This window comes from Triturus cristatus, chromosome 7 (genome assembly GCF_964204655.1).
Source record: "Triturus cristatus chromosome 7, aTriCri1.1, whole genome shotgun sequence".
Lineage (NCBI taxonomy): Eukaryota > Metazoa > Chordata > Amphibia > Caudata > Salamandridae > Triturus > Triturus cristatus.
The window spans coordinates 1801059513-1801347870 of record NC_140590.1 but is presented as its reverse complement, the minus strand read 5'-3'; the positions used below and the strand labels follow the sequence as shown (position 1 = coordinate 1801347870).

General features: G+C 45.0%; 2 protein-coding genes across 8 annotated transcripts; one reads left to right on the top strand and one right to left on the bottom strand.

The window, feature by feature from the left end:
- Positions 1 to 65482: 65482 nt before the first annotated feature.
- On the bottom strand, positions 65483 to 116980 carry LOC146813210 (transcription factor AP-2-beta-like). 4 transcript variants are annotated; one of them, XM_085620090.1, is made up of 9 exons: positions 116824 to 116967; positions 98928 to 98995; positions 85452 to 85526; positions 84899 to 84995; positions 83258 to 83335; positions 82666 to 82744; positions 71974 to 72164; positions 69954 to 70080; positions 65483 to 68030 (listed from the first exon to the last, which is right to left on the bottom strand). In XM_085620090.1, exons 3-9 carry the CDS (start codon positions 85515 to 85517, stop codon positions 67862 to 67864), a joined length of 807 nt encoding a protein of 268 aa, XP_085476216.1. In that variant the 5' UTR covers positions 85518 to 85526; positions 98928 to 98995; positions 116824 to 116967; the 3' UTR covers positions 65483 to 67861. The 4 variants fall into 4 exon arrangements, with proteins under 4 accessions (XP_085476216.1, XP_085476215.1, XP_085476214.1 ...); XM_085620089.1 differs by lacking the exon at positions 98928 to 98995 and having other exon boundaries at positions 116824 to 116980; XM_085620088.1 differs by lacking the exon at positions 98928 to 98995 and having other exon boundaries at positions 116524 to 116970.
- Positions 116981 to 117020: 40 nt separating this feature from the next.
- On the top strand, positions 117021 to 184469 carry LOC146813209 (uncharacterized). Of its 4 annotated transcripts, none has more exons than XM_085620085.1 (8): positions 117036 to 117216; positions 126447 to 126573; positions 127199 to 127312; positions 140671 to 140787; positions 146169 to 146255; positions 174317 to 174406; positions 176949 to 177065; positions 183171 to 184469. In XM_085620085.1, the coding sequence occupies exons 1-8, from the start codon at positions 117193 to 117195 to the stop codon at positions 184415 to 184417; spliced, it is 1923 nt and encodes a 640-aa protein (XP_085476211.1). In that variant the 5' UTR covers positions 117036 to 117192; the 3' UTR covers positions 184418 to 184469. The 4 variants fall into 4 exon arrangements, with proteins under 4 accessions (XP_085476213.1, XP_085476211.1, XP_085476212.1 ...); XM_085620084.1 differs by lacking the exon at positions 117036 to 117216 and adding an exon at positions 119279 to 119465; XM_085620087.1 differs by lacking the exon at positions 127199 to 127312 and having other exon boundaries at positions 117021 to 117216.
- The last annotated feature ends 103889 nt before the right edge of the window (positions 184470 to 288358 follow it).

Below are 288358 nucleotides of genomic sequence, written 5' to 3'. Positions count from 1 at the left end.
AATCTTGGCAGGCAACGGACTGAGCCGGGCTGAGCTGGTAGCCGCGCAGGGAGTAGAACAAAGTTCATGGGCACATCAGCGAGCTCAAGCTGGGGCTGCCAGAGGTAGAAAACAGAAAAGGCTTGATGGCAGAATTCAGGGCCTAGTCGCCTGAACTGCAAAAATGGAGTAAGTGAACCACATAAAGTCGGTGGCCTCTCATCATAGGAACAGAATATCCGACCCATTCATGGCGGATCTGAAAGAGAACATGTTAACGTTGGACGCACATGTGTTTGCGTGTTCATAACTGGAACTGGAGAAAACATACATGTACTTGTAGTATGTATAAGGGATCGTTGGGGTCCAAGATAGGGGACATAACTGGTCAGGAAAATCCACATTTCCACATTCCCTCCTTGTCCCCTACTTGCCCTTAAGAAATATCAATCTTCATTAATCCATCGATCTGTTCATATAGCATCATTTGTTCTTCTTTCTTTTTTCGAGATCTTGAGTGAAAACCTTGATGTGGAATACACGATGTGGCACACAGACCACAAATCGCTGGACCACATTGCAGGCATAAGCAACAACTGAATAGTATGAGAAAGCCAATACCTAGGAAGGATAGAATTCTCCATCCCCAGGCTGACAACACACTCCAAAACCACCCGGACCAAGTCCAAGTGCCTGGATTCTGGTGTATCTGGCTTACGATCTTGTGAAGGCGGGTTATAGCTTTATATACAGATGGTGAATTTTCTGGGATGAATATGCAGCAACTTGACCCGATGACCCTACAAGCTCCGCCCCTATCGGCCAGGATGACGTCAAGGACAAGACGATTTTGAAGGACAACAATCCTCATCACAGATTGCTCCTCTGTCAAATTGCCTAAGGCGGAAATAGTTTCATTCACTACGGCTTCAAGGGTCCTAGTTAATCTACGTATCAGTTTACTATTGGAGACTGTACCTATATATGGAAAGAGTCCTTTATTGAAATCTGTATACTTTTCCCATGCTGTCTCAGTATAATCGACAATTGGGAGATCTCTTCGTTCTCTATTGTGTAATAAATGAACATTTCTATGATAATCAGGAGGTGCTAGAAAAACTGGTGGCAAAAGGAATCCAATATAACAGGTACCATCCCAATCTGGAGGCAGACGTATATATGCAGTCTGACCACATATGAAGTAGGAATGGTGAGAAGCTCTAAATGACGACTTGCCTTGATCACTGAATTCTATTACAGTGGTGCATCTACTATGGCCCATATGTATGGAACCATTCTTTCTTACACATAATTCACCTTTAACTGGAAACACTGTCATAGCGGGCAGAATTGGTGCAGATTCGGATTCAACATTCAGGATCATAAGATTAAGTGTAAAATTACCTAATCCATATACTTCATTTTCTAGATCAGTTCCTGTCCGTTTGGGAAGTCCCTCCTTGTTAGGGTAGCAGACTTTAAGCAAAACTAGGTTCAGGTTTCCCCATACCCAATTGTCTTGATAACCCACTGAATTTGAATCTAGGGAATTGATTAAACTAAACCATGCTCCACAGGAGCCATTATGTGTGAACGGATATGGAAAAAGAGGCAGAGTTCCCTTATAATTCTGATAGGGAGGGAGTCGGCCACATATCCAACAATTGGTAGCATTACTAGTCTGATGGGAATGATGTAACATACTAATGAAAGTGTTATTGCGCAGCGCAAATCTGTAGGATAACTCATGCAGAGGTAATTCACTAAAAGAATGTTCAGCAGTAATATTATGAGCATGTGTAGAAATAGGATAATACATATGAAGCAATACACTAGTTATGATGATCAAAGAACTTAGAAAAAACAAAATCAATAATGTTACTGTACAATGACTGCGAAATGTCTTATAATATGTATGCTTTTTTAGTTGCATTTGATGATTCCGATCTAGAGGATACATGTCAGAGACAAATTCGACCGATTCACCTTGGAGAGGACTTAAACAATCAAATCGTCTGACTTGCTAGATCGGAGTTTTATTTTATATTGTTCGGATTCTGATTTTTCAACCAAAGGAAGTTTTGAATCTGTCTGTGAAGTAGTACGAGAGTCAATGTTCACATCTAATGGTGATCCATAAAATTTCTTGATATGACTCGAGTGTAGCCACCCCTTCCTGCCCTCGATTTTCACGGCAGTCCGGGTGGTGAGTAGAACCAGCTTAGGCGACTTCCACCTCGGCTCCAGTTGGGTCTTCCGGTCAAAATTTCTGATAAGTACCAGGTCGCCGGGAACCACGTCATGGGGCTTTACTTCAGTGTTATCGGGAAAAGCTGCAGCTACCTGTGAACGACAAGATTGTAGTGCAGACATCAAGGAAGCCAGGTAATCTGTCAGCATATTACAGTCAACATCAGTTATTTTACGAGGTATAGGCGTCCCCCACATATTTGGTGGTCTACCAAAGATCACTTCATACGGGGATAGCCCTGTTCGAGAATGTGCTACCATTCTCATGTAAAAGAGTGCAACTGGTAAGGCTACTATCCAATCGACACCTTTCTCGCTACATATTTTGGACAATCTGATTTTCAAAGTTTGATTGTGTCGTTCCACGAGACCTGCTGCCTCGGGGTGTCGGACACAATGGAACTTCCACTGATATCCTAACAGGAGTGAAACATGTTTCATTAGCTCGGATGAGAACGGCTGGCCGTTATCTGAATAGACAGCACGTGGTAAACCGTACCGTGGGAAGAATTCTCGAACTAACTGTTTGGCAGTAGTCGGGGCAGTGTAATCTGAGACTGGGTAGGCTTCGGTCCAACGGGAAAGTGCACAGACAACTACGAGAACATATTTGAATCCTCGACATCGTTCCATCTGAATATAATCCATCTGGAGGACTTCAAAAGGGTGATCAGGAGGCTGAAATCCACCCTGTTCTACGGAAATGCTTTTACCTGGGTTAAACTGACAACATATCATACAGGTACGGACCTTTTGTTTAGCCGCTGCTCGTAAATGTTTGTTGAACCAAATGTGTTGAATACTGTCTAGCATAGCTTTCTCTCCTAGATGCGCTGGACTATGTATTGTATTTATGATTACTTGGACCATAGAGTCAGGAAGAAACCATACAGATTTTTCCTTCGTCATCCATCCCTGATCAGTTTGGATCCCTCCTAATTCAGTCCATTTCTTTATCTCGTCTAGAGTAGCATGTGTCTGTATGTCAATTACATCAAGAGCGGGATCCTTAACTGTCATGCAATATGTTGGAATCGGAACTATTGTCTTTGTCAGGTCAGTTGTGTGAGTTTGAGCAGTCTGTTTAGCTGTTCTGTCAGCTAAATCATTGCCTTGAGAAATGATATCAGTGATTTTCGTGTGAGCTTTACATTTCATAATCGATATTGCAGTAGGTAGATGTATTGCATCTAATAAAGCATGAATGAGGGGTCCGTGCTGAATGTGGGCACCATGGGAAGTTAAGTAACCTCTCTCTCGCCACAGCACGCCGAAATCATGAACGACTCCGAATGCATAACGTGAATCTGTGTATATGTTGACTTTCTTATTTGTGGCCTGAATACAGGCTTGTGTCAGAGCGACGAGCTCTGCTGCTTGAGCGGACAAAATATTTATACAGTTTGTTTCAATGACTTCAGTATCTGTTGTGACTGCATAAGCAGCTACTAATTCTCCTGTACTTGTTCTCATACATGAACCATCTACATACAACGTCAGGTCTGGATCTAACAACGGGACATCTGTCAAGTCTTGTCTGGGTTTCGTTGTAATAGTAATGACTTCACTACAATCATGTGCTAATGGATCTGTTTCAGTTACTGGCAAAAGTGTAGCAGGGTTCAATGTATTACAGCGTTTGATTTCTATGTGTGGCTGGAATAATGTTAATTCGTAACCAGTAAGTCTTGCTATAGTCAAATGTTGTGTTTGCGTTCGGTTCAAAAGAACCTCTACTGCATGTGGTACTTGTACTGTCAATGGATGTCCTAATACTATGGCATCGCTTTGTCTTATTGCTAAAACTGTTGCTGCTACTGATTTCAGGCACGCAGGAAGAGCCTGAGCTACGGGATCTAATGTACTAGAGAAATAGGCACATGGTTTATGCGATCCTGCTTGTTCCTGTGTGAGTACTGACAAAGCAGTACCTTCGCGCTCTGTAACAAAGAGTGTAAAAGGCTTACTGTAACATGGCGTTGTTAAAACAGGTGCTTGACATAAAGCTTTCTTTAAGCTTTCAAAGGCTTGTGTATGTTCCTGGGTCCAAGGGAGGACAGTCGACGTGGCTGCCTCCTGTGTTGTCAACTGAATGAGTGGTTTTGCTAGAAATGCATATTGAGGGATCCACTGCCTACAGTATGAAGTGAGGCCTATAAAAGCCCGCACCTCCTTTTGTGTCTTGGGTATCGGCATATTATCAATTAACTGGATGCGATCAGGTGTAAGCTGCCTTCCCTCCTTGGACAGCGAGTGACCAAGGTATATAACTCGCTGTACACAGAATTGCAGCTTAGAAGGGGACACCTTGTGCCCTTTGTCGGCCAAAAACTGTAAAACCGTCAGTGATGCTTTTTCACATTCAGGTTCGCTTCGAGCGGTGATCAGTAGATCATCGACATATTGAAGCAGAGCAGTGTTAACTGGCATGTGGATACTGTCAAGTTCTCTTTTCAGTGCTTGGCTATAGATGCTGGGGCTTTCTGTGAATCCTTGAGGTGCGCGTGTGAATTTAAAGCTTCGTCCATTTAAACTAAAACCGAACAAGTATTGGCTTTCCGGATCTATTGGGACGCTGAAAAAAGCATTCTTGAGATCAATTACAGTAAAGAAAGTCGCTTCAGAATCAATCGCTGTCAATAATGACGAAATATCTGGGACCACAGGGTATTGTGGTACAATGCACTTATTTAATTCGCGCAGATCAATAACTAATCGATATACTGGCGGGGCCTTTGGATCAGTTCGTTTAAGAATCGGAATTATCGGGGAATTACATACATTGGAGTCTGTTTCCACAACCACTCCTTGGGCAATAAGCTCGTCAATGATTTGCAGTAAAGCCACTACAGCATCTGGAGGTAACTTGTATTGTCGCATTCGTGGTAGTACCACTCCTGCCTTTAGTGTGACTCGATATGGTGTAATGTTCATGCAACCAACATCAGTAGGGCCTTGTGCCCATAAATGTGTCGGTAAAGTCTGTAGTCTGTGATCCATGTCTCGGGACACATAGTGCCCTTTGAAATCACGTAAAAACAATCTTACTCCTTCCGGAGAACAACATATTATAGCTCCTAGAGCTTTCAGTGTTTTTATACCTAACAGATTTTCTGGACATGATTTAGTAAGCAATAAGTCTGTAGTTCGTGTCAATGGTCCTATTGTAAGTGGGAGAGGCTGTGATACATCATTAATAATAGGTGTTCCTGAAAAACCAAGGGAAACATTCTGTGAGCCTGAGAGGGGTACCCCTGGAACTTCACTACGTTTTATTGTTGTTCGGCTTGCCCCAGTATCAAGTAAAAATTTTCTATCTTGGCCTAATAGTTCACTATGTACGTAAGGTCCTTCTTGATCTACAGGAACCTCGATAAGGGGTAAGCCGACTTCCTTCTCTAGGCTGTTTCATGAGTATCGTTGATAATCAGGATATTCGTACTGTGCGGTCTGGTACATTTGTCGTGTCGTTGTTTGTGTGGCAGCAACAGGCAACGGTGGTGCAGCTGGCACAAACTGTTGTGGAGCTGGCATGGACTGTGCATGCTGCTGAGTTCCATGGTCGTTCTGATCCTGTCTAGGTGGCCGTGGTCTCTCTTTTGTTATACCTGCAGCGATATTACGTTTTAATACTGGACAATCGTGTATATAATGACCTGGCTGTTTACAATAGTTGCATGTCCCTTTCACAGAACTTGCTGGATCACTGGAGTGTATCATACCCTTTTTATGACTGTCTGTTGGAACTGTCTGGGAAACTAGCATCTTCATTTTCGTGTCTTTCATGCGTCTATGTTCATGTTCTTGTTCCTCTCTAATTCTGTTGTGATGGTACTGTAACATTTGTAACATTTGAGACGGAGTGTTACCTTGCCAGGTACTTTCAAATTTCAATACTCTATTCTTAACTTGGGGCAGGGAATTTTCAACTAATTTAGTCACAAACAGATGTGGATACGATTCACTACTTGCTTTTATTCCACTATTTATACCAAAACATTTCTCGAATCGGGCATAGAAATCACTAGTATCTTCATCTGACTTTTGTTTACAAGCTGAAATTGCACCCCAATCTTCTTTTTTCGTAGCTAACAAACGTGGCAATACCTGTACTAGTAAACCTGGTAGTAATTTAGTCTTTTCCCCGAGTCCTGCTCCTGCAGTTCGGGCCTTTTCTTCATTTTCTAATGCTGTCCACTCTATCTTTTGATCTCCTACCTCCCACTCTTTTTCCTTGAGTTTTTCATAAATGCCAGCAGGCAGTAATACTTTTAATATTGTCATAAGGTCGGGATAGGTATATTCTCCCATGAGTAACATGTCTTTAAGGTCACGGTGGAAACCCGCTGGATCTTTTTCATGACTGGGTACTACCTTCTTCATTTCTAATAATTCCATTTTAGTTATGGGTGCATATACAAATACACGTTTGAACTGATCGTCTTCACCTTTTATTGGGTGCACTTCTCTTAAAGGATTCTGTCTATCTATGTAATGCGTCGTTCTTTCCTTAATGGACAGTGGGACATGTTCTGGACAAATAAAAAGAAAATACTGCTTTCTGTATTCTAATATTTCGCTAATTAGCTCAGTACCTGAACTTCTCCATCTATTCGCGAGTAATTCAGTTAATATATTTGGTAGAGGACCAGGATCAGAATGTTGGCTTTTATATAATATAAGGAGTTGTTGAATCATGTAAATCCCAGCTAAACGCTGTTCATCTGGGGTGAGATTCAAAAACGCGTGTGCTACTGTGTCATCACTATATTTTCCAGGACTGTCGGCCCAATGAACGGCTGACCTGGCTAATTCTTGTTCATCCATAGAATCAAGTAAATGATAGCCCCTATGCTCTCGGAGTAGCTTGTCAGCAGCCTGAAACAAATGCTCGGGGGACCTTATCTTTCTTGTATGTATTATAGGTGTTTGGAAATTTCTTATTGTGTCTGGACGTATCGGACGTATCGAATCAGTAAAACATCCATTATTATTACAGGATCTTCCTCTGCCTACATAGGCTATGGTTTCTGACTGTCCCGTGGGCAGTCCTAATTCTTCCTCCTCCTCGTTTTGTTCAAACTCGTCTACCGCTAATCTTTCTTCGTGTATGCGTTCTATTTCTTTACGGATCTTTCGACACATGACTACTATACATGTTTGCCTGTTATGTTTCCCCTCCGATATATTCTGGCTCCATTTGGTAAGAATTTGCATTACTTCCGGGTTTACCCCCGGCCGATCTTGATTTCTGATCACACAATTTATGAGGAAACGTAACAATTCCCCCTGTATTTCTACTTTCTGGTATTTCATAGCTCGGTTAATACATTCAGGGTCTCGCCCTGACTGGACAAAATGATATATATCATCTAAATGTGTAGTCATTCCTGGTAGCTTCTGTAAATACATGGTAGCTCGTCGGATGCGTAATGATGCCAGGATCATATCGTTCTCTGTGCCAGGCACAGGGTCATATCTACAATCCACCAGAAGTTCCTTAAGCGTGCGGGAATTTACGAATTTAGGCGTACGTTCACGTACTGAGTCCTGAAAGGTAAGTTTATGTGTTCTGGGGGGAGTGGATAAAACCAAGGAAGGAATTGGTGTGCCTCCGACAGCACCTTCTGGGGTGTCGAACGTAAAAGGATTTGTTGAACGTGATACAGCAACTAGAGGCGTGGGTACAGCTGTAGAAGCAGCTGTAGGAACGGGTGTACTTATCGGAACTTGTGTCGGAGTTTGTTGTTGCAGAGGTACAGACGCAAGGTCTTGGTGTTGAACCCCCCCGGCGGGCGGTCTATGTGGTGCGGTATTAGCATATTCGGGAGCTATGTCGTCTAAATACGAAGAAAGAAAAACATCCTCTGCGGTTCTGGGATGTTCCTTAGGATGTACTTTTATCGGAAACAATGGGGGTGGCAAGTCTTTTGGCATTTCCGGAATAGCCTTAGGTAACCCTTCGGCCAGAAGAGGATACATACCATTCATAAGGGCATTTCTTTGTCTATTTACTTGTTCTGATTTTACTCGTGTACCTTCTTCGATTAATAGATTTTCTCGGACTTTACTTGAACTTTCTTTACTTTTCTTTTCCTGTCTGAGCGCTTTCTCGGTACGTCTATATGATTCTTTACGCCATAATTCAATGGCATCTTTCTGTGACTGTCTAGCTTTCCTCTTCCACAACTCTTCTTCGACTTTCATAATACAATCTGCATTCCAGGTCCCCGCTGCGGGCCACTTGTGACTTTCTGGTAATTCTTTAGTGTACTCTACCCATAAATCAAGAAACAATATAGCATCTAAGCCGTGTTTATGATACATGAAGTACCCTGGAGTGTCCCTAGGAGGAATGGGAACAGCTTCTTCGAGTACCCCTTTTCTAGTCGTGATCTGTCTTAATTTCGAAAAGAGCGGCATATTGACAACTGATCTGATACTTTAATCCTAAACTGAACTGATCTGATACTTAATCCTGGACACACTTAATACGATAAACACAATGAACAGTCATTCATACCACAATATACAGAACATATTAACATATCTTAACATTTAATATTTAGTAAACACTAATGATGATGCTCTATGGAAACTGGACCTCGCTAATACTCAGCATTAGCTGGGTTAATCTGAATTTTATATACTTAACATAACTAGAATGATAATAATGATGATCTACGGAACTAGACCCCGTTAATACCCCGCATTAACTGGGTTAGTCTGAATTTTATATACTTGACATACTAGATATACTGCTAAACAGTACAGATACACTGCTAAAACAGTGCAGACCGGATTTGTGTACCCAAACCCGTCTTGACCGGCACAACCTATGTGCACGTCAGAAAGCCTCCCCAGCAATGGTACTCACCGGGTAGCTCGGAAACGGAAGGCCTTGGGACTGAACGGGACCGGACTGGACTCGACTCGACAACTGCGGGACTTCAGGACATCGGGACGTCGGAACCTGGCGGGACTCTGTATACCTCGGATCCTGCTCTCTCAGCTAGGCTCTGGTCGGGATACTTCGCACTTCTCACCGCCTCGTCTGGGTGTTGATCGCAGCCTCAGTCGCCCCCGCTTGACCGGAGGGAGATACAGGAAATCCTGCTGGTACGCGTAGTTGTCCGTCCAGCTGTGGCAGGAGACCGGGCCTGCAACGCACCACCGGCGCGTGAGATGAGAAAGTGTCCCTGTTCGGGCGCCAATTATGTGGTAAATAATTTTACTTAAATCAATACGGGAAATCAATAAAATAGCTCAGTAAAATAAGAGGCAGAATCCGTGGTATTAGAGGTTCGGAACGGGCTTTATTCCAAAGAATCAATTGCAATTGGGAGCTTCATATTCCATCACCACGGAGGTTCAGGAAGTGAAGTACAATACTTTATTGACAGTTAATTACTTTTATAGAATAGACATTTCATTGAAACAGATGCAAGAGGCGTAACAATTGATAATGATAGATAAACCATACATACGTAATTGAAATGGGTGTAACTGGGTGTAACTAGGAAACGTCATTAGGTGTGATGTCACAAAATGGGCGTATCTGGAGAATAATTTCGCAATGTCAGCAGAAATATTTGGCAGAGATGCGCGCGCAGCAGCATGACGTGTGATTGACGTGCAACTAGGGGGTGACGGGGACTTGACATTTAGCTCTACATGTGGCGACAGAAGTCTGGGGATCAAGTCAACCTAGTCCCAAATCATATCTAACATCCTATGTTTAAAGAACTATGTTATCCAAAAGGGAAGGTCTCTCGAACGGAATCTATTCTATACTGACTGTGAGTGCGTCTAGATGTCTACATGAAATGCAAGGGCAGAAATCTTCCATAACGACAGGGCTATGAATTACTTTACATAAAGACAGGGAAGCCGGGCCTTTGCTCGGTAGCTGGCAGGATGTTTACTTAATCTACTAGACAGGAATGCATTGGATGAGGAGCAAAGCAGATAACTCGAAGGCTGAATAGAATCTTGGCAGGCAACGGACTGAGCCGGGCTGAGCTGGTAGCCGCGCAGGGAGTAGAACAAAGTTCATGGGCACATCAGCGAGCTCAAGCTGGGGCTGCCAGAGGTAGAAAACAGAAAAGGCTTGATGGCAGAATTCAGGGCCTAGTCGCCTGAACTGCAAAAATGGAGTAAGTGAACCACATAAAGTCGGTGGCCTCTCATCATAGGAACAGAATATCCGACCCATTCATGGCGGATCTGAAAGAGAACATGTTAACGTTGGACGCACATGTGTTTGCGTGTTCATAACTGGAACTGGAGAAAACATACATGTACTTGTAGTATGTATAAGGGATCGTTGGGGTCCAAGATAGGGGACATAACTGGTCAGGAAAATCCACATTTCCACACCTCACTCACTTAAGAGGCAGCACCTAAATCCTGTCACTCTCAGAGGCATAAGTCCCTGGCTAGGCCCTACCGCCTACACTCCTGGTGGATTCTTCCAGCTCTGCTTCACCCCACTGGCCAACTCAACACAAATGTTTCCCTCCCTCTCTTAAGTAGCCCTAGGTCAGGTGACCTCTGGCCAAGGCGGCAAAAGAAAAACCACACCTCCCTTCTAGAAGGTTCCAGCACATTACAGGAGCTTCCCCACTCTACCTATGGGACAAAAAGGCGGGCTGGAGTCGCAACATTGTTGTGGGGTTCCAGCCAGCTCCTGGCAGCTAGGGTGCTACTATGAAAGACCACTCTGCAGTAGCAGGGGCCTGTGGCAGCCATCTTGGGAGAAGGGAGCACCTGCACCTTAACACTGATTGGCAATGAAAAGGCGCCCGGAGACCTAGTCCAACATAAAAATGAGGGTGGAAAAAATGAGGCACGATACAAAAATAGAAGGGGAGACCACCCTAGGGCTGACAGGTCCAACATGCGTCCCCCCCAGCCGAAAGAGGGGAGAGCTACCCAACCTCTAGGGAGTTCTCATCACTAAGGCGGAAAAACCTGGAGAGACCGTCAGCATTGGCGTAGTCAACTCCGGGCCGATGTTCCACCCGAAAGTCCATCCCCTGTAGGGAAATGGACCATCTCAACAACTTGGGGTTTTCGCCTCTCATTTGCATGAGCCAGCGAAGGGGCCGGTGGTCGGTCTGAATAAGGAAGTGAGTTCCAAAGAGGTATGGCCTCAACTTCTTCAGGGCCCAGACCACCGCGAAGGCTTCTCTCTCAATGGTGCTCCATCGCCGTTCCCGAGGGAAGAGTCTTCTGGATATGAAGGCCACTGGTTGATCTTGGCCCTCGGCATTGAGTTGCGAGAGCACCGCACCTATGCCGTGCTCTGAGGCATCTGTCTGTACAATAAATTCCTTGCTGAAATCTGGTGTTGCTAGTACTGGAGCGGTACACATCGCATGTTTCAGCGTGTCAAAGGCCTCTTGGCATGCAGCTGTCCATATGACCTTGCAAGGTTGCTTCTTTGAGGTCAATTCCGTCAAGGGGGCTACGATGGTACCATATCCCTTGACGAACCGGCGGTAATACCCAGTGAGGCCGAGGAAAGCTCGGACCTCTGTTTGGGTCTTGGGGGGCTCCCAAGCCATGATGGTCTCTATTTTGGCCTGGAGGGGTTGCACCTTACCTCCGCCCACCAGGTGTCCCAGGTACACGACAGATCCCTGTCCAATCTGGCACTTGCTGGCTTTAATTGTTAAGCCAGCGGTGGAGGTGTTGCAGATGGTCCTCCCAGGTGCCACTGAAGACAGCTATGTCATCCAGGTAGGCCGCTGAGAAGGACTCCAGACCAGATAGTACCTGATTCACTAACAGCTGGAATGTGGCCGGAGCATTTTTAAGCCCAAAGGGTATCACTCGAAACTGGTAGTGGCCCTCGGGGGTGGAGAACGCTGTCTTCTCCCATGCTCCATCGGCCATGGCAATCTGCCAATATCCGGATGTCAGATCAATGGTGCTGAGGTACCGGGCTGCTCCCAGCCGGTCCACCAGCTCGTCTGCACGTGGGATGGGGTGAGCATCTGTCTTCGTGACAGAGTTCAACCCCCGGTAGTCCACACAGAACCGAAGCTCCGGTGTCGTACCCGGTGGGGCCGCTTTCGGCACCAACACCACTGGACTAGCCCACGGGCTGCTAGAAGGTTATATCACCCCCAGCTCCAGCATCTTTGCCACCTCACGCTGGATGCTATCCTTCACTCGGTCAGAGAGCCGGTAAGACTTGCTCTTCACCGGGGGGCTGTCCCCTGTGTCCACATCATGGGTACACAAATGAGTGATTCCAGGCGTGAGGGAGAACAACGAGGCGAACTGTCCCAGGACATGGCGACAGTCCCTCTGTTGCTCTGGGGTCAAGGATGGGGAGAGGACTACACCTTCCACCGAACCATCCTTCTCTTGTACCGCTAGAAGGTCAGGAAGAGCTTCACTCTCTTCCTCTTCGCTCCCATCCGTCACCATAAGGAGAGCAAGCTCTGATCGCTCATGGTGCGGCTTCAGGCGGTTGACGTGGAGCACCCTGAGGGGCTGACGGGGGGTTTTCACATCTACAACGTACGTGGTCTGGCCTCGCCGCTCCACAATGTCGAACGGGCCAGTCCACCGGTCCTGGAGGGCACAAAGCTCCCCAGGTTCCATAACCCACACCTTCTGTCCAACGTCTAACTCGACCGTTCGAGCGTTGCGGTCATACCACTCCTTCATCACGGTCTGGCTAGCCTCCAGGTTCTCTGTGGCTGCCTTCCACAGCTTGGCCATCTGGCTGCGGAACGCCAGCATGTAGCTGACAATGTCACGGGGAAGCTTCTGTGAAGTCTTCTCCCACCCCTCTTTCACTAAACTGAGGGGACCCCTAACGGGATGGCCATAGAGCAATTCAAACAGGCTGAACCCGACTCCCTTCTGCGGTACCTCCCGGTAGGAGAATAACAAGCAGGGGAGGAGGACGTCCCATTTACGCCTCAAGCCCTCTGGAAGGCTTCGGATCATCCCCTTCAATGTCTTATTGAAGCGCTCTACAAGTCCGTTAGTCTGGGGATGGTAAGGAGTGGAGAACCGGTAGGTCACCCCACACTCCTTCCACATGGCCTGCATGTAGGCCGACATAAAATTGGTGCCCCTGTCCGACACCACGACCTTGGGGAATCCCACTCGGGTAAAAATCCCCAACAGTGCCCGCGCCACCACCGGTGCAGTGATGGTCCTCAGAGGAATAGCCTCTGGGTACCTTGTGGCGTGGTCCACCAAAACCAAGATGAACCGGTGTCCCGCTGCGGTCGGAGGGTCCAATGGCCCAACAATATCGATACCGACCCTCTCAAAAGGGGTCCCGACCACGGGGAGCGGTTCCAACGGGACCTTCAACTTAGTCCCAGTCTTGCCACTGGCCTGACAAGACTTGCAGGTCTTACAAAAGGTGTCTGAGGCAATCCTCATCCTGGGCCAATAAAAATGGGGGACCAACCGTGCAAAGGTTTTGTCCTGACCCAGGTGTCCGGCGAAGGGTATCTTGTGCGCTAACTCCAGCAGGAAGGCCCGGTAACATTGGGGGACCACTATGGCCCTCGAAGATCCATGTACCGGCACCCTGGGCTCACTGTATAGGAGACCATCCTCCCAATACACGTGATAACCTCCCAGTTCCTGACTGGCCACTTGTGCCTGACAAAATTCCTCCCGGGTAGGACCTCCTTCCACATGCCAGTCAGCAAGGGTCGGCAAGTCCTCCACAGGAACGACATCTACCTCCGCAGACTCCGGGAGCACCTCTCCGGCCTCCCCATCCATCTCACGGGGCATGTCCTCTACCACCTTCTTCTTTCCATGTTTGGCTTTGGGTTGGGCCATGATTCCAGGCTCCAACCCAGGGTGAGTTCCATGCCGTGCAGCCATGGACCGCGTGCTGACGCAAGTCCACCCTGGTAATCCCAGCATCTCGGTGTGAGCGTGAAACTCGACGTCTTTCCACTTGGTGTGCTCCAGGTCGTTCCCTAGCAAACACCCCACAGGCAAGGCAGGGCTCACAGCAACTCTCAGTAGGCCTCTGACTCCTCCCCACTCAAATGGAACACGAGCCACTGGATAGTGACTCATACTGCCGTCAGCCAATACGGCTGGATGGAACTCCTCGGGGACTACTTGGTCTGGGGACACCAGCCGCCGCACGGCAGTGGTCATGCTGGCCCCTGTGTCTCTCAGAGCTTCCACCTCCTCCCCATTAATTCTCACCCTCTGCTGATATTTAGCAGTGTTCGGAGGCAGGGACACTACGGGGACCACCTCCCTATCCCCGAGTGAAACCAGCGTCAGGCCTGTCCACTCCCCTTCCCTATCTAAGGGCAGCTCCACCCCAAGCGCTATACTACTCACCCTGGGACTTTTCCCGCCCGTTGGGGCTGGTGGTCGCTTGCGACACTTGGGATCTCCCCTGTAGTGTCCAATCTCCCCACACTCGTAGCACCGCACAATCCTAGGCTGCTGACTCCTGTCAGGGTAAGTGGGTCTTGTGGAATTGGACGGGGGTGGGGTTCCTACTCCCTTCCCAAACTTATTTTGGGGACCTTTCGAGAACTCCACCTTTTTATCTCCCCCCTCTTTCTTCTGGGGGCAACCCTGTCCGCCTTTCGAGCCATCTCCCCCGGGGCCCTTGTGAGACACCCGGGTGCTCACCCAAATATCTGCCTCCTCCGCAAGCTCACGGGGATCCATCAACTTGCGGTCCACCAGATGTTGGCGCAGCTCCGGAAAGCTCTTATCCAAGAGGTGCTCCCTTAAAAAAAGATCGTACAACCCTTGGTAGTCCTGCACCTCGCTGCCACGCACCCAACCATCTAGTGCCTTCCTCGCATAATCAAAAAAATCTACCCATGTCTGGGTGGACAGCTTATGGCTGCCACAAAACTTTTGCCTGTACCTCTCGGGGTTGAGACCAAACTTTTTTAACAAGGCCTCTTTCATGGGGGCATACCTTACCTGATCCGCCTTGGCCAAATATAACACGGTGTCCCTAACATTGGGAGGTATATACCGGTATAAACCACCTCCCCAATTGCTCTCGGGTACCCCATGGGCCGTCAAGGCTACCTCGTATGCCTCCAACCATTTCATGATGTCGTCCCACACTGTGTAATTGGCAATTACCTCTTTGGGTAGGTAGAACTTCGATTCTTGAGGTTCCTTAGGTATGCTGCCACCATTGTCCTTATTGGACGCGTTCAATTGGAGGGCGCGTAACTCCAGCTCTTTTAGCTGAAGCTCGTGTGCAAGCTTCTTCTCCTCCATTGCCCATCTCCTGTTTTCTCTTTCTTGTTCCAATCTGGCCAATTCCCTTTCTTTCTCTTGTTCTAACTTGGCCAGCTCCCACCTTAACTGCCTCTCTTCCCTCCTGTCCTCGTACTCCTCTGGAGACGCGCTCCTCCTCGACCCTGTCCTACTACTGGCCCCAGAACGTCTCCCTGGGGGCACATTTTCAGACACATCTTCGTGTAAGGTGTCGATCACTTCTTGGGCGCTCTCCTCCTGAGGTGCATCTGGCGCCTCCTGTCCCTCATCCCCTCTCCCTTCTGGGTGGGCCTCTACCCATGCCCTAATGGCGGTGCGGAGTTCCGGTCCTTTGGCCTTCCGCATCCCAGGCACCCCCATCCCCTGCCCGAACTCCCTCAGTTGCTTCACCGAGTACCCCTCGAGGTCAGCTAACCGGAATTCCATTCTGGCAGGTGGGGACCTAGACACTAAGGAGAAAAATTCCTATGGGATAGGCAACAGTTCTCAGCTAACCAGGCTCCTTGCACTCTCAACCTGGACAGTGGAAATAACAATGCAGCAATCAATGGTTTTCAAGCTCTGGAACAAATAGGCATTTAATTGTGGCGCCCTTCGCCTCACGGAAGGGTGCTGTATGGTCACAGGTCCTAAGGATCCCACCGCTCGCCAGCAATGTAGGACCTGGGGTCTCCAGGCCCTATGGGGCGGTAACGTGACACGAGCGGTCGGGCCACCAAAGGTCTGTGTGTAAAGCAACCATACAACACGCACCTCACATGGGACAAGGAACACACACAATTAGTGACGCCACATGGTAGGAGTTAAGTAAATACTCAAGTTTATCCAAGCAGATCACGTTAGATGCAGTTCATGAGGTAGCAGTACATTTCATAAGCTGGTAATACCACAAATGACATTCATAACATATCAGTACTGCCTGAGGTACAACTACCCTTCACCTAGAGGTACACGCGCGCTTCACTTTCCTGTAGCGCCTTAGGGGGGGTGATTATGGCGCTAGGCGCGCTAACTGGTGACGACCTCAGAACGGGGCATCTAGCACAGAGAGCTACTCGTAATAGATGTCATTTAGCATTTCATAATGGAACATGAATAACAGCGCGCTACTCGTAATCAATAGCACGTAGCACTTCAACATGGGCGTGAATAACAGCGCGCTACTCGTAATCAATAGCACGTAGTACTTCAATATGGAACATGAATAACAGAGCACTACTCATAATCACTAGCATGTAGCACTTCAATATGGCACAGGAATAACAGAGCGCTACTCGTAATTACTGACATTGAGCACTTCCATCCGGCACAGGAATAACAGAGCGCTACTCGTAATTATTGACACTGAGTACTTCAATACGGGGTAGGACAGTCAATGCGCCTCACGAAGCTTTTAGCGGGGAGCGCCCGGGACGGGAGGAGCGAGTCTCTCGGCTCCGGTGCAGTTCGTAGGGCACCGCGCTTCAGAGCAGTCACGGGGGCACAAGGAGAGGATCCCTCGGCGGGGTCTCTCCGTCGCGATGGCAGGGGGGAACTCCCACGGAGAGGGGACCCGGGCTGAGGGTGCGGTGCGGTTCCCAACCAGTAGGGGGCGCACCAGGGGCAATCCCAGCCTCCGGGCTTACCTCGTTCTCGGCGTCAGACGGCATCCGCTCCAGCGACGATGGGGAAACTCGGCCCCAGGCCTTGCGCACCTTCTCACACAGCTGCGACGGCAGCAGCGGGGCCCCGGGCTTCTCACGGGCCTCGCGACTCTGCAGGGCACTTCTTCCGGCCTCCGGGCCGCGGCGGTGAGCGCGCTGGCTTCCACGTCACAGGGGGGGCTCAAGTTAAGGATGGGGGTTCCGCGCTCAGCGGAGCACGCTGCCGGGGGTCCCAGGCCAGGTCAGGGTGCGCAGGGGTCACAGCGCTAATACCTGGTCGATCCCCGGTGGCTCTTCAATCTGCTTTGCATACGGCTTCAGGGGTCAGGCTGGACACGCAGTCTCAGTGCTTGGCATATAAGTTTTAGAGTTCAATCTGGACACGCAGTCTCAGTGCTTGGCATATAAGTTTGAGAGTTCAATCTGGACACGCAGTCTCAGTGCTTGGCATATAAGTCTCTGTTCTCAGATGTTAGATGAAGTCTTGTTGGCGCAGATGTATCTGGCGCCCTTAAAGGGGATGTATGACGTTACAACGCACACTTTTACAACGCATGCACTTACAACACATTTTTTACAACGCATAATCCATTACAACGCACTACACTTACAACGCATGACACTACAACGCATTTTTAAAAACTACCTTTACAACGCATACCATTACAACGCATAATATTACATTGCATTTAAGGTAAGTATTAGATAGTATAGGGGTAAAAATTACTTTTCTAACTCCAGGGGGTGCAACAGTAGGGTAAATGTTGGATAGTATAGGGGTAAAAATTACTATTCTAACTCCAGGGGGTGCAACAGTAGGGTAAGTGTTGGATAGTATAGGGGTAAAAATTACTATTCTAACTCCAGGGGGTGCAACAGTAGGGTAAGTGTTGGATAGTATAGGGGTAAAAATTACTAATCTAACTCCAGGGGGTGCAACAGTAGGGTAAGTGTTGGATAGTATAGGGGTAAAAATTACTATTCTAACTCCAGGGGGTGCAACAGTAGGGTAAGTGTTGGATAGTATAGGGGTAAAAATTACTATTCTAACTCCAGGGGGTGCAACAGTAGGGTAAGTGTTGGATAGTATAGGGGTAAAAATTACTATTCTAACTCCAGGGGGTGCAACAGTAGGGTAAGTGTTGGATAGTATAGGGGTAAAAATTACTATTCTAACTCCAGGGGGTGCAACAATAGGGTAAGTGTTGGATAGTATAGGGGTAAAAATTACTATTCTAACTCCAGGGGGTGCAACAGTAGGGTAAGTGTTGGATAGTATAGGGGTAAAAATTACTATTCTAACTCCGGGGGGTGCAACAGTAGGGTAAGTGTTGGATAGTATAGGGGTAAAAATTACTATTCTAACTCCAGGGGGTGCAACAGTAGGGTAAGTGTTGGATAGTATAGGGGTAAAAATTACTATTCTAACTCCAGGGGGTGCAACAGTAGGGTAAGTGTTGGATAGTGTAGTGTAATATTATGCGTTGTAATGGTAGGCGTTGTAATGGAATGCGTTGTAAAGGTAGTTTTTAAAAATGCGTTGTAGTGTCATGCGTTGTAAGTGTAGTGCGTTGTAATGGATTATGCGTTGTAAAAAATGCGTTGTAAGTGTAGTGCGTTGTAACAGTTGCGTTGTAAAGGTTGTTCCCCCAGTGCTTGGCATATAAGTCTCTGTTCTCAGATGTTAGATGAAGTCTTGTTGGCGCAGATGTATCTGGCGCCCTTAAAGGGGTTCTGTTACAGGGGGGTAGGGATGGAGAAGGCGACTAGGTCCTTCCTAGTCAGGCTGGGCAGAGGTTCTCTGGGTCCTCCTACTGCTGGGCAAGATCAGTGGGTTTCACAGGGTTCCTCACTCACTTAAGAGGCAGCACCTAAATCCTGTCACTCTCAGAGGCATAAGTCCCTGGCTAGGCCCTACCGCCTACACTCCTGGTGGATTCTTCCAGCTCTGCTTCACCCCACTGGCCAACTCAACACAAAAGTTTCCCTCCCTCTCTTAAGTAGCCCTAGGTCAGGTGACCTCTGGCCAAGGTGGCAAAAGAAAAACCACACCTCCCTTCTAGAAGGTTCCAGCACATTCCAGGAGCTTCCCCACTCTACCTATGGGACAAAAAGGCGGGCTGGAGTCGCAACATTGTTGTGGGGTTCCAGCCAGCTCCTGGCAGCTAGGGTGCTACTATGAAAGACCACTCTGCAGTAGCAGGGGCCTGTGGCAGCCATCTTGGGAGAAGGGAGCACCTGCACCTTAACACTGATTGGCAATGAAAAGGCGCCCGGAGACCTAGTCCAACATAAAAATGAGGGTGGAAAAAATGAGGCACGATACAAAAATAGAAGGGGAGACCACCCTAGGGCTGACAGGTCCAACAATCCTGTTCACCAGCTTATGGTGTTCTGCCTGTACTAGTCCCAGGCCAACGGATGCTGTGTTGATGTTTGGTGCAGTATTGTTTTTGTGTCTGTGATGGCCGCCAATATCTTATCTCGGTGTTTGTGTAGGACCTGATCTGTAGGCTCTGGGCCCTCCATGTTTGGGGCACTGGGCATACTACAAGCCTCCCCCTCCTCAGAGGACGCGCCTCCCTCTTTCTGCTGTGGCTTGCCCATGTTTTGCAGCTTTATGACCTCTCTGGTTCTAGTGGAGCAGTTCTCCTGGTCATCGCTTGGATCTCAGTTTCCAGGTGGCAGAGCTTTCAGAGTACACTTCATGCACTTATGTGGAGTTATGTCTCAGCTTTTACTCCCACCTTTTTATGTATTCACCCCATTTTCCCTCATTCTTACTGGCCAGTTGTGGCAATCACGGTCTCAGCGTCACAGGAGCCTAACTTCTTCTTCCATGGAGCAGACCTTCTGATTGTCTGTGTCTCTTCTGGCTCTTCTGGACTTGGGTCTGCTGCGGTACCTTCAACCCTGGAGAGAGCTGATTATTCCCTTGTGGTCTTTCACTGGGATCCTCCCCTCTATTTTCACTTCTTTTGTACCATGTGTTTGGGGCCTCGTACAAATTGTAACTCACAGTCCCGGACCAATCCTGTCCAGGTGCTTATACGCTCATGGGGGCCGAAATCTTGGGTGCCTGATTGGTTCCCTTAATCATCAGTCAGTATCATCTCCGGACTCTAGCCCCCTGTGTTTCTTACTGCTTACAACTATATTGGCCGGTCGGACCCCCACCGCACTTATGACCGGGAATGGGTCCGAGGCACCCACATCAGTTAACAAATCACCTCCGATGTAGCCTCAACCAACATGGTTCCTGGTGTCTGTTAGAAGGCGACCTCAGAGGGGCCCGGAGGGGGCCCTGACTGTCCTGAGACCAACCCTCGAGGTATCGTAGCCGGGCACTGGCGGGAGACTCCTCAGGGGAGGAATCTCGTATCTAGGATCGTACACTCGGCACCACACGACAAAGAGACGCCACACCGAGAATTCTTAAGAATAAATCTTTATCAGATCGGAGTGGTAGGACCTTTATGATCAGCAAGGCACATATATACAAGTGGAGCGCGGGCCCACAAAGTCTTGGAGGGGGGGTAGGAAGTAGCGGGACAGTCTTTGGGGATATGGATCAAATGCAGGAGCCGGTCAATGAGCTCGTCGGCTCGGGGAATGGGGTGGGCATCGGCTCGGGTGACTTCATTGAGTCCCCGGTAGTCCACGCAGAAGCGGAGTTCTGGGGCGACACCGGGGGCAGCTGCTTTCGGGACCAGGACCACGGGGCTGGCCCAGGGGCTGTCTGAGGGTTCGATCACTCCTAGGGTCAACATCTTCGAGACCTCGGCCTGAATACAGGACCGGACCCGATCAGGGACTCGGTAGGCTCGGTGTCTCACCGGGGGGCTATCTCCGGTATCCACGTCATGGACACACCAGTCGGTGACTTTGGGGACCAGGGAGAAGAGGTCGGAAAACTGCCCTAGGAGCTGGCGGCAATCCTCACGTTGCTGGGAAGTGAGGGATGAGGAGAGGTTCACTCCCTCTACGGAGCCGTCCTTCTCTTTGGTGCACAGGAGATCAGGGAGAGGATCCGACTCCTCCTCGGACCCGTCATCAGTGGCCAGTAGGAGGCTCAGCTCCGTCCGCACAAAGTGGGGCTTGAGGCCGTTCACGTGGAGGACCCGGAGGGGGTCCCGGGGTGACTGGACGTCCACCAAGTACGTGACCTGGCTCTTCCGCTCAACCACTTTGAAGGGCCCGGTCCATTTATCCTGGAGGGCGCAGGGTTTCACGGGGGCCATGACACATACCTGCTGGCCCAGCTGAAACTCGACCAGAGTAGCATTCTGGTCGTACCAGCGCTTCATCTCCTCCTGGCTCGCCTCCAGGTTGGCCTCGGCCATCTCTCGGAACTTCCTAGTCTGGTTTCGGAGGGTCAGGACGTAACGGAACACATCTCGGGGGGGGGCCTCGGGGCGCCGCCTCCCACCCTTCCTTGACCAGGCTGAGGGGCCCCCTGACGGGGTGTCCGTAGAGTAACTCAAAGGGGCTGAACCCTAAGGATTTCTGGGGAACTTCTCGGTAGGCGAATAGGAGGCAGGGGAGCAGGACGTCCCACTTACGCCGGAGGGGCTCTTCCAAGCCCGCGATCATCCCCTTCAGAGTCCGGTTAAACCGCTCTACCAGGCCGTTTCCTTGGGGGTGGTACGGGGTGGTGAATTTATAGGACACCCCGCATTGTTTCCATAAGGACTTCATGTATCGGGTGATGAAGTTGGTACCGCGATCGCTCACGACCTCGCGGGGAAAACCCATGCGGGAGAAGATTCCCATCAACGCCCGGCCCACCACGGGGGCTGTGACGGTGCGCAGGGGGATGGCTTCAGGGTATCGGGTGGCATGATCCACCAGGACGAGGATAAAGCGGTGCCCTTGGGAGGTTGGGGGGTCCAGGGGCCCCACGATGTCGATCCCGACCCGCTCAAAAGGGGTACTGACGACAGGGAAGGGTTGGAGGGGAGCCTTGCGCTTTCCTCCGCTCTTCCCACTGGCCTGGCACGTGGGACAGGACTTGCAGTGGGCTTCTACATCTGCTTTCATTCTGGGCCAGTAGAAGTGAGTCACGAGGCGACTGTAGGTTTTGTCCTGGCCCAAGTGGCCTGCGAGGGGAACGTCGTGGGCCAAGCCCAGGAGGAGGTTTCGGAAGCGTAGGGGTACCACCAGCACCCGGCCGGATCCTAGCTCCACCGACTTCTGCTCGCTGTACAAAAGGTAATTCTCCCAATACACCCGGTGCGTCCCAGTCTGGTCGTCCGCGGCCTGGGCCTCTGCCTGTTGCCGGGGCCCGACCAGGGAAGGACAGGTAGCCTGCTCTTGGCAGAACTCCTCTCGGGAGGGGCACCCCTCGTGGCGCCACTGGGCCAATTCGGGCAGATCGCCTAACTCGGTGACCTGGGCGGAGTCGGAAGGTGGGGGTTCGTCACTGGCGACCGACCCTTCTTGTGGGGGGATGTGGGGACCTTCGGCGGGGACCATCCTATCTTCAGTGGTCGGGGCGTCGTCGACTTCCCTCAGGGGGGTCAGTCGGGCCGCCATGGATCGGATGGTGGCGCACACCCACTCAGGGAGGCCCATCATCCCTAGGTGGGTCTTGCGCTCGACTTGTTTCCAGGGGGAACTTTCCAGGTCGTTCCCCAGGAGACAGTCGACTGGCTGGGAGGTTCTCACTCCGACTTTCAGTTTACTGACCACCCCTCCCCACTCAAAAGGCACCAGGGCTACCTTACATAGACTTTCCGTGTTGTCAGCGGAAATGACCGGGCAAAAGACATTGGGGAGGACCTGGTCTTCGTTGACTAAATGACTGAGGACACCGGTGATGCTGGCCCCGGTGTCACGGAGGGCTTCTACTTGGTGGCCATTGATCGTTACGAGCTGCCCATATTTCTTCATGTTGGAGGGCAGGAGGCTTCCAGGGACCATTTCTCTATCTCCTAAGGATACTAGGGCCATGGCTGCGGGTTCCCACTCTACGGTCTCCTCAACCTCCTCCCCCAGTGCTACATTGGCTATCTGTCTAGCGGGGGGTGCTGCCTGGGTGGTGTGTGGGGCCATGGGGCATTCAGGGTCGTTGGCGTAATGCCCGGGCTTCTGACAACGGAAACAAGTGATGGTCACCCGGTGCCCCGTCTCAGGGGGGGGCCGGATATAGCTGGTGAGGGTGCCGGGAAAGGCGGAGGTTGGGACTTCGGGGGACTAGACTGGGACTCTCTCTGCCCTCCCTGGTTTCCCCCCCCTCTCTGGCGGGGTGGTCCCTGACTGGCTCGGGGGTACTCTCCTACAGGGCCCCGGGAGACCCGGGTGTTGGTCCAGCGATCCGCCTCGACAGCCAGCTTTCTCGGATCCGTGAGCTTGCTGTCGAGCAGATGCTGGCGCAGTTCCACAAAGCAGTTCGCAGCCAGGTGTTCCCACAACATAAGGTCTGTTAGTTCTTCCAGGGTGGTTACCTTGCTGCCCTTGATCCACCCGTCGAATGCGCGGCTGAAGAAGTTTACATACTCCACCCAGGTGGTGCCCGGGATCTTCCTGCAGTCCCGGAACCGCTGGCGGTACATCTCCGGGGTAAGGCCGTACCTTGTGAGGAGGGCCTCCTTCATGTGGACGTAGGAGGTCTGCATGGAGGTCGGTAGGTCGAGCAGGGTGTCTCTCCCTTCGCTCAGGAATCGTCCCCACAACCCGGCCCCCCAATCCTTCTGCGGGACCCGATGGGAGGTCATGGCGACCTCGTAGGCCCTGAACCCCTGTTGAATGTCATCGTTTTTGTAATATTCTTTGACCACATCCTTGGGGATGTGGACCTTCTGCTCCACCGGGGAGGCCGCCTCTCGGTTCCCCGGGGGCCGCGCTTCTTCGCTTTTTTCTTTTAGCTCTATTTCCTTCAAGCTGCGTTCGTGCTCCAGTTGAAGTCTCCTTCCTTCGTGTTCTCGTTGGAGTTTCTTCTCTTCTAGTTCTCCTTGCACTCGCATCTGTTCCACTGCTAGCTTTTTCTCGGCTAATTTCAACTCGCCCTCAATTTTGAGTTTGGCTAATTCGAGTTTGTGATGGCGACTTCTTTCTCTGTCTGCGAGCTCCTTTGGGGATAGGCCCCCGTCTGGTACGAAGCTTCGCACCTGGTTGCTGCTGCGTTCTCCTTGGGAGGGTCCAGTTTCGTCGTGGGGCTCCACCGCTCATTCTGGGCGGGAGGCTCCAGCATCCACCCAATCTTTCAGTGCCTTTTGCATATCTTCTTTGGTGTTGAGACCAGTGGTAGCGATTTTGAGTTCCTTACAGAATTGCTTCAGTTCTTTGTGTGTGTACTCTTCCAGTTGTTCCGCCTGGAACACGGTACTGGTGTCGTTTTCTGTGAGAACCACGGCGTTTCCTTCTGCCATCTTTGTCGGTAGTGCGTCAGCCGTTCACGGTACGATCTCTAGATTATGGGCCCGAATCCCATCGCTTGCCACCAATGTTAGAAGGCGACCTCTGAGGGGCCCGGAGGGGGCCCTGGATGTCCTGAGACCAACCCTCGAGGTATCGTAGCCGGGCACTGGCGGGAGACTCCTCAGGGGAGGAATCTCGTATCTAGGATCGTACACTCGGCACCACACGACAAAGAGACGCCACACCGAGAATTCTTAAGAATAAATCTTTATCAGATCGGAGTGGTAGGACCTTTATGATCAGCAAGGTGCATATATACAAGTGGAGTGCGGGCCCACAAAGTCTTGGAGGGATGGTAGGAGGTAGCGGGACAGTCTTTGGGGATATGGATCAAATGCAGGAGCGTACCCGGCACACAGCTCACAATCCTCGAGCTGGGGGATACGCTTGTCGTCGTGGGGTCCGGCGGGACCAAGAGAGTCTGTGGGAGCCGCGAGTCACTCAGCAGGGCTCAGGTACAAGTTCGGAGGTCTTACGATCTTCAGGGAGCCGCGAGTCACTCAGCAAGGCTCAAGCACAAGTTCGGAGGTCTTACGATCTTCAGGGAGCCGCGAGTCACTCAGCAGGGCTCAAGCACAAGTTCGGAGGTTTTACGATCTTCAGGGAGCCGCGAGTCACTCTGCAGGGCTCAGGTGTTTCCAAGGCGAATCTGCCGGACAGTCCCAGAGCACCCCTTGTTATAGGGCGACTCCTCTTTGATGTCCGGAGTCTGTGGAGGCAGGGGTCTTGTCACCTGGGGGTCGCTTGTCGGGGTTTCCTGCCATTGTCCTTTGATCCTTTCAGGGCCGGGTCGGGAGGAGTCCCAGACACCCAGCAGGCGTGGAGCCAGCCCTCGGGGAGGCCGGCGGGTCGATCGAAACCCACCTTCCCAGGGGAGCGCAGAGGTGCGATAGAAACTGCTCCTCCCTCTCTCATCCCAAGGGGGGCGCGATGTCCTCCAGCCGGAGTGGCGCCTCTAGGCCAGGGTCGCGCTGGGGCCGGGCGGCCATCTTGGTGCATGAAGTGGGCACGCGGGCCCGGTGTGGCCGAAAGGAGGAAGGCCACGGACGGGGAAGTCCGGGTCGGGTGTGTGTGTTCTGGTGGGAAGGATCGGCTAGGCCGTGGGCTCGGGGGCTTGTGTGAGGTGCAGGGGTCAGGTATGGCTAGGTTACGAGGGCCGGGTCTAACAGTGTCCCTCTCTAGAACCTCATCTTGCAGCCCTCCAGGACTTTTTCAAGCTGGGTCCCCGGCTACGGTTCTCTCAGCGATCTCTGGTAGTCGGCTGGGCGCCCGTCCTGCGGGCTCTGTCTTTTGGGCCATCCTTGTGTGTCTCCTGCACTGCTCAGGCGTCTTGTCTCGCTCAGCAGCTTGTGGTAGATTCCTCTATTGGGGCACTCTACTGGTCACCATTACACTTTCAGCTTTCCAATGCCGCAGCTCCAGGACGTTGAAGCAGCTTTCCTGCAGCGCTGGCTGGTCACACCTTCTGATGCGAAGTTACCCATCTTAGGCATGTTACGCTCGGGTGCGTGTTCGCCGTCAGCTCACAGCCTCCGGCTCGCTTCATACCTCACAATGTTACATCGTTGTTCGGTGTCCCGACACCTTTCCACCGCTGCTCCACTGGCTTCCTTACATTGGGATGTGGTTCGGGGTTATCCGGGCCTCATTAGCAGGCTGGAATCCCAGGATTTTTAGTGGCCTGCTGGGGAGCTACTCGTTCACATGGCTGCCATCGTTCATGTCCAAGCGACGCCCCCAGCAAAGTGAAAGACTTTAATTGACTGTACAATCTGGTTCTGCGAGCAAACATGTTCAGTAATTGCTTTACAGACAAAACCTGACAGACTGCAAGATCTTCTACCCAGGAAGCTTGTAAAAAAGGATGACCTCTGGATTCGTTCCAGAGTGTCAAAAAAGATACCTAGTTGGTAATTACCGAAAGGTGGACAAGATCTCACTAGACCCCCAAAAGAGTTTTCAGGGCAAGGATTGCCAGTGCAATCCTGACCAAAGGAATAAAAGAAAAGTGGCTTTAATGGGAAGAAGCTGCAGGGCTACTTCAGTTCCAAGTGCCATGAATGCTATCAGTATGAGCTCTCCGAAGGGGATCTCATCTCTTAGGGAAGGAAACATTCCCTCTCTGGTGGGCCTATCCACAGTATGGCTAGTATAGTGCTCAGGAAGGAGGTTGACCCTCTTAGTGTTGGTGGGAGTGCAGAAGTTACTCTAGTGTCCCTGGGAGACAAGGAAGCAGTGCCAAAGGCCCACATGACTGACAATATTAAACAGTATAGGTAGTGGGTCATCACCAAAGGGTAGAGAGAGGAGGCATGCCCTGCTTCTCATTTCCATGGTCTCATGTTCCCCTGTGTAAAAGATTAGATGCCATTGTTGATTGCCCACAGTATGGAGGTCCGTACTACCAATGGCAGAATACCCAGGATGTATATGAAGCAAGAAACTATAACCATTTTGACCGCCTGTACTCTCCGCAAAATGGATAGATTGAGGGGTGCACATTTTGCATTTTCCCATTCAGTCCTGGCCAAAAGCGGGTCTAAGGTTTTCCATATTATCGTTTCCAACCCACAGTTAATGTACATCCCCAGATATTTCAAGCGGCTCTCCTTCATTGGAAGTTGTATGCAGTTATAGCCACTTTTGTGATGGCCCAGGAAAGTAGCAAGCCTCGCTTTTGCCCTAGTTACACCGATAGCCTACAAACTTCAGGATAGTAGACATGAGGGCTGGCAGAGATATAGGCAGGTCCGTAAGGGTAAGTAGTATGTTATCAGCAGACAGTAAGATTTGTGGAGCACTCGCTGGGATGAAGAAGCCTACAAAGCAAGTATTTGCCTGATGGCAACTGCCAGGGGTTCTAAAGCGAGTGGGAACAGCTGAGGGGAGAGAAAGTAGCCTTGGAGAGTTCCCCTCCTTATCCTGAAGGAGTCTGAAAGGAAGCTGTGGCAGTTGACCTGTGACATGGGTGCTGTGTACAATCATGAAATAAAGTTGTCCCCAAATCCAAACCACTGGAGCATCCAGAAGAGGTAGGGCCATGTATATGTGGTTGAACACCTTCTTGGCTTATAAGAACAGGTTGACCCTCTCCTCCTCTGAGTCACTCGAAAGCCATAGAATAATCGGACAGAGTGTGTAGATGATTGCGGGATGAGCTACTGGGTATAAACCTTACGTGGGAGTCATGTATCAAGGTGGAGATCACCCATTTAAGGCTGGCTGCTAATATTGCTGCCAACAGCTTTACATCAGTATAGAGCAGGGACATGGGGTGATAGCTGCCTCATTGTAAAAAATCTTTCCCTGGTTTAGGGAGGACTGTAAGAAGCTCCCAATTGGTAGAGAAATGTGTTAAGCTTCTATGTTCTTCTACCTCTGTGAATACATCATAGAGGAAGTCAACTACTTGGGTTGTGTCTATATGTAGTATTCTCCTGGGAATCAATTTTCCCTAGGTGGTTTATTATAGGGTAGGTTAGTGATGGCTTGTGAAATTTCCTCTTTTGTTATTTCACCTGTTGTGAAGACCCAGCCTTGGTCCATAACAGATGCGAGTCAGAGATCCTTAAATAAGTGGTAGTCTCATCCCCGACTTCCAAGCTGTAAATGACCATGTAGTAGGTCACAAAAGTGGCCGTTATCTCTTGCGAGATCATAGTCAAGTCAAAGGTATTTATTAAGCGCATGTATGACCCGGAAGTCTCATGGCAATAGCGTAAAAACTCCAACTGGGGCTAAGAAGGTCAGATGAGGAGTAGAGCGGTCATTATAGATGATCAAATTACCAGGTTTTTAATTCCCTGACGAATAGCTTGTGATCTGTGAAGGAGAGGAGCTGTGATGGAAGTTTATTCCAAAAGGCAGATGCCAGGAAAGAGAAAGATCTACCGCCATTCCTGACAGTACGGATTCTACGAGAGGTAGGGAGAAATTTTGTACTTGACCTAAGCGTCCTATCAGGCTGATACCAGCTCAGTTTTTGGGCAGAATAGCTTGGCCCATTTCCGTACATGTTCTTGTGAACCAGACAGAGGACCTTGAAGCGTATTCGCTTCCTGATGAGAAGCCAGTGAAGAGTCTTAAGACTGGGCGCTGATGGGGACCTCGAAGGGAGGTTTAGTACGAATCAGGCAGCCGTATTTTGCAGGACTTGAAGCCTAGAATAGGGCTCCTCGTTAATGGAGGCCAACAGGGCATTTCCATAGTCAATACGACTTATGATTATTCCCTGGACAAGCGGTTTCCTTGATTCAATTGGGATCCATTGAACATGTTTGTGTAGGTTGCGCATTATTCCATAACAGGTACTGATTAAATTATTTATATGGTCTCTGCGCACATCATACTGCCCTCTGAGAATTTCTCAATAGGCCTGGCTTGACAAAGGATCTCCCTGTCCGATGGGAAGGTTTTCTGATTTGAAGTAGTTGGAGCTCTGGTGTGATTGGAGGCAGAGTGATGACCAAACACATATCAGCCAAGCAGTCAAAGACGTGACCCAAGTCTACCGGTTGCTGTCCATCACTATCCACATTGTGGCAGGTTTATGGAAAACATAATTAATGCCCCAATTCTGAAGTAATAGCCAGAGTAGTAAGAAGGCTTTAGATTTGGGGTTGATTTCCATGAAATAATCGGCAGCTATCTACAGTTTATGCCCATCCAAGTCATACGGGCCATGAGATCTGGCAGAAGAGAGAATCAGGTGGACTTGTTCATGGCATGGGAAGCAGGCAATAATCAGACTGGGTCTTGCCAGGTTCTCATAAGGTGGCACCCGAGAGCTGATTCTATGGGTCTCTATAGCTCCAGAGTGCAAGTAAAAGTCAGGCTGAGTAAAATCAGTACCAGTTCCACTAGGACGGCCCCAACATTTTTTTTGCCTCCATATTTTCAGGGATACCATAGAATGGGACACTATTTTGCTGTACCCTGTCCTCTAAGTCAATCACCTTCTGTCTGAGGTACCAGATGTGTGGACCCCAGGAGTCCGCATTGTCCAGCCACTCCTCAATGAGTTTTGATTTTTCCAAGTCACCCACCCTAGAGCAGAAGCAGCCCATGTCCGTCCGTGATCACTTCATATCTGCAGTGAGATCAGAGATCCATTAACTCCAGTTGTGCCCTCACCGCTGATATTTCCTTGAGGAGAAGTTCCATGGAGGCCTCCAGGAGTTGGGGCAAAGTGTTTCTTGAAGACTGCTTTAACCCCCCCCAATACCTCCATAAACAGCGGCTGACAGGTGGCCTTACTGCTAGCCACGTCCACCAGTCGCCCCCGCAGAGGCATCCCCGATCCTGATGTTGGTTGTTCCGAGGAACTGCCAGAGAAGAAGAGCCTAGACACCAGTCTAGGGAAGAAGGCTTCAGTGAGAAGGCTAAAAGTGGGGGTAGGCGAGGTCCCAAAGGCTGTCACTGGAGGCCGGGTCTGAGCCACATAGGACCATAGGGGATTGTCTAAAAGAAGTTAGGGAAGCCTAGGACAGAGATGCAGTGGAGAAGATGGTATATTGTTCTCCACGTCATTAATATAATTGCTGCACCAGGCAAGGCTGCAGGCCCCCTGTGTAGTTCTAGGAGCAGATCCAGGCTTCCAGAGGTGGGCGGGGCTCCAGTGTGACGAGTGCCTGGGCATCCTCTTCAGTGCGACTGAGATGCTCCACACCCGATCAGGGCAATTCAGGAGGGTGCAGACCGCCCCAGTGCTGTGTCCTTGGCAGCGCTCTCTCACCTTAGGGGTATCGCTGTGAACCCGAATGGTAATGCCAGGTAAATAGTAGAAGTCTGGGAGCTATCTAGGCCATAAAAAGAATGTGTGGCACACTAGTCTAGGTTCCCTGGGCTGTAACAAGCATTCAAGCAGCTGGCTGTAAACCACCTTGTAGGTCTTGGCAAGGTTTGGCATCCAGAGAGTTTGTAGAGCCGGCGCCCAACGCAACAGTGGGTCTCAATTCATGCTTTCACACTTCCACTGGTGGCAGCTCCAGGTGCGGGCAGCGGGGAATGTGGGAAGAGCTGCTCGGGCAGCTGAAACTTCTCGCAGGTCAGAAGAGCTTCACAAAGAGGCGGCTTTGTCATTCAGCAGCCTGACTTCTTCCACAAAACCTACAGTCTTGAGGATCAGTGTGAACCTCTGAGGTCATGTTGGTTAGTGGCAAGGGAGAGTCCCTAATAATGGCCAGACGTTAGGACATGACAGGGGATTAAGAGACCTGACAGAGATTCAGGGACCTGATGGTGAGAAAATGTATTGGCCGATGGCATCAGAAGACCTGTGGAGGTGCTGCAATGGATTAATGGTGTTTTAACTTAAGTCTTGGATAATGTTACTGGCTCTAGATAATTTGAAAAGATTAATTTATCACAAATGTCTCTCCAAATCAAGCTCCTGATACTTAGCAAGCAACGTTTCATGAAGGGTTGGGAACTGCAAATGTGGGTGACTTTGTTTGAGTATTCGAGCCAATTTTTGGTCCTAATACAATGCTGTCAGTTTCTCTGCCCTCATATTTACACTTGCTCTGCTTATGTGTAGTGTCTCGGTCCTAATTGACTAAATTCATGTCCTGGTTGCGTGCTATACACGCAGACCGCAGGCATGCTGTCAGGATGGTGATTCTAAGCTGTATGTAGCAGGGGCAGTTATCAGCGCGGCACGCTGCAGGAATGGACACGCACACAGCTACATTCCTGCCAAGGCAACATGGCAACTCTGATGCGGATAAGAGGGGATGAACCACAACAAGAAACGGGTCGCTTCTTCCTGTTCCTACCACTTCTGCCAGCCGGTGAGGAAAGATAGCACATCACAATGATGTGCAGGTGAGAGGGCACACACGCTGCTGCCTTTGCAGTGGGTCATGACAGTTTCCCCTTGTTTCCCTGAGTCTCTGTCTTTTCAGCTCCTGCTCCTGGCCTGAATCCATCCTTGTTGCCTTGGTTATTTCACTTATATCAGGGTGCAAGTGGTGTGAGTGATGGATATGAGAAGTGAGGTACGTGAATGCTATATTATGTTTGTATGGAAAAAGAGGACAACCCAATAACCTCTTAAGGGTAGCAGTCCATTCTGGACTAAAGTGAAAATAATGTGATAATTTGTCACACTGCTCACGACCTATAGACAACCAATTGAGCTATAATATGTGAATAAAACATACCATTTAGGGTCAGTCATCCACACCCTTTAAACACTGCCCTGAGGACGGTCTCATTTATCCAATATGGCAGGGACCGAAACGTCAATGGTTATTCCACGTGTTTCAATTAAAACAACAATACCATCCATATCCAATGTGATTTTTTCTGTGCACTATCTTTCAACAAGTGTGGATCATCATACACATGTCAAAGAAATGTTTTGAACCGGAAGACTTCAATATGTTGTTTGATTATTTATGACAAGTGTTATTATAAAAGCTGTCGTTAAAACAGGCTTGAGTAGCACCACACCAATTACAGTCTATTTGATTGAGACCAATATTATTGCAAAAGCCAATCTCTAGAGCAAATATGAGTTATGCGGGTACTGTGATAATACGGGAGATTCTGGGTAACACAATACCTCTCTCCGGACTTTAATGCAGTGTAATATCAATCCACCTGTATCATACCCATAGCCACTTTTAACATATGCTTTTCACAATAAATGTATCTGGGCTCGTGTTTTTGTGTAGTTTTTCTTAATAAACTGATCGGGCCTATTGCTACAGTAAATTTGATTTTTATTATTTTCGAGAGCTAGCAGCTGAGTGTACTTGGTGTGGCGCTACTCAAGCCAGTGTTAACTACAGCTTTTATAATAAGAGGGTCCTGCGATTAAAGGGTAAATATTTGTCCAAAACAAAAACATGTCACTTGAAATGCTATATATAGATTATGTGGATCAAAATCAAGTTCCCCTCTTGGATTTGCCTCCCTGCAGAAAGACTGAGCAGCATGGAGAATGCATGTGAGCTGGAGGGCTGGCTTCTAGGCACTGCCACCAGTCACAAAAGAAAGAACAGAGTCTGAGAGGGGGAGAGAAGAACGACAGAAATGATGACAGCACAGTGATCAGTCTGAGATAGCAGAGCCCCGAGCTCATGGCAGAACATCCATGGTGAGGGAAATACAAAGTGTGAGTGTGGCGGGGAGGCTTGGATTCTTGTGACAGCATGGGGTGGCGGAAACATGGGGAGATGCTGGGCCGGCTGATAAGCTTCGGAGTTTCGTGCTCGTTTCTGGAGACACATTGAATCTGTGCGCTTCCAGGTACTGGAGAGATTTGCATGCCCTGAGTGTAGACAGATCAATGTGACTCCAGGCGCACATGATTCCTGAGAGTTTAAAAGCGACCCCGGGCTGTTTGCGTTTAACCATGTGCACACCATGAGCCTTCACACCTCGATGTTTTGCACTCCATCACAGAGGCACTTTACCAACATTTCCATTGGTAATGGTGCATACAACCGTAGAAAGCAAATACCAAACATGTTCTTGGTGGCCGGGCCTGAGCAGGGGCCAGTTTACCTAGAGGTGAGAGGTCATTCATTGACACGCCCATTGCAAACTCTCTGCAGTCCAAGCTAGAGGTGCAGGCCTGGGGCGACCATTTACGACAGAGAACTTTCATCCACCAGGACTAAGTCCCCAGACGGACTTAGTCATCGAAAACCTCCGTGCGATCTTGTGGCCAGACCTGTGTGGCAGCCTCTGAGGCTGGAAACTGGTCTTAGCAGGTCCGAGCTGGAACTGGGGAGAAGTGCACGTGCCTGAGTGCTGGAATTTGGAATCCTGTTGCTGCAGGGAGGGGAGGGACCATTAAGCTCAGTAGGTGCTGCTGCCCAAGCTCTTAAGGGGTTATTGGGGTGTCCTCATTTTTTTTATACCAACATAATATAGCATTCACATATCTCCCTTCTCATATCCGGTACTCACACCACTCGCATCAGTCGTGCCACGCATACCACGGGCATATCTTACACCACAGCTCCCACACAGCTCTCATCAGTCACAATAGCACCGACCACTCCATTATCATTAGATTTAAAAAAATTATATCACTCATATTACACACATAGTTCACAACACTCACTTATTTCACATCACTCACAGTATTCACAACATTCACACCCCTCACATGCATCAATGACATCATCACATCCCACACTCCATTGACATTGCTCACACGCTGCTCATATCAGTGACTGAAGGCACATCCTAGACATCATGCTTACTGTCCACATCACTCACTGCTGTCAGAACACACATCACTTACTTCAACTGCACTATGTTAGATGTCCCAGCCTCTACTCCCTTCTGTGGTGGAGCCTGCTTGGATCTGAATTCTCTTTCAGTTGCCAATTGCCAGATTCTGGTGGAACACTTTTGATATGTGGGAAAAAGTGGTGTAAAAAACAAGACACCAATCAAAATGTGCCTATTTCCCATTGACACTGAGAACACAGCTGTTCAGAAGCACAAAGGCCAGGGTTGCCCTGTCTGTTTCCTCTGTGTGTTTGCTTCTCTCCCCCATTGTCCCTAGCCACTCTTCCAGAGTAGTGATGAGGTCACAGAACAGAAGGTCCCGCAGAGGTAAGACACCCGCTGCAAAGGTTAAATATTTAGTTCCTAGGGGGCAGACTCAGACTTGCCTCTTCAGGGACCTTAACATGAGAATGATGTCTTGACCTCAGAGGATGCAGGTTTTTGCACTCAATGCATTCCTTCTAATCTGGTAACTGTTTCTAGGGCAGTGATGGGACCTATTTCCCTGGCAGTCACTTTCTCCTTATTTTCAAAGCCTCCAATAGATTCATCTGATGTCTAGAACGTTTTCTATCATCACGCCCTTTCTCTGTCTGTTGATTGGTGCAAGTGTATAGTTTTTTCCAGTATAATTTTCACAATGGAGGTTTATTGATGATGCAGTTTTACAGAAGAGAAAAGGTTCTGTGGATTCACTTCATCATCTCTGAGAGACTTTACCTCTGTGGTCAGTTAAGCGCTCCCTTCCTGTATGCTTCTTTCTGTCTGTCCGTCTGTCTGTCAGAAATATGATGAAACCCAATCGGCATAACTTACAGCAGGAAATGTAAGGTAGACCTGTTGTCTCTGCTAGTGCTTGACTGGGTGATATACCCTCTTTGATGTATGGTTTATCTCTTTGAGGTAGCTCAGTAATACAACCCTGATCTTTTTATGAGTGCCGACGATCCAGTATGTTGCTGGCTAGCCACCAACTGTGACCAGCTTCCTTTTTAATTCACTGGCCCACATTTGCACGTTCTGCTTTGGTTACTTGTTACCACCAAAGGTACATTTAAATACCTGTGTCTGGTTAAACCTTTGGCATTTGCCAAAGGTATTTCAAGATACACTTTCTGTTAGATCTGTGTCAGGAATGTGACTCTGCACACACACACTATACACACACTATACACACTATACTACTAACAGGTCAAACTTATAAAAATTGCGACCTTTGTTCTCTTCTTTGATCCACCATTTTGAACCTTTCATGTCTTTTCAGCCATAATCCCCACCAACCACTGGGCCTGAAAGAGATTAAACTCAACATGAGTAAAGCAATATTAGGCAAGATCAGGAAATCAATGACAGCCACAGAAGGTCACAGTGTCACCACAGAGGCTGTCATAGATCACTGTGACAACAGCTTTACTACTTTGTAAATAAGCTGCAAAAGTAAAATGCTCATTTAGCAAGCAGTGTGAACACATAGCCGTTCCTGATGCATCACTGTCAGTCTGGCTGAACCACAAGTGTGTCCGGCTAGACCTTGGGAATGTGGTCTGGCAGCTCCACAGCATGACCGATAATCAGCACGGTAACACATGACGTGCCATTCAGCGTTCAGACATCAACATTCAGCACACTTACCACCTGTGTCCATGGGACAATTGTGAATGTCACATACCAAATGTTTCATTTTTATCCGTAAAAAGAGATAAAACAAAATTCAAGTAGACAGTGATAAGGCATTCAAATTGACAGTAGGAAGGGAAAGGTAATAATTTGTGCCTGCTGAGAGGGGCACAGAATGCCCATGTTTGCAACTCGTTGACAAGGGAATGGAGAAAGAAAATGTCATTTTGCATTTGATGCCAAAATCAGCGCCATGTGAAAAGGTTGTTTTAAGTCAAGTAAATGAAGGGTGTACAATAGAAATGCTCTTGGACTCCCACACACACAGCCTGGACCGCAGTGACGTATCGCATGAAAATTTGCAACTCCAAATCGCTTATAAGGATCTTCTTATACAGTAACAAGAAAAATAGATCGATTTGGACATTTTTGTTCCAGGTTACACATAGCCTTGAAAAGCCCTAGATGTGCATGCCGGAAAAGGGTAAAAAAACGTGTTGGCTTAGGCTCTAAACCACCACAAAGAAGGATAAATGAATGAACAATAACGAACATGATGAAAGACAAGCATTAAACACAATTCATTGTTTTTTATTTGAAAACACATACAGGAATGATATCTTCTGAAGGTACCTGGTAACACTATTTGGAGGTTACACTCATTTTGCGTAGACATTTGTATTCACAATAAGAGATGTTGTTGGGTCAACCTCCATATAAGGTGTTCAAATTCTTCCACACCCAATTTTAGAAACAAACATTTTGGGAATTTAAACATCAAGCGATGAAACTGTAGGATCTGTATCTGTTTGAACGTATTTTCTAAATGCATTTTAATGCCATCACACTGTACCATTTAGTCTTAATGAACTCCAGATGTCAACTTGGAAGGTTTATAGGTATTTTGACAAGTTAGTTCAACTGATCCCCAGTGATCTTCAGTCCACCTTAGTGACACACTTCCTTAAGATACCCTGTTCCATCCAACCTTGGAGCTGCTAAGATGTCTGCCATGAAGGATGGACATGAGCAACATCCACCTTCCAGTCTCTCTGCATGCTGCAAGAGCAGCATGCAGCGCCTGTTCACAGGATGCTCTACACTTTCAAGGTGCTGATGTGGTGTTAGAGACCAGTCCTTAGCTCCTGTGATTGATATGACCCTCATATGTTGTAACATCTCCTGCACTGATCACAATACATCACTGTGAACTAACTGCTACACAGACGCAATGAGCCCCATTCGCCCTCATGTGTCTTATGACATCCATTCCCAGGTCATGCTTTCCCCTTTTTTAACAGGATGCTGAAAGGGTTAAAAGAAAATGGGAACGTGGCTAGAAACAAAAGTTAAGATGGACTTCTGGTTCCACTCATAAAGGGAGCTTTATACAAAAAGAAAGAGGCAAGTCTTTATATGATATGATGGCATAGTGTGATATGCAGTGTTCAGTGCAGTACATGAAACACACAATATAAAAATTGAAAAAGTATTGGCTCATAAAAAGAGCTGATTGTTTAAGGTGCAAAAAGTTCAAATATAAGATATCTCATGAAATGTAAGGTCTAATAATTGATCCTAAATTACTTGTTGAGTAACTTATGGCATTGTTTCGGTCCTGAAGTGTTACTCCACAGGTCATCATCAGGACTGCCGTATCATTTACAGTGTATAAGAGAAGACTCTGACAAAAAAGAAATAAAGACTTTGAAAAAGTGATCTAGGATTCATACAAGAATGAAAAAATAAATATACTATTAAGTGGCAGAGGTCAGGTAGGGTCCTTTAATTCAAGGTTTTCTGAATATTGGATACAAATACAAATATAATTAACTGGAGGCACAATAAGCCAATTCAGCATGAGGTAAAAGTATAAAAAGGTTATTGATGTAGCCCTAGGAACTCCCAATAATTGTAATTGTATAGGACTTAAAATCACAAAAATGAATGCGTAACGCAGGACCTACTAACTGAAAGATACTTGTGAGGTGCAAAAGAAATTCAAACAATAATACCCGTGAACAGACTCACCGAATCAAATTTGACAAAAGACGGCAGTAAAATGTCACTTGAGGCAGTAAAATGCTAGGGTTTAGGTAACTTGGTCAACTGCAGGATTTAGTAACAAAATTCCTGCCATCCATAAAGCACACATCAGATGCATAGTATGCTGAAACAAAAGCTGCAGTGTTTTCGGCAAAGATCAATTATGGTAACTTGTCAGAAAAAACTAAAGGTAGTAATCCGGTCAGAAAAAAGGAACTTTGGTAAATATATATATTATCTGTTAAAAATGGATGAAAAAGAACAATCAAGGGAGAGAAACCTTGTTGAATGGCAGTGCACTCCAAAACTCCCAAAGAGTCAGAAGTATGGGCAATATTTTTGGCAGTTTTTTAAAGTATAAATCTTGACCAAGGTCAGTGGGGCACTCTACAACAGAACCAGACTAGTTAAATATTACTTGGCCTTTGCAAGCATTGAAAGATTAAGGACCTGATTACGACTTTGGCAGTGCGACGCCCGCCCCGCTGCCGCACCGCCAAAGCCATGGTTAGGCCGCTCGCCAGATTAGGAGTTTCCTCTTGTCTGGCGGGCTGGTTTTCGGCATTCCCACAGCGGTGCTCCAGAAAATGGGCAGTGCAATGGGAACGCCAGAAACTGTTCCTGCATGGCATGGACTGAAAAGTCCATGCCGTGTAGGAACTTATTTATTTATTTATTTTTAGTGTTTTCTATAGCTCATACAATACAAAATGGGGAGAGGATGTGGTATGACGGCTAGACTACCGACTTTGGTGCTGGAAACCAGGGTTCAAGCCTTGGGGTCGCATCCACATCCTGAAATTCTGGGCAAATCACTTAATCTAACCGTGCCTGAATGTGTCCTTGTGTAACGTAACCGGTGCTCATGTAAAGCACTCCAATACCTTTGGGTCGAGTTCGGGCTATATAAATCTGCATTAAATACAGGGCAAAACAAGTATAAAAAAACCATTTTCATAGGGTGCGTGGAATGGATATGTGGCGAATATGAGGTTCGGCTGAAAGCAAAACAGTAATAGAGATGATTTGTTTGGTGCAGTTGGAACAAGCTTAAGTACGAGCAAATCATATAAGCGAGGGTGTCATCAGGGGAAGTATAGATACAAGTTGTAGTAGTTGATTGGTTCAATGCAGGCAGGAGTGAAATCGAGAGTAGAGTTACCGTCGGAGAGGGGCAAGTCAGAGAGTTAAATGGTGTGATTGATAGGGCCCAGGATGGTGAGGATTGTTAAGGAGTTAAGGGAGGAATTAGCTCATCAGGAATGATTTAGCTTCCCGTTTGAATAATAATGCTGAAGAGATTTTTCTTATGCTCAGAGGGAGTGAGTTCCATATTCTTGGTGCCGCACTGGAGAATGCTCTGTCAAAAGTTTTTTCTTGCTGAAGTGTGAAAGTTTCAGGAGTAGATTGTCGGAGCTCCTAGAGCGTTTGTTTCCTCCAGATATAGTAAGTTTCTGGGATAGGTATTGGGGGATCAGTAATGCAGGCCATCTTTAGGTGAATTTAGGAGTCTTACTGCTGCATTGAGACAGGCTTTTAAAGGGGCTGTTGGGATTTTGGGAAGCCCCGATAGGGTAGTACATCCGTACTCCAACCTCGATATGACTAAAGCCTGAACTTCAGTCTTGAGGTCCGGGTTAACGATGAATGGTTTCATTTTTCAGAAATAGCTGAGGTGAAAGCGGGCATTTTTAGCCAACGGGTTGATGTCTGGTTGCATATTAAGGTTCTTATCCAGTGTGATTCCAAGCGATTTGGTGGAGTCCACCAGAATCGGCGTGCAATTTAGAGTGGTGATCATCTTGGTCCTCTCCTTTATCACCAGAGAGTTTTTGAGAGGGAAAATTAGAAGAAATTCCGTTTTAGCTTGAGGAAGTTAGTCGTTAGCCAGTGGACGGTCTTTTCAAGAGCTTGATTCATCATCTTCATCTCTTTAATGGAACTGGGGTGCATGCACACAGGGAGCATATGTTGTGCACACCTGCTGGCTTCCCCATGCAGGGCCCCCCTTTGTTTCCCCTTTACCACAGTGTTCCTGGAGTGGAAACCTCCATGAGACCGTCGGCAGAGAGGAAACTCATATTAGGCTCGGAAGGACTGCGCGGTCCCGCTAAGCATATTGCGGCCCCCTGAGCGCTGAAACACTGCCAGTGAATGGTGGTTTCCTGCGGGCTGCGGTGGGGCAGTGGTGGTCTGACTGCCCAAATTGTAATAGAGCAGTCGGACAACTGCTGCTGCTGCGTCCCCACGAGTCTGGGTGTCCGTGGACCGTCAGTCTTGTAATCGCGCCCTAAGTAATTTTCCCAGATTCACAGGATGTTGATTTGGGGTCAGACTCAAACCAAGTTCCCCAATGTTCCAAAGTTGCCAGCTCTAGCAACAAGGCCTCGGGCCTCCACAATCATTTATACACTGACAGGGTAGAAATGGTGTCAAAGCAGAGAATACTAGATTTAGAAGGTGGCATTCATGCTTATGGCTTTCTAAAACAATCATACATAATGTTTAGAATTGTAGACAGGTAAGAGTGAATTATGGGATGTTGTTTGTCCAGGGATTCTGAGTGACATCAAATAGACGAAAGCGACTCTCGAGTTGCCTATGATGTCACTCAGTAGTGAAAAACATAACCTATATTGATTTTTTGCCTAATAATTAATGTTATGTTATGTATGGCCCCCAAAATCATCTGTCCCTTCTTAGGAGTGCTACACAGGAGAAAAGGAGAGCCAATCATGGCATGGCCTCTCCTCCTGACTCAATTGTGAATAAAAATATCTTACCTGCCATCCTTATCCAACCCCCACCACTGCCCCTGCCTTCCTTCCCCGTCCTGCAGTTGTGCTTTCTGTTTTCAGTCAAAGTAGAGCAGCGATACGCTGACTGGCTCCCGGAGAGCGCTGCCAGCCTGGCCAGGAAGGCTGTTGTGATTTAGCAACAATGGGTAATGGATTTTGTTATCAACAGATGCTACATCACAGTAGTGGGATACTGCAATTACAATTTGGTGTGAACGTTAGAGGCTGCCTATAGACACAATGAGTAACACATAGGATTATAGATGGGTAACAGGGGTTCTGAGTAACATCAAATACGCAATGAAAGTGAAGCTCAAGTTGCCTATGATATCACTCAGATGATGATGTGAAAAAATACTTGTAATCCACTTTTTGCCCATCTATGATTTTGTTATGTATGGCTCCCAAACTAATCTGTTTGGGAAAAAGGGGGTGGTGATGGACGGAGTTTCTGAATGATGCAGAATACTCTTACCAAGTCAAGAGATCATGGTTTTAATCCATCACCATTTTTTAGCTCACTGCACCATCCCAGCTCAGAACCCGGCTACATGCAAATTAGTCTGTACCTGTCCCAGTGCATGATGGGAACAGGGCAAACCAAACTACCAAGCCAATTATTATACTGGGAAGGAAACAAGCTTCCGGGGACCGGTTTCTGGCATCACAGCCTTCGTCGGCCCGGCTTGCCTGAATCCTGATGGTGCAATGAGCAAGGGACTCACGTCTGAGCATACCCTCCCACACTGAGTGTGGATAAAATCGATTTGGGAAAAAGGGGGTGGTGATGGACGGAGTTTCTGAATGATGCAGAATACTCTTACCAAGTCAAGAGATCATGGTTTTAATCCATCACCGTTTTTTAGCTCACTGCACCATCCCAGCTCAGAACCCGGCTACATGCAAATTAGTCTGTACCTGTCCCAGTGCATGATGGGAACAGGGCAAACCAAACTACCAAGCCAATTCTTATACTGGGAAGGAAACAAGCTTCCGGGGACCGGTTTCTGGCATCACAGCCTTCGTCGGCCCGGCTTGCCTGAATCCTGATGGTGCAATGAGCAAGGGACTCACGTCTGAGCATACCCTCCCACACTGAGTGTGGATAAAATCGATTTGGGAAAAAGGGGGTGGTGATGGACAGAGTTTCTGAATGATGCAGAATACTCTTACCAAGTCAAGAGATCATGGTTTTAATCCATCACCGTTTTTTAGCTCACTGCACCATCCCAGCTCAGAACCCGGCTACATGCAAATTAGTCTGTACCTGTCCCAGTGCATGATGGGAACAGGGCAAACCAAACTACCAAGCCAATTCTTATACTGGGAAGGAAACAAGCTTCCGGGGACCGGTTTCTGGCATCACAGCCTTCGTCGGCCCGGCTTGCCTGAATCCTGATGGTGCAATGAGCAAGGGACTCACGTCTGAGCATACCCTCCCACACTGAGTGTGGATAAAATCGATTTGGGAAAAAGGGGGTGGTGATGGACAGAGTTTCTGAATGATGCAGAATACTCTTACCAAGTCAAGAGATCATGGTTTTAATCCATCACCGTTTTTTAGCTCACTGCACCATCCCAGCTCAGAACCCGGCTACATGCAAATTAGTCTGTACCTGTCCCAGTGCAAACTAATCTGCCCATGCTTTCATCTACTACAGAGGAGTCATGGGGGAGCCATATAAACCATGGGCTCTGTTCGCTATTCAAAATGTAAAACTATATATATACCTGGCCTCCTGCCACCCACCCTCACCACTCTCTGTGCCCTCCCCTCCAGGAGCTGTGCTCTCTGGATTTCAGCACTGCTCCGACAGGCTGTTAGAGGGTCCAGCTACTGGAACTTGGAATTCCTTATGAAGGAGCAACAGTGGGTAACAGCTATATTAACAACCATTTCCACATCATAGCAGTGAGTTACTGGATTGGAAACCTATCATTCAGCTTTTTTAATAGGAATACCTTCTCATAATCCTCACAATTGTAGATGTTTTTGCTTCTACAATTAAGAAAAAACGCACCACTTCTATTCAAATGCAAACCTGTAACTATCTTCCTGCAGTGGGGACAACTTTAAATGCCACTTTGCATACACAGGTTTCATTTTGGTGTATAGGCAATAATTAATGTTCATGTATTCAAGGCAGGTTTTAGGGGAAGGTCATCTTAGGCTGCTGCCCAGATGCAGGAGATTTCCACCATAAGCAACAAAACCAACCCTACTGTCAGAGAGAAAATGTCACTTTGACTAACACAACAAAAATCATCACAGTGGCATCGCCAATCCATGCACAGAGGCATACACGTGGAAAACACGCAGGCCCAACCTACAGGAAAGCTTCTATTCAGGTATCCAGAAAGGACATGAAGGGAAAAGTGGATGTATCCTTTCAAGTCACTCTCCTACCAGAAAACACGCCCAACTCACTGAGCCTCGGCATGGATGAGGCGCTTCAGGGCTTATAGGTCATCAAATATGTATTGTCAGTTTAAAATCTTCAGACCTTTAATCCACCCTAAGTGGGAATATTTAGCGATGTAATATAAAAAGGCGTGGCCCCCGCAGAAAGTGTTGAGGAAGCCCTTGACTGTGCATATCTTACAGATATTCATTGGAGGTGGGCTGAATTGGGGGCCTCTGAAGGCATGGGGTGCACTTGAAGGATTGCCCCCTGCCCCGCAGGGGCTGCACAGATCTCCGATACGCCCCTTGCTTGAATGTTTTTCCCTGCTCTACTGCAGGCCTAGTTCTGCCAGTGGGGTTCTCCGCCACGATGGAGCACAGGGAGTCACAATCTACTCTCTCTTCTGAAAGCAGTCACACTGACACAGCAGCACGGGATTGGTGTTCACAGGATACCTCACCCTTACATGGTGCAAATGTGCGACAACCACTGCAACACAATCCGGGCGTTGTTCAATCCTCAGATTGTCTGAAATTCAAGCGGCCCTCCACTTGAGATGCAAAATCTGCTACTCTGATCAGAATATGAGAGCCACATTGTGACCTTCTTCACTCTTCCAATTTACTGTGCACATATCGGTGGCTACCATATATTTGTCAGTTGAGAGAAAAATCCCAAAGAGTGCTAAAAAGGCGGTATAATTATATTGCAACGAGTGGCGGGATTCAAATCCAAGGATAATAATTTGCAATTGACAAATTGAAGTGGACATGCATGGAACATTAATTTAAACTGAGGTTTTTTCAGAGCTACCTGGGTAAGCCAATGAACAAAATGTTTTATTTCCAGAACTCTGGAAAGGCAGTGAATACCCGAAGCCAGCTGGAGTGGGAAAGCGGTCATAGGACTTTAAGAAGAGACGGTGATGACATCTGGCTACATATAAGAGTGTGTCCTTCAAGGAGCCTTCTGCATGATACGACAGATGGAACTTCATTTATTATCACTGGATATGCAATGACAATGATGTTCCTATCAGTAATGTCCTTGTCTTCTCTCTGGAAGTCACCAGGATTTGTTTTCAGTGCAGACTGTTTGCATCTACATTAAGTAACAGATGTTCCATGTCATTTATCATCTGGTCCCTTCCGGGTCACATGTCCATTGCAATCTTCTCTCTCACATCTGAGGTGATTAGTACATCCCTGCATATACAAATGATGAGGATGGCAAAGGATGCAGGTAGCTCTCAGAAGCCATGAATCAATGCACACCATGGAGCAGTGATGACTCTATCCATGCTTCTGATACTCTATTTCTGCTATCACTTAGAAGACTTCCTCATCTTCAAAGGGGTGTGTGAGGACTTAAGTGTACATATTTACTCCTTCAACTTGATTTGAATCTACAATTTTTTGCAATCCATTTTCTCTGAATGCAACATTATGCCAAGGTGTAAACTAACATGTCACCACCCTCAAATCAAGGGCCGGAGCCTCGTACAACAGAATGTATGAGTATAAGGTTAATGCTAATAGCACGATGGGGGTGGGCCCCCCTTGGCTATTACGTGTGGGCCCTGTGGCCAAAGGCGGTGGAGGGTTGTATGAGGCTTTAGTGCAGGGTCTGGTTGAAGGATGTGTGGGGTGAGGGTTGACCACCCATGAGGGCGTTGGGTGCAGGGCCAAGTGCGCCGCAGGGGGTTGATGCCTTTAAGAGGTTTGGTACAGTGGCTCTTCAGGGATCGTGCCCTGATTTAAGCCTCTAGCTGTGAACAGCTGAAAGCCTTGCTCAGCGGGGGAGTTGTCTTAATATGATCAAGAAACACCAGGAATTCACTGAAAAAGGTTAAAGTGACATTACAGTTAGTTATGGTAATACAATGTTAGCTTACATTGAAAGAAAACACAGAAATACAATGAAAAAACTAAGTTTAAATTGACATTATATTTAGGTATGCTAATAAGATTTTATCTTATGATAAATAAAGCTCAGAAATTCAATGAAAATACCAAAGGTTAAAGTGACATTATAAATAAATGTCGATCTAACACAAAACAAAAATTTAAAAACCAAGCAAAATACTGAAGTTCACCAGTTATAGTTTATAGAGCTACCTATAACTTGCACCACCACTTATTACCTCACATGGTACATTACTGATAAAATATAATATCACTTTAACCATTGGATTTTTCAGTGAATGTCTGTTGTTTTTCTATGTTAGGGAAGATCATATTACAATACTTGATTGTTAATTAAACAATCAATCATGGCATTTGAAAAGGGCACTACATACCCGCGAGGGTCTCAAGGCGCTGGGGGGGGGTGGGGGGGGGGGGGGGGGAAACTGCTACTATTCGAAGAGCCAGGTCTTGAGAAGTCTTCTGAAGGTCAGAAGGTCTTCGGTTTGCCGTAGGCGGATGGGGAGGGTGTTCCATGTCTTGGCGGCGAGGTGGGAAAATGATCTGCCGCCGGTGGTCACTCTTCTGATTCGGGGGACGGTGGCGATGGCGCGGTCTGCGGAGCTGGCGGGTGGGGGTGTAGAGGCTGAGTCGGCTGTTGAGGTATGTTGGTCCGGTGTTGTGGAGTGCCTTATGTGCGTGGGAGAGGAGTTTGAAGGTTATCCTCTTGTTGACAGGGAGACAGTGCAGGTCTCTCAGGTGGGGTGTGATGTAGCTGCGGCGAGGGATGTCGAGGATCAGGCGTGCAGAGGCGTTCTGGATGCGTTGAAGCCGTTTCAGGAGTTTGGCTGGGGCTCCTGCGTAGAGTGCGTTTCCGTAGTCCAGTCTACTGCTGATGAGGGCCTGGGTGACCGTCCTTCTTGTTTCGGCGGGGATCCACTTGAAGCTCCTGCGAAGCATGCGGAGGGTGTTGAAGCAGGAGGAGGAGACGTCGTTGCCCTGCTTCGTCATGGAGAGGGTAGAGTCGAGGATGACCCCTAGGTTGCGTGCATGGTCGGTGGGTGTTGGGGGTGTTTCTAGTGCAGTCGGCCACCAGGAGTCATCCCAGGCCGAGGGGGTGGATCCGAGGATGAGGACCTCCATCTTGTCCGAGTTCAGCTTCAGTCGGCTGTTCCTCATCCAGTCGGCGACGGCCTTCATTCCTTCGTGGAGGTTTGTAAAGGGCCTATATTTAACATTTGTTTTTTTTCATAAATTTCTAACAGATTCTGCCAACACCTCCACTGCGGAAAGCCTTCAGCAATAAACAATTCAGTGTTGGCACAGATAAACACCCTGCTGGTTGCCAACCCACCGCAGAGCGCAACCTGCCCTTTGTGGTCAGCTTGCTGTCCTGCTGCTTTCACTCCATTTTCCATCTACATGCGGCCATCTGAGGTGGACAAAGGGTAGCAGGCTAGTCTTTTAGAGGCCTGGATACTTGGGGAGACGCTGGCGCGGGCGTGCCACTGCCCATCTGCGCCCGTCCGCGCTCGGGTCGTGCACAGCGCCCAATCCCCTGGTTCTTTGATATTGGGGTGCCGCTCGCAGGCACGGACTTTGGTGTTGTTTTAATTTGCTTCATTTATTCTGCATGGAGAAGCTACCGGGAGACTTTCTGTAGCGCTATTTCATTCGGAGCCTGTTTTATCTGCTGGGACTGCGAGGTCCAGGGTGCGTAGCCACGAAATCAGCTCAGCGCACCTGGTCACTCTTCCCGGCCCCTCCTCCCATTGCCCTGCTACAAAACGCCTCGCGGCCCCCGCTTCGCGGGAGCCGCTCACAGGCGCGGACTTTGGTGTTGTTTTAATTTGCTTCATTTATTCTGCATGGAGAAGCTACCGGGAGACTTTCTGTAGCGCTACTTCATTCGGAGCCTGTTTTATCTGCTGGGACTGCGAGGTCCAGGGTGCGTAGCCACGAAATCAGCCCAGCGCACCTGGTCACTCCTCCCGGCCCCTCCTACTCCCACTATATGAATCAAGGCCTTCAATCGCGTAAGCGGGTTGCGTGCGGGGAGCAGCCCGGGGCGAAGCCCGGGCAAAGGGCGGGCTCGTCTGAGCTCGTCCGAGCACGGTAGAGGACGGGACGGGGCCCATTTCTTGGCCCTAGGGGTACGTGGATACACATTTGTTTCCTGCTGTCATTGGTTGCCTGCATTGTTTTTGAAACACTGGTCCGTCGGGCCCCTAGATATACTGTTTATTTTGTTTGGCATTATCGCTGGGGTTTTGGCCATGGCAACTGGAGGTGCGGGGAAGGGGAGGATGTCCCTTACTGGGTCAGGAGTTGTTGGTACACTGGACAACTTCATCATCAGGGCCGCCTCTGTTTTACAGAGGGAAATCGAGTTAACTGAAAAAAGGCTCTCTTTGGACCAAGTGTTTACCAAACGGTCCTCATTGGGGAATATTGCTACAGTGCAGTCACCAACTAACCATTGCACTGCCAGCCAAGCGCAAATTGTAAATTCCCATGACAGCCTATTTACATCTTCAGCCTTGATTCACAACACCAACAGCTCTGTCGAGTGCGAAGAGACCACTGATCAAGCTCCTACCCTCCCTGCAACCTCTGTGGGGATAACCAGATCTGGCCTACCGATCCGCTCGGAAGCAACTAATGCTACTTTGACAAAGCAGACTGCTAGACGAAAGCGGAGGGGCACAGTTCTGCCTAACAAAAGATCGAAATATTCCAAGCGGCCTAAATCTGGAACTCTAGATTGTGCAGTCAATACCGAATCTGTCAATCTGGTGACACAATGTACTGAGTGTGATCTGGGTACGGAACTTGGAGGAGAATTCTGGACTAAGCTGGAGCAGCGACTTACTGCAACATGCCTACCAATGTGTAATAGACTTGATTTAATTGAAAAAAAGTTATCCGCTTTTGAACTTCGGTTTGCTGATGCCTTGGGGGTTATTGAGCCCAATATGCGGGAGGGCATTAACACCAACTCTTTTCTTTCTGCTAAAAACCCAGCTGGACCAATCGTCTCTGCACTCAAACCACCTAACCCGAGGCTAGAAGCTGTAGTTCATTCTACCCTGCAGTGTGATAGGCCAGGAACTACTGCCCAAACAGCATTTGACGGCCCAGCCTTACTAACTGTAACTGAGAATGCTCCGAGTAGGGGTAATCTTGCCACCACAAATTCACCTGCTGATTTGAGCATTAACAATGCTCCACAAAATACCCTTAGTTGTCCAAACACTGTCACTCAAGTGACACATAAGCAAACTTGTTTGGACCTCCCCCCTGAATCAGTTCCTTATGTGGTGGTACTCTCGGGGGTTCCTACTTTAGACAAGGGTACAAAGGAGGATTTTAGTAAGCTTAAAAATAAGTGCATCCATTGGCTGAATCGTCATAAACCCCTTCCCAATAGGTGTAGGAGCAAAATTCTTTTCGTAAGACGGCTAGATTGGGTGGGTCACAGAATTAAAGATGTGCAGGGAGACTGCGTTGTAATTAATTTTAGAAACCCTAGAACAGTCAGTTATATTTGCAATACGCAGTCACGCACCTCCGGCTGCTCTGAAACATCCATCAAAGCCCTTCCACTCACCTATTTCTACCCGGGTCCACCTCTATTAGGCTGTGAAGCTCCTGGGAGGGGTTGGGCGGCTGGTTCAGGTAGGGTCCAGGTGGGTTTCTCTTCCCATCGTTTCAATGAAACCCAAGCTGACACTCAATTTTGCCTACCTGCTCTTGAAACCTTCCACCACTTCAACAACTATAGTGTTCTAGATCTGGTGGACTGACGTTTGGACCCCGGTGTTTCTACCATCTTGACTGGGGCCCAGAAAGGGTCAAACAACATCAAGGTAGCTAGGGGGGTTAATCATCTCTGGCCTGAGTCTTCTCCCCCCGTGCTTACATCTAACCCTAAGGTAGTCAGTTCTACGGAATGTTCTATTACATCTTTGGTAGATCTTCCCGTACTGCCATTACCGGGGGGGTTGGTACATGAATACGGCCGGGTAAATCTGGACCAGGAAAATACCCTTCTCAGTGACCTTTCCACCAAACGAGAGCCCAAGATTGATATCAACTTTATTTCTTGGAACGTAGCGGGCCTAAAGAACAAACAGATCTGCGAAGAGTGGGGTAACTTTATGGACACCTTCCATATCTGTCTATTGCAAGAGACCTGGGCCACGGAAAATTACCAACGGGAGGGGTTTGCCTCTTTTGACATCCTTGCTTTATCTAGTGGTAGGGGGAGACCTTCTGGAGGTCTTAGCACCTGGGTTGCAATTCACCTGGGTGCTACAGCCAGGCAACTCCAAACGGGCTGTGATGATATCTTATGTGTTCTATTGGACCTGCCTGGGAATAAACACCTAGCTCTTCTGAATGTCTACTCAAGACCCTCCCCAGGCGGAAGAGAATCTAAGGTCATTACAGCTTTGAATGATTTCATTCTGACTTTAGATTCCGATTATTCTGTCATAGTAGGTGGCGATCTTAACTGTCAATATGAGCCACTCAGTCTGTCAGTTCAAAATGACCCTGTGGCGGAAGATACACATTCGAACATCCCCGAGCCTATGATTCCTATGGTCAAAGCCTGGACCCCACTAGTGTTACAAATTTTTTCTCTTACCCTTTCCTTATCCCTGAGGGCTTGCAATGGCAGATTTAAATCTGATCAGCCCGGACAAACTACCTTTAATAGAACTGGGCAATTGTCGATTTTGGATTATATCCTGATCGATATAAAATCCTGGGACAAGGTGCTAGATTTCAGGGTGGTTGCCCGCGATGATAGCGACCATAACGCTCTCACCATGAAATTAAAATCAGCCAGCTGGGGTTTTATAACTAATGGCACTGCGGTGCTTCCATCTCTCCAACCCCTAATTCTGCACAATAACAGACGTAGAGTTAGATGGTCAAGCATCCTTGTGTGCCCTCAGAAACTGGCAGAAACATACAGATTGGCACTGCCCTGTCTTAATTAAATGGCCGGAGTTGTACTAAATTCCTCTTCTATTGAGAGTCTATCTAGTCCTGTTAATATTCATACTCAGCTATCCACGCAACTTTTAGACGTTTTCTCTCGGCCAGAGACCTTTAAGGTCCATATGGTCAATAAACAATCTTGGTATACCCCCGAGTGTAGGAAACTAAAAGCTGAACTGATCTTGGCAATCAAAGCCAAGGACAAATCCAGGACTAAACTACTTCGAGTCCAGTACAAACAACTGATTTATAGGGCAAGGAAGTCTTGGGAAGATGATAAGTGGGAGGAGCTAAGAGTAGCATTGCAGAACAAGGATTTTAGGACCTTTTGGGCCATTGTTAGCAATGGCAAGAAGGATCCTAATACCATTACTGGTTCCAATATAGCTCCTGCAGCATGGGAAGGGCACTTTGGGGGTTTATATTCCACAACGAACTGTAATTTACCCTCATTGACTGATTCTCCCCCTAATACACCTTGTCGTGCTGAGTTCATCCCAACTATTAAGATCAAAGAGGTTGAAAATGCCATCTTCATGCTTATACCTAACAAAGCGCCGGGCCTGGACAAAATCCCAGGTGACCTTTTTAGGTCTGAACCCATGATATGGGTACCATATCTTTGTGTCCTGTTTAATTCCATTCTACTTGGCGCAGAACCACCAGTAACCTGGCGAGGTGCTGAGATAGTGCCAATCCACAAAAAAGGCTGTCCTCTACAGCCTTCGAATTATCGCCCGATAAGCTTAATTGATACAACCCAAAAGCTATTCGGGCGTATAATCTTGAATAGACTACAGGCCTGGGAAGAAGAAAATAATGTTTTAAGCACTCTACAGGCTGGCTTTAGGAAGGGTATTTCAACTCTTGACCAGATCTTTCGTCTCCAGCTTATATACTGGAAGTCAGCGAGTGTGGAGGGTGGCAGCCTCTACCTCATCTTTGTTGATTTAAGATCAGCATTTGATCTGGTCCCGAGAGAAAAGCTCTGGGCAGTCCTGCAGATGCTTAATGTTCCCACCTATCTCTTAGATGTTTTGAAGAGCCTTCACAAGGGCAATTTTGCTCAGGTCAGATGTGGAAAGCATGGCGAACTTTCTGAACGCTTCCCTGTCAATCGAGGAGTCCGACAAGGATGTGTGCTAGCGCCCACGTTGTTTTGCCTATACATCAATGGGCTTATAAAACATCTTTTAGCTATAAAAGATACTGATGTCCCTAGGCTTGCCTCGGGCAAGGTACCAGCCCTAATGTTTGCTGACGACACCTTGTTGTTGTCACGCACCCCTATGGGAATTCAGCGTATCCTAGATGGCTTTGTAGACTTCTGTAGCGATAGGGGCCTTGAGATCAACCTAGCCAAAACAAAATTTATGATTCTTAACCCTCCTAAACACACTCGCCCCAACCCAGTACTGAATGGTATCCCCCTCGAACGGGTGAAAACGTTTGGTTACTTGGGGATCACACTACAAGAAGATCTGGGATGGGGAGGTCAGGTTGTCAATTCCACCCTCAAGCTGACTCAAACCACAGGAGGTATGGCTAGATTGTCAAAAGGTTTGGCTTCTAAACCAGCTGCACCAGTGGTAGAAATTTTTAAAACCCAGGCCAGAGCTGCTTCAATCTATGGAGCGGAACTATGGGGTCACTCCAAAATCGAAAGTCTATCAAGGGTCGAAAACTCCTTCATAAGGAATTTGTTAAGTTTACCCTCTAGTTCCCCGTTGGTCCCTATTAGGCTCGACCTGGGCCTGCTCCCCATTGAAGAGGTGGTGGCTGCGCGGCCCCTCCACTATTGGAAGAGACTTTGGTCCAACCCGGACCTGGAAACCTACAGAGATGAATTTTTTGGGCTCTGGCCCACAATCAAACACATGAATATCCCCTGGTTAATCTATGTGAGGGATACTTGTGCCAAGATTGGCTTCCGGGAACTCTGGGATACTCCAGAAAGCTCTTGTCTAGCTGTATCAAAAACTAATTTGGCTGAACAGTTCAGACACTTTCATTTATCACGCTTGCACATGAACCCAAATGTAGGTAGGTTGACTGCCCAGTTCCTTCAGATTAAACCGAACTACGGGAGGGAGCTATTTCTGGATTTGATCTTCCCCCCTGCTGCTAGGAAGTTATATGTCCAATTTAGAATGGGCACCCTACCAATTAGGTCTTTTACTTCTAGATGGGACACTAACAAAAACATTTCATGTCCAGCATGTGGTTACAAATTGGAGGACGAAAACCATGTGTTCTTTTTTTGCCCAACGTACCTTACCCATAGGAAACGTTGGGTAAAGCCTATTTGCAGAAATCTTGGCTTTAGAGACTGTGTTAACTCCCTGCGAGTTTTAAAATATGACACCCATCCCCCAATTGTCTTTGCAGTTTCACGTTTTCTAAATGCTGCATGGTTGCAGCGTAGGAAATTTTCCACCAATTGTTAATTACTTGAATATTCTAATTTGACTATTCTATTTTAACTTGGTGCTCAAAACGTGTTCTGCTCTTTGACATGGTATTGTTGTAATGTATTGTCGCTTTTATGGCCTTCGTGGCCGAAATAAAGTTTATGAATGAATGATATCAGGTGAGACCTTAACCTACCCCTACACTAGAGAGGCCTTACTGGAATTGAAAGGGTCGTATAGGACCTCTGACTGCTTATGTCTATTGACTCAGGGTCGCCTATGTCGCTTGGGTCCTGTTCAAACTGTAATATGGTGCTACCTAACATTCTCCACCAGCAGGTTAAGACTAAGAAGGCCCATAATACACGGGCCGGCCCAATGGGTGAAACTACTAGTTGCATCTTGATTAACGCGAGGTCCTTAGTGAAACATAGCATAGAGTGTGCGAGTCAGATGGAGGACAATGATATAAAGCTAGCATTCATTACCGAAACGTGGACGGACGAGGCGTCCGGACCGGACCTGGTGAAAAACACTCCACCAGGTTTCCAGTGCGAGGTCCTTAACAGGCCAAATAGGAAAGGAGGTGGGCTGGCAATCATTTACCATAATTCTATTCATGGGACTTTTAAACCAGTATGCTTGCCGGCCTGCAAAGCCCTTTCTTTTAACCTTAGTTTAACACATCATCATTCCTTCAAGGGCACACTACTATATAGGCCACCAGGAGCCAAACATTATTTCTTCCCTTCTCTGGGGAATAAACTGGAAGAAGCCCTTCTGTGTGACTCATATACCATCTTGGGAGATTTCAACTTTTATTTAGAACTCCCTAATGACCCTGAGACAGCTAGGCTATTGGAATTGATGGATTCTGCTGACTTCAAACAATATGTCAGAGGGCCCTCTCACCTAGCTGGTCACACCTTGGATGGCATTTTTTCTAACCACCCAGGGATGTCTTTCGTGGGTCTACTGCCCTTGGTTTGGTCTGATCATGCTGCCGCTCTGTTTGACCTCAATTTGGAGAACCAACAGATAAGGAGCAGAGATTTTAGAGAACAGAAGGAAACCAGAGCTTGGAACAGGGTAGATGGCGGAACTTTGCATGAAGTCCTAACCTCCTGAGCTGGCCAAGTAACGCTGGGAACTGAAGAAGCGGCGGCCTCCTATACTAGATGGCTCGCTCATGAATGCGATGAATTAGCTCCTCGTAAACTTATCATTCCGAAAAGAGCTCGTCCCTCGGCCCCATGGTACACAGAGGAGATAAAAACTCAAAAGTGTACTTGCAAACGGCTAGAGCGTAATTGAAGGAAAGAGTACCTCGAAACAGAGAAGACATTATATAAATTGAGCCTGCAAATCTACAAGCAAGCGGTTCAGTTGGCCAAACAGAAATATTATTCATCTCAAATTGAATCGTCCAAGAACTCCTCTAGAGAGCTTTTTCAAACGGTCTCCAAGTTGGCCATTTTGAGGCCATCCACTATACAGTCTAGCCCTGATCTTTGTGAAGAGATTGCCACGTTCTATCGAACAAAGGTAACAAATATATTTTCAGTCCTCAGTGACCCAAACAAGGGTGTGTCAACTGAGGCAACTGATCTGGAACACTCAAAACTCCCTTTGCGGGCCATGAAGGATTTTAACCCACTGACGGTGCAGGACACGCTGGATCTACTAACAGGAGCTAAATCTGGATCACCTTTGGATCCATGCCCACTAAAAGTTATCAAACTGGCCCCTGTCTCTATCGCACTGTTTCTTATATCCATCTTTAATGGTATGTACAAATGTCGACAGTTTCCTAAACAATGGAAGATGGTTTCCATATTACCCCTTTTAAAAAAGCCCAGCCTTGATCCTAATGATCCCAATAACTTTTGGCCAATCTCTCGCCTTCCTCTTCCCGCGAAGATGGTAGAAAAGGCGATGAATAGACAACTCAGTGCCTTCCTGAAGGAAGCCCAAGTGTTGGACTCCTCCCAACACGGTTTCAGAGAGGGACACAGCACTGAATCCGCCCTGATTAAAGCCACAGAGGAGATTAGATCATCAGTGGACCAGGGAGGTAGGGCAGCCCTGATCCTACTAGATCTTTCAGCCGCATTTGACACGGTCCATCATGGGAGGTTGATGGACCGTCTCAGAGAATGCAGTGTAGAGGGCAAAGCTTGGGAGCTGCTCAACTCATTTCTTTCTGACAGAAGCCAGATAGTAGCGTTGGGGAAGTTTCAATCAAAACCTTTTTTTATTACCATGCGGCGTCCCGCAGGGGTCTTCCCTGAGCCTGACTCTTTTTAATGTATATGGTTCAAACCTGGCACCGGTTATTAGTGCTCATGTGTTTGGGATCACCTTGTACGCAGACGATACGCAAATTGTGGTATCTCTACTACCTGGCAAAGAAACCGGAATAGACAGGCGCTTCCAGTCCTGCATGGAAGAAGTCGGAAGATGGATGGCAGGTAACTGCTTAAGGCTGAACTCGGATAAAACCGAGGTGATGTTGTTTGGGAACGACCCTAATTTCTGGACCCCCTCACGGTGGCCGGCTTCATTTGGGTCACTCCCCATTCCATCAAATAAGGTTAAAACATTCCATGGGAGCCCAGGTCAATGCGGTAGTCTCCAAAACAGGGTACGTTTTAAGGACAGTGAAGAAGGTCTTGAATCTTCTGCCGCTAGACTGTCGCAAAACAGTGGTCACGGCCCTGGTTTTACCGAGGCTGGACTACTGCAACAGTTTATACTTAAACATACAACAAAAGCTGTTGCCCAAGGTTCAGCTGCTCCAGAATGCCGCAGCCAGACTCCTTACAGGTACCCCCAAATTTGCCCCAATCTCCAATATGATTAAAAAAAACTGTACTGGCTCCCGGTGAGGAACCGGGTACAGTTTAAATCACTATTCATTGTGTTCAAAGAACTGCAAGGAGAAGGACCTGACCACTTCAAAAGGCAATTTCAATGGTATAAACCAACGCGCACGCTTCGATCGTCAGAAGCAAAATTGGCTGCTGTCCCTTCAACAAAAAAAGCCCACTGGGGCGGCCGAAGCTTCACCCTTTGTGCCGTAAAGGCCTGGAATGGGCTTCCATTTCATCTGAGAAATGCCAACAATCTGCTAAGTTTCACAAAGGGTTTAAAGACCTGGCTTTTTGATAAATAACCTGCCTTGCCCTGGCCCAGCCTTAAGAGAGGTAACCAGAGCCAGGACACCTTCTGGTAATTGTGCGCATTAGAAATCGCCTTAACATAACATAACATGCCTCTGTCTCTGCCTCCTGTCCTCTGGGGATGGGTTGCGGTCCCTGCCTCCCTCCTGCCTGCCCGCTGTTCTCCGTTTGCCTGCTTCTGCCCCTTCTTCCTGCTCTCCAAGGTCAGTTGTGCCAACCCTGCGCTTTGCGGGCCTGCTCATAGTTATCAGATTTCTACTCCTGCCCCGATATCCCTGCCCACAGTTCACATCTGGGTGCCCCTGCCCCATCCAGCTAGCCCTCTGTGGACAGCTTACTGCCCGTGCCTATGCTGCCCTGCTTCCTTATGTCCTTCGCTATTGGTGTGCTTGTCCCCACCCCTTCCACCTACCCTTCATGGTTCACTGAGCTGCCACTATCCCCCATGCCTTGCATGCATTGTCTTTTGTTCTGCCACTGTCCCTCTCACCTGCCCAGCTCTCTGGCCCTACCCTGTTCTCTCCCCCATATCTTCCATTGTCCATGTCCCCTCTTTCTTGACCTCCATGGTCCATTGTGTTGTTCTTCCCTCCTGCCCTCGATGGTCTGTTGTGTTGCCATTGCCCCTCTTGCCTATCCAGCATGGTGAGCTTGCTGCTCTTGCCCCTTCTCTCTGCCCTCTGTTGTCTGAGTCCAGCTCCTACTCACTTTTCTGCTGTCCACACCCCGTTGTACATGCCCCTGCTGCCTCACCCTTATCCAGTGTGTTCTTCTGGGCTGCCACTAACCCTCCAGCCTGCTATTTGTGGTCTGCTGTGCTACCGTTGCCACTCCTACCTGCCCGCCATGGTCAGGTTGCTGCCCAATACCTCATTCCACCTACCCTGTAAGTCCTTGGACATACCCCTTTCCCCTCCTTCAGCCCTTCCAGGTACATTGTGCTTCCACTGCCCATTCTGCCTGCCCTGCATGATTAGCTTGCTGCCCCTGCCCCTTCCTCCTGCTCTCCATGATATGTTGTGTTGCCACTATCTCTCCTGCTTACCCTGCATGGCTTGTTGTGCCTCTCCCGGCTGCCCTGTGTGGTCAGATTGTTGCCTCTGCCATTCCCCCACCCCCTGTTATCCGAGTCTGTGTCTCTTTTCCCTCCCTCCAGCCCTTCATGTTCAGTTAGCTTGCTCCTGCCCCTCTCTCCAGCCCTCAATTGTCTATTGTGCTGCCACTGATCCTCTTTCCTGCCCTGCATGATGAGCTTGCCGCCTTTGCCGTCCTCCTCCTGCCCTCCACTGTCCATGTGCATGTCCCTGCCCCCTCTATACTGCTCTCCATGATCCATTGTGCTACCACTGACACTTCCACCTGCCCTCTATGATCTATCGTGCTGCTACTGCCCTGTGCATTCTATGTTGCTGTCACTACCCTGCTGACTGTCCTGTGTGGTCAGCATGTTGCACCTACCACTTACCTCATGGCCTCCATTGATTGAATCAGAGCCCCTACTGCATCCCTCCTGCCTTGCACAGTCACGTTGAGCTATCACGTCCCACCCTCCACCTCTCCATGATTTGTTGTGTTGCCAAGCCTCTCTTGAATGTCCTGCATGGCTGGCATGACCCTGCCTCCCTCTCTCTACCCTCCTTGGTCCATTGTTCTGTCACTGATCGATCCACCTGCTGTCACTACTACTTCCTCTGGATCAGGGTGGTCAGTTTGCTGACTCTGCCCCTGCTCTTCCCCTGCCATCAGTTGTTTGAGTCTGTGCCTCTGCTCCCTCCCTCCCCACAGTGTCCTAATGAATAACTGTGTTAACTTTCTGTAATATTTACAAAAGTGTGGCACACCTGAAGTCATCTTGATGTAATCAAAACTGTGAAACCTAAAGCATTTTCTTAAAGAAATGATCAAACTAAGGGGGTTCTTTTTTAATAGAAATTGCGGTTAGTGCTCTAGAAAACTAAAATGAAGACACATTCTCAATTAGAGACAATGGACTTTTAAACTGGTTGCTATTTTTATGTTTATTATCCAATTGATACCTTTATTATTTGTTGGACAAATTACTCAAGTGTTTTGCATACTTTTACCATTGGGCTATATTTGGGCTTGAATTCCTTCGTTTCTTCATTTACTGTGGTATCCTCTCAAGAAATGCTTTTAGTTTTACAGTTTTGATTCCATCAACATGGTGTTCAGGTGTCGCATCCCTTTTTAGGTCTCGCCTACGCAGCGCTGCGTAGGCGGGCCTTTAGCCATCGCTCTGCTCATTTTCAAGCACACACTCGTGCTTGTGGCTGCATCCAACTTGCGAGAGCGAACAGGGGTGCACCACAGGCACGAGTGCAGTGCTTGAAAATGAGCAGACTGCACGCACGCGCACGCACGCACCACTCTCGGGCTCAGCTCCTGCTCCCCCTTTCTCTCATGCGCATTATGGTGATGCATGTGCGTGCATAGTTATTCACATGTATTGGACTATGGAATTGCATGGCCGGCAGCAGCTTCATGATGAAGACGTGCTCATGCATACCTTCATGTCATTCCACCTTTTTTTTTCTTTCCTGTGTTCTTTTTTCAGATATTGCTTTGCATCAGCCAAAAAGCATTGGCAAGGATAATAGCTTTAATGGGCGCAACCTATTGGCTTTACCGAAACTGCCTGTTCACGGTGTTTATTTAAAGCGAAACGTGTTGCTTGTGGCCACGTTAGAAAATTTCTGTTCATATGAATCCATACATCTGGGTGGGGCATGTGTGTGTCTAATGAAGACTGCACGACCTCTGACCTCATCTGTGCTCCGCATCTTAACTTCCAACAATCTCCCGCCATCTTCTTCTCCAGTCCTCCACGTTTTTACTTCCACTCCCACCTTCATTTGTTCATGCACTCAAAGCCATTCCAGGTCCTACACCACCCTTCCCACCCCCACTTCGTGAACACTCCTGTACTCAAATAAACAAATCATTCTTCTGCCTCTCCGACTCTCTCTTGTCCTCATTTATAAAAGCTATTTTTCCCTTGGCCTGTTGTGGCTTCAAAGGTCTCTCTTGGTTCCCCTTTGAGATCAACTCAAAATGATTCCATTCCACCGTGGTGACACCATGTGGTGGCCATCGTCTGCTCACGCTAATGTCCAGGCTTGCAAAGCTTCTTCTTTTCAAGGGGCCTAGAACAGCGTTTAATCTTACACCCTTGAATTTAACTAACCTCTGCACCCTCTGCTCATGTCGGATCTTACAGCGCCAAAACTTTTCAAAGTGCCTAGAAAAGCCATTCACTGCCCCCTCTGCTCACGCTAACGTCCGGCCTTACAGCGCCCAAACGTTTCATAGTGCCTAGAAAGTTAACATTCACCAACTTGCTCCCTAGATCTCAACTAACCATTCACTGCACCCTCTGCTCACGCTAACATCTGATCTTACAGCACCCGAACTTTTCAAAGTGCCTAGGAAAACTAGTGTTCACCAATTTACACGCTAGAACTCAACCAACCCTTCACTGCACACTCTCCTCATGCTAACATCTGGTCTTACAGCACCCGAAATTTTCAAAGTTCCCTTTCTGTCATTATGAGTTGGAAAACCAGGAAATCCCCGGATGCGACAAGAACGAAGGTAAGGTGACGCCTCATCTGGAGGTGTGGAAGGGGTTTATGCCTTTTCCTGAAACTTCACAGCAGGGTTATCTTAGCGTAACGGACAAGTTACTATATCACCCACCTCAGTTGGACTGCAAGCTGCATTTTAAGTTCAATGCCGAGCCCCTTCTTTCTCCGAGGTCAATAAACCAGTAAAAGGAATCTTTTTACATATAAACCTATCCACCTATCGGGAGCGAGTTTTTGCAGATATGGGCATATTAAGGCAATAGAAGCGTGGCTTGATACAGCTTTGCTAAATTGTCGGAACCCATTTTTAGGCTTCTTCTTGTACTGTTTGATATCTTTCTGGTTAAGTTTGAAAACAATCTTCAATTGTTTCACCAGGGGCGACTGGCTAATAGTTTGCAGTAAGACCTCAACAAGCAGTAAACAAGCATTGGCATAGCCAATAGGTCTCGCCTTTGGGACCTTATAAGTGTTTAGCTATGAAACAGTTGATGTTGTTGCACCAAGGATATTGTGCTGGATAACTAAACACGTATAAGGTCCCAAAGACGAGACCTATTGGCTATGCCAATGCTTGTTCTAAAATGTAGTCTTGATATCACAAATGAGACTTCTGCAGGTGTTAATTAGTTCCACTGTGTATATCGTGCTGTGCAAGATCAGACTGAGCGCAATTGAGTGGGCTACATTGAACCAGTTAGGCTCGCTGAACAGAGCATCCTAAATCCTAGTTTGCGAAGTGTTGCGAGGATCTGCATCAAAGATGCATCACACAGCCAAAGCAATACGACGGTTTCCAGATTTGGCGAGGCTGCCATGTGACATCTTGTGCAGCCATGGAGAATCCCATCGGCGAAGGCTGGTGATGTGAAATCCAACACTGAGGATGCATCGCGCAGTCGGGGAGATGCCTCGGTTCTATGGAGCTGTGATGCGGAGTCTGTCGAGGAGAGATGTGAGGACCTCCGCCAAGGATGCATCGCGCAGCAGGAGTTCAGATTAGTCAAGCGGCTGTGAAGGTGATGCGGGTCTTTGCAGCAGGTCCGATCTACACAGCAGAAGAGGTGAATTGGTTCAGCTCGATCCACAGAGGCTTCAGGCCCACTTTCCAGAGTCCAGGACCGGGTTGGCACCACTTAGCAAGGTAAAGTCACAGATGGCAGAGTCCAGCTGCTGGGTTGTTGGAGCCTACTGCCCCGGAGGCTCTAGTCAGGAGGCCAGACAACTAGCCTTGGAGTTACTCTGGTTCCTGGGTTCAACAGACGCAGGCCCATTCCTTCTCACAGAGACAGGAGGGCAGCAGGTCAGCACGGCAGGGCAGCAGTACTTCAGAGCAGCATTCCAGCAGAGTGGCAGTCCTTTCAGCAGGACAACAGTTCTTCTTCCTGACAGTGTAACAACAGGTCCAGAGTCTACTGAAGAGGTGGTGTCTGCGGTCCAATATTTTTCTCTTTGGGGTAAATGGTTGTTTCATGATGTCATTTGAGATATCATCAGTAATGTCGTAAAACATGTCATGAGTGATGTATGTGATGTCATAAACAGTGCATGGCAGGGCGCGAGTTACAATTAGCGCTGCTAACTGCTGAATTTCTGTGTTTTTTTACTTCAAAACGTTAATGTTGTCACTGACAAATTACCTAACAATAATGTGACATTAACCTTTGTTTTTTTCAGTGAATGTGTGTATGTATGCCCATTACTAGGGATTTATAAGTGAATCAAACATGCCAATTGCGGATAAGCCAATGTTCACATGTATAGAGTAAGGAGCACATGCACGTTAGCGCTGTTTAGCAGTGCTAAAGTGCTCAGAATCCTAAAGCCAACAAAAATGGAGTCTGGAAAACAGGAGGTCAGAAGGCAAAAAGTCAGGGAAAAGCACACCAAGGATGCCAGGCCTAACATAGCAAAAAACAATATCCTTACCTTCTTTATTCTGTCGCAAAATATTTTTGATTTTACAGTATTTCGACAATGATATTCTCATATGACATTATTATTTCTTTGTTATTTTCATGGAATACTAAGGGGGTCATTAGAATGGCGATCCGCCCGCCATCCCAACTTGATTTACCCCCCGTAATAATAGGCGGGGGGGGGGGGTATCGCGGCGGATGCAAAGTGCGTCCGCAGCTTTTCCGATTGCCGGCCGGGCGGAGCTTGGGCACAATATGGTGGCGGTGCCTAGAAGGCACCGCAATCCATATTATGATGCCTGTTAAAAGGCATTTCCATGGCGACGAGACTGGCAGGGATTTGCTTCGTGGGCCCGTTGCGGGCCCCCAGGGGAGGTGGGGGGATGGGGGTGCCCTTGAGGGGTACCCATGGTAGCCCCCTGCATTCCCATGCACAAGATAGCAGGCACCGCAAGGTGCCTGCCACGTTGTGCATGGGAATGCACAACATGTCAATGTGAGTTATGTGGCCATAGATTAGCTATTCTGTTGCTGGTGATTCGACTACCGTAAATGGTAATTCAAAATCAAACTCAAAGTAACAAGTGTCAATAAGACCAAATACTGATGTTTACATCACCATGCCTCGACAAGAGCAATCTACGATTTCAACAAATTCCGATGCAATTCCTACAATTGATCGAACTGCTTCTGGCTACTTCATAAACTTTGATACGTTTTCTATGGATCCAAGTGAACCAGAAACAACGGCAACCCAACAAACACGCAAGCAACAAGTCAAGGACTTTCTGAACTTTCTCAAAAAGACTTACCTGGTATCGCCTTAGATAGAACTCTGGGTAATTACTGGGATACTGTTCTTTCTTTTCTGGCTAGGCTTAGGTATAACTTTTAGCATGCTTATTAATGGAGGATACCTTCAACAAAGCTCTACAGTCCAAAAAGTTAATTTGATTCTGAAACCACATCAGTCCTCACATCGTGAACAAAGAGATCTGTCATCAGTGAACATTACAGCAGTTCCTATACCGGATGATATCGTTTGGAACAAGGTTGATTACGATATATTCGATCCTACTGAACTTTTAAAACTTTCTCATATGTTTAAAATTTCATTAAGTGATATCATTACCTCCAGTACATTTTTTGATGATTGGAGCTCTGAAACGGTTAATAACATGTTGTCTGATTTAGAGAAAACTGCCTCATTTCCGAACACTGAAATGTTTTAAGGTAATTCAGACTATGACACTTTGTACTGTTACCAACATTATGGTCATCATTTCTTTCACAAATCCATATCACCTAGAAATGTTTTTGAGTACAACGAGTGGGAACATTGCCCTACACCACCTAGAGGTAGTTCGCAAACATTTGCAAAAAAATTCTCATATTTTTCAGGGTTTAACACTTCTGACCCAACGTCATTTTCTTACAAAGTTACACGGACATCGGCACTGAAAATTATGCTGACAAACACCAAACAGATTTACTCTGCTTCCTTTATTGCCCAATTGTCTGAACAAGGTTTTGACCTATGGAAGGACACAATAGACTTAAAATCAGTCTGGGGTTCTAGAGACTGGCAAGTCCAGGGAACAGAAGAGCTATTTAGAGCATGCCTCATTCCACAGCAGATGATATGTCTAAATGACACTGTTCAACAGACATCCTGCCAAGAACAAGACCCTGAACACACCTCGGTTACCAACACCATCACAGATGGCGGGAGGGGGGAGGCAAACTTCAACTTCACAGGAAGGTGTAGAAATAGATGACATTTTACGGTACAATAGATCAGATCCTAATTGGAAAGGATGGTTGGTTTGGCCCATAGACACAAACAGATGCCAGCAAAGATTTTGGGGTACCACCGAAGGGTTCGGTATCCATAGGCCAGATCCACGCTATGTACAAAGAGAACACCCATGGGTAGTGACATCCTACAGTGTTTGGAAGTTGTGCCTTGATTGGCAAGAAACCTCAACACTCACAGAAGTAAAGCAGCACTTATCCTTGCTCACACAGGACATGGATCTTAAGGATTTTTTACTAGGTCCCAGGAAACCACGTCCAAAAGGTATCATATATGCTGGCATTTATGCTGCCTACAATGGAATTTGGAAAATATCCCAACAAGAGCCCGCTGAGAGAATACGGGAAATAGACCGTATTAACTTAGAAAAGGCATTCGCGGTAGTGCATAATGGGTTAACAACTTTGACCTCCAGGATATATTCGTTAGGCAACATTGATTCTTCTGTAATAGACATACTGGAACAAGATTTGGCCATATTACAACACGGGCAATCTCAGTTACGTTCTATTATGCTATTACGCTGGATGCTGCAATCTTTGCGTGCAGACTATGTGCCTTGGCGTTTTATCAACAGTACGTCTCTGTTTTCTGAATATAATCTAACAGATAAGCAGATGGAAATAGCACAAAGGGGAGCAAGATATCCAATGCTGCGTATTGAAAAACTGGATAATTACCATTTATGGTAGTCGAATCATAAGCAACAGAATGGCTAATCCATGGCCACATAACTCTACCGGTCACTACTTTTCAGTTTCAATATTGTCTTGAGCAAAGGAAGGAAGGCAAATATGTAAAAATTGATAAGGACTGCATTAAGGAAACTTGGCAGTTACCATACAGATTTTGATGACAGAGTGGTGATCGAGAAGTGTTTCTAAGCGGTATAAATTGCAAGAACGCTTTAAGCGGTTCTCTCATGTGCCAGGATATTTCCCTGTTTGGAGCTTGTAATGGTTCAGTGGCGAACTTGTCCTGCCACATTAAAGAGACTCCAGCAGCTGTGATTACACCGGTATTCGAGCTGCTCTCGAATGGGAGTTACTTGATGCTGAATGATCAAGGTTGCTGTGGGATGCTTCCGGGCATTGGGTCACTGTGAACTCCAGGGTTACTTGCTGTATGCAAGTATTGTTTCCCCCGACAAGTACAGTCAGGGAGGCGCCATTATGGCTTTCGTTGAATGATTCCTTTATACAGTTTAAAACATTGAGCAGACTGAAAGCCATGCTTCTACAGCAAACCGTTACCTCAACCTCCACTCGAGAGACCTTTGATCTTCAAATTGCAAGGACCTCGACTGAGATACAGGCACTTATACGTACAAACTGCCCCTTTCATTTCGCAGAAATGGTGGGTCATATCTTCAATATGTCTGTTACGAGTGGTATTGTACACCTATTTAAGACCATAGGGTCAGAATTTCTAAGCACCTTTCAGACAATCCTCAGAGTTATTCCAAACTTTATACACTCCATATTGGGAAGCATTTTTGGAGGTCTTCCGCTGATCCTGTTCTCTATAGCAGGAGTCCGGTTTGTCATTTTTCTGCTACGCAATGGATGGTCCAATCACCAATGAGATGGCGAAAGCGCTCCTGGAGCGCAAATACTGTGAACGAATTGTACAACTTCTGGGCACACCTCGCTTACGAGAACTGAGTGCCTCTTGGTTCTTATCGTTTAGACCAGTCTGGATAGACTGCATCTTACCTGTTCTTCGATGCCTGTCTTGCGGTGAAGAATGCGTGTTGGATCTCTGTCTGACACTTGTATCAGACACGCCTGCGGACTTGAATACCCGGCTGGAACCCCTGAGGTCCCATGCTCAACAGTGTCCCCAGCGTATTCCCATATTGATGGCTGCATTCCTCGAGAACCCGCAGGTGCCTTTCACTACAACTGGGTTGAGCATCAGCTCCACCACTAGCACTCAGGTATCGACTACAGCACCAGCTGTCTCTACGCCAGCTATTGGCAGCTCTGAGTATCATATGTGCTCAATTGACAACTCTACGAGGTGTTACAGAGACCGTCCTCCGCAGCAGCGATCAACAGCGATTTTGCGTCTCCCAGCCAGGACACTTAATCTACAATTGGCTCATCGTGTGCTGGGAAAGAATTCGGCACATGTTGCTAGGGTTGGTAGTGGGAACCGAGACTTCTAGGGCGACACACGGACCAGAGACGCTGAGGCTGCTGCATGCAGACGCTCCAGCTAACAGTGGTTTAACACATCCCTTGCGGGGTGTCCAACTAGAGACCAGGACGGGGTCCCACACTCTCTCACTTCAGGTAATGGGGTTTGACTAAATCCTAGAGGGATTCTTGGCTTCACACCTACTCACATGCTAGGTACACTTAGGTACATCTAGATAGGCATCGTAGGAGTATGCACACTTTTATCATGCATTTTGTATTCATGTATTTTTTCATGCTTATTGCAAGATGGTAGAACTGTACTATCCTTTTATTTTCACTGTACTGCTAATCATATATCTCTGCTACTGCCTAACGATTATTGCAGTACATCTATTTTACACTAGAAGAATAAAGTTGCAATAAATTCTTATGTAACACACCTGACTGTATTCTTCTGTGTAACTCTTTGAGACCGAATAAGTAAGCACGAGTGACTGAGCAACAAGTAGTACATTGTTTCCACGATCCTGAGGGATCAGGGTTGTCATGTTCTGAGGTTGCCAAAAACTATTCTCTCCCCGATAAGAGGAGACTCTAGTGGCACTGTGAGCTAGCTAATACAAAACAGTCTAACATTCTCAGTGGGGGTGCTCAGTGCCAGTCTGCCACCAATCCTACAGTTTATGTTATCCAAATGCGCAGATCCTGTATAGGGCATATAGGGAGTACACTACAAGGGTAAATACCTCTATACATGAAGATGCATATTCGAGTGGGGTTGGAAAAAAAACCTCAAAAAATGTACATGAACAATTTAACTTCTGATCAAAAAAGAAACTTTATCAGTACATGTCGAGTGCATGCTGCAGGAATGTCCACATAAACAATCTCACAGGTTACTGTCAATGAAAGGTATTCACACAATGTTGCAGCAAAAGTGAATGCCAACTTTGAGGAATGGGTAGAGTGGAGATGCAGGTGCAGGTGCACCAGGGTCGCCTGCAGACCATGGTTATGTGGGCCTTCCCTGACCACACCAATGGACTCACACACTTACACAGTCCCCACCAGGACAATGCAACATTAGGTCACAATTTCCATGGGTCACCATCTGTCCTTTGAATAGAGGCTGGGGGACAGGCTTTGTGACAGAACCACCATGGTGCACTGCCTTACATACATTGACAGAGGTAGTGCCATGCCAAACACACAAACGTCACTTTCAGATCATGACAGGTACAGGTATTTGGCATCTAATGTAGGGTCCTTGCAGGGAGGCAAGTAACAACTGGACAGTCTGATCTACATACCACAACCTTGATCTGCACCATTGTTCATTTCACTGCAAAACCTTTTTCCAGTAAAAACACAGATGCCATGTTCAAGAGATGATCACAGATTGTGTGGCAATTACTTTCTGAGTGCCTGAGCATCATTGTGATCACACTCAGAACATGGGTCTATAGAATGTCATATATGTAGATTGATGGAATTTCATCATCAGGTAGTTACAGGCTGCACGCTAAATTCTAGGGGAAGAGCACATTTGATGCTAGACCAAGAACTAGAATAAACAGACATATGTGTGATCACATAGTGAATGCATAGGTCCACCGCAATACACACAGAAACAATGCAGGACAACACCACTCCAATGTAATAACAAAAGTAAGACATTGTGATGCGTCTGTGTAAAGGAAATTTAAAAGATCTTCACATGGCAGGGAGAACTAAGGGAGAACCAAATGGATCTCAACATATTATGTCACCAAAGTCACCGATCAAATGTGTGCAAAAGACCTTGATCAGAAAAGAATTTACAAATCAGGTGAGCAGCTTTTGGTTCTGTCCGAAAATGAGAATAAAGGAATGGACGTTGTTAATTTGGTCGACATGTCATCTGACTGTCATTTCGCATCAAGGGCCAATTATGTAAACATATAGCCATTGCTCGCTTCAAGAGTTCAGGATACATTGAAATGAAATGAAATGAAATTAGGATTTGTAACGCGCACTAATCTCCAGAGGTGTCTAGGCGCGGCGGCTCAGATCTGAGAAGAGAGCCTGCACAGGAGAAACAAAAGAGATAGCCACTACATGTTAAACAGCAAGGTTTTTAGGGATTTGCGGACATTGTAGATGGCATACACCTTATTGTACATAACTCTGGACATATTGGCATTGTAAACCTGAAAACCAAGACATGTACATGTCTTGCAAATAGCCATGGGTAAAAGTGTTTACACATGCATGTAGCAAAAGCTGTGCACACAGAAATATTTATAGACAATAAAGATGGTTCAAAACTCATTGAAAAACATGCTTAAAGCAACATACTAGAGCGATGTAATGTAGAGCCCCAAACAACTCATCAGAAAACATAAAAGTATATTGTAAAAAACAGAAGCTTATGGATCTCAAAGAATGTAGCAACAGAAGTGAGTATAAACCATGTAACAAATTGTTTGCATCCTTTAAGCATGCACATTAGCTGTTTTGGGGAAAATACAAAACTACAAAAAAAAGAAAGCTTTAAAAGCTACAAAGCGATCAGAAAGCAACCGAAGACTCAAAAAGGCATGTATAAGTGATGCCTTCCTACCACATTTCACTACATGGGATCAAACGTCTTTATACACATCGCCCAGTGAGCTCCCCAAAAGCATAGAGTACATATTGGCAAGTTAAACCCACAGTGCAGCATAGACCAATCAATAATTGCAGAAATTACCACATATAACCTCAACTTTCTGACACTATATTGACATTATGTAATGCACATTTTACTGACTCTAAACTATACGCATTCTCTAACAGACTTCACCTCTATCCCTTTCCTGGTGCACAATAAGAAAAATCTATTATGTCAATGGAAGGCTGATAAGTTATGAAGTACTCCAGCAAAAACAAATGTTTCAGCTGTTGCAGGGATAGAAACCAAGGGGCCGATTAGGATGGCGGGCGGACATTAGTCAGAGTCCATGGTACAACGGAACACCAGATCCACAGTGCAGGTGCAGAACAAAGTAGGTTATCAAAGATGTGTCAACTGGGTATGGGCTAGTCAAAAGTAAGCTGTCAAGAGACAGGTGGCTTCTTGATGCAAAGTAAAAATCCTAAAAGCCATCCTACAATGCAATGAGGAAAATTTCACTAAAACCCTTCACTGTTAACAAAACAAAACACACTGAAAAATGTCCACTATTTGTCATTTGCATGCTCTGCACTGAGAAATTTTTCTCGTTCTTTTAAAAAATGGCAAATCATTTTTGTGGACAGTGAGATAATTTTTGAACCCATTCCATGGGTTACCAGGTCAAAGTCCACCATGCATTTCTGAAGTTCTAATGAAGTATCAGACACTGACTTTCTAGAAAAAAAGAAAAACAAAACCATTATTACACAGAAAAATGTTTAAGCATTGGCAACAGACTCTCTTTTTTAATGTAGGTAAATTCATAGATTTGAGAGTGAACTAAAATTAGGCAACTTTGTGATGACGGCTGCTTGCAAGCTACAAAAGTACCTCTTTTTTTCGTCTGCCTTTCTCAAGGTTTTAGGGTGTTCCCTGTGAAGGCCAGGAGATTCTAAACATTCAGACTTCTAAGGGCCCCCTATTAATCAATACTAGAACCTGGGGGAAGCCCCCACTTCTGAATCATTATTGGAATCCAGGGACCCACCCCCACTGAGTCATGACTGCTAGCAGAGGGCCTCAGCCTAAGCATTGTCGACGATTTGAACCACAAAACAACACACAAAAAATGACAGAATAAAACATTTAAATACATAAATGATGACACATTTTATTAAATCCGCAACAAACATATAAATAAAACAAATTCAAAATTTGAATTTTCATGTGAATGGTGGAGCTTTTCAAAATGCAATTGAGGCCGCTCATCATGTTATGTTATGTTATGTTATTTGAATTTATTAAGCGCACAGCTACTCGGAAGTGTCCCGGCGCTCATCCATACTATATTCTGCTCGATGCACTTGCACTGCTCCCACAAATCAATCTGAGGATACTAATTCAATTCTTAGTCTTCAATTTCAAATTCCTTCACATTTACAGTACGTTTCAAAATGTTCAATTACAAATGTATCTACTTTATTCATATACATTTTATTGATCTTTTAATAGTATTGAATTTTCTAAGTAGTCCCGGACTACCTGAGGATGCTTTGCGGACACCCGGGGTCCCCGGACCACAGGCTGAGAACCACTGGTCTATAGCATTTGTGTACAATAGAAACCATGACAACTATTTGTGGGCACCATCAACCACATTCACCCAGCAATTCGTTTTCTCTTGTCTACCACTATATCTACATTCAGAGAGCTGCAGTGTTGTTGGCTTTGTATGACAAAAGGAGCGCTAACATGGGCTACTGGTACAACATTCACAAGCGTCAAAAAATGTATTTTTCAAATTGGTCCAGTCCCCCTTTCTACAGACATTTCAGCTAGCTTGGGCAGTAGACCTAAAAATGACAGCTTCAAGGTGAAGTGAGAGATAATCGCATTGGAGGAAAATAAGCCAAGCAACCGCTTTACAAATGACTTCTGGTAAGGAAAGCCCACACACCACTTAGGTTCCTTATGTTTAAATAGCCACACATAAGAAGAAACTTGAATAAGCTTCTGGGATACATGAAACCACAATGGAACCTTTGAATCCTTGCCAACCAGAAGAACAATGGCCAACAGAGACTGGTTGCCCCACACATTATCACCATAATTCACTAATATGCTAAATTACATATTCCTCAATGAGCCAGTGAAATAGATGTTAAATGTTAATCCGCACGGCGTTTTTCCCTGCTTGTATGAAAATGAGCAGTCTAGTTTAATTTGATGAATTAATGGTATGAAGGAATGAATATATGTAAAGCACACCAATAATCTATAATGCCATTCAGGAACTGGGGACACATGTCAACCGAGAACAAGGAAGATTTAACTTTTATTTTTGTTTTGTATTTACCATGGGTAAAATAATTGGAGTCATGGAAACACAAGTCCCAGCTAGTTATAATTTTACTGGCTTAAACATAAAACCGTTCAATCTCTATCTACTGTGGGTTCTTTTTCCTTTTAACACACTTATTTTAGCCACAGACCATTTCTGCAAACAGTTTATGGCAGGGAAGGACACAAAATCTCCAAACTGGAATTATAACTGTTTTTTAAAGGTTTATTGAAATAGGAAAACCTCTCTTGTTCGGAAGAGAGAAGAGGGAAAATTATTACATGTTATAAAAAATGTATTTACACCTTGCTACTCACCTTAATTGTTTTGACTTCAGGATTGAGTCTTCCAAATCTGAAGTTGTCAATTGATTTGGTTTATAATTGGGTTTAATATATCGGCTGGATAATCTTCCCAAATCAGTTACTAAATCTTCAACTTCACCTGTAAACAGAGATATATGCACCCAAACACAAATAATGTAAGTTTCCAAGGGAATGGCAAAGATGTAAATGATATACTATAACAATATACAGCAATACAGATATGAACAAATAGAGCATAATCCCAAAACGAATTTGTATATAATGAGATGCATACCCCCCTCCCCATTTTATTAGGTTCACATGAATAGTAGGATAATGGTGGAAGAGAAACAACATTATTTGGGAATCTGCCATCTTTTATTATATATAATGGTAAAGACAGTTTAGGGTGGACCTCCTCCTTTTTTGCTAGGGACCGCCTTAGGATGCGTAAATTCAGATTTGTTTGAGGGGCAGCAAGAGTTATATGCAAAGGAAAGAGGAATTTTCTCCATTAAACATTGTGTGAATCTACTTGGGTTACCTAATAATGTGCAGGGCTCTTCTTGGTGTTCATGTTCAGTCTGTGTAGTGGAATCTAATATTCTTGCAATGCTAGGAAAGATAGAGACCTGTCAATCAGACTCCTCTTCCTATTCCTCCTTGGTAGCATTCACCAGCAAAAGAGTTTTCCTGCACTACTTTGGCGCCATTTGATTTAAAAGTGGGAACTAGAAGTTTTTTTTAAATCAACATCAATAGCATAAACGTGCTGTAGTCTTTGACAAGATTCTTGAGTGCTTTGGGCACTGTACCTGCGAGGTGTCATGCAATGGTGCTTGTTTTACAATTATAAAATATCTGGCTACTGACAAGCCGAACATGGGACACAAGGGAGAGTGCATTGCTTCAAAATCCCAAAACTGTATAAGTGGAGCTTGATGGATCTCTCAAGTGAGAGATCCATTCATATTTGAAGCCATTCTAACACACAAGCAAAATGTCATTTAAAGGAGCGGAGGCAAAGATTAACATCAAGATGTGCCTGTTGAGCCTCTCTCAAAAGACCATGGGGCACATGCATCATTCTAAATACCGGTCGCAAAGGGGCAGATTCGCAGAATCTGTTCCTTTGCGGCCAATATTTCTGCATTTGGGATGCATCAACCCAAATGCAAATTCGCAATTTAAGTAATCGCAAAATTTGCGATTACTGAAATTGTGAATGCATTTAGGGAATCGCAAATTGCGATTCCCCAAATACAATGCATGATGGAATTTTAAAATGCGATTTCGCAAACAGGGATCGCAAATTACCATCAATTTAAAGTTGATGGTAATTTGCGAAAACTTTGAAAAATGCACTAAAGTGCATTTTTCAAAGTTCCATTTTACACACACACGTCCTTGGGGAATGTGAGTGCGCAACATGTGGTCACATGGCAATTTCAGGGGGTGCATCAGAATGTTCTTTTGGCATCCTTGAAATTGCATGCGCAATTTGCAAGTACCTATTTGGTACTCGCAAATTGAGCATGCAATTCCCATTCATTCCTATGGGCCTCTAGGCCCATAGGAATAAATGGGAAGCTATTCCTTAATTGCAAATCGCAATTTGCAATTTGCAGTTAAGGAATAGCAATTTTTTTAGCGATTCCAAATGCATAAGGAATTGTGATTCCTAAATAGCGATTTCTAAAGGATCACTATTGAGGAATCGCAATTCCTTATGTTGATGCATGTGCCCCCATATCTTTATGCAGGAATACATAGGCAAAATTAAATATGGGCTCTCGAGAAATGCCTGTTAGTGTTAATGAAGTGGGGTGTGGGGCTGGTAATGGAGTAGGTGTTTCTTTACCTCAAAATAATCAAGGTTCTGAGGTCTGGGTTTGATAGCGATGGATGTCCCAAAAAACTTTTATACACTTGATATACGAAAATAGCCATATACACAAACATCTTTGAAGTTCAGCATGTTGTAAAGTTAATAAGCATATATCCTGCTACTGCACACCAAAGGCAAGCTGACCTTCAGTTAGTTTGGAACACAGAGATGATACTGATGTACTTTCGCATGGAACGATTCCTTGTGCTTGCAATTTGTCTTTCAATTCACTCTTTTGAGACTTTCCTTTTCGTAAATATGATACAAGGCCGTTCAATGACATACACTCAGGGCGAGCACAACGGCGCTTAATTTCTTCCAGATCTACAGAATATCTGTAATTTAGAGAACAAACATATCAATAGCAAAAAAGCAGTATGAGCCTATGGTATGGCTACAGAGGAATGCAGTAGACAAGCACCCAGAGGAGCAGTAGAATCAGTAGGCTGTACGAGTATAGAGTGTGCGTATGGGGGGCTCTTATTGTAATCTTTAACGGGGTCATATTTATTACTGATATTTAGAGAACAATGAAAGTTGAAACAGGTGCTGTAAAAGCTTAATAACAAGCATTGGCATAGCCAATAGGTCTCGCCTTGGGGACCTTATAAGTGTTTAGCCATGCAACACTTGATGTTGTTGCACCAAGGATATTGTGCTGGATAACTAAACACTTATAAGGTCCCAAAAGCGAGACCTATTGGCTATGCCAATGCTTGTTATTATGGCTAGGACCCTCTTAAGTGGGAGTGATCCAGGACCTCTCCATGCCTCTGAGAGCGCCTTTCGCTGAATTCAGGGCAACATAGCGCCCCAAAGCATTCTTCGTATGGAGTTGTGTACCACAGTCTTCGAAAACTGGGTTACACGCGTGAAGTTATCGCTTTCTGTGAGAATAGGGTATATTGTTTGCAAGTGAAAGGTCTTCAGTACGCTGCCGCTCACAGGGATAGGCAGTTAAATCAATGAGCGCTCACTAGAACCACAGGACAATCATAATTCTGTAAGCACCCCTGTGAAAATCTGCCTACGTGAAAAGGACGTGCTTGCTTACCTGCGCATGCTCGTGTGCCTGTCTCTCTCACGTGCAACATGAGGCACACGAGTATACGATGAGCCTTAATTGAATCCTTCATTTAGACAATCGAATTTACTCCAGAAAGGAATAGTACAGTTATTGCATTTACATTGGTGTCCGTGGGTGGAAAATATATTGGACACTTTAATCTTTCCCATCATGAACGGCATCATGTCAGCATACAATGCAACTTTGGTTGAGAAAGAAACGTGTTGATTGCGCCATCTACTGTCTGTACCTCGTATACGTCACTTGCAGTGTTAGATAATCTGTTTTTAAGAAGCTTGTGTTTGCTATTTCTCAGCTTGAGGAAAAACGTAAAATGGCATTTCAGGAGAAAAAAAAACAAGAGTTGAAGAGAAGCAAGATTAGAAAGGAAGACCTAGTCTGTAAAATCTTGAAAGACCTACGTCGATGGCAAGGTCCAACAGGCATTGGCGGCTCGTGGCCGTGAGACGGGATATGTGGTGGGGGAGGAAGAGAAGCGGGAGTTGTGTGCGTTCGCAAAAAGGAAATAAAAAAAACACGCAGGCTGGCGAGTGGTGTGCGTGCACCATGACGAGAGAGGAAAGCCATATGGCGCCTCTGCTCGTCATCGTGCGCGTAACCGCACGCTCTATGCCAGCCAAAAGCGTGTGGTAGGACTTTTAAAAGCCCACACACTAAATGTCTCACAGAGCAGCGCATGCGCTGGCTCAGCGAGACCTAAAAATGAGTGTGATATCACAGGTGTTAGAGTAGGTAATTAAGCCACCTCACATTTATTCTGCTGGCATTAGGAGTTTCACACACCTTCACAAGGCCATTTCACACAAGTTGCAAAATATTTGTTTGCTTAGATACTTGACTGCCTAATGCGACTTCAAATGAATACATCTTACCGCACATTAGTGGCAATATGAATTATCTTGGGCTATCTAGGGTCCAGACTGGTACAGAAAAGATTGTTCTCTGCGATATATTTCCAGGGCGGCCCGGCATCGCCATGCAAGTTCAGTCACAACTCTACTTCTGAGCAGTGGAGGCTGGCAAGTATACAGAGTGGGGAGGAAAATGGGTGGTGGGTGTCTCAGACAGCTGGGTTACAGAGGTTTAAAGTGCACATTTGTGTGGCTGGCTGTCACAAGACAACTGGCCAAAGAGACACATGCACTTTAAACTAGTGCACAGGCAGATCACCACCCCTCCCTGCTGCTGCCATTTAGCAGGCCCTGTCCCATCCTGACACTCAGCCCCATACAGGTTGATGAAAAAAAATGATGGTAGTGGATTAACTTAATTAGCATTTTATTTTTTGTCTCTGGGGCTATTCTTGGGGCATTTCAGTGGGGCAAAGCTCCTCTGCTATAACAGATGAGCCGCCCCTACTTCTGACATGATGATGCCAGATTAGATTAGGTCCTAGGAGCAACTGTCCGAAGAAAAAGCCGACTCATCTGTCATGCACTTCAAACCTTTAGAGCTGTAGCTGGGGATGTTTCTGTTCGTCTTCAGAAAGGACCAGGTCTGGCTGTTCAGTCTGGACCTGGGGGTCTGCAACCTTTTCTATAGCGAGAGCTACTTCGGATAATTACAAACCATCGTTAGCTACTGCCTAATATGTAAATGTACTCAGATGTACAAATACCTGAAGCACTGCCCCTAGTGTTCACCGCTCCTGTTACAGGGAGCATACAGTATTAATGGCACAGGAGCTGCATCACAAACTGTTGACATTTGGGGTCCTCATGATCAGGTGTGTCCCTTTACCCTGCAGAGGGTAAAAGGGAGAAAAATAAATGGAGAGAAAAAGAGAGGCAGAAAGTGAGAAAAAAAGAAAAGGACAGGAAAGAATGACAGAATGAGTGAAGAAAGGCAAGAGAACGAAAGGAAAATAAAGAATGACGCTGAGAAAGACAGGGAAATTAAGAAAACAAAATAAAAAAGAGAAAAAATGAGGAACACAATAAAATGTTGAAAGGAGCAAAATAAAGAAGATGAAGGAAGAAAGAAATTAATAAAATGATAGGAAGAAAAAAGAAACAATGAAAGGAGGAAAAAAGAAAGATTGGCAAAGAAATGCGCAGACGGGGATACATAGTCGAAGGAGGAGAGCGGAGTAACGCAACAGTGGTGACGGCCCAGGGAGATCGAAAACCGGCCTGTAAAGACCCAATTTTAGGCCGCTTCCTGCAAGAGTAACCTATCGGCACCGCAAGTTTGTTCAGGTTTGTGTAAGCATCCTCCCGTACCCGCTCATGTACGGGCTGCTGCCTGAGGATTCCAGCGCCGGACAGCCTCTCCCTGCTCACGGACAGCCCCCTCCCTGCACACGGACAGTCTCTCCCTTTTCACAGTCCACAGTCTGAGGATCTTGACCCTTGGTTCTCTGGTAGCTGCTACAGGCTCTGCGAAAAGTAGCATTTTCATCAGCTCCATTAGGCCCACTTGGGTCAGAAATCAAATCCAGTCTCAGAAATTGGTATATGCTGTGGGACCAGCGCACTGATACCTTTGACCCCCATGAAAAGAAAGAAAGAGGGTGAGAGGTGAGCAGCTGGGGCCGGAGGGCGCTGGGAGGGAGTATCACGTGAGGTGCCTGACAACAGGGGAGCAGAAACGATAGAGTTACTGCTTGGTACAAGCTCCCGGCCACGGAATACCAGGCTCAGGTGTAGCTTAAGGCTAAGGCTGAGGTCTGCCCTATAACCCTCACCTCAACCCTCCTAGACCCTTATCTTAAAGCAGCCTACCTAACCAGAACTAACCAGAACTGACAAACTTTACAAACGTCGTTGTTAGACCTGGCACCATTGGCCTGGGTCTCCCTTCCATTTTTTGCACTGTTGCCTCCTATGTTTTGCTATGGTTTTGCTGGTCTACATGCTTTGGGCACTTTGCCACTGCTATTCAGTGCCAAAGGGCAAGTGCTCCCTATTGTAAAGTGTTGTATTGGATTAGTGACTTCATGAATGACTTATTTGATTTACTTGTCAGACCCTAGTACAGTGCACCATGTGTGCCCAGGGCCTGTAAATCAAATGCTGTTGGTGGGCTTGCAGCACTGATTGTGCCACCGACAGAAGCAGCTTGTAAAATGTGGCTCAGGTCTGCCATTGCAGAGCCTGTGTGCAGCCTGGTGCTGCCATGTTGACTTGGCAAGTGCATCCACTTACAGGTCCCTAAACCTTCCCTTTTCTACATGTCACCCCTAAGGTAGGCCCAAGGTACCCCCATGGGTAGGGTGCATTGTATGTAAAAGGTAGGACATGCCCTGATGTGTGTGGCATGTCCTGATAGTGAATTACAGGCAATTTCGTTTTTCACTATTGCAAGGCTACCTGTTCCAATAGGCAAGAATGGGCAGTTTGATTCTAACATCTTATAATCCTAACTGACTCAGGGAACTAGGTAGAAATTCGAGTTTAGTATGTCTGAACTCAGAATGTTAAAATACATCTTTTAGTGAAGGTCTTTTTACATTCTGTCTTTCAAAATAACACTTTTAGAAAGTAGGTATTTTCTTGCCTAACCATCCAGCCTGCCTCTGCTAGGTTTGGGTATTTCATGTCTGGTTTGTAAGTGACAGGGGCTGGGGTGGCTCCAGGAGCCTGGGTGAGTCAGCACTAAGCTGAATAGACTGCATTTGGAGTGGTGGGCGGAGTAGCACCTGGGCCTGAATAGGGCTGTGCCTGCCTTCCACAATGCTGGTTCCACCTCTTGTGGTGCGTCTGATGACCCTGGCCCACACTGACAAAGGAAGAAGTTGTGCACTGGCAGAGTGCACCCAGAACTGGTTTGGACTATGACTAGACACTCTCTGCCTTCAGAGACAAAGGATTTGTGTGTATAAAAAAGGGACCCAGACCCCAGAACTTTAGATCACTTCTGGGAATCAAGATAAACCTTTACCAAGGAGAAGGACCAAGGAAGCTGAAGGAGGAGACTGCCCCTGTGCTGTTTGTTGTTTGGGGTTGGCCTGCAGTGGTTACTTTATTGCCAAGGAAAGGAGAAAAGGAACTTTGTGTGTACTTTTGCAATCTTGAAGAAGAATCTCCAAGGGCTTGAAGTGTGCTTGCCTCCTGCCTGAAGTCTCAGGGATACAGGCTTCACCAACAGCTCCCCTGAATTCCCTTGCTGGGAATTCTACCTGCAGAGATGTGCCTACTGTTGTTTGGGCCCTCTGAGAAGACTGTGTGTCGCTGGGAGCAGGAAGCGTGACGCAACAAGGAGAATGGTGTCGCCGCCTCAGCAGTTGCCGTCGCATTGCCGAAGCGTGTCGCCGCCGCAGCTGTTCGCCGTCGCATCACCGATGAAGAGCGTTGCCGCCGCAGAGCCTGTCGCGGCTCAGAAGTTATCGAGTTCGCTGCATGGCCGCTGGGCATGCATGCATCTCATCCAATGTTGTCATATCACATCAAGACGCCATTGTGGAGCATCATACTGGATCGTCCCGTCGCATCGAGGCACCATCTTGCCGCATCGTCACTGGGCCGCAGTAAGAAACGACACATCAACTCCCCTCACAATAAGGAAGTGAGCCTCAACTCCCCTGCGCAGCAGTAAGGAACTGACGCATCCACTCTCCTGAGTGTAAGGAACAGCACATCAACTTGCCTGCGATCCTTTTGCTTGTTTTGCATGATGCATCTAAGGTACTTTGAAAGTAAAATGTTGCATTTACCATCTACATTGAACTAAGCTATTTCTACCATTTTAAAGTCTATTTGTGGATTTTTGTTGTTTGGTATTGTGTTACGTCTAGTAAAGATTACCTATTTTTCTAAAGTGGTGTGGTATCCAATTCTTGTGTTTTCACTGGATTGCTGTATGTGTTCACAAATGCTTTACACACTGCCTCTGAGATAAGCCTGTCTGCTCGTGCCAAGCTACCAAGGGGGTGAGCAGGGGTTATTTTTAAAGTGTAGCCCCTTACCCTGACTATAAGCAATGGTCCCTATTTGGTCAAAGGTACCTACCTCTGCCAACTAGAGACCCCCAAATCTAACAGTCGTGTACTTGGAATAGGTACTTCGGCCAGTGGTTGAGCCCTGAAACTGGAACTCCGCAGAAGCGACTTGCCTAGGGTGGGTGTGGCTTGCAGCCCGAACAAGCTTACCCCCACGCCACTATCCCAACATAAGCGCAAATAGAATACTGTGTGCTCGTGCCCCTTCACTGCCCACAATTACAGGAGGTGAGGCAGTGCAGGTTGCCATACTAAGCCAAGTAGGAGAAGTCACTCCACACCGGTGTTCACTAGAGAATCTACTAGAGAATTAGTAGAAACAGAAAAGCAATTACACCAACGCACTGCACAGTAAGGTCAGTCGAAAAGCTATTATCAGAGAATCAACTAAGAAAACAACTAACTCAGGCGGTGTCAAACCTCTCAAACTAAGGCAATATAACTAGCATTAAAGGAAGCTGGCAGCGACTGGGGTAAGTCCAATATTTTATAACTACCCCCTAGTACACACATTAAAATGGGCAAAAAAAAAAAGATATTAACATCAAGGTGAACACAAAAAGCAATTCAAACACAATTGACTCTTTTCTGGCAAGAGCGGTGAGCGCAGTCTTTAAAGAGATTGATTTAACGGAGAGGCACGTGTCAATGGGGGCGGGGGAGCGTCTCCCCTTTTGGAACTAGATGGGTGAGACGGGGAAGTGTCAAGGACTGATGCACAAGAAAGTATTAGGCCTACGCAGAAACTTTAAATTAGAGCAATTACTGTATTGGAACTGATGTATCTAAGACTGAGACGAACGAGGATACTTTGACTAACCCGTCTCCTATAAATCCACTGACTGAGAAGCCCAAGCGTAAATCGAGGCAGATTCGTCATTACTATCTCCCTCCCCAAAGTCGAGTTCTGACGTTCTATATCACTTGGAAGATAAGCAGGAATCAATGTGGGAAACCATGATGTGTAAATGTACTGCCATTTTAAAAGACTATTTGACGCCTATAAGAGATGACTAGAAAGTCTGGAGTGAATGAGTTAACTATTGGGAAGTTAGTATCAGTAAGCCTGGAGCAACAAAAGGCCATTTATGAAAGTGTTAATGCAGTTGATATGTCAGCTCAGAGCCCTCTTTCTCTCCCTGTAAGAAATAGTTCTCAGATTCCACAAAAGGCTAATGTCAGCCATAGATAATTACTGCGTACAAAGTGTAATACGCAGACAAATAAGCCCCCGGTCTTGCCGATTCCAATCCTCAGCCCGCTAGAGACTGTTGCTCCTATTAAAGTATCTACTAACATCATTAGGGGCATAGTCTGTAACAAATAACCATCAATTGCGGGAGAATAATTTGCCTCCTGCCTGCTGTCCAGATGTTGTTATCCTAGCAGGAGTACCTTGGGTCTCAAATCTTTCTTATGAATCTCCTACTGAGCTCCACAATAAAGTATGCCGCTGGTTGGTTAAAAACTCAAACTTTAGTGTGCAGGATTAAAACAACCTCATAATGACTCAGCGTGTCGCATGGGTGGGCCCTTCTCATCAGAGAATTCTTGGAGACTGTATCACTGTGAATTTCAGATACCCATTGATTGGAGAGAGAATTCTGTCCTGGGACTTGCTGCCTTTTGGTATAAATAGTGGCATTTGTGCTCTCCCACTTGTTTTTTTCTACATACCATGTCCTCCTGAGTCACAACCTGAACGGCCCAGGTGTCCTCCATTTCATCCTTTTATTGATAATTGTAACATTGGGTGCTCTAATTGTTTCGCTCCCCTGGCAAATCTGGATGAACAGGACTGATCATATAGATCCGCAGTATGGGATTTCCTGCCCCAGCGTTAGTAAACCATCTCTGGGATTAATAAGAACAGTCGCACTGCAAAACAATATTGAAGCCATTCTTGTATCTGATATTCTGACCAATGCAAATTTTTCTCAGATTCAGATTTTGGGGGGCAATTATTGTAAACAGCCCATTGATACTAAAGAAATGACTGCTTTGTATAAGAATAATGGTGGTTCTGCCCGTGACCTGGGGTTTACGGTTAATGATATTAGCACCCAACATAAGGTCATCTGGGACAATATCTATGAACCATCCTTTGGGTACAACGGAATGGTTGCCATTGAAGTGAGTATTAATGAAATTGGCCCTGCCGAGGATGTAGTGGTCAATGACATTTTTCTCATTCCAAGTACTAACCCTATACCTTCAGCAGTAGATCTACAGGGAGATGATTTAAGTGTGGCTAATAGTTTTGCTTTGGTTAGTTGGAATGAGGGTGGGCTCAGAAGTAGGATCTTTTATCTGGATAGGCATGCTTTTATAAATCAATATGATCCCACTATGTTCCAAGAGATCTGGGCCCAAGAACTGCAATAGTCTCTCATGTTATTCTTGCCCTGTTATTGCCTCGACCCATGGGAGAGCTAAAGGAGGTCTTGCCATTTGGGTAAAGCTTAATTTATGTCTTTAAATATCTATTATAAATATGGGTAGCCCAGATTCTCAGGCCCTGCTAATTAAAGATATTAGAAGCTTTTTAAGTTTTTATTTGGTTAATTTTTGCAATGAGGATTTTTCAATGTCCTACCAGAGTGTATTTTGTGAATTATTTGATTTTATTGCAACATTAAAGCCACAGGGAATAGAAAATGTGTCTATGCCAAGGATTCAAATTTGCAGAGATTGCAATGCAAAAATGGGAAGCGATATCGAGGGTGTAGACCTGTGTCGTACGGGTGCTTATACTATTTTGTGTGAAACCAGGGGGCTGGCACTGAGGGATCTAGTTGCCCGAATGGATTTAGAATATGTGATCAGTTATTTTCAGGGGAGCAACAGAACTAAACCAACATATAGAGAAAAGGGGCATGAATCACATATTTATTATGTATTTGCATCAAAATACCTCTTTCAGTAGTGTAGGCGGGGCACTAGAATTGAAACGCAGTGGAGCGATTATAACGCCCTTCTTATTGAAGGAGTTTTTCCTATATCTAGGGATAAAAGACCATTATCGGACAATGGTATAAATAAACATTCTAATGATGGCTTGAGATTAGTCTGGCGTATGAAAGATTCCTTGGCGTCCTTAGTAGATCTATTGAAGACAAATCTTTCGCTTTTTCTGGATTGTCTATATGTCGGATCTAGGGCCGAGTTAGCCCATCGTTATTATCAACTATGCATTATAATTAAGAATGCTTAACTGAAACCCCCTGCACCCGTGTATGAAAATGCCCGGTGGTTTGATGGGAAATGTTCCACCACCAATCGTCACCTGAGAAACGTATTAGCTGATTCCCATAGGAATATGGTGGCGATTCAGGAGACTAGGAAGTCTTATAGATCTACTATCAAAAAACAGGAAATGCCTATTTTTTCTTAAAGATTGGGAGAGCCTTGAAAGACAGCCACACACCATGGAAGCTTAACTGTGACCTAATGAGCCATCCTGGGAGAATGGGAGGAAGGAGCTGGACCCAGCCTCACTTACACCTGAATAGGCTGTATCCTGTACCCACAAAAAGGGCTGCAAACCTCCCTGTAATGAGTATTGAGCAAGGGAAGGACCTCTGTGCACTTCAAATTTCTTTTTGGGAAGTCTCTCCCACTTCAGAGGTCAAACTGGTTATATGTACTGGACCTCTGAGATCACCATTTCAGTACACTCCTGGACCTGTAAAGAGTGTTGTGAAGAAGACTGTTGTGCTGCTGAAAGCACTGCCACTCTGCTGGACTGCTGTTTTGCTAAAATCCTGCCTTTGCTGTGCTGACCTGCTGCCCTATTGCCTGAGTGAGGGGATTAGACCTGCATCACTTGAACCCAGAGTGACTTCAAGGGGTAGCTGGCTTCCAACCAACCAGGTTTTACACCTAGACTCTGCTATCTGTGAGTCTGCTGTGCAAACTGGCACCATTCATCAGAACCTACGTGTCGTCGTAGCTGTACCACGCATCCTCGACACTGGCCTTTGCATTACAAGCCCCGTTGACAGGATCCTCGAAGTCGACACATCAGGACCTCACACTGCAGCCTCGTAGCATCTCAGAACTTACATTCTGACTCTGCTACACGATGCATTTTCTACTCGGATCCACGCAACGCTGTGCAACCAGAATTTGAAGTACTGTGCTTCAGCGGGCCTACTGGGTAACTGTAGCCAGCCTGCGCTCCATCGTGGTTGGCTTGGATGTTTGACTTTGTCTCTGTCTGGCGTGACAAGATATCCCTAAATAGCGGTTTGTGCTTTTTGGCACTATTTGTCACTTAAAGTTCAATATCTCAAATTTTACTAATTGGATTATTGTTTTTTTGGTCTTGTCTTATTTGTTAAATAAAGCTCTATTTTCTTAACCTTTGTGTGGTGTTTTCGCTGTTTCACTGTTTGAAGTTATGCACAAATACTTTGCACATTGCCTCTAAAGTTAAGCCGGACTGTTCTGTGCAAAGCTACCAGTGGGTGAGCACAGGTTAAATTAGGGTTTGCTTGTGCCTTACCCTTACTAGGACTGTGTTCACTCTTTGACAAAGGCTCCTACCCCAGTCCACTAGGAACCCAATTTCTAACAACTATTCATTGGCTCCCTACGATGTTTAGTTTAACAGCTTTAAAAATAGTTTTCTTTAATCTGTAACAAGGTTGAAGGCTATATAATAGTTATGTACAGAGATGATGCAGCCAATAGTAAAATCACCATAGCATAATTGTCTCCTTTGTAGGGCAGATTATACATTAACATAAAACACAACATTTGTGGCACACTGACAACTTTGTCTGCATTAGTCAGAGAGATTACTTACCTTTTTTTCTGTCGGAAGTTGCAGGATGTCAATAGAGACTCTACGTAATAATGAGACACCTTTGGTTGGTTCAGAGATGCTAATAAATGAAAACGTGTCACAAATTAAATTCATACTTCTTTTTGTATATATTAAGTCTGGCATTTCTGTTCTTTACATTTATCATGTACTGCACCAAAGATTGAACCGCTAGATAATTAAATATAGAAACAAAAACATTTTTAATGGGTTGGAGAAGAATGATTAGAAAGCCAGCATTATTAGTGCAAACTAATTCAGATAATTAAATAGGAAATTACTCATAGTGGTCATTATGTGACAAGATGTCTACAACATAACTAGGTTTAAAGAGGGGACTGTGATAAACTAGCATCATTAATGTGAAAGGAAAATTAGAATCCCCTGAAGAAGTGCAGGGTGATTCTTTAATACTACATGGTGTCATTTCATGAAACAGCTACTAAAAATAAACAATAATAAACAATTACTGTTTAGCATTCGTATTAGCAAACATTGTTCACCTTGTCATAAAATCTGACTAACAAAAACATCAATATATTGGACTGTTCACTGGAGCTGCTCGCTCACTCACCATTCTGCGTCAGTTGTTCAACAGAGGTGGATTCTTGAGGTTGAAGTTCTGTGGTCATGTTTATTCCAGCTGCCTGTTCTGTATGGTTACAAGGGCATGGCCATTTTAATATAAAGGAGTCTATCTGCTTAGGAGCTCAGTTTATTGAGTTATTTGCAAGGGACATCTTCATGTTAAGAAAACATATCAGCGTGATACTATTGTCGGCTAGCCACAACTTATTTGCTTTGGAATTGATTTATGTAGTGCGTTATATTATACACACAACTTCACACATTACTGGTGTTGCTTTATCTAAGAATCTACCTGAGCATTTTGCGGCATTACTTAGGAGGTTGACCTCCTGTATTTGCTGTTGAACTAAGAATCTAGTATAAGCTCATTTGTACAATTAAACATTTTTAAAGACTGTAAACAATCTGGCAAAGTGGAATTTGTGATCATGTGTGGCAGTCTCCTAGCAATGAATCGGACCCATGCTAACTGGATAAACTTAAGGAATATACAAGTGCATGACTGTCTTGAGTTTTTACAGGTTTGGTTTGGTTACATCTACAGTCTGGATTCTGGGGCAATTAGTGACAATTTTACAAAGGTTACTTCTGATGCACCAGGCTTTAAATATGGTGCATTTCACTTGTATAGCTAAGACAAATTTGATATATTTTGGTCTCCAGTGCTAACTAAGTATAGAGGGCAGATCATGTAGTTATGGTGCTGGGATCTCCCATCTAAAGCCCATAGAGCGCATCCATACTGACAATTAAAGTCAGTCCTATATGGGGGGTCACTGAGAGAATGTTCAGTGCTTACCCTTGTGTAGGGTCCCATCTGACAGCCATGCCACAGACCTACAGGCCAAGCTAGAAGAGGAGAATATTTATTACTAGAGGTGATCAAGATGGCCTTCAGGACATAGAGAAGGTCATTGTGAGCACAATAGAAACAGGGCAAACAAGGGACAGTCCAGTTTTTAACTACAGGGAGATGTAGAAACAAGGACCAGGCTGCTATATTTCCATTAGAACCTAGATCCTGAACAAAACACCTAGATAAGACACCAAAGCGCCTTGAGCACAGCACGTTATCCACTTACACCACTAGAAGGGCTTAAGATTCATCATCCCAACACATAAACATTGTCTTAGGTAAACTGGACTGGTGAAAGACTCAAACGCTCTTTGCAGAGCACTCCACATGGATAAATAACCCCTGACACAAAAAAGACACAGTATGTTAGCAGACTATACGATCCAACATTCCCCAACGCTGTCAAATCTACCTTCTATGAAACTCTCATCTTATAAACAAATTCAGCAACTGTTGACTGACATCACTCTCCCTTCCACCCCACATCCCTTGGAAAGGATGAAAGACCATCATGGTAACCCTCCATCGTAAACCTGTTCTGTCGACAGAAGTGCAAAGTGCCAGAAGGGCAGGACATTAGCAAATACTGAGCCATTCATAACATGTGTAACTGTTAATGCCATCGTTTATTTTCTTAGAAATGCCCAGCAGATATAAAGCTGTTACCTTAAAATGCAACATTTCCTGTGTCATTTTGGAGTTATAATAAATATTGTAAAATCTAAAATTAACGCATTATGAATTGATTGTGATTAACATATAATACATAACCTTGCAATAATCCAGGAACTCCACTAACATCCTCTTTGGTATCCTTCTTTTGTGCTGCATTTTTAATTTTTGATAGAGCTGAACAGATGAATTCATCCTGTGTACATATACGGTGTAAAGATTAAGGAACTAGTTAGGCACAAAACTAAAAAATACAAAAAACAAACCAGCATTTATATGACAGTAGAATGAAAGTAAAAAAGCAAAAAAATGAAAACTAAATACTACTATAGTTAAAAAACGTTTTCATAATAACCCACGTCCCAACCATTTTATCTTGGATAGAAGACATTTATGAACATTGTAATTTTTGGGTAAAAGTGTAACTTCACACCATTAGAGGTGATTCCCAGGATTTAGGTTCTTTACTCACATATCTAAGGCATGACAACATATGTTCAATATACAGCCCAAATGTTCCAAAATGGTTGCTAAGAACTTGAATATGTATAAACAACAATTACCATTAAGCTAAAACTGGATATAGGTTAAAAAGGAGAGAAGCAATTAACACGTACGGCAAGCACACTAACATATAGATAGGTTGAATTACCAATTCACAGTGTTTGCTTTTTTTGGAATGCTTCACTGATTGTGCATGAGATCTTTTGCACGCCATTTGAGTGACCTAATAAGAAAACAAATGTAGACATAAATTATTCTTTTTTTATTAGTATGGTGAGTTATAAAGCTCTCCTAGACAAAATAAACTAAACATAACATGGACATCCTATGCAAAATTTGGAATCACGTTAGCCATTCAGCCAATAGTCACAAAAATGTTTGCATTCACCAACTGAACACAATCACCAAATCCAATGAACAAACTAGGTGTAGACAATTACACAGCACTTGAGACAGCAATTCCAGTGTTTACCATTGGTGCTGCCACTATCTATTACTTGGAGCGATTCACCAAGGGAAAAAAATAGCCACATCTAAAAGACTTGCATTCAGGGGCAGCAATAACTAACAACAGGAACATGTGCAGCCCTAGAGGCAACAGTAAATCAACATAGAGGTGTGCCTCGGCTTGGCGAGAGCAATCACCAGCAATGGCAGTATATACTGAACCGGGGACAGCTGACACTAGCAACAGTAGTCAATGTTGCCTTGGGGACAGCTGTAACCTAATACAGCGGGTTACACTGCCTGGAGGGAAGTAGTGAACTAACATGGTCGGTTTGCACCACCCCGGAGGCAGCAGCCACCAGCAATTGTATTATATGCTGCATTAGACCTGGCATCCTTGCCTTTTTTTTCCCCAAACCATTTTGCTGTCAGACCTCCTGTTTTTGCTGGCCTTAGGACTCAGCACACTTTACCACAGCGACCCATGACTAAAGTGGTTGGCTCTCCGCTTGAAACATGGTAACATTGGCATATCCACAACTGTGATATTTAATTTACTTATAAGTCCCTAGTAAAGTGCACTACATGTGCCCCAGGCCTGGAAATTAAATCCTACTGGTGGGAATGCAGCACTGATTGTGACACCCACTTAGGTAGCGCTTTAAACATATGTTAGTTCTGCAATTGCAGAGCCTGTGTGTGCTATTTTGAACTGCCATTTCAACCTGGCAAAATAAACCTTTCGCCAGGCCCAAACCTTCCTTTTTAATAAATGTAAGTCCTCCCTAAGGTAGGTCCTGCATAGCCCAAAGGGCAGAGTGCTGTGTATTTAAAATTGTGGACATGTACTTTTATGCTTTTCATGTCCTGGTAATAAAAAACTCTCAATGTTTCACTACTGCAAGGCTTACCTCTCCCATAGGAAAACATTGGAATGACCTTATACAAGTGTTATTTCCAAATAGTATGGTGAGGGGTCTGTCAGATTGTATTGAGTTTATTCACTGTTTGATTAATTAAAATCCTTACAGTAATGGAAAATAAAACATTGTTAAAACAATTCCCCGCTACCAAACCCCCCTCCCCCTCAATGTCTTTATCCATTTGAAAAGCCTTTGGCCCTCTACTCGTTAGTGCAAATTCGCAGCGCTGCTTGTGGTTGTGTGATAAAGAAGACAAATAAAACTAAACTTTAAATTCTGGTTTGATGAGTTAGCCTTCAAATAAGAAGAATGGACCAACTTATTGCCTAACAGGGATCACCCTGCAGCCCTCAACGTGCTATAAAATGTTACGTGCCAGCAATGAAAAATTGTCATTTCTCTATCTGCCCTTAACTCCTTTGTGTAAATTCCCGGAGTTGCATAAGGTTGCATGTTAAATAAACAAACTGGAATTAAAACTTTATATTCTGATTTGAGGGGTTGGCCTTTATGTCAGAGGAAGGGTTGACCTCCATGGTGCCTGGCGGGGACCAGCCTGCCGCCAGCAACGTGCTATTAAAGTATGGCATGCCAGCAGTGAGAAGTGGCAATTAGACTGTCTCAGAGTTAGCATTGCCTTGTAGCGTCTCTTTTATGGCGACCCTGACTGTGTGCATTCATTTACCCGGTCTTGCTAGGTTTCTTGTTGATGTTTCAGTAAAGCACAGGGCCAAAGCCTCTCTGTAAGTCCTTACCCCTTGAAAAAGTATTATCAGGCGAAGCAGTCGCTGAAACTCTTTGTTGAGTTTGGAGCAGCAGCACAGGAGGTGCAGGCAGGATTCTTTGTAAAAGGAACCTAGCCTACACTCAGTGTTTTCCCCCTTACGTGCCCATGCTGGGTTGAAGGCGGTGATGGTGAGCCTCATGGAGAGAATTTTCCTACGGACTTGTGGCGTTAATGCCTCATGAAAACAGAGTTGAGCTTTGCCCGGTATGTATGATTTATCCAATGGCTCTGTGATCAAGCTAGGGCGAAGGACTTGAATGTCTTGAGCAAATGAGGTTTCCAGAACCTGCTTGTTCACTGCTTTCTTCCAGATGAGAAGAGGAATTTCAGGTAGGTGTAAACTTGCCACCTCAATCCTCAGTGTGGTTATGGCCTGGCCATGGCTGGCGTGCCAGGCTGAACCTGCCTCCTCAAAAACGGACGTGTACTGGTGTCTTAGTGATTTTGCTGGTGCCCTCAGGATCCTGAGGTATAGCTTTATCAGGTCCCCCTGGCATGTCAAGTCAGGCCTCTACAGGCCTAGCTCCAGTCTCAGCCTTGATCTCCTTGCTGCCCACAGGATAAACAGCACAGTTTTGTATGCTTTGGCTTGGATTGGATTTAAAGACTTGTCTAGCGCTCTGGGAAAAGCCAGATGACTGTAACTGATGGCAGGTAGCAATTTTGCTTTAAAAACAGTCAGTATCGGCTCGGTTGATGGACTTAGCAGATGGTGGCTCAGTAGTCTCATTAAATAAATGTCGTTGTCGGCCTTAAAGTTTAGATGTTTTCGATGAATGTTTGAGTTGACCCTTTCAGAGAGCCAAACCCCAAAATAATTGTAGGCTGTTACTGTGGCAATTTGCAGATCAGCCAGGAGTCAGTGGGCTTGCCTTTTGTGTTGATGTTTAGTACCAACAGCCTCGCAATGCCCAGCCTTCGTGATACTAGGCTGATGCCTTGCATAGCGCCCCCCAGGTCTGCGGTATAAAGGTTTAACAGGAGGGGGCAAACACACAGTCCTGTTTGAGCCCGTTATTTGTAAGAATTTTAGAGGTCACTGTGTTGGCACTTGTTTTGACCCAAACCCAGGTGTCTTCATATAGTGATATTATAGCTTTTAGTAGTTTGGGTGAGATTCCCCAACTGCTTAGTTTCCACCATAGCCTTCTGTGATCCACTTTTTCATAAGCTGTGCTGTAATCGATGAAGCAGCAGAACAATGGGAGGCTCTTTTTCTTCACCGCCTGGGTTGATAAATGGGCTAACATCATGATGTTGTCCGAAGTTGAAGAAAGGGGCCTGAAGCCTCATTCATAGAAGGGTATAATGCCTTTTTCTTGAGCCCAGGACTTCAGATCCTCCAAGAGAAGTTGAGCTAACGGGAAAAGATAACTGGTTCATGTTTGGTGTCTTTGGAATCCTAATTTAAACTGCTAAGTTATGGTGAACTAAAATTTTAAATTACAATTCTGAAAATACCACTTGTAGTAAGGTACATTTTTTGCCTTAGCCATTTGGTGCCTTCGGCCTGTCTCTGGTTCACATGACAGAGTTTGGGTGACGGTTGGACTTTGTGTCTTTCTCCTAGACAGCCACATACAATGGGAGCTTGGTTGTGACAGGACGGCTCATTACTGGCAGGATGAGAGGGAGAAGCTGGACGCAGCCACACTTACACTTCAATAGGCTATGTCCGGCCTCCACAAAAAAAGGGCTGCATACCCCCTGTAGTAAGTCTGATGCTAGGGTCAGGAAGGCAGGGCATCTGTGCACTTCAAAGACATGCCTCTAGAAACTTCTCCCCACTTCAAAGGCATAGCTGTCTACAAAAGAATGACCTCTGACACTGCCACTTCTGTACACTTATGGACCTGTGGTTACTCTGCCAGGAAGAACTGCTGTGCTGCTGAAAGGACTGCCACAGGAGCTGCTGATCAGTTGTGCAGAGCTGCTGCCTGCAGCCCTTTTGCGTGGTGCGGAAGAACTGGACCTGCAAGTTCATCTTGAACCCAGGACCCCAGAGCGACTCCAAGGGCTGTTCTGCTGGTCTAGTTTTCTGAGCCTTAGGGACATAAAAGGCTTCCTATCAGCTTCTGGACCCGTCTGCAACAAGTTCCTGACACCCAGGTTGTGCCTATCACATCCAGGACCCTTGGTGTGGCTCTCGAGCTCTTGAAATCCGGAATCGTGCTGCACGTGCTGAAAATCAGCATGAGTCACCACCTGCCCATCTCTTCGCACAGCAGGCATTGATCGCCGCAGAGGAGCGCCAACTCCAAGCTCCAGCCCGCCCATCCGTGACGCCCGGCCTTCTCTTCACGCCATGCCAACCAATGCCAGTGACGCTCTCCTTGCGATCCTCTCCAACTCAAACTGGACTCCTGGCACAAAACTCGAGAAGGTAAACATTTAGCACAACTAATCTGGGATTGTATACATCCCACGCTCCACTACGGCCGGCCTGTACTTTTGACTTTGACTCTGCGCAGCATGACCAGATTTCCCTGGTTGGCATTTTATGCTTTAAGGTGCTATTTTGCAGTTTTTTTTTTTTAAATTCATAACACCATGTGTACCGATTGGATTTTTGTCTTTTTGGTCTAGTTTTACATTCTGCTCTTTTTTTCTAACCTAGTGTGGGATATTTTGTGAGGTGGTTTCACTGCTTTTCTGTTTGACATGTTGCAGAAAATACTTTACACATTGCCTCTGAGTTAATCCTGACTGCTCTGTGCCAAGCTACCAGGGGGTTGAAAACAGGTTAATCTGGAGTTTGCTTGTGACTTACCTGGACTAAGATTCTGGCTGCTGCTTGACCAAGGCTCACACTCCAGTGAACCAGTAACTAATTTTCTGACACTGCCCCTCTAGCAATGGAAGTCAATAACCTGGGGGCAGCTGTAATATGACACTAAAGTCTGTGCTGCCCTGGGGAAAGCAGTAAACTAAATGCTGGTTTGCTGTGCCTTAGGGACAGCAGCCACCTGCAATAGCTGTATAGGCTCCCTGAGGGCAGCTAGCAATGCAGTCAATACTGCCTAGGAAGTAGCTGTAAACTGACATAGTGGTTTGCACAGCCCTGGGGCAGCAGCCACCAGCAATGATGGCATATGCTGCCCTGAGGGCATTTAGCATTAGCAATGTTTCTTTTTTTTTTTTTACAGAGTTTTATATAGCGCGAACTTGACCCGAATCGGGTATCAGAGCGCTTTACATAGCACCAGTTGCATTATATGAGGTCACATTCATTTTTGTTAGACACGGGGAGATTAAGTGATTTGCCCAGAATCACAGGATGTTCAACGTCATTGCCGAGACTGCAACCCAGTTACCCAGATTAGAGGTTGGCCGCCCTAGCCGTTAGGCCAGCTCCTCTCCCCACAATCCAGTCAATACTGCCTGGGGCAGCTATGACTTAACATGGTGTTTTTTCTCTGCTCTGCTGGCAGCAGCCAACCATCAATAGTGGTATATACTGCCCTGAAGGCAGCTAGCACTAGCAATGCAGTCAATACTACCCTGGAGGTAAAAAAAACACTCCTTAGCACACGTCTATCAATTATTGAGGTGACTTAGTTATGTAATACATTCAGTCAGTACAAACATAAATAATTGACAAGAAATAGTTCTTCTTTCTTCTATATCATTTGATTTAATATATGCAAGTCTTCTCAAGTTGTCCTCTACAGCCACAGCCAACACGTGTTTCGTCGCAAACGGGAGGTCGTCCCGCGACTTTCTCAAGGCTGTATGATTGTAAAAACACAAAACCAATATCTGTTTAGGGAATCTAACAATATTCATAATTCAATATATTATGCTAAGCGAGTCGGTCAATAGTACCTCATGCGAGTTTATCCCACCACTCGCATGAGGTACTATTGACCGACCGTTTTTACAATCATACAGCCTTGAGAAAGTCGCGGGACGACCTCCCATTTGCGACGAAACACGTGTTGGCTGTGGCTGTAGAGGACAACTTGAGAAGACTTGCATATATTAAATCAAATGATATAGAAGAAAGAAGAACTATTTCTTGTCAATTATTTATGTTTGTACTGACTGAATGTATTACATAACTAATTCACCTCAATAATTGATAGACGTGTGCTAAGGAGTGCTTTTTGTTCTTAAAAACTTAGGTTTGTCTTGGGGAGTTAGGTGGCTCTCCCCACCTTTTAGCACCGTCAAATAATAGGTCATAGCTTAATATTTTGTGTGAATATTCTATGTGGCGCCTAGATACCTAAACACAATACCACTGTTCGGAGAACTTTACTACCCTGGAGGTAGTTGTTAACTAACACGGTGCATAGCAGCCGCCAGCAATGGCAGAGAGTGTTTGACAAACATGGTGTGCATTCCCAAGTCAAAAAGGAAGATCATCCTGGAGTCATTCTGAAGTCATCCGAACCAACCCTAAAGTAAGCCTATTGGGCAAAATATTTAAATGAGATGACTCCTCGAGTCATCAGAGAAACTACTCCAGGATTAGCTCCTGATTACTTCAGTGGAAAACATGTGATAATCTAGTACTACTGCAGGATGGTCCCATGGTGATTTCAGGATTAGGCTGGATTACTCCAGGATTACTTCCGGATAACTTCAGTGGAAAACATGTGACGATCATGTACTACTCCAGGTTGATCCCACGATGATTTCAGGATTCGGCTGGATTACTCCAGGTTGATCCTATGAGTATTTCAGGATGGGGCAGTATTGGTTAAAATAAACAAGCAGTGGCAAAGCAAAAAGGTCTGGCCTTTGCAAGAGCTATTGGCTTTGCCAAAATGTTTAGCCATATTGTACGCCAGCGTGTCTGTTGTTCAGCATGGCTAAATGTTAGTGGTATAAAGGAGAGTGGCATGTTGAAAAGTGGAATGTGATGAAGTGGCGTAGAATATAGCTGCAGAGTGTCATGGAGTGGTGTAGAACGGAATGGCATTGAGTGTGTTGCATAGAGTGGTGTAGAGCAGAGTCGATTGCTGTGGAGTGGCATAAAGTGGAGTAGTGTAGGAGAGTGGATTGGCAGAGTGAAGTATAGTGTTGAAGAGCTGAGCATAAGAGTGGAGTGGTATAGAGTGGAGTGAAGTGGAGTACAACGGAGTAGTGTGTCATAGAATAGAATGGAGTAAAGTGGCATAGAAGGAGTTTTGCAGAGTGTTGTTGAGCAGACTAGGGTGGCACAGCGTGGAGTAGAGTGTTGTAGAGTAGAGTGGAGTAGAGTTTAATAGAGTAGAGCATCACAGAGTGGAGTATCATAGCGTATACTGTCATAGTGTGAAGTAGCATAAAGGGAAGTGGTGTAAAGTTCAGTGGTACAGAGTAGATTGATGTGGAGTGCACTGGGTTTGAGTAAAGTGGTGTAGAGTGCATTGGTGCACAGTAGAGAGATGTAGAGTGCAGAGTAGATTGCAGTGGCGTAAAGCAGACTGTTTCAGAGTAGAGTGGAGTGGTGCAGGGTAGATTTCAGAGGTGTAGAGCAGAGTAGGGTAGAGTGCAGTGGCATAGATTGCAGTGGTGCAGAATAGATTAGAGTGACATGGAGGGATGCATAGTGTAGTGGTGCTGAGTGCAGTACAGTTGAGCGGTGCAGAGTAGCGTGCGGTGGTATCGAGTGCAGTGGTGCAGAGTGCAGTGACAAAGCGCAGGGGTGTAGAGTGGTGTATCGTGCAGTGGCTGAGTTCAGTCATGCAGAGTAGCATGGCATTGAGTTCAGTGGAGGAGAGTGCAGTCAACTGCAAGATATGGCACTTAAAAGAAGTATATAAATGTATACTTGGGTGATAAACATTAAGGGGCCGATTCCGATCCGGGTCGGAAAGCACTCCGACCGAGTCGGATCCGGAGTGTTTTCCAACCGAGCTGGACCCCTACAGTCCGACCGAGCAAGTACGATGCGCACGTACGCTGTCGGACTCGGTTCGGTCAGACTTCCATAGAAGACAATGGGAGCCAGTCGTACGACGCGTACATGGGCTCCCATTGACTGAATGGGTACGTCTCGAACAAGTGCACCCCCTACAGTGGGTACGCGTCGGTGCCACCCGCACCGTACATGCCTGTGTTGGGGAGACCCATACGTCTCCCCCTGTGTCCGAGTCGTAGGACTGCGGGCGTCAGGGGGTGTGATGCAGACCCCCAAAGTCCGACTCCGGGAGCTTTTGAGAGCCGGACACTGCGGCTCGCACAGGCTGTCCGACGCGTGCATCGTACTGGCTCGGTTGTAAATCGCATCCATTGCACGCCACGGTTAGCTTCCGACCGGGACGTACAGAGCGGTTCGGACCCGGAAACGACTCGGTCGGTGAATTTCATGTAGCTCACATCATACTTGCTCGCTCGTACAGCTGTACGAGTCGGCCGGAAAACACGCGTACGGCTCGTAGTTTTTCCGGCCGAACCCGATTCGGTGCACGTCCGACCGAGATCGGAATCGGCCCCTAAATGTATGAAATCACCATATGGTACCCTAACTTCACAGCATAAACATTTGCAATTAGAATGGCACCCTCAAGACTAATAGGACTCCCTGCCACCAAATGTGATTTCAATACAAAGCAAGGAGCCTACCTGACTCATTGCTCTATTTTAAGTCTGGCATTAGCCAAGACCAGGGTTCTCCAAAGTTGGTCCTAGAAGGCAAGATCCATGCTATTTTTCTTTTTGCATATCACCATTTAGATACATGTAGTGATCTTAAAAATCTGGCTTTGTTCCAGCCCTCCAGGAGCGACTTTGGAGAACCCGGAACAAGACCTTTAGAATGTATTAAAATTATATATATACACATTGTGAGCAAGGCGGTCCGCTGCCGAAATGTGTCAAGGCTTTCATTTGTGAAAATAAATTACAGTGCCAGACCTCCACGGTGTCAGAGCCTGCCATTTGGATTGTATGAACAGGATTGGACAGACAGACAGACACACACACACACACACTTTCAGCCAACCCTTTTCATCAATTGATCTATTATTGTGTCATTCGCATTTTCTTCCATCTACTGCACCATACAGCTTGGGACAGGACAGTGGCCCATCCCACTACAGCCATTGGCTAACTTTACTGCAAGTGGTGGCATTCTTCCCCATCACAAGAATTTAATCAACAAGGTAGTGCCCTTAAGAGTCAGTGACAGTGTAGAAAGCTTTACCTGTTAGGTGATGAAAAAGAGGAAATAGGTAGGAGCTAAGCTTCAGATGTGTGTTAGAAAAAGAGGGAGTTAGAGCTATTGGCGTTGTAAATGTTTCTTACCTACGGCAGGGTTCTCTGCCATGAATAATACGTTTTACCTTATTAGTTAACTGTCTCAGGGCAAAAATATGAAAACGTCACGAGGAAAGGAAGAATAGGCAGAGAGAAAATATGAAAACGTCACCAGGAAAGGAAGAATAGGCAGAGAGAATGATGACGTTTTCATATTTTTCCCCCGAGCAAATTAAATAATAAGGTAAAATACATCAGATGAAAGATGAATGGCTGTGGAATGGGGATGTTAAAGGTGGATGAATGCGCTTTACATGCTTTGTGGGAGTTTTATGTGGGGAGTCATATTTTGCCAAAAGCTTGGAAAGTCCCTTTGAAAAGAATCCTCGGAAGCCGTCTGCTTCGTGTCATGAGCCAGCCTAGCACTAGGTTTTAATAGGCAACTAAAACAGCTCATCGCACATTTTCTGCATAAGTATCTCAAGCATAACTTGGTTTGCAGCTATTAAGTGATTTGCCCAAAATCAAAGGATGTGGATCCGATGGTAGGACTTGATCCTGGGACCCCAGTTTCAAAGTCAGCAGTTGTGACCGTAAGACCATACAGATGACGGTACGGAGATACAAAATCCCACATTCACTCTCTACCACACATGCTTTTTGTTAATAGAGCATGTAATTTATCTGAGCATGAAGTGCCGATGTTGCGAGACGAGATCAGACAAACTGCCTCAATTGAAGTCCCACATTTAATGCCCTGCAGCATCCCAAAAGCCCACAAATGATGGTATCCTATTCCAATATCTCCAGAAAGACCCCACACTGCGTAAAGTTCCTTGATAGGCAGAATCCTACCTCCAGCTCTCTCACATAACGCACTACATTACAGCGCTGCACGTTAAAGTAAGGCGGCACTTGCAGATTACCCAAATGTGGAGGAGTGGCGGGAACTCACACCCTCCTTACTTCCCACGTCTCACTCGCACCCCCAACCCCACCCTAAAAATAGCACCAAAACGCAGCAATGCTTTCTGTTTTCCTCTGGGCCTGATCCATCTACACTCAATCCGGTGCAGAAACAAGTTACTCTTCTCTCTCGCCCAAAGTACAACTCGACTAAGGCTTCCACTTCCATTTTAACCAGGGACGGCTGGGGCATGGTAGCCGAAATCCTACCAAAACTAGCCCAAAGTAGCCCATAGTGCTACTTCAAGGCTGGAGGGTCTGGGACAATTAATGCAGCCAGGAACTCCCACCTGACCTCTGAAATTGAACAGCCTGTGTCCACATAGGGTCAGTGTGCAAAGGCTCCGGAGTAGTATGTTAAAATGTTAAAAAACTTTACTCTATCAGTTCATTTTAATTAAAGCGTATTTATTTGCAAATAGGGAAATCTGTACTTAAAATGTCAATCAAGTATTATATCATGCAGACCAGGTATGTAGAATAATACAAATATGAGGACTAAACGGCACACAAAGCAAGATGTTCAATACCTTCCAAAAAATAATAGGGGTGTAGGAAACGCTGTGAAATCTACTCAAAGCACGTTGTTCCAACCTCAATGGTGAAATAAGAAGAGAGATAGAAGACCCTGTTAAAGTTTTTCGAACAAAAGAGAGGAATGATTATACCTGCTCGCACTTCCTAATAGCGTAATCGTTTTGGACCATAGTATTGACCTAAATAACCTGACCTTCCCCGCAGGTACTCTCAGGCTAACAACATGCTATACACTACAACTAAAGGGCAATTTGCATGCTTGCTCCATGCTTTTACTTATGGTAGCGCTTCTCCCTGCCCCAAGCACCAACACTACCCCTTCCTTCGGTTCTTGTTCAAATTAATTGCTGCACTTCCCGGTTGGGATAGCTCATCTTGCAGATGGATTCCCAGATCCTCTACCAATAAATAAAAATGCATCCTCTGAAGAGGTCACACCCACCAGCTGAGAGATCCACTCTGGAGTCGAGTGAGCTTTTACATTCCCCAGAAATTGAGGTGATGACCATTGGGAAAGAAGTGCGTGAAAGCCACATGAAAAAAAATAACACATACCATAAGGTGGCTGAAAAACGAAAATGACATACCATACACAGGGTTGTGGAATTTAATAAAATATCTACTTGTCCATGGGGCAGGTTGCTTCATAAATCTACTTTTCCTGTAACAAAATCCACTTGTCCCTTTTGTGCCATGTAATGCGGCGACAAATTACGGCAGCAATCTCATTATATAGGAGTTCTGATATAGACTCTCTAATTATGCCAGGGCTCGTACCATAGTAGGGTTGAATACTAGCAATTCCCCATGTTGCTACGTTTCTGCAGGTCTACATACGGGGGCTGAAGGTAGTGGTAAGCAATAGTTCAAGGGTTGGAATTCCCTTTTGAGTCTGTGCAAACCTACTAACTTGCGTGTTTTAAGGGTTTGCACCAACTCTTTTCTAATCTTTTCCTGTACTGAAAAAGGTTGGAAATGTACTCCTGACGTAAAACTTCTTCCAGGGTTGGGAAAAAGTGGTTGGAGGAAAAGTGAACTTAAAACATTCAGAATTTTACACAAGCAAATCTGCACATGCACATTTGCTCATGCTAAAATGCAGTTCACACATTTTCTAGGACTACAATTTCTTGGCCTACTTCTGTAAATTATTGTGAATTCACAGAAACTGTATATATGCACTTAATGCAAGGATAGATACCATGGATGTACTTTTGAGACTTTCTTTAATAATTGGGCCTCTAGTTAGGCCTGTCGTCAACCGTGACCTTTTGTGTTTAATAAAATTCTGTCTCTCTCTCTCGGTCTATCAGCTAGCCTCACTGTAAGTGACAGTATTCTGCTCTTTTACAATGAGCATATTGGCACTCAAAGTAATTTAATTCAGTGCCCTGAACTGCTGTGGCAATGTGTGCTTTTTGAGACCAAAAACAATTTTTGCTTTTGCCAATGCTTGTTAGAATGGTGAGGGCCCAGCACAGGGGTGTGGAATTTTCCAAATATTTTAGTTGTCCAAGGGACAAAATGCCACTGAGATCTACATGTCCTGTAAAATCCACTTGTCCCACCTACCCCCGTTCCACATCAAACCTAAGGGCTCCGGCTGACAGAGAAACATTTACAACAGCGTTGGAAGGAGATAGGAACTGATAAAGCTGAAATATGCCAGGGGCTCACTTCACATCTGGCAACACTGGTACTAAAGAAAACTCCTTGAGTATGTATGTGCACCTTGTGAAAGAGAAAAATGCACTGCAGCTACTCAAAGTGACTTTAACCAGAGGATTATAAGTAATGATGCTGACCCACTTCCCCATTGCTGTATGCTGTAGTGGGTGGAAGCAAAATGGGAATGACACTACAACAGACCAATGGGTGAATAGGTGGCGGAAAGCCGCATTAAGTAATATTATACATATTATTTTAGTAAAATCAAAAGGTCTTGGCTAAAGCCAGACCTAAAAGTGATGACGCAATCACATGTCACACCACTTACACATGCATGCTTGATGATCATGTATATTATTAGTACATTGAGGTAGCTACTGTGTTCTATGGAAAACAACGTTCACTTTTCGAAATAAATATATTTTTCACCCACGTTCAGATCTGGGTCTGAAGTCCTGCCATGGCGTTTTGGGTCTGAGCAAACAATGAGAATGGTGCAATTTACGCATCGTGCCTCTGTTCCAGACTGACAGGACCCTCCTCAAGACATAATCATCATAGTGAGTCCCGCAAATGTAATGCCACCTTTGCGCCTCCCTCTAGGGTACCTAAGTTCTTACCCATTATCTAGTAATGCCAGTGTCCTTTTACAATTTTTTGCAAGCCTGGCAGTTCAAGAATGATAAATTGCAGTGCTGACGCTGAGGCGCCGCCGCAGCTTAAAAAAATGTGCACAATGGGCCAAATTAAGCTTGAAAAATAGAGGCACTGGCCAATTGAGTATTTTCTTGCACAAATGGGAAAAATATCGCCCATTTGTGAGGGAACTTGCCTAATCTGGCTTCTCTGTCACACGTCTGGTGTGAAAGGGAGTTTTGAATCTGCTCTTCCCACCAATGCAAAGGTGCGCAGTAGGCACTGCTCCAATAGCAGCGATGAGGTCGATGGGAGCCCGCGCTTCCTACAGCCACAAGGGTGTATCTCAGTACACACAGTCCGTCGCAGCAGTTCTATTCTATTCAGAGCGATCTGCTCGAAAAAATAACATTTTGGACACTCTAGCAATGCTTTAAAAAATATTTTAATCACTGTTAAGAAGATTACTTACAAGAGGCGTGATTTACAGAGACACTCACACTGTCCACGATTCTCAGAAGCTCCACAGAAACAAAGGCCCTGAAAATGGACATTACCAGATATTAAAGGATTTAAAAAATGAAAGCATTCCAACCCTCTTAAAAGACCATGCACAGGATGGGAAAGTTAAAACCTCTCCCCTTCCAGTAACATCTGATAGCGACTTTGACACTTCACAAATAAGTGCTTTCCCACCTCATTGAGAACACCCCTCACTCAGCTGCATCCGCCGTGCGGTAACCACGCCGCCAATACATCGCGGCAACCTTCACATCGGCATTTCTCACTCCGTGCCCCGTTGCAACGCGAGTGCATTGCGGCTCATTGGCAAGTATGATACATCGCCAACGTTAACATAGGACGTCGTAACATCGGACGTCATAACATCGCGTCCCTGCCCCCCTGCGCCCCCTCCCCTTAACCCTGACGGCAATTCTTTTATTTCTATTCCCCTTTTTTTCCATTTTTTTTGGCTGTGTATTTATTCCCACAAAATACGTACATTTCAAACCATACGTAATGTACTAATTTACCGTCACCCTTGGCTGTGTATTTATTCCCACAAAATACGTACATTTCAAACCATACGTAATGTACTAATTTACCGTCACCCTTGGCTGTGTATTTATTCCCACAAAATACGTACATTTCAAACCATACGTAAAGGAACTAATTTACCATCACCCTTGTAAAAACTTATGGGTGGGATATAAAAGGTGTCAGCCAGCGTGCCTCCTGCCATTTCCCCCTCACTTTTGCAGCTGGCCAGACATGAGCCCTACGTTCCTTGCGAATCGGTAAGCTGTATCAAAAAAGAAACAGCAAAGTTGGGAGCTTCCTTTAATAATAAGAATCGTTCTTTCGCCAAATGTACCCTCTTTGCAACATTAATCAATTTTGTAATGCATATTTGTCGGTGTGTTTACGCAGTTCTGGGCTGAAAGTTAATAGCTCACTATTCTATATTAGGACTTTAAGTTATAAATTGCAAGTCACCAACGGATGTCTCTTTTGAAAGCATTAATCTGCAGATCTGTTTCCATCCTATGCACTCTGTAATCGACTTCGTACATGTTCTTTGCAGCAGGCATATTAACCCTCTGCACTAACTTCACCGAGGTCACAACCTCAACTATACAAAACATGGATCTCTTTCCAGGATGGTAATTCATCACACGAGTTTTCTACACATTTCTGTGAGGCCTGGTAATTGCCGGCGGAAAGAAACGCTGCAGCAGGTGCTCCGAAAGCTTTTAGTGCTGGCTGTGCTGTGTGCGACAATGTTTTTTTGCCCATAAGCCAAAGGAGTGAAAGTGTAGGAGTCACATGTCACCCATACTGGTAGGCAGTAGTTTAAGAGTGCTTGGTGTGGAGAAGCACAAACGCAGAGTCGAAAAAGAAACAGCAAAGTTGGGAGCTTCCTTTAACAATAAGAATTGTTTTTTCGCCAAATGTACCCTCTATGCAACATTAATCAATTTTGTAATGTATATTTGTCGGTGTGTTTATGCAGTTCTGGGCTGAAAGTTAATAGTTCACTATTCTATATTAGTACTTTAAGTTATAAATTGCAAGTCACCAACGGATGTCTCTTTTGAAAGCATTAATCTGCAGATCTGTTTCCATCTGCGGTATGAAGGCTCCGGACCCGCGATGTTAAACCCGCGTTGCGATGGCAGCGCGTGAATCTGAATTCGTTGTAATGGGTGTTTCCCCCATGAAGCGGTGGTAGTGCAGCGCGCCTGCTTGCGATACGCTTTTTTGACGTCCTCATCTGAGGCGCCGAGGCGGGCCAGGCCTAGGCTTTTGTACTAATTAATCTACCCACGCACGGTTGCTAAAAATATAAATAAAAGAAAATCGCTGCACCTCCGTCACAATATCACACAATTCAAGCAGGCAAAACTGCTCATTTTACCTGAATGCTTATTGCAAGCCTAGTGGCGGCCACGGACTACTGCTTGCAGAGGCTGAGTGACGTTTCACTCCCCCAGCCAATCACTGGCTAGAGCCCAGTCATGGGCTGCTAGCCAATCAGATGCCGCCAAAGGCTCTCTGCAAGCTTCGGATGGGCTGTGAGCCCCAGAGTGCCCACAGCCTGTTGTTTTAACGTGATTAAAACGTGATTAATGTCTACATGTCCGTCGGACATAAATAGACAATAAATCTTCTTGCCCGTCAATATAAACAACATGGTTCGGGCGTCGGCCGATATGATTCCCCTACCCCTGCCAGCAGCTCCCACACCGATAAGGTTTTACAAAATCTATGCCTAAACAAGTCACGCATTGACAAAACCAAAAGGCTGACCACCAATTTCAGACCTACTGGCTTTGCCAATGCGTATAATTTTTGTTTCCCACAATGGTATTTAAACTGGTTACACTGCTTTTCCATTAAGAATATTTTTGGGAAAAACAAGCATACATCAACATGTTACTAAATGATGCTGCAAAGACATGGTACCTAAAACCTTACAGTAGTTTAGCAAAATGTTTTTTTTCCTTCTTGCATTTTTTTTGTGAACATTTTATTTTGAAAGCAAAGAATCATCACTCTTGCTTTCAAGCTTAGGCAAATATTTGCATATAATCAGAGAGCATTCTGGGAGCATTATACATAGCCTCATATTACTAAACTTTGAAAACGTGTGTACACATTTATACTGGAACCACCGTCGATAGTGTAGGCCGAGCTGACAACATTTACTTTTAGTGCTCACCCTAATAATAAAGGCTTTGCATTAATGAACCATAAATACAAGCTTGAACAGCATTTAACACCTGGACACAAATATTACCTTTACTGCAGATATTGCCCTTTCCTGATCCATAATGTGGTACACTAAACTGGCAGCCAAAGGGTTTGTGCTGTAGGGGGTTGGGCCTACTTGTCCCAAGGACAAAATGCACATGAAAACGTGTTGCCCTTGACCCCAAACAATATGTCCCGGGCGTCGGGCTATAGGAATTCCACATCCCTGCATACAAATTAAAATAAAACTATTCTATTGGGACCATTATCTGCCAATATAAAAAGTAAAGCTCTATAAAAAAATACGCCATAGAAAGCAAAGTGTATTAAACCCCAGTTGTAATGGCACTCCCAGGAGCCTCCACTTCCGAGGGGCACATTATCTTAGGCAGTGTGTGGTAGAGAATAGCCCAGAGAGCACATCTAACACAACATAAGGCTACTCACTTTAAGCAGGGGTTAACACACATGCATATGTCCTTTACCTCACATCAAACATTTACTGTGATGCCTGTAAATTAAGGCTTCTACACAGGAAGGGCATGCAAATAGTTCGGACCTCAATGTCTTCTCGTATACGTCATCAATGGTAAGTGTGCAGAACTTTAACATAAGCAATGCCACAAAAGGATCTCTCAGGATAGCATAGTACCTGAATGTCTGGAACAGGTTCGAGTTAGAAAAACTGACTAACTAAGATGTGAGCTAAATGATAGTGAAGTTTATGACAGACCAGTTGAAAAGAAACGACTCACCTTGATTTTGGGCCTGGATTACTTCGCTGGACACCATGCCTCCCCCACATGCCCTAGTCATTTCAGATCGCTAAACGTAAAAGATCAATGTATTCAACACAAAACATTGCCAGTGTCAGCTGTGTAAAGAAGGAATACTGCAAAAATCAGCTCACAATATGCACCTTTGTATTAAGTCCATAAACCAGTGTGCAAATGCTTTACAAAATTACTTTAATGGCAAGCACCAGAGAGAGCATTGCCCAAAAGCTGCAGCGGTCTCCAAGGAATAATGATACCTTTGTATTCAGGTGGCCATACAATTTGAGCTAGCATATATAAAAATAAACTGGTTTGCCAATAAACTGAATTTGGGTTTTATTATCTATATAGCACCCAGGCCTTCTGGCATCAAAGCCTCCGCTAATGGGTGTGCTGGAGCAGAGTTTTCTGTTAGAAAATTCTGGGCCTTTTTGAAGCTCTGGCATGTCTATGTGTCATATTAATAATTACTAATTAATAATTAATTATTTGTCTTGTATAAGTGAGTCATATTAACCAATCTGTTTGATCTAACACAAGAGAAGGTTACACAAGGGTTAGCTACTCGTGCTTTATTTGTATTCACAATAACGTGCAATTTTCCATGTTTAAACGTTGCTGTGTGCTATTTATTTTGAGCACAAAACGCTGTCTGAATTAATGCTTTGTATGTCGCAAAGCTAGATAAATGCATACACATAAGGGTATTAGTGGGGTTAACACTGTCTAATCATTATGATGTAGTAATCTTTATTTTGTCTTTTTAATTAAAGATGGTCCATTAAGGCCTATGGAGGCCTTTATGAAAATAATCGAGGATATTTTGAAGCCTGGCTGAGCTGTGGTTCAGGCGTAGAAAATTTTGGTGTATCAAGGGAGACCCCTGCTGGTGCTCAGTTAACAAGTAAACTGACGGTAGTCCTTATATGGAAATTTCCGGAAGGACATCAGCAAGTTTGGAGGATCTCCAAGGGAAATGTTCGTCCTTGGGAAACAATGAGCTTCTGAAAGAACTCTGTGCTAAAGGCTGGTTTGTCGAAGGAAGTGAACTTAAACAGTTGCAAAGTTTGATTTCTTTTCCGAGGATAATGTATTATGACATTTCTTGAGCGGAGATTTTAGGATGTTGCAAAAACACATCCCTTCCTTTCCGTTTCGCTCAGTGATACAATTAATTCATGTGGGTTTCCATTGTATTTTACATTATAAAAATGTTAGCTTAGGGAGGGTTCTCCCCACTTCGATTTCCATTTCTTTCTTTCATCACCTTGCTGCGTGAACTTGCGTTGCAGATGACCGATGCTGAGGACTTTATCCTGAAAAGACTTTTCAAGAGACTGGTCCTGACCCGTTCTGACATTAGTTAGAATAGGTAATTATGAGAAATGATTTATTCTGATTTTATTCTGACTAAATTTTAGATAAAGCAATATAACTTTTAAACATGGTGTTGGTTGTTTCTTTCCTTGTTGTTTATTGAACTATTATTGATTATTGTTTATAGATTGTTTATATTATGTTAGACAGCCACTAAAACTGGTCCTATCCCCTAGATATAGATGCAGGGTGTTTAGGAGTTTTTCTTCCCACAGGTTTGCTGCTGGTAGAGTATTGGAGTATATGTTAGTGAGATGGGCCCTAGTGTATGATGAATACATGTGCGTGTAACTGTGAAATTACTCTATCCGTGGTAGTGGACATATTTTTATCACCCTGATCTGTATCAATTTCTCTGGTAGCAGAGGATGGTTTTAGATGGTTGTCTTGATCTGATAAGATAAGATAAGATTGCTTGTAAACTTGCTTATTGATTATTGATTTATTTTTTATGTTATGGTATATGTACTAATACTAAATGTTGGAGTCGTAATGTTGAGTTAAATGTAGTGCTTCTGGAACTTGGAAGCTGGAAGCAGTTCCGTAGTAGGGCAGAGGAAGGTGTATATGCTGCTCTCGGGAAAGACGGGATTGTAAGGAATTACGTGTGACAATTGAAGTTGCGCGTTCGTTCATTGTCTGGGTTCGGAATCAGTGACATTGTATGTTACTATTAGAAATTTCGGGTTATAAGGAGTGTGTATCGTAGTGAAGGTTTTCTGTGAAACTCTGGTCTTAAGTCCCAGGGATCCGTCAGGATTGCCGTTAAAGCTTATTGCGGGAGGAGTAATAGGTATTCTCTGAGCTTGTTTGATAACTGGGCAAGGTTGCTTAGTTAATGAATGTTATAATTCTGTAGTAGGACAAATTGTGCGCTGTTCTCAAAAAGCAGGATTCTGTGTGTATGTACTATATTTTCTTCGTATGAATGTGCGTGGATGCATATACATTTATTGACTGTAAGACTCTTTGGATAAGTCCTGGAGGAAACAGTTAGGAGATGTATGAAAGTTGTTGATTCTTGAGAAATAGACTCTTTTTACTATTCTGTGGTTAGCGAAGCAGACAATGGAAATGTTTTAATGTGGTAACTAACAGATTTTGTAGAAATTTTGACACACGAAGTCTACTGAGAAATTTTGTAAAGGAGGGGTAGACAAGTGACACAGACAGGAGACAGAGACTGCAGCGGCTGCTGACGTCAAGAGGTTCGCGCACTGATTGGATAGTGACCCAGAGAAGGGTTTCGCGCTAGGATTGGTGCGTTAGTGTGAGTCGCGTAGGGATTGGAAGAGCTGCTTAGTGACGTAGACGTCCCAGGACTGGTGCGTTAACAAAAAAATGAAGTTTGCAAACCTTTTAAAGTAGAGAGATTAATAAGAATTAGCTAAGATGTATTATCAAGAGGAGAAAAAGAAAAAGACGTTCTTTGGGAAGGTTAAGAAATGGTTTAGCAAGGATAAAGAGGTTAAGACAAGAGAGGGTGAGTTGCTACCTCCAGCGAAAACACCTGCATCCTTCATGGTTGCGAAATATGGATTACATACCTGTGTATGGTTACAGAATTGGGTTAGGTATACTAAAGAAGATGGTGTTTTAGCATTTCCAGAACATGGATCATTTAATCTGGCCGTGTTGAGAAACTTACGGGAAAAGATGGCACATCTAGACCCGAAGCCGAGACCTACACAGTTCGAGGCTTTAGTGGAATGGGAAGAGGAAGTGCATGACCGAGAAAAGCAAAGGTCTGGAGGGTATTACAGGTACATGTTTGGGAGGAGACATGATCGTGAAACACATCATGATCGAATGAAAAGATGGCGAGATGCTAATATGTCAGAGGGATTATACCCTATGAGAACAGTTGAAGCTTCGGCTCCTTCTGTAGAAAGGGTTTCTGAACCAGATATGAGAAGATATGGAGAGTATGAAGATGAAGTTTTAAATGACATGATGTATAAGAGACCACCTCCATATAGATCAGAATCAGAAGAAAGTACACCAGTTGTTTCTCCAATAAGAGATACAGTTGAGAAGGGAAAAATGACACCTGAATCAGTAAATAGTAGTTCTTTTAGAGAAGAAAATGCCAGAAATGCCAGACAATTAGCAAAAACGACAACAGAACTGACTGAAAAGATTAGAGAGTTGACGATGAACATGGAAGCTGTGACAGTGCCTGTTACTATAGGTCCAGTAATTCCTATGTTTGATGGACAGAGAATAAGTGAAAATGGGCTGGTAGTTCCATATATTGCAAATAATTCAGCTGGTCCTTTAGGGGATTCAAATAAAAGAGCAGGAAGAAATGACCTGAGACAGACAAGACATGACACAGGTAGTGAATTAATGGATGTTAGTGATTCTAATAGTTCAGGAATGCCAATTTTAGAACCACAAAGAAAAGGGGTTCCAGTGGGAAAAACAACAGAAATAACAGTTGAGGACTTAAACGACTGGATGAAGGTTCTTCAGAAAAAAGACAAAAATGCATCAATTGTTGATGTGGTTAAATTACGTATAGAATTAGAAGAGCTTGTGACAGGAACAATCCCGACAGAAATTTTGAAAAGTCACCATGATGGTGAACTATTGTTTATGTGTAAGAACATAACATGGAGAGCCAGAAATACACATGATAGACTGAGAGCGATAGCAAATGAGCAAGGAGTTGACATTGATAAAGTAAAAGCTTTGCAGAAAACGTACAGGATGGATTTCACAGAAAAAGATATAGAGAATTTGAATACATCTGGTAGAACAGGACAGATTAAAGAAATGGTGGCATTATTGCGTCGATGGGGTGATGTAGAAAAGTGGAAGGATAGGTGGTATAAAAAGAGAGATGAATCTGAAGATAGAACAACTTACTCAGCATTTCCAGTGAGAGAAAAAGAGAAACCAGTGGAGCAGTTTCCCATGAGAGAAATACCTGGAGGAGGATATGTACATGTTCCATGGACCAGACAGGATATTTTATCATTTACAAATGATTTTCCTCGATTGAGAGAAAAGCCCGTCGAGTGGTATAGGCAGGTAGACAGGTTTGTGAAATTGTCAAAAGTGCTGTGGGTTGACCTGAATAGTCTGTTTGATATAATTGTTCCAGCAGACTTGTGGACTGAGTGTAAGATAGTTGTGAGTTGGCCTAGTGAGGAATATCCAAGAGATCCGAGAACAGGGGCACCAGATCCAGAGGTAATGAGGAAGTATGATCAGGTGATGGTATACCTAAAGAGTAAAGTTCCCCCAAAAGAGACAGACTGGGTTAAGATAGATCGAACACAACAGGAAGCAAAAGAATCAGTTCATGCTTTTTACGAAAGGCTGATACTGGCTTTTAAACAATTCAGTGGAGATGAACACCTGGGTGACAAAGATTTGAGTCATTTTGTATACAGATTTGTATATGGTCTTAGGCCTGAAATTGGTGAGAGAATTCGTGAAAACACAGTGGATTGGCAGAGTAAGAAGGTAGATGAGATTCTGAGACATGCAAAATATTTCAGTGATGAAATTGAAGCAAAGCAAAGAAAGCTGAAGGAAAAAGCAATGTGGGCACAGGTGAAAGTTGCAGAAAGACAGGAAGCACAGTTGGTGGAACAGGCAAATAATCCAGGAAATAATGCAGGGAATAGACCAAGATTTGCAGGAAAAGGAAGGGGAAGTCTTGAGGAAGCCAAAAAGAAGTTCCCGTGTCACAACTGTGGCCAACTGGGACATTGGAGATCGGAATGTCCAAATCCACCATTAGTGAATAATGAGGGTAAAATTTTAAATCAACAGGTGCAGAATGATGGGAATAATCAGCAGCAACAACAGCAGAAAGTTGTGAGACAGCAGCAGAGTCAAGAGCCAAAACCACCCTATCCGCAGAATAGAGGGGTACAAAAGTACAATCAGGATTCGGGATTCTTCAATGATGAGCAGGTAAACAAACCAAGACGTACTAACAAGGTACAACAGTACCTGTTAAAGAGTGAAGGGAGTGAATCTGAGGGTGATTATTGACGGTGCCGAGGAGAGGAAGAAGAGTGCATACTTGGTGCAACTCTAGAAATAGACCAGGCAGGACCATTTGTAGATGGGAAAATAAATGAGGAGAGTGTTACTTTTTTAGTAGACACAGGTGCGACAAGATCAACTGTCAGGTCAACAGATGTAAGAAATCTTCCTCTCTCGGATGAAGCAATCCAAGTAGTTGGTGTAGCCAATACACAGATCAGAACACGTCTTACTGAACCAGTGAGAGTACAGATAGGGAAATTTTCAGACATGCACAGATTTATAGTCTGTGACACGAGTCCAGTGAACCTGTTAGGTAGGGACCTATTGTGCAAAATGAACTGCACGATTTTCTGTACACCAGATGGAATAGTTTTTGAGACACCAGATGATGATGTTTTCTACAGAATGACTCTAGAAAATAGAGAAAGTGAGTTAATTGGTGCATTTCCAGTGTTTAATCCGGAGGATTTGCCTCAAGTGTTGAGAGACACAGTGAAAAGAGCAGTTTGGGATTTTACAGGAGAGGATGTGGGATTGATGAATAATGTAGATCCAGTGAAAATTGCAGTAAAAGAGGGGATTACATATCCTAACATTCCTCAGTACAAAATGACACCAGAGATAATTGAAGGGATAACTCCTATAATTGAGAAAATGATTCAGCAAGGAGTCCTGAGAGAACTATTGAGTAGTCCGTGTAATTCACCGATAATGGGACTGAAAAAGCCAAATGGCAAGTTCAGGATCGTACAGGACCTGAGAAAGGTTAATCAGATTGTGGTGGCATGTTGTCCCATTGTGCCAAATCCATCAGTGATTTTGTACCAGATTCCACATGATGCTGAGTGGTATACAGTGATTGATTTGTGTCATGCATTCTTTTCAATTCCATTGCATCATGACAGCCAGCCAATTTTTGCATTTAGGTTTGGCCAGCGTATTTTAGCATGGTGTCGTATCCCACAAGGATATACGGAGAGTCCTTCGATATTCAATCAGTTATTGAAAAGATCGTTGGAAAATCTGATCATGCCTGAAAACTCAGTGCTAGTGCAATACATTGATGACCTGCTTGTGGCATCAAAGACACGTGAAGCTTGTGAAGTGGACACCATAGCTTTACTGAATCATCTGGCAGATGGAGGGTTAAAGGTATCTCCAGCCAAGTTGCAGTTTTGCAAAAAAGAGGTGCATTATCTTGGACATAATATTGAGAAAGGTCTGAGAAAAGTGACTACTGACAGGATCAGAATAATCAGAGAAATGAAAGCTCCAAAAACCCAGAGAGAGGTGAGAATGTTCCTGGGTATGGTGGGATATTGTCGTCAGTGGATAATTAATTTTTCACTGATAGCAAAGCCATTGATTAAATTGACAAAATGTGATATGACAGATCCATTAGATCTGGATGTAGAACAATTGGCAGCATTTGAAGAGCTTAAAACAAAAATATGTGAAGCTCCAGCTCTGGGTATGCCAGACTATGAAAAAGAATTTGAACTGTACTGCAGTGAGAGAAATGGATGTGCACTTTCAGTGTTAATCCAGAAACATGGGCAATTGAGAAGGCCTATTGCGTACTTCTCATCGACACTTGACCCTGTAGCTGTGGGTTTACCAGGTTGTCTAAAATCCGTGGCTGCAACATGCAGAAGCTTGGAGCAAAGTGAGGGAATAATAATGGGATATCCTGTAAGGGTATTCGTACCTCACAATGTGGCAATTCTTTTGACAAGAAGCAGAACTCAGCATATGTCAAATAGTCGCTTGACTAAGTATGAGAAAGTGATTCTGGGAGCATCGAATGTGACTCTTGAGAGATGTACAAATGTGAATCCAGCAACTCTTTTGCCCGACATTGAAAATGTGGGTATAAGAATGGAAGATGATCATGATTGTTTGGATGTGCTGGAATACTGTACGAAACCAAGACCAGACATCAAGGATGTTCCTTTGCCTGAGAATGATCATGTGCTGTTTGTGGATGGATCATGCCTAAGAAATGATAATGGTGTGCTATGTGCAGCATATGCGGTGTGTAAGGTTTCAGAAGTTATGGAAGCATCACCGTTGAAAGGAGTGAAATCTGCACAAGTTGCTGAATTGGTGGCATTGACAAGGGCTTGTGAGATTGGGAAAGATTTGAGAACAACTGTGTTGACTGATAGTCAGTATGGGTTTGGAGTGGTGCATGATTTTGGCCAATTGTGGCTACAAAGAGGTTTCTTGACATCGGGTGGAACTCCGATAAAGAATGCTGAACTGATTGGAAAGTTGCTTGAGGCGATACAGCTGCCTAAGGAGTTAGCAGTTGTAAAATGTGCAGCACATGTTTCAGGAGAAGATTTTATCACTGTTGGCAATAGATATGCTAACGATGTGGCGCAGTATTGCGCCAAAACGAACCAATCAATTAACAGGGACAGGATGGAGGAAATGTCTTTTCTTTCTGTGATGTTTACTAATGTCCTAGAAACATGGGATGAAATGAAACAGTTACAAGATGAGGCAGGAGAGGAAGAAAAACAAGATTGGGTTAAGGCAGGATGTGCTCCAAGAGAAACAGACCATGTTTGGGTCTACAGAGATGGCAGACCAGTGATGCCAAACTCAATTTTGTCGTCAATGGCAAGGATGTATCATGGCCAGGGACATCTGGGGAGGGACGCGATGATTAGGTCCTTCAAACAAACCTGGTATAATGCAAAGTTTAGGGCAATTGCGGAGAGCATCTGTCAGAGGTGTTTAATTTGTCAGCAGTTTAACACCGGGAAAAAGACAGTGGTGAGTCTAGGGACAATTGGCAGGGAAGGAGGTCCTTTCACTAGAATGCAGATTGATTTCATTGAAATGCCCCAGGTGAACAGACTAAGGTATGTCCTAGTGATAGTCTGTTTGTTTTCAAGGTGGGTGGAGGCTTACCCAACAAGGAGGAATGATGGATTAACAGTGGCAAAATTATTGTTGAGGGAGTTGATTCCTAGGTTTGGGTTTCCAGTCACAGTTGAATCTGACAGAGGAAGACACTTTCAAAATGAACTAATTAGTTTAATTTGTGAAGCATTAAAGATACAACAGAAGCTACATTGTGCATACCGACCAGAGGCTTCTGGTGTGGTTGAGCAGGTTAATGGCACAATCAAGAACAGAATTGGGAAGATGTGCTTAGCCACTGGCATGAAATGGCCAGACGTTCTTCCTCTAGTCTTGATGACTATGAGATCTACTCCAGACAGAACTACAGGTTTGAGTCCACATGAAATCATTATGGGACGTGCAATGCGCCATGCATTTGTGCCTGTGAATAAATTGATGGCAATAACTGATGACATGATTTTGGATTACTGTAAAGGCCTGGCTGACGCAGTTCATTCTGTGTTTCACCAGGTTGGAGAAGAAGCTACCACACTTGAGAAGAAGCAAGCCCATGATCTAAGTCCAGGAGATTGGGTGAGGATTAAGGTGCACAGAAGAAGAAATTGCTTGGTTCCAAGGTGGGGAAGGCCAAGACAAGTTATTCTGACTACAACGACTGCAGTAAAGTGTGCTGGAGTGAGACACTGGATACATGCAAGTCATACTCTGAGAATTCCAAGCCCGAGAGAGGGAACTGGTGAAGAGTATTTTGAAGAGTCAGATTCCAGTGATGGTGAAGATCCTGAAGATACAGAATCAGTGAGAAAAGAAGCAGAGAGAGCTTCAAGAGATTCACTGCGAGTATCAGAAGGAAGATCAGATTCTGATTCTGTGAAAGAGCCTGAAGTTTCGAGTAGCAGTGGAGGAAAAAGAAAAGAAAAGAGAAAGCACATAAAAACAACTCCTGAATCAGGAGAGGAGGAAGAGATTGAAGAACCACTTGAGATTATTCTTGAAGAAACAGGGTCAGAAGAAGATAGAGAGGGACAGATTGCGGAAGACCCCCGAGGAGGTGTAGGGAACATTGATGAGGAGCTAGGTAAAGGGATAAATAGACAGCAAGAAGATTGCGTGTCGGAGACCCGAGGAGGGACAGAATTAGAGAAGTCTCAAACAGTGGTGAAAGAATCTGTGCAAGAAAAGAGAACTGCTAAGAAACGAAAGCAAGAGGCAATTGAAACAGAATCAGATGATGAGAATGAACAGACAGAGGGTCGAGTTCTGAGGAAAAGAACTTCGATTGGAGAAAAGAGTGACAAAGAAGTGAGGCCGAAAAAGGTTGTGAAAGGAGATCGTTGGCCTAACAACAGAGTGAAAAGACTGAGATACAGGATAATAAGAGCAAATACATCGGAAGCTGAACAAGTGAATGAAGTATCCAGTCAAACTTCAAAGGCAGAACAAGGAGAATCAAGGAAATCAAAAGAACCAGTGGAAATAAAAAGAGTTAAAAGACCCAACCAAAAGTACAGATCACCGGAATGGTCTTATGTGACACTGTCTGAAGAAGGGAAAGAAGAAACAGTGACTCGAAATAATCCGGAAGTGGTCTTGAGAAAAGTGGTTGAGGAAGAAACTGGTGAAATTTTGAAAGTACTCTTGACCGACATCAGAGAAGAATCAGATACTGAAGAATCAAGTGTTGAAGATTCGATACAATTTGATGTTGAAGAAATTGGAGTGAAAAATGATGAGTATCCAAACTGAGTAAAAAAAAAAAAGGATTCACTTGGTCTGAGTGAACAGGAAGATCTTTGAGGAAAGCTGAAGAGTTTGGAACAAACGTTGGAGATTTGAAAAGTTATAATTACTGTAGTGGAGTAGAAGTTAAAGCAGAATGGCTAACATAGAGAATAATCCAAACAAATGTGCCTTCCTTAAAAGGTGGTGCAAGATGTGTTGCTGTTGTACTGGAGTATTAATGCTTCTATGGGGTGTTTTAGTTTTATTAGTTACTTTTAAGGTTGAATTTGGGATGGACGAAAACATGACTAATATAGAGAAGAATTCACAAGAAGTAGTTCCAATTAGAAGTGGTTATTACATACACAAGGATAGGTCAATTAATAATTTTTCTAGTAATGTTTTTTCTAAGCTATTATATGAATATGTGAAGACAATGGAAGTGAGGGATTGCTATGTCTGCATGCAATTACCTGCATCTGTTTCAGAAGGTGTTACTTATCACCATTTACCAGCTACATATGGTATTTCTTGTAGTATTTTAAGTAGTATATTTTATTTGTTAGGGAAAGTAGATTATAAAATGTCTAATAGAGATAGTATTTTTGGGCACTTGCCAATGAACAAAGAGTTGAATCCAGCTAAAGAAGCTAACACTTTTGGTGAGATTTTTATTGAAGAAAAAGGACTAACATTAGATTACATTTTTAAGAATAATTTAACTTGCAGTTTGAAAGAGGAGGAGAAAGCTTTCCTGGATATGGTAGAAGAAAGGAGAGTGAACATGCAGGAGAAAGGGGGAAAAAATGAAGTGAGTGAGACAATTTGGGATATTGAAATGGGAAAAGAGTTGAGGAATGGGGTTAGTCCAACTTTAGCTTTGGATGCACCGCAGAAAGGTAAACTATGCATTACCAGAAGGAAATCCCAATATGATACATATTTTGTGGGAACTAGTGAGTGCCATGATACATACTTCATTGCGACTGGTTGGGGTTTCAGAGGTGGAGAAGATACTATTTTTCCGGGAGTGTATTATGTGTGTGGGAACAAGGCTTATTACAGGTTGCCTGACCATTGGTTTGGCACATGTTATGTGGGTTTAGTTTTTCCTAAGATTTTTCATACAGATAGAATAGAAGATGTAGAAGATATTAACATACTAAAGCGTTTTAAAAGAGAGACTTGGTCTGAAATTGTGGGTGACATTTTTGGGGTTTTGATTCCAGCAGTGGGAATTTCTTTAAATGCCTATGGAATTCGGAAATTGTCCACAGTGGTTGATCGTTTATCGACAAATACCGCAGGAGGATTTCTTTTGGTAAATACGGAATTAAGTGCCGTACGTGCCATGTCAATGCAAAATCGACTTGCCCTTGATATTCTTTTGGCCAAGGAGGGTGGAGTTTGTGGAATTTTGAAAGTTCAACATTGTTGCACTTACATTCCTGATGAAAGCAGAGACCTGAGGGTCTATATTAAAAATATTACTGATTTACATGAAGAATTAGTACCACTTGAAACTGGGAGCTTATGGACTAAAATAGCTAATAAGATGATAGCTGTTAAGGATATTATTGCAAAAATAGGTAGTACTATTATAGGTAGGATATTGTTTCCTTTGTCTTGTATAATTGTTGCTTTGTTGATACTGAAATTAGTGTGTGTGTATTGTAAAAACAGAAGAGGGAAAGAGGAAAATGAAAAGAAAAAGAAGAATTTGAAAAAGAAAATTTACACGAAAAGAGAACGAGAACCAGAAGAAATTGAATTAGAAGAATTAAGGGAGAGTGTTTATTTAGAGACTAAGAGAGATGATGAAAGAGTGACTGGTGTTTAATGTTGTGTAAGGGGAAAAGACATTTCTGATTTCTCCTAAAAATGGGACTGAATTTTCACTAATTTTTTTTTTTTGGGTTTATTTGGTGATAAAATCACCAAAGGGGGGATTGCTGGAGCAGAGTTTTCTGTTAGAAAATTCTGGGCCTTTTTGAAGCTCTGGCATGTCTATGTGTCATATTAATAATTACTAATTAATAATTAATTATTTGTCTTGTATAAGTGAGTCATATTAACCAATCTGTTTGATCTAACACAAGAGAAGGTTACACAAGGGTTAGCTACTCGTGCTTTATTTGTATTCACAATAACGTGCAATTTTCCATGTTTAAACGTTGCTGTGTGCTATTTATTTTGAGCACAAAACGCTGTCTGAATTAATGCTTTGTATGTCGCAAAGCTAGATAAATGCATACACATAAGGGTATTAGTGGGGTTAACACTGTCTAATCATTATGATGTAGTAATCTTTATTTTGTCTTTTTAATTAAAGATGGTCCATTAAGGCCTATGGAGGCCTTTATGAAAATAATCGAGGATATTTTGAAGCCTGGCTGAGCTGTGGTTCAGGCGTAGAAAATTTTGGTGTATCAAGGGAGACCCCTGCTGGTGCTCAGTTAACAAGTAAACTGACGGTAGTCCTTATATGGAAATTTCCGGAAGGACATCAGCAAGTTTGGAGGATCTCCAAGGGAAATGTTCGTCCTTGGGAAACAATGAGCTTCTGAAAGAACTCTGTGCTAAAGGCTGGTTTGTCGAAGGAAGTGAACTTAAACAGTTGCAAAGTTTGATTTCTTTTCCGAGGATAATGTATTATGACATTTCTTGAGCGGAGATTTTAGGATGTTGCAAAAACACATCCCTTCCTTTCCGTTTCGCTCAGTGATACAATTAATTCATGTGGGTTTCCATTGTATTTTACATTATAAAAATGTTAGCTTAGGGAGGGTTCTCCCCACTTCGATTTCCATTTCTTTCTTTCATCACCTTGCTGCGTGAACTTGCGTTGCAGATGACCGATGCTGAGGACTTTATCCTGAAAAGACTTTTCAAGAGACTGGTCCTGACCCGTTCTGACATTAGTTAGAATAGGTAATTATGAGAAATGATTTATTCTGATTTTATTCTGACTAAATTTTAGATAAAGCAATATAACTTTTAAACATGGTGTTGGTTGTTTCTTTCCTTGTTGTTTATTGAACTATTATTGATTATTGTTTATAGATTGTTTATATTATGTTAGACAGCCACTAAAACTGGTCCTATCGCCTAGATATAGATGCAGGGTGTTTAGGAGTTTTTCTTCCCACAGGTTTGCTGCTGGTAGAGTATTGGAGTATATGTTAGTGAGATGGGCCCTAGTGTATGATGAATACATGTGCGTGTAACTGTGAAATTACTCTATCCGTGGTAGTGGACATATTTTTATCACCCTGATCTGTATCAGGTGCACTGTACCTTTAATTCCAGAGTTGAAAATGCAGTAATGTGTAAATGGCGCTCATTATGCAGTAAAAAGAAGATTCTGAAATCTTCCAAACAGTTGGACATAAATAAACTAAAATGTTAGACATGTTCCTGAAGCAATCAACAAATCATCCTCAAATTATCATGAACAAGTCTTTTTAATTAGGAAACGGTGATGCTAGTCAAGTGATCCGACAGTCATTTTCAAACAATACTAAAACCACCAGTAGCATGTATCTTGTGAAGTAATCGGGGACTCAGTTGCAAGTCATCCTCAAATCATCAGGAACAGTCACACCTTGTGTAGTCATCAGATAATCATTTTCAAGTCTTCCTGAAAGCGTCAGGGTTAATCACTTAGGGCTCAGGTTTCTAAACTCTGCTGATGACTTTAAGAGCTTGATGATATCTGCTGATGCGAAAATGACTTCTAGAGTAGTTGGATGATCATCCAATGACTCTGGGAGGACCTCTAAAGTAATCCTGTTGGACCTGGGTTGGCCTGCAGGAGCAGGTTACTGCCAGTGCATGTTCCAAAGCACAGAACAACCTGTCGGTTGAAGCCTGCCGAGGACTCGTGTTTTGCATCCAGAAATCAGGAAACTAGCTATGAAATCGGTATTCTACCTCATGAATCTGTAGGGCTGACATGTATACTTCAACACAAATTGTACTCTTTCTTTTCAATTTCTTTCTCCATGCAACCGTCTGAGTTTACTTTCCTTTAAAGTTCCATTAATAACGCACCTGACTTTCTTTATCTGTTCTTCCAAATGCGTAACGTTATAATTAACAGCAGCTAGTAAATAAAACAGTTCGGAGCTCCCAGGATTGGGCGAAACCGAAACTATCGACTTGGGAGGCGGGTGCGTGTGCGTGAGTCTGTGCAGCAGCAGCACTGGCCAATGGACGCGCGCGTTGTCTGGGCCAATCACAGCGTGCGCTGCCTCCTGGGAGGAAGTGATTGCATTAAACTCCACCGATCTCTTTACCACGAGGGATGCCGCATTCTGAGCGTGTCCAGGGGATGACATCTCAGCTGCTCACCTGGCAGTGGATCCGAGGCTGCTGGCAGTGCTTTCTGAACACTCCTAGTAGATGAGTGAATCCGCTGGTACGCAAGTGCCATGGGTCTGCGTGGCCACGGTTGGCAGCGGGTGATCACGCCCCGCGTAGCTGATCAGTATTTCAGCTGCGCACATGCGCAGATTGCGACTCTTGTAAGTCATCAGTATCTCATCCGCGCACATGCGCAATCCATCCGCGACTGTCAAATGCACAGAGGATGCAACATCTTTGGAGCTTCATCTTTCTCCTTTGTCTCCTCTCCGATAACCCTGCTAAGGGCCACTTTTACCACCTCCTGCTTACTTGGTACAAGTTAACTGCGAGAGCGAAGCAACACACTGGGAGGAAATGTCTGAGCAGGATTCACGGAAGGTATGCCAAGTAAAGTGTCAATTAGAGCGCTTCAACTCCTCGTCAGGGGTAGCAAGCGCTATATAAATACAATTCATAATTACAGCGTGCTGTGGCATCATGTGGGCTGTGTGTGTTGGGTTTAATTCTGCACGATTTTACTCTGTGGCCGTTTTACGATATCGTGACAACACATAGCAGTGATGCACTTTCGCTCAGTGCAAACATCAGTCGGATGGTCTCTCCTCTGTTAATTTAAAATCATTTCGCATAAAACTTATTGCAAGATTCCCTAAAAGGGTACAGAGGTTAATTGTGATTTGATTCCTAGATTTCACCGTTTTTAATGAATGTCTCACTCAGTTTATGACAGACCAGTTGAAAAGAAATGACTCACCTTGATTTTGGGCCTGGATTACTTCGCTGGACACCATGCCTCCCCCACATGCCCTAGTCATTTCAGATCGCTAAACGTAAAAGATCAATGTATTCAACACAAAACATTGCCAGTGTCAGCTGTGTAAAGAAGGAATACTGCAAAAATCAACTCACAATATGCACCTTTGTATTAAGTCCATAAACCAGTTGTGCAAATGCTTTACAAAATGACTTTAATGGCAAGCACCAGGGAGAGCATTGCCAAAAAGCTGCAGCGCTCTCCAAGGAATAATGATAGCTTTGTATTCAGGTGGCCATACAATTTGAGCTAGCATATATAAAAATAAACTGTTTGCCAATAAACTGAATTTGGGTTTTATTATCTATATAGCACCCAGTCCTTCTGGCATCAAAGCCTCCGCTAATGGGTGCACTGTACCTTTAATTCCAGAGTTGAAAATGCAGTAATGTGTAAATGGCGCTCATTATGCAGTAAAAAGAAGATTCCGAAATCTTCCAAAGAGTTGGACGTCTCTAAATATAAATAAATAAACTAAAATGTTAGACATGTTCCTGAAGCAATCAACAAATCATCCTCAAATTATCATGAACAAGTCTTTTTAATTAGGAAACGGTGATGCTAGTCAAGTGATCCGACAGTCATTTTCAAACAATCCTAAAACCACCAGTAGCATGTATCTTGTGAAGTAATCGGGGACTCAGTTTCAAGTCATCCTCAAATCATCAGGAACAGTCACACCTTGTGTAGTCATCAGATAATCATTTTCAAGTCTTCCTGAAAGCGTCAGGGTTAATCACTTAGGGCTCGGGTTTCTAAACTCTGCGGATGACTTTAAGAGCTTGATGATGTCTGCTGATGCGAAAATGACTTCTAGAGTAGTTGGATGATCATCCAATGACTCTGGGATGACCTCTAAAGTAATCCTGTTTGACCTGGGTTGGCCTGCAGGAGCAGGTTACTGCCAGTGCATGTTCCAAAGCACAGAACACCAGTCCCTGTCGGTTGAAGCCTGCCGAGGACTCGGGTTTTTGCATCTAGGAATCAGGAAACTAGCTATGAAACCGGTATTCTACCTCATGAATCTGTAGGACTGACATGTATACTTCAACACAAATTGTACTCTTTCATTTCAATTTCTTTCTCCATGCAACCGTCTGCGTTTACTTTCCTTTAAAGTTCCATTAATAACGCACCTGACTTTCTTTATCTGTTCTTCCAAATGCGTAACGTTTTAATTAACAGCAGCTAGTAAATAAAACAATTCGGAGCTCCCAGGATTGGGCGAAACCGAAACTACCGACTTGGGGGACGAGGGTGTCTTTGTCTGTGCAGCGGCAGCACTGGCCAATGGACGCGCGCGTTGTCTGGGCCAATCACAGCGTGCGCTGCCTCCTGGGAGGAAGTGATTGCATTAAACTCCACCGAGCTCTTTACCACGAGGGATGCCGCATTCTGAGCGTGTCCAGGGGATGACATCTCAGCTGCTCACCTGGCAGTGCATCCGAGGCTGCTGGCAGTGCTTTCTGAACACACCTAGTAGATGAGTGAATCCGCTGGTACACAAGTGTCATGGGTCTGCGTGGCCACGGTTGGCAGCGGGTGATCACGCCCCGCGTAGCTGATCAGTATATGCGCAGATTGCGACTCTTGTAAGTCATCAGTATCTCATCCGCGCACATGCGCAATCCATCCGCGACTGTCAAATGCACAGAGGATGCAACATCTTTGGCAGCTTCATCTTTCTCCTTTGTCTCCTCTCTAATAACCCTGCTAAGGGCCACTTTTACCACCTACTGCTTACTTGGTACAAGTTAACTGCGAGAGCGAAGCAACACACTGGGAGGAAATGTCTGAGCAGGATTCATGGAAGGTATGCCAAGTATAGTATCAATTAGAGCGCTTCAACTCCTCGTCAGGGGTAGCAAGCGCTATATAAATACAATTCATAATTACAGCGTGCTGTGGCATCATGTGGGCTGTGTGTGTTGGGTTTAATTCTGCACGATTTTACTCTGTGGCCGTTTTACGATATCGTGACAACACATAGCAGTGATGCACTTTCGCTCAGTGCAAACATCAGTCGGATGGTCTGTCCTCTGTTCATTTAAAACCATTTCGCATAAAACTTATTGCACGATTCCCTAAAAGGGTACCGATGTTAATTGTGATTTGATTTCTAGATTTCACCGTGTTTAATGAATGTCTCACTTACATTAAGCTTACTTTTGTTGCCAGATTGAATTTTCACTACAATTACACTCTGCAGGGGAAATTGTGGTTCCAAGATTTATTGAATCTCGTCAGAGCCTTTTACACCGTTTGCTATTCGACTGGTAGTCTGACCTTTGTGGAAAGTGAACAAAATACTTGCACTTAGTTGGTTTATATTTATCTTCTCTACAGTCATTTGTGTTTTCTTCATATCATTGTCAGTGTGCAAAGATGCATTTTGCAAACTAAAGACCCATTATCCCCTTGTCTTACACCCCTGATGCTATCTTTTTTAGGTGTAGGCAGTGGCGGCTGGTGACATTTGAAAGTGGTGAGGCGTAAAAGCTGGATATAAGTGTTATGTCGCAAGTGTGCGAAGCGTAGAAGCCCTACCAACAGAAAGCGTGTTTGGGGGGTTCTTCCCCAGAGCAAAGTTTGAAGAAAACAGTGGCAAATGGTACATTGAAGTACAGGAAATTTGAGAATGGAAGAAAAATTGTATAGTAATTGTGAATGTGTGGTGTTAAAATATTTAAACATATCAGAATTGCCCCATATCTTACTGCATTAAAAACATTCAATAGTTTCTGTAGTTAGCCATTTGTACAAGTGGACATAAGTACACCGAAACTCTAGAACTGTCACACGTAAGCAATCTGAAGACTTCGCAGCTGTAAATAAACACTTTGACTGTCCGATCACCAATTAGCAATTAAAAGCTCACAAAAAGCAACTTAATTGCTCCAAATGTGAATGTCGCCTCAGACCAGCTTTTGCCTTTCCTTTCCTTATTTTCACTCTACACACTCCAGCAGGCGGCAATCACCGGGGACGAACACATCCAGCTCACAATTTATGACTTCCCAACAATAAAACCAGCAATTTACAGAGTTTTTGGTTGCGACAATCAAGGGTTCACCGGTTTCGACAGATGCCAAGCACCTTCCCAAGCATTCATACAATGAAATCTCTTAGCTTCCCAAGACTCTGCAGCCTTCAATATTTATGATGTCCGTGTGCCATATGCAGAGCTCTTTTATCCAGTGCAGAAGATGGGGCAGTCCTGTCACATACACACAGTCCAGGCACTGAAGAAACATTGTTCGAGCTTCGAGAGATTGCAATTGAATTCCAGTGATATCTATATTCCTTCTAAATTGTAATGAAAAATATGAAATAAAGACGTTGCCAGCTCAAGCGCATTTTGTCTGTTAGACTTTCAATTATCTTAATGAACAGAGAGCGAGGCTGATATTCAAACAGCGCTCACTGCTTTCTTGATTCTTTTCACGAACCTCCAGTTCGTTTTGTGTGCTACATGTATACATATTTTCACTGTATGGAGCTATAGTCTGTACATAAATATGTATACATTTAGCACACGACACAATGTGAAACAGAGGCTCAAGAAGAAGACACTAAGTGCTGTTTGAGTCTCAGTGCCGGCTCTAATAGATACTGTGATTCTGGGCAAATCGCTTAGCATCGTGGTGCTTACAAAACTCTGAGCTTGTGTAATGGGCGCACATGTAATACCCACCAATACCTTTGGGTTGAGTTTGCAAAACAACAAACTCTCCTGAGTGAACACCACGAAGCTGTTAGACTGCACGGAAATAAATTATTATCCAGAAATGTACAATAATTGCAGCTTAAAGAGAAAATACCTGGGCTGCCAACTATACTCTGTTGGGCCTGTGACGCAACAAACAAGGGCTCAGCTTCTGCTACAGAACGACACCAGCAGTTAAGTATTTTTATGTTTATTTAAAACTGTACGAGCAGCATGCATAAATGATTAATTGGCATCTGTCAAAGACCCTTAAAACAAAACGTTTCACTTGATACTCCAATGTTTATCTCTTACCAGCGTTTCTTTAAATTCCCTCATGCTGTGCGCTCGTTTACCGAGGCTGCATAGAATAGAATAGAAATAGAAAAACATTTATAGAGCGCATGGCTACCCCGAAGCATCCCAGCGCTGGAAACTGACACGGGGGGAAGGAGATGCGGAGGCTTAGGGAAACAGAAAGGTCTTGAGCTGCCCTCGGAAAGTCATAAGATCAGGGGTTTTGCGGAGATGTAGAGGCAGGGAGTTCCACAGTTTGGAGGCATTATAGGAGAAAAGCCTCCCGCCACTCCTAGATTTTTTGATTCTAGGAATCTCGGTCAGATACAGGTCGTTGGAGCGAAGGTTCCTGTTGGTTTTATAAGGCTTAATCATGGTGCAAATTACAGGAGGGCCAAGCCCAAGTCTTGCCCTGTGCACTATGCACAAGGCTTTGAATCTGACTCGCTTCTGAACCGGCAGCCAGTGTAGGGAGCGGAGGGCTGGTTTGGCTGAGAGTCGGTTGGGGATTCCCATCAAAAGTCTTGCTGCACTATTTTGTACTGTTTGGAGCTTTGTGATGGTGGCAACGGGGGCACCCAGATATAGAGCATTCCCGTAGTCGAGTCTCAAGAGTATTAGTGATTGCACCAACACTTTCCTGGATTCAAAGGGAAGGAGGGGTAGTACCTTTTGGACCATTCTAAGAAGGCCAAAGCACAGAGCAGCTGTTTTCCTGGCTTGGGCCATGAGGCTCAGACTCTGGTCCAGCCATATGCCGAGGCTCTTAATTTTTTCCTTTGGTACTGGGGGTGGGCCCATACTAGGGGGCCACATCTGGCTGGGGTTAAAACTGAGAGTATTGCCCAGGATCATGATCTCGGTTTTCCTTCCATAAAGCTTAAGCTGGGAGGCGTCCATCCAGGCTGCGATGTCATTTAACCAGGAGTAGAGGGCATGTGTGGTTGGTTCTGTTTGGTTGAGCCCAACCACCAATTGTGTGTCATCGGCGTATGTGATGATCCGGATTCCATGGCGGAGAGATGAAGATTTCCTGGGACACCGGAGGGAAGATGTTGATGGTGTGTTCGGGAGAATCCCCGAGGGTGTCCGTCTGAGGGTGAGGGATTTTCTCCTCTTCCACAATGGGTGGAAGGGATTCCAAAATGCGTTGGACTTTGGTACTAAAAAACTCCGCCAGTTTGTTACATCGTTTGCCAGAGATGTCTCGAGCCGTGCTTGTGGTTGGAGCTTTAAGTAGTTTTTTTATAATGGCGAAGTTTTCCTTGGGGGAATTGGAAGCTTCTAGGATTCTGCTCTCAAAGTAGGAGGCTTGCATGCGCGGCCCTTCTTTTTCCAACTGGTGCCTGTAGTCATGTCTCTTTAGGTCGGGAGTCGGGACTGGACTCTCAGCTTGATGGTGTCCGTTGCGCCGCGCGCCATAAAGCCAACACACGTACACGTGCTGATAATTCCAAAATTAGGAAGAAGAGCTGAGGAGCTGAACTCAATCATAACCCACGCCCCAAGCTTACATTATCCAATGAAAAAGTGCGAAGCCAAAGGCAGCGCTACAATCGTTGCCACCCACTGCACTGTGTTGCTGTCGGCTTGCCCCTCCCCTTCCTTAATGTGAATGAGGCTTTGCTGACCGCTCCCTGGGCCACGTCAGAAGCGCACCATTTGAAGCCCATTCACTGTTGCTTGGTGCAGCCACTCCCATCAGGCTAATGTGACTCTCCTCGCTTGTGCCTCCAGGGCGAGGAATTATCCTCGCGCAGTTCAGCACATGCGTAGAGGAGGGGACCGACCTGGCGACCTTATAAAAAAAACAATATTAAAATGTTTTTTAGGTAGATTAGAAGTGGAACTCCAAGCAGTGAGCAATGAGCATGCCATTTAAATGGTGTTAACTTAATTGTCTTCCTTTTGTCCCCACTCCGAAGCTGGGAAAGCAACGCCCCCTTCGCCCGTTAATACCAGCCACCACTGGGTGTAGGCTTTCAGAGCCGCTCTCTGCAAGACGTATTTTTACCAGTTCTATAATATATACACAAAGAGGGCTATAGCTCCGTTTGAAATAGTGTTTATCTGTCACTTCATGCTATTGTCCACCTCCTATAAAGTGCTTACATTGCAGTGCATAAGGGACTATTTTATACCTCAGAGTACACCAATTCCTTACATATTTGGAGCCTGGTTTGCTATTCCCATTTTCAAACAGGCAACATGCAATTTGCACACCAACTGGTTTGCGAATGGAAATGCAATTTGCGATTTGACATATATTGTAATAGATCACAATATAAATTAAAAACTTTCAGGGGTCACAAAATTACCTACCGTATGAATATTAATTAGGTACGTCTCAGGTTGCGATTCCCTGTTATTGGTTGCAGATGCAGGGTAGGAGGCCTGCAAGGGACAGTGGACACCCGTCCCAGTATTTGCACTCCTGAATAGGAAGTATTTAAAAAAAAAAGTTTGTGTCCATTAAAGGGACCAGTGCTTTAAAAAACGTTTTCAGTTTGGGAAGACATTGGAGAGATAAGGCAGCAGTTGTTTAGATCCGTGCCTACTCACCCGAGAACGCCGTCACCATCCTAAAAGAGAAGATGTCTCCCGTGGATAGATTCTTTAAGAAAGAGGTACCACACCCTTTGTGGTGTTGCTGTCTGATTCACCCACAAACTATTGACACACTCCTCACTAAATCATAGACATGAGTAGCACATCCCTTCCAGGCCCCCTCTTATGTGTGATCCCGACAGGATCCCACAACCTTTTCTAGGAGTCAGAAATACTTCTCAGATTTGTAAAAGAAGTTTTATAAATACTAAAAGAATATTTTCGGATCAGAAACCCTGCGCTTTTGTGAATCGAGATTCCAGCCCATAAGTCTGGGGGGTGGGAGCAGTAGCGAACAACAAATAGGAGACGGAGACAGATGTGTTATTCAGAACTACTGCAGGTGTGCAGGCTGTGTTTTCTTATTCTGACATCACTGGCATGTGGAGGCATGTGTTTCCACCCATTAATCTTTGTTCTGAAAGGGCATATATCTCTGAGTCTAATGTAGCAAGGATGCTAATTTATCCACGCTGAGTGGGAGTGTGGAATGGGGTCCAGGCTCTACTGATTTCTTATCAATAAAAAAACCTGTAAAACTTTCCAAAATAATGGGCACCAGAACAGGGCTGAAAAATCTGTGGTATAAGGATGGTATTGTAAGGTATAGGATATTACTATAGCACTCCAGGGGCCTCTCCTTTGATTTCTTATTACAGGCTAGCTCTAAAATAAAACCTTTCTTAAAAGAAGGATAAACACTAGTTAGAAGCCCTCAAGTATGCCACTAAGCTGCTGCAGTCAGAGGCTGTGCATAGCTCCTTGGGGTTCCAGCGGCAGAGGGCAAACTGCTATAACGCTACAGAAAGAAAACAAAATGCTTGCAAGTGGCACCTTCCCACCAGAACTCTGGAGAGGGCTGCCTGTTTTTTTTTCTTTTTTAAATTCTATTAGAGTTGGGGTTTGGCACAAATGCACATATTCCATCTCTGTTCTTAAACGAGAAAAGAAGCACTGAACTGGGCTGAAGAAGGATCTGTGTTGGCAGATGTCTCCCCTGCTGTGAGATGCCCCTGAGCCTTACAGGGCCTGCATCAGGGCACATGCTTTCCTGTGCCAAGGGGATCTTGTCTTCTCTGATCCTTGATGGGCAGAGTTTACTTGTGAATCATGACTTTTATAGAAATATGGCCTTTGCATGGATGTCCCCTGCTGGATTTCAGTTTCTGTGGCCTTGAGATCTTTTCTTTCCCTGAAGTTCTGCAGTGTCAGCTGACTAGGTTCAACATTTAGGACACTGGAACATGGCTTAATGACAGGATAGCGGGTAGGTCCCAGAATTATCTTGCTCATTTCCTGGTTAGGGTTCTGGTTTGTCTTCAGGATAATTTCCTGGTCAGCCCCCTCTTCATTTTTCCCCTCTGCAGGTTTGAGCCATTGTTCTTGTGGTTGTGTACTCTGTGGTTGAGGTTCTGTATTTCTGCCTTGCTGCTGGCTGACCTCTCAACCCTGGTGTTGTTAAAGCCATGTGCGGTGGTAGGGCAAATGTTTTTGTATCATCGTGGTCAAAAATGTAACATGTTGCTTGGCTTGCATGTGCAAATCCTCATTGATAATTATGAAAATGGTTAAAAGAAAATGTGGAGGTAACATGTTGTTTACCTATAATGTAATAGTTCGTATCACCTTCATCTGGGCAATAAACCTAGAGACGCCGTGGGTGAGATGTTGTCAATGCAGCTTGGTGCCTATCTCACAGGATGAAGTTGACTTACAGATAATTAAGGACCAAGATTTCAGGTTAAAGAGGAGATAATATGGCCAATGGGATCACTGGTACTTAAAAGGCATGTATGTCTTTGAACATGTCTAACAACGCAGAAAGTCCTGATATGCTCACGTGTTGCATCCTTCAATATGGAGCACGTGTGCTGAGTGTAAAGTTTGTGTAAGTCTGGAGGTAGCATCATGCTGGTGTGCAGATGAAATTCATATATAGCATGCTGCTGTCACTACACCCTATCATTTTATGCTTATAAATTGCAAAGAGATCTTTGTTAGCTACAATTGCTGCCTTTTATATAGGTTTATGTTCATATGAGTAAAGTGTCATAGACAAAAGGGGAGAGCAACTAAATCTATTTGCAGAAAATAAAAAAGATCTAACTTCTGTGATCACCGTATTCTTTTTATGTTCTTCACAGTGCATTTTATGAGTGTCTGATGCCTAACATGTTATTTCAGGCGCGTGTTACCTTTTGTGATGTTGTTGCCTATTTTAATGAAGAGGAGTGGACACATCTGCATGAGTGGCAGAGGGATCTTTACAAGAGCGTGATGATGGAAGTTCACCAAGCCTTACTCTCTCTTGGTAAGAAACACCGTACCTAAAGCTACAATCCCAAACCGACGCATCCAGAACAAGTGTAGGAGGTACAGATCCATTACAGGTTTTCAGGATATCCACACACAAAACAAGTATTTACTATGAATCTAAATGCAATCTGTTAACATAGTTGTAGAAAAGATCTGGCCATCATGGACCTATATTGGATGCCAAAGACATTAAATACTTTAATAAACATCTTGCATGCACAGACAATTTCATTATTTGCCATCATTTGATCGGTGCAGTTAAATATTGTGAGCCTTCTTTTGGGCAACAGATGTAACTAGGTTTGATAGTTCATGTTGCCTCTATAATGAATTGCAAACCCAGCTCCAAGCATCAATCGAAAGGGTTACCCAATTTCACACTTTGAGCAGGTGCAAGTAGATAAGGATTTGCCCCAAATCAGAAGATTTGTGGTTCAGCTTCTCAAACTTGGATATGAACCCTGATGTCTAAATATCATGATCAACAATTTAGTTTTTCTACTTCGCTACATGACTAGTACTAGTGAATGAAGGGTAATTTCCACACTGCAGCCTGTCTTAGCCAGCTGTACATAACCTGAGGTTACTAATGACAGCTTTACCTATGTTTACAATAACAGGCTATACAATTGTTAATCGTGACATTTTACTCCGGATTAATAGAGAAAAAGAGACATCCTTCCGCGACCCTCCGCTTCCTGAAAGAGAAGCAGACGTGAAGGAACCCACTTTATGTAAGTTGGAATTTTTATGAAAGTCCTTTTGACGGATGAGCAGACTTCTAAATAAACAAGCACAGACTGCGTGTAAGAATCGCGACTGCGCCTGATGACTGAAAGAAATCCACCCACAGCTGCATGTACATGTAACTCCATCATGCATGCTATCCTGGAACAATTGGTTGCTGAAAAATCATATATCAGTGATCACTGTAACATACACAAATTGCATGTGACACTTACTTGGGATGCTATTAATGTTTCCCTGAGAGGAGCACCCGTACCAAATCATGGTATCGTTAGCCAGACACTATAGGTGGGACTGTGCATGCAGAGCCCTATACATATATTTTGCTTAGGGTTGGATTACTTGCAGGTCATGGTAGAAGTTTATCTATAGCTGGATTCCTGGGCTGGATTTGGTAAAGGAATACGATCACCCCTCTTGCTTGGCAGTGACTTGGAGTCTGTTTACCATGCAGCAACATCCAGTTATTACAGATTGAGCTCCCATCACACAGGGCAGTTGCACGGTTCAGTGCCACACTAGTGAATGAGATGTATTACCCTGCTATTGATGCACAGTGGCATACATTACAAGCTTGCAGAAGGCTGTAACCCAAGAAAGTATAAAGCAGGCACTAACAAGGTACATTGGAAGAGCAGTGGTTGGTCCCTTTTGGCTCTGCTCAGTGACACACTACAAGGACTGCTGCTGAGGTTGTCCAGCGAATGCTGCATGAGAAGATACTGCGGGACTTTGCTCTGACTCAGTAAGCCTGCTATTGCCACCCCCTCCCCCCAGATCTATCGATTTGGGCTCTTTGTATCCTTAGTGCTACTACCATCATGTTTCTTGTTGTCTCGGTCCTTATGTGTGTAAAGCAGCAGACAGTCACTACACCTCGCTGCCCCACATGCTGTGATGAAGTCTTTGAGATTTCAAGTGTCCAGGATTTGTGACTGCTGTGGTGCTGGTACATGATTCCCTATTGTGCATTATAAGACCTGCTGCAGGAGTTCACTGACAAAATATCGTAACCACAAATATAGTTGTATAAAAATATTGTGTCAAGCATATCGAGCACCAAAATATTGTTTTTCGATACTTATAAGAAAATAACAGAATACCGGAAAAAAATATCGTTGTACACTAATATCGAATACAAAAATATTGTTTTTTTAACATATAGATAGTTAAAAATAATAAACATTACGTATATTAGCATGTAACAGTAATATAATGAAATATATTGAAATAATTAAAACAAATATATAATTATACTTATTTAAAAACACACACATATATATGTATGTGTATGCCTATTTAAACATATATAATTGAAAACTATTATTACAATAATTTACATTTCCATTATAATTTACTATTTTTCATAAAGATGAATAATATAACAAATATATATATATAGATGCGTGTAAATTAAAAACTGTAACAAATAAAATGGAAAAAACTGTAAAACACATAACAATTTACTTACACATAAAAAAGTAAACAATATAAAAAATCACATTTTACTAAAAATATATTACATATTTCAAACATTACTAATTCAAAAAATAAATGTTTAAATACACAGAAACATAAATATACAGCATATCCCTGTGTATATAAGCATTTATTTGGACTATGTATATATGTGTATTGTTTTGTATAAACGTGTAAATATTTATGTTTATAAACATATAGCTATTCATTAGTTCTGCTTAACCCCTTCGCTGCTAGGCCTTTTCCCTTCCTGTGCTAAGCCTTTTTTGGGCTATTTGGGGTAGTGCGCGCTTAGGCCCCTGTAACTTTTTGACCACATTAGGTATCCACGCCAAATTGGCGTCCTTTTCTTCCAACATCATGGGGATTCTAAAGGTACCAGGGTTTGTGGATTCTCCTAGAGGGTTCCCAGAAATTAGTGAAAAATGGGGAAAAGTGGCTTCAAATGAAAGCGTCTGGGTTTTTCTCTGCAAATGATATCAAAAAAGGGTTTGTGGGGCTGAAATCACAATTTCTCCAGCTTTTAGGGAATGAAAAGTGAGGCACCATTTTTACCGGGAGACCTGGGGGAACGCTGGGTGGTGGTAAATTTGTGTGAGCCCGGTGATGCCACAACTTTCCCACCCCAAAATGTGTGAAAAAGTGTTTTTTTCAGCTAAAATTGAGGTTTGCAGGGGATTCTGGGTAAGGAAACGTTGGGGGATCCACGCAAGCCATACCTCCCTGGAAGCCGCCGGTAGTCTAGTTTTCAGAAATGCGTGGGTTTGGTAGGTTTCCCTAGATGGCCGCCGAGCACCGGGCCAAAAACCAAAGTGACCCCCCTTGCAAAACCAGGTGGTTTTGCGATAGGCCATTTTGATGTCGCCTCACTACGTTTTGGGCCCTTGCCTGCCGCGGGTACTTGGGCCTCCCACACAAGTAAGGCACCATTTTTTCCGGGAGACCTGGGGGAACGCTGGGTGGTGGTAAATTTGTGTGAGCCCGCTGATGCCACAACTTTCCCACCCCAAAATGTGTGAAAAAAGTGATTTTTTTTCAGAAAAAATTGAGGTTTGCAGGGGATTCTGGGTAAGGAAACGTTGGGGGATCCACGCAAGCCATACCTCCCTGGAAGCCGCCGGGTGTCTAGTTTTCAGAAATGTGTGGGTTTGGTAGGTTTCCCTAGATGGCCGCCGAGCACCGGGTCAAAAACCAAAGTGACCCCCCTTACAAAACCAGGTGGCTTTGCGATAGGCCATTTTGATGTCACCTCACTACGTTTTGGGCCCTTGCCTGCCGCGGGTACTTGGGCCTCCCACACAAGTAAGGCACCATTTTTTCCGGGAGACCTGGGGGAACGCTGGGTGGTGGTAAATTTGTGTGAGCCCGCTGATGCCACAACTTTCCCACCCCAAAATGTGTGAAAAAAGTGATTTTTTTTCAGCAAAAATTGAGGTTTGCAGGGGATTCTGGGTAAGGAAATGTTGGGGGATCCACGCAAGCCATACCTCCCTGGAAGCCGCCGGGTGTCTAGTTTTCAGAAATGTGTGGGTTTGGTAGGTTTCCCTAGATGGCCGCCGAGCACCGGGTCAAAAACCAAAGTGACCCCCCTTACAAAACCAGGTGGCTTTGCGATAGGCCATTTTGATGTCACCTCACTACGTTTTGGGCCCTTGCCTGCCGCGGGTACTTGGGCCTCCCACACAAGTGAGGCACCATTTTTACCGGGAGACCTGGAGGAACGCTGGGTGGTGGTAAATTTGTGTGAGCCCGGTGATGCCACAACTTTCCCACCCCAAAATGTGTGAAAAAGTGATGTTTTCAGCTAAAATTGAGGTTTGCAGGGGATTCTGGGTAAGGAAACGTTGGGGGATCCACGCAAGCCATACCTCCCTGGAAGCCGCCGGGTGTCTAGTTTTCAGAAATGCGTGGGTTTGGTAGGTTTCCCTAGATGGCCGCTGAGCACCGGGCCAAAAACCAAAGTGACCCCCCTTGCAAAACCAGATTAACTATTGTTCCGACAGCGTGAGAATTTTGGAATAAAATTGCTAAGAAAATGTGGCAGACATTTTGAGGTTTGCAGGACATTGGGGATAAAAAAAACTTTTTGAATTCACAAGAGAGACATCACCATGAACTCCCATGGGTTTTCGACAATATCTACAGTGGGTGGGTTATTCTTACATGGAAAGTGTACCTTGGCAGAGAAACTAAAGACAAAGATTGCTGCACAACCATCTATTCCTCAAACACACACACATACTGGTTGGATTTGGCACGAGGTCGAGTCATGGTTCAGTGTATTAAATTTTATTAACTAGAGATTTCACAAAAATGAAATGCACTGTCAATAATTAAATTCACAAAAAAACAAACCAATGACTCGCAGCTCGTGAGCTGTAAAGCCACGTCAAGGCACCAACCACTTTACAGGCCATTCACACACCTTTCAAACGTGATACAAACAAGACCATTCGCACCACCAGGTTCAAAAGCAACACATTACAAAATTCACCACAAAGGGACAAATGACACCCTGCTTCAGAAAGACAAATATTACTGCACAGCCATCTAATCCGCAAGCACACACACATACTGGTTGGATTTGGCACGAGGGTGAGTGATGGTTCAGTAGATACAATTGTATTAGCAAGTGATTTCACAAAACATGAAATGCACTGGTAATAATTGAAAGGGCGAGAAACTGAACCATTGACTCACAGCTCGTGAGCTGTAAAGCCACGACAAGGCACCAACCTCTTTACAGGCCATTCATACACCTTTCATACGTGTGAGACATACAAAACCATTCACAGCGCCAGCCGCGGGCCCATCACATAACAAAACTTACACCAGCACACAGCGCCATTCAAGGGCCCATCACTTTCACACGCCCACAATCCAGACACAGCAACTGCACATGCTGATGGATTGCGTGGAGTGGCACTCAGCTAGCAGTGTGTGTAGTGACCAGCAGAAAGTCACTACTCACACACAGCCAGCCGAGCTCCAGTCCACACACACCGCTAGCAGAGCACCAGTCCACACACACCGCTAGCAGAGCGCCAGTCCGCACACACCACCAGTCCACGCACAACGCCAGCCAAGTACCAGTCCACGCACACCGCCAGCCAAGCACCATTCCACGCACACCGCCTGCCAAGCTCCAGTCCACGCACACCACCAGCCACGCACCAGTCCACGCACACCGCCAGTCCATGCACACCACCAGCCAAGCTCCAGTCCACGGACACCACCAGCCAAGCACCAGTCCGCACACACCACCAGTCCACGCACACCGCCAGCCAAGTACCAGTCCACGCACACCGCCAGCCAAGCACCATTCCACGCACACCGCCAGCCAAGCTCCAGTCCACGCACACCACCAGCCACGCACCAGTCCACGCACACCGCCAGTCCATGCACACCGCCAGTCCACGCACACCGCCAGCCAAGCACCATTCCACGCACACCACCAACCAAGTGCCAGTCCACACACACCAACAGCCAAGCGCAAGCCTACACACACCGCCATCACATTTAGGATTTTTTTTAGAAAAAAATAAAAACACAAACAAATCGCAAATAGATACAAATCTTCTAACAGAAAATCAGCAACTAAATACATTGCACAACACCAACCTTGAAACAGAATCAAATTATCCAAAGAATACAGACCAGGCAGTTCACTTTACCACTCATGAATGCTCCCAATAATTCTTTCGCGTGTGGCATGCTCTAAAACAAGCAGGGAGACACAGTGCAGGATGAGAAGGACAGTCGGGGCAGTACATACGACTCTCCTTCCGCGTACCTCTTCGCCAACAGACTCTACATCTCCTACTGGGAAAATCTTTTGAGAGTGTGGGAGGAATGTGATCTGGAAAGTGGCGATCTGTCAATCTAGCAACATCCTCCACCACTCCAACTCTAGGAACACTTGCCTGTTCCACTACAACAAGGCTGCCTATTACAGACTCCTGAAACTTAGCAAAAGTCATCTTTGACTCAGGGCAAGAATCCTGGAACACAACAAAAGCATTACACATTGCCAAGTGGAAAAGATGGATAGCCAACTTCTTGTACCAAATGTAAGCCTTACGAAGAGCAGTGTAAGGTTCCAACCTCTGATCTACTCTGTCAACACCACCCATGTGCCTATTATAGTCTAAAATGCACACAGGTTTGCGCGCTTCAGCGACCTGACCCCAAACAGTCACAGGTGCAGTGCTTTCATCATGGATGGTAGTCAGCATGTAGACATCTCTCCTGTCTGAAAACTTCACAGCAAGAAGCTCCTGGCAACGCAACGCACTGCACTGTCCCCGCACAAGCTTTTGACAAACAAGTTCTTTCGGGAAACCTTTAAGGTTAGAGCGGATTGTGCCACAAGCAACAGTGTCCACTTTGGCCAATTCCCTGAACAACCGCACACCAGTGTAGAAGTTATCTACATACAAATGGTGGCCTTTGTTAAAAAATCCTCTACCAAGTTCCCAAACAATTTTCTCAGTCACTCCAAAAGTGGACGGACAACCAGGGAGGTTAATCCTAGATTCCTTACCGGTGTACACCCTGAAATTAGAGACATATCCAGTCCTACTGTCACACAGCATATACAGCTTTATTCCATAGCGTGCTCTCTTACTAGGAATGTATTGCCTAAAAACCAAGCGGCCCTTGAACAACACCAAAGACTCATCCACTGCAATATCTTTCCCAGGGACATAAATCTCAGAAAATCGATCCCCAAAGTGATCAAGGACAGGCCTAATCTTAAAAAGACGGTCACACTCAGGATGATCTTGTGGCAACGCTAAACCATTATCAACAAAATGCATCATCCGAAGCAGAAGCAAATACCTGTCACGACTCATGACTGCCGGAAAAATAGACGTTGACATCAAGGGACTGCTAGACCAATTTGAAGACATTGATGGCTTCCTTAGCAAGCCCATCAAAAAAGTTAAACCCAAGAACTACTTCATCTCTTCAACATTTGTGGGAGTCCACCGGGTAGCTCTAGAGTATGGCTTAAGACTGGCACTGTTGTCCCTCAAAAACTGTTCGGCATACAAATTAGTCTGCTCAACAATCTCTGCCAAAAACACATCGTCCATAAACAACTGAAAAAAATTTACCGGCAAAAAGTTTTCAGTATTCACTCTAGACCCTGGAACACCAGTAAACTCTGGCAATGCCAGCTGCACCATGCCAGGGGCAACCCAGAGGTCATCACTTTCAAAGGGAAGCCTTGCAGCCCCAGCCTGCAGCCCAGATGCCTCTTGCCGCACTACACCAACGGGAAGCCTTGCAGCCCCAGGCTGCAGCCCAGATGCCTCTTGCCGCACTATCGGCACATCAGTCTCCTCCTCTAACACAGGCACTTCATCCGCACTAAGAGTATCTTCATCATCCGATGACTCCATACGGAGAGAAAACTCACTGCCAGAATCGTCCCCTGCCTCCTCTCCCTCAGATGCAGAGTCAGTCTCTGAACCATGGTCAGAGGAAGACTCAAACAGCAAACCAATAACCTGCTGAGCAGTAATCCTGCGGCTAGCCATTATACTTACTAAGATAGAAGACTGCACAAACAAGTCAACAACAACCAACAATGTGCAAACCAAGTAAGTAAAGAAATGTGTACCTTTATCACAAAGATCAATGTACTCAAAAACTATACAATTCAATTACAAGAGACAGCTGCACTCACCAGAAACCAACTCTGCAGTGACACAGCAAAAACCAAAGATATGAAACTAGAAAGAAGAAAAAAAAACATATTACTCACAAGACAACAAAATACACATCAAGCACCAATGCAAAAAGTTTTTGACACTCAAAAAACAAACATACTGGTATTATTACACCATTTGCAAAAAAAATTCATGCAGAGAAATCAAACACATTTACATTGTACAAAAAAAAGTCTCTTACCAAACTACACAAACAGCAGAACCATCAGTAACAACACGGCAAACTGAAAAGAGCAAAAGCCTTCACCTAGAACAAAAAAGTAAAAAAAAAAACATTACTATTGCAATTCACAAAAAATATAACAAACATTATAACGTGCTATGTTACTACCCAAATGGTCAATCGGGTTGTGTGCCAGGTGGGGCAGAAAACAGCAGGAAAAAAAATGGCTACTCTGTCCCGGGGCGGGTGGGCCAAATACATATTATAAAAATTGCCCCCTGGAAGCGACACTTGCCAAAGGGGTCACTTCCATTTTTATTTACACTAATTCCCTGGTGTCTAGTGGGCTTTTCCGCCCCCCCCCTGGGGCCAGAAACGGACCGAAAGTCGACCGATCTGCCCCCAGGGGGGCAGAAAAGTCTTCCAGAAAATTATGCCCCCAAGGAAGCGACCCTTGCCCAAGGGGTCGCTCCCTAAATGAATAAAACAACATCCCTGGTGTCTAGTGGGCTTTTCTCCCCCCCCCCCCCCGGGGACAGAAACGGACCGAAAGTGGACCGATCTGCCCCCAGGAGGGGCAGAAAAGTCTGAGCATAAATGATTCCCCCTGGGAAGCGACCCTTGCCCAAGGGGTCGCTTCCCAAATCAATAAAACGACATCCCTGGTGTCTAGTGGGCTTTTCTGGAAACGGACCGAAAGTGGACCGATCTGCCCCGGGGGGGCAGAAAAGTCTGAGCAATAATGATTCCCCCAGGGAAGCGACCCTTGCCCAAGGGGTCGCTTCCCAACTGACGGAATGGACATCCCTGGTGTCTAGTGGGGCATCCCTGCTCCACGATCGCGACGCTGTGCGCGATCGTGGGACAGGAATGCCCAGCATTGAGACATCAGGGGAGAGGAAATACTCTTTCCTCTCCCCCGATGCCTCAAGGCCTGCGAATTCTGCCCCCTCCCGCCACACCGCAGCAAAACACTTACCCTCCCCGTTGGACACGCTGGAATTCATTTCTTCCAGCGCTGTGCGCGCTGATGTCATCAGGAAGCGTGGGGGGGCTTGGGGGTGGCAGCGGAAACTCTTCCGCTGCCATCCCCCTCTGTGGGGGCACGATCGATGCCCCAGGGGGGGAGCGCCAGCGCTTCCCCCAGGGGCTGTGCTCATGACGGAGCGGTTCCGTCATGAGCAAAGCTCAACCGATGCTCATGACAGAACCGCCCCGTCATGAGCATCAAAGGGGTTAACAAATGTACATATAACTTATGGTTATATTATTCTATGTTTAACATGTATATAGGTGACTGCATAAAAAGATAAATCTTTATCATACATGTTTGTCTACAATTGCTTCACTATTGAATTACAATGAAAAGATATAAAAAAAATTATCTTAAAGTACAGCAGCACTTAAAAGTCTGAGTTTATTAAATACAATTTAAATCTACATATAAACTTCCTTACACATATATACCTGCCATTGACTTGTGTATCTGTATATTTATTACTTTGCTTCTAATTCAACATCTCCACTGCACTACCCTATATCTCACCATGTACCTCGCTCAGTATATCCTCTAGTTACACTCTCTGAATCATCCCAAACCCAAATAACCCTTTCTAGGCTCTTCCCTTCCCTACCCCTCCTCACATCATCTCATATCTCTTTTACTATTCATATCTCCTAAACAACCCTTTTTAAACCCTTCTCTCTCACTCTTAATCCACCACCTCTCCTTAACACACCCCAAACCTCCTCCTACTGATATGAGCTAAAAAAACAACACTTTCTAGACTCTTCCCTCCACTATCCTTTTCAATCCAACTAACAGACTAACATGTTCACCTCTGAAATTAATTTCATATTTCCCTATACTAATTACCCACTAATCCTGTTTGGGTTCCGGAGTACCGTGCTAACCACCGAAAGGTGCTCCAACACCTCATCAGGGGTAGCAAGCTCTATATAAATGCAAACCCTTCCCTCTTCTATCCCTCCACTATCCTTTTTCAATGAAAATAACAAACTCACCTGTCCACTACTCAAATTAATTTCACATCTCCATATAATAATTCACCACTAATCCTCTTTGGGTTCTGGACTAGCGTGCCTCTTGCCGAAAAAAGTGATTACAATTATAATAATAATATAAATTTAAACGATATAAGCAAAACTATTACATTTTAGGAATAATACATATACTATTCCCACTCCAGTCTGTTCAACAGTAAGGAAAGTGTTAAACTCAGGAGAGGTAAAATGTGCTATTCCCACTCCCGTAGGTTCAACAGTATGGAAAGTGTTGGATTGCGGAGTGCTCCAATTCTCTATTCCCACTCCTTTCTGTGCAACAGTAACGAAAGAGCTGGACTCAGGAGGGGTAGAAATTACTATTCCCACCCCAGTCTTTGCATCAGTACGGAAAGTGTTGGATTGCAGAGGGGTAAAATGTACAATTCCCATGCCAGTCTGTACAACAATAGTGAAATGGTGGGACTCAGGAGGGACACCATTTTACTCAGGAGGGGCATAAACTACTATTCTCACTCCAGTCTGTGCAACAGTAGGGAAAGGGTTGGACTTGGGGGTAAAATGTACTATTCCCACTCCAGTCTGTGCAACAGTTAGGGAGGCGTTGCATTGCGGAGGGGTGAAATGTACTATTCCCACTCCAGTGAGGGCAACAGTAGAGAGAGTAGTTCACTTCAAACAAATAATTTTTTTAACAACTATATTAAATAACAAGAAATACAAATATTTAAATATAAAGATTGTATATATAGATATATATTTTTAAACAAATTGCATATTTAATACATTTAATATTATTATTATTAGGATTTGTATTGCGCAGTAAATCATCCCATCAGGGATCTCTCGGTGGTTTTGGCTGCACCGTACTGGTGGCTAAGACAAAGTTGCGGTTTAGAACAGCCAGGTTTTTAGCTGCTGCTTGAACTGCCCCAAACTTGTGCATACACGTAGCTCATAATACAAATTATAAATTAAAACAAATATTAATATAATTGAAATATCACAGTATATTCTCACAAACATAACAACCAACAGATATATTGCTATTTACAATTAAAAACTATAACACAGTTAACACATAATATAATAAAAAAACATTTTTTAAAGAACGAAATTTGCATTTATTATTACTTAAATAACTTCCCACCCTAAACCGCTACAGGGCTCGAAAAATCCCCACATTCTTACTAGACCTGCTGGTCTAGTAACTTCAAAAATGTGCTTGACCTAACTGTAATTAATGCACTGACCTCTGTGAGCAAATGTGACAAGTTAGCAAAATTAAAAGTATTTTTATTGCTCCTTCACTTTGTGAGCAATAAAGATGCTTTTAAATCTTGATATCTTCTCACATTTGCTCTGCTTTCAGAGACCGACGTCAAAAGTCAGTCTGTCTTCCTACTCACCAGAAAGGGCGAGTAGGACCTAAAAATAGATTGCCCTAATTAAATTTGGCTCACAAATGCGGGCGGGTGATTGAATTTTTGGATCCTGCCTCTACAAACTCAACAACACACACATAAGATAAATCATATAAATGTAACTATTTACACAATTTACATAATTACCAGTTAAACTATGGATAATAATTATTTATTAACAAAATAATTATATTTAATTAAGTTCCCACCCTTTATCTCTACAAACCCAACAATCAGCACATAATGCATAACTTAAAAAATATCTAAATTACATAATTTACCTAATTATCATTTAAACAGTTAATACTCATTAACTAATAATTAATTATATTTAACTTCCCACTCTTTATCCCAACAAGCCCAACAACCCCCACCTGATATAGAACTTAAAAAATATCTTAATTACCCAATTTACTTAATAATCAATTAAATAATTATACCCAAACAAAAACCACAACCCACACCAAAAAAATAAATGAAACATGAAATAAATTACACAATTTACATAATTAGCAATTACATTATATGAAAAACGTATTAATTAATTATGATTAAATAACTTTTCACCCTATTCCCCTGAAAACCCAACAACCCAGAACTAAGATGTAGCTTTAAAATTAATTATTTAATAATTATAATTAATTTACTTCCTACCTTGTACTCCAATAAGCCCTACAACCCACTACAGCTCTAAAAATGAGAATAAACTATTACATTAAATTTAAAATCAGATAAAAAGTACAAACTATATTATAAAACATTAACAATAATTATTCAAACAACTTATAACATATGCGATAAAAATATATACTAAAATACATAAAAATAATGTAAAAACAATATTATTAACAATATTTTTGTAAATGATATTAACAGCATAGATATTTTCAAAATCAATATTACTTACCTTAGAAATCAATATTCTTGTCAACGATATTTTTGAACACAATATTTGTGTATCATGATATTCACAACCCTGTATTGCTGCATCTCGATATTTTTTTTATATCTTGTCCTTCTACCGCTCCAGGTGGCTCCAAGTCAATCAGGAGTTACTGGGCTCCAATTGTGTAACAGCTGGAGCAATTTATCTCTTTTGGGCCCACAGTACTATGGCACAGGGTGAACAGTTTAAGGCTTTCTGTAGGAGCTGTTGTGCGTCAGACAGGTGGTGCACATTAAAACACTCTAATATCAATTAATAAGGTTAACCCTTGAGTGACTGTTTTACTTTGTAAAATAAACAGTACTTCATACCAATATGTATTTCCTACTACCATTGTACTTCCATTTGATACGGCTCTTCTTTACTGCATACTGTGACCCCACTCCTGGACCACTTACACCTGTTTATTGTATTACCCTCCTGGGTGCAATTGTCCTGTAATCTGCTACCATTCCTGTTTTTTTCTCTCTCATACTTGATATGGATATTGCATTTATGTCCTTCCTCCCATCATATTGTAAAGCGCACTGATATCCCTCAGGATCTTGTTCATGCTAGATAAAACGTTATAAATAAATAAAATATGTCAAAATGCTATACATAAAATAAGGATATAGAGAGAAAATCAGTCCTCTGTAACTCTCCTGGGCCAGAGATCAGACACAAAATGGTATTATAGTGCCTATGCTCTAAAGCGCTAACTTAGCCTCAGTGCTGGAGCCTATTTGTCCAGTGTATTCAACACACTCCATAACCTAAAAAATGCTGGCAGGACTTTCGGCCCAACTTGCTGGGCCTGCAAAACGTTGATTGTGCCGTATTAGTAGGAGTAGTGATGAACCCTCCCTTTTTTATGGGACTATTTTACACTCTTTTGTAAAAATATCACATGTCTCTAAAGATGTATGGGGTTCCCTTCCCCCATTTGTTTGGTCACTTCTTAAGAAAACTGTAACCTACAGTCGATGTTGTTTGACCCAAATAGATTCTGGGACTTTGTGATGGTCCCACTATTTTTCGTGGTTTTTAGAATAAAACCGGAAGTCATTGTGGAACCAGTACAGTTGTCTATTAGCACTACTGCACATTTCTAGCAATGAGCATGGGTATTTTTTTTAAAGTTAAGTCTGGTTAGTGGAATTATGGATACATAATGTTTTATTATGAATACTTTACATCCTTTTTTTAGGAAGAGATAGTGCATTGCTAGACAATGAATTTACACACATTTATTACCATGCTATCAATTATGAAAATCTACACCTTTGGGCATCTTTAGTCATGCTCATTGTTGCTGCCTGATACTTGAAAATTGTATAATTGAGAAAAGTTATGAACTCCACCACACATTACATAAATGGTGTACCTCTCGCTCACCATTCAGACCTTTCACACATGCTAGTTACCTTTACCAAATTTTCAATAGAATTGAATTCTCCTTTAGAATCATACTCCATAACTCGAGGGTGCTATGTATGATACTGTACATTGTTCAGTGAACCATATGTGCGCAATCTGAGTAGAGACGTTTTATTGTGTATGATTGCACATTACACATTTTTTTCTGTAGGTCGTCACCCGGCTGTTGTTCCAGATATATTGTTAAGGATAAAGCATGATGAAGAATCATATTGCAGAAATGTTCAGGATTCACTGGAAGCCCAAATCAAGAGTAGTTACACCACAGGTGAGTTGGCTGTTCTTAAGATATTACCTGTTTTGTTAATTAAAGGGGAAAAGTGAGAATGTGGATGCAAACAAACACTGAAGACGAACAGATATAATTTGGAAATTGTTCTTCTCCTAGCCCCACCACTGCATACTGCCCCATGTCTACAGAATATAAAGATGGGGTTAACTCCATATCAGCTGGTTACCACTATTTAATACCTACACTTGTCCCAGGCCTTACATCACACTAAACATCCAACAGCAGCCACAGTAGCAGCAATCAACACCAAGAAACTCTCTTTAAGAGACTAACCAAGGAAATAGATGTGGATGATGCAGGCCTTCTAATGACACCTGAAGACCACGTAAAACAGCACAGCAGAGGGGCTTTGAGACAAAATAAGAAGTGTGTAAGAAGTCTCCCTACTCCCAGACCTTTTGTCTTTTAACCTTTACGTGTGTCTGCCGTTTGCTAAAAAGGCTGCAAACAATTTACGCTTGATGTAAAATAGTTACTATGTATAATCTTAAAGTTCAATACCTTTTTCTCTAGTGCAGCTCCTGTTCGTGTAGGCACACCTAGGGTCTAGTGGCACTACTCGAAAAGCCAGGTCCTCAGCCTCTTGTGAAATTCAAGAAGTGAAGAGGAGGCTCTTATATGTTGTAGCAGGTCGTTCTACGCTTTAGGAGTGATGTAGAAGAAGACTTGACCACCACATCTGGTATTCCTTATGCATGGGATTTGTGCAGTTAGGAGCCCAGACAAGTGGAGGTGTCTGGAAGTTATGTGAAAGTAGATGAGATGTTTGAGGTATGCTGACCCAGTGTTTTGCAGTACCTTGCGTGGGAGAGGAGTTTGAATTGTGATCCTTTGTGAAAGGGGAGCCAGTGGAGCTCCTTCAAGTGTGGTGTGAGTGCACGTGGGAGGTTGAGAGTGATTCTGGCTGGTGAGTTCTGAATGGTTTGCAGACTTCTGCTGAGTTTTTTGTTGATCCCGGCATAGAGGGTGTTCCCTTTATCCAGCTTGCTTGTAGCCTGGGCATGTTTGGGAGCCATTTGAAAATCTTCTTCAGCATCTTCAGGGTATGGAAGAATAAGGCGGTGAAGGCATTGATTTGGGCCGTCATATCAAGTCTGCTGTCTGATGAATCCTAGGTTCTTGGCGTTGGTGGTGTATGTCAGTTCCAGCTCTATTGACCTCTAGGTGGAGTCCCACGAGGATGTTCTCTTCCTGAAGATCACAATTTCAGACTTGTCGGTGTTCCTCTGTAGACAGTCGGTCTTCATTCAGTGGGTGATTCCAGTCATGCAGCATTGAACTTGATCCTGGTACTGGGCATCTTGTCCATGAGGGAGAAAATGAGTGGCGTGTCATCATCATAAAAAAAGATGTTGATATCATGAGAGCAGATGATGCTCAGTAGAATGATCATGTAAGCATTGAAGAGGGTCAGGCTCAGGGAAGATCTTGCTTAACTCCACAGGTGAGGTCGCAGGCATCTGAGGTGTACGGTGCAAGGCTGACTAACTTAGTTATTTCAGTCAGGAAGGAGCAGATCCATCAGAGTGCATGTCCCTGTCTAGAGTCTTGAAGATGTCGTTTGTGACAGTGATGAGGGCAGTTTCCATGCTGGATCTCAAACCAAACTGATTGGTGCTGAGCAGTTGGTGGTCATTGCGGTATGCAGTGAAATATCTGTTGTTGATTTTCTCTAAGACCTTGGCAGGGAATGGTTGCATTGAGATCAGTCTGTAGTTGACGAGCTTTAAAGGATCCACAGAAGTTTCTTCAGCAATTGAAGGACAGTGTGAGTTTCCCAGCATCTAACAAGGTCGTGGAAAAGGTGGAGGCATTCAGAATGGGTGTGAGCATGATGCTGATGGTTTGCACTCTTCTGGAGTAGGCGAGATGGGGTCCGATTGGGCCCCTCAGTGGATGGACTTCATGGTGGCACAGTTTCTTATAGGGTGATGACAGGCCATGTGGCTAGCATTGGTCCATTGGATAAGGCGGGGAGGCATTTGGTGAAGTCTGTCAGATCCGGTTGCAGGCTGAAGTTGCTGTAAACTGTGGTGATTTTGTTGCTAAGAAATTGGGAGAGATTGATGCAGAGGTCCTGCTAAGGAGTGATCGAGTTTGGGGCGGCTGATGGTGAGGTAAAATCTTTCACAATTGTGAAGAAAGATCTCTTTGCATCTGTTGATGCTGGCATCTATGTGGTCTGCCACAGTGGTGTGTTGGGTGTCACTGATCAGTGGGTGGTAACAACTCAGGGCAGATTTGAACGTGGTCCTGTCTGCATTGTGTTGGCTCATTCTCCATTTGCCTTGCAGTTGTGTTTCATCAGTCTGAGTTCCTCTGTGTACTAAGTGGTCTGGTGTCTAGATTTTGTTGTATTGTTGTTCTTAAGGGTGGCCATCGAGTCCGTGCAGGAGGTGATCCAAACGTTGAAATTCTTGATGGCGTTGGGGAAGCTGTTGCTGTGTTTGGATCGGTGGGTGTTGCAAGCGGAGTTCCTTGGAGCGGCCACCAGGCTTTCACTTGAAGGTGTCAACAATTGATTACCTCTATAAGTTGGCCTTAAGTGTACTTTGGTTGTGACACAGGGGTATGTGGTTTTTCGCTTCATTGGCTACAACTATCTCTTACAGTGCTGTGCACACCAAGGCTCCCATTATGAATTACTTGTAGTCTTCTTGTTGAGCTACTACGGCCCATTGAGAGTCCAAGGAAATCTGGAACACCACAGGCACTCACAAGTTCTCACGGATACTCAAAGCAGCAGGAATGTCCGCATAAAATAGAGAATAACCATGGGATTTCCAAATCCAATTCCACTAGTTATTCTCCATTTCTAAAAGGACCTTGACAGTCTATCTTTTAATGGTCCACTCTTTCAGGCTCCTGATAATTATTCCAGCTGGTAACTTTATCTCAATGGGCTGCAATTTGGTGCCATTAATGGACCATTCATATTTAAGACCTATTAGTTTTGGAAGTGCATCGCTTGCTCTCTACCTAATTTATATCCTTTTTTATCATCTTCTTTTGTGATGGCCATTGACGTCATTTTTGAAGATATAGAAATGTGTGTCTATAACTCCCAAATCTGGAAATGGAATTTGATTCTCTTGTTTAGGGCAGGTTTAAAATGAGCAGGGTTGTATATATTTTTTTCTAGTTTTATTTGTCATTAAGTTCAAAGGATACGTTGCGCAAATGAATTCCGGAAAAAAACAAATAGCTCGATTCAGATTTGTTTCCTAGGAAACATCTGTCTCTGCAGACTTTAGTAAAATCCTACCTTCATGAGGATTATTGTGGGTAAGGCGATATCTGGTTTCTGCCAGGAAGTGACATCACAACGTGGAGTGGACATTAACGTTTAATGTCCACAGGGTAGCTTGCGTCCTCTGTGGGTCCATGAAATACAAAATGATTCTCACCAGCTGCATTTCAGGGATGTTTTAAATGCCTTTGAAATACAAAACGTAAGCATTATGTCCATGGCAAACTCATTTTCTAAAGAAGAGCTCTCTATCATCTTAGTTGGTCGGGACATGATCTCTGAGATTTGATTCATGAAGATTCAGGTCTCACAGACATTTAGGGCCTGATTATGATGTTGGACAGACCACCACTGACAGCTGCATTACGATGCAGCCAATTGGACACTCGGGAGGGGAAGACTACCGCCTCTGACAGGATAGGAGATCCCATATGGTCAGCGGTCGGAATCATACCCCTTTAATGGCGGTGGTGCCGTGGCAGGCACGGCTGTCAGGATTACGACAGCCCTTTCATGTCGGACAGACCACAATGAAAAGTCTGTTGGAAAGGGTCTTTGGGGGCCCCAAACAATGCCCCCATCCCCTGTGGGCTACTGTAAAGTGGCCCAGGGGGCACATGTAGTGCCCCATGCACCTCCATGTACCGTGTGTTATGCACAGCATGGTGCAGGTCATACAGCGCATGGAAGTGCACAAAGTGCTGATTTACACTGCAGCTATTACTACAGCACTTTTCCGGGCCGCAGCACAAGCTGTGCTTTAAATGAGCACCTTTCAAACGTCAGCCTAGCAGTCACATTGAATTGCGGTGGTCGAACCACCAACTGCTTTTCCTGCGGTCTCCTGCCCGCTGCGATTGTTGTCAGGGTAACGACTGACCCTGATCCTAATCGGACCCTTAATTATTATTCTGACGTGTAGGGCTTAGGTGTGAGCCAACTTGGGGACAGCTAGAGGGTCAAGACTCCTGCTTGGCATTTCCTTCCCTCCTTTGGATTCCACATTGGATATAGGGTTCATCTGACCCTGACATTAGAGGAAACAAATCCTTGATAAACTCAAACCCACACTGTCCAACCACTTGCACTAATTTATCGTTAAATGTTTACTCAAATTTTTTTAAGACTGTGCATAGTTTTTATTCCATAGTTTTCCTATGGGAAAGGTCAATCTTTTTTTAATAAATTAAGTTTATTTAATTCATTTAACATTTATTTTATTCACTTGTATATTTATTATTACTAATTGCCTGGGAACTTAATTTTTTAGCATTAGTGTCATGTGATGTTTTGATGGACCACAAACCAGTCAATTCTCTAAAGGTTTTCCTCTCAAGTAAGAGCAAGCTAACAAGATGAGCCAATGCATACACTTATAGAAAAGCTGGTTTACTGTTGTTGGACCTTGAACCGATGGTCCTTAAGATGAACCGCAGATCATATCATGACTGTGCCCTGCCACCTATACTTGTTGCTGCCTTCATGAAGCCTGTTTGAGATTTTTTTTTCGACATTCCAACATCATACAGCATCACTAAGGTCATCATCCAATGGGCTTGCCAAGGTTCACACGAGTAAATACAATGCCTACAGGGCATTATGACAGTGGAGTCTACACAGTATGACAGATGGAAAAGTAAATAATGTATGTTCAAAATCTCTTTCTAGTAAACTGTACATCAATAACCTATAGCCTAACGTGGCAGGTATGAAAAAGACAAGCATCTAGGCCCTTGCCATCTTTGACATGAGAAGATAATGTGCCATGTATATCAGTCATAAAGCATTAACTGAGTAACCAATGGTAGATTTTAGGTTAGGTGTGGCAATTTGCATTCTCTTAAGAGGAGCGTTCGTTTTAGCTTTTTGCGAAGAGCCCTCCCAAGGGATGCACGGATATGCCAGTTTTGAGTATTGTGCCAGTAAGCCATGTACCAGTAAACTGAACACTCTAAAAATGACCCTGGTGGAAAGCAGTAGCCAAGTCAGACTGCAGAATGTGGCTTGTTGTACTTTCAGTCTTTTCGTTTTGTTTTTGCATCTTTTGTTCAATTGTTGTGGGGGTTAAACATGTATTTTAATAAGAGGTATGTTGTTCCTGCACTAGTGGTTGCATCCTGCAAGACCTCGGAGGAAGACAAGAATTCCGTGGTCTGTCAGCAGACTGAGAAAAGGGAATGCGCCACTCCTAAAGGTAGGACAATAATGCTTACTTTATTGGGAATATTAAGTAAAGGAGCCACATATGAGATATGATGTAAAATAAACTGGAAAATCCATGACATCTAAAACCACAGTGTTGAAATTGTAGGTGTGTGGGCTCTGGATCTGGTAGCAGCAGGGGCATGTGGTAATACAGCCTCCTTACAGTCTGCTTTTACTTCATATGTGGTTTCCCCTATGTGGACTCACCCCCTATTGAAGATATTTCTATTGGAATTGTAATGCCACCCTAAAGCTAAATGAATAAAAAACCTTTGTCTGCACTCCTGCCCCTTCTTGTTGCCTTCCTCTGTTTCCTTCAGTGTGGTTTCACATACGTCCATGGTCTTTCCCCTCCCTTAGCATTTGGAGCACTTATGTCTTTGCCCCTCTTGCCATACGCTTTGGGGCCGATTCCGATCCGGGTCGGAAGGGCACCGAACGAACGCGATCCGGCCGGAAAAACTACGAGCCGTACGCGTGTTTTCCGCCCAACTCGTACAGCTGTACGAGTGAGCAAGTACGATGCGAGCTACGTGAAATTCACCGACCGAGTCGATTCCGGGTCCGAACCGCTCCGTACGTCTCGGCCGTAAGCTAACCGTGGCGTGCAAGGGATGTGGATTACGACCGAGCCAGTACGATGCACGCGTTGGACAGCCTGTGCGAGCCGTGGTGTCCGGCTCACAAAACGTCCAGGTGTTTGCCTTTGGAAGTCCGTGTCGGACCCCCTGTCACCCGCAGCCCTATGACTCAGACACAGGGGGAGACCCAAGGGTCCCCCAACATAGGCATGTACGGTGCGGATGGCACCGACGCGTTGTAATGAATGTTCCATTTATGTGGATAAATAGCCTGATAATGACCGTCGCCCATCACCATCTCAGTCTTATTTAGCATATTATAACATAATATAGTGATGTGTACACCTGCCTAGTAAGAATAAGCTACGAAGTAGTGCTTGATTATGTCTCTTTCAGATTCTGACTTTATCTTGCTTAACGGCAGTGCTTGCTATTGGCTTTTGCCTGATCTTATGTCATCATGCATACTAATTTTGCTCTTTTGCGTGAATAGAGGCTTATGATTGAGTGACTCCATTTTCTGAGCTGTCGCCATTTTCTGAGCTTCACTAGGTGAGAAGGGCATGTTTTCCTTTTCACTTGTTTTTCGCACTTTACTGACCAGAAAGAACTGGATCTTGTCAGAGGAATGTGCTTGCTCTGCTCTGAAGCCATAACAGACGCCTGGCCGGTTGAAGCTGAGGCCTTGGTGCGGAGTGGTACGGACTTTGATGGGAAAAGGGGGCGAGGCTCACCAGGAGCTTCGTCTTACATCTCCACTTGTACTAAAGGAGGTGTCTGGGTTTTGTTCAGTGGAAGTTCATCACAGGGCAGACGTGCAGCTGTGGCGGTGGGGCGTATAGTGTCACTACTGTCTCCTGTTTCGGCCGAAGAACCGGACTCCCCTTTGGCGAAGTGGAAACGGGATGGACAGACAGTTGGTGAGGTGTTCCACTAATTTCTAGTTTTCCTACTTTTCTTGCTTACTATAACTTTATTTTCAGGTTCCATACATTTATATACATATATATATATTTCTACATATATGTTTGCCTTGATTGTGTTTCATTCATACTATTGATATGTTAGAGTCTGCTATGATAGGTGCATTTGGCTTACCGTGTGGTGCTATTTACTAATAAATATATCCCAGATATACCAATTTGTATTTTCCTTGTAGCAGGAGGTGTGGACTCTTCTTGGCCAAGTATTCTGTTGTAGAAGGATGGGTGAATTCCCTTCTAGCAGGTAATTGTGTTATAGGAAGTTGTTTTACTCCTGGCAAGTGATGTGCAAAGTATATCTGTATATCTCGCTCTAGAGAAGTGTTGTGTGTGTTACCTTGGTCTAGAGGAGACTCATGTGATATTGTTTTCTTGCCTTGCCTTTGGGGGAGTGTTGAAAGTTTGCCCACCTTAGGAAGTGCTGTGTATATGTTATATTCCATAAGTTTGGATCTGATATTCTCTCCCTGGGAAAGTGACGGTACATACCTTGGTCCAGGGGAGATCTGAGACCTTTCATTACACGCGTACCCACTGTAGGGGGCGCCCTTGCGCGAGACGTACCCATTCGGTCAATGGGAGCCCATGTACGCGTCGTGCGACCAGCTCCCATTGACGTCTATGGGAGGCTGACCGAACCGAGTCCGGCAGCATACGGCCACATCGTACTCGCTCGGTCGGACTGCAGAACTCCTGCTCAGTCGGAAAACAGTCCGGATCCGGCTCGGTCGGAGTGCTTTCCGACCCGGATAGGAATCGTCACCTTTGTAGTATGAAATTTATTTTTAAAGCTTTTGGTTTTGATTAAATGCTTTTGTATGTGATTATACATTTAAAAGATTATTTTATTTAACATCAACATATATGCTGTCCGGTTATGGGTTTAATAATGTTTGTTTTAGTATTTGTTCAAAAAATATTTTTCATAGTCTGCCTTTCTGGGTCATTGGATCCCTAGGATGGGCTCAACACAGGAGCGCGTTTCCTAGAAAGATACTTTGCATGATGACAAATATGCCGCCCACATCTTGTGGGCCTCACCAATCACTTCTAGGGTGGGCATCTGGCAGTAACCTTCAAGGGATGTTTGTTTTAGTTACTTAACTCATGGTTTCTGACAGACTACTTCATCATGGTAGGGACTAAAATGAACTAAATCAGAGTGCCAGCGGTCCACTCCCAAATGTGCCGTTGGTTTTCATGTTACAAGCTCCGTCTTTACTTTATACAGCAGAGGGATGTGGCTTGCCATCTCTCTTGAAAGGCTGTGATCAGGCAACCAAATCTCAGTAAATTCAGGTTCACCAAGCTCGTCCATTGAACTAAACTAGTAAGGGAACGGATCCTCAATATGAGATATGTCTAGATCACATCATTACTTTGTCTTTCGCGTTGTCCTAGCCCACAGCCCACTCCATTGGGTTGGGTGCTTTACATCTGGTTAAGGAATTCTTTTGCAAAATCTTTCAGGAATGGAATTACAGGGCTGTATATGTATTTAGGTCTCCTAGATGAGTAACTGATGTAATACTAGTCCTTACGGATCACTGACAGAATATCGAGGAGCAAAATATCGACCTGCCAAAATATCGATGAAAAAATATAGAATGACAGAATATCAACTTCCTATCTACAAACAGGTAAGTACAAAAATATTGAATCCAAAATATTGTTGTAAATAATATAGTTTGTTAAAATATCGAATTTTTTAAATGTCTTAAACGTAATGTACAATAATGGAATAATGAATATAATTATATAAAACATACTTAAATAACCTTAAAATTAATAAATAATAATGTAAATTAAAAAAATAAACATGACTTTTAAATTTTTAATACATATATATGTTAACTTATTATTATTTAAAAATATTCAATATTTTTAGTGTTGGATAGCGGGAGGGTAAAATTTACTATTCCCACTCCAGTGAGTGCCACAGTAGGGAAAGCGTTGGATAGCGGGAGGGTAAAAATTACTATTCCCACTCCAGTGAGTGCAACAGTAGAGAAAGCGTTGGATAGCGGGTGGGTAAAAATTACTATTTCCACTCCAGTGAGTGCAACAGTAAGGAAAGCGTTGGATAGCGGGTGGGTAAAAATTACTATTCCCACTCCAGTGAGTGCAACAGTAGGGAAAGCGTTGGATAGCGGGTAGGTAAAAATTACTATTCCCACTCCAGTGAGTGCAACAGTAGGGAAAGTGTTGGATAGCGTAGGGGTAAAAATTACTATTCCCACTCCAGTGAGTGCAACAGTAGGGAAAGGGTTGGATAGCGGGTAGGAATAATTTACTATTCCCACTCCACCAAATGTAACAGTAGAGAAAGTGTTGGATAGCGGGAGGGTAAAAATTGCTATTCCCACTCCAGTGAGTGCAACAGTAGGGAAAGTGTTGGATAGCGGGAGGGTAAAAATTACTATTCCCACTCCAGAGAGTGCAACAGTAGGCAAAGTGTTGGATAGCGTATGGGTAAAAATTACTATTTCCACTCCAGTGAGTGCAACAGTAGGGAAAGCGTTGGATAGCGGGAGGGTAAAAATTACTATTCCCACTCCAGTGAGTGCAACAGTAAGGAAAGCGTTGGATAGCGGGAGGGTAAAAATTACTATTCCCACTCCAGTGAGTGCAACAGTAGGGAAAGCGTTGGATAGCGTAGGGGTAAAAATTACTATTCCCACTCCAGTGAGTGCAACAGTAGGGAAAGTGTTGGATAGCGGGTAGGAATATTTACTATTCCCACTCCACCAAATGTAACAGTAGAGAAAGTGTTGGATAGCGGGAGGGTAAACATTACTATTCCCACTCCAGTGAGTGCAACAGTAGGGAAAGTAATGATGTAATAATTGAATATATATAATTTAATTATAAATACCAATAAAAAGTTATTAAAAATTAATTACCAATCACATTATTTAATAATTAATTAATTATGAAAAACAATAAATATTAATTATTAAACATTAATTACCTATTGATAATTAATTAACAACACATTAATTTCCAATACCAAAAATTAATAAGTAATAAAAAAACTTACCAATTAATAAATTAATTATCAATACACAACAATAATTTCAATAATTACTTAATTACAATTAAATTACTTCCCACCCTATTCCCCTATAAACCCACAACCCGCTCCAAATAATAAATGAATACAATTAATATAATTATCAATTAATCAATTAATAAAAATTAATTACCAATTAATAAAAAGTAATTACCAATTAATAATTAATTAACAATAAATTAATTATCAATACCAATAAATAAAATTGAATAATTACTTAATTACAATTAAAGTACTTCCCACCCTATTCCCCTATTAACCCACAACCCGCTACGGAATTAGATTACGCAAAAATTAAATAACATAAAATTCCTTACTTAAAAAAAATTCAAACATACATTACAAAAAATAATACATACTTTTAACACATATTCTAACACTTAAAACACTATAAAAAAATTCGATATTTTTAACAACTATATTATGACTGTTGAAATTACTAACTTCGATATTCTAAAAATCGATATTTCTTACCTGAATTTCGATATTCTGCACCACTATATTTTTTAAATTCGAAATTCTGTCCATTCTATATTAAAAACTTGATATTCTGTCCAGTCGATATTTTTTTCTCGAAATTGTGACTAGTTACCAGTCCTTACATAATATATAATTTTTGTGTATATTATAATAATCTGATCTTCATTTCTGTGGAAGCAATTTATCCTGTTAGCAATTCCTTGAACAATGTGTGGTGTCCTGTTCGTGACTTATGCAGTAGTTACTCGTGGGAGGATGAGTTTCAGAAACTTACTAAGAGGGACCGCTTGAGGAAGTGTCTTCTCTTTCTTTCTTTCTACAGGTTACCACGAACCATAATGTTTGATTTTTAAGGGTTTGATGCCATAGATATGGTCGCCACTCAGAGTATCTGGTGACCGCATCCTTCATACAGAACTCTCTTTTGTTTCTGACAGATCCCTTCAAGGTTAGAGTAACACAGTCCATATTATCGACCTGTAATGACCGACAATGCTCTACTTAATCTATTTCTCTGATTTGCACCTCCACAATTGTACTCTTAAACATCGTTGGGCAAATTCCCTTTAGTTTTTTTTTCCTGTGCTCTTTTGCATTGTCTTGGGAAGGGCTTTATTTGCTGTCCACACATCTCTTTTCCTCATCTTGAAAGTGTGGTTCATCAATGAAAATCCTTGCGCTGTTAGGCTATCTGTTGTCTGTACTTTGTGGGGTCTAACTTCTCCCACACTTTGGATTAGAAAAGTGTGTCATTTAAAAATCGTAGCCTCCAAATGGCTAATGGTGGGTGCATGTCCCACCTTTTCTGAGAAGTTCACTCCCATGGAGTATTGCCATGAGTAGGAGCAGCTACGCGCACACAGTCCCTACGTGCAGTATGGTGCATTATTAGTGCTGGCAGTCTGATCATGCTTATAATTTTTTGGGGGAAGTGCAGCACACTTTAGCTATAGCGGCAGTGCACCTTGCTTTTTTTTTTTTTGGGGCCGGTCCAGAGATCGAATCAGATTATGCACCTTTACCTCTGCCCAGGACACGCCATGTATGGTCTCCTCATAATGTGTGTGCGTGAGGGACAGCTAAAACGACAACTTGTTCGTCTGTGGTGACTCATACAGGCTCGTTCACAGAAGTAGCCCAGTGCTATGAACACAACTAAAACACGACCGCAGTATATTTTTCAAGGCTTTACTGGTTACTGCTTGGGCAGCAGACGGCAGGCATCGAAAGCTTGCAGGGGAGAACAGGGTAACTTTGCCAGAGAACACCGGCCAATCTCGGGGGCGCTGCTCTATCCAGGAAAGCCAGAAAAGTCTTCAGGAAGCTTGGCCCATCTCCCTGTTAAAACCGGCCTCCCCCTCTGCTCTCCTGTGATTCCTGGCAGCAGCTTGCCTTACACAGGTCTAGATAAAAGCGGAAAGATGCAGGGGCCTTTCAGGCACTGCAGGCATGCAAAGGAGCACATCTTAAGCATTTGTTTACGTGGTAGATAAAAATCTGAAGCGACCACAAGGTGGGTGCAGCGTACAGCAATTTGATATGCCTATATATATAAAATATATGTAATAAATAGGATGACCCGGCAATGCATACGAGTAGTAGATATTTTTATAATATGCCAACTACGGAACTATTGTTTCTTTTGATTTACTATGCGCTTTTAGTTAACGTTCCGGCCATCCTTGGTGATTCTTCCCTGTTAAGTCTATAAGCCTTTTTATGTATGTTTTTGGCTCTAATCTGCAACAGTTAGACTTGATAAATTCAGCAATAGCAGTTTGCACTCCGTAAGCAGCAAAATAATCTTATAGGTACTAACGGGCAAGAAATCGCAACGTACTAGGCCCCGGCTGCGCTACCGTCACATAACATCTAACCCAACCCCCTTGTTTTGCTTGGGACAGTGGGACGAATGAATGTCCTGCACCACGAAGAGCAGCCTGTACATGGCAATAGCACGTCACATCAGGATAACAAGTCAGCATTCCCCTCCCCCACAAAGTTTCTTTTATAAAGCAAGACAGATAGGCTTAGTTACCACTCAAAATATTTGTGTGAAAGTTTTCCAGAAGAGTCATTTGCCAACAAATAAATGCCAGTTTCCTCCCCCACCAACATTTTTCCGTCTCCCGACGTCACAATGAATGGCACTCCCCTTTCACGGTTTCGTTTGATGTTAACCAAAAATGTGTCCCCTAGCATCCGCGATGAAGCCTTAAACAGTGTGCTGAACGAAGTAATTATAAGCACTGAAGAGTACGTCGGACCCGTCCCGGTGCCCAGGGGACTAATGGACCACAGTTAAAATGGTGCATCAAGGCGATTAGGAACTAGGTTAAAAAACATATATATTGTGTTTATTGTTTTTTTATACTTGATCTGTCTTTTTTGTGGGAAGATGAGGAGGTCAATTGTGTTTACAGTTGCTTGTAAAACATGTTTCATGTGCATTAAGACACCAGGTTATTTGTTCTGCCCTGAAATTAGACTTTTACACCCATTAAATCTGACAACAATTTTGCACTCTGCGCGTCGGGCCAGGTCAGACAAAGTTTGATCATTTGCAAAGTATTATAGCGCTAATAATTCAGCAGCTTGCTGTGATGCTAATTAAATTACGTTGTTATGTTTAATTTGGAAAAAAGTGTGCTGACTTGTAATTAAGCACCACTAAGTGGAGTTAATGAATCCAGCGCCTTCTTGAAACAAACTCAATGAGGAACTCAAACGTGGCTGTCTTTGTGAAGTTCAGAGGAGTGCACAAAGGATGTGGCCTCTGGGCGTACACATGTGCATCCGCAACATCCCCAAGCTTGAAGATTCTCCATCTGCTCCTGTTCCTCACACTATGGTGCCAATTACGATCCTGCAAAAACCGGGTACGAACCGTCGGACGGAGCATATTCTCCGTCCAATGCGTACCCGGTCGTAGCAATATACAAACAGGGAAGTACGATTCGCACGGAAATAATATTTTCGTACGAATCGTACAAAACACCGACCGACGAAAATAAACATACAAATGTGATCCGGGAAAGCGCCGACCTGACGTCGGGACGCACGCAGGCTGCCTTTCACGAACCAGGAAGTACGATTCGCACCGACGTCATCCCGCACGGAGAATATTTTCCGGCAGCCAAAAACTGCCGGGAAATCAGGACGACGCGAACAAGGAGTACCTGCACGCGACGGACAGACATGGACCCGAACATACGTGTCATCCCCGCCCTCATAGCAGTCGACCTCCTCTACAGGTTACGACGCAGACGCCGCAGAAGGTCAGAACAACAAAGGGAGGGGGGAAAGGGGGGGGCAGGAGCAGGGGCAGGACACAAAACCCCCACCCAAGTCACACAGCACACATGCACTGGACATACCTGACCCCCAGGCCCTGGTCACTACGAGGGGGTGGGGGCGTGTCCAGCAACGCCAGCGCCCGCCACAAAGGCAGTGGTTGACAACGCAAACCGGTAACACAACAATACAGGTACGTCCCGTACCCACGCCTGAAGAGCGTGGGTACGAGTCGTACCACGCCCACACCTACGTCACCCCAACAATGGCGGGACGGCTCGTACCCACGTGGCAAAGGCCTGGGTACTGCCCGCACAAGCATTCCACAGCGTGGGTACGGATATGTACGGACCGTACCACCCCCGTATGCATGGAGCGTACCCCCACCCCAACAGTGTACGTACGGACCGTACCCCCACCCCCGTATGTATGGAGCGTACCCCCACCCCAACAGTGTACGTACGGACCGTAACACCACCCCCGTATGCATGGAGCGTACCCCCCACCCCAACAGTGTACGTACGGACCGTACCCCCACCCCCGTTTGTATGGAGCGTACCCCCCACCCCAACAGTGTACGTACGGACCGTAACACCACCCCCGTATGCATGGAGCATACCCCCCACCCCAACAGTGTATGTACGGACTGTACCCCCACCCGCGTATGCATAGAGCGTACCCCCCACCCCAACAGTGTACGTACGGACCGTACCCCCACCCGCGTATGCATGGAGCGTACCCCCCACCCCAACAGTGTACGTACGGACCGTACCCCCACCCGCGTATGCATGGAGCGTACCCCCCACCCCATCAGTGTACGTACGGACCGTACCCCCACCGCGTATGCATGGAGCGTACCCCCACCACAACAGTGTATGTACGGACCGTACCACCCCTCCTATGTATGGAGCGTACCCCCCACCCCAACAGTGTACGTACGGACTGTACCCCCACCCGCGTATGCATGGAGCGTACCCCCCACCCCAACAGTGTACGTATGGACCGTACCCCCACCCGCGTATGCATGGAGCGTACCCCCCACCCCAACAGTGTACGTACGGACCGTACCCCCACCCGCATATGCATGGAGCGTACCCCCACCACAACAGCGTATGCACGGACCGTAACACCCCCCCTATGTATGGAGCGTACCCCCCACCCCAACAGTGTACGTACGGACCGTACCCCCACCCGCATATGCATGGAGCGTACCCCCACCACAACAGCGTATGTACGGACCGTACCCCCACCCGCGTATGCATGGAGCGTACCCCCACCCGTGTATGTTCTAAACGTACAGATCCTGAAATAGGAGGGTTGGGTGCAGAGTCCTCCCAGCAGTGCCCAGACATAAGAGGGGTGTGTGCAGAGTCCTCCCAGCAGTGCCCAGACACAGGAGGGGTGTGTGCAGAGTCCTCCCAGCAGTGCCCAGACATAAGAGGGGAGTGTGCAGAGTCCTCCCAGCAGTGCCCAGACACAGGAGGGGTGTGTGCAGAGTCCTCCCAGCAGTGCCCAGACATAAGAGGGGTGTGTGCAGAGTCCTCCCAGCAGTGCCCAGACACAGGAGGGGTGGGTGCCTAACACTCACAGCAGTGCCCAGACACAGGAGGGGTGTGTGCAGAGTCCTCCCAGCAGTGCCCAGACACAGGAGGGGTGGGTGCCTAACACTCACAGCAGTGCCCCTGGAAAGAAAAGGGTGGAGTACCCACAGATCCAATGGCCACAAATGTCAGTCGGGTGCACATGGATCCTGCAGTACATATACCACATGTGTGCGAAGCTGGGAGTATACACATGCATAGCGCCAAAAAGAAAACATGTCCACATGAAGTCATGTCAACAGTCTACATACACAAGTACAGTGACCACCAAGAACGCCACGAATGATGCAGGTGGAGACATCGCTCAGCATGCATGGCCAAAGTCTAACGAGTCCGTCACACACCCAGCCAATGTAGACACAGCTCAGCACCACATATTGGAATGACCCTGCAGGGAAGATGTCAGGTTACACAGAGGAAGGAACACACCTTGGGACGATGTCACCATGCAGTAACTTCTTACATGAACAAGTAATGTAGCCAACAGCCTGTGATGGCACACAGATACCAGGGTCCACCCTATGACCAGCACAAGACTACAATTCCCACACACCCAACACATTATCACCACCCAAAATTATGGGGCAGGTCCACCAACAGCAATACCAGATAAACAGTAGTGTACTAAGGAAAAAGAAATTGCTTTATTCAGCATCCAAAAATCTGTTTGTCCCTTGAAAGTTCAAAATGTACAATGCCCATAGGGCATTCAAAAGTTCAAATCCAGGTGGGGGACACAGTGGGACGCGTGTCCCCTAGCTTGCCTGCACAGTCAGATTCCTCAGTCCTCCAGGAAGGGGGGGCATCATGTGGGGGGGAAGGACCAGGCACCGCAGGGACATGAGGGCGAAGGGTAGGCGTCGTGGGTGCAGGGACGGAGGACTCCACCACAGGGGGTGGGGCAGCGCCAAAGGCGGAGGTCAGGATGGCGCTGCACACCTTAGCAAGGTCCTCCAGCGACTCCCCTGCACCCGAAGGAACCACAGGCCCCAAGGAGGGGGGGTGGTCGGAGGGATGGGTCGCAGCGCCACTGGGGGAGGGTGTGGACAGGGGGGGGACTCAACTCCCCTGCCGGTGTCCTGCCTCCACCGCTTGCGGGGTGGTGCCACACTGGGGCTGATGGACAGACTGGGCAGGACTGACCCTGTATCCGACTTTTGGCCAGGAGAGCTGAGGGGAGGGGATTTGGAGGGAGTGGATTTGGTGGAATGCGGACTCCCACTCTGTCTGCGTGGCTTACGTTTGCCCCCCGACCCAGTGGGTGTGCCTACTTCACCCTGTGTGTGTGTGCCAGGAGGTGTGCGTTTGACCTTCCCTGCTGGTGTGGTGCCTGTGTCTGTTGTGGTGGGTGCATGCTGACGTCTGGGTGTACATGGGACAGGCATGGGAGTGGGAAGTGTGGATGGGTCAGGGGTAGGGGGTTGGACGAAGCGCTGCAGGAGACCCAGTGGTGCAGTCATTGTCGAGTCAATGGACCTCAGCAAGTTGCGTTGGTCAGCCTGCGATGAGAAAATGCCCTCCAAGTATGCCTCCATGTTGTTCAGCACTTGGCTGTGGCCATGGAGGACATTAAGCATCGCAGCCTGACCAACCTGCAACTGCCGCTGGATGTCCACAGACTCGGCATTGGCGGCAGCGGTGGAGACAGGGGCAGGGGGTGCGGTGCCTGGCAGGTGACCGGGCACGCTGGGAAGGGACACGAGCAAGTGGGAGGCAGCTGATGGCAATGGAGGGGGCGGGAAGAGATGTTGTTCCGCTGTCAGCTGGTGGTGCAGCCTCCGCCCACTCGGAGAGCTCAGCCTCGGACCCGTCAGCTTCATAATCTGTGGTGGCACTGGACAGGTCCTCCGCCTCACTCCCTTCCACCTCAGTTCCACTCGATGTGCCAGCCAAGATGTCCCTGCTGGCACTGGTGCTCGGTCCCTCTGCCCAGTCTGTGCTGATGTCTCCATCCGTGTCCCCCGACGATGCTGTGGGCAAGGTGAAGAGACCGGAATTATTCATACACCTGTATACATATGTCACATGAGTACAATCTACATAGGTTACAGTGCATAGCCTGAAAAGAAAGATGAGTAACATCTACAATACAAGGTACATATGTAGGCCCTGCAACACACAATTGGTTGACCCACCATGCCACTGAAAAACTATGGAGAGCATGACACAATTGCAAATGACATGAAATGGAATTTTGACAGAGGAGCCAGGCTCTGGGGACAATCCAGCACTGCATCTGCACCACACAGCGTTGCAGAAAATAGGGATGAGCAGGGACCATATCCATGAACTTGAGGCACATGCTGCATAGGTAATACTGAAAACATGCCCACCATGACTGGCTCACTGCACCTTGAGTGTATGTCCAGACAAACATCACACACTGGCCAGACCTAGCAAGGAGATGTAAGGTTTTGACATGTAGGCCTTGCCCGCACCAACCACCCACTACATGAGTCAATTTGTTGAGACACAGGAAGCACTTACATCTCTTAGTCTGGGTGAAATACACATGGGCTGGAAAAAATCAAGATTGGACACAAAATAACCAATGTGCGCCTGGCCAAATAATCATGTACTAATGGGCATCATCAGATGAGTGTAACAAGACACACAGGCACTGGCCACCGTGATTATGAACAAGGTAAATCAGGTCAGGCTGTACAGTGGACACTTGTACTACATTTTACGTCAATATACATGGTGCCAGGGGACAATGGCACAGAGCACAACCTATGCTGTAGACACTGAGAGTGTCCACATTTTGTGATGACACACGTGACACCTAGGAAAATATGCCCCAGGGGACAGTAGTGGGCACACGAGAGTTTAACAACGTGTCTGCTGCCATGCTGACATATTCCAGGGAGAGCATGATGTCCATCAACCAGGTGAGTCGTTGCTGTGCACGCCCGCCTGTTCATCCTCTCTGTGGTCCGTACCGCTGTCCATGCAATGGCCTGATACTTGACCCCCCATTGCCTCTCCCTCGGAAATCTCCCTTTGTTTTCCATCATAGCAGGGTCGCTTCTCCCTCTTTGCGGATAATGAACCTGAATGTGAGGTCAATTTTGAAACATCAGCAAAATCTGTATGATCTCATTGAGGATGAAGCCCCGGACATCCTGGCTTTAACTGAAACATGGCTTCAGGAAGCTGATACTGCCATTCTTAATCTGGCATGCCCCTCTGGCTATTCGATGTACACCTTGAATAGAGCATCTAGAGGGGGGGAATAGCGCTGATAGTTAGGTCTTGTTTTCCCTGTGTGTGGAATAGCCTTAAGATCGCTGGCTGTGAAAGCGCCTCTTTCAAAGTCTCTGTCAATCCTGAGTTCACACTGTCTGGGATGGTGGTATATCGTCCGCCAGGCAGTGATGTGTTGTTTAGAAATGCTTTTTCGGATACTGTCGGTACTTTGATCACTGACTGCGCTAATTTCTCTATACTGGGCGATTTAAATCTGCATTTCGACACACTGTCCAGTTTGACGGCTCGTGCCATCGCTTTGGACCTAGAGGCCTTCCAATTGTTCCAGCTAGTTTCACAGCCTACGCACACCGGGGAACATACTTTGGACCCTTTCTTTACTAACTTAACTGAGGCCAAAGTCACTGCAGTTACTCCAGTAGAATGGTCTGACCATTTCCTGGTGTCTATTCAGTGTCCCGTATCAGTGACTCTTCCCATTTCTTCAGCTAGACGGGTACTCAGGAGATCTTGGAACAAACTCAGGTTGGAAGACTTTCACCATCTTTTGTTGATGGAGCCCTTGGGCCCATTGAACAATGTGGACGAAGGGTACGATCTCTTCTGTTCCTGGCTTACTAGGGCTCTGGATGCACTGATACCCATTGTATCAACTAAGATCAACCCTCGCGAGTCTAGTCCCTGGTATGACGGGGCCTTACGCGCCTTGAAGGGAGCCTGTAGACGGGCGGAGAGGGCCTGGCGGAAGACATATGGGGCTGATTTAAAAGCCGCATATGTTGCTTCGGTTAAGCTCTATCACCGGGCCATATGTCGTGCTCGTGCGGCCTTCTATGCTGAAGAATTCCGGAACAGCACCAACCCGTCGAAGGCTATCTTCAAAGTGGTTAAAGATCTTATGGCCAAACGGACTATTTCTTTAGCCGAGAGTTCTGTTTCCCATTGTGAATCCCTGGCTTCCTATTTTCTGGGAAAGGTCCAAGCCATCTATCGGACTTTCCCTAGCACTGGGGTTCCGCTGGGAAGTTCCATGGAGGCACTACGTCAGACCGCCCTGCCCTCATTTCCCCCTCTCACCGCGGATGGGTTTGACAAACTTGCTTTGCAAGTTAAATCAGGATCTCCATCTGATCCGGTAAAGCCTGCTCTCTTTCGAGACCAGACCTTTCTGGGGCGCCCTGTGGTGCGCTCCTTGGTCAACCTCTCTCTAGAGTCGGGGGTAGTTCCAACTAAATGGAAGCAGGCGGTAGTGTCTCCGATCATTAAAAAACCCTCCTTAGACCCGTCTAAACCTGAAAGTTTTCGCCCCATCTCGCTGTTACCTTGGCCGGCAAAGTTGACAGAGGCCCATGTCAATCTGGCCCTGTCGGAACATCTCGCCCGGACCAACGCCCTTGACCCCACACAGAACGGTTTCCGTGCTGGTCACAGCACGGAGACCGCTCTCCTCGCTATGGTGGAATATCTGCGTGCTAGGTTGGATGCGGGTCAGACGGCGGCGCTGATATTGTTAGATCTCAGCGCCGCCTTCGACACTGTATCTCATGGCATCCTCCTGCATCGGCTCGAGGAGATCGGTGTCAGTGGTCTGGCGCTGCAGTGGTTCCGCTCCTTCTTGGACAATCGTTCCTTCTGTGTGGCCATTCCTCCCTTTTCGTCCAGTTTCCAGCCTCTGGCCATGGGGGTTCCGCAAGGGTCTTCGCTAAGTCCCACGTTGTTCAACCTTTACGTGAGACCGCTGGCTGATGTCGCGAGGCAGTGGGGCCTTACTTTGGTCTCATATGCCGATGACACTCAGCTGGCGGTTACCCTTAGCGGAGATGTCCACCAAGACGCCCCCAGGTTTCAGTCCGGACTGAAGGCGGTGGCTTGCTGGCTGACAGAAAACTGTCTCCAGCTTAATGCCACAAAAACAGAGGTGATGGTTGTTGGGAAGGGAGTGGAGCTCTGGGGCGATCAGTGGTGGCCTTCTGAACTGGGCCCCACTCCGACCCCAGTGTCGGAGGTGAAAAATCTTGGGGTCTGGTTGGACGCTGGCCTTACCTTTATAGGACATACTAAAAAAACGGCAGCCTGTTGTTTTGGTCTATTAAGAGGTCTTAGACCAGTTCTGAAATACTTTGATGCCCCTACCAGACAGCTTGTAGTCCAGGCTACTATCATCTCTCGCCTGGACTACGCTAGCTCTCTTCTGGCTGGGGCTAATCAGGCTGAGTTAACTCGCCTACAGCGGGTTCAAAATGCTGCGGCCAGAGCCATTGTTGCCCTACCCAGATTTTGCCCGGTGGCGAATGTCCTTCGCTCTTTGCATTGGCTCCCTGTAAAGAAGCGTATTCTTTTCAAAGTCCTTTGCTTGACTTTTAAGATATTAAGAGGTATTGGCCCAAAAATCCTGTCCAATCTTATTTCTTTCTATGTCCCCACTCGTAGCCTCCGATCTCAGGGTCAGGCTCTTGCTGTGGTCCCTAGATTCAGACTCTGTCGGATGGGGGGTCGTTCCTTCAGCGTGAAAGCTGCACTAATTTGGAACACCCTCCCAGTTGAAATCCGTCAGTTAGACGATCTGCTTTCTTTCCGGAGAGCCATCAAGACCTTTCTGTTTTAGTTGTCTATCTTAGGCGGTCCCGTTTCTGTTATGTTGTGTTCCTCCTTGTCTTTGCGCCGGGACGCTCCTTGGCTGGAGTAGCTGTGCGCACAATAAATCAATTTAACATAACATAACATAACACACAACTCCATGGTCCGGAATGGGAATGACTGCAACACACGCCACCATCCCTGCACTCTGCGTATCGCACACTCATGCACATCATGTCACAGGCCACAACATAGGACATGCGTGCTGTAAGGCATTACACTTGAGAGACTAACTCCCATGTCTGGACTCAGCATCAGTGCCAACTGACATGGAACCCACAAGTACTGAACTGGACAGGGCACAGGCAAGGTCTCAAAACCTGTTACACACCACCCCCACACATGATGCTACAGGCATTGTTCACGTGGATAAACTGCCAGCCTAGATAACCTTGTGAAGGAGTGACTACACACAGACCAGGGAACACATTACAAGGAGGGGAAGGGAGGCAGGAGAGCACCGCTATACTGTGGGTAACAGGATCTGCACAGCACATTTAAACCCTGGCAGTGTATCCATGCAACTGCGCACTTACAAATGCAGGTGACACACAACAAACACAGATGTACCTACCCCCTTCCTGCTGCTGCTTCTCCCGTAAGCGCCTGTCCAAGTCTGGAAAGACCACCGCCAGCACACGCTTGTGGATGTGGGTCAGACGGCGGCGCCTACGGTTCTTATGGGTCTCAGGTGAGTCCCCCAGCAGGACCCATGCGATCCTCCGCGTCCAGCACCGGATATCCTGCCAGCGTTTTCTCACCTGGGCCAGGCGCCGCTTGCGACCATCCGTCCTCCTCACGGCACTGACGGCGTTCATCCAGATCTGCTTCTTGGCAGAGGCGCCTACCTGTGAGGATGAACAAGTGACACTACATCAATACACCTTGCACGTGTCACAGAGACACATATTAGAACAAATTTGCTGGTTACAACAAGGCATGTGATGCAGCCAGCGCATTGCACTTTTGTCATAGGGACATTATCCTCTGGGGAAGGGCAAAAGCAGTACGTGCACAGGTGGAATGAGGGCAACGCCACAATCAATGATCCAGGCTCACACTGTGCATCACAAGCTACACCAGGATTATGTGCAGCACCTCAAAGCAGTCACATGCCACAGGCCACTGACGCTACCTCAGCAGAGTACACAGACACACACAGGCACAGGAAATTCACCTGCCATTGCCAAATGCAGCTACAAACCTCACTCTGCACATGTGCCACTAGACTGGGGGGGCTCACAGGTGTGGGGCTGGCTCTGCACGTCAGACACACAGCCCTGCTCCCTGCTCACATCAGATGGGTAGGGTATATCCATCCCTCATGCAGCTGGGGTGCTACCCTCCACATATGCACCCACCCACATGACAGGGGACTTACACACACACCGATGTCCAGGGTACGAACATCAGGCATTCCCCCCCCTGGGACCCACTCTACAGTACAATGCATGTGTGACACACCTGGACACAATGCCAGAAGTGACAGTCACAAAAAAGGGACACAGTGTGTGCTAGTGCACTCAGCACTCACCTGATACCCTGTCCGGCCATACAGCAAGGGGTACTGTGGGAGGATCACATCCAGCAATGCCAGATTCTCCTCCAGGGTGAAAGGCTGTGCCCTCTCCACAGACCTTGACATGGTGCCAGGGAATCACGAGCAGCAGCAGTGTAGTCGAATCCAAATATGTGCAGGCAAGTGCTCTCTCATGGGACCTGGGTGCCTTTTATCAGCCTTGCTGGCCTGTTGCATGCACAGGAGTACAGAGTGATTGGTCACTCACATTTGCATCCTATGTTTCCTCCAATCCCTTTAAACCTAGCACAGTCAGTGGGTTTGGTTTTTTTCTTCTTGAGCATGATGTCAACTCCACAACCACTTTGCAACAAAGTAGATTCATTCAAACCGACTTTTGCTGTGCACCTGCTGGAAAAAAATCAGACTTTAAACTTGGTCCCCATGACAACCAGCATGCATGTAGACCTTTATACTTGTCCCTCATGTGTCCCCTATGTAATTAGGTGATTCACACACAGGTACGGTGCGTTCCGGGGCCCTAGGGCACCCCAAATGCATAGCAATGGCCCGTACAGGCGTGTGTACGCTCCGTATCACTATGGGTACGCATACGCAAGCACACCCATAGTGATAGTGAGCGTACAGGCGTGTGTACGGTCCGTATCACTATGGGTGTGCTCGCGTATGCGTACCCATAGTGATACGGACCGTACACATGCCTGTACGCTCACTATCACTATGGGTGTGCTCGTGTATGCGTACCCATAGTGATACGGACCGTACACACGCCTGTACGCTCACTATCACTATGGGTGTGCTCGCGTATGCGTACCCATAGTGATACGGACCGTACACACGCCTGTACGCTCACTATCACTATGGGTGTGCTTGCGTATGCGTACCCATAGTGATACGGACCGTACACACGCCTGTACGCTCACTAACACTATGGGTAGGCCTACGGCAGCACTCCCATAGTGATGGGGAACGTACACACGCCCTCAGGGCGAATGTACGGTGCCTTACACACATAACAGTGGTGACAGGCAGCACACAGAAAGGATTAGAGCTGACATACTTGTCCATGGATGGACATCAAGGCATTGTCTGGCCAGTACTACATGTGTGGGGCACAGGTGTGAAAGGCTGTGGGGTGGCACATTACTCCTGAGTTGTGAAGGCAATAGATGTATGATGAGAAGTGTACAGATGTTATGTGTGACGGTGCTATATGTGCCAGACATGCCCTTCACTCCATGACATGTGTGCATGTCGTACAGCACACTTGAGATGGGCGTCACTGGCGTTGCACAGTCAGCAACACACGCAAGTGTCCCCTGATGCCCGCTACAGGGGTTACCACACCAGACATGTGACTACCCACGGTGCACGATGTGACTATGTCATGTATGTGTGTTGTGTTCACATTAGCTTGATGTTGGTGTTCCCACAAAAGCATCTGCTGTTGCTGCAACCAACATGTGTCTGTGTATAGATGGACATGGCACACTGTTACGCACACCAGGCCACATGTGGTATCGGATGTTAGGTGTGTATGTATGCATGGGACACGGAGTAGCGTAACAATGACCTGTCTGCATCCTCTCAATGTATGTGTGGTCAGTGATGACATGCACACCTTCATGGCAAGGTGTGTGGGCTGTCCTAGTGTAATGTCATGTGACCTGTGGCTCAAGTGTTCCGCTACCTGTCTCTGCAATCAACATCCTACTTCTGCTGATATGTTGATGTATGTCACTCCTGTATTGCGTCTGGCTGTTAACTTACACTGGGACACAGCTAGTCCCATGCCATGGGATGTGGAGGTTCACAATCTCCGTGTGTAGCTGGGTCTTGGTAGGAGTGTCACCTGGCAGCCATACGTGTCGGGGCATGTAGCACATACCTGACTCCCTATGTAGCATATGTGTATTGACAGATTAACATGTGCTCAGTACATACAAATTGTTGTTGTAGTGCACTCACTCTTCCTTGTCAATTCCAAATTACTGCAGAGCGCCGCCTCTTCCCCGACCTATTCCGGACTTGGCTGACATGCGGGAGAATGACTGTATACGCTGCTACCGCTTCCCCCAACCATTGATTGAGGAGTTGACGGCAAGGCTGGCACCACACCTGCTACCGCAGCACAGGTATCCTACGGCACTGACACCCAAGCTGAAGGTAATGGCAGCCCTACATTTTCTTGCCACGGGTACCTTTCAATATACCATAGCTCATGTTGGTGGCATGTCCCAGAGCATGTTCAGCCGTGTGCTGCATGATTTTTTAGAGGCCATGTTGCTTCACCTGGATGAGTTCATCCATTTCCCAACTCCTGAAATGTTGACTGGTGTCAAGCGTGGATTCTATGCCCTGGGAGGGATGCCCCATGTCATTGGGTCCATAGATGGGACACATGTGGCTTTGGTACCACCACAGGCACAGGAGGTAGCGTACAGGAATCGCAAGCACTACCACTCCATCAATGCCCTTGTGGTGTGTCTGTCCAACATGGTGATTTCACATGTCTGTTCTCGTTTTCCAGGATCAGCACACGATGCCTACATCATGAGGCGTAGCAGGGTGCCTGAACTGATGACGCAGCTGCGCAAGGAACGAGCATGTGTTGTTGGTGGGTACACTCTGTCTGTCCTGTATTTTGCGTAGACTTCCAGCCCGACCGCTTCCCCTGTCCTACTTATGTCCATGTGGTTTCCATGTAGGGGACGCTGGCTATCCCAACATGCCATGGCTGATCACACCTCTCCGCAACCCCAGCACGCCGGCCCAGCTCCGCTACAACACCGCCCATGGCCGGACAAGGCGAGTGATAGAGAGGACATTTGGCCTCCTGAAGAGCCGATTCAGGTGCCTACACAAGACCGGCGGCGCTCTCCCATATGCCCCGGCGAAGGTCTGCAAAATCTTCATGGTCTGCTGCATGCTGCACAACATGGCAGTTGAGAAAGCTGTGCCACTCATCCTGGATCAAGATGATCAGGACCATCCACCCGTGGAGGACGAAGGGCTTGGCAATGGGGCTAGTGATGTGGAGGATGTGGTTCCGCAAGAGGACATCCGGAGTCGGCTCATACGCGACTTCTTTGCTTAGTGGTGAGTACCAGTGTCTGAGTGTGCACGCATTGGTCCCCGTGTGGCATGTGTTGCGATGTGTGTGTCCATCTGCATGTATGCCACGTGAGTCAGAGGTGTGTGTGGATGTGTCACTCGAGTGATGGTGCCAGTGATGAGTGTATTTCCACAGTCATAATTGTGACCTAGCATGTTGTCATCCTTACATGTGTCGAGTACATGCACATGCAAGTGGCTGTGCTTTTTGTGGCTGACTTCTTGTGTGTCTCTCTTCCCCAGGTACTTGCGCATGCCGTCTGCTGCTTGCATTGTTGTGGCACTGCTATTCCTCATGGACACGTCATCGTGTGCTGACTCAGCGTTACACGCACGGACAAGTTTGGAAGTCTCCTTAGGGTAAGGGATGCATCAGGGGTGTATTGGGTGTGGCAGTTGTTCACGATGTGTGCACAATGCCCCTATCCATGTTTGGTTCCTCTGCAGACATGTTGCATCACCATGGGACACATTACATGTAGCTGTATACACCTGAATAGATGGTCACACTTGTTGACAGTCAACTGTAATGGGATAGTGGATTGTGATGATGGCATCAATGTGTGTAACACTGCCCTTGGACACATACGGTTTGCATTGGCTTGACATGGTGTGGGACTTCCACATCAGAGGATCAATGGTGTATGGCAGCCTCTCTGTGAGCAGCAGGGGGTGTTTAGCTGTTGCCCGGCACTTGTGTGCCCGTTCCATGGATATCACGCATTTGTGGTGCAGAAGGGGGGTGCCAGTGTTGGACCCACATGTTAATCCACATGACCTGTGTATGTGTACTCCGAGTTGCCTCTGCATTCAGGAATACATGACTAATAAAGGTGTCCCTATGCCTCAAAGGTGCCTCTTCTCAGTCAATGCTGGTGTGTTGCCACGGTGCATATGGCATGTCTGGCATGGTTTTCAGTGATAGTGGCTATGTGTCTATGTGTAGAGTAGCAAGATCCAAGCTGTTTGTGTGGGATTGGACTCTGTATTGTGCATGATGTCCATGACTGTGTGGGTATTGTGACATGTGCCATCCCCATGCATCCAACGTTGGCCAGGCCACCATTCTCTGCATCCACCTGACTCAAGCTTGCAGGACATGGTTCTGCCACCTGTCTAGACTTACCTGGGTGCCCCCCAGGACACACCACATGATCCCTGACCTCTGCGCATGACTGTTGCTGTACTCAATATGTCTGTCGGCACGGTTGTGCGGCCACCCCCTCAGCTGGTTGGGCCCATCACGGGTGTGTATGGTGCTCCATGTCTGTCTTGCCTAATACATTGTGACCCATGTGTGTCCTGTGCCAGACTCAGGCCCCAGGGTGTGGATGGTTGAAGTCATATGAGAACTCAGGCATGGTTAGACTTTACAAGACACATGTAAGGTAATAATGCAAAATGTAGGCATGTAATGTAGTAATGTAAAAAGAACTTATAAAGCGCAGCTAACACCAAACGGTTTCTTGGCGCTAAAGACAGAGAGACAGAAAACAAAACAGTCCAAGAGGCTAAGAAGATTCTAATTGTAGGCTGTACGGAATAGATACGTTTTCAAAAGAGACCTAAAATGGGCTAATGAGGAGGCCAGTCTCAAACTTAACGGAAGAGCGTTCCAGAAGGAGGGGGCAAGAAAAGAGAACCTTAGTCCTCCATGTTTTTTACGTTTATACTTGGGGATTTGAAGAAGAGCCTGGGAGGAAGAACGAAGGGTACGGGAAGGGACATATGGGTGCAGAAGTGAGGAAATAAACAGAGGACCTGTGCCAGCAAGGGATTTAAAGACAATGCAGCCCAGTTTAAATTTACACCGCTCACTGATGGGGAGCCAGTGAAGGGATTTCAGAAGGGGGCGTACGTGCTGGTGTTTGGGTTGGTGGTAGATGAGCCGTGCTGCCTGGTTCTGGACTAGTTGGAGCCTCTTTAGTTGGTAGATGGGTAACCCAACATAGAGAGAGTTGGCATAATCCAACCTGGAGATGACAAGTGCCAGTAATACCAGGGTGAGGGCCTCGGTGGTCAGGAAGCGAGCGATCTTACGAATTTTTCTCAATTGAAAAAGGCTAGAGGACACCACTGCACTAATCTGTGGCTTCATGGAGAGATCGTCACTGATGATGATCCCTAGGCTCTTCACTGTGCTGACGGGGATAGGGGGGGTACCCAACCTGAGAGGCCAAAAGGTGGAATTCCAAGGGTTGGCTATGCCCCCGACAAGCAGGAGTTCAGTCTTGTCGGGGTTAAGCTTCAGGTGGTTCGCCCCCATCCAGTCACTGATATGACAGAGGGTGGATTGAAAATTGTCAACGGACTGGGCCGAGGAATTAATATTAAAGATCAGCTGGATGTCATCCGCGTAATTGAACGCGATGACACCACTGCCTTGTAACGTACGGATGAGGGGGGTGAGATATAAATTAAAAAGGAGAGGAGATAAGGAGGATCCCTGCGGGACACCGCAGGTAAGTTTAACCTCGTCCGCGGAGAACTGAGAGAGCCGGACCCCCTGATGGCGGTCGCTCAGAAAGGAGCGGATCCAAGCCAACGCAAGGCCCTGGATGCCGGCCTCCCCGACACGGTCGATCAAAATATCGTGGTCGACCGTGTCGAAGGCGGCCGACAAATCCAGGAGCACTAGGGCCTGAGTGATGTCCGAGTCCGCCCCTCTCCGTAGTTCTTCCATCACTGAAAGTATGACAGATTCTGTGGAATGGTTGGGTCTAAATCCAGCCTGTTGATGGTCGAGGAACTGAGAGTCCTCGATAAAAGTACTCAAAGTGTTGGTCACATGAGCCTCAAGGACCTTGCTAAGGTAAGGAAGGAGGGAGATGGGTCGAAAGTTGCTCATGGTTGTGGGATCTGCCGTGGGTTTTTTAAGGATAGGTGTGACCTCAGCTCGTTTGAATGACCCAGGGACGGTGCCAGAGGAAAGAGATTTATTCAGCAATGCCAAAGGGGGGGAGGGGCAGGTTGTAAAAGCCTCACGGAGGGCTGAGGGAGGGCAGCAGTCAGTGGGGGATCCTGACGCAACCTTTTTAAGAAGGGCTAGGAATTCTGTCTCAGATATTGGAGGGATCTGGGTCAGCTGCTTGGAATTGAAAAGAGGCAGAGGGGACTCTGGCCCATGATGGTGAGAGAGGGCTGAGGATAGAATACTCTTCTTGATGTTAGCTATCTTTTCAATAAAGAACAGGTTTAGAGAGTCACAGAGTGCTCGAGATGGGAGGGGTTTAGGGGTGATCCTGTCTGGGTTTGACAGTTCCTCGACAATAAGGAAGATGTCCTTGGTTTTAGTGGCAGGGCTGACAATCTTATTTGAAAAATACATGGATTTGGTTTGCAAGACTGCTAGTTTATAATTTTTGAGCAGGGTAGCGAAGTGCAGTTTCTTGTCATGGGCATAGTCTCGTCGCCACTGACGCTCAGCCTGCCTGAGCCTAGCTTCAAGGCTTTAAGATCGTCCGTGAACCATTTTTGGGCATCATGAGGGCGTTTAAGTTTTAATTGTCTACGGGGTGCCACAATGTCGCTGGCTGACTCCAGCCAGTGTGTAAGAGCAGAGGCTTGGGTGTCGATAGATCCCAGACTGGAGGGGGTGGAGGTTTTAAGTAGAGTGGCAAAGTCGTTGAGGTTAGCCCTGTTCCAATTCCGGGCTGAGAGATTTCCTTCCTTAGGTCTTCTCGGAATGGGGATGCCTATGATAGAAAAGGAAATTATAAAATGGTCTGACCAGAGACAGGGAGAGATGAAGGGAACGGAAATATCCAGGTTGGATGTCCAAATCTGGTCCAGAATATGGCCCTTGGTGTGAGTAGCGGTTTTTATGTGTGGAATACAGTTCATGCTGGAGAGGAGTTCAGTGAATGAAATGGAGCAGGCGTTCTCCTTGGCATGAGAGGGCCAGTAATTAAAGTCGCCCAAGACCAGAATTCTTGAGTTGTTGATAACAAGTTGAGACAAAATATCACCAAACAACAAAGAGAAATTCTGCATAGGTTGAGGGGGGCGGTAGACTAACACGCAGACAAGTGGGGTGGTGGGGGATTCCAGTCTGGCCGTAAGAAATTCGACTGAAGGAATGGCGGTTAAGGTCAGGGCAGAGAACCGAATGGAGTTTTTAATGATTGCTGCTACCCCACCTCCCGGCCTACCGGAAGCTCTGTTTACGTGAAGAATATAGTAACCTGTAGGGATCGCGGCATCATCTCTTAATCGTGTAAGTTTTTATTTGTGTTGGGGTACGTGTTGGGGGGGGGGGGGGTATGACAAGAGGGGCTTTCCGGGTGTGTGGAATCCAAAGTTCACTGGGGGAGTTGGTCTCCTTGCCATTGAAAATCGTCAGAGTCCATGCCACAGTCTTTGTCCACATTGGTCAGACAGTCGCCAGCAAGTCCATGTGGCAGAGAATGTCATTTGCTGCTGTGCTGCTGTTGGTTCAGTGGGCCAGGTGCCAGGCCAGGTGTCCTGGGAGATGGTGCTGTTGTGCCGACCCTCACGGTCTTTTCCGTGAACGACCCGCCCTCCTGCGGGTACCCTCAGAAGCAGGCCGTGACGATGTTTGGGATGCTCCGTCGGATGTATCCTCCTCCTCCTGATCCCTCCCTGTGGGTGGTGATGTTCTTCGCCTGGTGGCATAGGGAGGGTTGCCCATGTTGTCGGCTATCCGACGGAGTGAACGGTCAATTCCCGTGAACAGCGTCACGAGCTCAGCCTGTCTGTCCTCCATCCGCCCTTGGTGTCACAGTAGACAGGCATGTTGCTCCGCATGTTGCTGGGCCTGCTGGGTCTTGATCTCCTCGAGGGTCCCCTTCATCTCATTGAGGGTGGACACAACCTGGCTCATGCCCGTAGTGTCCTGCCGTTATGTGTCCAGGATGTTTCGTACATGGGAATATACCGGCTCCGCAGCCAACTGGTCAGGCTCGCGCCTCCGCCGTCCTCCACTCCCACCACCCCTGCCCACTTGCGCCTGGCCTGCCCTTGTGGGCACATCAGGTCTCCGGGACCCCTGAGGGGTGGCATTTGCGTTGTTGCCTGCCTCCTCCTGGGTGCCCGGTACACAGTGTCCCTCCTGGTCAGCCTGGCTGCGTTGTGGTGGTGGGGCAGGGATCCTGGGTGTCTCCTGGGGTGTGGCAGGAGTGGGGGTGGTGGTTGGCCCAGTTGTACCTGACGCAGGTGCTGCAGGTGGTTGGACACCAGAGGTGCCAGGTTGGTCGGGGTCGTCCACAGAGTGGTGAGAGTCGTCCCTGCCGGTGGGATCGTCATCCCGCAGAGCTGGGTCCTGTGAGTCTTCCCCCCCAGTGTTGGGGGGTGATCCACGACGTTGACCTGTGTGTGTGAGAGACAATGTTATTATTGTTCCATGCAACATCCATGTTTCATTAGTTTCAAAGTTTGCACATTTCCTCTGGGTATTTGGATATGTCTTGCATTCCACTCACAGTGCACTTGTGCATGAGTATGTCCCTTGTCCACAGCTTTTGAGACTTTACCTATGTGTGACACAGTCTTACTTGCTGCGTCAATTGTGACTGCAGTCAGCAGTGGAGTGAGCAGGTGTGGCGAGCCATGCATTGGCGCCTTCCGTGTTGCACTGTATGTGGGCACATGGAGTTGTTCCACACACTTATATAATGCAGGTAGCTGTCGTTGTGCTCGTGCACAGGTTGAGACATGGCCCGGTGTTTTGCCATGGAGAAGAGAGGGGGATTCATGCACTGGCCACCCTTGTCTACATGCACGCAGTCCACCTGCTGACGAGCAGACATTCCCACACCACCCAAGGCTGGATTGGTCTCCCTGTGTATCCCTTTCTCACTCCCTCTCTGTCCCCCTCTCCCTCCCTCCCTGTGTCAGCCTCCTCCCTCTGTCCGTCTCCCTGTGTCTTCCTCCCTCTCTCTCCCCCTCTCCCTCCCTCTGTGTGTCACCCTCTGTCACCTCAGCTCAGCTTCCTAGGCACACACTTTTTGCAGATCTTTGAATGGCCCTTGGCTTGTTCATGTGAGTGTGTTTGTGATCTCCAGGCACCCATTGGGTGTAGTGTGCTGCCACTCTTTCACAGTGTTGGCTGGTCATTGGCTGCTGTCATGTGCAAAATGGTGCCTTCAACCCCATGTCTTCATGCAAGGCGTCCGCCATTTGCAGGCAAGTCTTTCCTGTGTGGGGACACACTGTTTGTCTGGGTGTGAACTAGGCCATATGGGCAGAGGGCATTGTTGTCTGTTTCTGAGTTGCACTATGTGATTTTTGAGGCCCACACTCCCGCCATCCGGGTTACCGTGTCTTGTGTTGGTGTTTTCTGTGGCCTGTGACTTGGGATTGTCCAGCTGGGTGCATGGGGCATGGTGTCGCTAGTGGCATGTGCGTGTTCATGGAGTGTGGTTGAGTCATGCGATAGCTTTGGGGTGGTTGCGTGCATGATTGTGAGTTTGGTTGTGGATGACGTTCCCCCATGTGAGGTGAGTTGTGTGTGTACTCACCAGGCTCTCGGAGTCCTTCTACTCCGTCCACTGACACCACCGGCAGTATGGCCATCACCCTCTCCTCCCAGGGATGGTATTGTACGCGTCTGCGGGGCGGCCCTCCTCCAGTGATGTTGGCCTGGTTGTGCTCGTCGGTCATTTTGGCTCGGACCCTCCTCCGCAGATCGTACCACCTGGCTTGGCATTCCTGCCTGGTCCTTCTGGTGGCCGCAACAGCATTCACAGCATCGACGATCCTCTGCCACATGGCTGTTTTTTCGGAAATGCTGGTCTGTCTGACCAATGTTCCAAAGAGGTGTGGCTCGACTCTGAGGATTTCATCGACAAGGACCTCCAACTCTCGGCTAGTGAACTTTGGATTCTTGTTAGTGGGCATGGTGAGGGGTGTGGGTGTGGATGGTTGTGGGGGGTGTGGGTGTGGATGGTTGTGGGTGTGTGGGTGTGGTTGTTTGGGTGTGTGTGTGAATGTGATGAGGGGGTGTTTGTGAAGGTGTGCAGGTGTAAGGTGTAGGGGAGGTTCTAGTATGGTGCAGTAGTTTCTCAGTGTGGTCTGGCAGCAGTGGGTCTGTTGCAAAGGATCATGGTTTGTGTGTGTTGGGCCTTTTTATTGGTCCATTGGTGGGTGTGGCTGTGTTTGAACTTTGGGTGGGTGGGTTATAAGGTGTGGTTGTGTTTTGGGCCTCTGTTTGGGAGTTTGGCAGTTGCAGGTCAGTGAATGTGTTGTATTTGTGCTTGTTGGACAGGTTGTGTGGCTTTGTGTGATTCGAATGGAGTCTTCTTGTGTATTTTTGCTTTGTCCTGGTTGTGTACGTGTGTTTTTAGCGTGTGTACTGTGTGTACATCGGCCATTTTATTGTACGGTGCTGTCCTTGTCTCTGGCTTGGTACGACTCGTACATGCGCGATGTTGGGTGTAGGTGCTGGTGTTGGGGCCTGGGCTGCGCTCCGTACTTAGACTGTTGGGGTCGGGGTACGCTCAATATGTGATCGCTTTCATTTTATAACATGTTGATTTATTCTTTAGCATGATGATTTGTTTTCTTCTCTTTGCAACAGGTGGTTTAACTAGCATATCTGTATGTTCATGGATTCCCGAACCACAGGAGGAATCCGATTGCCAGAAAAATGTTGAACAGCTTACTTCATGTAAGTGTGAACCGCATGATCTCTCGACCGTCAAGATTATCCCTGTAATCTCCCTTCCCCTAATTGTGGTTGAACAAAATTTGATTTGCTGCATATCAAGAGTCTGATTTACGTGGGTGATATTGAAACACAGCACTATGGCTCACACCCCAATAAAACCTAGTCTAGCAAACCAAAACCTTCTGTCTATTGCCACTTTAAGAACCCACAACAAAACACACATACAGTCTCAAAGTAGAAAAGCAGTGGAAAATATGGTTTTGTTTACTAGATTGTTCTCATAACAGCTAAAGTAACATATTACAAATCCACCATCATGAGAGCATGAAACAAGACAAAGCCCATGGTGTTTAGATTAAGCATACGAAAAACCAATTGCGTTTCGGTGGCTGGTAGCTGGGGATGTATGATGAATCCTCTGCAAATGAAACTCTAGCATTTGCTGCACAAATGACATGGATACAACATGCAAACTGACATGGGGAGAAGTAGGGGAAAAGTCTCCAACTTGTAACACATCCTAATTGATGTCCTATATTCAACCCCGCCTCTCCGTCTGCAAGGAAATACTGTCAAGACCTCCACAGTCTGACCTACACCGGTGAAGACTGGCCAAGTCTGATGGAGACGTACAACTGCCCTCCGAGAGAAGCCAGGCTAAAATGAATGCATTTCACCATTCTACATAACTGGTACTGGTCCCCTTATAGGCTGAAAGGGCACAACTCAATCAATCAATCAATCATGAAATTTGTTAAGCACACTACTTACCCATGAGGGTCTCAAGGTGCTGGGGTGGTGGGTGCTGCTACTGCTCAAAGAGCCAGGTCTTGAGTAGTCTCCTGAAGGTAAGTTGGTCTTGGGTCTGCCGTAGGAGGATGGGGAGGGTGTTCCAGGTCTTGGCGGCGAGGTAGGAGAACGATCTGCCACCGGTGGTTGCTCTTCGGATGCGGGGGACGGTAGCGAGGGCGCAGTCTGCGGAGCGGAGCTGGTGGTTCGGGGTGTAGAAGGTGAGTCATCTGTTGAGGTATGCTGGTCCGGTGTCGTGGAGTGCCTTGTGTGCGTGGGTGAGGAGTTTGAAGGTGATCCTCTTGTTGACGGGCAGCCAGGGCAGGTCTCTCATGTGGGGTGTGATGTGGCTGATTCCTGAAGACAAATGCTGGAGGTGTAACACTGCAGGGTGTGACATTACTCATGTTTTATGGTACTGTGTGCAACTCCAGGCAAATTGTACATGAGTTAGTCGCAAACTGAATAAAACCAGTCTTTACTCCACTGTGTAGTCAGCCAAGCTGGCATTGTTGCACAATACCTCTGACACGGACGGTGCTGCTGGATGGCAACAGCGCTGGTGGTGGCTAAAATCTGTGTATTTTTTTACAGTGGCGCAGACCACTCTGCTCATACTAAATGGACCAGTGAGCTCTTCCAACTAGCCACCTATGAGAAACGTGTATTTAGACTCCACAAGTATCAGTGTTTGAAAATATCTGGGGACCATTTCTGGACACCAATGCACCACAGAATGAGAAGCAGCCCCACCCACAGGACTAGGCCCTACCCTGAACTTTGAGCTGCCCACTTACAATCAGAAATACTCACTGGTGAGGTTAGAGCCTAATAAATGCCATGTACATACATATACCCTCCCCCCTTTTGCACATTTCTTATATCCCCCTGAGCCAACTCTGCCATTTCAAAGATGACCCCCTCCACCTTCTCTTCTTATCTATCCTATTAACTTCAATGGACAATGCAAGTAGGATGTTATGGTAGGCTAAGATAGGGTTCAGCATTGTTTGAGAATATTTCTTCTTGTCAGTATAATTTTTTATTGCACCTAACATTCTCTAACCCAAATTAACTTTTAATTTGTATCACTGTAAAACTGTTCTCCCTGCAAATCAACATAGAAGACTTTCAAGTAGGGTGGCCCTTCTGTTCTGCATCACACAACATTAGAATCAAACTAATGCACACCACAATGGAGAACTGTTTGCTGCATACTTTTTATGAGTGGATACACTGTATTGCCAGGTATCACTCATTATATGATATTTTTTATTATCCTGTGAAGGAAAACCGCCCTGGAGTCATGACATACATATACTCTATACATTAGAAGTAACATAGTTAATTGGAGTTAGGACCAGGATAACGAGAATTGTTATTGATTGCTTGTAGACACACCTTAGTGTCCTCTCTAAAGAGTGGTGAGAGGGTGATAGTTATTAAATGGGCATGTTTTTCTAAGTGACAAGTTATGTATAGATACATAATGTTTGTATACCTTTAATCTGATCAACATTGCCTGTCTTACGAATTAATGTGTCACAACACACAGTTGTAAGGTTCGAGGGTATTTCCAGTAGTTAAACACAGATAGCTTCCATATCAACTTTGTTAATACAGTGAGAGGTTAAGTCTTCTTGTAGGGTTGCATGTTCACTACTTGTTGGATGATCCTATTTGATTTGGTTTCACATTCTATGGAATTAAACCCACATTGTATGTTGTAACACTTTGGGACATGTTTTTATAGCTTGCCAGCCAACTAACATCCCTGATGTAGTAGTAATGATCAAGGCTGAGGAACAATCCGTTTGCAAAAAGGAGCTGAAATCGGAGGAATCTGGAATCCGCAGTGTTCAGACTACAGGTGAGTTGATAGCTCTTAGATGATGACACATTTCTATTTCAGGAAAAAGGCAGGTGGTTTGTTTAGGCTCACAGTTGTGGTGTGGATGACAAGTGACTTGTTGTATTTATCATGTATAACTTTGCCCTTCTCCTATCAGTACTCTGTCCCTCTTTTCTCTTCCCCAGTATAATTTGATCAATACTATTGTAGCTCCACATTGGGTCATTTCTAAGGGTCTTGGGGCCTGATGTAAAGTTAAGTGTTAAAGAAAAGTCCTTAGATTTGTGGAGAATGTTTAGAATGCAGTGGAGAAACAGCCACAGGCAGTATTTGCACTGCTATAGGGATGGTCTGATGGAAGAAATTTCACTTGTGGAGTCTCATGTGATTGTACCATATCTTTCCCACGTTGGAGGTCTTTCAGTTACCACCAAAGTATAAATCTGACATTGAATGCCTTGCTCCAGAGGAAATGTCTAGGGTCAATCTCTGATTTAAACCTAAAGTTTATAGTGAGTTCTAGGTGCTGTAGCATTACACCCAGGCAACAATGACTGATCCCAATGCTTGAATACTTCTGTCTCCCTTCTCCTGTGAACTTTTGGATTTAATTGTTGAGAAGGGACCTATAAAACATCTTAAGACTTTGGGACTCATTTAGAGTTTGGGAGAGCCACACCAAACTCCTAGTTCTACTGCCTAATTTTGAGGTGGGGCAAACTAAATGTTTCCATTGGCAGAACGCCAGGGCCAGCCATTCATAGTGATATTTACCTCACCCTATTAGGGCGTGATGGCATCACTGAATTTCTCTGCCTGGCACCCCTTGACGAGGCATGTGTTTTTTTTTTATAGCAAAATGAACCATTTCCTCAACTCACTGGAATCTCTGTGGACATCATGGCCAATGTCTTCCTGTGTTGGTATAACGAAATTCTGCTTTGGGGGTTTATTTTGTAAAAACAGCAACGTTTTCAGAGATGAGCAAAAGAACCATGGCACCCATTCTGCAACCTATTCTATCTACTGAGCACCTTCTACTCTCTTTCTCTGAACTCAGCAAGATCCCCACCAGGTAGGCACGGATCTAATGTTGGACAAGCCTCCGCCTAAGGAGAGGAAGTGATAACATCTGCTGACCTTGCAAGCTGGCTTCCCACTAAGGTCTACATGACTTCCTGTATTTAATTTTTCAGCCATTTCCAAGTCTTTATAGAAACATTTTACTATCTAGATTTACCTCACAGGATAAGTATTAGCCAGTTGTTTTTTTCTGCAAAGGACCGCTGTTGAATTTTATGTGATGACTTTATGAAGACTGATTAAGTGATTGAAGTTGACTCCAATATTACTGGATGAACTCACAGAATCACAACAAAAAGTAAACATTTTAAAACATCCAGGGAAATAATGAACCAACTTGTAAATGCTAAAAGTAAGATAAAGTCAGGAAGAAATCAGGATACTGTCTGATCTAGCAAATGGATTTTTTAAATGTCAGAGTAGACATTCCTACTGTGGTTGTGTGATTGCACACTTTGCCCTTATTCTTCTGGAGATGTACCTACAGAGTTTACGGGTTGCTCCACTTAGGGTCTGTAAAATATATAATCAGATTCCATGTATGTATGTATGTCCTGACAGACCTGCTGCACTGTCCTAACAATGGGTTTTGACTGCACAGGGATCAAACAGATGTATTGTTAATAGTATACATGAAGTGGACTTTGGGTCAGCCCCTTTCAACCTATTGCTTACTTTCACCAGCTTCTTTCAGCCATTGGCTTGTCACCGTCAAATATATCTTTGCTGATCCCAATATTCACCGCTCACCTAATGGTAATGTGTGTTTGGGTGTATTATTCTGCCTCCCTTTGAATGCTTGCATGGAACTGAATATGGGGCTACTTTACGTCTGTAGCCTTTTTTGTCCGCTCCTGCCAGTCTCCCTTCCTCCCTCTTTTGAGTCTCACACATTTCACTCCCGCTCTTCCTTCCATTCCCTATGGGGTTCTCATTCCCCCCACTTACCATCCTATTATATTTACCAAACCTCAATCAACTCTTCATCGCCCAGTACCAACGAGCTGCTATCTTTCTTCATTGACCATGGCCCCTCTCTTTCTCCTGTGCACATTTTGTCACAGATCCACCCACCACTCTCTCTTTGTCCTCCCTCCCACCCCACCCTTTGTTTGTCCAGCTTGTCATCCCTGTCACCCTCTCCTTCTCACCCTCCCTCTTTGCCTTTTACACTCTTCTCTTTTGATGGATTCCAATTAATGCTGCCAGGACCGGCTATTTTGGATTTTTTCCTAAAAACATAGGGCAGGCTATACAGAATGTTCCCTTGCCTTCAATATGGTACTCTTTGGTTTCTATGACAAAAGAAGATTGAGTGGCATGGCAAGCTAAAGTGTAGTTCTTCATTTCTTTCAATGTTGTAGAAACTAAGGAATGATGGCATTGAAGGCTGCAATGCCATCTGCCATTATTTTATCTAGATAGAAATATAGGATTGTACAAATGCATGGATGCCTTTACTACAGTTTACCTCTGTGTTTCTCTGTCTGGCTGTAATGTACTTAAGCTGCATGCTTGAGCATATTAAACCCAGACATGTTGGTTTTGTCCATGCTTGTTTTTTAAAATTCCTACCATGTAATAACCCATGATACTTCTGCCATTTGTTGGCGTTTAAGATCCTAATTTTGACCAATAATATTGCTCATAACCTCTATGTCCTTAATGCTGCACTGAGCACATGATGGTTTTAATCTTTCCTTTTGACTTGTTAGATCACTGTTTCTGATTTTGCATGATTGTTTACTCACGATTGGGCCATCAAGAAGTGCCCCTTACCATCTGGTTTATTCCCACACTTTAACACATTTAAATCTGTGCTTAGTTCTCTGTATCAGTTAGTCAGCCCCCATACAATTGGCTTCCACCAGAAGGATCTGTAAGTTATTCAGTGGCCTTTTCTGTGGAACTATGTAGAAAGGTTCACTCAGGATAAATGACATCAAAGACTGAGCCTTGATAGATTTCCCTGTTTTCCCATCCAGAAAAAAGCTATATGCCAGACGTGACTTCCAATTGAGAACCCACCATAGCATTTAATTCTGTAACTAAGAGGTTATAATATTGTGCACACTATGGATGTCAGTTAGCTGATATGCAATTGTTGGCATACTCCATGACCTGCCTCTATAGATTGGAAATGTGTTTGCCTGTCTACAGAAGCTTTGCTTTCAGAGTTCTTGATTGGACAGCATTGCAAGTGCTTTTTTACTACATTTTAAAGCCTTGATTAATTTCATGTCTTGTGTATCTTTCGGAAGCTGCCTCTTTATGTGATCTGTCATATTGTATAAAGAGTCCAGGGGTTCCCTTATGAGTGGACAGGGCTTGCTATACAATCCCAAAGTGCTCTATAAGAGTGTAGTGTGGTGGAGCAGCCTTAGGTTTAACACAGAGGAGTGAAAGATATTTGCAAAATTCACACAATGATCAATGAATGACAACACGACTCAAGAAGGAGATCCACACCAATTTATAAAAATAGCAAGTATCTGTATATATATTCAGGCATTAGAGAAAATCATTCAGGTAAGTACGGTTTTAAATATAAATTCTTTTCACTTTAAAAAGTGCAATTTTTCGAGCACTGCAATGTTATCCTATGGGATGGAGTAAGAGTTCTGCAAACAGGTACAGTACAGCAATTACGGGACCAATATCAGGAGTTAAGGCGAGTGGTAGGCAAGGTCCGAGGCAGCACCAGCATTATATCCCCAGCGGCATGGGGGTGGCTGGGTGCACTGTGCAAAACAGCGTTGGGTACCAAATGTATTTCAATGGAGATCGGTCACTGGAAGGCCAGTTGGGCTGAACCACATAGGGGGCTCAGGGCTCACAATGCTCAGGGACGAAGGGCACCCTTGGCTCTCTTCTCAGCGGTGCAGAGGTGGTGAGTGCAGAGTGGTCCTTAGGCGTCAGGTTTTATCACCGGATGCATTCGCAGTAGAAGGGCCTGCGTGCAGAGGCTGCAGGCGATGTTGCTAAGTGCAGGCGGGGTGAACTCACTGTGGACTCAGACTTTGATGGGCTGGGGAACCTTGTTGGCACCGGTGCCCCATGTTCTGTCCTGAGGGAGGCCCGCCTACCTGACTAGCTAACTGTCCCACGTGCCCAGGTGCCGCAGGGGTCTTGGACAAAGGGGGGCGGCTTTCTCTCCTGTGAGCGGAGCCAGATTCGCATTCCAAAGGCAGCAGCTCTTTGAAGATTGCCGTCCAAGTAAAGCTAATCAGCAGGTTATCCTCTGGGCCTCCTGAGAGCAAAGGCTCTCACCCTAGGAGGTTAGAATAATGTTTCAGGTGGCAGGCTGGCAGAGACCAGTCAGGGAGCACACCAGAGGCTGGTAGGTTTTCAGGGGGCACATCTATGTCTCTTTTATACACAGGTGTACAACATTGGTTAATTTCTGTATGAACTATGAGAGTTAATATTATAGTCTTGATAAAGATGGTTTAAATCAGGACAATATCATCGAAACTCGTTGATGCCTTTGACTCCTAATCTGTGATGTTGGCTGACACAACATATAATATATGTTCAACATATTGAGTTCCAGCCTTAACTTAACTTTGTCACAGATAGGTTTTATTGATGAAAAAGTGTATTGTCTTGTTTAAGCTCTCTTTTTAGATATTTTTATCTTCTTCTTTGATTATGTTCTGTTCCCTGCATATGTAGTATCTGTGGTACACTACCTTGTATTTGAATGTGATGTTTTGGATCTGATTTTTTTTTTTACATTGGTTTTTAATTTAATAAATTGATAACAAGGTTTTATTATTGCTTGTATAACCGTATTAGTATATCTGCATAGTGGCACACTATATATGCAATAGATTGTATTTTTTGCGCTCTTTTTTGTATGAAGTGTTGTATGTGGTTTGGATGATTGTGAAGAATAGTATGTATCCTATGGTCACCAAAGGAAACACAGACGTTTATTGAGCTTATTACAGAACCCTATTTCTTTGGTTGTAATGGGTCTCTCTCATTTGTTTTTTGAGTAATGGAACTGCCCAGCACTGGGACATATCTGCCCATGCTAGTATGACCAAACACTTAGTACTAAGCACCCTTCTTTAGGGCTGTCAGTCTGCTGTAGGGTTGATTTACAAGTATCACATGCAGTGGTAGGAGACATGGCACATAGGGATATGTGGCATTTAGTGTTTTCACGCTTGAATGCACCAAGACACGCAGCCTGCAATGGCAGCCTTGCATGCGCTTGGTGAGGGGTAACTTGGGGCAACACAAATCATGCTGCAGCCCTTGTGATGCCCTCCTTCAGTTCCCCAGGGCCTAAGTACAAGGGTACCATTGACTATGGACTTAAAGTGGTAGCTCAATATTTTGCCAATTGGGAAACAATTGCAGTTTTGTGAAAACTCTGGCACTGGGGACCTGGTTAGCAGGAACCCAGTGCACTTTCAGTCAAAATCACATAATTTACCAGGCAAAAGGCGGGGGTGACTATGGCAAAAAGGGGCACTTTCCTACAGTATCCTAACATTGGGAAGGCATAGTACAATCCCTATTATAATTAAGCTGTGATACACTACGCTTTCTAACACTCATACTCAGTTGTACACTTTTTGCTTTCTGCTGTTTAATGTATGGTTATACTGTTCTTTCCTGTAAAGTGTTTGCTCTTTGCTTCTTCAACCCTCATAATCCCATTTGGATGTGATCCTTTGACTCATTTAGGAATTTTCATCCAGTCTTTATACATGTGAATTTCTTAGCAAACATTTGTGAGCTTGTTTTCACCTTGTTGCATGCCTTTGCTTTTCTAGTCACCTTCTCCATGGAGATGACTCTCTGTGTTTAGACAAATAAAGTGTTTCCCTTTTGTTGTGGTGATTAATTGTACATCTGAAATTCTGCCATTTGTATTCTTATTCTACCTACTTTTGTGTACTGCTATATTTTTCTCTTTTTCTCTTACTCTTACCATTTTGTAGTATAAATCATGTTGGTCATGACATTTAAAAAAAAATGTTTATGCCTATAAATAATGTATTGATCAGTCTTTTTATCCTACAGGTAATGGAACTATAAACCCAGACACAAGAGCAGAAGATTTCATATGTTCAATCAAAGCAACAGAGATATTTGACACACCATCAGGATTTGATAATGAGTGGCCACACAGCATTGACAAGGGAGTAAGGCAATATCGTTGCACTGGACATGACCAGAGTTCCAATCAAAGGGAAATTTGCGGCAATCTCCAAAGGACCCATACTTGTGTGCGACCATTTCAGTGTACTGAGTGTACCAAAAGCTTTGCTCAGAAAGCAGGACTTATTTTCCACCTGAGGACACATTCAGGAGAAAAACCTTACAAATGCAATCAATGTGAAAAAAGCTTCAGTCGAAAGGGGGTTCTTAGGATTCACCAGAGAACACATATGGTAGAGCAACCTTTCCAATGTACCATGTGCAACAAAAGCTTTGATCACCGTGAAAGTCTCATTTGTCATAAGAATTGGCATTCTAGATTATTAAAACATGAACGTAGAAAAAAAGCACTAGGCTCTTCTAGCCATTCCAATATAAGAACATTTCAGTGTACTGAATGTGAACAGAGTTTCAGTCGTAAAGGCGTTCTCATGAATCATCAGAGGACACATATGGAAGTGAGGCCCTATCAATGTAGTGAATGTAACAAAAGCTTTGCTCAAAAAGCAGTTCTTATAAACCACCTCAGAATTCATTCAGGGGAGAGACCTTATAAATGCAGTCAATGCAACCAAAGCTTTAGTCGGAAAGGGATACTGGTAAATCACCAGAGAACACATACCGGAGAGAGGCCTTACCAGTGTTCCCTTTGTAACAAACGGTTTGCTCAGAGTGGAAGTCTTCGTACTCATGAGAAATGCCATTCCAGAATTCAAGAGAGAGAGACCCCTAAAAGAACAAAAATACAAACCTTTCCATGTACTATGTGTGAGAAAGTCTTCAGGCTCAAAAGAGTTCTTATAAATCATCAGAGGACACACATGGAGGTAAAGCCATATCAATGTAATGAATGTGACAAAAGTTTTGCTCAGAAAGGAAGCCTGATTGACCATCAGAGAACACATTCAGGAGAGCGACCATATAAATGTACTCAGTGTGACCAAAGCTTCAGTCGGAAGGGGATTCTAGTATCTCACCAGAGAACTCATACGGGTGAGAGACCTTACCAGTGTGCCCTTTGTAGTAAAAGCTTTGCTCAGAGTGGCGGTCTTAGGAGTCATGAAAGATGGCATTCAAAATGTATAGGTCTTTCTAATGAGCCACTTTGAAACATTTTAATTGTGCTAAATGTGAATAAAGGTTTAGTCACTGTGGTGTTAATATTGTTCATCTCAAGATACATCTGTTTTGAATCTGGATCAATGTAATTAGTGTGTAGTCAGTGCTGACACTGAACAGCTTACTATCTACCATAGTAAGAAGACATTATAATGTAATTAACTTGAACTTGTCTTCTAGCTAAAAACAAAAGTTGTATGAGAGAGAAGCCTCGGATTATCATGTACTAAAAGTGAAATAGTCATCTACTAGAAAGCTTATTAGTCACTAGCCAGCACATGAGGAATTTTATTGAATGTGTACTAAAACATGTTGACTATCAATCAATCAGTTCAAACTTTATCTAAGTGTCCAAAACATACATAAAATTACACCAAAAAATCAATATATATAAATATATATCTATATATATATCTATATATATATATATGTATATATCGATATATATCGATATATATATATATTCTCACAAAAGAGATTTCTTCACCAGAAGGAACCGGAGGGACACAGCGGGGATTTCAGGAGACTTCCTTTATTAAAGCAATTGGCATGACGTGTTTCGGCGTGTGTGCCTTTATCAAATGCCATTCATCAGCAGAGGTTTCCCTCCAACCGGCTTTTATATTGTTCACTCGCTCTCGCGTTAATTGCTAACAGTCCAGCTGAGCCGAGTTGATTGGGAGAGACTAACTGCCGCCCGCATCGTTGAACCACAGTTCCCAGAAAGCACTTCTCTCGCTTGCCGGGTAAGTATCGTCCCTCAGTTTCATCCCACAGTGAGGGCTGGAAGATGGAAATAAAAAGAGTGTTTAAAAGTTGTTGGTGCAAACACAGTGCTGCAGCTAAAATAAAGACTTCCTCCTTTGTCCCCGACGTCCAGCCGCATAGCCCAAGTCCAGCATGCCCTGAGACTACGATGCCGTGATAAAGCCTCCCGTGTGAATCACGGACTGCGGCTGCAGCGGTGCCTTGCTTTTCTTAGATGCGGTGGTCTGGAATCATTCCAATACCTTGGAGCATTTCACAAACTTCGACCGCGTTGTTCCAGACTCTTGATGGACGGGCCCCCCAAGCATGCCAAGGGCTAGCATGCAAAACATCACAAAAGTGATTTCTTCACCAGAAGGAACGGGAGGGACACAGCGGGGATTTCAGGAGACTTCCTTTTTTAAAGCAATTGGCATGATGCGTTTCAGCGTGTGTGCCCAAGTCCAGCATGCCCTGAGACTACATGTATATATATTCACTGAAAAAAACCATAGGTTTCAGAGACGTTATAGTTAGTTGGAAATTTCACTCGAAGAAAACCAGAGAAATTCAGCCGTTATAGATCGTTGAGCTAGTTATAACTCGCGCCCCTGCAATGCACTGCTGATGACGTCACATATTACATCATTCATTACATGGTCAATGACATCACTGATGACATCTCAAATGACATCACGGATGACATTACTGATGACATCATCCAGTGACTATGTTTCTGTAAAGTTTAAATATGTTTCATATATTTATATATTTATATATATATATATATATATATATATATATATATATATATATATATATATATATATATATATACCAAAGTGTATGAGTGGGTACATGAGTGTCTGAACAGATGATTTAGTAACTGAGTGATTAAATGTGTCTTTCTGAATGCATGGGTTAGTGAGTAAACTGTGTAAATGTGTCAGTCTGTCAGTTGGTTTGTAAGCAGCTGCATGGGTTGGTGATAGCTACATGAGTGTCTATATGGGTTATTGATTGGTTGACTGAGTATCTGTATGGGTGCCTGAGTGTCTGTGTGGGTGGGTGGGGGTGTGAGTCTATGCATAGATGTGTGAGTGGGTAATTCACTGGGTGTATGTGTTCAAGAGTGCATCTGTGAAAGGCTGTATGGGTGGATGAGTGTGTGTATGGGTGTGTTGGTGAGTGAATGGATGTCTCAGTGGTACATGTGTGAGTAACTGCATATGTGACAGGCAGTATATGTGAGTGTTGGAGTATATAAATCACTATATGTGAGAGTGAGTGATTGTGAGAGTGGCTGTATGGATGAGTGTGTGCTTGTATCAGTGATTGTAAAAGAGAGTAAGTATGTGTTAGTGTCTGCATGAATAAGTGAGGTGGTGTATTTATAACTGTATAGGTGAGTAAATGGGAGTGTGAATGATTCTTTGCATGATTGACTAGGTGTACGAGTAACTCTATGGATGAGTGGCGATGTGTGAGTGTCTATAGGTGTATGAGTGCAAATGATAGTGCTGAATTGATAAGTGACTGCATGTATGAGTGAATGTATGGGTGAATGAGTGGAGATGTGTGTAGACCTAGGAATCAGTGAGCAGGTATGTAGTAACTGGTATAGGTGTGTCTTTGGTTTCGAAAACGGTAGTCTGTATTTTAGAGTGTGTGTATTAAAGGTTATATTAGGGTGAGAGGAGGCGCATCAGATTATCACATGGATGATGTCATCAGTGATGTCATTTGAGATGCCTTCAGTGATTTCATCAGTGATGTCATTGGCCATGTCATGAATGATGTAATATGTGATGTCATCAGCAGTGTATTGCGGGGCGTGAGTTATAGTTAGCTCAACTAACTATAACGGACAAACTTCTCTAGTTTTGTAAGAGTGAAATGTCCAACTAACTAACGTCCCTGAAACCTATGGTTTTTTCAGTGAATTTCAAAGGTTTTTTCAATGATAATTTCTAACTATAACGTCCCTGAAACCTATGGTTTTGTCAGTGAATTTCAAATGTTTTTAAATGCTAATTTCTAACTATGCTTACAGAGGTAGGACATGTGAAGAAAGAGGAAGAAAGGCACAGAAAGAAGCAAGAGAAATGCAGAAAGAGGCAACAGAAAGTCGAAGAAAAATGCAGAAAGAAGTAGGAGATATGCAGAAAGAACCAACAGAGGTGCATAAAGAGGCCTTTTTTCAAAGTCATACTGTGTCCCCAACTTTTAAGTGACTGGTTCTGGTGGTAACTGACTGACTAACCATGCCCAGAGCCAGTGCTATGCTGAAAGACACTTAGAATACAGTGAAAACACCTACATACACTAGGGTACACTAGGGGGTTGGGGTATTCCTGTGATTGGCATGACCTCCCCTGTAAGGCCCTAGTACATAATAGGGCTGGGGTATTAAAACTACCTCTAACTCAGAGGTGCAGAAAGAGGCAAGAAAGGTGCAGAAACAGGCAGGAAAGGTGCAGAAACAGGGAACAGAGGTGCAGAAAGAGGAACGTGAGGTGCAGACAGAAGTAAGAGCAGTGCATAAACAACCAACAGAGGTGCTAAAAGATGCAAGAGGGGTGCAGAAAAAGGTATGAGGGGTGCAGAAAGAAGGAAGACAAGTGCAGAAAGAGGCAAGAGAGTTGCTGAAAGAAGCAACAGAGGTGCAGAAAGAGAAGTGCAGAAAGAGGCAAGTGAGGTGCAGAAAAAAGCAAGAGCAGTGCAGAAAGATCCAACAGAGGTGCTGAAACAGGTGTGAAGGGTGCAGAAAGAGCAAAAGAAGTGTAGAAAGAGGTAACAGAGGTACAGAAAGAGGCAAGAGTGTCGCGTAGTTCCTATAGTACCCATGCAGGCCCTGCGCGTTTGGATAACATAAACTGTGGGATTGGTGGCAGACTGATTCCGTGCACCCCCACTGAGAAATGTTAGCCTACTTGCATTTAGCTAGCTCACAGTGCCACATGTCTCCTCTTATCGGGGAGAGAATAGTTTATGGCAACCTTTAGAACATGACAACCCTGATCCCTCAAAATCGTGGAAATAATGTACTACTTTTCGCTCAGTCACTCGTCCTCACTTAGTTTATCTCAGAGATTCACAGAATAAACAGTCTGGGCGTTTCAATAAGGATTTATTGAACAGTTGTTATTCTTGTGTAAAATATATGAGCTACAACAACCATTAGACAGTAGCAGAGATATATGATTAGCAGTACTATGAATATAAAAGGATAGTACAGTTCTACCATCTTGCAATAAGCATGAATAAATACATGAATATAAAATGCATGATGAAAGTTCTCGTATTCCTATGATGCCTATCTTGATGTACCTAAGTGTACCTAGTATGTGAGTAAGTGTGAAGCCAAGAATGCCTCTAGGTTTTAGTCGAACCCCATTACCTGAAGTGTGAGAATGTAGGAGCCCTTGTAGGAGCTCAAGTTGGACACCCCGCGAGGGATGTTCAGACCACTGTCAGCTGGAGCATCTGCATGCAGGAGCCTTAACATCTCTGGTCAGTGTGTCAGCCTGGAAGTCTCAGTTTCCTCTCCCTAACACTAGCAAGAGGTGCCTAGAAAGTATCTAGGGCTCCTTTTTCCCTTGTTGCTTGTATTAGCCATTGTTGGATTTGAGGATGACGTATGGGATGAACCGTGGACGTAGATATGGGAGGAAGGTGGTGTAATCACAGCGTGGTTTCTAAGAACCTTTATGAATATTCATTCATACTCTGTGAGTCTATTGATAGAGTTATAGGACTCTATTGTTTAGGAGAAGCCCTCCTTCTGCACCCAGAACTAGAACTAGGTAACGGTTCATTCCTAAAAGGCTTGTTACAGTGTAGTGTAGGGGAGATAATGTAGGTGAAGGGATATGATGTTACACGGGCCTATATTAGGTTACCTATATGATACATAACAAGAGAGGTACAGAAACAGACAGGAAAGATGCAAAAACAGGGGTGTAGAAAGAGACGAGAGGTGCAGATAGAGAAAAGAGCGGTGCAAGAGATGTTCAGAAAAAGGCAACAGAGGTGCTGAAAGATGCAAGAGGGGTGCAGAAAGAAGGAAGAAAAGTGCAGAAAGAGGCAAGAGAATTGCTGAAAGAAGCAACAGAGATGTAGAAAGAAGAAAAATAAGTGGAGAAAGAGGCAAGTGAGGTGCAGAAAAAAGCAAGAGCAGTGCAGAAAGAACCAACAGAGGTGCTGAAAGAGGCAACAGAGGTGCAGAAGGAGGCACAAGTGTGCAGAAAGAAGGAAGCGAGAAGGAAGAGAAGTGCCCTGGGGGACAGAAATATGCTATCACCATCCCCCTCCACCCCCCCAGGTGGTGGCATTGTTTGTTGTGGATCTATTTTTAAATCCCTGGTGTTTACAACAGCAGACAGACTGATACAGACATTCACACAGTTTAGTCACTAACCCATGCATTCAATAAGACACAGGTAATAACTCACTTAAACAGTCAGTGACGTACCTACTAAATCCTAAATCCAGACACTTATACACCCACTCATTCTTCAATACACCTTGACATATATATAAAACATATTTAAACTTCATAGAAACACAGTCACTGGATGATGTCATCAGTGATGTCATTTGAGATGTCATCAGTGATGTCATCAGTGATGTCTCTGACCATGTCATGAATGATGTAATATGTGACGTCATCAGCAATGCATTGAGGGGGCGCGAGTTATAGTTAGCTGAACTAACTATAACAGGGGAATTTCTATGGTTTTGTACGAGTGAAATGTCCAACTAACTATCACATGTTTGAAACCTATGGTTTTTTCAGTGAATTTCTAAGGTTTTTTAAATGCTAATTTCTTACTATAACATGCCTGAAACCTATGGTTTCAGTGAATTTCAAAGGTTTTTTAAATGCTAATTTCTAACTATAACGTGCCTGAAACCTATGGTTTTTTTAGTGAATTTCTAAGGTTTTTTAAATGCTAATTACTAACTATAACATGCCTGAAACCTATGTTTTTTTCAATGAATTTCTAAGGTTTTTTAAATGCTTATTTCTAACTATAACATGCCTGAAACCAATGTTTTTTTCAGTGAATTTCAAAGGTTTTTAAAATGCTAATTTCTAACTATAACATGCCTGAAACCTATGGTTTTTTCAGTGAATTTCAAAGGTTTTTTAAATGCTAATTTCTATCTATAACGTGCCTGATACCTATGGTTTTTTCAGTGAATTTCAATGTTTAGTTTAATACTAACTTCTAATTATGATGTTCATTTAGCCTATAGTTTTTTCTGAAACCCAAGAAGGACACAACACCCACTGCCACAACCCTCAGGACCCCCCCCCATACCATACCTCTCCCTACTACCACCAAGGCAGTGCAGAACAGGACAGCGAACCCTCCAATAACGGCATGGTCCCTCAGCCATATAATAGCTCAATGTTGGGAAATGTGGAAATCGTTTTTTCAGTAAATTTGAATGTTTTTTCTAATACTAATTTCTAACTTTAATGTTCCTGAGACCTATGTTTTTTTGTGAATTTCAAAGGTTATTTAAATACTAATTTCTAACTATAATTGTTCAAAAAACCTATGTTTTTCTCAGTATTTTGAAAAAAAAGTGATATTTTATAACTTTAATATCCTAAAAATAGTTTTTGTATTTTTTTTATTTGTTGTTTAAACTATATAATGTCTTCTTGTTTTTTAAATATTAAACAACTACATACAGTATGAAAGGGAGCCCAGCCCAGAGCCACATCTGAAAACCAACACATGTCATAGACCTACTGATCAAGCAGCTCCGACACCCAAGAACGCCACAACACCCACCACAACCCCCAGGATCCCCCCTCTACCACCGAGGCAGCGCAGAACAAGACAGTGAATCTTCTGAAAACGGCATGGCCCCTCAGCCACACAATAGCTGAATATTGGGACAGGTGTGAACAAACTATATGTGAAGGAAGCAATTCACCCATGAATAACAATGCACACAATGCAAAGTGTAGCGGTGATGTGCTGGACACATCTCAGTATGCAGAACACACACCTCTCCATGTGCACAAATACTACTGGTATTTGTAGTGTTGTGGACAGTGGACCCAACCATATTACGTCAAACACTAGGGAAGATCTCAGTCATGTAGCTGTGTCAACCCCCTTGTAAGCATAAGTGTAACCGGAGTGGGCTGGTCTGACATACGCCACTTCAGTGTAGGAGTGTGAATAAATAGCCCGGGGCTCTGGGCATGGTTCACTTGTGAACTGTGAAGACCAATGACTGTGCCAAAGCAGCGGGCCTCACCCTGCCATGAGGCTGCCGCCATGACCGCTGGTCTCCTCGACACAGGCCCCCTGCGAACCCAGCAACACAGCACCCCAGACTTATGTCTGTACAGACTACTGCCTCCGATCTACACTGCGGACAGCAGGCATCACAATTCACATGGAGTAGCAATTGCAGATGATGCAGTCCAGTACGCAAGATACATTGCTCCCAGTGCGGCCCTCTCGGACCACGCATCATTGCAGGGTACGTACACGCTCAGTGCCAAAGGTACTACTAACTCACTGCACCACAAGTCATCACCACATGGCCTTATTGAGGCAGAATTCAACATAAGCCGCATCACACGGTGCCACTAACCCTCTTCAGCACAAGCCGACGACACGTGGTGCCACTAACCCTGTTCAACACAAACCGCAACACATGGTGCCACTAACCCTGTTCAACAGAAGCCGGCGACGTGGTGCCACAAACCCTGTTCAGCACAAGCCAATCCCACATGTGGAACTGTGTCCTGAGTCCTGAATGGCAGTGACCCCAACTTTGTGGCAGCGAGCACAGCACCAGACTCACTTCGATTAGTGAGGCGTATATGCATATGGAAGGCCGGCGACACGTGGTGCCACTGAACCTGCACTACGCAGGCCGGTGGGGCCACCAACCTATGCACGTGGCTGTGGGCCCTTGCTCACCGCTACCTCTGGCCTACACTGCGGTCATATCCGAACAAAGCCGCTGAAGGATGGACGTTTCTTTGCCAGATCACGAAAATCACTGGACCCGCAATAAATTAATACTCCAACCGACGGGTGGAAGTCATTTACTGAATAACCTTGAGGCTCCTACCGGCTGGTGTAGGTACATGTGGTTTAATCTCAAACCCATATCTGACTAGGAGGCAATTGATAATTTGCAGGGATACCATAGAAATCTGCTTTTTGGTGCCAATCCCCCCTCCTGCCCTGAGGAAGACACACCTTGACGCATTTTACTTTTGCGCAACTCACAGGGTCGAAACGTCGGCGTACTGCATATGTCTACACAACGCTCATGATCTTAGTCTTATTCGTCATTGGATCCTGAAGCATATGTGCTAAAATAATAAGGACATACGAAAAAATCTTTCTCCCCTCCTTTTATTGCACGTTCAATTGTTGCTGTATATAGTGTACTGTCTTTATCACCAGCCACCACAAGTCACTTTTTTCACCACAGTCACGTATTTCATATTGCAATTGAAATTGTAAATTGCGACAGCCATGATTATCTGATTTTTTCTGAATACATTATTGAATTCTAATTTTGGTGTGTGTTATATATGTATTCTTCCTTTGCAAATCATTGATATGTGTTATAAGTAAGCTATTGCTACTTTCCCCAAGTAATTGAAAACCCAGACAGAACCAATCTTTACTTTAATACGTATACCCAGGTTCTGAGGGACACTGGGTTGCCCCATTACGTTTACCACTACACTGCGGTCAGCAGGACTCACAATTCAGATAGAGTGGCGATTACAGATGACGCAGTCCAGTAGACAAGAGACATTGCTCCAGTGCGCCCCGTCCGCACCACGCATCATCACAGGCTCATTCACCCTCAATGCTTCTGGTGCCACTAACTGTGCACCTCAACTCCATGCCACGTGGCTATGGGCCCTTCCTGGCCGCTGCCTCCGGCCTACACTGCGGTCAGCAGGGCTCAAAATTCAAGATTAGTATCGATGCAAATTGTGTAAGAGACTATAGTTAAAGTTCCAACCTAGTTTCCATAGGAAAAGCATTTTTTGGTTTGCTAATAACTTTGGCGTCGTTTAACAAATCTTTGCTAAATTCTCCCCAAAAAAAGTCTATCCAGGTCAGCTTCTATCCTGAAAGTTTGGGGGGGATTCGTCAAGCGGGGGCTGAGAAAAAAGGGGGGTCCCATAACACGTTTCCTATGTTAATTTCAATAGGAAATTTTGCGACGAGCTACAGCCCGAACTGCTGAACGCAATTACCCCACATTTGGCAGACAGGTAGAGCTTGGTTCAGAAAGCGACCTATTTTTAAATGGTGTAAATCCGTTTAGTAGTTTTTGAGAAATTCAAAAAATAATAGTCAAAAAATCAATTTCCCATAGGAAACTTTGTGCAAGGCTACAGCCGAAACTACTAAATGGAATGTGTGCATTTTTTTGTATCTCCCCACCCCCTCTTTTGTTAAATAAAAAACCAACCCTGCCATTACTAATCCTGTACTATCTTTTAGATGTGGGAGCTTGAGAATACCACTAGGTTGTGGCACATGGTTGAAGACGCAGCGGTGGCATAAAAGATGAGCTGTGATGATTTTGTACACAGTGTGTGCACTTAGTATCCCTCCTCACCTCTTCATTTCTCTCCCTCACACTCTTTCAATCTCCCTCTTACACTGTTTGTCTCTTTCTCTCTCTCTTCCTCTCTATCTGTTTCTCTCTCTCTCACTCTTCCTCTCTTTCTCTGTTCCTCTCTCTCACACTGTTTCCCTCTTTCTCTCTCTCTCTTCTGCTCTCTCTCACTATCTCTCTCTCACTGTTTCTCTCTCTCTCTCTCTCTCTCTCTCTCTTCGTCTTTCTCACTCTTTCTCTCTGTGTTCCTCTCACTTTATTTCTTTTCTCTCTCTCTTTCTCTCACTATTTCTCTCTTTCTCTCTCTCTTCCTCTCTCCTTTCATGGACGCATGACACACAATATTATCTTGCTTTTTATCTAACAGGCTGTGAATCTCGAATCAACGTACACCCCCCAACACCACCAGAGCTGAACGCGCGAAAAATCTGCGATGATGCGTGGCCATCCTGACAATCAAAACCCAATCTGAATTGTGAGTTCAGCTGGACTGTGTGTACGCAATGGCTGAGGAGGTTGCTTTGGCACGTGGTGGACCCTCTTACACACACACACACCAGTGGCAGAAGGTTAGCAGAGAGACTTCTTTCCGCAGCAGCAGGCAGTCACCTCTGGGTGGTAGGAGTGGATAGTGTGCAGCAGTCTGTGCGTACAGGAGTGCACAGACACCTCCAAGCAGTGGGAGTGGATGAGGTGCTCCACCCTTATTGCGCATTAACGAAAAATAGAATTACGCGTGTGCAGTTGTATGTACCTCTGCAATTTCTAATTCTATACTATGTTTCAGATCACTAAACTTGAGGGCTGCACCATCTCCCGGCACATGGTTGGAGACACACTGGTGGCACAAAGGTGAGCTGCACAGATTTTCTCCAGTCTCAACACTCCCTCTCCATCTCTTCCTTTCTCTCTCTCTCACACTTTCTCTTTTACTTTGTCTCATTTTTTCTTTCTCTCTTCCTCTCTCTCACTCTTTATCTCTCTCTCGTCCTCTCTCTCACACTGTTTCTCTCTTTATCTCTCTCTTCCTGTCTCTCACACTGTTTCTCTCATTGTCTTCCTCTCTGTCGCACACTTTCTCTCTTTGGTTGGCTTCCTCTCTACCACTCTTTCTCTCTTCCTCTTTCCCTCTTTCTCTCTCTCTCTTCCTACCTCTCTCTATTGCTCTCTCTCTTCCTCTCTCTCACTCTTTCCCTCTCTCTTCCTCTCTCACTCTTTCTCTCTCTTCCTCTCTCACACTGATTCTCTCTTCCTCGTATCTCACTCTCTCTTTCTCTTTCCCTGTCTTCCTCTCTCTCACACTGTTTCTCTCTTCCTTGTAGATCACTCTTTCTCTCTCCCACTCTTTTTCTCTCTCTTCCTCTCTACTACTCTTTCTCTCTTCCTCTTTCACTCTTTCTCTCTCTTTCTTCCTCTCTCTCACTATTTCTCTCTCTCTTCCTCTCTCTCACTCTTTCCTTCTCTCTTCCTCTCTCACTCTTTCTCTCTCTTCCTCTCTCACACTGATTCTCTCTTCCTGGTATCTCACTCTCTTTCTCTTTCCCTGTCTTCCTCTCTCTCACACTGTTCTCTTTTCCTCTTCCTTGTATCTTGCTCTTTCTCTCTCTCACTCTTTCTCTCTTTATCTTTCAGATCACTAAACTTGAGGTCTGCACTATCTCCCATCACGTGGTTGGAGACAATCCGGTGGCACAAAGGTATGCTGCAAAGATTTTTCCAGTCTGAACACTCCCTCTCCATCTGTTCCTTTCTCTCGCTCACACTTTCTCTTTTTCTCTGTCTCATTCTTTCTTTCTCTCCTCTCTCTCACACTGTTTCTGTCTTTATCTCTCTCTCCTCCTGCCTCTCACACTGATTATCCCATTGTCTTCCTCTCTGTCTCACTCTTTCTCTCTTTGGATGGCTTCCTCTCTTTCACTCTCTTTCTCTCTTCCTCTCTCACTCTCTCTCACTTCCTCTCTCTCACTCTTTCTCTCTTTCTCATATCTCATTCTTTCTCTCTTTCTCTCTCTTTCTCTATCTTCCTCTCTCTCACACTGTTTCTCTCGTCCTTGTAGCTCACTCTTTCTCTCTTTTTCTCTTCTTCTATTTCACTCTTTCTCTCTGTGTGTTCCTCTCTCTCACACTGTTTCTCTTCCTCTCTTCCTTGTATCTTACTCTTTCTCTCTCACACTCTTTCTCTCTTTCTCTATCTTCCTCTCTCACTATTTCGCTCTTCCTCTCCCTCTCTCTCTCACTCTTTCTCTCTCTCTCTCACTCTCTCTCTCTCTATCTCCTTTCCTGGATGCATGACGCACCATCTTATCTTTCCTTTTGTCTTGCAGGCTGTGAATCACAAATGGACCAGCGATGACACGCCACGCTGTACATAGGTTTATTTGTTGTTGTTTGTTCAAATAAAATGTTTTATATGTAAATCTATACATGACTAAGATTCTTGTTTGTCCAACCGCACAGGGACACTTCCAGGCCCAAGAAGGTTGTTGGGGGTATGTTGGTAATGTGGGAAGAGGGTGCGCTACCTGCTGATGTGGGGAGAGGCAGCGTGAAAGGGGTATCTCTCACAGAATGAACTCCGGTATGTTTTCAGAAATGCCTCGGACAGATGCCAGCTGACGGACTGAATCACAAAATTGCTTTTCAATGCTTATATAGTGCTTATATAGTGTGACTTATGAACAGTTTGCACCCAGGCTTAACTGCGTCCAAATCATCATTACACAGAGCTCCGCTATATTAAATTGTCCCCGGAACCTTTCTTTTTTATTTTCACTCGCTACGAGGCACTAGATGACTGCTAGCAAATCCTGGTCAGCAGCCAATCAGACGCAAGCTCGTGCTCAGCAGTTAGGCATCGTCCAGATATATATATTTTTTCCTTTAATATCTCAAAACACCTCTGAATGGATTTACACCATTTCTACAAAAGTGCGCTTTCTGGACCAAGACCTTTCCCCCTGCCAAATTTGGCATAATTCCGTTCAGCAGTTTCACCTGTAGCCTTGTCTAAACTTTTGTATGGAAAATACATTGAGAAAACACGTTTTGGGACCCCCCTTTTTTCTCAACTCCCCTTGACCAATCACCCATAAACTTCCAAGATAGCAGCTGATCAAAAAAGAGAAACTTTTTGGTAAATTTTGTAAACATTCGTCAAACGACGCCAAAATTATAGGCACATGGAGGGCTCCAGGAGAGGGCCCGCACAACACCACTCCCAACATGAGTAAAGCCCCGAGTCTTCGGGGACTCCAGCGGGTCCCTGCAGCCCCAGCAAGCCCCCGCAATTAAAAAAAAAAATTCCCCCGAGACCTAGCCCACCCTGGGATCTCATGAAAATAAAACGCAGGAACCCGTGAAAAGTTATAAGCACATGGAGGGCTCCAGGAGAGGAGCCGCGCAACACCTCTCCCAACATGAGTAAAGCCCCGGGACTGCGGGGACCACAGCGAGCCCCAGAACTGTGCAGACCCCAGCGGGCCCCCGCAGCCCCAGCGAGTGCCCGCTAGTTTTTTCTAAAAATTCCCCCGAGACCTAGCCCACCCCGTTGTCTCATTAAAATAAAACGCAGGAACCGGCGAACTCAGCGCAAATTGCGCAGATTTCTTTTTTTTTTAAATGTTTATTTTGGCCCTGGGGGTCCTTCTGGGACCCCCTGAGCAGGCCTAGGGGGTCAGGGTGTTTCTACCCTGCCCCCTTCTCTTGTTTCCCACCTTTGTTTCTCTGTTTTCTGGTGACTCGCTTCTACCGGCAAACAAGATAGCTGCCAGAAATTCCTGGTTTGGAGTGTTCGCAGCCAATCACAGTGAAGCTTGTGCACGGCACTTAGGCTCTGCCCAGATATCAAAACTTTTATTTTTCTAATTTCTCAGCAACTACTGAACGGATTTACACCATTTAAAAAAAAGGTTGCTTTGGAACCCACGCACTACCTTTGTGCCAAATTTGGGGTAATTCCGTTCAGTAGTTTCAGCTGTAGCCTTGCACAAAGTTTCCAATGGGAAATTGATTTTTTGACTTTTATTTTTTGAATTTCTCAAAAGCTACTGAATGAATTTACACCATTTAAAAAAAGGTCGCTTTCTGAACCAAGCTCTACCTTTCTGCCAAATTTGAGGTGATTACATTCAGCAGTTTGGGCTGTAGCTCGTCGCAAAATTTCCTAAGGAAATTAACATAGGGAAAACGCGCTTTGGGATCCCCCTTTTTTCTCAGCCCTCGCTTGACGAATCACCCCCAAACTTTCAGGATAGGAGCTGACCTGGATAGACTTTTTTTGGGAGAATTTCACAAAGATTCGTCAAGTGATGCAAAACTTATTAGCAAATCCAAAAATGCTTTTCCTATGGAAACTAGGTTCTAACTATAACTACCTACCAGCGACCGCCAGTAGGTAATATATATATATATATATATATATATATATATGTGTGTCTGTGTGTGTGTGTATATATATATTTATGTCTATATTATATATATATTCACTTAAAAAACCATAGGTTTCACACATGTTATAGTTAGCTGGACATTTCACTCATAAAAAACCAATGAAATTCCCCCGTTATAGTTAGTGCAGTCAACTATAACTCACGCGACCGCAATCCTCTGCTGATGACGTCAGATATTACATCACTGTATTTAGACACTTATTTACCCATGTCTTCTTCCATTAATCTCTAGCTATACATATATTACAAATATTTATTTTTCATAAAGACACATATGTCATCAGTGATGTAATATCTGACGTCATCAGCAGAGGATTGCGGTCGCGTGAGTTATAGTTGCCTGCACTAACTATAACGGGGGAATTTCATTGGTTTTTTACGAGTGAAATGTCCAGCTAACTATAACATGTGTGAAACCTATGGTTTTTTAAGTGAATTTGCAAGGTTTTTTAAATGCTAATTCATAACTATAACGTGTGTGAAACCTAAGTTTTTTTCAGTGAGTTTGTACGTTTTTTTAAATGCTAAGTTATTTATTTATTTTTATTTTTTTTAAGGTTTTTCACCGTGCGCGCACCGTGATTTATTTTTTTTTTAAATCGCGAGGTGCGCGCACCCTGCGTGCGCTGTGGGCGCTCGGTGCGCTTCGCGCACCGAGCACCCACAGGTCATAGCGCGTGCGACCCTTGGGGGTCCTTCTGTGACCCCCTGACCAAGGCTAGGGGGTCAGGAACTGTCCACTCTGCCCCCTTTTCACGTTCTCCGCCTTTTTATTTCACCCCCTCAGACTGCGGGAGACAAAATGGTAGCAGACACTTCCTGGTTTCGACCGATTCGAATGTTTATCGACATCTAACAACCAATCAGAATTGCGCTCGCGCACGGCAGGGTGCGCGCACAGTGCGCGCACGCTGCGCGCGTATAGATATTGATATGCTTTTAAATGCTATTTTCTCAGGAAATACTGAACAGATTTACACCAGACCTGCAAAAGGCACTTCCTTCACCTTATGGCTACCTCTCTGCCAAATTTCAAGTAACTGTGTTCAGCCGTTCGGGCTGTAGCTGTGTCTAAAGGTCCTATGGAAAAATGCATGGGGAAAACGCATTTTGGGACCCCCCTTTTTTCTCGGACCCCGCTTGACGAATCACCCCGAGACTTTCAGGGTAGGAGCTGAACGGAGCACCCCATTAGTTTTGAAAATTTCACAAGGATTCGTCAACCGGCGCCAAAGTTATTCAAAATAGAATTTTGAGATTTCCTATGGAAACTAGGTTGTAACTATAACTATCTACTGGCGACCGCCAGTAGATAATATATATATATATATATATATATATATATATATATGTATTACCTACTGGCGCGGTCGCCAGCAGGTAGTTATAGTTAGGACCAAGTTTCCATAGGAAGACCATTTTTTGTTTTGCTTATAACTTTGGTGTTGTTTGATGAATCTTCATGAAATTTTCCAAACAAATTCTTTGTTCATATCAGCTCCTATGTTGAAAGTTTGGGTGTGATTCGTCAAGGGGAGGCCGAGAAAAAAGGGGGTCCCAAAACATGTTTTCTCCATGTTTTCTTCCATAGGAAACTTTAGACAAGGCTACAGGTCGAATGGGGGAACGGAATTACCCCAAATTTGGCAGGGAGAAGGGTCTTGGGCTAGAACGCATGCTTTTGTTTATTTGGTGTAAATCGGTTCAGTAGTTTTGGAGAAATATATCGAAATTTACAGATATCGATATTTGGGAATTCTGCCATCTGATTGGCTGAGGCGTTACGAGCACGAGCTTGCTGCTTATTGGCTGCGAGCGGTTGCCACTAGGAAGTTTGGGCAGCCATTTTGTGATTCCGTTGAAATTAGTAAGGGGGAAAAAGGGGGAAAAGAGTAGCTAACAGGGGGATAGGAGCACTGTAACCTCTGGGGGAGTGTGAAGTGAAGTAGTCACTCCTACCGGACTGAAAGTGTGGTGTTGCTCACAGTGACATGGTGCTGAGATGAGATGCTGCTACACTGGGGTATGAAACCAAGAGCCTAAACCGTGAGGTCATTGCTGTAAAGTGATGTGCTCTGGTGTTAGTAGCATACCTGTGGAGAGGTGTGGCTCACTGGTTAGAGGCAGCAGATCCGTAAGCAGAGAATCGGCCAGGGACCAGGGTTCAATTCCCGACGCGGCAGGGTCGTGGACCAGGGTCAAAACGGACTCGATAATTCTCGCCTCGGTACCTACTCTAACCAGGAACACACTCGGCAACTCTGGGCATTAGCTTGCCTCATCTCCACAACGGCCCCCCACATTCGCTGGGGATGCCTGGTTTCACCTTGGAGATACCCTGGAGGGACCATCTCACAGGGATAGCCAGGACGGGTTCCCCAGCGGTCTACAGCGCCAGGACGCCTCAGGGCAGCAGTGCGCTTTACAAGACACATACATTTACATTTACATTTACATACCTGTGGAAGTAGTGTTAGTAGGCCTTTATACCATACAGGGAGTGGGATTGAACTACTGACCTCTACTGTGCGTTCACACTATACCAGAAGTGGGAAGGAAAATACTCACGCCTACCGGTGTGAATACCCGGGGATCAAACCGAGCTGATTGTTGTAAAGTGATGGGCTGTGTGCGCTGTAGCATACTGGCCGCTGTAGTATAACTGTGTAAATAGTGTTAGTATGCATTTATACTATACAGGGAGTGAGAAGCGAACTACTCACCCCTACTGGTCTGAAGACTCGGGGATTAAACCGTGAGCTCATTGCTGTAAAGTGATGTGCTATGGGCGATGCAGCATACCTGTGGAAGTAGTGTTAGTTTGCGTTTATACAATACAGGGAGTGGGAAGCGAACTACTTACCCCTACTGGTCTCAAGACTCATGGTTGAAACCATGAGCTCATTGCTGTAAAGTCATGTGCTCTGTGTAGTATTCCAATGTAAGTCATAGTAGAATGTTAGTATGTAATGCTACTATAATGTAAGTATGTAATGTTAGAATGTAGGGCTGTCATGAGGGGAATCTTGGGGAGTTTGTACACGGTGCTGGAGAAGACGGTTGCCTTGCTGTCTGGTCCTGTTGGTGGCTGTTTAAGCTGTCTTCTTTTCCTGCAATAAATCTACTTATCGGATCCACTGCTGTCTTCCTGTTCACTACATAAATTTGGCGATGAGTGGCAGAAGGTAAAAAGAAGGCAGCACTCACCAAGATTTTGAGCTTGCTTGCGTTCTGCTGAAGACCCGTTTTCTTGGTGAAGTTGTTTCTACTCATCCAAGGGTCGTTGGCTGATCGAACTATGTGATCCTAGAGGTAGGATTTATATATTTTTATTTTTGGCTTCCTCTGCCTCTTCACTACACTCTGGTTGCTGTACTACACATGAGCAAGTAGTGTTAGTATGCGTTTATACTAATTCTGTAGTTATGCATTAACCAATGCATCATGGCCCTATGGAGCGCCACCTCCCAGGCACAGGTCATACAATGTCCCGGGGCGTGCATCCGTGGGACATTTATGTTTGCTATTACAGGGCGGGAGCATTGCTTCCACCCTGAAATAGTAAATTCTTGTTTGCCTCGTTGAAGCGAGAGGAGGGAAACCTTGTATCGCTTCAATATAGCGGATCCGGATAGTAAAAATGGAGAACAAAACAATAAAGGGGGGTCTCACCCGTTCATTTAAATGAGCCCACTGGTGGGTAATGTTCCGCAGCCAATCCTGTTATTATATTGCGGTGTCTCTGCAGCACTGGGCACCTTAATCTCATATGTAAATCAGGCGCGGGAGGGCACAGAGACATTTCGCACACTAGGCGATCGACAACTCCCCGGGTATTGTTTACGAATTGTTCGGGGGGCTTCGAGGCCAACTCAAGACCGGGGATCGGCAACCTCCGGGGCTTTACTTAAATATGCAGGGTGGGGCTCGCCAGTCCTTGAAGCCTCGGTGGCCCTAGGCAGTGCCTTATTGGTTCTGAAATCACACGGGCAGTACTCATGGTGTTATAAAGTGATACACTCATAGAACCCTTGCCATTGTAGAATTACTCAGGCTTCATTTATGTAATAGTCCGTTGGGTTATATTTGGTAGGTGCACCGCAAAATTAAAAATGTTTTCCCTCATAACCTACTATCAACTGCCGATTTTCACAATAAACTACAGACAAGTGTTGTCAGAAAAAGAAGACCCATACACTCACCTATTTATTGGTAAAAAAAATAACTTTTATTAAAACAACACAAATAAATGGAAACGTAACTTTATTCAAACAACAGTAAAACATGAAAGAAGTGGGGGGGACTCCTCCAGAAGCAGCGTACTAAATCTGCAAGAAGAAAGAAACATAAGTATGTGTGCCATGTCCAAGAGAACAAGCATTTGCAATGCAATAGGTCTCGCATTAACGCAAGTTTAAGCTATTGGCATTGTAAATGACAACGCCTTTTAATGATGTTTTAAAAACGGAAACAAAAATAAAAGGCATTGTTATTTGCATTGTCAATAGCTCAAACTCGCGTAAATGCGAGACCTATTGCATTGCAAATGCTTGTTACTTGCTGGCAGGTCTACGACCAGGAGGGACCCGGCCCACTTAAAGTTGTGCGCACTGTATGTTTCAAACAAGCGCCCTCTGCACAAGACTAAAGGCTCCTTGTCCTTTGACCCAAGGCACCCTGCCCAGTGACACTGGCTCCTGCTCACAGTATGAGGTTCCTATCTCTAAAACTCACCACCATTGGCTCACTGCATGAGACCAGAGGCAGCCTTAAGCCGCGCTCATGAGCTGGCATCAGAAAAGAGGCAATACCAGCACGCGCCCTGAAGTTCTCGTAAGGTGCCACTCAGGCGCTCTAAAAATGTCAAAATAAATACAATGAAATAACAAGCCCGAGAGTTGTATGCGCGAGCGGTGCTCAGAGGCGCTTGAGTGAGTGCGCTGGCGATGAGCGGGTGCGCACTCCCGCAAGCCGTATGCTGCCACAAGCACGAGTATGTGCTTTGTAAAAAGAGCTGCACGACAGCTAAAGGTCTCCTATGCAGTGCATGCACACCTAAAACTCACCACCATTGGCTCACCGCATGAGACCAGAGGCAGCCTTAAGCCGCGCTCATGAGGTGGCATCAGAAAAAAGGCAATACCAGCAAGCGCCCTGAAATTCTCATAAGGCGCCACTTAGGCGCTCTAAAAATGTCAAAATAAATACAATGAAATAACAAGCCCGGGAGTTGAATGCGCAAGTGGTGCTCAGAGGCGCTTGAGTGAGTGCGCTCCCGCAAGCCATATGCCGCCACAGCACGAGTATGTGCTTTGTAAAAAGAGCTGCACGACGACTAAAGGTCTCCTATGCAGTGCATGCGCACTGTGTAGGCGAGACCTAAAAAGAAAGGTAGTCAGAATGAAAGGAAAGGAAGAAAGTGAGAATGGGACAGAGAGTGAGTGGGTGGAAGGGAGAAGGGGAGGGAGAACCAAAAGAACAGAGGGAGGAGGAGACAGAGCATCGGCCTACTGCACCCAGCCCTCACTGTTCACCTCCCATCACCCATGTGTCTGGGACGCTGGGGTCCGCGAGAAAGAGTGCGGTCCAGCAAGACTTTCAAATGAAACAGAGATATGAATGAGGCCAGAGATTATATTATTATCTACGGCAACATCGCTTTTCTGCACCTGTGCACCCAGGCTGCTGCACCCCAGCCCCTTCCTCCGCACTGTGCTCAATTGCAGCTCCTGCACACCGAGGCTTCACTGCTCACCTGCCACAACCAGTGTGTCCAACGATGTTTCGGTGCGAGCTCCAACTCCGGGGTGCCGCTCAGGGTGGCTCAGCAGGTCTCCGGTCGGGGACGGTGTCTTGATGCCACGATGGAAGGCGTCAAAAAGGCCAGAGCATCAGCACGGGTTGAGCACCTGCTGCGTGCTTTTTCGTGAAGTTAACTCAGTGTCTGAAAAGGGAGAAATAATATAATGGTGGAAACGTCTTAAGGTAAATGAAGGTTTATTTCAGGCTTAAGAGAGCACACCAGTTGAGTGCATCCTTCGTTCTTGAAGTACGATCTATCAACTGTTGGTGGTAATCGTGGTTCAAAGAGGAGTTGGACTGCACGAGAATACACAAGGGTAAATAATAATATATTATGCCAACGTTCACATACAAAGGAACAGAGCGCATGCTAGAAGGATAATGTGCGCGTGCAATGCAGTTGGGCAAGCAGGTGTGCATGTACACTTAGTAATCAGCTCACTACAGTGCCCCAAAAGCCAACTCCACATGTCTGTAGGGCAGCGCTGCCCGCTGGCTCAGGCCTACAATACGGTCCAGCAGGTCCTTAAAATGAGAGAGAGATGTGACTGAATGAGGTCAGAGATCACATCATTACGCACGGCAACATTGCTTGTTTGCACCTGTGCACCCAGGCTGATGCACCCCATCCCTTCCACCGCAACGTGCTCAATTGCAGCCCCTGTGCACGCAGGCCCCACTGCTCACCTGCTGTCATTGGTTTGTGTCCAAACACGATGGCCAGCAGGGTGCACAATTCAGATGTAGATTTGATTGCCAGGATGATGTGCACCTCATGGATCCCTTTATTTTAATGCGCATTGTGATATGCGAGGTGGATGCAGCAATATCATCTGAAGCAGTGTGGAAGAACTGGGACATGTGGCGTCGTCGTCATCCTTTTTATACGTATGCAAAGTGGGCTGGGCTTGCGTACGCCAGGCCAGCGTAGGGGTGTGAATAATTATTCCGGGGACCTGGGCGATGTTCAGGTCCTGCCTGGGCAGGAAGTGTACTTATATGTGAGTCCCTGTTGCAGTTTTGATGTCGCACAATCCGCAATTTGCATTAATGTAGCATGTACCGGGAGGGCGGCAACTATCGCTAATGAGATGCTGTCTGAAAACATTGAATGGACAACATCACATGTCGTTGTCAAGCTTGAGGATATGCGCAGACACGCATGTCAATGGTGTGCGGTATTATTGAGTGTTGCTATCGCAAAGGGCACACATGTGAAGGTGCTCAGATGGAGGGAGGATCAGCAGTGAGGCTACGTCATACACAGTGATAACGCTCATTACAGTCAAGCAATGCATGTCAAACGTGAATCTGAATGTCTCACATATGACACACTACTATACTAGTAAAGCCTGACAACAGAGCATAATGCAACACAAATCTACACATTACTCTTTACTGTTTGTCACATGTGAGCTAGGATGTGCACTCTGCCCATGGCTGATGATACCCCTTCGAGCCACCAAAACCCAGGCCGAAAGACAGCACAATAATGCGTGCACACACACACCAGGGGCATCTTGTAACACACATTTGTTTTTTGATGTAACATTTCAGATGCATTGCTATCACACGTGGAAGGCTACTGTACAGAGCATGATTATTGATCAAGATGATCGTTGCATGTTGTATGTACTATAAGATATGTGTACACAGCAAAAAAGTTTTCAAAAAAGCTCTGTAAGCAGAAGAGGTGTCTCTCATCAAACGGTGTAGAGAGAATGACTAAAATGGGTGGGGTCCTCCAACTGTTGCAATGGGATATGTTATGAACCAATCAAAAGCTTTTTTATAAGGTCACATGGCAAGCGCGCACCGAGCGTGCAAGGATGCCGCACCCGATGCAATTTTGCGAAAATATATTTACCATAATATAAGTTTATTACAGTTATAAATATATAAATGTGGAAACTATTTTAGTTTATCGCTTGCTCTCATATACACTTTAAACTTATTTAGATATAGTTTTAAGACATAAATATTAAATGAGGGAATGGCGTACCCGGCGTGATACCATACGTCTATGATGTAACACAGGGCCTGGCAGCGTGCACTCGTCGCATATGGAACGCGCAGCCGGCACGACCCTATACGTAGATGACGTAACGTGCGCATTGGTACCGCGCAGCCATCGCATACCAAACTAGGAGCTGGCGCCACCTTATACGTATATGATGTTAGGCGGAACCCGGTGCTACGAAGCCGTCGGATACGAAATGCGCATCCTTAACGAGTTTCGCAATATCACGGATAGAATTCGCATGGTGATGGAGCTTGGTACACTACTGGTCCGGGAGTCTAGTTTTTTGGTAAGATATAAAAAATGACATAATTTTCCAAATAAAAAAAAAAAAAGGATAATAGAGTTGCAAAATATTACAAAAAAAAATAGAAACAATATAGGTTTTATAAATATTAAAATATGAAATTAACATTTAAAAAACCTTTGAAATTCACTGAAAAAAACATAGGTTTTACAGACGTTATAGTTAGGAATTAGCATTTAAAAAACCTTAGAAATTCACTGAAAAAAACATAGGTTTCTACTACTCACTCTCTACTACTCTCTCTCTACTACTCACTCTCTACTACTCACTCTCTACTACTCACTCTCTACTACTGTCTCTCTACTACTCTCTACTACTCACTCTCTTCTACTCACTCTACTACTCACTCTACTACTCCTTCTCTATTACTCTCTGCTATTCTCTCTCTGCTACTCACTCTCTACTACTCATTCTCTACTACTCTCTACTACTCACTCTCTACTACTCTCTACTACTCACTCTCTACTACTCACTCTCTACTACTCTCTGCTACTCTCCCTCTGCTACTCACTCTCTACAACTCACTCTCTACTACTCACTCTCTACTACTCACTCTCTACTACTCACGCTAATACTCACTCTCTACTACTCACTACTACTCACTCTCTACTACTCACTCTCTACTACTCACTCTACTACTCTCTACTACTCACTCTCTACTACTCACTCTACTATTCACTCTCTACTACTCTCCACTACTCACTCTCTAATACTCACTCTCTACTATTCTCTACTACTCACTCTCCACTACTCACTCTCTACTACTCGCTTTCAACTACTCTCTACTACTCTACTACTCTCTACTTCTCTCTCTAGTTCTCACTCTCTACTACTCTCTCTACTACTCACTCTCTAATACTCTCTACTACTCACTCTCTACTACACACTCTCTTCTACTTGCTCTCTACTACTCGCTCTCTACTTCTCTCTACTACTCACTCTACTACTCACTCTACTTCTCACTCTCTACTACTCTCTACTGCTCACTCTCTACTACTCCACTACTCTCTACTACTCACTCTCTACTACTCTACTACTCTCTACTACTCTCTCTCTACTACTCACTCTCTACTACTCACTCTCTACTACTCTCTACTAGTACTCTCTACAACTCACTCTCTACTACTCTCTCTACTACTCTCTACTACTCACTCTACTACTCTCTACTACTCTCTGCCACTCACTCTCTACTACTCTACTACTCACACTTGCTTTTTGTTGCCGCGCGGACCTCCGCTGTCAGCATTTTTAACGTTATATATCTTTTTAAAACTTGCTTAATATCATTGCTGTGTATATCGCGCTATCTGAAAACTGTATTTGCACAAAAGACTTACTTGTGACGGGATTGCTGCTTGATTCCCCTGCACCTCTCCACCCCGCGGCCTCATCCAATCGGCCGGCAGGAGGAAGAGTTGAGGCGGGGCTTAGCTTTAAAATGACTTGCATCGCGGGAGCAGGCATACTTGCTTTTTGTTGCCGCGTGGACCTCCGCTGTCAGCGTTTTAAAATTTATAGATCTTTTTATAACTTGCTTAATATCACTGCTGTGTATATCGTGCTATCTGAAAATTGTATTTGCACAAAAGACTTACTTATGACGTGATCGCTGCTTGATTCCCCTGCACCTCTCCACCCCGCGGCCTCATCCAATCGGCCGGCAGGAGGAGGAGTAGAGGTGGGGCTTAGCTTTAAAACGACCTGCAGCGCGGGAGCGGGCATACTTGCTTGTTGTTGCCGCGCGGACCTCCGCTGTCAGCGTTTTTAACTTTATATATCTTTTTAAAACTTGCTTAATATCACTGCTGTGTATATCGCGCTATCTGAAAACTGTATTTGCACAAAAGACTTACTTGTGACGTGATCGCTGCTTGATTCCCCTGCACCTCTCCGCCCCGCGGCCTCATCGAATCGGCCGGCAGGAGGAGGAGTTGAGGCGGGGCTTAGCTTTAAAACGACCTGCAGCGCGGGAGCAGGCATACTTGCTTTTATTGCCGCACGGACCTCTGCTGTCAGCGTTTTTAACTTTATATATCTTTTAAAAACTTGCTTAATATCACTGCTGTGTATATCGCGCTATCTGAAAACTGTATTTGCACAAAAGACTTACTTGTGATGTGGTCGTTGCTTGATTCCCCTGCACCTCTCCACACCGCGGCCTCATCCAATCGGCCAGCAGGAGGAGGAGTTGAGGCGGGGCTTAAATTTATAATGAACACTGCAGCGCGGGAGCACAGCGGAAGCGCGCAGCGGGCGCGCCGGCGGCACGCCAAAGGCGCGCCAAAGGCAAGCCCGTCTGCGCCCGTCCGCGCCCAGACGGGCCCAGGGGCCTTAAACAATACCAATATCATCAAATATTCGTCAATAGAACTCAGACTACTAACTGACATCTACGCCCCACTCAACCCTATTGCTCACAAGAGGACAATGGAAAATAACATCTTCAAAAAACCAAGCGACTAGACCTCCCTACCCCCCCCATTTTCCCCACCCCCAGATCCCCTACAGCTAAACCTCCGGCCTGGCACATTTCCTACCTCAAGCACCAGCTCGACGTCTTCCTGCTACTGTCATCCAAAAAGCCAGATATCCTTCTGGTCACCGAAACTTGGCTTACCGAGGACTCTGCCCCTGACATCTTGGCAGCACTCCCCTCGGATTATTACATCTTACACGCCAATCGGTCCTCATGAAAGAGCGATGGTGGGGTAGCTGCTATCATTAATAAAAACCTCAAGTTTATTACCCTTACCCCCCTTGTTCTCCCAGATGTCGAGAACATTGTTCTCAAACTCGACACCAACGATGGTTCTTTTGTTTTTGTGCTGATATACCGCCCTCCCCAGGCAATGCCTACTTTTCCCGCATTACTGAGCGAACCAATGGCTAACCTCGTTACCAACTACCCTAACGTTTTACTCATAGGAGACCTGAATTATTGGTTTCAGGATGCCCGGAGTGGTCCTCACGCCAAAGAACTCTCAGAGTTGCTCTCAAACCTAAACATGAACCAACATGTACTAGCTCCCACCCATGAAAAGGGACACATTCTGGACCAAATTTGGTCTACTAATGTCATTCTATCGGTGCCATCAATCTCACCATGCATCTGGTCCGACCACCACCTACTGAAATTCACAGCCTCCATAAACGCCAGGCCCAAAGCCCCCCCAGTTACAGGAGGGGTGACTAGAAAATGGAGGACACTTATCGAATCAGCTTTCGTTAACACGTTGTTCAGCTCAGCCCCCACTCTCAATCCCGATGTCAACATCATGGAAAAGAACATTTCAAATTGGTTATTGCTGGCCTCCAATATTCATGCTCCCCTCACCAAATTCTCCCACGCCCGTCATTCGGATGCTCACAAATGGTTTTCGGCGGAGTTAAAAAAACTAAAACTTATGCTCCGCCAAAAAGAGAGGAAATGGAGGTCCAGATACTCCACAGAAGATAAATTGCAATTTATACAGGCTCGCAAAGAGTATAAAAAAGCAATACTAGAGACAAAGGTGGCTTATTTCTCAGCTAGAATTCTCAACGCTCAGAATAAGTCAAAAGAAATTTTCACGATTGTAAATGACCTATGTAACTCTGAGAGAACACTCCCCAGTCAGTCTCCGACTCAAGAGCTATGTAATTCCCTGAATAATTATTTTCAGGACAAAATCTCCATCATCAAAGCCAGCATCCCTACTAGTCTCCATACAGAACCCCTATCCAGTGGGCCTATTAACTCCACAACTCTATCTCATTTCCCGGACATTGGCCCTCGGTTATTCTCGGACCTAATAACCCGTCTCAAATCTGGGTCTCCAAACGACTGCTGCCCCCCCCAAGTTATGAGGCTTGCTTTTGCTAACCTCTCTCAGCATGTGCTTCCTTTCCCTAATCAATCTCTAGCGCAAGGCTCGGTCCCTACAGCCTTTCAGAACGCTATAGTGGTGCCTCTGCTGAAAATGCCAGGGGCTGACCCTTTACACCTATCTAATTATCGCCCTATCTCTCTCCTTCCTTTTTTGGCTAAAATCTTGGAGACTCATGTCGCAGGCAGCCTCTCTTGTTTCATTGAACAAACAGAATACCTAGAGCCCCGCCAAGCTGGTTTACGGCCTGCTCACTCCACGGAATCTGTGATCCTTGCAGCACTCGATACACTAAGAGCTAACTCAGACAAGAACATCCCTCAGGCCCTGGTGCTTCTAGATCTGTCGGCCGCTTTTGACACGGTCGACCATAAAATCTTGCTGGACCGTGTCACGCAGGACGGGATACAGGGTTCCGCATTCAACTGGATAAAATCTTTTCTTGAAAACAGGACTCAGGCGGTTCGCCTCGGTCCCTATACGGCCCCGAAGCTATCCACCACCTGCGGGGTGCCACAGGGCTCGTGTTCAACTTACATCTTAAACCATTGATTCACTCACTAAAAAACAGAAAGGTTACTACTTTCAACTATGCTGACGATCTTCAGCTAGTGTTCACCTTGGACTCCGTCGATTCAGCTGCTGAATTTCAAGCTACCATGCTTCATATCCAGCGGTGGATGGACCTCAACCATCTCAAACTTAACCCAGGCAAGACTGAATTCGTTCTGCCTGGGAAGAGTGAGATTCTATGGGGCCACCACTACTGGCCTACCGATCTAGGACCCCCCCAACCCCTCATCCACTGTGAAGAGTTTGGGGGTCACCATTGACTCTGACCTGTCTCTTAAAGGACAGGTCAATACAGTGGTCTCCTCATGTTTCTTTCAATTGCGTAAAATTTGCAAGATCGCCCATTTGTTATCTCACTCAGCACTTATACAAGTTGTCATCGCCTTGGTCCTCTCATGTCTCGACTTTTCCAATTCCATTTACCTTGGCCTGCCCCTGCTCCTACTTAACCGTCTCCAACTGGTGCAGAACCAGGCCGCAAGATTAATCTTTAAACAGCCTAACTGGCATTCTGCCAGACCTTGGCTATTTAAACTTCACTGGCTCCCTATGGCCCAACGTATAGCATTCAAGACTGATTGTCTGATATTCAAAGCACTATATTGCAGAAGTCCTAAATTCATCAGCAGCATGATTTCTAAACATATCCCCCGGCGCAATCTGCGTTCTGCCCATCTTCATCTACTGACTCTCCCCCTTTTCAAGCTTAAACGTCAAGGGGGCCGCATGTTCTCCTACCTCGCCCCTAAATTCTGGAATTCCTTACCCCTAGCAATCAGGAGCTGTGACAACCTGTTAGGTTTCAGAAAAGCTCTCAAAACTTGGTTATTCAAGCAAGCTTATGCATAGGTCCTCCCGCTGCCCACAGTACTCAAGTTTAGCGCCATGAAACCTTCTGGTGTCCGTGCGCTTTTACAAGTTCTTTATAACATAACATAACATAACTCTCTACTACTCTCTACTACTCTCTCTCTACTACTCACTCTCTACTACTCGCTCTACTACTCACTCTACTACTCTCTACTACTCACGCTCTACCACTCTCTCTCTACTACTCGCTCTCTACTACTCTCTACTACTCTCTACTACTCACTCTCTACTACTCTATTACTCCCTACTACTCTCTCTACTACTCACTCTCTACTACTCACTCTCTACTACTCTCTCTACTACTCACTCTCTACTACTCTCTACTAATCACTCTACTACTCTCTACTTCTCTCTACCACTCACTCTCTACTACTCTACTACATACTCTCTACTACTCTCTCTCTACAACTCACTCTCTACTACTCACTCTACTACTCTCTACTACTCAGCCTCTACTACTCTCTCTCTACCACTCACTCTCTACTACTCTCTACTACTCACTCTCTACTACTCACTCTCTACTACTCGCTCTCTACTACTCTCTACTACTCACTCTCCACTACTCACTCTCAACTACTCTCTACTACTCACTCTACTACTCACTCTCTACTCCTCTACTACTCTCTACTTCTCTCTCTAGTTCTCACTCTCTACTACTCTCTCTACTACTCACTCTCTACTACACACTCTCTACTACTTGCTCTCTACTACTCTCTAGTACTCACTCTCTACTCCTCCACTACTCTCTACTAATTACTCTCCACTACTCACTCTCTACTACTTTACTACTCTCTACTACTCTCTCTCCACTACTCACTCTCTACTACTCACTCTCTACTGCTCTCTACTACTCACTCTCTACTACTCTCTCTCTACTACTCACTCTCTACTACTCACTCTCTACTACTTGCTCTCTACTACTCGCTCTCTACTACTCTCTACTACTCACTCTCTACTACTCACTCTACTACTCACTCTCTACTACTGTCTACTACTCACTCTCTACTGCTCCACTACTCTCTACTACTCACTCTCTACTGCTCACTCTCTACTACTCTACAACTCTCTACTACTCTCTCTCTACTACTCACTCTCTACTACTCACTCTCTACTACTCTCTACTACTCACTCTCTGCTACTCTCTACTACTCACTCTCTACTATCTCTCCACTACTCACTCTCTACTACTCTCTACTACTCACTCTCTACTACTGTCTCTCTACTACTCTCTACTACTCACTCTCTTCTACTCACTCTACTACTCACTCTACTACTCCCTCTCTATTATGCTCTGCTACTCTCTCTCTAATACTCACTCTCTACTACTCTCTACTACTCACTCTCTACTACTCACTCTCTACTTCTCTCAACTACTCACTCTCTACTACTCACTCTACTACTCACTCTCTCTCTACTACTCTCTACTACTCACTCTCTACTACTCTCTACTACTCACTCTCTACTACTCACTCTCTACTACTCTCTGCTACTCTCTCTGCTACTCACTCTCTACTACTCACTCTCCACTACTCTATACTACTCACTCTCTACTATACTCTCTACTCCTCTCTACTTCTCACTCTCTACTACATGCTCTCTACTACTTGCTCTCTACTACTCGCTCTTTACTACTCACTCTACTACTCACTCTCTACTACTCTCTACTACTCACTCTGTACTACTCCACTATTCTCTACTACTTACTCTCTACTACTCACTCTCTACTACTCTACTACTCTCTACTACTCTCTCTCTCTACTACTCACTCTCTACTACTCTCTCTACTACTCACTTTCTACTACTCTCTACTACTCACTCTCTACTGCACACTCTCTACTACTTGCTCTCTACTACTTGCTCTCTACTACTCGCTCTCTACTACACTCTACTACTCACTCTACTACTCACTCTCTACTACTCACTCTACTACTCACTCTCTACTACTGTCTACTACTCACTCTCTACTGCTCCACTACTCTCTACTATTCACTCTCTACTGCTCACTCTCTACTACTCTACTACTCTCTACTACTCTCTCTCTCTACTACTCACTCTCTACTACTCACTCTCTACTACTCTACTACATACTCTCTACTACTCTCTCTCTACAACTCACTCTCTACTACTCACTCTACTACTCTCTACTACTCACTCTCTACTACTCTCTCTCTACCACTCACTCTCTACTACTCTCTACTACTCACTCTCTACTACTCACTCTCTACTACTCGCTCTCTACTACTCTCTACTACTCACTCTCCACTACTCACTCTCAACTACTCTCTACTACTCACTCTACTACTCACTCTCTACTCCTCTACTACTCTCTACTTCTCTCTCTAGTTCTCACTCTCTACTACTCTCTCTACTACTCACTCTCTACTACACACTCTCTACTACTTGCTCTCTACTACTCTCTAGTACTCACTCTCTACTCCTCCACTACTCTCTACTAATTACTCTCCACTACTCACTCTCTACTACTTTACTACTCTCTACTACTCTCTCTCCACTACTCACTCTCTACTACTCACTCTCTACTGCTCTCTACTACTCACTCTCTACTACTCTCTCTCTACTACTCACTCTCTACTACTCACTCTCTACTACTTGCTCTCTACTACTCGCTCTCTACTACTCTCTACTACTCACTCTACTACTCACTCTCTACTACTCACTCTCTACTACTCACTCTACTACTCACTCTCTACTACTGTCTACTACTCACTCTCTACTGCTCCACTACTCTCTACTACTCACTCTCTACTGCTCACTCTCTACTACTCTACAACTCTCTACTACTCTCTCTCTACTACTCACTCTCTACTACTCACTCTCTACTACTCTCTACTACTCACTACTACTCACTCTCTGCTACTCTCTACTACTCACTCTCTACTATCTCTCCAATACTCACTCTCTACTACTCTCTACTACACACTCTCTACTACTGTCTCTCTACTACTCTCTACTACTCACTCTCTTCTACTCACTCTACTACTCACTCTACTACTCCCTCTCTATTACGCTCTGCTACTCTCTCTCTAATACTCACTCTCTACTACTCATTCTCTACTACTCTCTACTACTCACTCTCTACTACTCACTCTCTACTTCTCTCAACTACTCACTCTCTACTACTCACTCTACTACTCACTCTCTCTCTACTACTCTCTACTACTCACTCTCTACTACTCTTTACTACTCACTCTCTACTACTCACTCTCTACTACTCTCTGCTACTCTCTCTGCTACTCACTCTCTACTACTCACTCTCCACTACTCTATACTACTCACTCTCTACTATACTCTCTACTCCTCTCTACTTCTCACTCTCTACTACATGCTCTCTACTACTTGCTCTCTACTACTCGCTCTTTACTACTCACTCTACTACTCACTCTCTACTACTCTCTACTACTCACTCTGTACTACTCCACTATTCTCTACTACTTACTCTCTACTACTCACTCTCTACTACTCTACTACTCTCTACTACTCTCTCTCTCTACTACTCACTCTCTACTACTCACTCTCTACTACTCTCTCTACTACTCACTTTCTACTACTCTCTACTACTCACTCTCTACTTCACACTCTCTACTACTTGCTCTCTACTACTTGCTCTCTACTACTCGCTCTCTACTACACTCTACTACTCACTCTACTACTCACTCTCTACTACTCACTCTACTACTCACTCTCTACTACTGTCTACTACTCACTCTCTACTGCTCCACTACTCTCTACTACTCACTCTCTACTGCTCACTCTCTACTACTCTACTACTCTCTACTACTCTCTCTCTCTACTACTCACTCTCTACTACTCACTCTCTACTACTCTCTACTACTCACTCTCTGCTACTCTCTACTACTCACTCTCTACTATCTCTCTACTACTCATTCTCTACTACTGATGAATATAGGGCCCAGCTAGGCCCGCAGAGTACCAGGGTTCGCTCTCCTGTAACGAAAACTAGAAGGAAGTTGGCACGGAAACTGCAAAGTACAAAGACAGAGTTTATTAACCCTTAAGGGTGGTCCTACAACCTATACAACACTCTTCAGTATTGCATAGAGTAGTACAAAGAACTTGCGTACACGATCCCCTTTTATACACAACAGAGGGGTTCATAAGTGGGTGGATACAACATGAAGCAAGGAATATTGCCTTTTATGGACATTTTCGATACAGAATCAATATATGGGCGGAGTTAACACACTCCTTGAGCCCGCGAAAACATGGTCAAGAAAGGACTAACTGATAACAGATGTGGTCAAGTCTGGGCATGCGCCAGACGGACAAAGGAGCTATTTATAGACTGTTACTAGGCAGATAACGAGAGCAACTGACACGAAGATAGGACTCTTCTCGTGCTGAGCACGTGGAGACATGACAATACAAAATGGAGTTCAAACATTAGTCAACATAAGGGAAGAAACTTGGTTCTAAGGGAAATTCATGTCTTCAGTGAATGCTTAATCACATCGCTGTTTCAATTTTCAACAGACGACCCTTTCAGCATTTACTGAAGACATCCGACTTATTAGAATAATCATCATATATGTCAATTTTCATCATCTCTTCCACCTCTTTGGTTAAATGTTTCTGATAGGTAACATTGGCAATAGCTTTCTTATCAGGTATACAGAATGACACACATAGAGAACAGAGTAAAGGACCACATTGGATACAAATGCAACAAGAAAACAGAATTGCTACAATAATGCAGAGACCAGTCAAAACCTTCCACCCCCACGCGGTGATCAATGCCCAAAACCATCCAGAAAAGGTCCAAGTGCCATTTTCTGTATGGATTTCAGCTGCAATTTTATGCAACTTATTAATAGCATTATAAACTGATGGCGTGTGGTCAGGGATGAACACACAACAACTACTTCCGATAATCTTACATGCTCCACCTCTATCAGCTAACATAACGTCTAATACCATTCGATTCTGCAGTGCTACAATCCTAGTTATTTGCAATTCTTTAGTAAGATTCCCAAGTGCAGCAGCAGTTTGATTCGTCACAGCCTCTACAACTCTAGTTAATCTTCGAACTTTCCTACTATTTAGGGCAGCTCCAACAAAGAAAAACAGTCCTAAGTTGAAATCAATATACTGCTGCAAGCTAGTATCAGTTTGGTCAACATCATCAATAGATAGAGTACGTTTATACCTATTTACAGTCACATTATTCAACAACTTCAAATCTTTATGATAAGATGCAGGTGCCAAGAATACAGGAGGTAATAGGAATGCTACATAACATACTCCGGACCAACCGGCTGGCAAACGATAATAACCCTTATTCCCACATACAAAGTATGTATTATGGGATGCTAAGAAAGTACTATTATTCAACCCGTCAATATTCAAGATAATGATACAGTCACTAACACCAACAGGAATATAACCCACACTCTGGACACACAGGTCCGCTTGAGCTTGTGCCACTTGAATCACGAATCGCTCTTTCCCTACAGTGTCTCTAGTGTTCGTGAAAATGTAGGGGATCGATTTATTGTCTGGTCGATATTCTTCCCATTCCCAAATTGTCCCATTCGCTTGTGGATAACCATCTTTATCTTGGTGACATTCCCTATTAAGTCTAAAGAGTAATCGTTCCACTGTAGGTTTCCGGGTAGCAAAAAGCAAAGTTTACCATGCTCTACAGGAGAGATAAGGGGAGAGGTATGAATGGCGTTCCTCCTTTCTTCTGATGAGCTGGCATCATACCACATATCCAACAGTTCGTAGCGTTTGTACTTTGTAGCAACATGGGTATGATGCAACATCTGGATGAAAGTGTTATTCAAATAGGACTGACGATGCTTCAATTCTTGATACGGAAGGGTATAAAAGTAGTGCTCCTCAGGCACTGGGGTGGTCAAAACAAGCAACTCGCGGGCAGGAGTCACATCCTCAACAAACCATGTGGTTATACCAACAATAGCCACAATGATAATAAAGCTTGTTGCACAAAGAATCTTTTTCTTCTCCATCTTGTAGTAAGAAACCAATATCTTCCTGAAACTAAAAGGTTGTCAGAACTCTTCCCCTTAGGCAGCCGTTGATTTCTTCACCAGCGGGCCAAGACGGGTGTCACTACACTAATGCAGGGCTGATCCCCCCCCCTTGCCTCATTGGCTCTCCGTTTCACTAACCTAAGGGCTGTTCTGACAATTTGTCCCGATACTAAAGAATTCACTTCCTTGGTCTGAGATGATATCGCCTTACTTCTGGAATCGTTTGGTCCGAGAAGAGCTCCTCGCTGTCGTTCGGTTCCACAACACGGCCTTTCTGGGTAGTCAGGATCTCTCGATGGTCGGTCAACACAGCAGGCTCCACCAAACCTGGCGGCACTTTCCGACAGTGCGTGGAATGGATCCAGTTCTTCCGATTGGAGACTCGCACCGCTGTTCTTGTCGCCAACAACACCTGCTCAGGGCCCGACCACCTCGGCTCCAGACTGTTCGTCCTCTCGAACGCTTTGATTAGGACATAATCTCCAGGTCGAAGAGAATGGCCTTCACCAGTGGATCGGTCAGGGAGCGCTTCTCGAACCTGTTGATGAATAGAAACCAAATTATCAGTCAACTGTGCCAAGTAATCGCTCATCATTATATAAGGTAGGTCATACACTAATTTTGGGTTTGGTGTACCCCAAATATTCATTGGGCGTCCGAACACGATCTCATACGGCGTGAGACCGGTTCGAGAATGCGGTATCGATCTGATTGACAATAATGCCAGCGGCAAAGCATCTGGCCAAGTCAAAGAAGTCGAAGCTTGGATCTTCGCGATCTTAAGCTTCAAAGTACCATTGTACTTCTCAACTAATCCCGCAGACTGAGGGTGAAACACTGCATGAAATTTCAGGGAAACTCCCAGTCCTTTCAGTACATACTTAATAACGTCTGCTATGAAATGGGGTCCGTTATCACTCCACAACAGTCTGCAAACGCCATATCGAGGAAAAAACTCCTTCAATAGCATCTTGGCCGTAGTCATTGCAGTCATTGCAGTAGTATTAGTAGGCCTCAACCCATTTGCTGAAGGCGCAAACCACTACTAGAACATACTTCAGATTGTTACAGCGTTCAAACTGAATGTAATCCATCTGCAATACCTCAAAAGGTGCAGTGGGCGTTACAAACCCTCCTGCTGGAGTTCGTGTCCCTTTTCCAGGGTTGTACTTCAGACAAATCATACAAGTCTGTACCACCCTCTTTGCCGTACTAGCAATCTCTGGATGCTCCCAGACTTGGGTAAGCAATTTTACAATTGCGGATGCTCCAACATGTGCTAGCCCATGTGCCATCTGAACCATAGGTTGTACAAAAGCTGTGGGTAACTTCCATCTATCCATCTGCTTATTTCTCCAACAACCTTCATCATCCAATTCTCCATCATTAGACCATTGCTCCCGTTCCTTATCGGAAGCGGTCCTCTGTATTTCCAGCACTTCTCTCCTTGCATCGTGCCATCTTTCTGCCTGCGACTTCACAACGTACATTGCAGTAGCACCAGGCTGCATCGCAGTCTCTCGTGCCACCCGGTCTGCAAAAGCGTTCCCTTCTCCAACTTTATCAACCACTTTCTTGTGGGCGCTGCATTTAATTATAGCAATCTTCTTTGGATATGTTAATGCAGTCAAAAGGTTGTGAACTAACTCTCCATGCATTATCTGTGCTCCATGTGACGTTAGAAACCCTCTCTCCTTCCAGAGTAGGCCGAAATCATGCGCTACTCCGAAGGCATAGCGGCTATCTGTATAAACATTCACACACAATCCTGCACTGAGCTCACATGCTCGTGTTAATGCTATCAGTTCCGCTGCTTGAGCTGATTTCTGTGGTATGCGTGCTGTCTCCACTATTATTTGCAGTGTGGTAATTGCATACGCTGCTGAAGTCGTACCATCTGGTAGCTTCAGGCATGATCCGTCCACCCACAGTTCTCCATCTACATCTGAAAAGGGCGTATCCTGGAGATCAATACGACCCATTGTCTGTTCCTCAGTCACAAGAATACAGTCGTGTGCTTTTTGTGCTTCAGACTGAGTTTCCGGGAACGGCAACAATGTGGCCGGATTTAACGTTACACACCTCTTTAACGTAATATGAGGGGCCAAAAGCGTCAACTCATATCCCGTTAAACGAGCACTGGTCAAATGCTGCGTCTTTGTCTGATTAAGCAGGGCATCAACAGCATGGGGGACTAATACCAACAGTTTGTGAGATAACACAATTCCCTCACTTTGGCGTATTGACACAGCTGTCGCTGCAACCGATCGAAAACAACCAGGCAATGCTCGGGCAACAGGATCAAGTACGGCCGAAAAATATGCACAAGGGCGCTGCTTGTCGCCGTGCATCTGCACTAAAACTGATAATGCACATCCATCTTTCTCATGCACATACAGTAAAAAGGGCTTCGTATAATCAGGGGTCCCTAACACTGGTGCTGAACAAAGGGCCTGTCGCAATTGCTGGAAGGCAATTTCACACTCATTTGACCAGGGAAGAGGAATCGGTGTGTCCTTTGTCAAAAGGGCTAACAATGGTTTAGCTATGTGTGAAAATCCTAATATCCATTGCCTACAAAAAGAAACAAGACCCAAAAATGCACGCACGTCCTTCTGTGTGGAAGGCACTGGCGTGTCCAAAATGGCTTGAATGCGATCTGGTGTGAGTGCACGCCCCTCCTTAGACAAAAGGTGACCCAAATAAGTCACCTGAGGTCTACAAAATTGCAATTTCTTCTTCGACACTTTGTGATGGTGAGATGCCAAAAAGGAAAGCAAGGATAACGTACTCATCTCACACAGTTCAGGAGTGTCAGCCGCCAACAAGATGTCATCGACATATTGTATAAGGGCGACACCCCCGGGCAGAACAAAGGAATCCAATTGCCTTTTCAATGCTTGACTGTAAATGCTAGGGCTTTCTGTGTAGCCCTGAGGGACCCTACAAAATCGATAAGACTTATTATTCAAAGTAAAACCAAAGAGGTATCGGCTATCAGGATGAATAGGGATCGAAAAGAAGGCATTTTTCAAATCAATAACTGAAAACGTGGTCGCCGTTGGCGGGACCAAAGTGAGCAACGTCGTGATATCAGAAACCACTGGATACTGGGGTATCACAATCTTGTTCACTTCCCTTAAATCAATGATAAACCGATAAACTTTGGCATCCGTATCTTTCTTCAAGATAGGTAAAATAGGACTGTTGCAAACATTATAGGGGACTTCCTCCACTACCCCCACCTTAATCAAATCCTGCACAATCTGAATGAGTGCCTCCTGCCCCTCCTGGGAAATGCGATACTGAGGGAGGCGCGGCAACACCGCACCCTCCTGGACGCTAATGTGGACAGGCGGGATCACCATCTGCCCCACATCAGTATCTGAAGTAGCCCACAAAGTACGAGGGAGGGAAGCTAAGACAGCCTCCTCTGTAACCACACACATACATTCTGTTATAGGCTGATTATCGTTCAAGATCACACGCACTCCAGTAGGGGAGCAGCGGATCGTTGCTCTGAAGTACTTGAGCATATCAAGACCCATAATGTTGTCGGGCGTGTTAGGGGCAAGCAAAAACGGACAGGGTGCAGAAAAGCGGTCAACATGGAATGCAAGGGGTCGGGAAAGAGGGCTTCGAGAGAGTGTACCATCAAACCCTACCGATGTAACCATTAAGCCAGATGGGGGAGCCCTCGGAACCAATTGTTGGGACAGTGCACTGCGAGTAGCTCCTGTATCAACTAGAAACCGGTCAGAAGAACCCAAAACACTTGCTGAAACATAAGGACCCTTCTGATCAACCGGCACTTCAACTGATTCCAACCCCCATCCAACGCAATCCTACGCATGCTGAGAATCATGGTACCCAGAGCGGTCAGTCCCAGACATCTGATACTGATGTTGTCGATCAAATACGTTAGGTCTATCTCGTTGCTGCACGTTAGGTTCAAACCGAGCACGATCATTAGAATTTCCTCTGAAATTCGAAAAGCCCCCTCTACCTCTCTGTGGTCCTTGACCACGTCCCTGACGAGATGCATACAACGCCGGGCAATCTCTGGCCCAATGACCCGACTGTTTACAATACGCACATTGATTCCTATTTACATCTGACCGACCCGAAGAGGGACCATAGAATCCTCCCCTACCTCTATCGACACCCCGACGAGGCGGACCATACACTTGCGCTAACATCACCTTTGTTTTCAAATCTTTCGATTTCTTCTCCTCCTGTCCCTTCGCTTCTTGTTCCTGACGCTCATAATACTGAGCCATAGTCAGGAGGGATGCCGGAGACGAAGCGGACCAGGAACTTTCACTCGCTTTTAAACGAGCTGCTATTCCCGGTAATAAATTCGCCACATATTTATCCACAAAAAGATGGCGACCCGTATCATCCGTAAGTGACTGACCACTAAAATCATGAAATGTCTCCTCAAAGCGCGTAAAGAAATCTGAGACTGATTCATCAACCTTCTGTTTACACGAAGCTAACATATTCCAGTCAATCTTTTTAGGGGGGATAATTGTTTTCAACTTGGTCAAAATAGCAGCGGGGAGATCTAAAATAATCTGAGGCGGTTTTTTCGCGGGTTTCCTCTCCCTATCCTCATCCTCAATCTCAGACCACTTGGCCTTAAAAGCGGCTTGATCATCCACCTTCCGCACAGATCGCCACTTATCCGGTGGTAAGATAAGCCCAAAGAACAAATCTATATCTGCTAAGGTCATAGTACAAGAATTCAAGGCCCCTTCGACTTCTTCGTAAAAGGCCGCTGGATTCTTGCGGGGGTCAGGCAATGCATTCTTTAATGCCATAACATCAGCCCTATGCCAGGGAGTATAAACCCAATTATACACAAAATATCCCTTAGCATCGGCGGAAGTGAGATCCGGACTAGTTCCCGCTCCTTTAGGAGGAACATACAGAGGTGCCGCCTCTCGCATTGGTTTAGCATGCACTAGTTCGCTCTTATCTGAATGGGAGGTAGATGATTGGTCATCGCCGATACGTGAATCCGACTGCTTTTCCTCCTCTGCTTTTAGGCGCGCTCTCTCTTTAAGGTCACTCGCCGCGTCCCGTAATGCAAACAGCCGTCGAGCCGCATCAGGCGCCTTAGAGGGAGAAAAAACACCATTACGTAATGCTTTAGCATCTAATACCACATCATCAAGCTCAAAAACGTCTGAATATTTCCGAAAGACAGTAATCACTTCCTCAGAAAAGTGTCCCAAAAAATACAACTTCTCTCTATCCTGCCACTTTTCCCAAGAGTCCAACAATTCAGTAAGGGATAGCTTGCCCTTAAGTGCACGAAAGGAGACCTGCCGAAGCTCACCCATTCGGTCAACTGATAACATGGACCGCGTGTCTACCTTACCCGAAACCAATCCAGAATCCTGTGATCTCGGAGCAGACGCGCCAGCATAAGGAGGCGGAGAACGATCTAATAAATAAAAATCATCTTCAAGATTAGTAAGGACAGGATAAAGTGGCTGGCGGACAGCATATTGACCCGAGACTTGTAGCCTACGCTCTTTCTCTTGTCTGTCCGTCTGCTCTCTGTCCTCCCGACGCTTCGCTTCCTGTGCTCGCACATGATCATTCTTCCGTTGCTCTTTATCAAACAGCGCTTTCTCACGTTTCTCTCGCTCACGCACTTCCTTCACCCATAACCGCACACATTCAAACATATCTTGACGAGCACGCCGTTTACACATACACTGTTCCACATACTCAATCTTACGCATATCAAATGATCCATACAAAGGCCAGCGCAACTCAGGATCCTTTTTGGTGTATTTCCTCCATACTGTGCTGTACATTATAGAAGAAAGACCATGCTTCACATACATATCCCTATTAGGAGTCCCCTCTGGGGGGGCTGGAGCAGATTCCTCGAGGTTTAACCGGTTTCCAAAACAGCAGCACCACTTACGGAGTGCGCTAAAAGCAGGCATGCTCAAAAATAATGCAAAATATGCAGTATTATCAGAAAAATGGCACTTAAACTGTGCGCCGTTCAAATTTACACAGCTCCGGAGAAATATCTCCACATTACCTGCCTATATGTGTTGCAACGCATATATTCTCACAGTAATCAATACAAGATATGACCGGTCATCACAAATCAAACTCAAATGGCCAACCCAGGCGTCAAAACTCGGAGCAAGTACCGTACAACGGTTCTTACCAATCAAGAGTGTCCAGATTCCAACTGCCAAGCTCCAAAATTCGCCCAAACGGCTGTCACGGCAAAACCGACAGAAGAGGTCTCAGTCGAGGACCGGCGCCACCCAGATGGTCAGTTCGGAAGGGAAGGAAGAAAACCTCGGGATGCCAGGACTAAAATGCCTCTGGCAGTGATCACATCCCCGGCCAAATTCCTCACCTTCATCACGACCAGTCCTTCGAGCATCCGAGTCGCCGTTGAGCCCCACGTGACGGGCGCCAATTGATGAATATAGGCCCCAGCTAGGCCCGCAGAGTACCAGGGTTCGCTCTCCTGTAACGAAAACTAGAAGGAAGTTGGCACGGAAACTGCAAAGTACAAAGACAGAGTTTATTAACCCTTAAGGATGGTCCTACAACCTATACAACACTCTTCAGTATTGCATAGAACTTGCGTACACGATCCCCTTTTATACACAACAGAGGGGTTCATAAGTGGGTGGATACAACATGAAGCAAGGAATATTGCCTTTTATGGACATTTTCGATACAGAATCAATATATGGGCGGAGTTAACACACTCCTTGAGCCCGCGAAAACATGGTCAAGAAAGGACTAACTGATAACAGATGTGGTCAAGTCTGAGCATGCGCCAGACGGACAAAGGAGCTATTTATAGACTGTTACTAGGCAGATAACGAGAGCAACTGACACGAAGATAGGACTCTTCTCGTGCTGAGCACGTGGAGACATGACAATACAAAATGGAGTTCAAACATTAGTCAACATAAGGGAAGAAACTTGGTTCTAAGGGAAATTCATGTCTTCAGTGAATGCTTAATCACATCGCTGTTTCAATTTTCAACACTACTCTCTACTACTGTCTCTCTACTACTGTCTACTACTCACTCTCTTCTGCTCACTCTACTACTCACTCTACTACTCCCTCTCTATTACTCTCTGCTACTCTCTCTCTGCTACTCACTCTCTCCTACTCATTCTCTACTACTCACAACTATTCACTCTCTACTACTCACTCTCTACTTCTCTCTACTACTCACTCTCTACTACTCACTCTACTATTCACTCTCTCTCTACTACTCTCTACTACTCACTCTCTACTACTCTCTACTACTCACTCTCTACTACTCACTCTCTACTACTCTCTCTACTACTCTCTACTACTCACTCTCTACACTCTATTACTCACTCTTTACACTCTACCTCTCTACCTCTCTCTACCTCTCTCTACTACTCTCTACCTCTCTACCTCTCTACCTCTACCTCTAACTCTCTACCTCTCTACCTCTACCTCTCTACCTCTACCTCTCTACCTCTACACCTCTACCTCTACACCTTTACCTCTCTACCTCTCTCTACACGCACACATACGCACATATATATATGCATATATATGCATTTATATATATGTATGTGTATATATATATATACATACATATATAAACATGTATATAATCTGCATATCTATATAAATACAAATATAAATGCATGCATACATATACATATATGTATACATATGCATGTTATGTACATGAAAGTTTGAAAAACACTAATACAAGCAAAGCTAAAAAGCCACCTAATTATAAACAGAATTGCTTTAACTTAAACGAGGGCGAGACCTATTGCATTTTCAATGCTTGTTTACTTTGGTTCCATCAAGAAGGCATTCAGATGTGTCACACATTTACCATAAATTCTGAATGTTAGCACTCTAGTTGCTCATAAGATCACTGTAGTAAAGCTACTGCTCACCAGGGAAGTCTGCTGCTAGTTTTCAAAGTGCATGTTTCAGTCTGCATGTCAGAATTTTTTAATGAAATAGAAGAGGATTTGAGAAGTCAAAATGTGCCCTAATTTTACTTTCTGCAGCACTAATCATAATTTCTATGGTAAAATGAACCCCCTCATTTTGTTCCTTTGCAAATTAAATGTTTTAAGTGTTACCACTTTATTCCAATCAAGATGGCTTCAGGAGTGCCATACTTTTGTTATAAGTAAGACTGTTAGCGCTCTAGTTGTTCTTTAGAACACTCTGGGACATTCTGTCATTGGGCTATAATTGGGCTACATCTGTGTGATATTTGTGCTACATTTGGGCTCTTTTGTCTCTGGTGGCCATCTTGGGAGACTTATTTGTTATGAAATGTCCTAATTTCCTCATTTACTACAGTCCCCTCAGTAGGAAATACTTTCAGTTTTTTACTTTGATTCCATCAAGAAGGCATTCAGATGTGTCACACATTTTCCATAAATTCAGAATGTTAGCACTCTAGTTGCTCATTAGATCACTGTAGTAAAGCTACTGCTCACCAGGGAAGTCTGCTGCTGGTATTGAAAGTGCATGTTTCAGTCTGTATGTCAGAAGTTTTTAATGAAATAGAAGAGATTTTGAGAAGTCACTCAAAATGTGCCCTAATTTTTCTTTCTGCAGCACTAATCATACTTTCTATGGCAAAATGAACCCGCTCATTTGGTTCCTTTTTAAATTAGATGTTTTAAGAGTTACCACTTTATTCCATTCAAGATGGCTTCAGATGTGCCATAAGTTTGTCATAAGTAGGACTGTTAGCGCTCTAGTTGTTCTTTAGAACACTCTGGGAAGCTGCAGTAGAACACAAAGGAATCAACTGACAGTCTCTGCCCTTGTTGGATGTACATGTTTTACTGAGAATGTCAGACTTCATTCTCACATGACTGAGAAAGATAATGTGAATTTACAGAAAATTTGCTCCTAATTAGCTTATAGATCACCTTCCAAACCTCTGTGGGAAAAGCATGAGAAAATAGTTTTCCCTCAAACATGATTCATGATATCCCAGCAGAAGGCTTTTTTACATGGTAAAATCCCCTTAGAACACAACACAATTCCTAAAATGAGTATGTTACCATCAACAAATTATTTATAATGTAACTAAAGTCTTAAAACCTTCAATTAACTGCAATGCTTTTTAATGAGGTGCTATCATGTATATTGGTCCCAAGATGGCTGCCAACACTTCTTGGATGAAGTGCTGACAGCCAATCAGTTCTCCCGATGAGATGTGTGGTTAGGCTCCGCCCAGATATCTATGATTTTACTTTTGATTTTCTCAGCAACTACTGAACGGATTTACACCATTTAACCAAAAGGCACGAGTGTGAACCAAGGGCTACCTCTTTGCCAAATTTGGTGTAATTCCGTTCAGCAGTCCGGGCTGCAGCTGCGATGAGCGGTTCCTATGGAAAATTGCATGGGGAAAACACGTTTTGGGATCCCCTTTTTTCTCGGCCCCCGCTTGACGAATCACCCCGAGACTTTTAGGATAGGAGTGGACCGGAGCGCCCCACCAGTTTTGAAAATTTCATGAAGATTCGTCAACCGGCGCCAAAGTTCTTCCAAATAGAATGTTGCGGATTTCCTATGGATAATAGGTCCTAACTGAAACTACCTACTGGCGACCGCCAGTAGGTAATATATATAAGATTACAAGCACCAACAGAGTAAATAAAGTGTAGAATTCTACCATGGCAGTAATCATGCATACTCCTAATATGCATACCTTAGCTAAGTGCACCTGAATGTACCTAGCATGTACGTAAGTGTGAAGCCATAAATCATCCTAGGAAAGAGCCAATCCCATTAACTGATGGGAGAGAAAGAAGGAGCCCGTCTTGGTCTCGAGTTCGACACCCCGCAAGGGATGTCAGACCACTGCGTGCTGGAGTGTCTGCTCGCAGGGACTTCAGAGTCTTGTGTCAGCATGTAAGCCTCTCCTCTGGTTTGCCCAGCAAAGATGCAGTGCTTATATACCCGAAAAGAATCCTCATGAGTTCTACCTAGATGTGTCATGGTACTGTAGGCCTGTCATCCAAGGATATCAATAGAGGTGACTTTTGGCAGAGTAATTATACAGAAGATTGTAATCATTCTGTGTGATACTATGAATCCTCATGCATAGTAAATGAGGCTAGTTTTTGAAGAAAACCACATGGCATTTGTTCGGGACCTAATTAGGCAAAAGGTCAGCGCCAGAGTGGTTATGTAGAGCCAGGTAGGACAAATGTAGGTAAATGGTCATGCAACTACCTAGGCCTATATTGGGATACATTGGGGCTCATTACAGTACCTTTGGAAACAGAAGGAGGAATCAGACACTATTAGTGAAGGAACAAATGGGTAAGCCTTCTGTAGTACCAGTGTATGAATATCTGCATGTTGCAAAATGCTATCACCTAAAAGTTTTGTGTGCGGTGGATGGCATTCACCATCTGTCACTATAACTTCGCTCTGCTGTGCAGGCTACAGAGTACTTATATCTTTCTCCTACTGCAGCCGTGTATGTAGAACAGACTCTGATATGGCTCAATGTTAAGACTTTTAGAGAAAAGCTTGTATACCAATAGCGGGATCATAATGAAACTTCACATCCACTACACTTAACTAAGAAGACCACTGCACCCATCTCAGGCATATAGTTCGAGCAACAGGAATACCTGACTTTGTGGGGGCCTCTTGTGCCGGTACAGGAGAACCCAGAATGATTACTTTTCTCTGCACCAACAGGCTCTATATCAAAATAGCTATCATGAACATTCTCAATGGACACAAAACGTTTCAGCTGAAGAGTTAAAATGTGACTTGTGAGCTATGGGAACTGTTTGTACCTCGCAGTGTGTATATATATATATATATATATATATCTGCAACTCGCGATATTCACCCGCTTACGCGCGGGAAATCACCAGTGTAGATCAACTGTATTGAGCATTATTTTATTTTCTCTATGTCAAGACGCGTTTCGGCCGTCCAAGCAGCCTTGATCACCTCGATATATATATGTACATTCCACAAGTCCCCGTATTGACAGGAAACACTCGGACACGCATGTTGGATGCAGTTAATTTATTCGGCAAGTAAAAAACGATGCGTTTCACCTTTACGGCTTGATCATGCTCGTACAAGTACAAATCCACCATGTTTAAATACACCTTTTTCATCGTATTCAAAAACGGACTCACCACACCAGGTGGAAAATGTTATTGCAACCATCGCGGCCATCTAGGAATATCGGAAAACTCTTTAAATGTCCCATACGTTATCACACATTGAGTAACAATTGATATCGTAGCTGTAAATGGCAATATTCTCAGTGTGTTATTCTTCAATATTGAAAAAATCATTTCCATATTGTTTCTGTTTACGAAATTTACATAACACATAATAACATAAACATAAAAATGCAGATAACATATATATAAATTCATTTGGGAAAATAAATATTATCGTTGAGACATGTATTATTGCATTAAGGCATTGTTACCCGGCTCCTCCTTTATCGCGCAATATCTACAGCGCGTTATTGTTATGAAGCCGATGACAGATACAAACAAATTCATTGGTTAACTAAAGCTGTGTTTGTCAGCATTGTTAATAAAGATATAATATCCAAACTTACATTCTTTCAACCAAAGTGGGCATGGATAAATAATTAAACTAACAACGCCATAAAATGTAAATTAAGAAATCTATGGCTCTAATTACGCCCAAATGAGCTGGCTAGCGTATCATATTCTCCAAAATCAATTAATCATATCTGCATCTAATATATCATTCTATCATCATGATACAATTTGAATTGAATCCATGTAAAGTTCATTAATGCCATAAAATAGTCCAACATATCTTCCTTAAGTTATAGATATTACAACTGTTGCAAAAGAAGTGACCCAATCTGAAATAAAACAAAATTTTAAATTCTTAAAACCAGACTGATATACAGACCTTCTATTCAGTTAATTAGTCATACAAATGTATTGCTAATTATTCGCTCAAATTTAACCCTTTCGGTGCCAGACTTTCCAGATCCACAATGCATCGGGATTCCAATTTTCTTAATGACAATTCTCTATTGCCCCCCTCACACCTAGATTAACAGTGTCAATCACCACCATGCGGACTAGCGTATCGTCCTGTATATGCTTGTCATGGAAATGGCGAGCTATGGGGTACTGTTTGTTGTTGTTACGTATGGCACGGAGATGTTCCAATACTTTTTTCTTGGCTGCGTGTTTCGTGCTGCCAATATACCACTTATTGCATGGACAGATCAAGACACATACGCAATATTTGGTATTGCAGGTAAGTTTCTTCCTAATCACAAATTCCCTTTTGGAATTAGGTACTAGGAATTTGTTACAGTCAATGCTATTCCTGCATGCTTTGCATTTTCTGCAACATCTAAAACCAGGTGTGCCCGAGCAAGTATTTACGTCTCGATCTGTAATGTGGTTATGACTAAGTTCGTCTCTTAGAGATCGTCCTTTCCTGAAGGTGATCTGTGGGTTACTTCCCAAATCACTTTTAAGATGTTCATCAGTGAGTAGTACATGCCAGTGTTTTTTAAATATTTTGCGTACCTCACTAGCTTGTCCTGAGAAAGTGGTGATGAATCTGATATTCTATGTAAATTGATGTATATTGAAATATACAGTGTGAGGCCATTGATGTATTTGAGAAGGGAGTCTTGAATGACCTTTATAAAATTAGATACAGGAAGATACCATGCAATAAGAAAAACCTGACAGTTGAACAAATCACCTCCATTGATAATTTAAAGGCAGATAAAAGTATTGTAATTCGCCAATCAGACAAGGGAGGGAACATGGTTGTCCTAGACAAACAGAAGTATTTGACAGAGGGACTGAGACAACTTAATGACAACAAATGTTACTGTAAGACAAACATGGCCGAAGTATTAAAATCTAATACCATGTATAGAGAGACATTGGTTGAATGGAGAGAAAGAGGGTTGTTGGAATGGGATGAATTTAATTATTTGTATTGTGCGCATCCCAGAGTACCGATCCTCTATCTACTCCCCAAAATTCACAAGGACATTTGTAATCCGCCAGGGCGACCTATAGTTTCCTCCATAGGATCGCTATTAGAGAACACATCAAGATTTATTGACTACTACTTAAGATCTTATGTAGTGGCTTTGCCCTCGTACCTTAGAGACATGACCCATTTTTTAACCATCATTGATGGAATACACTGGGAAAACAATTTCACTTTAGTTTCCCTTGATGTAAGTAGTCTCTATACAAGTATCCAACATGATTTAGGTCTTCAGGCTATCCAACACTTTTTTTAAACCAGGTCCATTTCACTTTTTCACCACTCTCAGATGTTAATGATGATGATTGAGATTTGTCTAAAGAACAATTTTTTCATCTTTGATGACACCATATACCAGCAGTCACAGGGCACAGCAATGGGAACCTGCTTCGCCCCCAGCTACGCAAATTTATTCATGGGCTGGTGGGAGGAGCAGGTTGTCACTGAAATGGCAGAATTTAACAACGTGACCCTGTGGCTGCATTACATCGATGATATTTTCTTTATCTGGTGCGGAGTTGAGGAGTCAGCTAGAATCTAAATTGACAAATTGAACAGAAATAGACTTAACCTGCAGTTTACAGAAAACATCAGTAGGAACTCAATGGAGTTTCTAGATGTTCTTTTGGAAGTCAAAGACAATCAGCTGATGTCCAAATTATTTCGGAAAGAAACTGCAGGCAACAGTATCCTTAATGCTAACAGCAGCCATCCACGGAATTTGGTACATAGCATCCCATATGGAGAGCTGTTGCGCGCTAAGAGGAACTGTAGCACTGATGCTACTTATAAGTGTGAGGAAGTGATCATGTGCCAAAGGTTCAGAGAGAGGGGATATAGCAAGAAAACTATTAATGATGCATTTTCCAGAGTACAGATGAAATCTCGTAATTAACTAATATATCCCAAACAAAAAGAAACAAAGATTGAGAATATCAGATTCATCACCACTTTCTCAGGACAAGCTAGTGAGGTACGTAAAATATTTCAAAAACACTGGCATGTACTACTCACTGATGAACATCTTAAAAGTGATTTGGGAAGTAACCCACAGATCACCTTCAGGAAAGGACGATCTCTAAGAGACAAACTTAGTCATAACCACATTACAGATCGAGACGTAAATACTTGCTCGGGCACACCTGGTTTTAGATGTTGCCGAAAATGCAAAGCATGCAGGAATAGCATTGACTGTAACAAATTGCTAGTACCTAATTCCAAAAGGGATTTTGTGATTAGAAAGAATCTTACCTGCAATACCATATATTGCGTATATGTCTTGATCTGTCCATGCAATAAGTGGTATATTGGCAGCACGATACACGCAGCCAAGAAACGAGTATTGGAACATCTCCGTGCCATATGTAACAACAACAAACAGTACCCCATAGCTCGCCATTTCCATGACAAGCATATACAGGTCGATACGCTAGTCCCCATGGTGGTGATTGACAATGTTAATCTAGGTGTGAGAGGGGGCAATAGAGAATTGTCATTAAGAAAATTAGAATCCCGATACATTGTGGATCTGGAAAGTCTGGCACCGAAAGGGTTAAATTTGAGCGAAGAATTAGCAATACATTTGTATGACTAATTAACTGAATAGAAGGTCTGTATATCAGTCTGGTTTTAAGAATTTTAAATTTTGCTTTATTTCAGATGGGGTCACTTCTTTTGCAACAGTTGGAATATCTATAACTTAAGGAAGATATGTTGGACTATTCTATGGTATTAATGAACTTTACATGGATTCAATTCAAATTGTATCATGATGATAGAATGATATATTAGATGTAGATATGATAAATTGATTTTGGAGGATATGATACGCTAGCCAGCTCATTTGGGCGTAATTAGAGCCATAGATTTCTTAATTCGCATTTTATGGTGTTGTAAGTTTAATTATTTATCCATGCCCACTTGGGTTGAAAGAATGTAAGTTTGGATATTATATCTTTATTAACCATGCTGACGAACACAGCTATAGTTAACCATTGAATTTGTTTGTTTCTGTCATCAGCTTCATAACAATAACGCGTTGTAGATATTGCGCGATAAAGGAGGAGCTGTGTAACAATGCCTTAATGCAATAATACATGTCTCAACGATATTATTTATTTTCCCAAATGGATTTATATATACGTTATCTGCATTTTTATGTTTATATTATTATGTGTTACCTACATTTTGTAAACAGAAACAATATGGAAATGAATTTTTTCAACATTGAAGAATAACACACTGAGAATATTGCCATTTACGTCTACGATATCAATTGTTACTCATGTGTGATAACGTATGGGACATTTAAAGAGTTTTCCGATATTCCAAGATGGCCGCAATGGTTGCAATAACATTTTTGCACTAGTGTGGTGAGTCCGTTTTTGAATACGATGAAAAAGGTGTATTTAAACATGGTGGATTCGTACTTGTACGAGCGTGATCCAAGCCGTAAAGGCGAAACGCGTTGTTTTTTACTTGCCGAATAAATTAACTGCATCCAACCTGGGTGTCCGAGTGTTTCCTGACAATATGGGGACTTGTGGAATGTATATTAAGGAGTTCCGGTATCCTGGCTCGGACCGCCAATGACAGCCCCATACTTCATTACCGGAGTTTGTGGATCGAGTATATATATATGTATATATAATTTTTAGAGTTTTTTTCACAAGAGAAGTTATTAACAGTTAATTTTAGCACGCAACACCACAAAATTTCCAATACAACTTAATTGTATCCAATTGACTCACAGCAAGTAATTTATAAATTCTTTGGTCATATCAAAATAAAATTAAATAAAAAATGATGTGGCTTCAAGCTGGACATTCCTACTGATACTACAATGTCACTTTTGCATGCCCTGTATGCTACAAATTATTATATAACTGATATACTGACAAACAGTTGTAAAAACGTTTAATACTGCGTAATAATACAAGATGATCACTCGTCTGGGGGAGCCCAGATTATCTACCCCTTCTTCTTAGGCTATTTTCCTATGACTATTCTCTAGATGGAACACTGAGATCAGACTGGCCAACCACTGATGAAATGAGGGGGGTCTGGATTGAGCCAGGATACAGCAACACAAATGTGTGCCACCACCATTGTGATAAACACCAAAAATTGCCCTGCATCCCCACCTGGATTATCATGCACACCCAAAAGCATAAGTCAAGAAGAGAGTACTACTCCAGTATGTCAGACAGTCCGCAAGAAACATGATATTTCATGTTTAAGAGTCTAAAGCGGGAAGCTGTAGAACATAAGCACTGAGTCTGTTTTCAAACTCTGACATTATCTGCAAGAAATACCTGTGTCCCTCCCCCAACTTGCTATCAGTGGCACTTACCCTTTTCCACCAGTTATCTGACTGTTTCCCGAAATCATTGGTCATAGGCCCCTCCAATTCATAGATCTGGCTTATCCAACAGCCCTCAGTGTTGCAGAGTAATTCATGTAGTTTTACTTTATCAAAACCAACATCTCCCCACAAAAGTTCCTGAACTGTAAGTATTTGAAGAAGTCTCATTTTTCCAGGCCAAACTCCACTTGTAACTCCCCAAATGACACCATTTGGTTTTTATAAAATAACATCTCCTAATTTCACTATCTCTTTAGCTTCCCACCTAGAGCAGTATGCATTGTGGAATTTCAGTGAAAGCAGTGGAGACCTTAAACTTATTCTTGTCAATCTTATTAGCCGCCCCCCATATCTTGAAAGGTCTTAAATTTCACCTTTTTATAATAGCTTGGCTCAGCCATTTTCAAAAAGAGAGCCTTAGCCTCCTCTCCGAGTAGCAATTCATAAATTGATGGTGTTACTTCCGCCACCTGTGCATCAACCTGCTGACCACCTACTAAGAGGTTCATGTGTTTAAGGGACAAAGCCCACAGATAGAACCTGATATTCGGAACAGCCCAACCACATCTTGACTTGAGGAGCATCATGTACTTCAGCACATTAAGCTGCTCAATACCTCTTCCATTTTTTCTTTCACACTCTAAAGGTATAGACCTAAAAAAAAATAACTTTAGCTAAAAATATAATTTTGATAATGTTACAGTGGTCGACTATTGTGAGATGGAGATTGTCCATCCTCTTAAAATCCAGTTTACTTTTATGTATTACAGAAGTGAGATTCAGCTCCACTATCTGATCCACCTTGGGGGTAATATTTACTCCCAAATAAAGTGCATGATCAACAATCTAATCATGCTGAAACTGAGTCAGGTCATTCTTGCCTTGTGCCTTGTGTGTGTAAAGAATCAGATTCCCCAGCCATTATTTGGAGCCTTGCTGTTGGGTTTTCATAGACTGCTTGAACAGCCCTAATGAACCCAGACCCAATTGTAATTCATCTCAACACTGCCCAAAGATAATCCCAAGCCACCCTATCAAACGCCTTCTAGACATCTAAAAGCGCCGAGGTAATAGGGTCCCTTGTCATACTGGTCACATCAAATAATGTTATAACCCTTCTAATGTAAAGACACTGACTGTTTTTGAGGTCTTAAAGCAAAAAAAGTACAAACTCAATAATTGTGTATTAGTCCATTCAAATTGTATTCAATATTCTCGGATCAAGAGATATTGTTTGCAGTGACTGCTGCTCCTGGGAAGCAGCAGCGGGGCAGAGAGAGAGGAATGGGGGTTAAAAAAAAGGATCACTTACCTGCCGGTCAGCTGTCTGAATGAATGCCGCCTCTCCTCCCTCCTCTCCATCATCTTCCTGGCTTCTCTGCGAGCAGGAAGCACCTAGGCTCCCTTAAGCCAATCACGATGCTGCTATGCAGCATTGTGATTGGTCTGAGCTCCGTGGTTCGGTGCTCAGACAGGAAATTGGAGCCTGGGCATGTTCTCCACCCAGGCTGTGATACTGCCTGAGTGGAAAACATGCAAAGTGCGCATGACTGTTTGGCCGGCCTGAGACAGCTGACCAATCAGTCATGCACACTTAGAGAGCGCCACCACTCCTTTCCCCTACGCTGCCCAGCCCAGCCCCCAATAAAGATTGTGTTCAAATCTTCAACTTTAGCACCTGTATTTACAATATACCTCATGCCCCTGATGAAGCGACATGTCGTGAAAAACATGTTGGCTTAACAAACAATATCTCTTGATCTGAGAATATTGAATAAAATTTGAATGGACTAATACTTGTACTTATTTTGCTTTAAGACCTCAAAAACAATCAGTGTCTTTGTATTACAGAGAGGACAGGAGGGTTTGTCCTGTAAATTCTTTTGTGGTCTAGTGTCAAACCCTTTAGAGTGCCTCTATTCCCTTCCCCTCTTCAATTGTAGCAAACCCTTCTAACGTGGTCAGTGGTTCCTCTGTGGAGTATAAAATCATATTGTATGGGGGATACTAGTTTACCAACTAGCCGATACAATTTGTCATCACCCATGAGGAGGTTTCCTTTTTTTTACTAAAAACCATGATATTAGTCATTGCCCAGTAAAGAGGGGGCCAGTTGGCCATTTTGCACAAATTGTAGCAATCAGGTAAAATCCTCTTCTAAGACAGAAGAAAACACATTTTAAAAATTCAAGAGGGATTTTATCCGTACCCACTGCTTTGCCAGAAGATAATGCTTTAAAAGTGCCTCATTTATTTTGTCCTGAGATTAGGGGGCATAAAAAATCTTGGTCTTCCGAGTTAACTTTATTACCTATGATAGAATCCAGATGTTGAAGAATACCCTGCTCATCCACCCCCCTCGGCTTGGTATAGCTCTCTATAAAATTCATCCACCCCTCCTCGGCTTGATATATAGCTCTTTATAAAATTCCCTCAATACTCCCAGTATTGCCTCTGGGGTGTTAACAAGCTAGCCATTCTTATCACTAATCTTTGATATTTCGCCATAAGCTGTTTTTTGTCTAGTCCAGAATTCCACCAAACTGGCCTACTTGTTCACTGTATTCATAGCACTCTTGTCTGTGAGACAGGTACTTTTCAGCAACTTTACCTGCCATAATATTACTAATGGAAGGCTTCTTGGTAAATTCTGGTATCTACACTTTCATATGAGAGATGAAGTCTTCATTGGATAATGACCCCCTGTTAAATAACCACGCCTGTGAAGCATTTCTTCTGCCCAGGAAGGAAATTTCAATCACCAGCGGATTAAGGTCCGACAAGTTCCGTGGATATTTTTCAATTTGTAGCCCGCTGATCAAGGACACAGGAGTAAAAATGTAATCCAGCCTAACGTGCTTCCTGTTAGGGATCTGGGGGCTTAAGCTTCTGCAAAGTTTACACCAGGCCATGAGTCAGCTTTAAATGCTGAAGTGCTCGATATACCCTTGGTTTCCTGCCCATAAAATATGTATCTGCTGGTACTTTTTGCTCACTTACTACCCTTATATTTGAATCCCCATATAGTATAATAGCCAATGGACATACTACCAGCTCGGTATTCATATAATCTAAGACGGTAGGATTATCCATATTGGATCCATAGATAAAGCAAAATGTGGCTACCCCCTCTGTAAATTGCCATTCAACTAAAACCCATCCACCATGTTTGTCAGCAACACTACGACACAACCTGCAAACATTCCTGCGGGCCAAAATAACCACCCTTTGTGTGTTTGTGCCCTGCGTTGTATGCCCCAGTAAGTTGTAGCCCAAGGTTTCAACAAATGTTTCCTACCCACATCTATGTATGTTTCTTGTAGACACCGTCTCCCTCATTGTATATTACATAAGTGTTACCTGAGTGGCTTAGTACAGCTGAACACCAGATTTGTTTTACTATCTCTAATTTGTAAATCTACTTGCAATGCATGCCACAATATCACCATATTGCTTTGTCCACTGTTTTGCTCAAAAGTGGGAGAAATCACATACAAGAGCTTCAATCACTTAGCACAGTGCGCCAAGTAAGGTCGCCCAAAGTTAAGATATCCGAACAAGGATTGTAACTATTTTAGTGTGTCATGAGGCTGCAAGGTACTGTATTTCTGAAGGAAATCTGAAGCCAAACCCTTGTCCTCATTGGATAACTCGAATCTTAGAAAGGTCACCTCATGGTAGGCAATCTTAAACTTTGTAAAGGTAATCTGGCAATGATGCGATGTTAACATTGTTACAATCTGGTTTATTTTAGGCATACATACAACTAGATCAGTGTGATAAATATAATCGTTGTATGATAGCACCTCAGGGTTTAGTTGTAATATCTCAATGATACATGCGGAAAATAAGCCTTGGCTGTTCTTATACAACATAGGCAATTACCTAAAAAACAACTGCACCCTTTTAAAGTAAATGCTGTGAGATACCCCCTTTCAGGTGCTATTAATTTACTAAAAACTCATTGGAGATGTCCAGGTTTTTAAATTTTCTCAGTACCAGGTTATTACAGGATTTTTTATTGAAACCTGGACTGGAACAGCACATCCCACATGGATCTTGGAAACCTTTCAGGGCTTAAACAGTGTTAGGGGCTATGAAACAAGCATGTGTGATGTAAAACTCTTTGCTAATTCCTTATAGGTAACACATTCAGGGATATGGAATGACCCATCTTAGTCAAAAGATATACAACTGAATTACCATGCAACCTTGGCTGTTGAGCAATGCTATAACTAAATCCTTTAACAATCTATGCCACGGACAGGGTGGAAAAGGCAATGGTCTCAATAAACTAATTGCTTTACTACGTGAATTCCTAATTTGGGCACATATTTAATCTACATTAATGAAGGAAATGGAATTATCAAGCAAAATCTTTGAAGACAAAATAAATTTGATGTTCACCCTTAATTTAATCATGTTGTGATAGTACATCTGCCTTATCATTTTAAGGCCTGGTTTGTAATTTTGTCGCAAAACCAAAGTCAGGATTAAATAAGGTTATTTGGAGTAAATGCTATGGCTAATTTCAGTAACAGCACATTGCTGTGATCGGCACACACGTCTACAGTGCTCCCGGCCCCTCAACAAATAATACAATGATTTCTCTTAAGATCTATTTATAGCCAAAAGGTCCTTATTAGTAACTGTGTATTTCAAATCTGCAAGTTAAGACGCCTTATAAAACCAGTAGCAGCCAGTATCTGGGCAAAGTAGTGGGGCAGGAGGAGGGGGGAACCAGGGATGGACAACAAAAAAAATAATAACTTACCTGCATCCACGCTCTGAACTGGCTCTGATCTGACTCTGTGCACTGCAGACACAGGCTCCAAGATTATCAGAATTTGCCTGAGCGCCATAGATGTGTGCTCCCAGGGAGACTGGGAGCCTGTGCTTGCTCTCTCCAAATTAGCAACGCAGCTGGGATTGGAGAGAGCTTCACTGTGCATGACGGTTTGGTCAGCCTTAGACGGCCGGCCAGACCGCCATGTCCACTGTTTACACTGTAAAACACTCCTCCACCAGCCTGTCATTTCTGGCCCTGCTCCCATGCCTCGGCTCAAACAGCCAAAATAAAATGATAATAAACAAATGTTTGTTCTAATTTGTTTGTGATTTTTGCGTGACTTTTGTACTTCATTTTTCTCTTTACTAGCTATTTCCTTCCTTCCATCTTTGTCCTTCTACTTTCTTCTCTTTCCCGGCCCCCACCCAGCACGATGGCAGAGCAGGGGAGCGGCTGTGCCAGGTCCCCCCGAACCAACAGCCCCAGTGGCCTACCATGCAGAAGGCTGCACCGCAAACAGGTGCCGCCCCACACACTTTTCAAGGAAGTGGCAGCACTAGCTTTTTATGAGCAACACCCCCTTCACTCTACCCTGACAGTAGGCGGCTGGCATGGTAGCGGCTAGCGGCTATGTGCTCCGGGAGCAGAAGCAACATTGGTAGAGGGTGCAGAGGGCTGTTCACAGGCTGTTTGGGATCCGGCGCACCCAACATACTTTCAGACTTCCAAACGGGATTCCGTCCACGAAGAGGAACAGAATCTGGCCTTCTTGCCCTTCCTGCCATCTGGGATGACCTGAAGGACACACACTTGACAGCAACGGGGTTGCTGCTCTACTTCTCTTGGACCTCTCGGCTGCCTTTGACACAGTTGACCATAACACTCTGATACAAAGACTCCACAAAGCTGTCATAGAGGAGACTGCTCAAGACTAGATTGTGTCCTCCCTTTGCAACAGAACTAATGTCACCCATACCCCACCTTTCTTGTCCAAACTGTACTTCACAAAAGCGGGGGCCCCTCAAGGCTCTATTATCTCATCCAGGTTATTCAACATCTACATGAAGCCAGTCAGTCAATAACTTTATTTCAGCCATTGCCGCCATAAAAGTATCACCTGCAAACAATACGGTACAAACAAAGTAAGTAATCAATTTTCAAAAAAACAGTCCGTAATAACATGTGGATTTTTTTTTTTGCGATCCGTACTTCCTAGAGCTCCATAGGAGAAAAAGAGTCCATCATTCAAAAGCAGGAGCCTATGACTAGTAAGTCTTCCTAACCCCCAATTGACAGATAAGGACCTTAAAAGTGCCAGTGCCTAAAGTGCAAAATGATCTGAAGATTGATCACAAAGATCAGTGCGGTTCAAGCTATCTAATACAATAATAAAACAGATTTAAAAAGAGCAATAAAAACAATTGTAATCAAGACTAGGATGTGTAGCAGCAAAAGTCTATGCCGTAGAAGTAACGGCATGACCCGTCTAGCAGTACAATTCCATGTTTGATACAATACTAAATTAATAAATAGCTACTTATATAAAATCGTTTGAGAAATGTTAAAATACAAAAGGGTTATGTCAGTTGCATGGTCAGTGCGTATCTTCTACTAATCCACATTTTACCTAGATACCTAGAAATTTTGCAACTGCACAGATAATTAGCATGCTGGAGTCATATTTTAACGTAGTGCATCGCTATAGCAGTGGGTGCCTAGCTGTACATATAGAAGCTATCCACCTGGATCTCAACTGGTGGTACCTACGGCATGCAAAATGTATGACTGATAGTCTCGGCTACAAGAGAGCAGCCAGGGCAGATCACAGATGCCGAAGAGTGCTGGGACCAGGAGGCAACAAATGTATTAAGAGGAAGGCATCCAAACTTAAATTGCATGAAGAGATTCCTGTCCTGGGCATTTGTAATAACCTCCAGAAATTGCTCAAAAGCACCTTCCAGCTTGAACTCCATAAAATCAAGGTTCAAACTGCCCCCGATTGGATGGGAAATAAGTGACTGTGCCACCCAGTCCCAGTAGTGTTTTTAAGTTGGGCTTTGGTTGGAAGGGATTCTGGGGTGTCAGTAACCCAAATGCCTTCCAACCCTAGGGTGGACAGCAATAATTTCACCCTGGTAATCCATCCAATTTTCTTGTGGTGATCTGATGCATAGACCTCATCCAGAGCAGCAGCATATTGACGTAGCTCATGGGTTGTCTTTAGACGTAGCCAAAAGAGCAAAGGGCATAACAGAGCTTTTTGCACAATTGTAAATCTACCCAGATCAAATCTCAGCGGTTGCAGGGGGTGCTCTTTGGGAGTGAGCAAAGTGACCTCAAGACTTTATTTTCGGTCATTAAGAGTGTGTCCAGTTTTTCAAACCCCCAGAGTTCTGCCCCGTACAGAGCTGCTCCCATGGCTTTGTGTTCTTAAATAAACACGGGGCAGCTATTGGCTTGCTCACTGAGATCTTATGCTCCATAATCGAAGCCCCCGAGATGCGTCTTAGCTGAAGGTTCTGTCGCTTGACATGAAATCTCCAGGAGAGGTCATCAGATAGAGTGATACCCAAATAATCAAAGGTACTTCCTCTCTCTAGTGGTCTCCCCTCTGAAAAAAGGTTTGCCTTAAAAGATCGAAGTGGGTGGATCATTAGCAGCTTAGTCTATGCAGTAGTTATCTCAAGCCCTCTTAGTGCGCAAAAGGACTCGAAGCGTTTTAGGAGCAATTGAAGGCCACTCAGGGTCTTAGAAACTATCAAAGTGTCATCTGCAAAGAGCAGGGTTGTCACTTTAACCCCCTCAGGGGACATGAAGTCATTACCTGCACTGATCAATCAATTTCAACTCACGTGCTATAACTATGCAGATGACACGCAAATACTCCTTCAACTGCAATGCCCCAAAGACATTGGAAACTCGCCCATTTTCAGTCTCAGAGCTGTGGATCAATGGATGTTGTAGAGCCATCTCAAATTGAATGCTTCCAAAATGGAAATACTCATGTGTGGCAATTGAAAACATTAAGACCCACTCACAATGTGGCCTGATGATCTGGGAACACAGCCTAAAATATTGAAGGAAGTAAGAAACCTCGGAATGACCATGGACTCCAAGCTATCGATGAATGCCCAAGTGGGCAAACTAGATCAAGCTTTGTTACTATAACAACTTTGCAACTAATCTTCCCCCATTTGGGATTTCCACACAAGGTCCAGGCTACCTTCTCCCTTGTTTTGTCCAAACTCGATTATGCTAATAGCCTCTACCATGGATCACATTTAGGGACCATGAAAAGACTACAACTGATTCAGAACACGGCTGCCAGACTACTCTTACATGTAAAACCATGAGACCACATCTCCCCTGCTCTGAAAGCCCTGCGTTGGTTACTGGTTGCCAGAAGACCATGTTCAAGCTGCTTTGTATCACCCACAAAGCGAAATATGGAACTTCATCAGGAATAAAATCACCAAACACATTCAACAAAGGAACCTCTGCTCTAGAGTGGCACCTCGCCTCAGAATCTCAAGATACAAGAAAAAAACAATGCGTGGCACATCAGTCTTCGTTCAAGCAGCCAAACTATGGAACTCATTACCCCTCAACATAAGATCCACAGATAACCACCTTATCTTCAGAAAAACTACTGAAGAATTGGCTCTTTCCACATAACCACCACATGCAAGCAGATAGAAATATACAGCATATCTCTCTGTATATAAGCATTTATTTGTACTATAGATATGTACCTATAATGTGTATCGCTTTGTATGTATGGGTAGAATACTTATGTTTAAAAAAAACATTTATTATATATAGATATTCATTAGTTCTGCTTAAAAAATGTACATATTACTGATAGTTACATTATTCTATGTTTTTAACATGTATATAAGTGACTGCATGAATAAGTAACTCTTTTAATCATAACCATTTATCTACAAGTGCTTCAATATTGATCTACAATATAGATATATATTGCAAAAAAAGAAAAAAGAAGCAGAGAACTCTGGGTAGTTCTCAAGTTTAGGTGGAAAGCAACTCATGTATAGAGCACTCTCAACACCAGCGACACTCTAGATCTGCTCACCTCAAATGTCTGCTTTTCTATCAAAGTCTTTAAGCATAGGACTAGCACAGTGCTGTCCTTGCCGAGCTGTCAAATGACAAAAGCCATCTACCACTCCAGGCACAATAATACAGCTTTGAATTGGTAAAATACCAACCAAGCCAACCTGAAATGAGTAAAAGCAACCCCTGACACAGTGTTTCGCTCTAATTAGAGATCTTCAGAGAGGCATAGCTTTGTCCAGACACAAGGGAGCACCCAGTATAAGTAAAAAAAATATCCTTTCAGGCATAGAGTGACAAATAAATTATGCAAAAAAGAAGCAGAGAACTCTGGGAAGTTCTCAAGTTTAGGTGGAAAGCAGCTCATGTATAGTGCACTCTCAACACCAGCGACACTCTAGATCTGCTCACCTCAAATGTCTGCTTTTCTATCAAAGTCTTTAAGCATAGGACTAGCACAGTGCTGTCCTTGCCGAGCTGTCAAATGACAAAAGCCATCTACCACTCCAGGCACAATAATACAGCTTTGAATTGGTAAAATACCAACCAAGCCAACCTGAAATGAGTAAAAGCAACCCCTGACACAGTGTTTCGCTCTAATTAGAGATCTTCAGAGAGGCATAGCTTTGTCCAGACACAGTGTTTCGCTCTAATTAGAGATCTTCAGAGAGGCATAGCTTTGTCCAGACACAAGGGAGCACCCAGTATAAGTAAAAAAAAATATCCTTTCAGGCATAGAGTGACAAATAAATTATGCAAAAAAGAAGCAGAGAACTCTGGGAAGTTCTCAAGTTTAGGTGGAAAGCAGCTCATGTATAGTGCACTCTCAACACCAGCAACACTCTAGATCTGCTCACCTCAAATGTTTGCTTTTCTATCAAAGTCTTTTAGCATGGGATTAGCACAGTGCCATCCACGCCAAGATAGAAAAGGACAAAGTCTTTTGTCATTTCTACAGCAAAGTCTTTAAGCATAGAACTAGCACAGTGCTTTCCTTGCCGAGCTGTCAAATGACAAAAGCCATTTACCACTCCAGGCACAATATATTTATATATGTAAATAAATAAAACTATTTTAAAGTACAACAACTCTTGAAAGCCAGAGTTCCTTTAATAGATCTTTAATCAACATATACATATTCTTTATGCATCTATATACCTTCCATGTACGTATGGATCCATATCTTTATTACTTTTGGATCTATATATTTATTACTTTTACTTATATATTACTTTTCTTTTAATGCAGCATATCCAATGGCTACCCTTTGGTTTCACCCAGCACCGCTCTCAATATTTTCTCTAGCCCAAATCTCTGACTCATCTCAAGCCTCTTTCTACTACTCTTTCCAGTGCACTAGCCTATTTCTCACCCTATACCTCTATTAATATATCCATTACCTCCACTCTCTCATTCATTCAAACCCGCTACCACTACTATGATCCCCCAAAAAAGCACTTCAACCCCCATCAGGGTAGCAAGTGCTATAAAAAATGCAAACCTTTTTCCCTTCTCTATCCCTCCACTATCATCCTTAATCTAAATAAGTGACTAACATATCCACCACTCAAATTACTTTCATATTTTCATGATACTAATTCACCATTAATGCTTTATGAGTTCTGGAGTACCGTGCAACTCGCCAACAAAGCGCTTTGCTGCCTTGTCAGGGTTGGTAAGCACTATATAAATGCAATTACTATACAATACAATACAACAACACAGCTGACGTACCGGTGGGTGGACATCCTGGCTAGAGACCAGGACCTGTTAGACCTGCTGGGTGTGGAGGTTGTGGGCCTTGATGAGTAATAATTATTTATTTATTGTGTTCTATCTATGCTAATATTTTATTCTAAAATAGCAAGCATACTGTTCACACTCAGGTTAGTTAAGTTTGCATTACAAATATATGTGATCATCCTAGAGTAGAGAGGTGCTCGGTGGTGCTACCTAATCCTACTCATGTCGTTGGCGCTCGGTTGGTTTGTTTCTTTAAGAAGTCATGCAGAGACTCCTCTGTCCTGTCGCTGAGATAGTGGCACTTATTGGTAATAGTGAGCTAGCCCGTTCTCTCACTTCTCTGTGCCTTTATTTTTTGTTTCTCGCACAGTCCAAACTCCAAACCCCAAGTGATTTCCCAGTGATATGTAGTAAGTAACTAGTAACTATGCATGCATCAGCATGTATGCTTTGGAAAAAAACGAAGACTAAAGTGACCCGTCAAAGGTTGAGAGATCAAAAATGAAATGAGAAGCAAAGATCAATTGTTGCATTATATTAGTAGTTCTGATGTAGTTTAGGAAATTTGGAATAGGGTTAGAAAATTAAGGAATAGGTCCACGATATTAATAGGAGAGGAGATCTGATTTATAAAATTTTAATCAACTGTTACTGCGTTTGCCTCTCCCAGTCAAAATGTTTTGGGAGAGATTAACTGTACCACTAATAATTTTTGTATTTAATTTATTTTATTTCTTACATCAGTATCCATGGCCTGGAGGGATACTATGAGTACCACCACTGCAGCGCAGGCAAGTGAGGGGGCTGAAGGTGCCTCCACGAGTGCAGATGGCTCTGTTGGGCCCAGTAATTCCTCCTGTTAATAATATTTATTTTCCTATCTTGATTCTTCTTTTACTGCTCCATATTGAACATTATTTTTTTCCTTTTTACTGTGTATGTCTCCTAATTGTTTTCTAACTCCACTTTGATATGTTTCCAAAATCCTTCTTATCCCTATATTATCCTATTTGTTACTTACTTTCTCTTTATATCAAGTTTCTGTACTTGACTTCAAATCTATCTTCACTAGTCAGTAGCTTTCTTTTACTTCTGCTTTGTCAGTAAGCTGTCCCTGTTCCCTTATAGACTAGCGGTACAGTAAGACTCATATAACCCATTTTATGTCCGTTACTCTACTGTGAAGATTGCATGCCCAGTTAAAGTGTTCTAAACATCTTCGTTGAGAAGGCTTTCTTTTTCTTGCTCATGCTCAAACAGTACCTTAAAGCAAGAGAGTGTCTATGGCTATGGTGGACCCCTCGGAGTTGTACATGTATAATTAGCATAGTATACAAGCAGTTAATGAACGTGCAGCATGTCTAGAACGATGATGAGGAGCACGGCCCCATTGCATTTGCCAACGTAAACCATATTTCCTTCATTGACCAATTCTTGCACCACTTCATTGTGCGTCAATAACCCAGATTCATTAACCCCTTCAGTGCCCGCCCCTTTCCCCGCCCTGTGCCGGCCGTTGCATTAGCGGGCGGGGTCTATGACGAGCTGGACTCGTCATGGGCACAGCGCAACCGCGGCCCATGACGAGTCCAGCTCGTCATGGGCACTGAAGGGGTTAAAGCTCTGCCCCTCCATAATTAAAACAAGTTTTTGTTTGGCACGACTACCTGGCTTTTCAATGCCAAATGTGATATTTAGAATTTTTGATAGAAGATTAAGATACTGTAACTGAACTGTAGCAATGTTTCGTTTTGTGGTTGTATTTTAAAAATCAGGGGAGGCGTATCTGGCATCTAAAATCATAAATGTGTAATTTGTTTTCTATCCGCACAGACCACCAGTGCCGGTGAAGGCACCAGCAACTGGGAAGTAGCTGTCACCAGTGAGGGGGGAGAATCAGCGGCAGCAGGGGCGGGCAGTGGTAAGTCACATCGCTTACTTATTGACAAATTGTAATATACTCACTGCAAGAGCGTTGACTGACTCACGAACAACACTACGCTTTAGCAGATAAAGTGGGAGTTAAATGGTTATGTCCTCTTCTATTTGAAACTCAGCAGACAAAGGTTCATAAAGGAACATTAAGAATGACAGGTTGATGGGAAAGACAAAACAGGATGGAAGGAGAAAGGATAGGTGACGTGTATATAATATATGAGTGAAAGGATACGTGGGTGAAAGGATGCATAGAGGTGGGTGATGAGGATAGGAATCAATCTGCATGGCTGGGAGAAGAATGGTTGAAAGAGTAGATATTGATTAAACTGACAGGATGCCTGCCAGGGTGGGGGCGTTGTTGAAAGGAATGCTTGAGTGGGTTAAGACAAGGCAGAAAGGGTGAATGGAATGGGTGAAATCAAGGATCCATGGTTGGGTAAATGGATGTTGGTGAAAGGTTTGTTCAGAGCTATGTTTGGATGGTTGGATTGATTGGATAATGATGACTAATTTTCTATGGAGAAAGAGTCGATGAGAGAATTTAAAGCTTGAATGGTGCTTTTCAAAGCCAACGGTGAAGATAAAAAAAATACAGAACAATGCAATGCTGAATGGATAATGCAATTTGCTTGACTTCTGTGGTGGATGGGATAGTCTGTGACAAACGTGCCATAACTATATCCCAGTCCTTCATCCTTTTACTGACTGGACTGCAGTAATTGATTATCCCACCGTACACTTGCTCAAAAGGATGTAGGTTATAGCTGAGTGACCTAAAGGTTAAATAGGTCTGAGGTAATAAAATTGAGAGGCACATATCAGCACAACAGAATCAGTTGGTTTTAGTGAAGCTGGCAACTTCCTTCTTCTGGTGGCAGTTCTTGAAGTAGTCACACCCTGGGTCCTTCCATCATCCTCCTTACTCCGAGTAAGGTGTCCAAATGCCTACTGACTGAGTCCTGACTCAAATGTGATAGATCGACCTGTAGTACAATGCTGTTGATGCATAACAAGAGAAACATTGAGTGATTTTTTGTGTGTAGACTAGATTTGTGTTTGTGTTAGCAACAGCGACTTGTTGGGTCTTTGAGGAATGTGAAACAGAAAACAAAACAGTGTGGAGTGGACCCGGCAAACAAATCTCGCTAAGTGTCAAAGGGGAAGGAAAAAATCACCTTCAGAAAAACAAATGATCAGCCGTCGTTAGGCCACCAACATTGTAATTCATCACAATCAAGCTTAATATTTACAGATAAACATACTCACAATCAACAATCACTCAACGTGCAATGCATGCCATTTTTTGGGTTCTTCTAATTCGGATGTGGTCACCGTGGCTGGAAGGCCCATTGGGAGACTAGGCCACACAGTGAGTTAAAAGAATATTGCACACGTATTAGAAAACGTGGAAAAAATGTACTAAACTGTGCATAGTTTTCATGTACATAATAAGAAAAATTACATCCAAAACAACAACAACAACCGGCAAGGAGGCATGGCCACAAACAAATAACAAATGCAAGGCTATGGCAAAAGCACAGTGACTGCCTATGCAAAATGCCCACCAGACACATGGTCACAACAAGCAAGAAGGCATGAGGACAAAGAATACATGCAAGCATATGGCAAAAGCATTCTGGCTGCCTACACAAATTGGCCACCAACCACATGGTCAAACAGCAAGCAAGGAGGCATGGCCAAACATAGAAGACATGCAGGCCTATTGCAAAAGCAGTGAACAATGGGAGGATCTCGCAACAGAAGAGGCTCTTCCTATGTAGAGAGAAAACAGTTATTCCACATTTTTACACACTTCTCAAAGTGCACAAACTCACCAGACCCCCACCGGGTAGACCAATAGTATTGGGCATTGGCTGAATACTAGAACCAGTATCACAGTTCTGTGATTTCTTTTTTAAACATCTAGTACAAAAAATTGAGGCCTACCTGAAGGACATGAGAGTTGTCTTGAACCTTGTTAAAGACATGGAATTTGACCCAACCAGAGAATTTATGGTGGGGTTAGACATTGAATCTCTCTTCACCAATACATCACAGAGGGAAACCCTTAGGGTTGTAGAGGGCATACTTTATGAACAAGATTGGACATATGGTATCCCAAGGTCCTTCATATTGAACCTAGCAGAAATAGCATTAACCAAGAACCTTTTTGATTTCCAGGGCACAATCTACCTTCAAATCCATGGCACATCCATGGGAAGCGCTTTCGCTCCAAGCCTGGCAGGGCTGTACGTGGCAGCGTTTGAACAGGTGTACATCTTTGCACAGGGAAGTCACGTGGAATGTGGAGTTACTGAACTTTGCAAACTCCGAGAGCTGAGTTTTACGCCCAGGCCTAGAACCAAACCTGTGTCATTAGGACTTCTGAGCTGCTTAAAGGACTCAACTGGACTGCTTTTCTAGAGGGACTCATTTTCTGCTTGTTGCGCTAATTCCTGCTGCTCCCTGAATCTGCTGGAAGGAGAGCTGGACTCTGCCTTCCCTCCAAGTGATCTCCAAGGGCTTGCTGGCTTGTCTCCTGTTTTCTGAAGTCTCAGGGACACAAAGGACTTCCTACAATTCAGCTTATGTTACCTTCTGTGAGTCCTACCCTAGCCTGAGGTGCCCACTCCACGCTCTGGGCCTCGAAAGTGGTTCTGCAGCTGTTTTAATCACCTACAGCTCCCGGGCCCCTAAAATGAAGCTTTTGGTCTCTCCGCAACCATGATTGGGCCCATTTGCACTGCGGCTGTGACGCTTGCTCGAAGGATCAGCGCGAGCCCCCACAACATAATCTCCTTGCACACCAAGTATCTCATGACCACGAAGCCCTGTCTGCCATCTGCCATGCCCAGCCGACTCTTTGCCCCGCAAGATTAACGCTAGCAGCGCTGTACTTGCTCCAGGTGACTGTTTCCCCCACGAATGGGGCTCTTAGCTCAGATTGAGAAGAAAAAACTTCAGGTGGACCTATTTGGTCCTGTATCTGACCTGCACTCCATCGTGGTCGGCCTGAACTTTGGATTTACCCCGGTCTAGTGTGGCCTAAAGTAATTAGCACTATTAACTTCTAAGCACTGTTTTTGATTTATTCTTTAAAAATTCATAACTCCGGTTCTACTTATTGAATTGTTGTTGTTTTGGTCTTGTTTTATTCATAAAGAAGTGTGCCATGGAGAAGTGTGGCTCAATGGTTAGAGCGGCAGACCCTGATGCAGAGGTCTGGCCCGGACCAGGGTTCAATTCCCGCCTCGGCGGGTCTTGGGCTCAATTTCCCCGGACCCGATAATTCTCGCCTCGGTGCCTATTCTAATCATGGGTCCCACTCTGCAACTCTGGGCAATAGCTTGCTTAATCTCCACAACGGCCCCAAAAAATAATAATAATAATAATAAAGCCATTTCTAAAGCGCCTGGCTGCACTAAAAATAGTGTGTCCCCGCGCTGGATTGTAGCTATATCACAAGAGGCAGTGAGATAGAGAGAGCGGAATAGAGGTCAGGGAGAAAAGAGGAAATTAGTTGGGTGGGAACAGGTGAGTTTTAAGTTTAGCACGGAATCTGGTTTCTGAAGGTTCCATACGAAGGTCAAGCGGTAGTTTATTCCAGTGCCTGGGAGCCAGGTTCCTGAAAGAACATCCTCCCATTCTGGCTCTGCGAGTGCGGGGGAGTTTAAACAGCATCGCTCCGGACAACCTCAAATTCCGGGTGGGGCGGTGAATAGTGAGGAGCTTTTGCAGGTATCTTGGGCCTTTGCCATGGGCGATGCAGTGCGTGAAGCATAGGGCTTTGAATTGAATGCGTTCCTTGACCGGTAGCCAGTGAAGCTTTGTTAGAGCATTCTTCCCAGATGTTCTACGGGGCAGGTTAAGTACCAGGCGGGCAGCAGCGTTTTGTACGCATTGAAGACGGTGCAAGCCTTTTTTGCTTAAACCTAAGAGCAAAATGTTGCCGTAATCAAGGTGGGGTGTGACTAAGGCATGGACAAGCGTTTTTCTGGCGTTGATGGGAAGCAGGTCAATGACTTTTAGGAGGGTTTTCAATTGTGCTGAAGCACCTACACATAACTTTGCTAACCTGAGACCTGAAAGAGAGATCAGAGTCGATCATTACGCCGAGGTTTCTGACAGATTCGACGGGAGTGGTAAAATTTCCTAGTTCTGCGGGCCACCACATGTGCGACCAGGCATTTGGGGATTTTCCAACGACTAGAAGTTCCGTTTTATCGCCATTTAGGCGCAGGCAGTTGTTATTCATCCATGTTGCCACTGATGACAGGCATTTGGAGAAATTAGTGGCATCTTCCGTGTGGTCAAGGGTGAGCTTGATCATCAGTTGGGTATCATCAGCATAGGTGATAATATCCACTCCGAAAGCTTCGACTATATGGGCCAGGGGTTCCATATAAAGGTTGAACAAGGTAGGGCTCAAGCTGGAGCCCTGTGGAACCCCATGGCTCAGCTTCCGGGGGGAAGATTTAAAAGGGGGGCAGTGCATTTGGAAACTCCTGTTATCTAGGAAAGATTTTATCCAGGCAAGGGCGGATCCCTCCACTCCCATGTCGGAGAGGCGCGACAGCAGCGTTGTGTGCAGCACGGTGTCAAAAGCAGCACTTAGGTCTAATAAAACCAACGCTGCTGTCTGTCCTTCATCCACCATCTGTCTGAGGCATTCGGTGGAATAGAGGACGGCTGACTCAGTCGAGTAGCCGGCTCTGAACCCCGATTGGGTGGGGTGGAGAAGGGATTCCTCCTCTAGATATGTCATGAGTTGCCCGTTGACCACTTTTTCCATTATTTTAGAGCAAAAGGGAAGAAGGGAAATGGGACGAAGAATTTGAAGTTGGGAGATGTGGGTATTGGTTTTTTTTTTCAAAGGGATGACCTGGGCTGTTTTCCATGCATCAAGCACATGGCATTCTTGGAAAGAGAGGGTGACGATATGAGTAATCTGATCAATCATGCTTTCCAAGACTCCCTTACAGCGTTTGGGGGGGCATACGTCACAGGGGGAGCCAGATTGTATGCTGTAAGCAATATTCAGCAGTTCCTGTCTCTTAGGCACTTTGAAACATGTCAGACAGGGTTTAATGGTGGAGTTGTCTCTGACTTCCATATGTTTGCTAGAGGGATCAATGTTGTCTGTAAAAGTGGCATAGATTTTATCAACCTTGCCAACGAAATGATCAGCTATAGAGTCACATAACTCGCTGGAGTAGGTGTCTTGCGCTTCGAGTCTGGTTGAAACCGTTAGCTCTTTATAGATAGTGAAGAGTTCTCTGGTGGGGTAGTCGGCCGATTCTATTCTACCCTTGAAGTAGGCGCCTTTCACTGTTCTTATAAGTTTGTGATATTTGTTTAGTTCTGTTCTGTAAAGTGACTTACTTTTTTGGTTGTAATTTTTCCTCCATTGTCTTTCAAAGTTTTTGCATTTAACTTTGGCTATTTTGAGTTCCTCGGAGAACCAGGGGGCAGTTTTGGTATGTCTTGCGGGCGGTTTGTATGTCCAGGGTGCTACCGTGTCTAACGCGTTGGACACCCATCTTTCGTAGCTATTCCACGCCTCCTGTAAGGTATTGCTAGGGGGAGGGGGTTTTTCAAGTAGGGCAAGTTTAAATGTCTCCTGATTTAATTTTTTCCAGTCTCTACATTTCTGGGAGGGGTTTGTTAGATCTGAATTCTGAAGAAGTGCTTTCTATTTCAAACGGGATGATGAAGTGATCTGACCAAATAGTTCTGATCAGGGGGGAGACCTTAACACCCCCCCAATTGGCGAAGATGGGATCAAGAAGATGGCCTAATTGGTGCGTGGGGGATTTGGATTGTAGGTTAAGCTCTAGGGCTTTCAATGCTTCTGCCACATCTTGTGCCTCCCTACAATCAGCAATATCAAAGTGGAGGTTTAGGTCACCTAGAATGAGAAATATTTTGTATTGAAGTGCCGGCTGGGTAGTCAGTTCTATGAGTTGATCGCCGAACTGGGCTGCCTCTCCGGGCGGGTGGTATATGAGTAGCCTGTTGATGATGTTTTTGGGTTCTGCTTTTATTGTGAAAAAAACGCCCTCGCTATTAGGTAGCGAAGCCTTCAGTAGGGTGCATTCTAAGTCTGTTTTATTAAATAGAGCTAACCCCCCACCTCTCTGTTTCTGTCTGTCTAATCTAAGTAGGCTGTAGCCAGGAGGGGTGGCTTCGAGAGTTTCGGGCGACGAAGTTTCGTCTAGCCACGTCTCGGTGAGAAATAGAACATCAGGACAGCTCTCCGTCAGTAGATCATGTATCTCTATTTTATGTTTCTTCAGGGATCTGCAGTTTAGTAACAACATTTTTAACTTAGCTAGGATGCCTGGCTTCACCTTGGGGGTGCCCAGGAGTGGGCACTTCACAGGGAAAGGCCAGGAAGGGTTCCACAGCGGTATGTGCACAGCGCCTGAGAGACCCTTTCGGGGGTGTGCGGAGCGCTATATAAATGCACTACATTTACATTTACATAAAACTATAATCTATATTTTTAAACCTGTGTGCAGTCTTTTTGTGGTGTATTCATTGTGTCACTGTGTTTGTGTGTGTGTTGCACAAATACTTTACACATTTCTTTTGTAGATAAGCCTGACTGCTCTGTGCCAAGGTACCAGAGGGTGAGCACAGGTTATCTTATTATGTTTCTAGCTTACACTGACTAGAGTGGTGATTCCTGCCTAGCCTGGGTGCATACCTCAGTCAACCAGGAATCCCATTGTTAACACCTCCGCTCTGACATCAGAACAGCACCAACCCGCTTCTAGGAACACTACCTCAGACTACTCATCCCTTTCAGTAGCTTTAACTCTTCCCATTGTTCCTTCCCTTGATATGTATCTGCAGTGGGTTTGGCCCTTGCACAGGGCTTCCTGCCCAGCCAACTAGATTTGTGCTTTAGAAAGGCAAAAAATACATATGTACAGATATGACCTCCCTGAAATGAAACACTTTCTCCAATAAGTGCAGGGTTGGAGTAAGAATAGTAAATCTAACCTCCAGAAAAGTAAGCATTTGTTCAATGAAAGAATGGTTTGAATTGAAATAGTAATTCTGAGCTCCTCAAAATTCAACACTTTCCTCAATTGGGCTGGTCGGAGTTAGAATAATACATCTGATACTAAAGACGTTCTCTTTTAGTATGAAATTGGAATTAGAATAAGCAATGTAACTTCCCCCAAATGTAAACACTTTTCACTTTTTGTATGGGGTAATGTTAAAATAATAAATATTACCTCTCCAAAATTAAACACTTTCCCCTATGAGTCTGAGGTTGGAATTAAGGTAGCAAATCGGACTTCCCAAAAATGAAAACTCTCCTCAAAGAATATGGGGTTGGAGTTAAAAAGATAAATCTGTGTGTTAGCTAAATAAAATATATTGTAGAATTAATTAAATGTAAATATAATTGTTAATATTTTCACGAATGAAATAAAATATGAAAACATTGAATATTTAAATCAATTTCACTGTAAACATAAAAGTATTATTCCCATTATCTTAATATCTACAATAACATTGAATATTATCAATCATTTTCTAAGGTTCTCTTTTGTATGGTGTTCAGTCATATTTCCCTGTCCTGTGTGCCCAACTTTGTGTATCTGGTATTTAGATTTTTAATTTGGACCTAAGCACACACCAATCCAGCGTTTGCACAGAGGCTTAGGTCTGTTCCATAAAGTGAAGGAGGTCTGGACCCTTCTTGTGACCTTGTTGGTGGCTCCAAGCATGTTCACATTGTACAGACAGTGGACCACTATCCCTATCATGGGTTTAGTACACAGAGCGGTGATGACAGCTTACTATGTATTTTCAATTCATAATTATGACCAGACCTTTTTATCTGTGTCACTTGATTGGAGGCCTATGGACTCACTCATGAATGTGCTAATACAGTTTATAGCACTAACACCCCAAGTGTGTGTTGTCTATGTTTGTGTATGTAGTCTGAGTGGCAAAAGCCTGGTGTGCATGAATGAACCAAATTAGGGGGGCTTGTGCAATCCATTCTGCTCTTATGCACAATATGGAGGTGAGGTTGATTATTCAAAACAAAGAAGTGTATTGTGGAAACTCCTTAAGCTGGAGAAAGGAAGGTGTAGTATCTTTATGTAAGGTTATTACTGTTCTCCTGTATCTTCTAACTAGCTGCTCAGCCAGTGTGAGAGTTCCATGTGGAATGTTGACGTGACTGGAATGTCGGAGGTTGGTGTGGTGTGAGACAGTTGAGAGGATGGGCTGAGCAGCTAGCAGGCTGCTCCTGGTGGGGCTTATCTATGGACTTTACTAACTTAATAAATACGCTTAAGATCTATCCTGGCTACGTCTGCTGTGTCACATCAACCTATGGAACCAGGTCACTTCAATTGGCGACGATTTGGAGACTAAAGAAACCATGCATGTAACCTGAATAGACTGGTGTGTAACTAAACTTGTGTGACTTGAAGAAATTTGACTTAAAGAAAAGAAACTCCTCATTTGGCGAAACTACCTGGCACCGTGAGCCCCACCAGTGACCACAACACCGGTCGCCCAAACCTCCGTGTGCCAGTTGGAGTGAGGAGTGGAGCTGCAAGCTGTTCCCTAGTGCAGCACAGAGGTTTGCCTCAGTTCTGTTTCTAGTTTGAGGTGTTGTGTCCCTGAGCCGTCTTCTGGATGTCTGCGCGACCAAGTTGGGTGTCTTTTAAAGGTTGTTGGCCCCTGTGACAGTCGTGTAAGAGTAGTGCCTGCAGTCTCTTTGTGTCGGACCGTGGGGGAGTTGTCACCAGAAGAGGTGTCTCTGGTGAGGAGTGCTACTAACCCCAGATCTCTGGGTGGTGCTGTTAATCAACTTTTCTACGTTTACTACAAAAAGTAATTCTTCATCAAAGCTGTCTACGCTTGGAGAAGAAACTATTCCATAACAAATGTCTGCAGTACCACAATAACGTCTACTGTGCCACAACCAACGAAGTTTGTTCATAAAGTAACAAGGTAATCTGTGGCTGTTTGTGTCTTTGCCCACCAGTGCGGGGTTAAAATGTTCTCTTTGGCAAAAAGCATCCTGTTTTTGATTTGTGGCTGTCCACTCGCTATAGACTTTAAATACTCCATGGGCTCTGAAAGTGTTTTCTACAGCTTCGTGTTTATGGACTTGCTGTTTAATCTTCGTGTGTTATTTCGTGCCCAAATCTGATGTCATAGCGTAAGGGATGCGGTAAAATGGAAGCTGCCAAGTTGTAAGGAAGAGAGCGGAAAAAAATGAAGAAATGTGACTGCATTTTGTTTTTTGTGGTTAAACTGCCGCTTTAGAGCCATCTGGGTGAAGAGAATACATTTTTATAATTTGTAAAAGTTTGTCATGTATTTTCTCTACATGGCCGATAAGAGATTACTGTTGCGCTTCATTTTAAAAATTCAAACGTGGCTCGTGCATCTCACCTGGTCTGGGTGTCGCGCGAAGCAGCTACAGATCTCCATGACGTCTTCTTCTTTTCAATGCGCGCATTTGCTGCCTAGAAACGTTTTTAGTGCTTGGAGATGCCGGGAGCCATTCGGTACGACGTCAGTCAGCGTGCCTCCATCTTTGGATTGGTCAAGTGTACTGTTTCATTCGTCCAGTATTTTACAATCTGCCAACCACGTTTTTTTTTCAAATTCAGCGATTTTAATAAAGTTATTCGATGACAAAATGCCGCGATGATATTATTCTCTACAGTTCATCGTTCAGCTAAGTTGTCCATTCCTTCTTGTCACCGGACACTCGACACAGTTTCATGGTAGCAACCACGTTTTGATTGGCACACAAAATCTTTCAAGGAATAAATGTCAGCGCCATCACCAGCGATGCTTTATACGATTATTCCTCTAGTGTGTACAGCGATAGTCTCGTCTGGGGTGAGTTCAAATTTATAAGTGGTGTGGACATTGAAGACACTGGACCTTGTTAATGGTGCAACTGGTGAGTTTTCAGTTCCCGTCAAGCCAAGAAGTCCTGTCAAACTACGTTGTTTTTGAAGTCTGGATTTATCATTTTCAGTTCTCATGCTACTTTGAACCTTGGTCTCTACTTTTGTCCATTGTACGCAGTTTGGTTGTTATGATAACTGAAAGTTGGACGCAGTACTTAAATGATCCTAAGTATGTGCAACTCGGGTGAGACGTCGCTCACCGGCTACGGTCTATACGTTTATCATCGTGTTCATATATTATGCTTTTGTCTTTCCTAAAGTTGGTGCTGCACAACAATTTGTGACGATACATTTTGTCCGGTTTGATGTATTGTTTTTGTGTTTCCGATATATGTGAGTTTATGTGTGCTACATGTTCGTTTTAATTGGGTGTGATAGTCATTTTGTGCTTCACACCTAGTTAATTGGGATGGGTTTTAGCCCCATCCCCACATCATAAGTCACTTTTCTGATATTTTAGACTTGACTTTGGAGTTTGCATGTTAGCTACATTCTTTCTCAGTGTATAGGGGGTACTAGTCCCACCTATGTAAGTAATATTGGCTTTTAGTTCTATATACTCAGTCTTTAGGGGGTGTTAGTTCCACCTATTTTATTGTTTATGGGTTTTAGTCCCATATACTTAGTGTTTAGGGGGTGTTAGTCCCACCTATTAAATAAGTAATGGGTGTTATTCCCATATACTTAGTGTTTAGGGGGTGTTTGTCCCACCTACGTTATTGGTAATGGGTGTTAGTCCCATTTACTCTGTGTATAGGGGGTGTTAGTCCCTCCTATGTAATTTGTAATGGGTGTTAGTCCCATTTACTTAGTGGTTAGGGGGTGTTTGTCCCACCTACGTTTTAGTGATGGGTGAGATCCGCCCATTGTGTATTTGTTCTGGGTGTGATTCTTCCTGTATGTTTCTTCAATTTCTAGAGTACCTGTAGTCGTTTTCTATTGTGATTCTCTGCGTTTTTTTTCTTACGTGTCTTATGTGGTGTCTTTTCAATTTTTGTTTGGGAGTTTAATGTTCTTTTCGTATCTTATTAAAAGAGGAGGTTGGTGATAGTGAGTGAGTTTAATGGTCTCTTTTGTGTCTTATTATAAGAGGAGGATGGTGATAGTTTATTCTTATCTTTTCATCCTTTTTCTTATCCTTTTTCTGCCGTTTTATAGTCTGGGTCCCTTTTGTGGTATAGTTTATTCATCTTACCCTTGGGTTTTGGACTATTTATCTCTTGTTTATATTTTGTGTATAGTTGCTTTGAACTTTTAGTATTGTCTGTTGTATTTTCAATTGTAAAGAAGGGAGATATTGTAGTATCTTCATGTAAGGTTATTACTGTTCTCCTGTATCTTCTAACTAGCTGCTCAGCCAGTGTGAGAGTTCCATGTGGAATGTTGATGTGACTGGAATGTCGGAGGTTGGTGTGGTGTGAGACAGTTGAGAGGATGGGCTGAGCAGCTAGCAGGCTGCTCCTGGTGGGGCTAATCTATGGACTTTATTAACTTAATAAATACGCTTAAGATCTATCCTGGCTACGTCTGCTGTGTCACATCAACCTATGGAACCAGGTCACTTCAGAAGGCTAGACACTTAAAAGGGGAAAGAGGAGATAAGGCTCCTTTACAAATGTAATGAGACCTTTTGCTGAAAGGAGCTGCTTATTTCTCTTCCTGGAGAATTGCAATTATGTGCATGGTGGAGGGTGAGACTGCAGTATCTTGTTCAAATTGGAAGGGGCCGCTTAGTTGAGGCCAGCCTTTTGTCTTTTCTGTAATCACTCTTCAGTGTGACTGATGCCAGTCAAGCACAGAAAACTCACTCTCTCTTTGACTCTCTGTTGCAGGTGCTCAAGAATGGTGACCACCCTCCTCTTATGGTGGGCCTATCTCTAACAGAAATTAGTCAAAAGATGGACTATGTGATTGTACTGTAGTGTCAATGTTATCTTCACATGATTACAATTTTGGTTCATTCCTATTACATGTGATGGACCCAGCCACATATGTGGGGTACCGTTTTCCTTGGGAGACATGTCGGAATGCAAGATAGTACAACTTCTACTGTTGGCTGGTACTTCCTGAGATTTCTGTCAAATAAATATGTTGGGAATTGTATTTTATTATCCATACTTTAGCATTTGTATAGCATTTTGGGTAAGAATTGATCCATGCAAGGCACACCACAATGTAATTCCCTGAGCCTTTAGTTTTCAGCGATGCCCATACTTGGTATGGTTCCCTAGGCCTGGCCATCTCCACGGCCCAAATGGATCCCTCATGGAAAAAAGAGAGGGAATAGGCTGTTGTTGAGTACAGGTTTGAAGTTCACAATTCATGATTGCTAAGGAAGCATGTTGGGATCCAAGCAAGACACAAAACTCGGATTTCACATGAGTATCGAGATTTGAGAAGTTCCCAGGGTTGACAAGGTTTTCTGGGTGCCAGCTATCCCAGAGTCTACATTTTGCACCCATCACTCATGACAAGTGAATGGAAATTGGAATTTCTTTGGTTGTATTTTGATTTATGAGCCAGCAAAGAGTTAGTAAACCCACCATTGTGCTTTGTTAGAAGCAAAAATACTGTCTGGTGCCTGGGGATTAGGCCCCAAGCCAGAATAGTTCAACCCACCCCATGTCTTACTTTTTTCCCTGGTGAAATTACCAATATTTCCTTGGTAGTGTGGAGGGCTTATGCAACCACTCCTCAATTGTTTGCAGATTAGTAGTTAATGTGGCTAAATGTCCACCCTCTGGACACTTTCTGTAATGGGTTCCCTTGTATCTACTGTGCCTTCTGCCTCTCCGTGGGTGGGCCAAATTGAGGTCATGCTTCCAATCAACATCCCAAGGGGACAGTAAGATTGTTTGTAGTTTATAAGTATGGGATGCAACTTGATTCCAGGACCAGCTACCGCTCATCCCATTTTATTTAATATCTTTAAAAAAATTGATTTCCTGAAATTGTAGTGTACTTTATTGCCCCTAGGGGAGCAGAAAGACTGTTTGGCTTAATGGGTTCAAGTGAAGCACTCACCACCTCAGTGTTTTAAAAAAAGAAACACGCTTGGTGACTATTGTGCTTTTAGTCCCACAGGAAGGGCATATGACAGGTAAGTTCTCCAGTCTGCCCTTCGGGCCTACAGAAGGACCGCTTGTGGTCTATGGGTGGGAGATACAGTCTGATTCCAAGGCAGTCTGGACTCAACCCATCATAATATTTTTACATCTCTGCTGTTTTGTGTGCCTTCTCCACCGCTGGGTAAGGCAGATTGGGGATAAATCTACCAAGGCCGAACTGGCCTTTACCAGACATTGAGTGAATTCTGGCGTGGCTGAAAGGGTAGGGGCCAGTTTTGTTCCTGGTGGTCATTTTTAGGTCTCGGCTGCGAAGGCTGCGCTTGCGCAGTCTCGCTCCGAGATTTAATGAGTTTGAGTGACTTTGAGAAGAGGGGCTTGCACCCGCCCCTTTTCTCTCCTGTTCTCCATTGGCTGGCCTCTTAAATGCTGGCCAGCCACTGGAGAAGAGGTCCAGTCACTCCGTTGAAGCCCCGTCCTTTTCGGATCGGGGGGCGTGTTTTTTCGTTGCTTTTCGCAGGGCGTGTTTTTCTCTCCTCCAGCCAATGGCAAGAGGATAGAAAAAGAAACACGCCCCCGAATCCGAAACCGAGGCTGCGTTTCTCCGAGGCAGTTCTTCTCTGCCTCGGAGAAAGGCGGTGGTGTCCCGGCGTTGCTCCCTCACTTATTCCTTGCACCAGTTGAATTACGGCGGCACCCTACTTGCAACCACTATATTCAAGCCAAAAGCGCTTCATCTGCGCCCCCCCCCCATCAAGGCGCCACCGTGCTCGTGCTCTGCACAGCATGACGGGAGGCCGACCTTACTGTAGCTCCGCCGGATATCGAACAACTTGCCCAGGACTACCGGATACCAGTCCACACCAAAAAATCCGCACCTTGTCCAACTGGCCCAAAGTTGACAGTTTTTGCCCACACCGCCCGTCGCTTCCCCCTGGGATCCCGATCTTGCCTACTTAATAGCATTCCGATCCTCGTTTCGCAACCTCCACAGTGAGCCTCCAGCCCTCCGAGAAACAGTCTCCCTTCCCACTCGTCACCCCTGCAACCAACCTTCCTGCACCCCTTCGCGTGCCATGTGACTTTCACACATTACCCACTTATGGAAATTTGTGCCGACATTCCGGCCATCCTACATTAAATCTTCTGTACTGCTTCTCATCCTTCACAGCTAGTGACATGTTAGTAGGCCGATCCCATCCCGGTAAAAACATCCATCCTCTCTGAATTGTGCTTAAATTGCCGCTAAGCCCTTTCCCAGTATTTGCTCATACATGACTTGCTTGAGAACGCCCATCCCAAACACTTCAAAGCGACCCGATCGTGCGCCCCCTCCCCATCACGCCTCATTTCGGACATTCTCAGGCAGTACTCTGACTTTCAATTCCCCAAACTCATAATGCCCCCCCTCTTCCTTTCACCCAACTATCCCATACCGCCTAATCCCCAGAACAACACCCTTGTCCCTCTCGCGTCGCCTTGCTTTCATTTTCGAATTCTGCCCGCTCCTCCGGCGATCTTCTCCGCGCCCGAATTTCATTCCGGCTTTTAATTTTTTGTAGTTATTAAGAGGTCAAAGCAATGACAATGCCAGTCATTGCGTGCATTTTTAACACTGCACCAACCCTAGATCGGCAATTAAGCAGCTCCCGCTGACCTCTGCAAACCTTCCTTTGTCACCAACCTTCACAAATGTGCTTCGAGGAGGAAATACACCCTTGGGTGGGGACCTCGCTAGATGAGCCACTGTGCGCTCTCCGGCCAATAATTGGTGAAAGGTGAGTTAGACGAATACATTAATACCCAGAAATATCCTGTAACGAATTCCCTTAACACTTTATTAATGCCCCATAACGTTCTTGTCGTTTATTAACCATTTCAGTTGTAATATTAATACCCCGCCAGCTGCCCCACACCTCTCCCACCCTCTCCCCTGGGCAACGGCACCTCATCCCTCCCAAGGCCCACTGTTCCCTGAACCCCCCCCCCCCCCTTCCCTCACCTCACACTCTGTAGCAGCAGCACCTCTCTTCTTCTCCTTACAAATTTCCCAGGAGAAAGAGGGCCTTGTGCCCGGTGCCCACCTTTAAATACCCCTGCCTCCCTCACACATTCCTACCCTAGATTTACGGCTGATCTGGGCCAGCCCTACTACCAGCCCTATCTTATGGTGTTCCTGCTTCCTTCTCTCCCCTCCCTTATCTCTACCCAATCCGGTCCTTGGTGTTCGGGCTCTGCTCCCGGGGGTGGCCTCCACTGAGGCCCCCGGTCCCGCCACTATCCCCCTCCCTCTGGGGAGTGGGGGGCCGAACCAAGGGGCATTGAAGAGACCGACCTGCAAACGAGACCTTTTCGTCTCAAAGATAGAATATCGCACCCCCTTCCTGCAGTCATCTTCACTAGGTGACGTCGGTGTTTTACTGTGGCTCTCTGGCCCAATCAAAAGACGCCGATCTATTCCGAGAATACATTTTGTAAGAACTGAAACACTTTCCGTGCCCATGCCATACAGGACCGCCCCACCGTCAGTCTGTCCGTTTGTCTGTCTGTCTATCTATCTATGTACTAAATTCACACACCGCTTAGAACTCTGTGTCTTTGATTCCCAACTTCTCTCTGTTTACCTTCTTTTAACTGTCTGTCGGTCTCGTTTTTCTCCTCCTTCTCTCTCTGCCTCTCTTTCCTTATGTAGCCCCCTCTCGATTTCTTCGACTCTGTCTTTTTCTATCTCTCTATCACTTTCTCTATGTAAGGCTGTCTCTCTCTCTTCTTGCTCACTTTTTCTCCCCCGTCGTCTCTTTTTTTTTTAACATTGCTTAATACTGTTTAGTTACTTTTGTAAAAGGGAAACTGTCATCTAACCCTTACCTTAAATATTCCGTACCCTAAAAACATCCAATGGGTTGCTCACATCTTAAAATACCAACATGACGTGTTCCTTTCTGTATCAATCCCATTCTTAAGGAAACGTTGAATGAAGTGAAATGGGAAGCGCCCGTGGGCGCCACATATATTCCAAACATAAGTTAGGAAATCTGTTATATAAGTTTGCACTGGTGGAAACAAACGCCGTCAGTCGGAGTTCCCTTCTGATCTGCCCACCCCTTCTTTCCCCAGAGCCAACGGAAACCAAGCATTTACAATGCAACGGTCTCGGCATTGTTAAAGTTAGAGCTATTGGCATTGCTCATGACAATGCCGTTTCTTTAAATGTGTTAAAATCAAAAACATAAACAAAAATATTGTCATGAGCAATGCCAATAGCTCTAATTTTACCAATGCCGAGACCATTGCATTGTAAATGCTTGTTGTTATTGGGGCTGGTTTATCGCTGAGCTGGGAGGGCACACTGTTTTGCAAATTGTTATGGGTTTAAAAGCACCCTTTACAGAGTTCCTTTTATATCCAGCATTTTTCACTCAACAATAAAAATGTCAACATAACACTTGTGATAAATGTTCCTGCTGGAGAGGGATCAGAGTTTTTTCTAGTGGCAGTTTTGACTCATCTAAAGTAGCACATAGGTTTAACATGCCTGCTGCAAAGAACATGTACCATGCAAATCCCAGAACTGTATTTTATATGGATAGCTCAGTGGGTTACTGCTTGTTTCAAAGAGCTCCTTTTGTTGCTTACAGTGCAAATGTTATAATTGTAATATAGCACAGTGAGTTCAAACTGCATGATACAGATTAGAAACTTATGTTTTTTCCTACTCTTTTATTAAAATGCTGTTGATGAAAAGGGATTGCTTGTGTAGGTATAAATTATTAGTAAAGCCAACCATAACCACTTTGTTACATTTTTGAATCCAGAATTTATACTTCTCCAGATCAAGCTCTCTTAAAAAATGCCTACCAATGCAGATGATATTTAAAATCCACACCTAGTGTTCAACTTTATCTTATCTAACATTTTCTCTACACTGATTTTCACTGTCTCTGTATGTGTTTTATATTAAGTGCTCTGATACGCTATAAGAGTATGAGAGGTGCTATAAAACAAATGAAATACATGTTGAAGAAGGGCTTTCGAGAGATGAGGGGCACCGTCGGAGAGTGATAGTGAGGGAATCTGTGAAGGAGGTCACTGGGGGGGGAGGGCACCCAAAATTTGTATTGCTCTGGGCTCTGCCAGCACTAAAGCCGGCCCTGCCGTGCCACTTATTGGGGTAGAGCATGCTAACATCGCTCAAAATAGTGTGTCATTGAGCTATCATCTTTTTGGCTGTGCTTAACAGTGAATGTGTGCACTTATGTTATATTTAAAGTCATGTTTCATGCTTGACAGCCTATTTTTTGTGTTCTCCATAACAATATCTGTAGGTATGACTGGGTATCCTGGTGCACTGCGAAGTGATCACTTACTATGCTTTAAAAGCGAATGCAATTGAATATGTGATGAAAAATGGGCTATGGACTGCACAATTGTAGCCAAATTACCCCAAATTGTCTTGGGTGAAACCCCGCCCCCCCCCCAAATCTCACTTATAGTGATCAATCCCGCTCGCCGCACTCTCTTGCTACACACTTTAGGGGGACTGGTCTGACAAAATTTGCCAGGGCTGTTTTGGGTTTCCAGAATGGCACTGAAATCTACCAATCTGCCAACATGCCCTCAGTGGTCAGAATGACTATTTGGGCTTTTGGGGTGGTGGTTGTGGCCCGATGCCAGGATGACCCAACCTCAGTACCATTGTTTTATTTTTTTAACCACTCCCTCTTCTCTAGTGTGTTTTTTTATACCATTGGTTGGGGACAAGTCTCCCACTATGACCCTAGAGGGGGCTTAAAATATGAAATGGCTTCATGGCCCAGAATGGTCCATACGCCATCCAATTTGTTTTTCATGGAAACGCATCCTGGTGTCTAATGGGGTTTCTATCCCTTTTGAGTTGCGCTGATTCGAGGTAATACCCTTATGTGCCCATCCGAAGGTGTTAGAAAGACTGTCGTGGACCTTGATGGGTGGATGGGAGGAATGGTCCAAGCCAGGAGGACCTCCCCTTTCACCTTCCCGGTGCTTAGTGGCAGTGATCCACTAGGGAGATGCAACATTGTAAAGGAGAGAATCTTCTCTTTCAATGGGTTCATCTTTGGCCCCGGGCACCAAACACCAGTGAAAGGAGGAGCTGTACTGCTCCCTTTTCTTTTAATTTCTATAGCGATGAGCGTGGAAAATAATTGTGGCCATCATTGATAAAAAAAAGTAACCGCAGACTTCTATGGAAGCTTTTCACTAACATCCTGATGCGAGGACTCTAGAAGGGGATCCCCTGTTGTGAGCACCAGAGTGACTTCCTGCATTTAAAGGGGGCGAAGATGCTCTCCACTCTTCACTGAAAAGGTGGTGTGGTGAACATGAACATCACATTCCCTCACTAAAGGGGTTAAGTGCCTGGTGGCCCAGGGCTACTGTAAGGACCTCCTCTTTCCTCGGGTAGTCAAGAAGGAAATCTAAAGGACCTTCTCAGCGTCCAGTCCTTGGCCATCAGGTAGTTTGTCTACCCTAGAACTGTTAGAGGACACAATGCTAGGAATTTCGTACAAATAAAGTGGTTGCCAAGCACATGTCTACTGCTTGTGAAATTGTATCCACTTTTGTATTAATTTTGCTAGCCAAATAAAATATGTATTTAGAACAAGATGGATTCAGGAACACCTATAGAGGAACAAGAGGGATAATTTGCCTGTCCTGGTTCACCTCAGAATATGCAGGCAGGGTGCCTGTGCCTCTGCCTGTTAACCAGGTCATGGTCTACAGCAGATTTCAAAATTTCAGACATCCACAATGAAAAGGGAGGGAAATACACTACAATACCACACTTCCTAACCACCAAGCTCAGTCACTTACTAAAACACCTACTTTCCCCAAACTTTTCTTCTCAAACTCCCAAACACATTTGAAAAGTTTTAATTAGAGTCTAAACCTACAGCGTCTCTGGCAAACTCAAGAACTTGCAGCCAACAGAGCTGCTCCTCATCAGGGATTCCTTCCCCAAAAAGTTTCTGACAAGAGGGACAAAATGACAACTTCTAGTGAAGAGATCAGCTTTTAATAAGCTGCTAACTTTTAATGACTCAACACCTGCAGCTGGGGTGCAGGGCGCACTTTTAATGACTCGACGCCTGCAGCTGGGGGGCAGGGTGCATCATGCCCGGATGCGAAGATCATGTCCCTGGACACTAAACCTTGAAGCACAGAAACCCTATATATGGCTCCAGTCAGGGTGAAACTGTGGAGGGTCGTTTCCACTGTCAGTGCATGTTTGCGCCGGATGGGTTTATCTTCCTGATGCCTTCAGTCGTTCCCTGCTTCGACGGAGATTGGTTCTCCTTTTCGTTAAAGCTGCAGGATCCCTTCACTGGCATTCCTCAAATCTTCACCTCGCCTGCACTTTGGGACTCTGCTTGCAAAATTGATAAATTACCTCTTTTCTGAAAGGTGAGTGGCACCGCCCGCCTGAAAAGGGTCAACAAAGAGGTTTTGTCTCATTAAAGTTGTGATTGTCCTTCAAGGTTTACAGAAAACTAGAATGCGAGGACAGAGGGGCGAACAGTGCTTTCTGTTCTTCCGTTCCCATTCCCTGCCTAGAGTCAAGGGTCACACGTGTCGCTGCCTCAGGAGCGGTTGCGCTGGTGCTGAGCCGAGCTGTGCGCCTTAAATTCTCCGAGTTGGTGCAGGGCCTGAAGGCAGCACGGGCGCACGGGCAGGGGCGGCGCTTGACTCTCTGCGCTTGTGACTGCACCTCGTGCAGCAAGTCATAGAACGTATAACTTTAAAGCATGATTTCTAGAAGGATGAGCGCCCTAAACCCTGGCGCAGAGCCCTGCTCTGTTTCAGCCCCCCACTTATGATGCACCCCTGGAGGGACTGCACAGGACACACGAAGACTTATTGTTGTGAGCAATGCACGAAGTGCCCCGGATCAAGGGCATCTTAAGGGGTTTCAGGGCCGGCTTTGGCACTGGTGGCGCCCTGTGCGACAAGGTTTGTTGGCGCCCCCCCAGTGACCACCTCCGCCACTGATACCATAACTACCACCATTTGGCATGCCCCTCAATTCTCCATAACCACTGCCTCTTAGATTAATTTAGTTTTATGGAGCCACTCATACCAGTTTAAGATGTCAGAACACTTTACATCACACACACATGGCTGTGTACATCAGAGAATAGGAAATATTACAAAAGACAGAGGCCTACAAGAGGTAGGAGTCACATTTTATTCATACCGGTAAGCAGTGTAGTTTAAGGGTCCTAGGACTGGAAAAGCACACATTTAGAATTTTAAATGTAAAACCATTGTTAGGCGCCTTCTTTAAAAATAAGAATTGTTTTTTACCCAAATGAACCCCTTTTGCAATATTAGGACAACGAAAGACTGGGCAAACAATATGTAGCTCTAATATTTTCCTTGCAGTTTGCATGCAGCTCTTTGATGGCAGTTAATAGCTCACTGCTCTATAAATAGGATTTTAACTTATAAACTGCAACAAAAGGATCTCTGACAAAAGCAGTAAACCCATTGACTTATTTATATTATACACACTTTGTGATGTGAATGGGACGTGATCTTTGCAGCAGGCACATCAACCCTCTGTGCTATGATGAGTCAAAACTTTCACTAGACACAGCTCAGGTCTCTTTCCAGGAAGAACATTAATCACCGGATTTGTCATTTTAATTAATGCCTGGAAATTGCTGGGACAATGTAGGAGGTATCAGGTGCTTTTAAAATGATGAACATGGCGCCCCCACCCTAAGTCAGCGCCCAGTGCGGTGGCACCGATCGCACCGCCCCAGAGGGTTTTGGAGGCCCGGGCGCAATGCATTTTGGGGGCTCCTGTTTGGAGAGCTGTAAGTTTATGATCCAGTTTCAGCTCTGTCGTGCTGTCTTTGGCCAGGTTCACCATTAAAATGCTAAAGTTGTTACATCTAATATTCAGGGATAGTGAGGGGTGTTTTCAATATTGTAACCCTGCAGCAGCTCACTAAAATCAATGTAAATCATCTCTGCAACACCCTCCTGTTTCTCATATATGAGGTCCTGTTTTGATCTGAAATAAACTTTTCTATGGATGTTATATGAAACATTAACACAGTATTTCTCTGCAAAATGCCTGTAATAGGCTCTCACATATCACAGAGAATAAATGGGGCATATTTACACGCCCTCACCACCACCGGAGCGTCACTTTTTTTGACACTTTGGTGGCACAGCGTAATTTTTCATACTTATAAGGTGGCACTAAACCACTTTACGTGACTTAACGCCGCCTTGTAAATATGCTTCTTTCCGCCGCACTCTTCTGCTATGGGTGTTGCTGTGGGCGTTCCACCACAACACCCATTACTTTTTGACTCTGCCCAGATTTACAAGGCTGAGGCAGCACCAAAAACGAATGCCATGGAATACCAGACATTAGAAAAGCGATACACGGATAAATTATTAATGTCTCCTTGTGTTTTGCTCTTTCCATGTGTGCTTCATTCTGCATCACACATAGAATGTGTAAACTGCCATTATTGATTGTTTATATGCAGGAAGGTGTCCCTTGCCGCACATAAACACTCGTCCCTGCAGCACAGGCACCCTTGCACCATTGCGGCAGTGTGTCTGCGCTGGCGCTAGGGAGCTTTATTTTCCACCAGCGCTAGGGGAAGCACAGGTGTGTGCCATACTCTCGTGAATACGGTGCATCCCTGCGTTTTGAAAATGTCAGCGCGCTGAGCCACGCTCCCTCCTTTTTTGGTAAAGATGCCCCTCTGATTAAGAATTCCTCAAGGTAATCAGGGCAAGACTCTGCAGAACAAAGCTGGCACTATCAGGGGCCCATGAAAGGCTGGAGCCCGGGGCCCACTTTGCCCATGCCTTCAAACGTCCAGGATTGAGGCCGCAGCCACACTGCCCTGGGTGATGCCCACTGAAAATTGACTCAAATGTCTTATCATGATGCCATGTTGTCTACCCGAACTCTACAGGTGTATCTGATGAAGCTTTGGTCTCTGCACGAGAGCCTCAGAAGCTCTAGATGTGTTAAACAGGTCTGTGTATCGTACAGCTGTGGAACTCCTCCAGACACACATCTCCTCACCTTTCCCTAAACGTTTGTTTTGGTTTTTACAGGACACAACCAAGGCATGTCATAGATCCATACAAATGTCTTAGATTGTTGAGAGAATAGGTTTGTTTTATGTTTGTCCCAAGTTTCCAATGTTAAAAAAATTTGAAAGTCAGTGGGTTCCTAAATTTAGACTCCGTGACGAAAAAAGAATGGGCACCGATGCCATGAATTAGAAATTGGAGTGAGAAGTAACTATATCAAAAAAATTCAGCAGTGCACAGTGATATCACAAGAAAAGCAAGCACGGTGTGCAGTGATGTCACAAGAAAGTAGACACGAGTGTGCAGTGATGTCACAAGAAAAGCAGGCACGAGTGTGCAGTGATCTCACAAGTTAAGCAGGCACGAGTGTGCAGTGATGACATAGGAGAAACATGATTACTGGGTACCTAGGTCACTCAAAGAGAAGAAGGGGCTTTATTTTTAAAAGTGATAATTGAGGCGGGGTCACCGGAGTCACCTGATGAACTGTGGAGCCTGCGCACTGATGTTGTGAGAGAAAAGTGAGTGGTGGCACCGGTGTCACAAGGCAACCAATTACTTCGACATTTGTGTAGCGCGGCGGGGTCTGTGTTGCAGTTAGTTGTAGCAGCGCTCAATAAAGGACACAGGACCACCATTCACTCCTCGTGGCCAGAAGACCCCGAGCGGTCTTCGACCTCGTTTATTTACACCCTCGGGACGAGCCCGCCCCGAGGTGTGAATGTATGCATGTGTACTGCAACATTGTAAGAGAGAGCCCGGATGGCTCTCTACATCCCTCCTTTTTTTCAGTTCAGGACTATCAAGTTCTACCCGGTCATGGGGAAGTATATACAAAATCCTTCAGCCTCTGACTCTGGACTGGGTTTGGCCGGAGATCATACTTCTGGCTCCGGACACAGGGCTCCGGGGAGGTGCCCAACGGGACACTCCGAGACAGCTCGGTGGTAGTGTCCTGGCTGGTTGGCCGTACATTGTCAGCGTGGCCCTGACTGACTTGCTGAGGGGTGATCAGTGAGGTGATCCTCTCGCTGGGAGATGCAGGCGAAGAGAGGTTCAAAGGTGATTCTTGATAGCCGGACCCATCTCGATCCGTATCCGCCTCCGAGATCCTCTTGAAGCTTGATACGTTCCTCGTTATGGATTGCTGTCCCCTTTTAGCCGTGACCATGGTCCCTTGAACACCGACCACGATCCACACCTCGGGCTCATAGGGGGTCCGGAACTTCCACCCAGGGTGGCAGTCTTTGATCACCACGCGATCTCCCACTCTCAGCTGCGGTTCTTGGGCCCTTCGGGCCTCACTGGCCTTCCGATTGGTTGTTTCTCTCCTCGCTTGAATGGCTGCGTCATCCCGCTCAGCAGGTACCCACACCGGGTCTGACGGAATACTGTCCCGTGGGGCTCTCTTGAATAGAAGGTGAATCGGGGCACACCTAGTGGTGCTGTGTGGAGTCTAGCGGTACGCACCTAGGAACTGGTCAAGAGCTGCTTCTGGGTCTTCTCCGTTCTCCACAGCGATGCGAAGCGCTTGATTAATTGTTCTCATTAGTCGTTCCACTTCCCAGTTTGCTTGGGGCCATAGTGGGGTAATCTTCCTGTGGCGCACCGCTAGACGTTCGATGTATTCCTGGAACTCTCACCCCTGGAAGGGGGTCCGTTGGCCCACCTGACCTCTTCGGGCAACCCCATCATTGCGAACACTCAGTCCAGGACCCTCTTCACATGAGTGAACGCTGTCGACGCTATCACTTCAACGATAGGTAATTTCGAGAACGAGTCTACCATGACCAGCATGTGACGACCGTCTAGAAAACTCCCAAAGTGCACGCTGAAATGCATCCACGGAGTCTTACTCGGTTCTTCGGTGATCACTGGGGCCGGTGCTGGGTCCCCTCTGGTGATTGTACAGGCGTGGCATTGTCGGACCATCTCTTCTACTTTGGAGTCCATCACCGGGAACCAGACTTTGTCGCGCAGCCTGGCTTTGGTTTTGGCCATTCCTTGATGGCCCACGTGTGCCAACACAAGGATTCTTCTCTGTAAGCTTTCCGGGACCACAATTAGGTGTCCTCTTAAGACGACTCCTTCTTCCCCCACGCTGAGTTCGCTCCGGACGTGCCACAATTGTTGGCGAGCATGGCTGACCTCTTGCCGTAGGGCGCGGGCGCCATCCATGAAATGGGCCCACCCATTATTCTCCAGTGCTCTTCGAACGCGAGAGATAGTGGAGTCCTCTCGAGTTGCTCGACCAATCTTTTCCAGCATCATTGCCCTGGGACACGCCCCTTGCGACACCATGTTGACGAACGCTTCGGTGCTGCAGGTGTCCCCCGATGGGGCAGATGGCACCGCTGACTCAGGGTGACGGAATAGATAATCCGCTGGGTTGTGAGCCCCAGGACGGTAGATTACTTTGAAGTTATAGGCTTATAACTGCACCGCCCATCTTTTGTTCCTCGGGGGTGCTAGCCTAGATGAGCCAGCAAACAGCGGGAACAACGGTTTGTGGTCAGTCACAACATTGAATTCTTGTCCACACAGATACAGGTGGAAATGTTGGCATGCCCATTTGATGGCCAGCGCCTCCCTTTCGATTTGGGCATATCTGGTCTCGATATCCGTGAGCGCTTTGCTGGCATATGCAACGGGCTTCCACACTTCTGGGCCGTGTTCTTGCAGGAGGACTGCCCCTAGGCCCACCGGGCTGGCGTCAACGACTAGTTCTGTTCACCGACGGGGGTGGAAGTACGCCATGACCATCTTGTCTAGTAGCCCTGCTTTAATGTCTTGGAACGCCTTGTTGGCAGCTGGCGTCCATTCCCACTTGTGATCGTGATGCGTGTCGGTGCGCAACGGCTCGGACATGGCTGCAAGATTGGGGATGAACCGTCCACAGTAAGTGGCCATGCCAAGGAAGCTCCTCACTTCGGTGGGGCTTTGAGGTGTACTGGCCGCCCTGATAGCTTCAGCCTTCTTTGGGTCTACCAGGAGGCCTTCACGGGTGAACGTGTACCAAAAGAAATCTACGCTTTCTTGATAAAAGGAGCACTTGGATTTGTGTAGAGTCAGTCCACAATCTGCCAGCCTCTTGAGCGTGGCACGGAGGTGGGAGTGATGTTCCTCGAGCGTAGTGGAGAACACAAGGATATCGTCACTGAGGTTGATCACCCCTTGCAGCCCTGACAGTGCCTCGCGGATAAAATTTTGGAAGACCTCAGCGGCTGACGATACTCCGAAGCTGAGCCTTTTGTACCTCCGGAGGCCAACATGCGTTGAAAAGGTGGTAATATACCGGCTTTACGGGTCCAGTTCCAGCTGGTGGTAGCCGGCATTCAGGTCCAGCTTAGAGAACCACTTCACCCCATTAAGGTCTGCCATGATGTCGTCCATCGTGGGAGTGATGTGACGTTCCCTCTTCACCGCGGTGTTGGGCAGTCGCATGTCGACACAGAGTCTAATGGCCCCCGGTTGTTTGGGCTTGGGTGCCACGACCAGCGGGGACACCCAGGGAGTGGGGCCCAAGACCTTTTCAATTACATCCAGCTCTTCGAGCTTTCGCAGCTCCTCCTCCACTTGCGGGCGTAAGTTGAAGGGCACCCTCCGGTGCCTGAGAGCCACCGGCCGTACTGAAGGGTCTATGTGGAGCTTGAACCTCTTGCCCTTGAGTTTCCCCAGGCCGGTGAAGAGCGCTGGGAATTCCTTCAGTATTGCTTCCGCATGTGAATCATGGACCTGGTTGGCGAAAAAGACAAGTCCTAAGTCCTCTGCTGTGTGGCAGCTGAGTAGAGTTCCTTTCTTGCCTTCTGTGACGTGGAACTGTGCCTCGGTGGAGTAGATCCCACTAGCGATGGTGGCTCGAATGACGACACGGAGAGGGAGAGGATCAGTGCCTCCATACGTGTAAATTTGCGCCGTGGACGGTGCAAGGGGGGGGTCGCGGTGACAGGCGGTCATACTGATCTGAATCCATCACATTGACAGATGCACCGGTGTCAATGAGGGCTTGTACCTCCGTGCCCTCAACTGAGACTGAGCACATGGGAGGTGGTTGTGGGAGCCGGCCTCGTGGCGTGGTCCTGTTTCCCCACGCTAAGCCGCACGAGGTCCCCTGCACCTCGGGGCTCCTCCATTTTGGATTATACGTCACTCCACGTGACCACCTGCGTGACCCCGCTTCACCCGGCCTCTGTCCCAGCGAGGCCCGACATCAAGGCGCCAACCCCTGGCCCGGGGGATACCACGTGAACCCTTCCCACTACCGGCGGAGGGCAGTATCGATGGGACCCCCAACCGTCCTTCCACACCTAGGTGCGATCGCCCCACAGCTCTCTGGGGCCTGGCGCCTCTCCTGCTGGGCGTCTGGCAGGTCCCTACTCGGCCTCTCCGCCCCCTCCGGGCGCAAGGGTCCGGACATCAAAGGGCTCCAGTCCTATATCTGGGGCGACCCGACAACAGGACAGTAGTTGTATCCTGGAGTCAAGAGCCCTGCTGATCGGATCGCGGCTGACCCTACGGAAGAAGACTCACCCTGAACCCCCACTCTGAGCCCTGCTGATGACGTCGCGGCTCCACCGTGCTTAAAGACCTTCACGAACCTTTGGGGCCCTGCTGACGCTGTCGCGGCCCGACCTTGTTGAACATTACCATCAGAGCCCAGCTGACCTCGTCGCGGCTCGACCGAAGCGGACCTACCACCGGAGCCCTGCTGACTGTGTCGCGGCTCGACCTAAGCGGAACTACCACCCGAGCCCTGCGGACGCCGTCGCGGCTCCCCACGTCCGAGCCGCTCTGAGGCCAGCACTCAAGGTCGGACGCAGAGCCCTCCCGTACCTGGTTGGTACTAAGACTGTCCCGCTCCCCTATCCCTCTAACAGACATTGAGACTCTTACAGGATCCCTCAATCCCACTGTAAATATTGAACGTACTACTGCTGATAAAGAACCAAGTCCCGCAACTGATGTTGAGTCCTGTGTGGTGGTATTACTGGGCCTAGTACGATCCTAGGAGAAAGACCTCCCCGAGGGGGCTTCTCAGCGGCGCTCGGCTATAACTTTGCGGTAGGAAGGTGCCCCGGATTAGTCCCCCCGACTACCCGGTGGTCCTCCCTCCAACAGTGGTCTTCGCCAGGAGCCTGTCCGGCTGACATACGACACTACAAACACATCAATCTTCTGGGATTGGTGGCAGGTCAACGAGAGAGATCTGGCGAACCCGCTGCGGCATGCTTCTGGGTCTTAACGATGGCTGCCTGAAACGCCCGCCGCGGCACACTCGGGCATAGTGATTTAGCCTTCCACAGTGGGAGCACGTTTTTCCTTTCGCACTGCAGACGGCTGTTGCCGGGTGATCTTCGCCACAGTATCCACACAACCCACCTGGTGGTGGTTTGGATGCCTGGCGAGGCACTGCGGTGTGCCTCTGGATGGCCTCCACCTTTTCTTCTTTGATGTGTGGGGTCATAGGCACCGACGCCGTGGCAACCGGAGTGTGTAAGGCCGCTTCCATCTCTTCCGCCCAGGCGTCCGATAGTTCATGAGAGCGAGCTAGGACCAGGATCTCGTCCAGCGAGATTCCGGGCTGTCGGAGGATCAGCTTTCGCAGGAGCTTGGAGTAGCAGCCAAGATGATCTGGTCCCGGATTTCCTCCCTCTGGTCTGTGAATGGGGCACGTGCTAGCCAGCCGGCATAGCCGCGCATAGAACATGTCAACCGATTCAGTTTCGGTCTGCCACGCCCTCCGGAACTTGAATTTTTCAAAGTCGGGGTTGAGCTGTGGGTCGAAGTGTCTGTTGAGCGCGGCGACCGCCGCATCATAGTCGTCATCATTCCCTGTGTTGGGGAGCATCTCAAACAGGTCGTAAATCTCTGCACCTCCATAGTAGATAAGGAGTGATTGTTTTACGATTCCATCGGTTTCACGTGTCCCCTTAAAATAATGATTTAGCCGTCCTACCCAGGCCTTCCATCTTGGCGCAGCAGTGGCAGGATCCGAAACCTCGCTGAACGGGGGTAGCGGTGCGACTACGGTGTGGGTGACTACTGGTGGTGGTGGGTTGGCACCAGCGACTGGATTTCGCCCTCCATCTTGCTGGGCGGCCGCGCCTGCGGTTGGTGCGATGCTCATCGTGGCCAAGCAGGGGCGCGTAGGCACAAGGGCATGGCTTGCGCGTCAACGTGTAGCTCTGGGGCGTGTGCTCTGGCCCGTGTCCTAGTTGTGCTGACGGTGCCGGGGTCCGTGTGACCGCAGGTGGGGGCGCGGCTGATGTTGCAGCGCAGTTCTGCACGTGGTGGGGGAGTGTGCGCCAGGAGGGCCTAAGCGCCACAGCCCCCTTCGGTTGGTGCCCTGTCCTTTCACCTGGTCATAGACGCCCACGTGGCATAGTTCTGCAGGTGATGCCTGCTGCCCACGAATAGCCCACACTGCCCTTTTGATGGAGGCTACTAATGCTTGGTCAAATGGGCCAATGCTTGTTTGCATGAGAGTGTCTTCTTGGATGCTGCCAATGCTTGTTAACAATGGGCAAATGTTTGGTAGCCTGGAGGGATCTTCTCTCCCCTCTTTTTTTTCTGAGTTTTTTTTTCAGGCTGCAGAGAGGGCAGCCTCGCTGAGGCCCCCACAGCACACCGTCGATGCTGGTGGGGAGCCAGCGCCACGCAGAGCAGGAGCGGGGACTTCACGTGCAGATCGGCTGCAGTGCCGGTGAGGTCACTCCACTTACCCCACACAGCACGCACAGATGTGCCGCCAGCTGAACGCACTCCCGTAGGTGAGGGAGACGCATGGGCGGGCGCAGCACGGTCGGGCCAGAAAGCACGGAGGCAGCTAACAGGTCCAACACACAGTCCAGGCGGCCAGGGTGGAGCGGTGCAGGTGGGCTCCGCGAGCTCCGAGGAAGAGCAGGTAAGCCGCGGGAGAGCAGGCAATGCGGGTGGGCTCCACACGTTCCCTGGAGTGAGCCACAGGGACTCGAAGGCACGCGTGGGGTGCGACCGGCCTCGTCGCCAATGTAGCGCGGCGGGGCCTGTGTCGCAGTTAGTTGTAGCAGCGCTCAATAAAGGACACAGGACCACCATTCACTCCTCGTGGCCAGAAGACCCCGAGCAGTCTTCGACCTCGTTTATTTATACCCTCGGGACGAGCCCGCCCCGAGGTGTGCATGTATGCATGTGTACTGCAACATTGTAAGAGAGAGCCCGGATGGCTCTCTACATCTTGTATGGTCAAAAGATCTAAATTTTATGTGTACGTATCGATTAACGCATTTACAAAATGCTACGGAAAATCAGTGATATCTATTGAAAAACACAATTCTTACGAAATTCAATCAGAAATAAACGTGTTTTTTTAAACGCACAGAAGGATAACTAGCATTGTGTAGACGTTGCTGGCAATACTAGGTTGCTGTTGCTTAATTTACCGACGTTCTCTTTGTCTGAATGAAATCTGTGGTAGAAGATATCTTAATGGTTCTAGACAAACTGCAGGACACATTAAAAATATATATTTTACTTTTTGACTCCAGGGTGCCACAGAGTGCAGGCTCACTGAACCAACTCTATGCTCCACCATCAATTCGAGGTTTCTTCTAACAATTAACCACGTCCGTAAATCTATTTAAAAAATAAACAACCAGCCAAGTGCGGCAAAGCATTAGGTATGTATATTTGGAGGAGAAATGGAGTTATATTTTCAAATACAGTTTGCAGGGAACATGTACTTGCGTTTGCATCCAGGTCTCTCTGGGACCTTAAGATCTTCGTCGCTGGCTGTAGTCATTGGCTGGACTGGTGAAAGGTGTAGTCAGGGTTTAGTAAACGTTTACAGCAATAAAGTGTGTTTAATAAAAGTTGAACATAATTTTAAAACTAAAATAACCAAGATCACATTCTGTTACCAATAATGGTCAAAAACAAAATTCATATTCTTTGAAACTTTGAACCTGGCAGTGAACTTGCAGTCATTGGTTGATACACTGCACCTGCTGCAGAGTCCAGCCTGCCTTGGCCGAGTTTTATCTACACTTGACACAGGCTGACCACGGGCAGCCGGAGCATGACACCTGTCAGAAGAAACCAACTGCAGGACACATGGCACAAGCAGCAGCAGAGCAGGCTTCTCCAACACAAACAACAAGTGTGGGACATGTGCAAGCGCTGCAACTTTAACTACTGTGGCACAGACACACACACACACACACACAAACGCACACACAGACATACATACACAGACACAGGCACAGACACACACACACAGACACACAGACACAGGCACAGACACACATACACACACAGACACACAAACACAGACACACACAGACACACACACAAATACACACACACAGACACACACACACACACACAGACACACACACAAATACACACACACACACACAGACACACATACACACACAGACACACACAGACACACAGACACACACAGACACACACACAGACACATGCACAGACACACACAGAGACACACATGCACACACACAGACACCCAAACACAGACACACACAGACAAGCAGACACACAAACACAGATACACAGACACATGTACAGACACACACACACACAGATGCACACACACAGACAGGCGGACACACACAGACACTCACACGCAGATACACATAGGCACAAACATACACACACACGGACACAGACACACACACAGACACACACACACAGACACACACAAAGACACACATAAACAGACTCATGCACAGACACCCAAACACAGACACACATAGACACACACACAGACATGCAGAAACACAGAGACACATACACACAGACACTCACACACACAGATGCACTGATACACACAGACACAAACATACACACACACGGACACGGACACACACACACACAGACAGACACAGGCACAGACACACACACAGACACAGAGACACACATAAATAGACACACGCACAGATACCCAAACACAGACACACACACAGACACGCAGACACACACACACACAAAGACACACAGACACACACAAACACAAAGACACACACACATACACACAGACACACAAACACACACACACCCTTCTGTCACTCCCTCCATGCAGCAGGTGCATTAACCCTCATAGTTCTTTTACTCAGATTGAAACCTTTGACCTGTGAGTTACACAGGGATCTCTGTGGTAGAAATGCAACATCCTGAGCTGTCCTCTGTGTCTTTAATATATATGATACCTTCCCCCAACTCCTGAGAGACATCTTAGCAGACCTAAAACAAAAAACGGATAACACAACTTACAGCATTCCAGGAACTGGGAAAGAGGGTCAAACTCAACAACTTACACTATCCAGAGAACACTTAGACACCACAAATACACTGAACTCATCAACCACACCAAATAGCCAAAAAGGACAAATTGAGCCAAACAGCCGAACCGGCCTAGAAGTTAACAAACCGACCAACGACACCTATGCAGAGACACTAAGGAAATCCTTAAGGCAGTTTCCTGCCAACCGAAGGAGCGAAGCCCTGCCACAAACAAACACGCAACCCAAACACACGTATGGGCAAGAACCTGATACAGCACTAACTGCCCCCTAACGGCGCTACAGGAAAGGCAAGTAAGGAAGAATCAAAGGCAGTAAATAAAAGATTACGAAAACAAAAAAGGAAAGGAAGAAACAAGATGACCAACATACAAACTTTTTTTCACAGGGCAACCACCATTCTAGAAGCTGCAGCAGCAGAAACACCAGAAGTAGAAGCAGCAGAAGACACAGCAAATTCGTCCATAATCATAACTACCCCATCGGCCAGGAAGGTGGAAGAGCCACCACAAACTAAAAACCTCACCCTCACAATCTCAAGGGAGGGACAAATGGCAGATAGAAGTAAAGGCCCGCCCCTAAAAGAAGACTCCAGAACCATGGCCAACAAGATAATCCAGGAAGGGCAGGGGGAGGACCTCAAACCTGCCACAATACATGATATCCCACACAGGGATAAGGGCATAAAAGACGACAATCCACGGGAGTCCACTCAGGCGGAAACAGATAGTGGCACAATACTGTTCATTCCAGACTACAAATCAAGAGGGAGCGGGGACATCCTCAACCGAGGCAACATCTTACTCTAATTATCTAATATTAGCAGTCTGACCGATATCAGCACAAAAGACCTAGCGGCAGTGGAATTTATCCATAATTACCACTTGTCAAGTTTGGAGGTCACAAAAACAACTTGGTTACGGAACGAAACTGTGAAGAGAATTATGGAATTTGAGTCAACTTTTCTATCTTGGGGGATACGCCTAAAAAGAATAGAAAAAACAGGCTACCCTGAACCACTATACCAGGCATACAAAGAGATACAAACCTACAAGCCAACAAGCAAGTTACATCCAGGAAAAACCGAAAGCGTCCTAAAGGGGGCCAGAAGCCACTCAGTGCCCAGGACAAACAGGCAAGAGCATTGCCCAACTGACCAAACCGACTGGAATTGGATAGCGAGGACAATAAACACAAGGGCCGAAAAGCTTTGACAAAAAACTCAACAAAATCCAGCCATAAAGCAACAACTACGATCATGTTCTTGGAATATCAATGGCCTAGGAAATAAAAAAGACGACCTTCAGCTACTTTCCTACCTTCAAACATTTGACATAATAGCCTTACAGGAGACCTGGCTAGAACAACCACATCACATCCAAGGCTACAACACATATCACCTCCCAGCGACTAGAATTACTAAATACGGCCATCCAAAGGGCGGTCTCACAATATACACAGCAATAAAGACCTTTAACGAATCAAAATATATAAATGCGAAACAGACAGGAAACAACTGCACCCTCACAATAGAACTAGAAGTGAGGGGAAAAGATTCAAAACAAAATCTAAGGCTGATGAACGTATATCTACATCCCCGGGAAAAAAAAACAGGAATGATCCACTTGGTAGAAGAGATCTCAAAAACACTGACAGAGTCAGCGAACTCAAGCCTCATAGTTACAGGGGACTTCAATATGTTTCTGGGAGGGCCTCAAACAAGGGACACATCTCTAGAAGAACTGTTCCTTGCATGGGAAATCCCACAACAAGCAATAAGCAAATGGGGTAACCAAGACCGGCTGTCAAACTCAAGCATTAAGGATCTAGAACACCTTAACCTGGCAGCACTAAATGGCCGCTTCGCAAACGACAGCCCCCCATCAGCTACTTTTCACAATTCAACAGCCAGCTCCTCCATAGACTTCACATTTGTATCCCTGCATCTCTTCGTGAAAATCACGGATTTCCGAATTGGCACAATGACAGCTAGTGACCACCAGCCCCAAGAATTTGGCCTTAACTTCCAGGGGGTGGCGCAAGCCAGACTAGCGACAAACTTGGATTGTTCACTGCTGGTGGCTCAAAAAAGAATCAAATGCAACACGTCAAACCTGGAAGGCCTTACAACTGACGCAAAAAGCCGGTGGGAAAAGTGCATCACAAACAACACTGAGTACCTAAACGCTTGGGAACACTTCACGAGGAGCCCGGGACAGGCCCACACAAGGAAACCCAAGTCTTGTGGCCAAAGCTATAAAAGCCAAGGAAAGAGAATTGACTCAACTGGCAACTGCGACAAGGCCTTAAATCAAAATATCAAGATTAAGCACCTGAAAAGTAACATCAACAAACTGCTGCACAAACTACACCGTGACGGACCGGACCCTATAATTCAACTGGAGATGCAAAATTTAAAACAGGAAAAAAAGAGAATAATCTGGCAGGGCAAAAGGGAAGAAGAGGATAAAATGTGGGCAAGACTTCTACACGACGCTAAAGGAACCAACACAAGCGGAAGATTCTGGAAAACAGTTAACTCACTCCAGAACGCTAGGATCCCGACCATCGATTCTTATGTTTCCGAGGAAGCCTGGGCCAACCATCTTCAGGCTCATTTCAACACAGCGCCACAGCCCACAACTACCAGGCGATCGGACAAGGCCAAAAAAAGTCCAACACGGACGTTACAATTGGGCAGTAAGGCATTTCACCTTATGGAAAAACAAATAATAAGCAGGATTGCGATGGGGAAAGCGGAGGGGGCACCAGGCCCCAACGGGATTCCCCCAATACTGTATAAACAAAACCCGGATTACTGGGCAGCAGCCCTAGCGCCACTCTTCAAGCAGATAACAGACACTGCAACAATCCCAGCGTCATGGAAAGGCTCCATAATAGCACCAATACACAAGAAGGGCAACGTAAAGGATCCAAAAAACTACAGACTAATAGCCCTAATCGACAACGAAGCCAAATATTACGCTGGTCTTCTATTAGAGGAGCTTTTGGACTGGTCAGAAGAAAATGCAGTAATTCCTATTACCCAGACAGGATTCCGTAAACAAATGGGAACAACATCAAACATGCTAGCTCTCTCGCTCCTCATTGACGCCACAAAGGCAGCCAACCTCCCCCTGTATGTATGCTTCATTGACTTCACCTCAGCGTTCGACACCGTCAACAGAGACTTACTATGGTCAAAATTGGAAAAAAGGAACATCCCATCAGGCCTCCTCACACAGTTGATTCTACTTCACACGGACACATGGGTCCAAGTCAAGCTAGGGACAGGAGACTTCGTCTCAAGAAAAATAATGACCATGAAAGGCTTAAAACAAGGCTGTGTCCTAGCTCCAACACTCTTCAGCATTTTCATGTCCGACCTGGCTCAACTGCTGGACGAAACTAACTCTCACGCCCCTAGCCTAGGCGGCGTTACTATTTCCAATCTAATGTATGCTGACGATATTGTCTAATAAGTCGAACACCGATAGGGCTACAACATCTGATCACCACTACGTTCAAGTACTCAATAGACAATAACCTCACCATCAATCTCTTAAAAACCAAAACAATGAGGATTAACGCAAAAAGACCGCCAGCAGGATTTCACTGGCACATGGGAGGGTCCACATTGGAGACAGTAGAGGAGTATAGGTACCTGGGGGTAATCTTCGACGGAAATGGCTCATTCAATCAGCAAAAGGACGCAATAAAACGGAGGGGCACCAGCGTAGGGATTGCATTAAGGAACCTCAAAACAAAAGCAGTCGGCCGAAGCTTCACACCCCTGCTGCAAGTGCTACAGACAAAACTAACATCGGCCCTGACCTACGGAAGCGAATGCCTCCGAGGAAGGGACGCCCAGCAACTGAACAACACAATAGCGAAGGCCTTGAGAATATCCTTCAGTTTGCCCAACTATACTTCCCAGGCACAAATCAGGCTGGAATTTGGCCTGAGAAACCAAATTCTAGAGCGAATGGGTGCCTATGCCAAAAGATGGCACAAGATACAGAGAGGGGAACCCACAAGCCTAAATCACCACCTATGGAAAGAGATGGAAAGTAAAAGCAAGAGCGCGGCTGCACTATATCTTAACCACTCCTCAAATTCCTTGAGTCTTCAAGAAGCCTGGATGAGCAGCGGATCTCATAACACCTTTAAACTACTAGTTAACAAATCAGTTAGATCTACGTCGTTAATCAAGGACAAAGCAAGCCTAGCAACCCGGGCCCATGGCTGGACTGTCATTCAAAGCTACACAACCAGCCTCTGCCAAAGCTACCTAGGAGTCGGGTTTACCAGGCGCACAAAGGAGAAGTTCCTACGTCTACGGCTGGGCCAACTTCCAGTACAAAACCATCTCCCCCCATGGATAAGACCCAAGGAAACTATCAACTGCCGAGTTTGTGAGAACTCAAAGGAAGACATCCTGCATCTACTATGTACCTGCAAAGTCTGGACAAAGAGCGCAGATCCCTTCTAAAAAAGCACTTCAACAGGCTGGGCACAAGAACACACCGGCAGGCAGTAAAGGCCTGCTTGGACGGAACGAACATTCAATTAGCATGCCACGTCGTCAAATTCTTGGACAAAGCAGAAAAGAAACAAGAATGACAGAGGGCGAAAACAGGCCAACGCCAATTAATGAAGTGAAACCCAAAACTGATAAGGAATCATTTCTCTTGACACGGGTAATGGCCTGATATCTGAACGGTAAAATAGGACACAATAACACTGCAGGGGACTGTTATGCCCCAATAGACCCAGCATCCAGGCGCAAATCAAACATATAATCTTTCTTTTTTTCTGTATTCATTATAACTACTCTTTTTATTCGAAGCCAATCTTGTTGTATATACATATCTGTCATTTTATCTTTTAAATACCAATTGTATTTAACTTATGGTTTTTATATGTTAACAATTGCAATGGTTTTAAGTAACTGAGCAATAAAGACTTCTTCTTCAATATAGATAATGCAGTCACACCGCAACATGTCTGTTTAGTTGTTTGGCCTATGCCCTGCTTATTTATGCACTCAGTGTGACAGAGCATTGTGTAGAAAAGTACTGTGGTGCTTCATCAGAACCTTTTAATTGTCCCAGTATTTGTATCAATACTGAGGCATCAGTTCTTGGTGGAGGTCAGAGTTCTGTGAATGTCTCAGCAGTGGGAAAGTAGTGTTTGTTGTAGGTATGTGCAGAGGTGCAGTGTCTCAACCCTGTAAATACAAGTATTGGGCTATCAGCACCTGGGCTGTTGGCTCAGTGGATTAAACATCCACTGCACGGATCTGTGTTTGAATCCATCCTCTCAAGTTTGGATCCTCGCTGGGCCACGCTGCCTTTGATCCTCTTGAGGTCAACAAAATAAGTACCTTTGAGCTGGGTAGGTGAATGTGAGCTTTACAAATAAAGGGCAGGCGCCTCTAGCAGAACATTTTAAATGCCCAAATTAAGTCTAGACCAACACAATGTTTACAATGCATGTGAAATTCACAAATTGTGCGTTGTGCGAAAGTCATGAAGATCTGCAAGCTTTGCAAACTTCCATGAGTTTTGTGGCTCTGAAATGTAACACGGTTATGTGTACCTGGAGACAGGTTTGAGCAGAAAAGATATTTTGGGAGCCATTTTCTTCCTAAACCAACCTCCTTGCCAGTGTCTTGTGTGACTTATTTAACTTTTCAATAGTCCTCAAGTTCAATTTTCAAGCGAGAAAAGGCTTGACGTTTGTGCAACTTCACAGAACTTCCGAAATTGTTTTATCTGCACAAGTAGAGTGGCATTGGGTGGTAAGAATGTTGTGGATTCCAAAAATTAACATCATTGAAATGTAAGGAAAATGCATGATTTCAAGCAAAGTTTGAGGTTTGCAGGACATTGTGGGTAAGAAAACCTTGTGGGATTCACCCAAGGTACATCACCCTGGAATCCCTTAGCTGTCTAGTTTTCAAAAATGTCTGTGGTTCATAGGTTTGCATGGGTGGCAACACAACACAGCTGCAGCACCACAGTTAACCCAATTGCTCATCTCTCAATGTAGCCTTTAAGAGCCTTTTTCTCTTGAGACCCATCCAAACAACTGGGGTACCATTCTTATCGAGGGACAACTAGGAGCTCAAGTTGCAGAAATATGTGACTCTCAGAAGATTCCAGAACTTTCCATCACAGACAAGCGTGGAAATATATTAGTCAAAGTGTGAAGTTTGTATGGGATTATGAGGAGAAAAAACGATGAGAGTCACACAAGAGACTCCAGCCTGAATTCCTTGAGTAGTGTAGTTTAAAAAAATGTGCAAGTTGGCAAGGTTTCCATAGGTGCCGGTTGAGGTAGGGCTCAAAACCCACAACTACCCACTATGCAAAAAACAAATCTGGGAAAATGTGATGTTTCCATGTTGCATTTTAGGCCGCTTCCTTTTGAGCGCACTATACTTACCCAAGCAAGTGAGGTACCATTTTCATTAGGAGACTTGGGAGAATGCTGGGTGGATAAAAGTTTGTGACTTCCTACAGATTACATAACTTTCCATCAAGAAAATGTGACAAAATGTGACAAAATGTGACAAAATGTGACAAAATGTGACAAAATGTGTTTTTTAGTCAAAATGTGAGGTTTACTCGGATTCTGGGCAAAATAAAAAAAGGTGAGAGCCGTTCAAGTCACCCCACCCTGGAGCAATTTTGCTAGGTTTCACTTGGTGCCAGCTAAACTGGGGTTCAAATCCCACAGCTACCCACTTTGCAAAAAAGGGTCGGTTTTGAGTCAAAAAATGTGATGTATCCATGTCGTTTTTTGGTGTTTCCTGCCGTGGGCACTAGGTTTGACTCACATGCTGGAAGTAGGTTGAGAGCTGGAAAAATGGGCTACCTCTTTGAAAAATGCCAAAACTGTGGTAAAAAAATAGGTTTTTATATTTAGCTCTTCACATTTCGGAAAGCTGAGATGATGGTGCCTTTAGCACAGCAAACTGTTTGCTTAAGCCATTTTTAGAAAAAAACTGACAATTTTATCCAGAGCACTTTTTTCCTATTTTTCCACCAAATAATAAAATGTAGCTGTTTGCCTATATTCTCAGTTTACTCAAGGGCAATCCAACAAACCCTGGGAACCTTTAGAATCCACACAATGTTAAAAAAAGGTGCGTATTTGGCATAAATACATTATGTTGAAAAACAATTATGGAAATCTAAGCGCAAACTACCCCAAATTACCAGAAAATGGCTCAGCACTGGGGGGTAGAAGCCCAGCAGTCAGAGAGATATTATGTACACTAAATTAATACGTTTAATTTGCGCATTTTTTTGAAACCTTTGCCTTCATACAAAATAAATATTAACAATATTATCTTATTTTCTCTTATTTTTCATTTAACATTTCACTTTTTGTTTCTGTGCATTTAGCAGCCATTTTTCATACTGACCCCTTCATATTTTAATGTATCTACTACATTTCTGAATGGGCATGATTCCCACTTGCTGCTCACCAGATCAGGTAAAATGATTTTACACTACCTTTTGAGGATTTAGTAGTTTGGGACGATGTGTTAAAGTTAGTAAATGTTATAATTTTGTGGTTGTTTAGCAGTTACACGTTACTTTGCTGTTTTAGTTTTCAGTGTCTAGTGCAGTAAAACCTAATGTATAAAATAAGATTCGTTTTTTAATAGATTGAAAATGTTTATTTGTTTTAAAGTTCATTCTATTATTCTGTTGTGCAGTGATCTGTTATGTATTCAATTTTTTTTCTTTTTTGGTCAGAGGCCTGCTCTCTCCCCAGCAGCTCTGCTGTTGTGCCGCCACCGTGGCCCTGTGCAGGTAGGTGTTCGATGCCCTGCTCCACCCGCAGGCTCCTGCTTGCGCCTCATCCCTGGTGGGCCAATGGGAGAAAATTGCTCTTCTGCTGGTCCGCTGTTGTCTGTCTTGTCTTTGTGCCACTTTCCTGTCTTTTTCCTGTAATATTGTGCCTCTGTTTATTTTGCCTGATGTTTGTGCCCTTATCTGTGTCCTCTGTGCCCGTTTTTGCCATCCTCTTCCCTGCCGCTGCTGCTCCTGCGGCCCCTCCCCCTGCCATTTCCTGCCTCCTAGCTGCGCTTCCATCCCCCTTCCCAATTTAATGGCGACCGCTGCTCGGTGTCTGAGCAAGACCTCTGACCTCCTGATCTGAGACCTGCTCTCTCCCCCAGCAGCTCCGCTGTTGTGTTGCTGCTGCTGCTCTGTGCAGGTGGGTGTTTGAGGCCCTCCTCCACCCACAGGCTCCTGCCTGCGCCTCATCCCTGGTGGTCCAGTAGGCAAGCCTTGCTCTTCTGCTTGTCCGTTGTTGGTTGTCTTGTGTTTGTGCCTTACACCTGTCTTTTGTCTGTCTTTTTCCTGTAATTTTGTGCCTATGTTTATTTTGGCTGTTTTTATTTCGTCTGTTGTTTGTGCCCTTGTCTGTGTCCTCCGTGGCTGTTTTCACCATCCTCTTTCCACCGCTGCTGCCCCCGTGGCTGCTCCCACCCTGCTGGTTACCACCTCCCAGCTGACAGTCCCTCCCCCTTTCCCTATTTAATGGTGGCCGCTGTTGAGCCTTGCAGCGGGCGCCCCGCTGGTGCACCAAAGCCTAGCCCGTCTGCACCCTTCCGCAACCAGACCGTGACCAGTGCCAGGGACCCTGTTTCTCCGACCACCCACTGCGCTCCTCGCACTCATCCCCAGAAGAAACAACAACTACCAGCTGTCTACGCGGCCCCCACCCACGGCCAGTTGTCCTGCCGACACTGCTGACAAACCTTCACCAACCTCCGTACCGCTTGGTCGACGTCCCTATGCCGGACGCCAGTAGCCCCGAAGCCCTGAAATGCATCCTCCTCTATTAGGGTCCTCACACACCCAGCAAGCTAGGTGTCATGCTTCATCATCTGGACCTGCTCCTCGTTGGGTTGGGTCGGCGCTGCAATACCCAACGGGCACCTGCGAAGGGGCTCTTTGTCAGAGATCTATTGTTCCTTGCCATTTGATGAAGTGGGAGGGGTGTGGCCCGTGTTTGTGTAGATAAAGTGGAGTGAGTGGGTTAAAAAAGGTTGGGTAATCCAGATAACACTTTTATTCAGGCTGGTTATCCACCTCAGTAAAAGCATAAAGAGTGGCAGCTTCCCTGACGTGGAAGTTCAGTTAAAACTATGCTCATCTCTTGGGGTCAACATGTTTCTTGCCTTGTGGTTAGAATAATCCATGGTAATTCTTCAGGACCTAATCTGTGAACAGCGAATCTATCTACACTTAGTGGTGCGACTGTTAGCTAACTACCACAAGGACTACGTCACAATTCTTCAGTAGTGTGGTCCAGTATCTATACACCACTGTGCACTTTGTTAACTGTTTTAATGTGCCTAGTTCTTCATTACACTTTTTCTCTCAACGTGGGGAAAGGAGAGTATCAGGAGCTGTGATATGAGCACTATGTGACAATAACATGGGTGTTTACAGCAGACGTGGCCATTGAGCGTCCTTAAAGCAGCTACAACCCCCTGTCTTTACATGGTGCAAGCCAGTTGCACCACTCAATGCAGGCTGCTGGGGAATACAGAATGTTACCCACCTGAATATTCAGTAAATCATGCCAGGCATGAGTAACAGTGTTAAGGGAATCCAATATACCTGTACACCTATCAGGTGGCATAAACAACAATGCCGGGAGCGGTCTAGGGGCAACAACTATTGTCTCTATAAGAACGTACGGTATGTCAAGCGGGCCATCTATCCAATGATATGCCTGTGAACATTGAGCAGCTCTACAATATAGGTCGAAATCAATTGCTCCCAGACCCCCCATTGAGTACGGCAGTGTAAGTATGTGCCAGGCGACTCGCGCCTGTTTGCCCGCCCAAGCAAGATGCACCATAAGGGACTGCAGGCATTGAAAAAACACTCGGGGCAACACCATGGGTATATTCGTGAAGAGGAAAAGAAAGCGCGGCAGCAGAATCATTTTCATAAGGGACACTCTGCCCATCAGCGATAACGGGAGGCGCACTCAGCGGTTAAAATCCTCTTCCAACTTGCTAATTGCCACCCCATAATTCTCCTTGAGGACCACCTCAGAGTCTGTTTTTAGTTTGATCCCTAAATAATGCACCGCCTATGTAGACCACTGCAGGGGATATTTGGGCTCGAAGGCCATCGTGGTTGGAGTAAGGGGAAACATGATGGATTTGTT

Bases quoted from the DNA above. Each gene is read 5' to 3' on its own strand.
- LOC146813210 (XM_085620089.1), bottom strand. From the start codon at position 85,517: ATGGCGTGCAAAAGATCTCATGCACAATCAGTGAAGCATTCCAAAAAA. The intron at 84,996-85,451 runs GTAATTCAACCT...ATATGTACACAG, and splicing joins AAAGCAAACACTGTGAATTG to GATGAATTCATCTGTTCAGC. The intron at 82,745-83,257 runs GTGAGTGAGCGA...TTCATTTATTAG, and splicing joins TGAACAACTGACGCAGAATG to CATCTCTGAACCAACCAAAG.
- LOC146813209 (XM_085620085.1), top strand. From the start codon at position 117,193: ATGTCTGAGCAGGATTCACGGAAG. The intron at 117,217-126,446 runs GTATGCCAAGTA...ATGTTATTTCAG, and splicing joins CTGAGCAGGATTCACGGAAG to GCGCGTGTTACCTTTTGTGA. The intron at 146,256-174,316 runs GTAGGACAATAA...TCTTTGCAACAG, and splicing joins GGAATGCGCCACTCCTAAAG to GTGGTTTAACTAGCATATCT.